We start from the raw sequence: 288,358 nt of genomic DNA, 5'->3' as shown, positions 1-288,358 counted from the left end.
TTTGACAGATGGATGACTCGGTGGATAAGGAATTGGCTGGATGGTGGCACTCAAAGAGTTGCAGTCAACGACTCAATGTCCAAGTGGAGACCAGTGATGAGTGGCGATCCTCAAGGGTCGGTATTGGGACCAGCACTGTTTAACATCTTTGTCGGTGACATGGACAGTGGGATTGAGTGCATCCTCAGCAAGTTTGCAGATGACACCAAGCTGTGTGGTGCGGTCAACACACTGGAGAGAAGGGATGCCATCCAGAGGGACCTTGACAGGCTTGAGAGGTGGGCCCATGCGAACCTCATGAAGTTCAACAAGGCCAAATGCAAGGTCCTGCACATGGGTTGGGGCAATCCCAAGCACAAATACAGGCTGGGCGGAGAATGGTTTGAGAGCAGCCCTGAGGAGAAGGACTTGGGGGCACTGGTGGATGAGAAGCTTAACATGACCTGGCAATGTGCACTTGCAGCCCAAAAAGCCAACCGTATCTTGGGCTGCATCAAAAGAATCGTGGCCAACAGGTGGAGGAAGGTGATTCTCACCCTCTACTCTGCTCTCATGAGACCCCACCTGGAGTACTGCATTCACCTCTGGGGCCCCCGACATAAGAAGGACACGGACCTGTTGGAGTGACTCCAGAGGAGAGCCATGAAGATGATCAGAGGGCTGGAGCACCTCTCCTATGAAGACAGGCTGAGAGAGTTGGGGTTGTTCAGCTTGGAGAAGAGAAGGCTCCAGGGAGACCTTATTGCAGCCTTCCAGTACCTGAAGGGGCCCTACAAGAAAGCTGGAGAGGGACTTCTTGCAAGAGCATGTAGTGATAGGAGAAGGGGTAATGGCTTTAAACTGAAAGAGGGTAGATTTAGATTAGCTATAAGGAAGAAATTCTTCACTATGGGGGTGGTGAGGCACTGGAACAGGTTGCCGAGAGAAGTTGTGGATGACCCATCCGTGGAAGTGTTCAAGGCCAGGTTGGATGGGGCTTTGAGCAACCTGGTCTAGTGGAAGGTGTCCCTATTCATGGCAGGAGGGTTGGAACTAGATGATCTTTAAGGTCCCTTCCAATCCAAACCATTCTATGATTCTATGAAAAGGAACACATCTGTCTTCATGGCAGGAATATAAAAACGTTAAGCGATACCCATTTTAGTTCATTATGGTTCTTTTTTTTTGTCTTAAGACAATGTTAACTACAATATGTTCACTACAATACTGCTTGAGAAAGGAGCTTGATTAATGCAGCCATGAAATTGGCCAACAAGCTCTGTTATAAGTAGTTAAGGTTTACCTAATACCATGCTCAAGAGTTTCTGACTTCTTCCCTGATAACCCTGTACCAGTTAGAGATCAAAAAGGTTTTAACTTGGTATCTAGAAGTTTTGGGTCTTTTCTTCCTGTCCTCCTCTCCTCTCCTCTCCTCTCCTCTCCTCTCCTCTCCTCTCCTCTCCTCTCCTCTCCTCTCCTCTCCTCTCCTCTCCTCTCCTCTCCTCTCCTCTCCTCTCCTCTCCTCTCCTCTCCTCTCCTCTCCTCTCCTCTCCTCTCCTCTCCTCTCCTCTCCTCTCCTCAATACCTTTATTCATGATGTAGGACTATGTGCATTTAACTAATTTTTTTTTCAGAGAGGATATTCCATTAAACATATTGACTTTTTCCACCATCAATGTCAGAAATAGTTATTAGTTAGGGAAGCTTTTGCAGAATACTGACTGAGTCTTTTAGAATAAAAAGTCTGTGTCATTCCACACACTGTGTCTACACAGAATTAATATTTTAGCATGAAAAGCATGACAAAGTAGATGCCAAGGTCTTCCTTGCATCAGCTGGTACAGAGGTGATGTTTAATTCACACATAATGTCCTGCTTATTTCACTATTAATGACCATGAAGAAGTAATTCAGTGTTTTGGGTTGTATTTTTTTTTCCTCTAGATTAACTGTAATTCTGTAAACCATGGGATAGATATGCGGGTAGACATGCAGATATGTGAATCCACATGTCTACAGAAAATGACTATTGGACAGTGCAGAAATCAGATATTCACCATCTGTGGTATAGATGCACCCAAACTGACTTAATGGAGAATGGGTGAAGTTTGGCATGATTGATCAGCCCATACAGCTTCTGAAGCCATTTCCTCAGAAGACTGGGAATTGATAGCAAAGAAAAAGCTTGGCTATTCCATGAGGTACCAGCTCTTATTAGGAAGCTCTAACCAACTTCAGTTTTTTGCAGACCCTTGCAGACCAATGTGGACCTGGTTGGACCTATCTGTATCACGGTCCTCAGCTGCTCTGGTGTTGGGAAGGAGTATCAGCTTGGGAACTGTGCTTTGCAGAGGGAAGACTGCTTCTGGACCTAAAATGTCCCTAGTTAAAAAGCCATCCCATAAGCTGGAACAGATGGAAGGATAATATAGAGCTTGTGGAAAAGCAAGAAGCAGTAAGCTTGTGACTTCCACTATCAGGGGCTTTCTACCATGCTGGGTTTTCCAACATGCCATTGCTGTGAAAAAAGGCATTGTCTAATTGAAGTGAATTCATCTGAGGACCACCAAGATGGCTGAAGGCTGGATCACATGATGTATAAAAGAAGGTTGAGAGAACTGGGTTTGTTTAGTCTTGAGAAGACTAAGGGGGATCTTACTGCTGTCTTCAACCATGTAATGAGGGTATGTAGAATAAAAGGAGCCAGACTGTTCTTGGAAGTCAGCAAAGAAAGGACAAGAGACAACAGGCACAAGTTACAATGGGGGAAATTCTGAGTATATATTAGAAAGAACAACACCAGAGTGAGTGTAATCAAAGACTGGAGCAGGTTTCCCAGAAAGGTTGTGAAATCTTGCCCTGAACAACTTGCTCAAAGCTGCCTGTACTTTGAGCAAAGATGATGTCCAGAGGTGGAGAACCAAATGCAGAAATGTTTAAATTATATGTAGCAGATGACAGTTCCACCAAATTGCCCTGATTTGAAGGAGATCTCTATCAGTACTATAAAAATATTGTATTGGATAGAACATTATTGAAACTGATGAGTTTAATGGTTTTGTTTTACCAGGAGTATTAGTGGGAGTGCTTTCACAGGAGACAGCTGAGTAAATAGCAGTATCTAAATCCCCAACAAAACCTACTCATTTCTGCCCAGGTCAAAAATGGGAGGACATTGCTCACTATTTTCTTGAATAGGTACATATATGCATGTGCATGCTACGTGTGTGTGGAGAGAGAGAAAGAGAGGGAATAACAGAAAAATTGGAGAATCAAGTATCAAAATTAAAAACGGAGAGAAAAGTATCATCCCAGCAGTGTAAGTGTACTTGAAAAGAAAGCTGTAAAGTCAGGACACTAGCTGAAGAATCCTTGGGACTGTGAACAGGTAAACCTTCTGGTGGTTTAATTCTTCCTGTATTCAAGATAACATCATGATTGTATTCAAATTAATAGGATATCATGAAAAATGCTTGATTTTGTCAATACATCATCGCCTGAATTAGAACTACCAGCTAGATCTTTATCTCATGGGTAGTTAGGAAGGAAATAATAATGTGTATTTATTAGAACTGAGAAAAAATATCTCCATACCTAAATTGTACAGCCAGCTGGATCCTCTGATCCAACTTGGACAAGTGAATCCTGTCATTTTTATTCAAACTCTCTAATTTTAAGATTCTCACGGTATTTATCTAGAAAGTGTTTCTTTTAACAACACTCACAAAAGCGGTTGTGAGGCAATGGCCTAGATTATGCATCTGCTTTGGCAGATAGCTATGAGCTGCTGAATTCCAGCTGCAGAGGGAAAAATGTAAGTTGCCAAAAATATTAACCTGTCTTTATGGCCAAAAAAATCATTAAATTTGTTTTAGATGAATGCTTGCTTTCCTTTTCTCTCTCTGCTTCTTGAGCTAACGCTCTTAAGCTGGGAGGGAAAGATAGCATGAGAGTGACTGCAGAAAAAAAGGAATAATATTCCTTTTTTTTTTTCTTTCTGACTCACAGTACAAATCAGCCAAATCTGACAACTATTGTTCTACTATTCTCCTAAATCATGAGACTTTGGTCTAACAAGGATTACTGTAAACTGGTGGAATTTGGCCTTAATTAAGCATTTGTTTAATTTCAAATATGTGAGAAGTCTCACAAGCAAAAAACCTTTTCTAGACCAAGGTTTTCTACAGATTTTTGTAGGTTTTCTTCCTCAGCTCAAAACCATTCCTATATTTAGCATAACCTTTGCAACAAGGGAGCCATCTGAATTCTAAGATGACTGATATCAGTACACCTTGTTCTTTTAAGTGGTGAAATCTTCTGCCCTCCAAGTTTTCCATTTCAAAGCAGAATCAGTAGCCAGGTCCTTTACTCCTGAAGGATTCTACCTGATGATTAAGGGAAGCAGGATTTCACCCCCTGTCATACAAAAGAGCTCCTACATACATTTACTGGCTGCTATATTGGACTTCAAATGTAAGAAATAAGTCTCAACAGTCCATGTGCATAAAAGATATTTCTCCGAGAGAACATTACTCTTATGTCCATAACCATCCATCCTCTGCAAGACTACAGGTCTTTTCTAGATGTTGTGACACTTTCAATTTTAAAATAAAATAAAATCTAAAATATAGACAATGAGTCATATCTAAGCAGGCTAACAGGAGAATGGAATAGTTCTCATCTAGGCTCCCTCTCCCTTTCCCATGGAAGGTTGGACCAGATGGTCTTTCAAGGTCCCTTCCAACCTGGGCTATTCTGTGATTCTATGATTCTGTGACTTTCAGTTATCCCTTAAAAACTACAGGCATGCTCTTTTCACACTGAAGTCAATTGCAAAATTCCTATTGTATAGAACGGAATTGACAGAATAGAATGTAAATTTAGGTAACGATTTGGAACTTCTCCAGTTGCAGCTTAAGCCTTGAAAACAACTGATTCCCTCTGAAAGTTGTTGTAGCTGAACATGAAAATTCTTGTTATAGTATAGCAAGTTGATATCACACAAACCTAAGTAATGACTTGTGCACCAGAGAAACAAAACACCTTCTGTTTTTTAGTTCTAGAACAGGAGAAAATAAAAGAGGACAATCAGCTTTGTCTAAGTGAATTATGAATTAAAGTTTGTTTTGATATGCTTACTTCATTTTTTGTTTGCAATTGATTCCTTGACCCATAAAATTACCGAAAGAAAAATTGACTACACTGTCTTAGAATGGTATGCAAAAGTTACTCAAAAGACAGGTTGATGCCAGCAATTAATAATTTGTTTCAAAATTAAGAATATAGCAACCCTGAATCCAGATAATCCCTCATTTTCCTTTTTTCTTTCCCGTTTCATGGTAAAAAAAGAAAGTAATAGTTGAGAGGAATATATAGGAATGAATTATCCTGCCTCTCCTTACAAGTGAAAGTAAATGTCATAGCACCAACCTGAATTTATCAGAAGTAGGAGCATAGAATTTACAATACTGAAAGAGACAATTTGTCCATTGAGTCCTATAAAGTATATTTGGCTGAGCCCAATAACTGAAACATTACAGAAAGAGGAATGTAGGGACATGGAATATTCAAATAGATAATGTTTTCCTTAATGCTATCTATGCAGGTTTTATTTTAATTTTTTTTTTTTTTTTTAAATTCTGGTGCTTGGAGATTGCCACTTAATATATTACAATAATCAGATGCTGAAGAAGCCAGCTGCTTTCACAAGCAGCAGCCATAGCAACCAATCTCTTCCTGGGTTGGGAGCCATTTCCACAATTTATAAGTAATTCCGTGGGGTTTTTTTCCCTGCATTATAAAGCCAGTTGAGCCATTCAGCAAAATCTTAAACTTCAGGAATATACATTTGGCTATGTTAAGGCAGTTGATACAAAAAGGAAATTCTGTATCTTCAGCATGACTAAAGTTGTAATACCTACGTATGAGGAAACTGTATTTTTTTTTTTTTTTTTTTTCTCATTACAAGGATATCACCTGATAGTATAAATTAGCAGTGATAGTCTTCTGGTGTGTTTCTAGATCCAGTCTTGCAAAAGTTTGAACATGGGATCTGATTAAGATTATTATCAAGGCTGCATAGAAGACATCAGTAAAGGCAAGTTCAGCTCAGGAATTCATGCGATTAATGTCCACTTCAGTGAAAATGAAAAGTGTTCAGTCAAAGGCTGATTTTCATTCCTAAGCATTGTATATAGTAGACATCTGAGGTGATGTTCAAGACAATAGTATCATTGCTTTGTTAAATAGTACTTGTCAAAGAACATCATGACATTTATTCACCTAATATTACATTACCAAGTTAATAGCTGTTGCAGGAAACTTCTACATGTGGAGAAAATCACTTATTTTCCCTCAAATTCTTGGTGTAATTAAACAGTTTTTTCGCTAATCTTCAGACAGCTCAGATATGCCCTGGGGAGAGAGGAATAAAAAAAAAAAAAAAAAAAAGAGGTGACTCTCCATGTCATTGTTTTGGAAACTCTCCTGCTAAAGAGAAATGTACAACTGGTAAATTTATCTGAGAGACAATGGTACTGAAAATCTCAAAGCTATTGATGAATTTGAGTCAAATGCCTACTGTGAAGATGCAGGTTCATGACACCAGAGTAGAAGCTGTCCCTGACCATTTATTATATTGTGTTCTGAGGCTGGGGGGCAGTGCTCTTACTCATTTACTTACATTTGCTTTGTATGAATTGAGACTTTGCCTAGATATTTGAGTCTGGAAACAGGATCACCAAACCTCGCAATTGCAAAATATTTCTTTTAATCTTCCTTTCATAGTTTTAGCTAGGTTTGTAAGCCTAGTAAAGAATTTGCATAACAATTTAGCCCAATTCTAGTAAGTTATTATCACAGAGAGCAAGCCAAACCCAGACTTTTACTCAAGTAAGTCATTAGCAAAGGTCTCTGAATCATATTAAGATGACTGGAATGTTTATATCTGATATCCCTGCTTTACGCAAACAATTACTTTAATAAGTGTCTGCGATACAGCATACATTAATTTAATTAAGAGATAATATGAATTGAACAGAACATTGTCACAGGATAATAGTCTCTTGCTTCTACATGAATGCTAAGGCATTTGAATAAATAGTAAAGGCACACCAAAAAATTTATTTTCAAAGAAGAGATGCTTCTTGTTATATGGTTCTTGTTACTTGGCTACTGCACCAATATTTTTATGTAAATCTGAAGCTTGAGCTACATCTAGGATAATTTGGTGCTTGCAAAGTAAGGAGTTTAACCCTACTATTGTGCTTAGAAAGAAAACACAGAATGTTTGTCTTGAGTAAACTCCAAGTTCTCATTTTTCCAAAAAGCTATTTCCAATTTTTTCCTTGATTTTCCCCACTCACAGAAATTACTCACTTGGGTCATTTCTGTCTAATAAATGTGGTCATAGCCTTGTCTCACTGATTCTGAACTTACCTGACTTTTGCAGGTTTATTGAAATTTTCTATGGAAATTATTATCATAATTTAATCTTTTCCCTAAATACCTCTCTTTAAACCTCGATGTTATTTTGTTATTATTTCTACCATGTTAGCTGTATTTGATTCAGATTCTTCTTTGCTGTGTCCAAATATATAGTGAGAAGATAACTGCTGCTTAAAGTTTTAAGTATGTAATGATAAACAGCAGGCCAGCTGAACAGTTGACAGGAGGGGTTGGGGGGGGGTTCACTGTTTAATCGCTTCCCAGGATATGAAACTATCACGCAACTGCCCTCATAAATTTCTCATGTTCCAGCATAAAATGGATTATTTTTCTGGGCCACATGCTGGGCCTTTTGGAACCCCGCTCTCGAGATGGTTAGATAGCTTCTAATTTCCAGCTTGAATTCATTCCTCACCAATGTACACTGATTTGTTTTATGCCAGTTCTGTCCTTCACCGTAAATCGCTCTTACTTCTTTCTCATATTTACCCTGTGAGAGAACAATCAACTCTGTTCTCAGCCTCATGATTTTAATGGCATTTATTCTTAAATTACATCTGGAAAATAAAGATCTCCCATAAACTGTTTCACGAATTTTGCCATTATTTTAATAGCAGTACAGAGTTCTCTAGCGTGAAGGTAGATCATACCTGTAAAACCTTTTAAAACATCTTCCTCAAAGGAGTTTGACTCATATTGATTCTTTTGTCTCTTTTTGTCCCGCTTATTTCTCTGCAGTCTCCCTGGCTTTAACATTCCCTGCTATCCCTTCTTACCTGCCTTTATTTCTACCTTTCGGTCAGTCCGTGCCTTGCAGCACCTGTGCTCCACCACGTTCATATAATATTCAGCCTCATGTCAAGAAGTGGTAGCAGGATGTTACAATGAAACAAGCACCATTAGTTCAGTAAATAGCCTAACTCTCATTAAAGGGAGTTTTTTTAAGAATTAAAAAAAAATGCAATCAGTTAACTCTGGGTCTTCTTCCTGTAGATGGAGTATACACAGGGGAAAGTACAGTGGTGAATGAGGACAACTGGATTAATAAGTAAAGAAAGGTGACATTATGGGCCTAAATTCTTTGCAGAATTAGAGTTGCTATACAGATGGTGTTATTCTGCTTGCAGGTACACACTAGCTCCTAATTACTCCTTGCACAAAATTCCTTCCAGGCTGTTCTCCTAGGGAGGACTTTCAAAGGCACTTCCAGTGGGACTTTAACATCTAAATCCCTTGACTGTTTTTGAAAATTCAAAACAGAGTATCTGGCAAGAAGCTTTGGAGTAGAAATCTTCTAGAAGAGAGAGTTTCTAATAATTCCCTCTTTTACTTGTGATTATTCTTCCATACTCTAGCAGATTTGTGTAACTACTTGATATCACTATGTGAAATGCATAATTTCCTTTTTTTTTTTTTTTATTTTTTAAGTTTTCTTTATTCTTGTTCTTTGAAAAGCATCTTATTCTTTATGGTATTATGTCACTTTAAAATTCAGCATCATCCCAGAGTCATTTAATGGAACTATCATATTCTCTGAGTACAAGAGGCCAAAGAAATGACAAATCAATGTCTGAAATACTTAAGATCTGATATGCAAAAATCAGCATGTAGAATGCAAATAACTCAAGAATAATCTTGGCAGGATTACAGTTCTGATAGAGAATATTATACGTGGAAGAGCTACATTTTAGAAATTGAGATAAACAAAGATACTTCACCACTTAAAATCTAGAGCAATACAGACTAATTAAAATAGTAGTTTCCTACTCTAGAGAAAAGCAGCTCCTGACACAGCATCAATTTTCCATTCTTGCAGCTTATCAGCCAGCTGCTGAATTGATTCTTTATGCTTTGGGTGATGTCTAGCCAGGGAATAGAGAAATGCTGCAGTACAGTTGCAAGAATATCATTCTACCTTCTCTTCTGTTCCCTCATTCCCTGTCAAATATCCTGGGGACCAAATTGACCATGCCTTTTTGGGTACACCAACACACCCACAAAGGAATATAGTTCCGCTAGGTTCACTACAGGTGTGCAGAAGTAACCCCAAGGAACTGTTTGAAAAATATGGATTAGCTTCTGATCTCAGCTTCACTGGTAAAACGTGAGAGCAACTCAGTTATCATCATCAGATTTAAGCTAGTCTACATCACTGAGACAGATATCTCTACTCTGGATTCTTTCTGTCCAAGTATAGTCTATGACCTTTTGTTATCACCAAATTTGGCCCCAAAATACCGTCAGAAAGGCTTTGGTTATAACTTAAGTCTCTCTGTGTGTGAAGAAATGTGAGGTAAATAATGTAGGCAAAATGAAGAATAAAATAAGAAATGTTATTCTCCTCCTTCCTCCATGCACACAGTAGATTAAAAAAACCCAAAGACTTCTGATTTAATGTCAGCTCCTTCAAGCATTTGTGTTATTCAATTAAAATGTATTGAGCAATAAAAAATGCATGGCATACACATGGCATATACAATAAAAATAGCTAAATAGGCTAATTGGAAACTTAGCTGTTACAATGACAAATGGCTCCATCTCTTGCTTTTAATTCATATATCATTGTATATCAATAGGCACTAATTTGTAAAATGCCTCACAGGCTTTGATTGACACTAACTGACTGGCTAGCTGTAGCTGCCTTAATGATAGACATTTGCAGCAGTCTCAAGGGTAAAAAGATCAGTATTATGCAACTTCTCATATAGCTCGCTCACATGTTTGAGTCTATGAAGAATAATAAGTTACAGCCATGGAACTTAATGTGGATTACCATTCTCTTCCCAACTCACATGTCATCAGAAGGGTTCACTTTTGTCAGAAATATTTAACCTCATTATAATTAAAGGCATTATCTTCAAACACAGGTTCTTCAATTAATGGTTTTGGTTTGTCAATGTAATTATTGCAATTGGTTTACTATGCAAATTTTGTGACTTTCTGAATTCATCTCATATAGAGGTTGTTAAACCAGTATTATACTGATTGTGCCAAGCTGTTCTTTTCTTCCAAAAAAAAAAAGAATTGTCATAAAATTGTCCACAGAGGACTGTTCTAAGATCATGTCTGACAGACAAGAGTGTGGGACCAAAAATTACTGCATTTTACTTGGTGGAAAAAAAAAGCTAAGAGGATAGTATATTCCTATTGTCATCACCAGCTTCTTTACTGAAAGAACTGAGATCCACCCCCCAGGGTCCCGCACCCAAGATATTTGGGGTTCCATTGTAACACCCAAAACTTTCACAGCCAGTTGTGAGAAATGCCCTGAACATACCATGCCAGATGGAGACAGCTAAGTGCAAATGCCAGCTTCACAGTATGAGCTGAAGCCCTAATACCACCACTCTTTCCCTCACATGTCTTTTTATCTCCTTTCTCTTTCTCTGATTTTTGTTTTCTCTTTTGGTCTTCTGTATAAAAAAGAGCCTGGTTTTAGAATCATAGAATCATAGAATAGTTTGGGTTGGAAGGGACCTCTAAAGGTCATCTAGTCCAACCCCCCTGCCATGGGCAGGGACGTCTTCAACTAGATCAGGTTGCTCAGAGCCCCGTCCAATCTGACCTGGAATGTTTCCAGGGATGGGGCATCCACCACCTCTCTGGGCAACCCCTGCCAGTGCTTCACCACCCTCAGCTTAAAAAATTTCTTCCTTCTATCTAGTCTCAACCTACCCCCCTTTAGTTTAAAGCCATTCCCCCTTGTCCTGTCACAACAGGCCCTGCTAAAAAGTCTGCCGCCACCTTTTTTATAAGCCCCCTTTAAGTCCTGATAGGCTGCAATAAGGTCTCCCCAAAGCCTTCTCTTCTCTAGGCTGAACAACCCCAACTCTCTCAGCCTTTCTTCATAGGAGAGGTGTCCCACCCCCCTGATCATTTTCATGGCCCTCCTCTGGACTTCCTCCAACAGGTCTGTGTCTTTCTTATGCTGAGGGCTCCAGAGCTGGACTCAGTACTCCAGGTGGGGTCCCACCAGAGCAGAGTAGAGGGGCAGAATCACCTCCCTCGACCTGCTGGCCACGCTTCTTTGGATGCAGCCCAGGATACAGTTGGCCTTCTGGGCTGCGAGCGCACATTGCTGGCTCCTGTCCAGCTTTTCATCCACCAGTACCCCCAAGTCCTTCTTGTCAGGGCTGCTCTCAATCCCTTCATCCCCCAGCCTGTCTTGATACTGGTGGTTGCCCCGACCCAGGTGCAGGACCTTGCACTTGACTTTGTTGAACCTCATGAGGTTCACACAGGCCCACTTCTCCAGCTTGTCCAGGTCCCTCTGGACGGCATCCCGTCCCTCTGGTGTGTCAACCACACCACTCAGCTTGGTGTCATCTGCAAACTTGCTGAGGGTTCACTCGATCTCACTGTCATATTTATGGCTGGTTTTGCCAGCCACAGCTTCATCTCATAAAGGTTGCTAAAGAAATGTTCTGAAATAAACTGCTGCCAGTAGAGGTTTTCCAAACCCCACACAGAGACTAACTATCTGGTGAGCAAATACTTCATCTTCTTCTGGCTGACAAAAGTAACCTTGTTAGGCAACACAGCTGTGAGCAGAAAAGAATGTGTGTCTCTGGTGGGGTGACCGGACAATGTGGATTAGCTAAGGCAGCCTCTCAGCTCTCTCTGTATCCAAGTATGCTAATGATTTTGAGGAACCTTCATATTTTAGAAGGTTCACATCATCTTTCTGAAGGGCAGGTTAGAACAGCATGACCTCTGTCCAGACCACAGGATCCTCTTCTCATTATGGGCAAAGAAACTTTCCCATTCTCAAATACTTGCAAAAAAATGATTAGGGAAGGGAAGCCCCAGCTGAGGCTTTGAGTCTTGCACTGAGTCATGCGTGCCCAAAGGAGGAACGTGTCCTCTTCAGGTTAGCCAAAAGGAGAGCATGGCCTTCATCAAACTTAAAAAGTTGTTAAACTCTAGTCCATAATTCAAAAGTGAAGCTCAGAAACAGAAGCTGCATTTTCCTTTTTTTTGCTGCTCTTTTTATCTTCTTTTTGTCTGTGCTTGTCTTCTTTTGTTCTGAAGGGCACAGACTGCAACAACAGCATCTATCTAAACCGCTTTTACTTTTTTTTCTCTATCCCAAATGGACAGATATTACCATCTAAAAGCTGTGATATAAGAAGTCTATTTCTAAAAGTTTTAGAGCAAAAGCAGAGAGTAATAGAAAAAAATGCTGTTTAAAATTAGCCTTGTTTAGTTCCTTATATGTCATAAAGTTTAACTGTTTTCTCTTTTCATTTCTGTATCTTTAATAAAAGTTAAAAAGATTTTGGATAGCGTTTATTATCATGGCACTCAAATTCTGAACTTTACTTAGCTGTTCACGGTATTATAAAGTAACAAGGTTATGACAACAACTTTGTAAAGCCCAGCCAACCTATTCCATCTGAATCAATGCAGCACTACTATATTTTTCTAGGTTTCCTAGTAGCACCTGTGTCCTGGTTTTGGCTGGGATAGAGTTAATTTTCTTCCTAGTAGCTGGTACAGTGCTGGGTTTTGGATTTAGGATGAGAACAATGTTGAAAACACACCCATGTTTTAGTTGTTGCTAAGTAGTGCTTACAGTAGTCAAGGACTTTTCAGCTTCCCATGCTCTGCCAGCAAGGAGGTGCACAAGAAGCTGGGAGGGGGCACAGCCAGGACATCTGACCCAGACTGGCCAAAGGGATATTCCATACCATGTGATGTCATGCTTAGTACATAAACTGGGGGGAGTTGGCCAGGGGGCAGCGATCGCTGCTCGGGGACGGGCTGGACATCGGTCGGCGGATGGTGAGCAATTGCATCGTGCATCACTTGTTTTGTATATTCTTTTATCATCATCATCATTATTATTATTATTATTATTATCCCTTCCTTTTCTGTCCTATTAAACTGTCTTTATCTCAGCCCATCGGTTTTACTTTTTTTTTTTCTGATTCTCTCCCCCATCCCACCGGTGGGGGAGGGTGAGCAAGCGGCTGTGTGGTGCCTAGTTGCTGACTGGTGTTAAACCACGACAACCTGTCATTGTACTATCCAAGCTCCTAAACAGTCTTTTTAGAAAGAGAATGACATTAAATTACTTTAATAACATGCTGTATATAAATTAACCTTATAAAATGGGTATTTTAAGGTTTTCAAATTGTAGTGCCCTCTCTGCTTTCAGAATCCTATTAATATATGCCTTCTGTTATCTCTTCCTTGTAAGATTTAAAAGTAATTCCTCTCTTAAAAAAAAAAATACATTGATTTCAATCCCCCTATCTGCATCTCTTTGTCCACCATAGGAGAAAGGGTTTAGCTTAGCTAGATGCACATGTATCTTGTTCACACATCAACTTTTTATCTCCAGAAAGTAAAATGCTGATTTTAGGAAAGTTTCATTATTTGAAGGCATGTACCTAACATAAATCAAACTCAGTTATGCTCAGAAAGATTAACCACCAGAAGAATGTATAAAGAAGGATATACTCTGGAAAGCATGGAGCCATTTCCTTTCATACACATTATTTGCGGTTCAGTTAACTGTTCACTGTTGGTTTTTTATGGTGTATTTTGTCTCAAAAAGTTAAATTCTAATGAGAAACATTCCCCTCTGAAGATGACCTCCAGCAGGTGTTCCCAGAAGGACAACAGTGGCTCCAAGACAAGTTCTTGCCCAGCTGGTCTCGAGGGGAAGAAAAATCCCAAGATGGGGAATGATGTAACCAGGATATTTGTGATGGCTTTTAAAATGAGAAAACAAGGTCCGGTCATTTTGTCTGCAGTTAGATGAATATTAAAGTACTTGGTGCAAGATGGCGTGTTACGTCTGGCATGAAAACTGAAAACTTCCCATATTATCCCTGAACTGGGATATCCCAGTCTGGGCTTTATTGTTTAAATCACTAAAGACTGGGATTTAAAGTAAATCTTTACCTCATACATCCCGGGAGAGTCTTTCAAGCATTGCATTTCTGGGAAAAAGATGGCACCCACAACCACTTTTTACAAACCAGCCCCTTATTTACTTGTCTTCTATATAAACTAATAAAGCAATACCTATTACCCTGCTGTTAACAATGAACATAATAAATAAATATTTATTATTATTTTACCTGAAGTTAATTTCTTTTGTTTTGCTTTTTGATTTAATGAAATCTAATTTTCATTTCTTGCATTCATTTTCTGCACAGCTGAAGTGGAAAGAACCTCTTATTTCCCAACTCCCACTTTGCCATCCCAACCTTCCCTTTGCCATCCTAACAGAGCAACCTGGTAAGCATGTAGAAAGGAAGATATTGACAGGAATGTAATCATTAAGAGAGCAATCAGATTTAAAATAGGTATGCTCTAACTTAACACCATCAATCTTTCTGGAGTTCCATTTATAGGAATGGATTTTAGAGAACAAGAATTCAAAGCATGAACTCAAAAAATGCTCATTTTCTAATGTAACTAGCAGTAAGCATGCATTCATTCATCACATAAGTATTTACAGGAGCAAAGTGGCTCTTTTGAGGGCAGTAAGAAGACTTGGGGAGAATACCTTGGCAAAAGCTATCAACACTCTCTGAACGCTCTTAGGTGCTAGAATAACAGAAAACTTAAAAGTTTGCCAAATATTTGCATGAAAGAAGGAACACTAGTCAGAGATAGGAAGTATCAATAAAATTAATTAATACATTTAGTCATCTGAAAACTGATTATTTGTGAGGTTCCAGGAGATGTAGCGGGAGAAGCCTTATGTATCCAAAATTTAGCTCTCAGATATATCAAGACGAAACTCGAAGGAGTGCTAGAACAAAATTTAAAAGTTTTCTCAATGCCAGATAAATTAGTATGCTGGGCCATGATGTTTAATAAGAATTGTTCCTAAAGCTTGGAAGGTTTTAAAGTCAATGTAAGAGATATGTAAAACACTCATTTAAGATTTTAACAGCCAACAGGAAGTTGCTTCTCTGAAAAAATGAATTAGAAATATTTTTCACGTCTTTTAGCTACTGAGGCAACAAAACCCTGGTGAAAACTCAAATTTAGCAAATAAGCTAGAGCAGTGCAGTGCAATAGGTATCACAACATGGTAAACGCACTAAACACATGATCCTTCCCTGTTCTAATAGGAAAATGGGTGTCCCGCTCCTTTATCATCTCATGCCCACAGAATCACTGGAGGAAATGCAGGCAGGATTATTTGGTGATTATTCCTTGGGAAAGAGGAAGTGTTAGGGGAAAGAGAAGGGCTTGGGAAAAAAGGGAGAGAAGCTGCTTTTGCAAGAGTGACAACAGGAGGCTGCAGTCATTAGTAGGCGGAAGAAGGGATGTGAACAACTTTTGGCAGCACCTTTTTGTGCTGGAGAGGCTGTGCTGCTTGTCAGGGACCCTGAAACCCTAGACTTGGCCATAGCTAACCTGAGGCAGCAGCAACATCAGCAGGCAAAACCACCCAAGACTAGACATGAAGTTGAGGCAATTTCCATTGTAAGAAAAAGAGAGAATTAAATATATACTGCAAATAACCTGATAATACTGAGACTCCTTGTGACAAGCAGTTTCCATAATAAGGATAGGAGTACATACTCAGCAGCTTATGAGAGTGAAATACAAAGGCGACGTGGAGGGTGTATGGACTGAGAGCCAAAGGCTAAGTCCAAACCAAGAGCTGAAGAATAGAAAGAATAAAGGTATGTTTTCATATGCTTCCACACCTTCATTGTAGCTGATCCAAAAAAGCTTTCACTAGATGCTGAAACAGTTGCATTACTTCTCCATGCTTCCCACTGTCAGGGGAGATAGAACCCAGAAAGCTGATTTGACTCAGAGAAAAAACAAACCAATGGCTTTGTCACACACTGCCCTGTCAACATGCAAGATCAAATCTTAGCCGTGTGTAAATGAAAAAGAATTGTGTATTTCTTTTGAACTGTGTTGTTCAATTACTTGAAGACATATCTGAAAGTCAAATAAACATACTCCACTCCACCTGAAGATCATGGCTTTCATACACAATCACATTTCATTTTAGTTTTGTAAATTTGAGGAATATGTTCTTTTGACTCATCATTTAATTAATTTTCTGGCAGAAAACAAGGATTAGAAAGAAGTAGCACTCCACTGAGAAAAATTAGGCTGTACAAATTGATGCTAAACCAACAAACTAGTGCTATCAGTTTGTACAGACTAATGCTACCTAATGTTATAACAGACTCTATGGAACTTACATGTAAATGTTGTCTTTAATGACTGCTGTATGACAACTGTATATATGCATATAAGGGTGTAAGTATCTGGATATTCCTTTGCTCTTTGAGTATTTTGTGTGAGTTTCAGGGAGGAAGGGGGACAGGAATGCTAAATCTTTCTAGTCACAGAAAGGAAAAAAAACAGAACTATTTCCAATAATTTCAAGTATTTTGTGCCCTTTTTGTAACTGCTTAACAAAGATTCATTTTTACTTCTTAAAGATAGTAACAGATGAAAGAAATGAATTTGTAGAGTGCTTTTGATAGCAGTCTGGGAAGCATTTACATTGTAATCTCACAGTGTTGTTGCAGATGAACCAGAACTGATTTAAAAACAGCTAGTTCAGACACCAGTACCTCCGTAGTGTAGCAATACTCCTGAGTTTGGTCTAGTGGCATGCGTCTAAGATAGAAGCTACTTTTACATCGGGTTTTTTTTTCCAGCCTGTGCTTACTCCTTCCTGTTTAATGGTGCACTGTGTTACGGCAAACTGAATAATCCTTGGAGAACATTTTTTTGTATGAGCTCATGAAGCTCCATGAGCCTTCACTGGACCAGTTTTCTTTCAAATAGAAAAAACAGCCTTCATTATTCTTGTGGGTTAACCCCGGTGGGCAGCTCAGCCCAACCCAGCCTCTTGCTCACTCCCCCCCCAGTGGGAATCGGAAGGGTAAAAGTGAGAAAACTCATGGGTTGAGATAAACACAGTTTAATAGGTAAAGCAAAAGCCGCACGTGCAAGCAAAGCAAAACAAGGAATGCATTCTCTACTTCCCATCGGCAGGCAGGTGTTCAGCCATCTCCAGGGAAGCAGGGCTCCATCACACGTAACAGTTACTTGGGAAGACAATCACTCTGAACATCCCCCCTTCCTTCTTCTTCTCCCAGTTTTATATTGCTGAGCATGATGTCATATGGTGTGGAATATCCCTTTGGTCAGCTGGGGTCAGCTGTCCCAGCTGTGTCCCCTCCCAGCTTCTTGTGCACCCCCAGCCTACTGGCTGGTGGGGTGGTGTGAGAAGCAGAAAAGGCCTTGACTCTGTGCAAGCACTGCTCAGCAGTAACCAAAACATCCCTGTGTCATCAACACTGTTTTCATCAGAAATCCAAAACACAGCCCCATACTAGCTACTATGAAGAAAATTAACTCTATACCATCCGAAAAGAGTACAATTATACAGGTGGAATTGAGAAGAAATGTGTGAGCTGTTACATATTTCAATGTTTCTCTCCAGAAAAACAACTTTTGCTTGAACCCTTAATTTTGAAAGGTAGGGAAAATTACTTGCTGCAGTCCTAATGAAAGCCAGAGAGTGTAATTGCATAGTTCAAAAGAGAAAGCAATCATCTAGGAACTTGTAGTTAAAAGTCTCCTTTCTGAAATGATCCATGCAACTGGAATTCGTGGCCATCTTTAATAAAAATTACGTAACTGAGATCATACATATACACTAAAGTTTGAAAATTTAGCCTTAAATCTATTAGAAAAGTTCAGTAAAGGTATATAATAAGGATTTTAAAAACTTTTTGGTTTTAGCAATATTCAAGTATTAATTTTTAACTTGGAGTTACTGGAACAGCAGCCTTCTATAATACTTGTGTCTGGGTATTCAGGTACTAATGTCACAAACAGTAGAAGTGGCTTGATGAAGCAATCTTATAGGGGCAGAAGTCCCACCAGAGTGCGAAAAATACTTGCAAAGACAGGCTTCTCAGAAAAATATATTTTCTCTAGGGTTATTGCCAAAATTGCCATGGCGTACTGTCACAAACACAGAAGAATAGTACAATTGCTTAAATAAGAAATTATGCAGTCTTAAGCCTACAATGTTTTCCAGGTCTGGAACATTTCCAATTAGGAGCCAATGAATATAGGTTTCCATGGTGATTAGCTAAAATGTGGAATGAACTTCATTTCATGATAATTGCTACATATTTGCAGCTGAAGTGCATCTTTCAGTTTCAGCCTAAGATTTTCAGGCCCTAATCACAGCTCTGGATCTGAATCTACTGATGAAACCTATAATAAAATGCAGGGCTATCCTGCATTTGTTTTGGAGGCAGGAGGGTTTGCAGGAGGGTTTACAGGAGACTGAATGTGATTTTTGTTAACGCATCTCATTCTTTTGGCTTTTGTTTGGTTGTTTGTGTAATCTTTAAAGAAGCAGTATATATTCTACTTAAAAAAAAAAAAAGGAACTTTAACAGAAAATCCCTTCTTACAACACTTATGAAAAGCAGCCAGTACTTTGATTATCTGTCAGTTACATAGAGCTGCGTGTTCCTGTTACATTTTTCTCAAAGCTTATATGTATGCTACAGTAATTTAATTTCGCTATAGCTCTTTCATACCCTATACTTCCGAACATTTTACATTACAATACACTTGCCGGCAAAAAGTAACAGCATACCCTTTCACAATTTTACGGCATTGTGAATGTGTGCAGCAATTAGACTGTAATAATAGGATGTCAAATGCTTCTTTAATAGCGATTCTGAAAGCCATCTTTTCTTAGTGGAATGAATGACTATTTACAAATCCATTTATCTTACAAATTCTGCTTGAAATTGAGGAGAAAGATTGACCTGGCTCAATTAGGCCCTCCTGCTGGGTCAAAATTAAAAGGCCTCCTTCTCTGTTGAAGGAAGTTGACATACTTTCTAGATTAGATCATATCCAATTTTGGACAAAAAACTCAGTTACTTTTTCCACTGGTCTCTGAGCTGTGTAGCTGATCGTACAGGAAGAAGAAAGCTATTTCTTTCAACTATTAAAAATTCTTCCTTGAACACATCTTTTAAGGATTAATATCAGGGAGTTCTTCAGTGACCCATTGGCCGAATGTGATTTCAGTAGACGAAAGCAGTGGAAGAGGTTCAGATCCACCCTGGGGAAGTGAGAGACGCTGGCTGTGGGGTGGCCCTTGAGAAGGACACCAGAGTCAACTGCAGGGCTGGTGAGCCCCAAACTCTTGGTCAGTATGCTCCAAAGTGGCAAAATCATGACTGTATGTGAATACCTAAATGGTTTTTGTCATTATATGCTGAATTACGTTGGTATAGTATGAAGCTGAAGGTATCTGGGAAGATAGGATGGATTTCACAGACTTCTGAATTTTTAAAATCTGAGGTATATGTCATTCACTAAAGGATTAAGTTTTGTATAATTTATCTTTGTGTTATCTGTGTGGAAACTTCTGATATTTTTCACACATAGCTCAAAAAATGGCTGGTTGGTAATACAAATACTTTAATTCTGACTATTAATAGCATTGCTTTAGTCCCTATGAACTTTTGATTGCACTATGGAGTCCATTTCTTATTAGAATCCATTATAAAAAATACTCAGCTCCTCATTTCTATTCCCCTGAGTGATTAGCATACACAGGCCAGCAAATGCAGGAAACTGAAAACTGTAACATAGTGCTTTTTTAAGTAGTTAGGTCAATTTTACCATAAGTGATGGAGGAGGTATCTGGCTGATTATTATTAACAAGTCCTTCCCTCATGTCAAGAGGCCTTTGAAAATAACAAAATAAATTACCCATCTGCATTGCTTTATCCTTTCTCTTTCTTTCTTTTTTTTTTTTTAGTATTAAAAAAAGACAAAAAGAATAGCTATTGCTATAGAATGAAAGGCCTTTTATACAGAGGTGGAAGAGTTGCTAGACCAGATTGTTTAGAACAATGACATTTTTGCAGATTGAAAGGCAACAAAAGTGTTGTTGCAGTTGAAACCACAATGCACAATTTTTGAAGCAAGCCTCTGGTACACATTTTATCTATAACTAATGTGTCACAACGATCAGTAGAAGGATGTACTAATGAAATAACAGCTCTCTTAATCACTTGATTAAAGTTGCAATAGGGCTGTATGCAAGGGGTTGTGAGCCAAATTAACATCTGGCATGTTACAAGAATAGAAAAACAATAACTGAAGGTAAGTGGATAACTTTGCAGCAGGAAATTATGTTCCTTCTGTGATTATTTAAATTTATTTTCTGTATATTTTTGAACTGTTTTTCTTTAAAACTTACAAAGGAAAGTAAGCATGTGTTTTGAGGAAAAACAGAAATGGAAATAATTTGTAAGTGGATTTGATCCTGTGGCAAGCTTAACACTGCAGTGAAATATCAAATGCATCTGGTTCTTACTGGATAATCTGAACCATAGATGATAAAGTATTTCTATTAAATATTTATTGAAGACTATACAGGTGATCAAAGAAATAACTAGAAACAGTGTGATGGCTTGAGACCGAAGAAATCTGGTTTGTATTTGAAATTCTGTTGTTTAGTAATTGATGATCTTGGTAAATATATATTCCTCTCTGTGGTTTTGTTTCTCATGCCTGAAAACGGCAGTCAGTAATGTTACCTCATGATAGAGAGCTTTGAGAACCACCAATGAAAAGCAACCTGTAAGAGACATATAAATTATGGCCAACATTTGCATATTTTCTACACTTTATTTTTTGTTAATCATGAATGTTCAGTGTTATGTGTTGGCTGAGAATATGAAAACTGTCTTCACAAGTTATATACAGCTATATAGGAGCATTTTTTCTGGGTGGACTTCTGTTCTGGTACAAAATTATAATTTTAGAATAGGAAGAAGTAGTCTCTTCTGGCATCTTTGCTGAAAGAAGAAACTTCAAGCAAGTAAATGGCACTACCTTTCATGTCTCCGTGCATGAGATGCAAGCTGAAAAATGATAACAGGACCACTGGACCCTGGCAAGCATTGTCTCTGAAAGCTACTGAGACTGTATATTAATTAGGATACGTCAAGTTTGATCACACACGGTAAGCTGTGCCTCTAAGGAGTTCCAGTTTGTCATGATGCCTTCCCAGCATGTATTTATGGCTGCCTTACCTTGTTATTTAAATTGAGAGCACTGAATTTGAGGGTGGAAATATACACTGGTGAAAAGTACTAAAACATAGTTTGTATATAAAACCCTCTCTGAAATCTGCTTCTCTAATGGCAAATGTTTCCTATTCCTTCTAGCTATTAAAAACCTTTACCTCCTCCTGTCAGTTTCTGTAAATTGATTGAAAACTCACTAATTTTTCTTGATTAAAGAATTCCCAAAGCTTATAGACAGCCCGGTGAGTTACTGTTTAACACATTTTTAATCTATATTCTTTCCAGCTGCCACACAATGTCCTTTTGTAATGTGGGTACAAAATATAAACACTAATGGAAATATGATGATTATTATTTGAGTTCTGGTATTCTTATAAATATGATTCAGAGGTGGAAATACATTTTTACACCTTGCATATGAAGGAAGGTGTGAGATTTTCCATAATATCAACTCCTTCTATTTCAAGATTTGTTAAAAGCAATTCTGAGTATTTTTCTCTCTAAAACCTGTTGTTCAGATCCCCATCTGAAATTCTGCTCATTGTGCAGAAGGGCATGATGGACATTGTCAGGAATGCATCCCTTAAGATCTGCACAGTTATAACATGGAAAATGAATGTGAAACTCAGCCATTAGCATTTACTGTGATGCTATTTATATCTTACATTGAAAACTGCTGGGAAGGCCTGGGGGAATTATTATCATGGGATAATCAAACTCCCTGTTGTGTGTCATTGATTAATTATTTTTCCTTTTTTGATATTGAAATTTAAGGATGTTTCCTAAAAGTTATTTTTCATTTTCTTTTCTTGCATTCTTATTTAGACATTTCCATATACTTTTTGAGATTTATATCTATTTTACCTTGTATTTCACTTGGTTTGATTTAATGTTAATTCATCATGAGAATGGTTAACACATGAATATATAGGAGATAACACAAGACTGCTAATCTAACATAATTAATGACAAAATGGCATATTTCAGTCTGTGAATATTATTTCCTTTATGTATTAAATGAAAAAAAGATAATAAAAATAAGAGAGAAGAAAAGTAGATCTTGGCTATTTGGCATGAGCTTACCCCCACTTTGTTTCCATGATTTCAAGGTAAAGACTGAGGTTAGTCATGTACAAGGCTATGAAAACTCCAGGTCCAGGTTGAGGACAATTCCTGTGACTCGGAAACTACAGAAAACAGAAGCAGGCAGGCTTTTTACAAACTTTACAGCAGTCCTGAGATATGTTGGGGACAGAGGCAGACAGAGTATGGCAGGCATGTGATTGAGCTGGGCCATCCCACTACCCACAGTGGGGATCACTGGAGGTGGGCAGGCATCATTTTCGGCTATCTTCTAGGAGTGTCAAAGGTATTCAGGGGCTTATTATTAGCTATTACAAATTCCCAAATTAGTATGTAACTGGAAATAGAGTTGCAATGCATCTCTATAAAGATTTTTAGTCTTCTTCAGAATTTGGCATTCGGTCATTTATTCCATACAATTTTTAATAGTCTTTGGAAAGACTTTCAGAACATATATACTAGTGCTGTTCTTTTACAGTGCATAACACTACCGCTGAGGACAGAAATCCTCCCTTCTCAGGCTCCTGTAGCACTCCCTGGATCCTGATCCTTATTCCAACTGGGAGGTCAGGGGACACCCTTTTTTAAATTAAGTCAGTTCTTTCTGTCATGGGGCTGACAAAGACCACTCAGTATCAAGCTACCTGCCACGGTTCCACAGTACTGACCCTCCTACTTGAGAATTACCACTCTAAGTTACACTTTGTCCTACCCTTGGCTCAAAACAGAGAAATAAAGTGACCTATGCCTGTTTTTTCCTAGATTTCCCATTCACTGAGGATCTTTTAACATGTCTAATATAGGCTGATCTTTTGTGAAGGAAGGGCTCCGTCGCAAGCTGTACTGCATATCTGCAACAGGGCGTTGGAAATCATAGAATCATAGAATCATAGAATAGTTTGGGTTGGAAGGGACTTCTAAAGGTCATCTAGTCCAACGCCCCCGCAATGAGCAGGGACACCTTCAGCTAGATCAGGTTGCTCAGAGCCCCGTCCAACCTGACCTGGAATGTTTCCAGGGATGGGGCATCCACCACCTCTCTGGGCAACCTGTGCCAGTGCTTCACCACCCTCAGCCTAAAAAATTTCTTCCTTATATCTAGTCTGAATCTACCCTCTTTTAGTTTAAAACCATTACCCCTTGTCCTATTGCTATTTGTCAGGTTCCATGGACCATATGTATGTCCAGTTTGTTTAAATGCTCCCTAACCTGATCCTCCTCTATCAAGGGTAAGTCTTCCTTGCTCCAGACTTTCCCTCTGATCTCAGTGGCATGGGATTCCTGAAGAAAAATCTTACCAGTAAACACCAAAGTGAAGAGGGGACTAAGTACCTCGGTCCTTTCCAAGCCCTTTGTCACCAGGTCATCTGTCCCATTCAGCAGCAGGACTGCATTTCCTCTAGTCTTCCTTTTGCTACTAATATACCTGTAGAATCCTTTCTTGCTTTTCAAGTCCCTCCCCAGATTCAACTCTAGATAGGCTTTGACTTTCCTAACCCTGTCGTTGTATGCTTAGACAGTGTCTCTAGAGATCCCTGGTCACCTGTTCCCACTTCCACCTCTTGTACGCTTTTTTCTGATGTTTGAGTTTTGTCAGGAGCTCCTTTTTCACCCATGCAGGCCTCCTGCCACTGTTGTGTGGCTTCTTGTGCATGGGGATCATAGAATCATAGAATCATAGAATCATTGAGGTTGGAAAAGACCTCTAAGATCATCGAGTCCAACCATCGACCCAACACCACCATGCCCACTAAACCATGTCCCTAAGCGCCTCATCTACTCGTCTTTTAAATACCTCCAGGGATGGGGACTCAACCACTTCCCTGGGCAGCCTGTTCTAATGTTTAACGACTCCTTCAGGAAAGAAATTTTTCCTCACATCCAATCTAAACCTCCCCTGGCACAACTTGAGGCCATTTCCTCTCATCCTATCGCTAGTTACTTGGGAGAAGAGACCGACACCCACCTCGCTACAACCTCCTTTCAGGTAGTTGTAGAGAGCGATGAGGTCTCCCCTGCGCCTCCTTTTCTCCAGTTCCCTCAGCCGCTCCTCAGAAGACTTGTTCTCCAGACCCCTCACCAGCCTCGTTGCCCTTCTCTGGACACGCTCCAGCACCTCAATGTCCTTCTTGTAGTGAGGGGCCCAAAACTGAACACAGTATTCGAGGTGCGGCCTCACCAGTGCCAAGTACAGGGGCACGACCACTTCCCTCGTCCTGCTGGCCACACTATTTCTGATACAGGCCAGGATGCCATTGGCCTTCTTGGCCGCCTGGGCACACTGCCGGCTCATGTTCAGCCAGCTGACCAGCACCCCCAGGTCCTTTTCCGACAGGCAGCTTTCCAGCCACTCTTCCCCAAGCCTGTAGCGCTGCATGGGGTTGTTGTGGCCAAAGTGCAGGACCTGGCACTTGGCCTTGTTGAACCTCATACAGTTGGCCTCGGCCCATCGATCCAGCCTGTCCAGGTCTCTCTGCAGAGCCTTCCTACCCTCGAGCAGATCAACGCTCCTGCCCAACTTGGCGTCGTCTGCAAACTTACTGAGGGTGCACTCGATCCGCTCATCCAGATCATCGATAAAGATATTGAACAAGACTAGCCCCAAAACTGAGCCCTGGGGAACACTGCTCGTGACTGGCCGCCAACTGGATTGAACTCCATTCACCACAACTCTCTGGGCCCGGCCATCCAGCCAGTTTTTTACCCAGCGCAGAGTACACCTGTCTAAGCCGTGAGCCACCAGCTTCTCTAGGAGAATGCTGTGGGAGACAGTGTCAAAGGCCTTACTGAAGTCCAGGTAGACCACATCCACAGCCTTTCCCTCATCCACTAGGCGGGTCACCTAGTCATAGAAGGAGATCAGGTTGGTCAAGCAGGACCTGCCTCTCATGAACCCGTGCTGGCTGGGCCTGATCCCCTGGTTGTCCCGCTAGAAATCCCTCCCTCGTTTTCTGTAACCTGTGTGTAGGACAGTGAGCAGATGCTGATGGCCAGTAATGACCACTTTGGCGAAACTCCATTTCCACCAACAAAGTCTTTGTACCAGTGCACTGCAAAATGAGTTGGCAGGGAGAAGAAATAGTGAGCGATACAATCTGTTATCCAGTGTGAGTGAATAAATACAATCACTTACTTAAGGCTAACATATCTTCAATATTCTAGTCTTGAGCAGCAAAGGGAAAATATGTACAACTTTGATCTAACATGGAAGAAATGTTCAGTACTGAAATATTCTCAGAGTTCAGAGCACTGAAAAGACCTAGCAGAGATATTCGTCTCATTCATAGCAAAATATTCATCCTCTCTTTTTCATGTTTTACCTTTTCTTTAGGCTGATTCTGTTCCTTTGGGATGTAAGGACAAGGTTCTTATAGACTTGAAGCTATAGTTATTAATGAAAAATGATAGATCAACCATTATCTGTGCAAGAAATAGCAAAAGAATGCAGTTCTGATATGGTTATTTAATATTTTGGGGGAAAAGATAACAAAAATTCTCTATTTTATATCTGTTGTGCTTGCATACTCAAAAAGCAATCACTTTTTCAAAGTTGCCAGGCTCAAATACATTTCTAATATATTTTAGTGAATGTGACATAAGGTATTTCCTATTCTCTGCTGACTAAGTAATATATCATAAAAGTCTCTACATGGAATAGTGACACTCATGCAGAACAAGAGGAATCAGGGTGCTTGAAGTTCTAAGGAGATGTTTTTTTCATGTCTGCCATTGCTTTTCTTTCTTCTAGCTGCCTAGAACTGAACATCTGGTTGTCACTAACACATGAGAAATTAATTTCTTATTACTCAAGCTGTTATCTTCCGTAACTACGAAAACTAAAAATATCATGAGAAATGCCCAATGGAAAAAAAATTACAGTCTAATTCAGGATGCAAAAGGGTTGACTTTAGACACTCCTACTGATTTCAGGCACTGTAAACCCTTCACCTTTTACTGACCCTAACAAGTTCTAACCCACCTTTCCTAGCCAGTGTTCACTGAACCTCTGGACATGGGGTGCCTGTAGTAAAAAACTTGAAGGTGTTTTTCTCTAATGGCAGTGCAGATGGAGGATACAGCAGCTTACCTCCAAAATGAATTCCCGTTGCTCCCTGTTAGCACATTTCCTGTTGATATCTCGCACTGTTTTCTAAAACTGCACCTTACTACAGTCTGACTTTAATAACTTTTAAGAAGTTGTATTTATTTGCTCCTTTCTTGAGGCCTTTCCCAACAATAAATGCCACGAAGTGCGTGTGATGGTGCTGCTGCTTTACTTTCTCTAATCATTAGAAAGTATGATGCCAGTCTTGATACGTTGAAATAAATGGTTTCCAACATTAAACCCACAGAAGTCTAGTTGTGGAGTACAGCTTGGTGATGTGCTCTACAACTCTAAACTTTAATGAGGTCAGGGAAAGTCTATTCTTCTTGATCTGTAACTTACTCCTGTTAGGGTAAAGTGAAAACTGGTGTGTGCCATTTAAAATTAATTGATCAGCCAGAAGTTAGAAAGCCACATCGTCCTTTGCTAGGGAGAAACAGTTGGGATTCACAGTTTCTGGCAAGCCATTTGAATAAGGATACAAATGCACTTTCTTTCGCTAGTGAATGATCACAAAAACTAGCCTCCAAATACAAGAATATCGGACTCTTTAAGAAAATGTGGGCATGTGCAAGGAGGACAGTGTTTTGGCACCAGCCTCGTACCTTGCAATGCCTCCTTGCTCAGATCTCAGCTTACTTTTCTTACACTATCTTTGTCCATAGGCAAGTTTAGAAATTCCACCCTGAAATAGGATTCTAGCCCCATATGTTATTTTCTCTATTTTCTTCTTTGCTGGGGATGAGAGCTTCCACTGTCTGCTCCCTCTGTACTCTCATATTCTCTGAGAGGTCAGGTGCAGAAATGGGGGCTCTATTGCAGGGTGGTGAAACCCACCTTTTTACCGAAACACTAAGCACTGTCCTTCTGGATTTAGGTTTGGAGCAATACAAAGATAACAAAACCCTTAATCCCTTTAAGGTGTTTAGGCTTGAACTACTCAACAGTGACCTGACAGGAGACTGCTAAAAACTAATCCTTTGCCTTCAAACTTTCCTTTTCATTCCATGCAACTTTTTAGTTCCTTTTTAGTTGCACTAATAGTTACAATAAAAAAATAAGATAATGATACATTACCTACAAGTTCAGTCAGCTTCTAACAACCAAAGACTAATGTGGATACTGGGTAGGAGGAGAACCCTATGATTTAGTCTTTATTCAGTGAAAATTAATGGAATTATTTATATTCTGTTCTCAGGTATCCCAAGACGGTTTCAGCCAAGTGGTCTGTGCATATTTAAAGCAGAGAGAGAGAGAGAGAGCTTACATATTTTTATTTTAGGAAGAAATACAGTAGAAGTAAATCGATTCATGAACTCATTCTATCTTGGTGCAAAGAATTGCATGTCAAGTTGAAATCTTCAGTGATTTCAGCAATAGGCAAACTACCGAAATAATTAATACAACTTAAAAAAGGAACCTTGTCAGTATCAGAGGCGTCTTCAGTATGCTCTGAGTTGTAAGGATAATTTGAGTCAGGGGTAAACTACATGTAAGAATCTGGAGTCCTGAGAGAAAGCTTAAATGAAGGACAAAGCCACAGGACTGTTTCTGAAGGGAAAATTTCTGTTTATCACAATTCTCATGAAAGCTTTTTTCCCTCTTTCCAAACAAGTGTTAGACTGCAATGAAGTGTGACATGGGTACATTAATAGCACTACTCATCCACATTAAAGTTAAAACCTGGTACATTTCAGCTCCTTACAGTCAGAGCAGGAGTAGGTTCATAGGTCCCTTTGGTCCTGATATGCAGTATTATATGTTTTGTTACCAGACTGTATTTAAGTCTTTGCAATGAAAGACCAGCATAGCTTTGTACAGCCAACTAGTGGTGTTATAGCAAAACTTTTCCATGGAATTTTTTGCTAGTCCCCACCACTGACCATCAGTGCCTCAACACTTGGTTCAGAATGATAAATCTTTCCTTCTTATCTAAATTTTAATTTGATTTTTTACTTTCTCTTTTATTTAGATTTTAGTCTCCACTTTAGGCTCAAATTTGAAATATAGAGATGTCCATATCTTGCATTCTGAGTTTTGATCCTTAAGGAGATTTGACAGGGAGCACTGAGGTGAGTGTGCTGAATTGCTAAAATGGAAAGAATAGAAATACTGATGCAACTGTCTCATAAATTAGGCAAGCTGTCAAATCAACTGGAAGCAGGTAGGTGTGAGAAGATAGTGGAGGTCTCAAAGGATGGATGGGATTACTAGCCCCATAATTTTCTTTTTCCAAAAGAGGCAAACCTGGAAATTGGGGGAACTGGTATTTTGTGGCCTCTGATTTTGGCTGTTGCTTATATTCAGCCTTACATCTCCAACTGTTACTGGAGATTCTGCAGGCACTAAAGAAACTATGGTCTCTATATGAAAACACTGTAACCATAAAAACACTGCAGTGGAGCTGCCAGCTCCCTGCCTGGTGCTGTGGTCATCCAGAGAGAAGCTGTTTGTCAGTAATTGGCTCTATATCCCCTGATACAGTGTATCAAAATAACAAAAAAAGCCTGCCTCAAGTGACAGGTGGAGGCTTTATGTGGTAAGAAGCAGTACCTGGAGACTCACAACGGGAGAAAAGGCCTGTGGCTAGTGTTGCCTGTATCTGGTGAATGTCTATAGGGGGAATTTTGTTGATAGAGACTGAATGAACTGCATGAAATTAATTCATTTCTTCTGCCACCAAAAAAATGTTAGCTTAGTCTAACTATTGATGTACCTGGAGGTATTCTGTGTTGTGCTGATCATCTTCTGTCTAAGCAACCGTGCCAAGGGTAATTGTACAGCTTATTTCCAATGGCCTTTGCATGACGAAGCGATCCATTGTTATTCATCAGCCTGTGTATATGGGAATCCATCTCATTTCTGTACAGCTAAGGAATAGATTTGTCTGGGTAGTGGAGAACTTTCACTGGCGCAATGGGGCTCAAAATGGTAGCAGTCCAATAGTCTTCACAGGTAACAACTGCCACCAGTACTGGTGCTCCCAAAAGAGTAAGGGCAAAACCTGATGGGACTAGACGAAGCAGGTCTGTAGAATCAGACAGAATGGCTTGCCAGTCTCTTCTGTCCTTGCACTGTACTCAAACTGCCAGAAGAGGACAGGGATAGCTGCGTGAGAAATACCGGGGGAATATTTTGTTCCAGTATTTCTCTTGTGTCAGATGATTTCTAAAGATAAAGGAATAAATGGTAAGTTCAAGGGATTTTTAATAAAGACTTTGAGATAGAATAGTGAAATAAGGATATCAAGAAGAGACTAACTTCATCTCAAACTCAATGACAGAATCAATCTGACATTGTAAAGATTCTGGAGATGTTTGAAAATCTGGAAGACAGAAGATCAAATTTGTGAATACTAGGTTTTCCAGAGGGAAATGAGAGAGAAAAGAGGCTGACATTTTATAAATAACTTTTAAAGGAAATCTTTGCGATCAAGTATGTGTGTGCCTGTTTTTGCAATGAAAAGGCAAATCCTTCTGCTGACAAGTCATCAAGTGTAGTGATAGCAGACTTTCTGATCCTCCAAAATATGATGAAGGTTTTAAAATTTGCCAGGAAAGGAATGTAGATTAGATATTGATCTGTGAAGTAGCTGGGGTTTATTGATATAATCTGACCAATGAACTGACATTTTGGCTACAGAATGATTTTTCTAGCAGCAGTAGAAAAACACCAGTCTGCTCACATCAAGTATCCTTTCTTCTGCCATTCTTTTGGTATTTCCTTGGCAGATATGGCCAGACAATTTGTTTCTATACTGTGCTGAATTCACGTGGTAGATTCGCTCCCCTTTTTGTTGGGGTATTCTTGAGAATGCTCTCTCTTTGCAAAATTAGTGTATGAGCTTCACAGCAGCCAAAGATTCAATAAGGAAAGAAGGTGCGTTTTTTCTGTTACCAGCTTGCCTTGGCCCATTGGGATCTCAAGGGCTCTAGATTATCTTAAAAGGGGTGGGTGGATAACACAGAAAATTTCAGATTCTGCATTTTCTTTGTCTTTTTTCCAAGTCAGAAAGGATAGGAAAAAACTAAGTGTACCACCCTTATCTTGCATATACTGGTATATCATGTCCTTTTGGTTTTACATTTTGGCATTCGTGCTTTCTAAACATTCTCATACAACCAAGTTTCGTTCTTTTGTTCTGAATTTAACAGGTACAAAATGCTGGGCTTTCTCTCAGCAGTGATCAGGTGCGAGCAGCAGTCATTTGGTGTAACAACCAGAAAAATTGCAATTGCTACTGGAATTCCTCCACCTTAATGACACTATATTGTGTGGCTGTCAGAAGGCTCAGGCACAGTATTTCCATCACCAGCAGCTCCTCAACAGCCTCAAAATATGCTCTCTTATTCTCTGTGTAACATAACTATGAACAGTATAAAGAGCATGGCATATATATTTAATTTTGCTCTACTGGTCGTGAATACAAAAATAGCAGCTTGATTTGAAAAGAGAACCTTTAAAAACTCTTTCAAGACTAAAGTGTTCATACAAATCACTGTGTTAATTATATATCCTAAAAATTATGCAAATAATCTTTTTAGTGGTGAATTAATCAATGTTAATCACTTGAAAAATAGCTTTTAAGTGTTTTTTGATAAAAATGTGTCAAAGTATTTAAAATTCTCATGGCGAGCTTACATTTTAATAGTTATGTTTTATTTCTTTTTAATAGTGACAGACGAATACTCCCTATGTTATTTTGGTGTTGAGCAACAGACACAGTAGGTGATCACAGGTGTAAACTTCTTGCACTGGGTTCCAGATTCTTGCAAAGGTTTGTAAAATAATCATTTAGATTTCACATCTTAATGTTTCATTTTAGACACCTGTGGCACAACAGAAATCATCCTAATGGAGATGTAAAAAGTATATCAACTAAGTGAGACACATTCAAATGAGGCACTTGACCTCTTTTTTAGAGTTGTGGACATAAATTGCTGTCTAATCTGAAAATATGGTAGAAAACAGTTCTCAAGACCAGGGCATGGGAACTGCATTTGGATCAGAACTTTTCGTTAGTAAATTATTTGACATACCCGTATCTGTTTACTGTCCCAAAGGTGTGCTTATTTCAAATACCTCCCCTGGTGAAGGTTAGCACAAATCTAGAAAGTGAGATGACCAGCTCTTGATCTTCACTGTGGCTGCCCCAGCTCTGCTGTAGCAGTAGACCCTGTGCTTTCAAATACGCCTAGACCAAGGAACAACACTGCCACTGTTCAAGATGGAGCTATATATACTTCTACATCTGTGCCCCTGCTTGAACTCTCGAGTCCCAAAATTTTCCAGTATTTTGACTTGACATTTACATAACCAGAATCACACACAACTAGCCAGCCATAACAGCCGCTCCCAGAACACATCCAGAAAGTGCCAGCAGAAATTTTTAGGCATCCTCTCAGCCCGGATTTTAACAGCAGGCCCAATCAAAAGCTCTGACTTGATGTTTAGGCAGATTTGGAGCAATGTAACCGTTCCTATCCCCAAAGTAACACAAAGCTTATGCATTGGCTACATGCAACACTTCGGGATCCGGTTTCTGCATTTGTGAACTCCTTCAAACAGAATCGGATAATTATCAGAAATAACTTCCATAGCCAAATGTTCTTCATCTGGCATCAGACAGATATCATGGGAGACAGGTACGCTGTGCCATAAATAAAGGAACTAAAATTTGCATTTCATACTTTTTAATGCCCTTTCACTTTTCCTCCCAGTGATGGTTCATTGCTGGTGTGCAAGTGAAGACTGTTTTATACATACCTGGCCACATTAGCACTGCCACAGGAGGGATTTATTAACATAAACTGTGAGAACTTTTTTTGTTTGTTTGTTAGTAGATTTGTCCTGGTTTCAGCAGGGATAGAGTTAATTTCCTTCATAGTAGCTGGTACAGTGTTTTGGATTTAGGATGAGAACAAAGTTGATAACGCACCGATGTTTTAGTTGTTGCTAAGCAGTGCTTACACTAGTCAAGGACTTTTCAGCTCCCCATGCTCTACCCACTGAGAAGGCTGGAGGTGCACAAGAAGCTGGGAGGGGGCACAGCCAAACTGGCCAAAGGGACATTCCATACCATGTGACGTCATGCTCAGTACATAAACTGGGGAAAGCTGGCCGGGGGGGCTGCTGCTCAGGGACTGGCTGGGCATCGGTGGGCGGGTGGTGAGCAATTGCACTGTGCATCACTTGTTTTGTGTATTATTATTATTATCATATTATTATTATTATTATTATTATTATTATTCAATTATTAAACTGTTTTTATCTCAACCCACGACTTTTTCTAACTTGTGCTCTTCCAATTCTCTCCCCCATCCCACCGGGTGGGGGGGAGTGAGCGAGCGGCTGCGTGGTGCTTAGTTGCTGACTGAGATTAAACCACGACAAGATTATATTCAGTTCTGTTCCCTGAGTTATTGCATTACATACTGCTGCTCTTCTTCAGGACTCAGACAAAAATTTTGTAGGATCAATTTCTACTTTCTTGAAAGAAGACTTATATCACAGCAGACTGTCTAACTTATCTGCGCTACAGTCTTTGGTGGTTAAAATAAATAGTTTATCATAAATATTTCTGAAATATTTTTGATCTTTTTATATGAGATTCTGCTCAGGAAGGAAACTCCATACCTTTGTCTGATTCATCCCTGATCAAAAGAAACAATGTGAAGGAGTCTGTAGGTTGGGTTTTACACCTGAAGGTGAAGGAGAGCTGGTCACCTGGCAGAATCCTCTGCATTCAGGACTCAGAAATACTGATAAATGCTAGTGACGAAATCCAAACCACCCAGCAATGACTGACACAGACGTTATTTTTGCAGATAACAGTCTTATGGTACATGAAGCGTTAGTCATATCTTTTAAATAATTCAAGAGAATAGTAATATCCTCCAACTGCCTTGTACTTAAGAGTGACAGGTGTGTTTAAATTAACCTCTCAAAAAACACCCGGACTATTCAAGACATGAATTTACTTCAGGACCACCAGCTTTATGTGCCTGATCCTCCACTCCTTTTGACTCCAATGAAAGGGTGCATGGCCAGACAAGGGAAAAGAGCTTTTGTTCTCTTCCTAATATGTGTTGATGGCAGTCTTTTAGGAGGAAAAGAGCAGGAGCAAATTTATTTCCCAGTCCACTTCTGTTAGTATGGAGTGGAAGAACTGGTAATGTTACTCTGAATGGTTTAAAAAGACCATTAGGATTTAGTCTGCCAGTAGTGTTTGCTTCTCACTGTCAGGGCACTACTGTGACAAATGAAGAGTTGTTTTTTTAACTAAGAAAAGAAATGTACTGATGGGGAGAGTGGGGTAAGAAGGACTCATTTGACAAATGCTGTAAAGGAAGCGGGATGGTGTCACTTTCAGAGCAGGTCTGTCAAGTCAGGTAGCAAAGGAGGAGGATTGGGACCATAATCCTGCTTGTGGCATGCACCTCTCACTGCTTGTGGTCTTCTGCCTCTGTGCATAACCTCCCCCAGGACTGAGCAGCACCCAAATTTCTGTCAGGCACCTCTTTGCAGTATATGGGACATAAACATGATCGTGAACATTAGCTCAAATTTGGTGATGTGTGAAAAGTGCATGTTCTGGTTGGTTGTACTTCCAGTCCTGCATTTGTATAGTTTTGACGCTGTCTGGCCTTTGTTATTACTGCAGCTGAACCAAAGGGTTGCTTTACCCAACTGTCATGCTCTGTTTCTTATTTGTAGACATTGTGGTTTAACCTCAGTCAGCAGCTGAGCACCACACAGCCGCTCGCTCACTCTCCCCCCGGGGTGGGAAAGGGGAGAGAAGCGGAAGAGTAGAAGTGAGAAAACTTGTGAGTTAAGATAAGAACAGTTTAATAATTGAAATAATATAATAATAATAATAATAATAATAATAATAATAATAATAATAATACAATATACAAAGCAAGTGATGCACAGTACAATTGCTCACCACCCACCCACCGATGCCCAGCCAGTTCCCGAGCAGTGCCCCCCCCGGCCAGGTTTCCCCCACTTTATGTACTGAGCATGATGTCACATGGTATGGAATGTCCCTTTGGCCAGTTTGGGTCAGCTGTCCTGGCTGTGCCCCCTCCCAGCTTCTTGTGCACCTCCAGCCTTCTCAGTGGGTAGAGCATGGCAAGCTGAAAAGTCCTTGGCTAGTGTAAGCACTGCTTAGCAACAACTAAAACATCAGTGTGTTATCAACATTGTTCTCATCCTAAATCCAAAACACAGCACTGTACCAGCTACTAGGAAGAAAATTAACTTTGTCCCAGCTGAAACCAGGACAGTAGAACAGATAACATTTTTTGTTGTTACTCTGAAATGTGAGGAATAGGAGTATTATATCTGCCTTCCACAGAGATTAGCTACCTTCCCTCTCTCAAATAAACAAAAAAACCCCTCCCCCCTCAATTGTCTGTTACCTAAGTAACAAGAAACATGTCTTTTCCTTGTTCATCATAAGGTAGCATTGTTAGGTGAAGCGGAATCCAAATATCCAGGTTACCTTTGCTTCAAAAAACCTTTCACCGGGTGTGAATTTGAGCAATAGTCTGAACTGTCCGGGTAGCTTGGGAAAGGGGAAGAACCACAAGTCATCAGAGAGGCAAATCTTTAAGGCACCAGGGATATAAAATGGGACTTTATAGCCAAATGTCCACTTCAAAAAGTGTCTATGGATTTAAAATATACAAGTACAGTTAATTATTTCCAAGACCCACAAAATCATCTCAAGCACAAACCTTTATACTGGAGGCCAAATCCCCCTGATGCAGAAAATACTTGTGTCCCAGTCTGGATTGTTTTACGGTGGCACAATGGCTGAACATTCTACACTGCTGAATCTGGCTGCACGGCCCCTTCACCCCACAGGCAACAACTGCCAACAGCTCCTTGGCAGCTGCGGTTTGTGCCAGTGGTACCAGAGCTGCACGGTTTCCTCAGGCCTTGGGAATGCAGCCGGGAACTTCCAAAAGTCCCCTGTGCCCTTGCCTGGCCTTCTGAGCTCTGGGGATGCAGCTGAGGATCTTCTACTCTGTGTCTTCGGGGTAATACTTTTATTTTCATTTAAGCTGTGAATTTGGAAGAAGAAATGGTTTAACTGTCCCTTAAGAATCATTGCATTCCTCTGCATTTGGTCTGACTGTGTTCTGCTCTTTCAGGGAGACAGGGGGAGGAGTAAGGAAGACGTAGCAATCCTTTTCAGTAAATGCTTTGCAGACAAATATTCTTTATGGTTTGCATTAGGAAGTTAACTTTGGACATATGTTGGAGCTTGGACAGGAATCTAATGTGATTGACAGTGACAAATGGTGACACACTATTCAAGGAAAATTAGTATATATCCGCTATGAGGAGTGGTAAAGATGTTAATGCTTAAACTTCTTTCTCCTTTTAAAAGATCCTTTATTTTTTCGGCACACTTTTTTCAGTGCAGTTGCAGCTGTCAGCACTGACAAGATTGAATTTACTAATACATATCTTCTGCTTGCACTCTGTAAAGAAGCTAAATTGTCTAATGAAAAAGCTCCCCATTTTGATTTTCTTTTTAAATAGTGATAATAATAATAATAACAAAGTGGGTTCTTCATCTGCAATTCTGACTTTGATCTGTCCAAGACTGTGGCTAGAATGAGGGAGAAAGAAAGAGGAAACACAAAGAAAAATTATAGCTATTGTTGAGACAAATATATTTTTTTATAAATCTGGTTTCTGTCATGTAATTTCTTTCTTATAGCTGATAATTGCTGAAATATTTTGCCTGCTTTACATTTTTTTCTCCTTTCTTCTGTATCTGTCTCTCTATATATTTGTGACAAATAACAGATGCCAGTTTTTCTTGAGTATTTTGCATCATAGGTTTATGTGTTACTGGGTGGGCGACTGACTTTGTGGCACAAAAAGGGTTCATTCCAGCTGCGGATTTTTATATTTCAGGAGTCGAAGAATGTTTTACCCACTGCCAGGAGCTGATATCTATCCCATCTGTGGAAATGTATAACTCAAGCAGGTCCTAATGTCCCAGGGCAAACAGGGACCTGGGAATAACAGAAAAACCTGCTGTTAAAAAAAACCCACAGGAGACACACACTGTCTGCAGGACCATTCTTAGAGATGCAACTGTATCACACACATGGGGACGTCCAGGACAAAAAGGTCTGCTTAAACTTGCAACAAAGGCCTAGGAGGTATAACCTTCTATTGTCCGAGCCTATTTCCACACTACTGTTGCATTTCCAAACAAATGGTGCTTAGCTTGGAAGTGGCTTTTACTTCACTGTGCCTAGATCCCGAGTGTCTGCTCTCAGAACAGCTAGGAAAGAGCCAAAATCCAGATGGGCCTCCCGAGGTTTTGACTGGAGTTATTGACAAGGGGAATCCTTTGCTAATGTGACTATGGGAAGTCCAGTCAAGCCTGCGTGTCTAAGAACACGTGGTACATAACGTAAAATATCAAGCAGAAGAATAAGCCATTAAATGGAAAAGAAGGTGAGATTTCCCCTTGGTTGTGAAGGTCAGGCTGAGCAGATAGTTTCGAGCATCCCAAAAAGGGTTCATGTTAGTGAAGATACTAGAGTGTTAGTTTTACCCTATATTTTTTCCCAAGTATTTGGCATGAGAACATATATTTTTCTTTGCCTTTTCACATCAGACTTTTGTCCAAAATTGTCTTTTCATCTGTTTTTGGCAGTGTGCTCAACTATGATCAGATCTGGAAAAAAAGAAGTATTTTATATGCTGATTTCTATTGAAAATTTTTTTAAGAGTAAGTTCTGAATACAAACTTGAAATGTATCAGTGGAAATTTGGAGCTGGGTCTGAAATTTGAAGTTCAGGAACAATTTAGTTCTTTTGCTACATATATTTGTGTGATATGTTTCTGAGTCTTGTCCTTTCAGCATAGCAACTTGGTTTAACATAAAATTTTGAAAAAGCAGTCATTTTAAAAAAAAAAAAAATCCTGCTCTCAAGGAAAAAATTGTCAAAAGTGGAGTAATCTTGCTTTGAAAGAACACTTTTGACCAGCCAGCACACCAAGCTCATTAGGATATTAGAACAGTTCTCAATCAATATTTCTGACAGGGGTGATTCGTGTTATGTCAGAGCCAACCCCCATCTCTACTAACTGTTTGGCTACTTTTTATGTTCTGTACACCATCAACCTTGGACGCAGCTTGTCCTGAAGAAAAGGACAATTAAAGTGGACTTTTTGTCATTGCTTCTTAAAAAGGGTCAGTTCCACATATCCATTCTTCACTATCATGGAGGTTGTCTTATCTGTGAGACAGCTTCTGAGAAACTTCCCAGATGTGAAAGTAAAGCCACAAGGGTGCTAATAAAGCAATACTCATTAAGAATAGCAAGAATAAAGTAGATCAAAGGAAAAGAAAAAGTGTGTAATATGGATCTGCTAAAGCTCATCCAAACGCAGTCCACCTTGACATGCTGCAATAGATGCCCTCCCTGAACCTAGCTCATAGTAATACTTGGTACAGTTAGAGCAAAGAACACTGAAAAACCCACTCTCCTAAACAAGGGGGCTACTTTAGCCTGATCTCCCTCTACTGACCGTCTACTCAGTCAGCTTGCAAGAAGACCAAATAGGATATCTTGTAACATCCTTGTTTCCTGGAAGTAGTTTTATAATCTGTGGGCCTTTTTGGATGTAAGAAATGTTTATTATTCAGTCACACACCTAGACTGAGGTTACATCAGCAGGTTTGCAGTATGATGTCTAATCGGGAGTATTGTCTATGGTAAAGTGGAATATTCAGTATCATAGATATTTTCTTTTGTACCTGCTGAGTTTCTATCATATACCTTTGGAGTAATTTCTTTTTGTGAAACCTAACCTACCGGATGCCCCTTAATGAGCTCGGAGTGCCAAGATGATGTGACCCCAGTGTGCCTGTCAGTGGTCCCCAGGCAGAGGCTGATTTGCATTCAGACCAGTCTGCCTACAGAGACAGGGCTTCTTAACTGACTGTCAGTTGTTCGCTAAATGTAAGACAGACCTACTACGGAGTTCAACTAACTGTCTCCTACATATTAAAGAAGAAATTGTTTAAAGGCACTATGTATGCAACTCTCTAATTGAAAAATGATGCAGACTGATTTATGAGAATGTTTAAACATATACCAAGCTTTAACCTAGATCAGATATGATACCTAGGTCTTGCTTAGTTCTGTACTTTGGGTGTATTTTAGTATATCCAAAATAAGTCTGTACTTTGGTCATGTTGATTCCAAAAATCTTGCAACTGTTATTCATTAAATATCAATTACAAATGGAAAACAATTACTTTACAGTTGTGTAATGGTCTATAGAAGGTCACAACTACACCTCTGACTGATCAGGACTTCATGGGCATCAGAATATGAATGTGTGCTCCTATTCATACTGAGAAACACTGAGACTGAATGAAAATCTCATCTATAAGTAACAGTATTCCTAAAAAAAATCGAACAAAAAAAGGAGTGAAAATGTCTGTTTCAGTGGAAACCATCTGATGCCTTAAACAAATATTAGTATTTTTCTTCATATGCACATCAAAGCTCAGTGACAGACATCACTCTAATCCTATATTTGCTTCTGCATGTGTCCTTACTATTCACTGGATTCAGTACCATTCACCCTCTCCCTAGCATTATACTTCCATCCTATATTTAGTTCTTATCAGTTGATTACTGGCTGTTTCTGATAACAACGTACTCCCAGGATTCATCAGATATATCAGAGTTAAGGTTAAGTTTCCTTTCCTTGACCCTGCTGTGCTGCTGAGCATGCACTGAGATACAAAGCCCTTTTCTTTTGCTTAGTTTGATTTTGTAGGACTGAACTCTGAGAATTCCTCAGTAATGTGTTAGCAGAGAAGCTCAAATATCGTTCTGCATTTGCTTGTTGACTGAAGCTTTTACTCAATTCCTCAAATATTTCCTTGGATCAGTAGGAAAGTCTCTCCTCTCATTACCTAGTAATTCAATGTGATCTATTGTCTTTCCCTATTCCCTTTTTAATAATATCATCAAGGCAACCCAGAAATCAGCTCATAAAGTATTCGTACACTCCTACTTTGATTATATGAACAACACAACTTTTCATCTAAAAGCAGGAGTTTGTATTAGAGTCTGTCAAACAGTAAACCTCTGACATTTTCCTAAAATAAAATGTTCAAATAATTGCTTTTCTTTGATTCATCAGTTAGGATTCTCACTGAAATACATGTTATTTGAGATCAAGGCACATGGTTACACGCAGACATCTGTAGCAGCATATAGTACTTCCTTCTCCCCTCTTTGTAAGATTGTTACTTCTTCCCTATCCAGGCAACTATAGAGCAAAGAGAACTTTCATTTTATTTTCTTTAACACAGACTTGTATACCTCAGGAATCTGGTGTGAGGAGGGACACTTAACCTGCTGCTACAACTCACTCCATCACCACTGAATGTGAGATCTGATCCCAGGACAGTTCATTTAACATGTAGCCCCTGTGAGTGAGAAGGGAGTACCTACTGCTAACTCGAGCCAAGAGCATTTTTACATTGTGCCTGAGACCCAATGGGAAGAACATGAGGAGAAATTGTGTGTGACCAGGTTTGGATATCACTTGCAAGAACCAAAGTAGTTTTAAATTTTTCAGTTTTGTTATTGTTCAAAATATGAACAAGGAGAGAGAAAGGACATTTTACAAGAGAAGATTTCCTATCAGGTTAGACAAGGAAAGCTCCCACCAAAATGCATTCTGGGTCAGGTTCAATATATAAGCTAGGGCAGGGAATTAATGTTTACTTTGTCGGATGAAGAGCTGTATAGATTTTGTGTTGGCCTTCTGCATAATGTGAATTTCACAGATTAGTGTAGAAGAAACTCCTAAACTTGAGCCGGGCACTAAACTTCAGATTTTAACAAAACTTCTAAGCAGCCCTGAACAAAATTTTGAGAATTTCCCTTGCTTAGACTCCTAAAGAAGAAATGTGATATTCTGTATAATTTTCAGATGGTAATGTTTGTTTTTCAAAATAAATGCACATGCGCATACACAGAAGCAGAATTTGGTTTACCTTAGTTCTGTGTATTTTTGCAAAGGCCATGATTATCTCCAGTAAATATGACACCCAGCTCCCTTGACTTTGCCCCCCTTAAAGGGAGCAACTGTGTAACTTCCAATACAGTTGCCTAGAGCTATACTTGTTGTAAGATATTTGTCCATATGACAGCTTTAACCTGCTTCCCAGAATGAATGTTTTGCATATACAGGGGATGCAGAGACAACCAAGCAGTTCTCTTTCTGGCCACTGGGCTGATGTTGTGGAAAATTGATTTCCAGCTGGATTCTCTCGCTTCCTCTGCTCTTATATTTTGATTTCAGAATATTCGCCCATGATTGAAGGTAAGCATAAATAGAAGCAAAGGAAGTAAGGCATGGAGGTGAAAAGGCAGGTGGTAGGAGCTGAAATGGAAACAGCGAGAGACAGACAACCATACACATACAGTTATACAAGCAGGTATGTCTGGGTATAGTCCACAATCTCAGGATCTTGCTACATAAAACAAGAACAAAATTCAGTGTCGTGGTTTAACCCCAGCTGGCAACTAAGCACCACACAGCCGCTCGCTCACTCCTCCCACAGCAGGATGGGGGAGAGAATCGGAAGAGTAAAAGTGAGAAAACTTGTGGGTTGTGGGGTTGTGATAAAGACAGTTTAATAAGTAAAGCAAAAGCCACGCGCACAAGCAAAGCAAAACAAGGAATGCATTCACTACTTCCCACACTGTTTCCAGCACAAATCCAAAACACAGCCCCATACCAGCTACTATGAAGAAAATTAACTCTACCCCAGCCAAAACCAGCACATTCTCCACCCCTTAATCCATACCATTTACGTCATGCTCAAGTCTCACACTATCTAATACACCCTCATTAACCACCACCACCACCCCTTCCCATCCTTTGATACAATACACAGATATCATTCCCTTAGTCTATGGACCACTCCTGTGAAATGTCTGTAAAATGTCCACAAATGTCCATTGAGTTCATTTAGTCCATGACTTTGGGCTCCATCTGTTGTGGTGGTCACTCAGGACAGGAGAGGTGGTGTGTTGCGTGGAGTTACTGGGCACCAAAGCCAGTTCAGGTCGAGTCACTGCTGCACTTGCACTGCTTCTTATACAGCTTGTCCTCCATCGTTTCAGGTGGTTCCTGCTATAGTAATTCCTATAACATGCAACTCAAATCCCAGGTTACACCAATTTAAAGGTATTTCCGTTACAATCTCCATCCCTGGTCCCTTTGGACCAGACCATCGTGTTTAACACTGCAATGAACTCCTCCCTTTGCCCCTGCTCTGGCTTGGACTTATCCACAGACTGCAGTCCCTTAGGGGAGTACCTGCTCCAAGTGAAGCCTTATCTATGAGCCACAGTCTCTTCAGGGGTATACCCGCTGCAGCATAGACTTATCCACGGCCACAGTCGCTTTGAGGTGCACCTGTTCCAGCGTGGCCTTCTCCATGGGCCACAATGCCTTCAGAGATATACCTGCCCCAGCGAGGCCTTACCCACAGCCACAGTCCCTTCAGAAGTAAACCTGCTCCAACATGGCCTTACCCATGGCTGCAGTCCCTCCAGGGGTGTACTTGCTCTGTCGTGGGCTTATCCATGGCCACACGCTTTGAGGTGCTCCAGCATGACCTCATGCACAGCCACTGATGCTTCAAGGTGTACCTGCTGCAGCATGGACTTATCCACAGCCACAGATGCTACGAGCTGTACCTTCTCCAGTGTGGACTTATCCTTGGGCCACAATCCCTTCAGATGTATACCTGCTGCGGCATAGACATAACCACGGCCACAGATGCTTCGAGATGTACCTGCTCTGGTGTGGACTTATCCACAGCCACAGATGCTCTGGGGAGTCCTGCTCCCACATGGACTCATCCACAGGTCACAGTACCTTTGACTTGAGTTCACACTGGAGTTCTAGCCAGAAACAGCAGCGATGCCCTGGCCATCTGCCAGCCCAGGCACATGGCCACTGCTGTTATCAAAATGTTCCCAGGCATAGCAGAGTAAGATGATAAACAGTGCAGCAGTAGAGCAAACAGTGAAAGCAAAAAGCAGCCACTAACGAGCACCAGACTGTAATATACAGTGAGGCAAGCAAGCCCCATGGCAAGCACAGGAGCCTGCCAATTAATAGCCAAACAGCAATAACAGCTATAAATTCGATCTAGCACATTCCAGTCAAACCTGTCATTATCTCAAACCCTTCGAGCCCCACACTGGGCACCAAAAAGGACTGTTGTGGTTTAACCCCAGCCGGCAACTAGGCACCACACAGCCGCTCGCTCACTCACTCCCCACCGGTGGGATGGGGGAGAGAATCGGAAGAGTAAAAGTGAGAAAACTCATGGGTTGAGATAAAGACAGTTTAACAGGTAAAGCAAAAACTGCACACACAAGCAAAGCAAAACAAGGAATTAATTCACTCCTTCCCATCGGCAGGCAGGTGTTCAGCCATCTCCAGGGAAGCAGGGCTCCATCATGCGTTAATGGTTACTTGGGAAGACAAAATGCCATCACTCTGAACGTCTCCCACTTCCCTCTTCTTCCCCCAGCTTTACATGCTGAGCATGATGTCATATGGTGTGGAATATCCCTTTGGTCAGTTGGGGTCAGCTGTCCCGGCTGTGTCCCCTCCCAGCTTCTTGTGCACCCCCAGCCTACTTGCTGGTGGGGTGGTGTGAGAAGCAGAAAAGGCCTTGACTCTGTGTAAGCACTGCTCAGCAGTAGCTAAAACATCCCTGTGTTATCAACACTGTCTCCAGCACAAATGCAGAACACAGCCCCATACTAGCTACTATGAAGAAAATTAACTCTATCCCAGACAAAATCAGCACATTCAGGCATAAATATTTTCCCCAGTTCTGTCTTCTTATATATCCAAACTGAGCCTTTATTATTTTATTTCAATTTGTGTAGTAATACAAGTCAAAGCAATCCTGACTTTGCAATATTGATTAGCTCTGTGCTTCAGGCATTCAGCTGAGATGATATCTCTCACATCTCAAGCAAGTAGCATAGCTGTCAAAATACAGATGACCCAAAGTATTTAGCTGTTCATGTAAAATGGAACTGCTCCAGCAGAAGAGGAAGAAGTAATTGGCTTTGCCTTAGTATCACACATCCTAGCACGCTTTACTAACCACTGAGCTATTGTGGGCAGCTGTTTTGTTGATGTGAATGTGATTCCACAGAACATTTTGGTATTCATGAAGGAGTATTTCTGAAGGAATAAGGTTTTGTCTAAAATCTTTTCATCAGCCTTAGTGAGGAGGATCTTCTGAAGGACAGGCTAAAGGAGCAAACAGAGGGTTAGGAGGATGATCAGAAAAGCACTGACTACTGAGCATCGAGTAATCAAAACCTGTCAGTGCAAAAGATTTGGTTAGTAGAGCTGAAGAAGAAAGGGGATGGAGCACTGATTGTAAGCTTTGGCTAGAAAAGGCTAACATTTTCAGACATGTGGCAGGTTTGAAGTGTGTGAAAGTAGAGGGAAGAGAAAAATCCTGGTGGCGACTGTAAACTGTTCAGTGAACCTTCACTTCCACATCTTGTGCACTGGATAAATAGATTCCTTTCCTTATACTCTGCCACAGAGCCAGGTGCTTATATCTCCTTGGGAGAAGATGAGAAGTGCAAATACCAGCCCATGTAGTGGCGACAAGCTGACCATAGGTTCCCTAGTAAGAACTGTTTAAGACGGTTTCTGATTTCATGTGACGATGACATTTATGTAGAGGTATGCTGGCTCAAGGGCACTTTTTTGCTAATTTCATTTTCAAGCTATTGCCCACATACATAATTCCACAGCTGTGAAATTGCAAGCAATGCAATGAAATGTTTGCTCAGGTTTTTAAATCATTATTCTTATTTAATATAAATATATTTGTTCTTCTAAATTGTTTTAAAAGTCTACTTGTTTTCAGTTTTATAAAATCTTGTTTAAAATCACAGATTTTTTGAGCTGTTTAATTGTTTCCATGAATCAGACCTAGAAAAAATCTGATCCGCTTAATATTTTTGCATATTACCTTCATGCATTTAGACTATATAAACTATTACTATTTACATTTTTAACAGTGTTCTGTAATACTTAGATGAACTTCACAGGTATGTGTGAAAATTGCAGCAAATCAGAAGAGTACCAAAAAAATCCAAACTGAAGAAGTTACCAAATTCATAGGTTTAAAGTGGTGTCTTAATCGGCTCTGAACTGCGACTAAGAATCAAAGTGGAGAAAATCACCTAAATTTACCCTCCCCCTTAGTCAGCGGTAAGCTTCATAGGACCCTCCCCAAACCAAATAAGGCCAGGAAGAATGTGCTAAGCACTGAGTGTGCTAAGAATAAAGTTGAGCTGGGATGGATAAGGTTACTTTGAACTCTATATTTCACGTTTCCTGACATACCCCCCAAAGAACAGCAATTATGCTAGTGAGGCTGTAGGAGCGTTAAACAGTTCTTTCCCAGTTCTTTTGCTTTTTGCTGCCTTTCCATGCGTTCCTGTCCTGTTTAGAGCTGGACCTTTTTACTTTTTATTCGTAGTGTGCACAGTACTTAGGATATTAGGAAAAACATGCTGAAGATTCACTGTGAGGCATGGCTATTTTTGTTAGAAGCTGATACTTTAGACTGAGCTTTAAGTGTTTGCCTCTGGAAGGCCTTAGGTTGCTCTGGGAGGGCAGGAGTCTGCAGAGGAAACAGAAAGTTCAGAGGGGCGCAAAAGAAGAAGGAACAGAATTAGAAAAAGCAGGGGACCTCCCTCCTCCTCATTCTGCAGCTCCTGCAAGAGCCAGCAACCCAGAAGTATTATCTAAGCTGCCACAGTAGATCTTGACCTTTTTAACAGAGTATCTCTTACCATCATCATCATGGCCGAGATTACAGCAGAAGGTATGGTAAATATTTTCAAATATAATTAACCAAAAATGATATGTACTTTGACAGTGTAATTGAGCTAGTGTGTCAATATGATTTGTTGCTCTTAGCAAATAACGCTTTCACTCCAGGATCATTTCATTTTGTTTGTTGGATTGCTTTCTACTTTTCTTTCCTGTTTTTTTGTTTTTCTTTTTCACTCCTGTAGCCTGAGTTTCTACCAGTTACTGAAGCTAGAGCTCTGTACACCTCTAAAAATAGCGTTAGTCTCATTTGCAGAACAACACTGCTTAGGCAGCTCCATTAGAGTGATACAAGAAGGGGAATGTCTGAATGTCAGGTGGTTCCGCTCTCAAGCCTTTGCTCAGGTATGGCTTTGGTAGTCCCTTATAATCGGAGATTTGCCAGAGACAGAATAGCTTAGTTTGGTGGCCCTGATTTTTCCATAAGGAGCACAGAGTATTTGTGAACTGTACATGAAGTTACTGAAGGGTAAAAGCTATCAACTCTGCAATCCTTTATTCAGGTAGACTTCTAAAGGAGTCAGTGAAAGTTGTGCTGAAATAAGTATGCCAGAGCTAGGCCTGCAAGAATGAAAGGCAATTGTATTAACCAGTAAATACATATTCTAAAATATGAATATTTCATGTACTTTAATATTTCCTGACCATTCATATTTAAATAACATTTTACATACATAACAATATTTTATCAACTGCGGCAGACAGGGGATATATTTAAAATGCAACCTTCTTTAAATTTAATACTGAATATTTTAGTTGAATTTCATTCCAACCTTTTTTTCCCAGTGTGGATTACTCCACTGTTTATCCGAATTTAATAATAACACTACAAAAAAAAAAAAAGCTTTTAAACAGTCTTCTGAAAGTTATTTTTATTCTAATTGTGAGGTTATGTGGCATTTCAGTGTATGAAAGTTGTACTTTTCATCTTCCATTTTTCATTGTTAATATTTTTAAGGGGAACTGCATTAAGTGCTATTAGAGATTGTCTTCTGGTTAGCCACAGCAAGGAGACGATGTGCGTATGATTTTTTAATCAGCAGTTGGACGGATCTATAATTTGCTTCTGGCAGCAAATACTGCCAAAACAGGTGGCTCAGCCTGACAGCCCTAACCCAAATGCTAGCACTAGTTTATTTCGATATTCTTAACCAGGTTTATTGGAAACATTGGTTATTTTGTAGCTGCTCTCAGGGAAATCTGTGAAATTATATTTTTCTTCCAAAATGTGTGCGTTAATACCATCAGTGTCAGAGGAGCAATATGGAAGTACCTCTTGCAAGGTTCTCCAAGAAAAAAAAAAATTAGCAAGATTTATAGTCAAAAATTAATAGCAAAAATAGAAGACTTTTCCATCAGTCTGGAAGTGACTTTTCAGTCATTTAGCTTAATAAAGAAAGAAAATAAAAGACCCTAAAATAAAATAAAAATAAAACAAAGAGTCTGAAAATGTTTTTATAGTGCTTTTATAGTGTTTTTACAGGTGTTCCTTAGCTGTAATATTGTGTGTCTTTCTTCTGTGTTTTTTCTGTGCAAAGCAATAGACTTCAGGTGATAAGGGTCATCAGCTCCACAGTAACCTGACCTTCAGCATGACAGGTAAATAAGCCATATAATTAGTTTAGTTTAGTTTAGTTTTGTTTTGTTTTGTTTAGTGTAGTTTTGTTATATTAGTTATATTTTCTTATATTTGGAATGGACTTATGTTGATTGGCTGATTTTTAAACTCTCGGTCCACGAGATGGAAATTTTACTTATGGCAGAAAACTAAGAATTCAACCTGGGGCTAATGTTTCACTGCAGTTTATATTCCTCTGGGGCCACTGCTGGTACTCACAAGCTCTAAACTTCAGCAACATACAGTTTGGACAAATAAAAAACAATTAAAATACCTCTTGTTTCACACAATTCCTTTTTGATTCCTCCAGCTCTGGAGCCCTCAGCATAAGAAAGACACGGACCTGTTGGAGCGGGTCCAGAGGAGGGCCACGAAAATGATCAGGGGGATGGGACACCTCTCCTATGAAGAAAGGCTGAGAGAGTTGGGGTTGTTCAGCCTAGAGAAGAGAAGGCTTCGGGGAGACCTTATTGCAGCCTCTCAGGACTTAAAGGGGGCTTATAAAAAAGATGGCGGCAGACTTTTGAGCAGGGCCTGTTACGACAGGACAAGGGGGAATGGCTTTAAACTAAAGGGGGGTAGATTGAGACTAGATATAAGGAAGAAATTTTTTAAGCTGAGGGTGGTGAAGCACTGGCAGGGGTTGCCCAGAGAGGTGGTGGCTGCCCCATTCCTGGAAACATTCCAGGTCAGGTTGGACGGGGCTCTGAGCAACCTGATCTAGTTGAAGACGTCCCTGCCCACGGCAGGGAGGTTGGACTAGATGACCTTTAGAGGTCCCTTCCAACTCCAACTATTCTATGATTCTATGATTCTATGATTCTATGATTTTATTTTGTTTCATATTACATCCCAGCCCATGATTTGCTGGGGCCTTTGTGACTTTATTAGGATTAAAGTACTTGCTCCTTGTGGTAGGTATTCTTAACTCTATTTTACACTGCCAGCCACACATTAGCTAGGCTGTCGGGCTCCTTGCCTTTTGGGATACCATGCTGACACGTCAGAGAGCACGTCACAACGTGATGCAGGCTTCAACACTGCCATGGCCAGTGTGGCTGCTGGTTTAGAGAGATGGTCCAGCCCTGGCAGAGCGATAACTGGTGGTGCACATCTCACGGTATCTTTTTCTGACAACCCATGTCAATACCATGATCTATCCAGAGACAGATGCACCGGGCCAATGGGGTGCTCTTTCAGGTCAACATCAAGGTAATGACAATGAGACTAAGCAGCTTAAAAACGTAGCCACCAAGCAATGACCCTGGCCTCTCTACCTGTCTTGCAAGCCACACGCACTACTATTCATTTCCACAGATACAAATTGTTAGTTGTGGAAATACTGGTGAAGTGTACCTGGTGAAAGACAAAAGGAGATCTCTGAAGACAGCAATTTATAAATGTCCTTAGAAAGCTGGCAGGACCTAGGTCTCCTGCTGGCAAATATTTAGGAGAAGATTCCAAGGGATTATCTTCAGCATCCTCATATTACATGTAATAGCAACCACAGAAATGTACTATTAAAGTCTGGAAGTCCTTAAAACTGTATAAAAAAATTTCTAATAGATACTAACAGATACTAAGTACTCTGTCTTTGTAACAGTCTCAGGATATTATTATTATTATTATTATTATTATTATTATTATTATTATTATTATTATTATTACATTTCAGCTGTTACTGAGTATTCTGTAATGGCCAGGGACTTCACTGTGATCCGCTTAAGAGTTTGCCTAGAAAGCCACGGGTATCTAACTATGCTTCTCTGCTGTGTTTATGAACACGGGGATTGGACTGCACTCAATGGCAGATGTAGTTAGAGCTGCCACCGCTGAAATATGAATACGAAGAGCCTGGCACCTCTGAGAAATGGCTCCTACCAATGTACAGCTTAATCTGTATGTGCACAATAGCTCCAGCAGCAGCCCTATAGTTGCTCCTTTCTAGTCCAATCTACTGCAGGTCACAGTGCAAGGTTGATGGCTGTCCCCTGGCACTTTATCCTCCCACGCAGGGAAGAATGAACACTCAGCTCTGCCTGCTGCAATGCACTGGAGACTGTGCACTGATCTAATCTAGGGAGGTGAGGAGAGGAGAAAGACAAGGTTTCTATGCCAGCTGTTTGTCTGCCATAACTTATTTCCCCAGTGGAGCAAGAAAGAAGCAGGAGTCAAACAAAAATGTGACAATGAGTCACAATTTGGTCCTTATTTTGCTACTGAGAGCTGTACAACTACACATTTCCTCTGTCTCGGAGCAGGCTGCAAGGAGACAGGCTGGCCCCGAGGCCACACGCAGCTTGTCAGTGACAAAATCAAAATTAGCTTCTGGATTTCAGTCCTTTTCTCAGACTATTTGATAACTATGAAAAGTTTTAAGATGTAAACCATTTCAAAAGGCAGATTTAACAAGATCTGAATGCTTGAAGATTAATATACGTGAAACTGATAATGTATGAGAAATAACACACAAGAGCCGGAGGGTAAAACCATAACGACTTCACAAGTGTGACGGCCAGAAGCTAACAGCAGTCTCCAGTTGGCAAAAAGTTTAGCGAAGTCACACTACAGCCAAGAGGGAGACAGCTACTTCTCATGGTAATTCATGAGTTGCTGCTAGAGGTGCTAGTTGTGCCGACTGCAAAAGGGGCCTAGATGAATAAATTAGATTAGATGATTCATTTTGATGGCTAAAGGCATGTGAGGTGTTTCCTAGCCTTCAGTTAGACTGCTGTTTAAGGATTGAGTTAGGAGGTTTCTATAGAATTTTTTTGCAACAAGCGGATTTGCAAAATGAAAAGATGTCTTCTTTTTCTGGCTTTCAGTGTTGATGAGGAAGCAGACAGTATACCTTTTGCAGGAGGGTAGGGAAAATAGAATAATTTTGGCAATGGTTTTTTGAAGGAATCCGTCTGCTCTTGTTCAGAAGTACTGGGTAAAATCAACAGTCTAATTACCCGGAGAGACAAAATTCAGAAAACCCAGGACTGCCTGTAAAAAAGTAAGTCTTTGGGGGGAACAGAAGCTCCAAATTCTCACTGAAATTGCTTAAAACTTGGATTCCCCTGTGCCTGTGGGCCTGGACAACAGAGCTGGTTAGTTTGGCTGCAGCCTGGGTGCTTTCTCGTAGTCTATTGAGGCAAGCAAGCGTCAGGCCAAATTTGTTACCTCAAGTTTTAGGTTTAAGAATTTGTGGGCAATGTTACTCACAACTGGTATGGTATCTATGTATGTGCAGTTGGTACAGAGAAACCTTAACATATTGTTACCTTAGGTAGCCCTTTAGAAAGACAGCTAGCTATGGACAGCAGGAAACCTTAAAACCTATAAACCAGAGGTTTAAGCTAATGCATTTTGTTGCTGGTCCATGACAGGCTAAAAGTGCGTGTGTGCAGTTAACTCGTGTTTACTCGTGTGCAAACAGCTGGACTGTAGGTCTGATCATTTATTCACTTTTTTTAAAAGAACGCTGTGCTCATAAGTATTTGGAACATATTTTAAGGTTACTTATATAATGAGAGATATGTTTAAGAGCCTAGTAGCATTTTCAAGATATTAGGGTGATCAGTTCCCACTGATTTCAAAATTAAGTCTGTGCAACTACTTAGATGCTTAGAAGTCCCAGTCTACACCTTCAGGTGCTTACTCCTTGGAAAAAATCTAGTCTATAAATATTTTGAGTACTTTTACGCATTGCCTACAATGTAAACACTGAGTAAGAGCTGGATTCATGCTGCTTTTACTGCTCTGCTCTGGAAAGCAGAAACTGGTTTCATTTAAAACACATTTCATAATGCAGGTCTGTCTTCAGTGCAGGACACACTGAGGATAGAGAAACCAGAGTTGCCCTCTTTGAGGCAGGTCAGCTGCTTACAGAAATGGAGAAGCTTTCCTTTTCTTTCTGATGCTGATATTCCCTGGTTTCTGCTCTGTTCAAGCAGATTGAACTAGTGGACAGTGCTCATTTTACCAGCTTAAACCACATTTAAAGTAGCAGAAGGTGGATTGCTTTAAATCAAAATGATTGAAAAACCTTTTAAATCACCAATTTTAATCGTGATTTAAATCAGCAAACAAGAAACCTGGATTTCAAAACAACAATTTTAATCTTTTTTCCATGTGTCGTCTATCATTCTTTTTCCCAAAAGAATGGAAGAGAGAGACGCTGATTCCTGCTGGTTAATTACTAATACGGTGACTGAATACAGCCTTTCTCACTAAATGTGTGCCTTTTACTCTTAGAGAGAAAGATAACCTAAATGTCTGTCTATTAATTCTATAGTTCAGGAGCCATTTATCCAGATTCTTAGTCTTTACATGGTGGTTTGTTATGACAGAGAATGGTAAATGGTGCATTTCTTTTTTACTAGATAATGTTTTCATTTTTACTTGTGATTGTGATCTCTGTCAAGCTCCATTAGGATGGAAATTGGAATTCAATTAAAATGGTACAAACCCAGCATTTTAAAATTGTTTATTTGTGTACTGTAAATGTACTGGATATATAGGAAAAGTGAATTTTAAATAAAATCTGTTTTGATAAGCTAAGTGATTTATTAAACAAATATAATACTATTTGTAATTGAGTTTCTGGCCACTGCATCCTACAAGAATATTCTGATAGAGCTCATTTTATTTCATGTAATGTTTATTCAAAGGTTAGAGAAAGAATACGTATTTTCTATCTTTTTTTTTAAAAAATCCTAATTACTTCTTTACATAGAATAAGATAATTTAGTTCAAATAGTAAAATAAATTGAAATTAAGAACATATTATTTGCATTTGCAAACGGGTTATACTCTCAAAAAAAGGCTAGCTTAATTTGACTCCATCTGCTTAGCCAGTGATTTCCAACACCTCAGTGATTTCTTTAACTTTCTTCACAATTGTAATAGCTTGATCATAGCTCTTTGTTTAAAGAGAAGTGATTTCAATAGATAGTAGTGTAAAAGTGTAGTCCTTAGCACAGGTTTTCTTAATTTCATATTTAATTTTTAAAAGCATCTAAAGAAAATGTCATTTTCTGATTCAAAAAGCATCAGCAGTTATATTCCCTGCCTTCTCCCATTGCAGCATCATTTGAAGGAGAATTATTAAAGATCAGTATTGAAATGTCTTCAGTAGTTGCAGATGTACAGATAGGTGTAAAACAGCAACAACTTTTTTTTCTACAGTGCTTTCACACTAATTTAAAACCAAATCAAAGGTATGGTCAAAGAGAACTTTACAGAGAAGTACAGGCTTAATATCCTCACTGCTTTACATTGGCAGATCAGACTGGTAACAGGGAACATGAGGTAGGTAAGCAGATCTGAACCGTAAAATCACTGCATCTAAAGACTTAAAGATACGGACAGCTAGCTCTACTTCTTATCCGTATGATCCCACTGTCATGTTCTTTTGTCAGCGTCAAACATTTTCATGGGAAATTATGATTCTTTTGTATTTTAGTCTTAGCCCTGTGCCTGTATAAATCTTGTTTTGGTGCATTGGAACATGACCATTCAGACTTTAGATCCCCGAGTGGGAATGTGTTTAAGCAGCATGTGGTCAAAAGGGACCAGCAAGATTTAGCTTCTAGTTTTATTCCTAATATGTGCCTACAGCACAGTTGATTTATGTAAGTAAGTCTATCTCAGGAATTATGAAGCAAGTACATGGCTACCAAATATTTGACTAACGGTAGAGATAGCGACACCAATAGGTAGCAGCAGAGATACCAGATGACACTGCCAACACTCTTGTCCTGTCCCACATTCTGTCCTTTTCTTCATAGCCTCTGATACTTTTTTTGCTCTGTAATAGTTTTCCTTTTTCTCTTTCTCTTTTCCTCCCTCTTCTATGATCTGATAGATAATACTGCAGGTAATATGCAGGAGATGTAACTCTGGTCCCTTCTCTAAATGCAAAACATAATCAGAAGAACATGGTAAAGCACAAAGTAAGCAGCTACATTATTCTTCACACTCATTAGATTTTGAGGAAAAGAGCTGAGCTAACAAAACAGGTCACATAAGGTAGAGGAGGCTAAACAGAAAAGCTGTAGAAGATACTGATTATTTTTTTTTCATCCCAAACTCTTACATGCTAAAACTCACCTATGTTAGAATTTCAGTCAAATCAGTTGCTCAAAATCATGGTCAGTGCTGGGTTTTGCCCTTAGAAATCAGAATGAAAAAACTGTGGCTTTAAATCCTGAATAAGCCTCACTTAAGTCCTGTGGCTGATTTGAGCTTTTTTTAGAATCAGTCCCACAGCACAGTATGAACTTGTCTCTGGCCTAAAAGTTCTGCTAGGTGCCATGCGAAGGCGTTTACCATAAGAAAGAAAAACATAAAATGCCAGGCACAGAAAAACTTTCTCACTAGAGAAGTCTCCTCTTTCTATCTTCAAAGATAGTTTTAAAAAATCCTTTACAAATATGTAATGAATAAAGACCTGCTACTCCCTGTACATGCTCGTGTTCTCACAACTTCAAAAGTATCTCTGTACCTTCGCCTGGAGTCAAATTGTCAAAGGCACAATGAATCTAAGCCTTTGTAGCCTTCTTTGGTATGTAAATGAACTCAATTTTTTCCTATATTCCATTATGTAGATTTAAGTTGTGGTTCTCTATGCACATCAGGAAGGCTAAATCTTGCTTCAATCTTCACTAAGAGGTTATTCACAATTGACACAATTACCATAAATATAGTTTTCTGGTAAGTATTTTACTGTTTTTAGAGGCATAATTTAATACATCTATTCAAATGTTAAGATCCTCATTTTGCTTTGACCTTTCCCTCCTATAACAGGTAGGACCTTAATTTTGCCTTCAGGTCTATCTATGTAACTCCTACTGAAATCAACTGAATTGGTACATGAGCATATATGATACATATGAGCATATATACAACTTAACATCCCAAAGAGGCATTATCACATGTATATGATACAGTTCAGGCTATATACATTTCATAGTTTTATAACCCCAATATTTAAACTGTAATCGTAACACAGATCTAGTATAATTTCAACTGCTTTTCTTTTTTTAAGGGAAAACTTCAAACCCTCTTCATCCTAGAGATTTTGTTGCATCGCCATTCATGATAAGATTAAAAAATGTGAGCATTTCACAAGGAGATATCCAAAGTTAGACTCAACCATCTAAATATGTACTGTTGTTTTGATTTGCTTTGGTTTTTTACCAGGAGTATTATAACATTAATTATAGCAAAAGATCTGTGATAGAGGTTGAATGTGACCTCTGTCTGTCTGAGACAGCTACATGACTAGATGGTTGACTACATCCTATCACTTGGAGCAGAACCACTACATACTCTGCTCTTAATTTGTGTCACAACCTGTAAAGTCGATGAAGATGTTATTTTGGTAGTAGAGAGTGAATTCTGAGGATACAAGGTTTTATCCTACTTCAAAAAAGGAAGGGTTCAAAAAGCTTTTTCTTTTTCCTTTCCTTTCCTTTCCTTTCCTTTCCTTTCCTTTCCTTTCCTTTCCTTTCCTTTCCTTTCCTTTCCTTTCCTTTCCTTTCCTTTCCTTTCCTTTCCTTTCCTTTCCTTTCCTTTCCTTTCCTTTCCTTTCCTTTCCTTTCCTTTCCTTTCCTTTCCTTTCCTTTCCTTTCCTTTCCTTTCCTTTCCTTTCCTTTCCTTTCCTTTCCTTTCCTTTCCTTTCCTTTCCTCTCCTCTCCTCTCCTCTCCTCTCCTCTCCTCTCCTCTCCTCTCCTCTCCTCTCCTCTCCTCTCCTCTCCTCTCCTCTCCTCTCCTCTCCTCTCCTCTCCTCTCCTCTCCTCTCCTCTCCTCTCCTCTCCTCTCCTCCCTTCCCTTCCCTTCCCTTCCCTTCCCTTCCCTTCCCTTCCCTTCCCTTTTAAATCTGTAAATATATTTAATAGTTACCACTTTAGTAAGAGGCATGTCAACTCAGAACTAAATACAAGCATTTTTTTCACAGCAAGAGTAGCCCTGTTATCAGATGCCCTGGCAGAATTAATCCCTGTGAGATACATTTATCCTAAAATGCATCTTTGGTTCTAGACATTATAATTTTGTATTGATTACATAAAAGCCACCTGAAATGCTCTGGAGACTGTAATGCTCAATTCTGCTGTTAGGAAAGCAGATGAAGTGACGGATTTCCAGATCAGTAACAGCCAAAACTCTTCTTTCCCAACCTACTCTCTCTCTTCCTTCCCCTTCCAGAAACAAGTGCATCAGGGCCCTCTGCCTAGAGACATACCTCCATGCCTATTCCCTGCATTCATCACAAGTGAGAAAATCCATAGATTTTCTAATACAACTTTATTATTTATTATATTTTGCCTGCAAGTTGCTATTGAACCAGAGGTTTCCAGTGATTTGTTGTTGTTTTCTTTTAGTGATTTATACAGAGCTCATGTAAGAAAGATCACAAGGGAAACTTCGCTAGGTGGCTGTTATTCTGGAAAGAAGGGACCTTACTAACTTTGGAAATCATGGAGAAAACAGCTACAAATATGTAAGAATGCAATTTTAGGAAAGCCATTTTGCTTTGCAAGGCTAGCTACAAATACTGATGAGGCTTCAGCACACACTTAAAATTAAAATTAAATGTGAATTAAATGTGCGTATGCAGATATTAGTATATCGGGATGGGAGGGCAATGTGCAATTCTGACTGAGTTAATGAATTACGATAATTTCAACTATACAGGCAAAACAATGATGAGGGCTAGTTTTTTGTCTTTAAAACTAATTAGCAGGAAGTTTCTTTTAAAATATATTAACTATATATTATATATTTTATATAAAATTATATATTATATAATGTAATACATTTTGTATAAAAAATCTATTTATATTTTTATATATTACATATTTATATATTTTTATATATGAATATATATATTTAAAATATATTTCATTTGTTGCCCAGTGTAGGCTAATTCATTTGACACTGTGAAGTGCTAAAGGCAGTTTCACAAAAGAGATACAAATGACTAAGTTAGTTTTACAACATGGTGGCTATCCACTCTTCAGTGTGTCATGCAAAGTGTAGAAAACCAGAAATGATACCGCATCTGCAGAGGCTGCCAGAACTATAAAGTAGCATTGGATCTATTTTATTTTTTATTATTATTATTTACTGTGGTAGTGAGTAGAGGTCAGAACTGCATTGGACTAATCACTTTACTTCATGTAGCAAGCAACAGTCTCTACACTAGAATCTTACAATAATTTTAACTTGTAAAGATTCTTTGATTTCCTTAATATTTTAGAGAATATTACCCCTTGGTAATATTTTTAAGCTTTAATGTTCTAGTAAAGTAAATATTAAACTATACAACTCTCCAAAAGTGAACACTGAAATTCTTGAGAGTATTTCTAGTATTTCTAGTGCTTACCAGCTCTATTTAGGTACATAAATCATGCATTATGTTTTCTAATTGCTGACTGGGTTTTTCTACATGAGTAACCCAAACAAGAAGAAAAGAGGTTATTCCACTCTCCAGTCTGCTGGAGATGGCCAAATCTGGAGGGCTTCAGGACCTACAAGCTTCCTCACTGCCCCCTGCCAGAGCCATTTGCAGTGGGACGCCTCTCCTCCCAGTGCTAGATGGCTGTGGTGGTCTCACATCCCCAAGTGCAGGGAGGAGGGTGGATGAGCCCGTGCTCCCCATAGGCACACACCTCTCCAACCCACCTTCATTCCTCCCTTTCCCCACCTTTGGTTCTCCCCCTAATCATCCTGCCTATTAGTTTCTTAGCTCTGCTGTCTCAAATCACCGCTACTCCAAGCAGGACAGGTAGCAATAGTACTTCCTGGTTCTTGTACTTACAGTGATTTTGAATCTATTCCCAAGTCTCAGAAATCTTCATGTTCTGAAAGAATTTTTCACCATAGCAGAAACTGGTCTTTAAATAAATGATCATCTTTAATGAGTTTTAAGGATAAGGCTTCAGACCCTGGTATATAGGTGCCTAAACTTAAAACTAGACAAATATCTTTGCAGGCCTACGGCCCAAGATTTCTTTCGTAATGTGACCTTTCCTCAGATATTGCAAACATTATGTAAAATTTCAGCTAACCCATGTCCATTCTTCTCTCTGTGGCCCTGAGCTGCTCTAAGAGATGTTGAATGCAACATATTTAATAGCAAACATCATCAAGTTGTAACCATTGATTCCCTGTATCTGCAGACTCATCCACTTTCCCCTTTATTCTTTCATTAAGCTGTTTACATTTTCTTGGCATTTCTCAAATGTGAACACAGTTTTAACTTCCAGATGTTCCTTCTTTCCCTGAAAATGCCCAAGTAGACAGATATGGATTGCATCTTCTTTTGAAAATAGATGTACATCAGTTGCATTGGAGTAATTCCAGTGCCAACCATATCCCACTGGAGGAGGCAGCTGTTTTCCAGGTGAAATTATTTAGCTAGCAATAAAACCCACCTTATAATGCTATTATATGTCTGTTTTCTAGCCCAGCAATCTCATTTTCAGCCAATTCCACTTCTCCCAGTTTTTCTGTTTATGTGAATAAGCAGGAAGGGAGACCTTTCCTCTTGCCCTATAGGATGTCAGCAAAAAATTTTGCGGAAGTCTGAACTCCTGGTCATGTAGGCACACAGGACATAACAAATGGTTATGATTAATATTAGGTCCTTGTGTTAAGAATTAGAAAGGAATGGTGAAATAAAGCTTGTATTAGTAAGTCCCTAGAAAATTCCTTAGATCTTCTTCCCACCCTGCACTACTCATTTTCTCAGATACCCGGTGAACATCCTATAGTTCACTAAGTAATATGGAGATCAATCTCTAAACTGAAAAGAAAAACAACCAACCAACAAACCAGATATTTTTCTTTTTTTTGCCCAAGAATAGGTATCAAAACCAACGAAAATGTGCAATGCGTGCTAAAAAAATTGAGTGTTTACAAAAGCCTGTGAAGTCCTGGTTCTACATTGTGTTCCTCTTTCTCCTCTCAGTTCTCATCTTTGAATGTAAGCAATACCAAAGGTATGTACATTCTCTTTTAGAATGTGCTTTATTTAAGTAAATATAAATTCAACATGAGATACAACATTAATGCACTTCAAAATAGAATATTCTGTGTATTCTGCAAACAGAGAAATGGAGGTGTTAAAATCTTCAGGCTTAGTGCAATTCATGAAGAACTGCATCCTGTCTTAAAGTCTGTGATTTTGCAGAATCATATTGTAAACTTCAGAAACTTCAGTGTAGTTTTGAAAGTGTATTTTATCATAATAATTGTCTCAATAGTTTCCTCACTAAAACAACTTTTGTCAGCTGTCCCTAAGGAATATACAAGTGAAAACAACCTTCCCACAGATTCGCTGGTTCAAGTTACTGTGAATGAAAACTCAGCTAACACATTCATGCTTTTACAGGATACATTCTCTACACTCATATTCTTGAAGATATCATTTCACTTTTTTCTCTATCTCAGTCCTATTATTATTCCACTTTTTACATTTACTATGAACTCTTTTACATTTGTGGACTCATTGAATAAGTCAAGTCAATACCTTTGAAATCACTATTGTTGTTATTACTACTAACACAATCCTTGTTATCTATAAGTTTTTGTTGAGAATTATTTCACTTTGTCTAACAGAATAATTCTAAGTCTTCAAAAAGTACATGCACTTACTTAGGTCTTTAATGAAAGTTGCCTACATTTTTGTTTGCTAAATCTCTGAATTTGGTTTTGGAAAAGATTCTCTTGTTTTCAGCTGCTGTCAGGACTTCATATCTATGTTTGCTTTCAATCTTTCCTCTTCTTTTATGCCTTTCATTCTTTTAATTGGAAGAATCAAACTTTTCTGCTATATTAAATGTAGAAATATTACCTTTTGTTCTCACAGTGATTGTAGAGAATATTTTCAATGGTTTTGAGTAGAACTAGAAGTACAGGAGTGTCTCATCAGCTGAAAAAGAAGAGCCCATGTTCTATGTGAAAGAGCATATATTTTTAGTCCTTTATTATCAGTTAGTAAATTGCTGATTTACTTTTGGTTGCAGAAACATTTGTTTTGTGTTTCCAAGTTGCTTAGATGCTAAGGCAATGAAGTGGGAAGATAAGAAAATCATAAATTATTTTCTTCTTCATTGATTTTATAACCAGCATTTCATGAACACTTTTTTGGGCATAGATACGAATAATGTGAACTTCCCAACACATGGACTACTAATTTTCCTTGGATCTCTTGTACAAATACCATTTTCATGGCTTGTGCCAGTTATAGCAAGTGTAGTACAATGTCTTATGGACTACTTCTATTTCATATTGTGAATGTTTTTCATTATTAGTCATTCAATTATTTTAGATACACTTTGTGTTTCTTCTTGTCTTCCACCATAATACTTTAATAGCATTCTGAATGTATTGTACTCTTTTGGGGATGAATTGTGTTAGTGAGTGAAAGATTATCAGTTATGTGACCATAAGAATATAGTCAATGTAAGCTGTAAGGCTGAAATATCAACTGTAATGTAAATGTTCATCTTCAATAAATATGAAAGTATGCATTTTTTATTTATTAGCACTTATCTAATTACAGCTGAAGCTGCACTCTATTGATATAATAGAAAAGGAAATTAATAAAGAGAGGTTAGATGATGAATAGGCCTTTGACCAGAATATAACAGCCAGCAAAATCTTGCAAAGATGTATACAGAATAAATAAGTAGCTCTCGAAAGCTTTCTTAAAAATTTAGAAAGGACTATCAACTTCTACATCTGCAGAGGACATCTCTATCTCTTTTCATTATACTGACAAAGTTATGAGTTGAGACTGCTGTATTAATATTACAGAAACTTCAGAGAATTGCTTGAAAGTTTCCTGAAATGAGAAAATAGCCGTAGCTTTGGTATTCTTAAAATCCAAGATGGAAAGATTTCAAGAAACTTTATACACATGCTGAATGTGTATAAATGGCTTGAAAAGATGGGCAAAGACGACGAACAACTACGCTCAGAGGAAGCCTGTGATATATCTAGTTTAAACATTACACAGTGTAGAGGAGCAATGAGCCAGAAGTAAAAACAGGAGACCCGGGTTCAGCTCTGCCTCCTGCCAGAATTCCAGTATGGCCTTCGCTCTTCACTTAACTGCTCCATCACTTCCTTTCTTTTGAATGAAAATAGTACGGCCTTACATCAGAGTGTGAGCTGGAAGGAAGGTAAATGTTAGAAGTCTAGGGGCAAATAAATCCAGATTTGAAGATCTATAAAAATACCCAGAACAGAATTGCACATTTTGAATATGACCTGAGACTATGTGAAGGTGTAGTAAATAGGAGAACATTGTGTTTATATGGACATGTTTGAGCATCACTAAAAGATTTGTGAATACAGCACAGGCGGTTTGGAAAGCAATACCAGGCTGAAAAGTGTCCTTTCAGCTGCTGTCTCTATTTCATTGACATGGAACAAAAGTTTTTTTCTGTTGGATGAAAGAGAGAGGGATGAAATCAGGACAAATATGCATAAATATCCTTTTCAGGCATCATGGTTGAACTTCAGGCATAGGTATGCAACTTTGTTCTTCTCTTTTCCTATCACCATGAGAGTCAGGGAGTGAAGCACAAAAGAACTAAGGTTGGGACGAGATGCCAGGAATATTATAGAGGTCCTGCAAGTGTCTGATGTGCATGCAAGGCACTCAAGCTGGGTGGAAACTTTGTAGCACCTGCTGTTACTGTGGGCTAGGAATACTGGAGCTCCTACTATATGGATCTGATATTACAGAGAACATGGGGAGGTGTTACAGCTTGTGGATGAGAGCTGAATAGTTTTGGGATGACTTCGTGCATGTTTACAGCAGATGCTAAAGATTATTTGATTTAGAATCCATGGGAGGAAGTAAGGAACCTATCATTCCAACCAGGTCAAAATTTTTCCCTGGTGTAGCTCACTTTCTGTTCCAGTTAGCAATAACAACATGGAGGGGCCACGTCGAGATGGAGGCTTTTTTTAACTCAGAATAAGATCTTTTAAACTGCAGTGAGATGAGACTTGACCATTATGAATGCTTTTTGGACTGATTATGCCATTAAAAAAGTGGAGAGGTTTTCCTCTGTCCTAAGATGTATCAATGAGATTTGAGGACTGTTCTGCTGAAGTCCACGTAGATGTTAATTAGTCTGCCATGACCAAATAAGGTGGAACTCTGTTTTGTCTCAGTGTCTAGTGTTTTAATGCAGACACAGGAATTGAGAGAGGCTATGAACTTCAGAAAGATTCACATTCCAAAAATGTAAGTAAATGGATGCCCCATCCATGCATAGGGCAGAGAGGTGCCCAGAAAGGGAAACTCAGAGATGTTTCAACACTTTTGTTCCATTTCTATGCTAGTGCTGATTAGAAAAATGCGATGAGAGTGAATTAAAATTAATTGTCATTTTGCAACATTCTATGCTCTGCACAAGCATGTGTAGTTTGAATTTGCTTTCTAAAATTTGGAATCTTACATTGTTAAAATAATTTCACAAATATGTCTCTCAGCAGAGATTATTTTTATTTCATGTATATTAAAAACACACAGGCTTATCATTAATGCATTCTCCCTGTTTTGGGTTATATGCTTAGAAGCTTAATGTAAGTAGGATAAAGAGATATTTTAGACATACTCTATATGGATAGACATTAAAAATAAATCATCTTCTGTTTTAGATATCTTTGAATTCAGAGAATATTTTTATCTTATCTGTCACTGAATAAGTTTAAAGCACTGTTAGCCTACAAGTAAATCTTTCATATGAATCATTTTCAAGATTAAGATGTCACTTCTCTGAGTCACTTAACAATTAAACCGTGGATCAAAATTCTTCTTTCCTTTCTAAGGCCTGAATCTTATACCAAAAACATCCTCCTCAGGTATTATAGCTTTTATATGGATAAATATTTACATTTTCAAGGAGGTAGGGAAAAAGCCATTTTTACTTTTATGATTCAGCAAATTAATACTGAAAAAATAGATATTTTCACAACATTAGGAACATGTTCTGTACTAGCATTGGCAATTTTGTGCTTAGTGAAAAAAACGTTGCTCTAAAATTATGTCATTATTGCTTTATGTGGAAACCACTAATACAGAATGTTGTGGTATATATACTTGAAAAAGGCATTCTTTGGGATTTGGATTTACTCTGCCAGGTGGGAAAATAAGTTAGCATCTTTTGTAGGAAACAGGAAAATCTTGAGCTACATTCATCAGTTGATAATACTGCCGATTCTCTCTCTGTAAATCCAAAGGTTATATAATGCCATTATTATACACCAGAAAAAAAACTAAGCAAAGAAAATATCCTGCCCATATAATAACACTAATATAAAACACACAAAAATATTTACTTTAATAACCTTGCACTTCTTGGTATCTTCCATGCATATTTCCATGGCTATCATACAACTTAAATGACATTTCAAGTTAGAGTTGATGTAGAAATTGGAACTTCACTTGTAGTTTGGAAATAAAACAAATAGCCTTTTTAAGTGCACACATCAAAGTGTTGCTTTTCATGCACTCGTTTTTGCAAGAAAAGATCATAGCTGACCCCTAAAAGCTGAATTTGGATTCCATAGTTTCTTCAGACAGGTAATAGTGGAGAGGTTTGAACTGTACTTGTGCATATATTTTAATCCAGACTTGCCCATAAGTTTAGGTTTCATTTTATAGGCCACATGGATATCTCACTGCCTAGTGAGGGATATTTCTAGGAATTATTATAGAGAATGGCTCCTTTTCTGGAGCTAAATAATGTAGCCAGCTAACCACTTCTTGGCTTTTATCACTGGGATAAACTAGAGACGACTGAATCTCATATCTGTTTGGACAGTTGAGGTCTTTATTATTTTATCTCATTTACTCTGCACTGATCTGAAGAGGTGTGATAGGAAGATTTAAATTGCAGGTCAATCTCCAATCCCTTATAATAGATAAACTTAGATGAGGAGGGTTTGTAAGCCTAATTTCCAGCTCACAAAAGCAAGAGTCCTTAAACCAATCTGTAGGCTATTTATTGTGCTCTTGAGCAACTCTTCTGGATTCATTTCTTCAGAATGTGGTAGTGTGAAAATTAGTAATGTATGAAGTCCTCTGGGCTTAGGTATGGGTACAAGACAGACTCACTAATAGTCTCATTTGTTGTTAATTTACTTGTGGGTAAAATTCAGGTATCGCGAACAATTTCTAAAATCTGGTCACGACCTTGTGCTGCTGACAGGTGTTGATTGATTTGGGCTGGCAGGAGGAAGGATACAATTACTGAAGTGATTTTGTTTTTTCCTCAGGTAATCTTCAAGGAATCCTGAAAATTCTTGGTTTTCCTTCTTTTCAGTGTGCAGATGAGGTGCCATAAAAATATCTACATAGGGAGAAAAGATATCTAAGACTCTGTACCTGTACAGGAATACTACGTAGTGATCTTTTTTCATCAAACTCGAATTGACAAGTTTTTCAAACATTCCAAAACTTGGCCAGGGTATAATCCTGAATAAAATGGATTAAGACATGGCTAATTCATGGTAGCTGGTTCAGGAATGACTGTGAGTAAGGGAGGGCACAGTGACTTTTTCCTACTTGCTCAAAGATTTTGCTACTTAGAATGGGTCTCAATAGTCTCAAAAATATATCCCATTTTCTCCAGATTACTTAATACTCATTCAAAACAAAGTTTTCTTCTAAGACGTGAGTATCTGGCATTAGCTGCTGTTAAAGAAACCTTTGTAAGATAGTGTAAAGATTTTCCAGCTCTTGAGAATCTCAGAACACGTTTTAGATGACAGATGTATTGTGAATATGTACCCTCAAACAAAGATCAACTGTCCTCACTGTGACAGCGTATCCTATGTGTCTTAGCTGCCCATTGACATCAGGCCTATTCCCAAATAAAGATCAGAGATGAATGATAATATTAATATAGTCTATCAAGGTTAAACTTCAACTTCAGATTACCATTTTTGGAATCAGTACTGCAAAAAGAAAATGATAAAACACACCATTAACTTTTACCTAAACACTGAATTCTATTCCTCGGTGTCAGTTCAAGAGCCCTCTCAAGCCCTAAAACTGAAGGGATATTTCCCAAAGGATTCTTTCAGACCAAAAAAGAAGAAAATAAAAAACAAACCAAAACCTTCAGAAGAGCCATTTCTATCATGACTGCCACTGCTTCCTAGAATTCTTTTCTTATGGGAACACACACTGAATACAAATAGTATATCAGAAAGCATTTTGGGGGTATATTTTGATAGCCCCATAAGTTTCAAAGGAAGCTTTAGAAAACCTTGTTTCCCTAGTATTTTAGGTGCCTATGTAGTGGCCTTGCCTTTAGCTGTTCTGTAAGTATACAGATGGAATACTCTCATATTTATTAGAAAGTAATTCCTTGACAGAAGATGGACCTTGGTTCATCTGTTCCTGTTTACTATGGGCTATAGCTAACTACTCTCTCTCATGAAATTGGTTATACTGTTTTGCAAGCCACATAACAGTTTTCTTCAGTAGACCTCTTTCAGTTTTCTGTCTCCCAGACAGCACGACTTGTAATACAGTTTCATAGTAAATTGTCATTTACAGATGAGATATATCAGTGACATAGATGACTGTCTTGCCATGAGCACTTATTTTAGTTTTCCCCTCTTGTCAGATGAGGAATTTTGTCTTTCCACTTTTTAGCAAGGTCTTTTCCAATACATTTTTGTTTACTGCATAACTTAGTATAGAAATGTCTGTATTCTTGTTGGCTAAAAATGCCTTTTTCTTCTGCCTCTGGTAAGACAGCTGGGACCAGGTCTTTTCAATATGACTTATGCATATATACATATATATTCAGACTGCATCCATGTGGTGATCTCCATATTTGCGTGCTCTAATGACTGGATAGCTCCATATGGAAGACTTGGCAGACTTGTGATATGAGACACTCTTGCACTATAAGTTGGGGAGAGTATATTGAATTATTGCTAGAACTGCTTTCATTTTCAGAGGCAGTAGATATCAGTCTGTTAAGACATACAAAGTTTGTCCTACCTCCAGTGTCACGTTAGCTTGGAATAGAAGAAATCAAGCAAGTCATCGTATTAATCATTCCTAGACACAATTATTTGAGAGATAACAGTAGTTCCACCAGAGGAAGCACAGATCTGGAATTTTCTTTACAGAGTTTCTTTATACTGGTACACTTGCCCAGAGAGAAGACAGAGGTATTTGTAACCATCTTAGTGACTTTCAATATTTATTATGACTCATTATTTTACCGATGGGAACAGATTTTTTTTCTTTTTTCCATAACAAAAAAAGTCAGTGTTTTTCTCTAATCCCTTCTGAAAGTTTCAGGGATGTGAAGAGTTGAGTTTCCAAAAACAAATAACAAAGGGAATGCATACAGTGCTCTTGCTGCAGAAGGTTTCATGCTATTTAAAGATAAATGGCAACCATTTTCCTCCAACCTTCATTTTGACATTTTAAAAGATAAGATGTACCTCTCAGCTTATATCAACTCACAAGTACGTCTAAATATCCCTTTGGCATCTCTTTCTGAAATGTCAGATTTCTAAGATGAGCATGAAGGTAAAACTTTTTACTGTTTTAGAGTACCAATTTGTTTCCAGAGAAAGGAAGGTATTACTACAGATCAATAAAAAAATTCAAGTGTGGAACTGAACAAATAATGGATTTTTCAGGGTGCTGATAGTTTAGGATTGTGTGTTCAGAATTCAGTTACACTCTTATCTCATCTGCATCCTGAGAAGCTGGAAATTAAACATTTGATTTTTGAACAAATCTCAGCATTTCTAAAAGAAAATATAAAAAACATATCAAACTGAAGAGCTGTTTCAAAGAGAAAAATTTAAATGTCCAAATTCTAGATCATGAAAAGGTGAAGTCTACTGCCTTTTGGGAAGGGAGCAGCTCAATATCCCTTTGCCATGCTTGGTTGCTGTTTTAAAGTGCAGTAATTGGCACTTTTCTTGTTCTTATCAACTGTACTTCCTGCCGTCTTGATTTTATAGAAGTAATTTATTCTGTGTTGATTATTGTTAACCCCTGTGGTCTGCTAAGTTCTCAAGAAATTACTACACAAAGTGATATAGCTGTAAGTAATATGATCTATAAAATTTCCCAATAAAACTTGCTATCTTTTAAACCCGGTCCTTAGGGCTTCCCTTACTTTTCTTTCTAAAGTCGTTTCAGGTATGAATTACTGCAGAGAGTCTCACAATACAATCAGTCATATAAGACTATTTCAGCAGGCTCAACAACACAGAAGAACTTTTAACTACTAACTAACCACTAATCCCTTCTGTGTCTGTTGTACTTGAATAATCAGAATAATGTAAAAGCTCTTTGAAATACATACACACACAAGAAACAACCACACGGAGACAGAAGGTTAAAGGTCATATTGGCATAATGTTCTTTTTAAGCAATTTTGGAATGAAGTGAAGGCATTTTTTACACTTCCTTGCAAAGGTATTTGAGACAAATTTTCCTCCGCCTAATTTGAAGTAGCAACCAATGCTCTACTAGACTATGAAATTCAAACATGTAAGGAAAGATGGAAATTCGGCTCCAAATTACTGAAGTTCAACTTTCCAAGTGATTTAGGACTCATCTCGTATGAATTTTCAATGGGATGTGGGCTCCTAAGTCCTGCAGACATTTGCTGACCTAACTGGGCTCGCTGAAGTCAAAGGTTAGAAGCATGTCAGCTGAGAGGGAGTTAACTTATTTTACTGCTGATCATATTTTAAAACACAGTGTAATTGGGGTCTGATGGAAACTGGTTTCCACTTCCCCTCCCTTAAGTTCTCAGATTGCTTCAAGACATCTGTACAAATAGGTAGAATTCCTCTTCTTGATATGTTATTTATCTAATACTACAGTTCACACCTTGGCCTATTCCAGAACAAGTAATAGCTAGTAGTAGTATTTCTTCAACAGGATCCAATGATGCATTCCCTAAAATGCAGATGTTGCCTATTAGGTTCACAAGCATCAAGGCTTATTTTTTTTGGGGGGGAAGTGTTTGGTAAGATTTTTGTTCCCACTCTTCTCCACAGGGGAAATCTGTCTGGAGCAAAGAGACCTTTTCTCGGTTATATATCTTTATTAATTTTTCAAAATCTTCTGAAGATCTTTTTTCTTGGTTACACTTGTTGCTAGAGCAAATTGAATTTCCCGACTGTAGAAGACTTCCTACCCTACTATCTCATTCCACGCTCTGAGCTTTTCTAGACAACCATCCTTAAGTGCTACTACTTGTATTGCTCCCCTTGATCCGGAGGGCTCCCATGGGGGTGAAGACCAGGTTACCCTCAGGGGATTCTGACTCCTTGTGTACAACAATTGTCCAAATCCATCATTTGAATCTGCATGGCAAGGAGTTAACCACGTATGCCAACTTGTTACATGAGATACAACCAATCTTTTACATACACAAAAGTATCTTTAAAGTAATTTTTGTAGCTGTCCTCAGGAAAAAAAAAAAATCAGATACATGCATTCAAATAATTGTAGCTAGATGGAAAGTGTGGGGTGTGGAAGTATTTTGATTTGGTATTCTTGGAGTGTGATGAAAAGCTGCTGTGCTTCAGCTGATTAATTATTTCAAAAAGTGATTTATACTAGGTATATGATGCACTATATAAGAAAGAGCAAAATGTAGTAAGAAACTTATTTTAAAACATTGGAGCTTAGTTCCTGAGTTTTTCATATTTCTTTTCTTTAGAGTCACTAGCACTTCACAGCAGGTTTTGAAAAATTGTTCCATGTGGAAAAAAAATCCTCCCATACATTTTATATTTCTCCTTTTTATTATAAAGGGCATTTGCATAAAAATAGTAGATTTGTTTCTTAAAAGTTCATTTTTTCTTGCTGCTCCCTCCCATTTAGAATCATCATAATCCTCACAATAGATTGACATGGAAATGGTTGTAATATCACAATGGAAGAATTACAACTATAAGTAGGGTATAAGCAGCAGATTCTTAAAGTGAAAAGATCCTGTTTCCATACAAGTAGCATTGCAAATAAAGAGCAATGAAGAAGCAATAACAGGAATAAAATATTGTTAAAATGGATTTTTCTTTGACTTTGATATTTATTTGGTATTATTTGATGAAAATAAGGTCAGCAAGAACATGAGAACAGCCAACATGTCAGGTCCAACTGGTGCATTATCTTGTCTTCATTAGCAGCCACTGGCTGAGGAAAAAGTATAAGTTCAGGCGTAAATGCTTAACCCCTGCCCTGCCAGAATACTTGCTCAGCATTTAGGGATATGAAGTAAAGGAAATTCCTGAGCCAGAGATTATGTCTTTGTATTCAAATGTCCCTTTTCCTTTCATGCAGTTGCCCAGCCCCTATTGTAATCTGGCTGTACATCATCGGAAATAATGAATTTTCTGTTCATAGAGTTATGGAGATTTTCTAATTAGTATTAGTTAAACTATTTTCTTCAGAGATTCTTTACTTTGTTTTTTTTCCACATAGAACATGGTAGTGTACTGTATCCTAAGAAACAGTCATTATTACAACCCCAAAATATATATCACACCTTAGAATACAGCATTAATAACTTCTAGTTTTCACCTCATAGTATTTATTAGTAGTAGTACTGCTATTAGTATTATTTACTGATACTGTATGAAGTACACATTTTCTTTGAACTAGATAATGAAACGGCTTGATAGGTTGTATATTTTATTCTACAAACTTCTTATTGAAACCGATGAGATCAAAAGATTGGTGTACATAATTTCTTGGAGAATGAATGGAAAAGATTAATACAATTTACTTCTTTAAATTATCAGATGCTCTCTATTGATCAAAAATAAAACTAATACAGATATAATAACAGAAAAGGAAATTAAAAAAGTACACAGCACCATATGTAATTATAAGTGCCTTTTCTGAATGCAATCGTTGCGTTAATTTTCATGCACCATCCTCGCCATATTCCATAACCTCTATTCTATTTCTTTTGTCATGTAGAATTGGTTGCTGCATAATCTCCAACATTTCATAAAGAATATTACATTTTTATAACTATCAGTCACCAATAAATCTGCAAATGTTCCCTCACAGACAGTCCTAGTCACAGCTTTCTAAGCCTTTAGTCTGCAGAAAGACTACCTTTTAATTTTGAGAAGTTTGCCAATATATACGATATGCGTTGAGAGGTTTTTCTTTTTGTGCTTTAATTACGTAAACTGTAGAGCAACACTTCAGTACTCTGTGTGATGAATTTAGAAGTCTGTAAATTCTGGTATCAGTTGTGAAACTCCTTTTATATATTATTTCCTTTTAGTTATTCCAGTTGCATTCATTCATTCATTCATTCATTCATTCATTCATTCATATGTATGGGGATGTAATATGATACAAAAGAAAAGAAATAGCTGAATGTCAGCCATCTCAAGAGAAGATTTATGCTGCAGCTCTAAATAAATTAGCTTTTCTTAAAATTGTCACATTTCTGCTCAACAGCTTGCAGAAGCTCCTTCATACTCAGAAGACCTACACTAGGTGTCCACCACCATTTCTGGGCTGAACTGTAGATCACTGCCCTACTCACAGAGCCTGTTGCAGGTAATGGTGAGAGAGAGGAGCTTTCAAAGATAAGCTGAATTTGCCTGTTTAAGTTGTCTTTCCCTGTTTCCATCTGCCTCTCTCTCAGTGTTAGGAAGAGTCTTGCCTTTATATTACCATGTATGTCCAATAGAAAATATGATCCATATTAGTGGATCTAACTAGTTTCCTAACCTATTGGAGGTTTCCAGGACTACAGATCCTCCACAGTAAGTGGTTTTAAATCCACTGTAATCACATGCTTTAGCAGCATTTGGAGGAGAGCAAAAGGTTTTGACAGTTGGACTCCTCTTGCTCTTCTTCCTCTGAGCTGTTCTGCACTCTGTTACTCACTGTCCAGTATCTGCATGTCTTGGCCTCTGGTGCTGGACAGAAAAGATGGTGGAGGCTCTCTGTTCAGGTGCGCACAGTGGGTTCTGAGGGTCTCTTTTCTCTCTGCTCTGCATTTTGTTCCCACATAAATGTACAAAGGAGGCAAAAAGCATGAGTGAACAGAAAACAGCAAAGAGTTTTCCACTCCCTGTGCCTATGGAAGTGCTGGGAGATTGGCTACGTGCTTATGATGAGGTAAAAGCTTTCTGGACAAAAGTCATTAGACCACTTCAGGAAAGAATATTGTTACTGATATTTTGTTGCAAGCTACTAACTATTAACCACAGCAGAAATTTTGTCTTTTCCTTTCCATTTGTATAAGTCAAGGGTGCAGAAACCACAGTAGAGACATGAAAAGAGGAGGACGCCACAGTCAGGCATAAGTATCACCTGAACAACAGGCGTAGGTATAGTCTTTTCTCGTGGTAGAAAGCATTTTCCCCGCATGGGAAAAGAGTGATTATTGTGAGAGTAGAGGTCTGTAGACTCACTAAGCGTGATGTGCTGGGCCTGAAAAGATGCAGCAGATTATCACATATCCATTGCCCAGCCCTTCACTGAAGGGTTCTAATCCCTTGTCCTCTTCTCCCTGCGGTACCCTCCTTACCGTAGGCTGAGACTCCTGCCTGCCTCATCGCAACAGTGGTGAATTGATAAGGTCACCAGGTTAAAGCCCAAGGCTCGGACTGGTGCTTAACATACAGTGTCAATTTATACAGTCATTCTTTCTCTTTTCTGCTCCCTTAATTAGTATTTAAATATTCCAAGTGAAGTGGAATAGGTCGAACAGGAGTCATTAATAACCTGAATCCAGAATACTCTATAGCCTATTTATTGGAGTATTCATCTGGGGAGTGGAACAGACAAGTCAAAATCTACCAGCTCTCTCATTTAGAGCAGACTGCACTGAGGCTTCTCACATCCCAACTGAAGTGCCCTAGCAACAATATTATTACTTAAAAGGGAACAACCTCTTTTTTTTAGTAGCATGACTAGCCCTCTGCTTTTAACATAGCCAGTCTTAAAAAGGCATTTCACATTAAATATTTTACTTGATTTTATTTTTTTTGTGTGCTGTTGGCAGAAGAAGGACTGTAAGACATAAAATAACTATGAAATAACATAAATACAGAAAATTACTATCTTACATTTGAATGAGCCTGAATGGAGTAAGGGTATTTTTTGTTTTGGTTTTTGTTTCTTGTTTTGTTTTGGTTTTCTTCTGAGGTAGTGGAAGGTATAGCTGCTGAACTGTAAAATCAAGTGCCCATCCTTAATCATGGACCTCTATGCTTATTATGCCTTAAGGAGTACTCAACTCACAAATACAAAGGGTATTTTATATAAGCTGCCAGGACTACAAGCTCACTCTGGACTCTGAAAGTCACACAGTGTTCTCCTCAAAGTTGTCACCAATTGTCAAGGTTTATTTATACTTATGAGACCTTATGGATCTTCAGATTGTATCCTAAGTGACAACTCTGAAACCAGAGGAATAGTAAAAGAACTCAGAGTTTTAGCTCTTTGGAATTTAGCAAATCAGTCTGTTGATGTAAAGGTGACGTTTGTGACCTGATAGGGTAGTTCTGTGTGCATGAGAAATTGTGATGTGGAGTCAGAGGTATATATCCCCGGAGTAATCTTTTTATAGAAATGTATATATAACTTTTTAAAGTTCCCATCCTCATTGAAAATCGGTAGCAATCACAACCCAAAGTGCGAGGGGGCTCTAGCAGACATGTGGTGGTGGATTAAAATTGGATGGGTGAAATTGTAACAGCCTTCAGCTGCGCCCTCCACTCCTGTGACAGATGTTGCCTCCCCCAAAGCAGGGACAACTGATCTGCTCATGAATCTCCCGATCCACTGCAGTGTTCATCTAAAGTAAACTGACTTGGATTCTGATTGGCTGTATTACAGACAGTGAAATATTTCTTGGGAGAGAAAATGTGTATTATATGGGCAGCAAGGATGTCTGGAGAAGTTCAGGAATCTGATTTTAACTTGTTGCTGAATGACCCCTGTCAATAGTAAAAGTAGAACTCAATAGGCTCCATCAAGTGATTTCAGAGCAACAAAAATGCCTGTCATTCTCCCACTGGGCACCTGAAGCCCCACTGACCTCTTGGGCAGGAGCTCTGCTTAAGTTTGGCACTTTTCTGAGAAAAAGGAGAATTGCTGCTGGCTGAATTGATGGAAACATTGCCCATCTGTAGGTCCCCTCTTTCTCTACTGGTCTAGCTCTGTAAATAGCATCACTGCAGGTTTGGGGAGGAGTTTAACACCGGTAGGAGATGGACAAAAATGCACACAACACCTGGGCACTGCAAAGCAAGGAACAGGCAGAGAAAAGCATCAGGATAACACCATGGGTACTGCAATAACCGAGTGGTTGTAGGGGGGAGGGCAATCATCTTGGTGTTATTGCCTCTTTTTTTTGGAGTAATGAAATTACAATGGTATCAATATACAGTCCACCCCACATAAAATTATGTAGTAGCAAACAATGTCTTCCTCAGGAGTCCTCAGAGAAACTCCTCCAGCCAATTTTGTTTATATTAGTAGTTAAGGACATAAAAATCTAATTTCTATTTTCAGTGGTTTAGGACATCCACCTGGGTTCTTCCAGGCAGTTCAGAAGTTACTGTCCTGTGGATGATGCCTGCCAGTCCTGTGAGGATGTCTCTGATATCATAAAGCATCTATAACAACACTAGAGACTTCTTAGGCACCTGAATCATACTGCAAGCACCTGCATTGGGAACCTCTAACAGTATAACAACATTTTTCTTAGCTTGACTTCCAGTCAAATTTGCGTCAATAGCTGTTCACTCCCACTTCAATGAATGTAATGGTGGTGATTTTATTGTATAACATCCTCAGTTTTTAAGGGGAAATCTGACTTGGCTACCTCAACAGCCAAAAGCATACAATAGATAACCTTCTAGCATACTTGAGCTTTGTCTCTGCAGTATTGCTCAGATGGATAAATTGTGGGAAACTATTTTCTTCACCAAAGAAGGCACATAGCAGTGAATTCAATATAGCAAATTCAAATAGTGAATTTGAAAAGTTAGGTATACTAAATAGGAAGGAACTGTTTTTACATAGCAACAGACCTACAGGAATGATCCTTTGAATGGTAATTACATGTATAAGTCTATATCTATATACACACATAGAGTTTTAATTGCTTGTATTATAACTGTGCAAATATGTGTCATTAGTATGTCCTTGGAGATATGCTGTGGTACTAATCAGATTTATCAAGATGAGACAGTATCTTTCTATTCTCTCTTACACATCATAAACTCTGACTGATATCTCCAAGGGAAAAAAATGCATAATGTGTCATTTATGACCTGTTGCATGCACAAATTACTTGCATTTTGTATGCAGTAGGATAACAACATGCTATTGATTTTGAATTTGACTTTAGGAAGCTGATCTTTATTGCTAGTTGTCACTTGGCAATTTTTTCCTCCTGCTGTGAAATGTTTGATCTAAAATTTATGTTTGGAGAAATGGAAGCAGTGATGGTTTTATAATATTAAAAAAAAAAGTATAAATTCTACCCTAGTAGATAGACATTATTCATAAGCAGAATAAACATTCTATAAATAAGACTAAATTTCAAATAAGTAACAAAAAACATGTAATATGCCAATCTTGTTCTGCTTATACAACACTCCTGTAGCAGAGCAGCTTTCTGGGGCTTGAAGCAAGGCACTGATCAGTGTCAGGATGCTTGCGCAGAAGCAAGCTTAAAAGGTAGAGCTAAGGGAAGTACACACAAATGCAATGCATTACCTAATAAACAAAAGAAATGTAGAATAGTTCGGGTATGAATTTTAACACTCTACAGATATGACAGATTAACAGTTAGGGAACCTCTGATACCAAAATTGTCCTTCCCAGTTCTACCGATATATGTGAGATACATAAAGGTCATTTCAATATCACTTTAGAGTATTGTTCTCACTTTCTACAGAAAAAGGAACAAAACCAATATTCATTAGCATTAGGATTGGAAGACTTGTTATGCCATCTTTTTTTTTTTACGGACAAATATATGTATCTATGGGTAATATCAAGGATCTAATCCTTTCTTCATTTATTTCTTTAAGAATATCAATATAGTGATTCTTAAATAGAGGCTACATACATGTTGTGATGGCAAATATCTGAAAGTCTTCAACAGCGTTGTACCTTAGCTCTAGTGATAGTTTCCAAATGCATATTTACAATCTTCCATGTGAAAAGTGAAACTAAATCTGTTTATCTTTGTATAGAGCAGCTTTTCTTACTGTCACTTTTCTTACCTCCATCATCCTAGAAAACTATCATCTTTCTAGGTTGCATCAGCTGTGACAGAAGATAGGTGATCTCAGGGTGAGAGCAAAGGTATGAGCAAACCAGGCATCACCTGATTCCTTGACATTTCAGACATCTCTCTGGGCAAGGGTCCCTGAAATCACTGACATTAATTTAGGACAGTTGGTATCATCAACCAGACCGGGAACATATGTAACATATCTTTGAATATTTTAACAGTAGTTTACAAGCGGATATTGTAAACTAAGCTAAGTGGAGATACTGTGCTCTTCTACTGTTTTTGGCTGTGGAGTTATGAATATTTTTACTATTGTTATTGTATATACTGGAAAACAAACACCAACCAAGATTGTTTAGGTGATAACGTTCTTCTGTGAAGAAGAGTAATCTGAGAATTTTCAAATGTGGTCAGGTTTCAGTTAACTTAGTTTTGGTTTGTGTCCAGAATTAACATTTCTTAATACCCCAGGAAGAAGTAGATTAAGTCACTACTGTTAACTGTCCATTAAACAGTTAATGTGTGTTAACTGTTGACTTAGCTAACGTACGTACTCACCTTCCTACCACCTTTCTAGTACCAAACCTATGCTTTCTGGAATTAAGTCTGCTTTGACACTGTAACTCTTGTTTCTTAGGAGATTATTTCATTAAGTGAAAAATGCCACAAACAAAAGTATTTAAAAATCAGCTACAAGAGTCTTTGCAACTTGTAAGGATACTGGGCATGTAAATCATTTGTGTTTCTGTTAGATGAAATGGAGTATGTAGGTTCCTATTGCCATTGATACATGTCCTTGACAGCAGAATTCCAGCCAAACTTCGAGTGGCATAGACGTATTAGCTCCATTACAGTCAATGGAAGTACACTTAATCACATCACCTGAGAATCTGGCCTACAGCCCGTAACAAGACAATCCTTTGGAGAGTAATAATATTTTATTCTTTCATCAATCACTCTCCTAGGTCTGTAGCTATTCATGGCAGACTAAAAAATGTCATATTATAATCAAAAAGGCTGGTCGTGGCTATTTCACCGTGTTTGCTCCCAAATTAAGTTTACTAAAAGTCACCCCAGTTCAGGAAAAACTCCTTCCAGAAAGCACAAGAGCCTGTCTTTAATAATGCAATATTTACATTTATTTTAAATATTCTGATTACAGAGCTATTTCAAAACATTCATATTCTTGATTTTTAGGCTCTAAATGTTACATTCTATTTCCTCTGCTTTGACTATTTGCCTAGGACGTATGTCTACAACCACGACAATAATAGATGGTAAGAACGGATCTGTTCCCTCATCATCCATGAAAGTGGGCAAGAAATCAGTTACAGAAGACCTCGTGACAACGTTCAGCTCACCAGCAGCATGGCTTCTTGTTGTTGCTCTGATTGTAACCTGGTCAGCAGTAGCTATTGTAATGTTTGACTTGGTGGATTACAAAGCCTTTGCAGGTAAAATTCAGCATATTCTGTTTGACATCTTGTATATTAATATTTAAAAATTTATTAAGGAGTGTATATTATGTAAATATGCATGTCACCTTCTTGGAGGAGATACTGTGAGTAATGTCAGAACATATTAGTTTACACTTCATACATCTTTATAATTTAAATCTCTCCATTTTGCAGCCCATCCTCATCCTGGAAAATGTGTATGTTGACAGTAATATAATATGTATATGAGCACGTGTGGTCAGATTTCTGTTTTGCAATTTCTATATAAAATTATTTCAAGAAAAATAAAATTAATTATTAATTCACATTTTCTGAAATATATTTTAAAATCTTTCATAGTTGTCTTGGGTATTCTGACATCTGCTTATACAGTTCAATGACAAGAAATATGCAAAAGATCATTTATAAACTCTAACTCTAAATTCATCTTCAAAAACCACAAGCACAGAGGACCAGATTCTTAACATTAGCTAAGTCACACCCTTATCTTCAATAAGGCAATAATTCTAGCCCAGGTTAAAACTGGGCAAACTGACTGAACAAGATCAAGTTCTGGGGTACATGTTGGTTACTGAGGGCAAAGACGAAAATGAAGGCATGTGTGTCTAGTACAAGGACTGTGATTGTGGTTGAGCAATGGGAAGAAAAGAATGGTGAATAGAAATTACTTCATTGCTACTTGATTTTTATGCCTTGTATCTGGCAATGATATATATGGAAAATAAAATAAACTAATTATCTATGTTTATAAAGGGGGCATAGTGTTCAGCAAGCCCCTTTGGCAGAAAAATTTTTGTGAGGTAAACAGGCTGTAACGACTGGGAAACACGTAAGTGAAACAGAAAACAAATTATTAAGGTCCTTTTCTTTCTTAAATAAGAGCTCCAGCTCTAAAGGCATCACATCTGTCACAATAATTAACTAGGAATTGAAACTCAGACTTCAGCCTTTTAATTCAAAACAAATTGAGTTGATGTTTCAAAGTTAATTTCCTAGACTTTATTAGTTTACTGATAAATCCATAGATTTTTGTCCTGCTATATATCAATATTGACCTCAAGATTTACTTAAAAAGCTTTTGAGACATAGATAGAGCTTGAAAGAAACGGCTGAATCCTGGATCAATGGATGCCATAGAAGCTTGAAATGTGGAGAAAACGTATCACAAACTCCTGTTAAGTTTTTTGCTTCTTATTTGCCCTTGTTTTCAGAAGAAATTAACTTCAGGCACAGCAAAACATAAAGTTCCTTTTGAGCGATCCTCCCAAAACAGGCATCAGACTTTAATTTGGACACAATACACTTGATCTTACAACATAGATGTAAACCAAGAGGGAGAAACCACCATATTCTGCTTTTATTTTTCCATATTAACTATTAATCAATCAATCACCCAGTCAAGTTCTTAATATGTTTTCAATAAGCAGTCAGGAACCAGCACATAACTCAGGCAAAACTCCTAAACTAAGCGATTCCTGAACTGGCTGTCAGCTCATGCATGCTCAATGTACTAGTCAGGGAAATGTTAAGCAATGAGAATCTGTATTCGTACTGGAGACCGAAGGAAACTTTCTAAGCAGATGGAAATCTGATGTTCGTGTTGTATTGGTTAAATAAGCTTAAATCCCAAAGGTGTTGATGGAAACTGACATTTTCAGACCAGGCTGTAGAAATGAAAACATGTAAAATTTAATCTGCAAGGTGAGTTTGTATTTTGTGGAGATCTCTGAGAGATGATACTTTAGTTTTTGAGTTCATGAGTTTGTTTCTTTTCCTTCCCAAAGATATTTCTCTTCCTAAGTGATTAATTAAGCCAGCATTTAAATCAGGTCTTAATGGTGAGATGTTAAGACAAGGAACTGCCGTGCTCCTTCAGACCAGGATTTATTAGACTGTTTGCTATATTTACATAAATATAACAACGGCTACATAGCTCTTATCATGACCCCTGGGTTTCAACTCCTGAGTTCCTACTCAGTCTGATTTTTCCAGGTGAAACTCACTGATTTATAAAAATTCCATCCAAATAGCTGAAGATTTTACATATGACCACCTGACTGGCATTATTGATACTAGAATGATTTTCACCCTCTTGACAGTTTGGCCCTTTGCCTCCAGTGGAGGTAATGCCGTCTTTTCATACAAAAAGTAGAATCGGGAGCATATTTTTATATGACTCCTTAAATCTAATACCCAGTGATATTTTCTCTTGGGTTTGACACTGCTCTTCAAACAAGCAGAACTGCATAAAAAAAGTGAATAGTTATTTTCAGGACAGTAAGTTTAATTTTGCAAGCATGATTAAAATTAATTTCCTAGTTTTTAAATGTAAATGAAAGATGCCAAAGAAATTATATTCAACTGTATATTTTTTAATCTATAAACCACAGAATATTCAGTGTATTTTTTCCTTAAATAACACTTGCTTTTCATAAGTGAGTGCATTCAATTTCTTTCCCATTTCTTTACCTGAAGTTCCATGAAGTTCAAGTTTAGAAAGTATGTATAGCATATGAATGAGGCAAGCTGAGAGAGCTGAACTTAGTCTAGAGAAGAGGAAACTGAGGGGTGACCGAAAAGCAGCCTGCAGCTTTTTGAAGGGCAGTTACAAAGATGACAGATGACAAACAGTTACCAAGATGATGTCCTTGTTGTATGAGGTAATATAACAAGGGGAATATGGACAGAAATTGCTGCCTGAGAGGTTCGTGTTGAACACTGAGGGGCGGGGGGGAAAGTCTTTACCAGGAGGGCAGTACAGCACTGAAACAGGTTGCTGAGAGGGGCTGTGGATTCTCCATCCTTGGTAGTGTTCAAGATTTGGCCAGATGGCCATGGCTGGCCAGATCCAGTGTTGGCAACAGTCCCTTACTGAGAAGGATTGCACTAGATGAACTCTAGAGATGCCTACTGATCAACAGCTGCGTGATTGCAAGATTTCATTAAAACATCTGTTAGAATCACACAAGGTATTTAGAAAGCACCTAGCCAGAGATCTTAGTGGAGACACAAAGATAACTAAGGGGAAGATTCTCCCATCCTCGCATACGGGAAGTGGATCTATGGACCTTTGTAGTCAAGATTTCATTCACTCATTCGTACAGTTAATCCTGTTGATTTTCGTGCAGGTGTTTCACACTGATTCCTAGTGGGATGACTTAAAAGCATACTGTGCTCATCTGCAGAGCTAGCCCTTTGCCAGATTTGCAGGAAGCAAGGACCTGAGCTGGGAGAGCTCTGGGAGAGCTGGGTAAAAAGTGCCACACACCTCCACACTGGGGCCGTCTCTGACCTACGGGCTCCCACCAGAGACTTCCACTGTGTTTCTGTGCCAGAAGTGACCGTCTCCATAGCAGAGCCACTAGTAGTGACTGTTCTGCACAGGACTGACTGCAAGAAAACAGAGGCAGGCTGACGTAGTAAACCAGGCTGGGAACTGTGTGGCTGAGGAATATACACAGATTTGTTCCTCCTGATTACAGTACAGAGCTGCTAGCCTCTGGCCAATAAAGGAAGCGTAATGCCCTAAATTATGAGTTCACCTGGATTACACAGAGGTTCATGGAGCTCAGTAGAAACACAACACATCAGCAGAGTAGGAATTATTTTAGACTTGAACTCAAGCATTGTTTTCCTATTCCAGCAATTAACAATTTTGCTCTCGCTATCTTATAGGCAAATAATTCCAAAAAGACATAAAGTATTGGTAGATGTATTTTAGCTCTTATGTATTCTTTTATCAGTATAAACTTCACATTGCCTCTATGATTACAGAGTGCCAACCCATAGGTTTTGTTTCTTGATTACTATGGTTTCATGTTCTCTTAGAAGTAAACTATCAAGTTTGGGAATTTTGACAACTTATGTAAGATGAAGTTTGTCCCAGAAGTAACTACATGAAAATGAGGTGTTTGGTTTCATCCTAAAATAGATGTGGTTAATTACATTTTTGGGGGCCCTCTGTCGTCAGTATTTGAAAAGGAGCCTTTTGAACTGAGGGAGGCTGAGGGAGGGTAACACTTAGGTTTTAGGGAGCTGAAGTTAGATGACATGAATTCAAGTTCCACTCATAGAAAGATTTAAGAATATTTTGTGTAATTTTACACATCCGGAACATGACTACTGTAAATTCTATAGTACTCTGTAGTATTCAGGAGGTGCTGGTTATGATATAAAACATTGCAGGAGGACCTTGTGTTATGGGGTGCACATGTAAAGCTGTGCCTTCTTGGTGGTTATGTGTCAGTTTGTTCAGAGGTTAGAACAGAGATGGGATTTGCAAGTCAGCTTTGGCAGTGGAATTTGCAGAAAGCGTGAGCCGAGAATTAGATCAGTGCTAAAATATTCGCCCCTGTTCTATCTACCCAGAAGGAGGAAATTAAATTTTGCAGTGTTTCGCTTTAGTGTGTTTTGTTCATTCCTTTGAGGAAAGAAATGAAAGCTTGCATTCCTATCATGTTGTATTGTACAACTATAAACATGACTGAAATATTTCTAATGTGGTACGAAGGTGACATGCATTACAAAAGCCTGAGATAAGAAACTATGAATCCCATGCAGTATGTAGCGTGTATGAATATGCAATAAGTAACATACTGCTTTGGAAGATCTCTAATACATTCTCAGAATTTTCAGGAATACAGAAAAAAGATTCATTTTGGTTTGATGTGTGCTTTGCAGCAGTTTGTTATTACTACTATCCTTTGTGTTAGAAAATACACCTTGCTAATTGGCCTTATAATTCATGAATGTATTTCACGCATTTCTTGTACACATAACTGGATTATATATTTTAATTGGTAAATGTAACTAAATAATTTAAGATTATTTTAGTCCTAAAGATTGATTGCCCAGGAATGGGCTAATGGGTTAATAAAGTGTTCAGAATTCCCTGCCATCTCTTTGACCAATTACAGCTAATTAACACCACCCTAATTTCAGCTCCAGAGTGTTCAGTACTCAGAGTAAATTGATAGTGATTTAACCAGTCACCTAAAGGCCAGACTAAATCAAACCTAATGAAACCTCACCAAATCTATGAAACCCAAAACTACCCACAAAATAATCTAAGTGCAAATGCACTAATGCAGAAACGTCAGCCTGCCTCTGTTTTCTTGCAGTCAGTCCTGTGCAGAACAGTCACTACTAGCGGCTCTGCTATGGAGATGGTCATTTCTGGCACAGAAACATAGTTCTGTGTGTATGCTACATTTGCACTTAGATTATTTTGTGGATAGCTTATGGTGAGCTTGCCACCTTATTGTGACTGCTTTCATAAAAGAAAAAAGAGCAGGCTCTTTGTTGTGGGTAATTCAGTTTGCTCATCCATAAAGAGGCTTTTTAGAGACCTGCAGCAAAAGCGGATCTCTGTGGAGGTAATGCATGTCAATGACAGGAATGAGGAGCAAACAGGGCATGGACGCATGGAGCTCCCAGCTCCACAAGATGCATCAGGGATTCCAGTCAGATGTTCTATTTAATGCTTTTTTTTTTTTTTTTATTTAATGGCAAAATATCTGGCCAAATTGTGGGGTCTCCCACATCAGCTTCTGACTAACACACTCTGAAGTCACCGTTTCCCTGCCTTAGCTTGTGGTCACTTCTATTACTGTCTTGTAGCCACAGAAAGCTTTTGGCTGGCCCTGGGTAGTCAGGATGATATACCTATTAATATTCTCCAGTAGAGGAAAACAAACAAAGAATTAGGAACCATATATTCACATGAACATCTGTATTTTGGAGAAAAAAGACACACTAAGTAAAGAACAGGACTCCAAACAACTTGTACTGTATAATTGACACATGGACATTTTTTGCCCCAGTCTCCTGCATGATAAAACTGTAAGGTGCAAAACCTGTTAGGCGCAGAGTGTTTGTTTCATCGTTAAGAGAAATGGAAGTCAGCAAAATACAGCTATTCTACTGGGTTTATTTTCTTTTTCTTTTTTTTTCTTTTTTTTTGTGAGATAATCATTATTAGGAATATGTACATCCATTTTTCTCCTGGAATGTCATCACACTGTAGTCATTCTCTTGGGCTTGTGTTCACTGGAAACTTTTAAGAACTGCAAAAAGAAGAGTGTACTTATATTTACTCTTGTATTCTATGACAATATATCCACCAGTATTAAAACTGATAATACCTTTGCACTTATTCAGGAAAAATAATGAACTTCTGGCTTAGTTTAAAGCACTAGCAAACCTAATGGAACAAATCATTTTGTCTCTTGGTGCAAGAGGTGCTTCACAGTCTCACCAAATTGAAATAATTGGTAAAAGATTTCCATTCATGCAAAACACTAGACAAATCTCCCACAGAACAAAGGAGTGGGATTTAAAAAAAAAGTGTGGCTCTCGCTGTGCTCACCTTGGAGCTTATCAAAACAGTGCTATAGCCTTTTGAAATACAATTTTTACTGTATTTACAGGTGTCAATCCAGAGCATGAGTAAACAGCTTACCCATTTCAAAGTTCTTAATGAAATTCTTAACTGAATTATACGGGACTTCCACAAATGTACCCAAAACCTACAAAATAATCTTTGTCACTGTCTTCCATAATGATAAAAAAAATTAAAGGGATTTAAACCCAATTCCAGTTTAAAGAAGGGCTGCCCAGATGACATCTTATTTCCCGTGTTTCACTCTGCAGCAAATCTTATAACAGCTGAGTTATAAACCCTTAGAAAACAAGTTTATACTGGAAAGAATGACAGTTTATGAAGTACTGCAGTGCTGCAAGTACTGTGTTCATCCTAAATGGTCTAGCATATACAAGAAGATAAATTGTGATAGATCAAAATTCATGAGGTCGTGAAGTTGAAAATATGAAATTTCAGAAACTGACTTAATGAATAGGGAAGGATCTAAGAAGAGAAATAAGTCTTAAATGCATTTCATGGGATACAAAACACAAACCAAATTTCCAGCCCATAATGGTATCTGTGAAATTTCTAATTTTAAACAAACAAACAAAACCGGTAATTCATTTCAGTAACAATTGCAGTAATGTAATTCTTCGGTTATTTGCTGTTGAAGAAATCAAAATAATTCAACTAGAATCAACTATATGTAATATATTCTTTTCAACAGTAGAATATGTTTGTAACTTGTGAAAATACCTGTGCCTTATTTAACCATGTTTTTACATTGCTTTGATTCATACTGTATTATCTCACACCTACAGCATATTGTTTTTCTTTGTAATGAACTCCAATTTCTGCTTCATAACAGCAGCCCCGCAGAGATGAAGTAACTCCTCACTTCACTCCTTAACTGCTTCCTTTAGTCAAGCGACAGCTGAGGATGTTCATTATTGCTAACAGTGTTTCTTCCTTTTTTTTATTGCCCTTTCTGGGGTTCATCCTGTTGCCATCCGCTATAGCCACCTATTCACAACATTGCGATGATCCCTGTTTACCACCTGGTAAAGACGTTCTGCCTGCAGTGTTCTGAATACGTGTGTGCGCGTGCGGTCTGCTGGCCGGCGATAACAAAGCATGGGCACGAGCAGGGTGCCAGGACGCGGCAGCACTGCTTCTCTGCTAACCCCCAAATCTGGCTGGCTGGGGCTGCAAAGTTCATTGCAATAGCCTCCTCCCGATTTTCACATCATGCTTGAAATAGATCTGTCAGCTAAGAGACGCCCTCAGTCAGGAGATTCCCAGGAAATGGTGGCAAGCTGAGAGACAGTCATTTTACCCTCATAAATGCCCTTTAAAAATGCCATTGTACAATTATTTAACAGCACTGCCTTTTTAATCTGAAGTTAAGATCTGTGTTCTTAGTCAGAAAATTGAATCCTTAGAATGAGAAAAAATAAAGCTTCAAATTATTTCAGATAAAATGTCTGGCTGTTTCAGAAAACACCACCTAATTAGTGTCTGATCCGTCAAATCAGAAGCCTTTCAGCTGATATCAAATCAAGTCACATAAATTACATGTAAGGCCCATCCTAAACCTACATTCCTGTCCATGTGTATAGCTATATCAAAAGTACCTGAAATTACTTGATACTTTGTGACACTTTGTGAATTTCTTTCTAAACTTTGGCAAGTAGGTTCTAGTTATAACTGCTTTGTTCTCATTTTGGGTAAAATGCCTTTTTTCACTTTCAGGTGAGGTTTTCTCTATGGACTTGACCTCAATATAATTATCTAAAATTATTTATCTATAATTAGATTATCTATCTGTAATTAGAAAGAGCCAGGGAAGATTTATACTATATAGTCTTCATATTTACAATTTAAGAACCTATAAAATGGAAATTACTGGTAATGTTGAGTCTGAGTTTTCTTTGGCATTGTTTTTGTACTTATAATTCAATATATTTGTAATTCAAAATTAAATTATTATCTTTATACTTATAATTCAATGATACTCACCAGAGCTTGTCCTGAAGCTTAGTGCTGTAAGCTTCAAAAATGTTTGTTGACAAAAATGTTAGTCTATGAAATAAGAGATAAGACCTAAGGACACCTGTGCTGATAAACTGGAATATTAATAATGGAAGACTTTATCTGTATATGGAGTTTTATATGTTAGATACTACATTCCAGAAGACCACAGAGTAGAAACAAACTCCTAATAATAATAACAAACCTTAAAAATATATAAACTTTCAAATTAAAATACAGGTCTCTTTATAAGAGAATATTTTGCTAAAACTAGGATATATTTTATTATCACAAACTAGTGTTAGCCTTTCGTATTTTATCAAACATGACAGAAATTCTGTTTTCATCAGCTGTAGCTTGTCAGTATCAATGAATTAGATTATACCTCATAGATCAATCTTTACACTAGATAATTATCATCATTTGTAATTTAATTACATTCAATTCACTGGAGTCAAAATATGTAATTGATGAAAATCCAACAATTATTAAGTAATTCATTGCAATTCATTAAAAAAAACCCACTTTAAAATAGGTTGAACTCTGAGTATATATTTAACTATTTGACAAGCAAAAAAGATTGATAGGAGACTACATTCGTGGCAGAGTTATTAAGACGGGAATAATGACTGAAATTATTTGCGCAGATAAATCAATTAGTCACTTTTTGTTGTGCACTTCACAGGAATAAATGACACAGACCATGAAACATAACCAAATTTGCTTGAGGCGCTACAGCAAATCATACCATGTGATTAATCAATTCTTATTTCCAAAAGCCACTGTTAGAGGACCCCTTATCAGTCCTGATGAAAAAAAAGAGGTTTCTTCTGTTCACAAAATACCACAATTTTATTGAAGTTGAAGTGAGTTTGTCACTTTATGAAAATTATCTTCTGTCCCAAGAACGTACGTAATGCTGATTGAAGGACTTTGGAAGTCTGTCATTGGTTGATTTCAAAGAGCTGTGTGAAGTGTGAGTTATTAATTACCATTAAAGGTATGAAATCTATTTTCAAATCAATTGGGGTTAAAATTGTGAGCCAAGGAGAAGAAGAAATTAGTTGGTCAGAATTCTTGTTCTCACATTTTGAATCAAATTACTGTTTCTGTACTAATAATGCTGGAGAGCTACAAAGAATTGTAGCAGTTTAATTTTGCTGTAATGATCATGAAAGCCAGTTTCAAAACACATAGGGAGTTTTCAGAAGTATTTAATACACAACACATCTGAAATTATTTCTTAAAGAATTATTTTAACTGCATTTGCATGTTTAGTAAAGAAAATCCAAACAAGCTTCCAAATTTTCTTGCAGATATCTGCAACAGGTAACAAACATTCTCCAATCAAATTCAGTTGAGTTTTCCTACAATAAGGTTTTGCTCAAAGGTAGTATACAAAGTCCTTCAGTTTGACTGGGATTCTTTCTCTGTCAGCTTTAACTCTTCTGAATTTCAACATTTGCCAGAAAGTTATAGAATTAAAATTTTGAAGTTCCCACTGAAGAAAAAAAAAAAGGCAAAACTGTTTATTCTCATAGCAGTGAAAGTGCCAGCACAAGTAGAGCTGAACTTTTACGGAACTGAAAAACATCTCTTATACTGTACCAAGTAATAAAAGACCATGACAAAATAAAACGTTATAGCAAAGCATTGTTGGTGGTACCGGTGCTGTTTTGGAATGCAAGTAATTTGTCAAGGTGAATAGTCGTGTTGACCTGGAATTAATTATGAATGTAAAGTTACAAATCTAAGCGCTTAGCCAAAGTGTACAATGACAAGAAGGATTTAAATATGAAACAGCGCCACTAATAGGATCCATGTCACATACCTCAGTCATACGAAAATAAGGTGTCATGTCCATGCTAATTTTTCAGGCTTCCTTTCCTTCCTAGTCAATGAAAAGGGATGGGCATCTTTGGAAATTAATTCATATAACCCCAAAAAAGGTGTCAGAGGAAGGCGAGAGACTTGCCTTCTGAAGGTCACAATGTGTCTTTCTGCATTGGCTTTTGAGGGAGTCTAAAAACCACCAGGGATTCAACACCTGGCTTTCAGGTACATTTGGCTAGATAAGATAATCTGAACTTAAGATGTGATTAAATGAAATTACATACTGTTAACAAGAAGTCTTCAATATTAATTGCATGTTTCATCCCTGAGCTTAACGTACTGAGTAACCATTTGCTTCCTTTCCCCTTCTTCCTCCTTCGACAGACATTTAGTATTTTTCTACTACATTATCTAAGAGGAACAATTGGCTCAGTCCCTGTTTACAAGTTCAGCAAAAGGTAGAACTTCACAGCCTGTATCTATCTGAGAAATACTCTGTATTCATAAAGGCTCTTTACAGTTTAAATTCAATATCCTGCCCCTGCTACTCCCAGCACAATAGATGATATATGATATATCATGTCATATATTAATTATAGTTTATAGTTATAGATTCATTACAAATTATATATTGCATCCTATATAACATATGCTAGCAAGAGAAGTATATTGTGAGCTTAGTTTTAAAATAATCTGTGTTCTAAGGTCTGTCAAGAAATGAAAAAGTCGGACAGAAGACAACTAATCCAGTCTGAATGTGTTGAGTCCAAGACTATTCTAAAAAAATTCATCATACTGTACCCTTGCTGGATATATGTAAATAAAAAAAAAATCTAAATTACATGAAAATATCAAGCTCAAACTTTGTTATGAAAATCTGCATTCTCTCAGCTTCACTCTTGAAGCAAGAGTATGCAAATCCTCTGGAAACGGTTATCTTTCTTTGCACGTGTGTGTGAGGCAAATGGCATCTTTCTTTCTACCTGTTACCCCCTGAATTGCTTTATTTCCTTTGTTTCTTGTGTGTTTTGTTCTACTAGGGAAAGAACCTGCTATTGTCAAAGTTGTGGGGAGAGCTAAAAGCATGGATTTGATCAGCAGTAATTTTCACTTCAGCATTACCTGGTGTGGTGTTCTTAAGCATTTTAGGACACATCATTACCGTTAGCACTACTTTTTAAAAATGTAGGAAATACAACAAAAGTTAAACAGAAGATCTATGCACAAGGAGACAACTTTCCAGGCCTGTGTCACTTGCATCAGACCGCAAGTGGATCTCACAGTATCTGTTTGTATACAAAATTTAATTTTGCAAAGACCACTAAAGTGTCCTCTACATAGCCCCAGACAGATTTTTCTAAACTTTTTACGTTAAATGGGATTTGCAACTTGGTACTGTTAGTGTAGGCGTGACTGGAGAATTTCACCTCTGGACACTTAGAACTTCTAATCCCTTTTCAGAGTTTGCTGTGAAGATGTTAAGAATTAAAGACCAGGATATGACGTTGAGGACTCTGATTCATCAGCAAAGATGGCTTGCCTTGGGGTGGTTGGAATAATTTCCTCTGCTCTTGATGTTGTTCTTCTCTGAGCATTTTCCTTGCCTGCCCAGGGGGACAGATCTGCTCCCTGTGAAGCAGTTCTTGAACTGCTAGTTGATAGACCAGTATATTAAAATAAATTGACACCAATTCTTGTTCGGTTTACAGCTGTAGTTCCTGTGGCTGTAAAAGCCTCTGGCTGTAAAAGCAACTGAATCATCCCTAAGCAACCGGTGGGTAAAGGGTAGGTGGATAGCCAGAGTGGAAATCAAGGCAGCTGTCTGAAGTTAAACCACCCCTGCTTGTGAATCAAATCCTCAGTTATGCTAAGACCCCTCTGGCCATGTCCATTCTATTAGTCCACTTGGACTCCTTAGCACCTCTAGATTAGAATAAAGTGCAAATGACATCAGGGGTCAGGTTGCAGATTTACTTTCTAAAGGCCTAAATATAGGTATTCATTCTCCTGGTAAACACTTGAGAAGAGCATTTGTGACAAATCAGTTGAAAAAATAAAATCTCTACATCTCAATGCATGAGGCCAATGCAAATAAATAAATGCCTTGTGATAAGCAAAGAAAATATTCCCTGTTATACTACTCAATCTTTCTGAATACAATAGTGCACACAATAGTACACTAAATGAAGAGATCATGAATAGTTCTTTGCAATTATGTCATTTCATCATGGCACACGATTAATTGATTTGATGTGCCTGATTGTTCAGTAGCATATATCTATATAATACAATCTCCAAAAAGCATTAACCAAAATATTTCTTTGGTCTACATTATTAATAAGCAGATACAAAATAATAGAAAATCAGCCTTGTCTTTTCTGTTTCAGATTAATTAATTAGAAATAAAAGGAATTATTTAGTGATACATTCATATTTCAAATAAAGTAACTTTCATTACAGCACTTTTAGAAAATAACTGTTCATACTGCTGCCATCAAAGAAGCTGCTTCAAGCCTGCACTTTGCCTGTCTTTGCAACCTGCAAGTCCATGTGAGACTACTTCTGATTACTGCTAAGATTTGGCTTGTGAGTCAGAACACTGCAGCCAGAAGTAGTTCTGAAGAGACTTGTATTTAACTTCCTACTAAAATGTTTGCATACAGAAAGATAGTGGTAAACAGAGATATGGTTCCTATCTTGACACTGTTAAATTCAGTATATATATTTCTATTGAAACTCCTAGGAACAAGACTAGGCCAACGTCTCAGATTGTATTTATGATCTACCTTCAATTGTCTACATTTGTATGAAAGCTTCACACAGATAGGGCAATCATTCAGTCTGCCATTTCAAGTACAGTGGACAGTAACATGGACTGAATGAGAGCGGTCCCTCTTCCTAAGCAGTGTTTGGTACAGATTTCAAGAAAATAAAAGTCTACTGGAGAGAAAGGTCAGAAGAAATACTCTGTCAGAGGCCAGAAAGTTCCTCTGAAATACTATGTCAGCATAAACAGGGTAGGGAGAAATCTGGTGAAATCACAATTGGAAAAGCCTTTAAGGGAATACTTGTATTACCCACCGAAGGTTGCTCTCCCTGGGTGTGGATGCAGCAGGGAGCAGGGGCCTCACTTCCATTAGAGGTCCCAGGAAGGTGGAGCACATTAAACTGCACAGCTTGCTTGTTTGCCAGCTTACTTGCCTACAGGAGCACTAAGACAAGAACTAGTTAAGTATGTAGATGTGCACAAGTGTATGTGAAAGAAACTCTAGAAAAACTGTAAGAGAAGAACCAGATACACAGGAGTATGTGTTTGACAGTAGCTGTCTCTGTGTCACAATTTGGACTTTGCATTCCCCTTCATTCTGGACTCAAGTTTATTTTGGCCCAAGTATACATAGCTTTCTTCTTCCCATCCTTTACATGTACTCCATGGTGATGATACGACCTGTCTGTGTGGTTAAGCCAGGGCTCAGCAATTTCCTCAGCTAGGACTTGTGTAAAGGAGGGGGCTCAAGGGGAGATTTGACATGAGGAGTGCGACACAGGCAGTGAATCCTAAACAGGCATCAAGAGGCAGAGGACCTGGGCCAGAGAAAAATACTGGGCTGAAAGGAAGAGATTAAGTAAAAGGATGACTATTAGCTAGAATCGAATCTGTATTTATCCTTCGCCCAACCAAGCCTCAGAAGAAGAGCACTTGAAGCACAGAATCAGACCAAATTATCCACTGGGTACTGAATCACTCTGCGAACAGCAAATACAGTAGGATAGAGTTTATACCTGTCTTGCACAGGAAGGAGAGCTGTCCTCAAACCCTTGAATAATACTAAAAATTAACATTCACAATCTTTGTTTCTGTTAAAGGAGGTAGTATAATTAGTCCTGCATAAAATGAAGATTAACTTTAATCACTGGAGTCCTTTTTTTTTTCAAACTGCTTTTGTTTTAAACTCTGCACTCAGGAAGATCTGTTAACAAGCTCAGCACAGAACCACTGAGAATCATTCATGAGACATTGGAAGAATCCACTGATTGGCTTTATGGCTTTATTTCTTTACTGTCTGACATCGTATGGAGTGATGATGATGACAGTGATGAAGGTATTTGTAATGTAAAGACTTCTGTAACTGCTCTAACTGCTGTTTTACATGCATTATGTTGGCTTACTCAGCTTTTAACCTCACAGACAAGAAGGTCAAACAAAATGAAAAGTGAACATTGTTGCTAATAAAGCATCTACTGGCTATTCCAATCAGTAAATTGGTGTCTTTGTTAGCTTTCATCTCGTGTTTAACGTACCATTACAGAAAAGCTGTCAGAATTAAATATTACCATTAGTACATCTTGAAGCAAAGAGCATTAATTTATACAAGACTTCAAAGCCACAACCAAAATATGCATCAGGATATTGCAGAGAATGGCAATAGCTATTTTCTTTTCATCAGCAAGAACCTAAAGAACCCCGGTAAATATATAAGATAGACTGCCAAAACCAAAGAAACTTAGAACTTTTTAATTTGATATATTGATGACAGGACAATATATTGGGGGGGGGGGGGGGGGAAGGAAAGAAAAAATAGCATTTTGGCTGAACTAAGGGGACTTTGGATGGCATATTGCAAATAATTCAGTTTACTAGAAATTATGGTTCTGCCATTATAGTAACATTCTTCATCTGACATCATCTGATAAATGAAAGTAAATTGCTAACATTTCAAGTTTGGAAATAACTAACCTTCTGTTATAAAAAAAGTAGCTCCCTGGTATGAGCAGAGCAGTAGTGGATCATCACGTCACATCATATTGGTCATTTTGACAAGCGATGAGTGTAGGAGTGACACCTTCATTTCACAGTAGTTTATTTTACATTCTACTTGGCTGTACCAGAATATAATTAAAAAGCAGCATGTACTGAAACTGACTTCTACCCACTTGTTCAGAAACTTGAGATATTATCAAATTTCTACCTTTCAAATGTGTGCATGAGCTTTTTATATGAGCACCGTATATGAATACTAATAGATAGGCTGCTACATGTGAGTCTGTGAACTGGGCATCCTATTCTGAGATATGATTTACAACTAGCAGAAAGACAATCTCTCACATGGTTGAGAAACAGAGAAGATGAAATACGGAGAGCTTGCTAAAATTTGAAAAGTGTTCATTTTTACCATTTCATAGCTCGCAAAACACCTGCAAGCCTTCAAATACTCAAGTAGATAAGTGTTAATGCAAGTAGGAGAGGTCATAAAATACCTGACATACAAAAATTCAAGATCTAAATGCTCACTAAGAAGTGTTTGGAAACCTCAGTCCCAGTCTTTGGCCCCAGTGGAATTTCATCAATACCTACCAGGAGTGTCAAAAGGCAGCAGGCAACTTACTGCATTATATCACAAAAAGTAAGTCCACGTGAACTCACTGCCCATTGTGTGCTGCAATCAGTGCAGCTGAGGCTGCACACTTGCCACAGTTGTCCAGGCTCAATCCTTTAAATTCCATGTCTCACATGGAGGTGGAGTGACACACTGCAGCAAACAAATGCTCGTAGTTCCACTGCGATTGAGTATTTTTTGCCTTGGATTTCACTGGAAGTGTTGCTAGATTTACAACCTTGCTAACCTGCATATGCACTTTATTATTTCGAGCTAAAATGGAACCGCTGGGCCTTTTCTTAAAACATGGAAACATGCATAAAATCAAGCAAACTGTAAGTTGTAGTCACAAGTTAACATTCAGAAGCACAAATACAGATTTGAACGTTTCCTTGGTTACTACTGCACATTGAATTTATCCACCCCAGACCCAGGAAAACCTCTATGGTAAGAGAGATGTGTTATGAAAAATCCAAAATCTCAGAATAGAGTGCTTGCCATTTAGCATATAAAGAATAGATTTAAAAAAAAAAATTAAAATGAGCCAACGTGAGAAAAAATATGAATTTTTTTATTATGATATCCCTTCTCTAACGTTTGTTCTTTTCTCTTGGTTTAGATGAAGTGGAACCTTCCCTGAAAAAAGGTTGGTCAGTTGCCTTACTATAGAGGGAAAATGTTTTGCAACCGTTTTAAGAATTAACTAGTATATCTGTGGTATAGATTCTGCCATTTGCTACATATCAGTCTACTAACGATGTAAGTTGTTCTTTAACAAAATCATTAAATAAGAAACTCGAGTAATAATACTTGCTGCTCTGTGAGAATTCTTGACTGTTTCATTATTATCCAAAAAATCTGAAAAATGTTCATAAAAAAACAATAGAGTTACAGAAATAATATTATCTGTACCCTTGCCCTGTATGTGGGACTCCTATTAATGCCAATATGAGTTATGTGTCTGTCTGGATAGAAATAATATTTAGAAATAATAATATAGAAAGCATATTTAGTGAGAAATAATGGTGAGGTGTTGTAAAAACGTTTTACCTTGTGCCAATGCAGAACCCTAAAATAAGGACTACTTCTGAATCTTCTGAAAAAAATTACTTAGTTATCATTGAATATTTAGAGCAGACAAGTGAAGCAAGTAGGATTTATAATATAAATCTTTTCAGACATGAAAATTTTTATGCTGAAACATAAAACTTAAGTTCAACTTCTATTAAATCAAAACGAAAATGTATTAGAAGGCTTGAGATGTCGGTGATAGGATGTAAAGTTTTTCAAAAGTAGGATGTATTTTTTTCTCTAAATTGAGCACAGCTTGATAATAACAAAATGTGTAACCAGCCCCATGTGATCTGAATTTGGTATCCATCAAATTCTCAATAGGTAAATGGCCATATTGAAGAATCTATCACCCCAGTTGGTGCTGAGATTACAATCTAGTTTTCTCTGAAGTTAATTGGAACTGAATCGGGCTTCTATTTAATGACACATTTTGTAAGTCTCAATAGGACATCCAAGGAATGAATAGGCTTGAAGACCAGGACCATTCATCTTTCTATGGATGATCCTTCATGTTAGGACTGAAGAAAATTTATAGACAGTGTAGGAAAACATTTCACCTCTTTACTCCATTGGTAAGAATCTCAAAAGGGCTCAGCATTGCCCTGTCTCTTCTCCCAATGAGAGAAATGCATTGTTAGTTTTACAATGGGTGCAAAGAATCTGAAGCTGTAGCACGTTGCTGGCAGAGATGCTGGGTACGAGGGTGGAAGGTGTCTACTCACCACGGGCCAGTGTAGCTGACCAGATTGGGACTACTGTGGAGGTACTTCACTGCTAGGAAGGCTTAATCCATAAAAACGTTACGGACAACACCATGCTCAGCCTGCATCTTTGAAAATCAGTGACATACTCATGCCTTACACTTTGCATTGGGACTCTAGGTTGTAGAAATAAAATTCAGAGAAGCCTTCAAAATAAACTGGAAGCTGCTTAAATTAGTCAGTTGGAAAGGCCAATCCAGATGGATTGGACCTAAAAGTCCTCCATCCAAGGAGCTGAATATCTAACTGCCAGCTTGAAATTTTTTTCTCAGTATTCGAAACTCACAACCCTGCTCTGGAGACAAATGCCTGAGAAAGTCTTTTATCTTTGGGGTGAAGGAAATGGACAAGGAGCTGGTGATTCCTCTGGAGTTGGTATCTTACAGGATAACTCATACACACAGATGTGAAAGGGCCCAAATTCAAACACGCTTCATCTGCCTGAGCTATGAAACAGATTTTGATAGGGGTTTTCCACTTCCTGGATGTGCGCTCAAGATCTTTCCCTTCATCTTTCAGAGGATAAGGAGTCGCATCCTTGTCTCCCTGCAACAAGCTGTTTCTTGACTAGGACTGATGAAAAGAGTGGTCTAAGACCCTTTCTGGGTCTAACCATAAGCTTTCACATAGCAACATCCTCAAATAACTTGTTATCATCTCCAGATGATTGGAGGTCTCCATTTCATCCTGGCAGCTAGGATCTGGCCTTGATTATACTCCATTTTGTCACCTCCTTTTCTGGGCTACAGAAATACAACATATGTGGCCTGAAGCCACCAGTCCCTTTGAAAGGCCAGTGCAGAGTATTGTGCATGTCTGCTCAGTGACGGGCAGCTGTGAGCTCCTCAGAGCTGTTACTATCTCTCTTTGCAGACTTCTCTTATAATTGTGTAAACATGAAGGAGCTGAATTGCCTGAGTCTAAGCCCATATAGAAGTTTTCTGAGAGCTCTGTGATAAAGTCTAGAGTCAACAGCTTTTCTAGTTAGGTGCAGTGAAATTCGCTCCCAGGGCTAAAGCCCATGAGCGCAGAAGGCAAAGCCCTTGGAGGTGAGGTGAGGGTTCAGATGAGCTCATGCAGGTAGCACTCTCACAGGCATCACAATCTGTTCCTCTGAGCACAAGGTGCACATCTCTTTGAGTCTCTCTTCCTAACTAACGTGTGCTGTCATGTCTATGGTCCAGAAATAAGAGTTCCAGAAGAAAAGCTTTCTAAAGCAAAACAAGACATTGCATCTGTGATTTTTCCCATCTGACTGCTGTAACGGCTGGACCCAAAGGAGGACCAGTTATACAAATTAATTTGGAGACTTTTTGGGTATCAAAATATTAGTAGTTAGATCCACAAAATCAGAACCAAATTTTTAGGTTATGGAGTATTCTCTGTTTTCATATAAAGGACCATTTCTATATCAAAGTCCCTTCCACTCTGCACAGCATTGTCATCTATAGCTTTGTGAATGATCTTTCTTTAGGTGGCTCTTCTTGTGCTTCTGACATTTGAACATCCTAAACAAAAAAATGACCCAGTGAGATTGTGCAGTACACTACTGCTGTCTCCAGAAGATGAACGGTTTGACTTTTTGCACATATTTAGAGGAAGCCTTTCTCAAATTTCACTCTGGAAATGTGCATTATGATTGCTGCATCTGATTTTTAAGTATTTGTGTTGGATCTAACCCACAGTTATTGTGGATGAATAGCCTGAGAGTTTTTGAAAAATCTCCATACTTATTTTTGGTGTATGGACAAGCCTTCAATCTTTTGCTTTGTTGACTAGCAGATTTTATGAATGCTAAAATGTTATCACAAAATTTACTTTATAATAGAATATAGTAGCTGAAAAAATAAGATTGCTGGTACCACAATACAATTACATATTGAAAAAAATTCAAGGCGAGTGGTAAGGACACTGTGTAGTGATGAAGGAAGCAGAGAAAAGTGTAGTGATAATTACGAGCCCAAAACCAGCAAAGATCACCTTCCTAGAGATGTAAATTGAAAGCAAAGATAATAAAAGTACAATAATGACAATGGGCTTGCACATGCAACAGGAATAATATCAGTTTCAGAATCCTTTAGAAAGGATGAAAATGCCTTTCGAGTGCCTTTTTTATTTCAATTATTTTTACCAGTCCAAGTCTTATCACTAATATTTATCTTTAATAATTGGAAAAGAGTGAACATTTGATAGTGTCCAGAAAAAAAATTGTTCTTCAGTGGAGGTAGTGAAAGATTATTCTGCAGAGGACTTTGCAGTCTTTAACAATGCATATTCTCAACATGCTAAAACTGCAGAGCATTTTCACAAAGGATATTGAGAAGCCTAATAGCAGTTTCTTGCAGGCTTAATATGGTTTTGGCTTCATTTCTTTCAGAACAATGGTTATGACTGATATTCTTGTTCATTTTTTCAGGGTTAGTTTAACCTTTAGAGACAAATACAATTATTTGACAACTGTATGTTTTCTCATGTTTTGGTCTTTTTTACTAGAAATTATTGTTATAGAAAAAGAGAGAAATTATTATTTTTTGGTGGACGTTACTGGCATCAGTTGTGAGTTTGGAGAAGAGCTGGGAAACCTGGTGCACAAAATTGGAAATAATGATCTGTAAAATATAGGCAAGTGCAGACACTTCAGCATTGTCATCCATGGCTAAAAATGTCATTATTAAACTGTTCTGGAACTTCACTCCAGTTTACATATGGGTAACTGAAAATTTAAAATCTGAACATGGATTCCTCATTTAGCTAGCCAGGGTACCCCTGAAAAGCTGTGCACATGTAGCAGTGATTTTTGTATGTTAAAGTAGCATCTTCTTCTTCAAAACAGCCAATGCATTCTGGCTGGAAAACATTAATCTGGTATGTGGTCTTAGGAGTAAGTTGTTGGAAGCCTTTGAAAAAGATTCTAAGGTCAGAATTTTTTTTTTTTTTTTTGCTTTATACTTTGAAGCTTAGTAAATTGTTTTTGTAAGATATCCTTCCTTGATTTTATATTTGGGCTTAGATTAAATCCTCTCCTTGTCTCTCTGTCTATCTCTTTCTCTTGCTCTCTCTTGAACTCTTTCACACACACACACACACACACACGTCACTTTGTAAGTAATTTTCATTTCAATAAATACAATGAACTTAGAAAGCAAAGTAAGAAATAAAGCACCATCATGGCACTGTTACCATCTCTGTATTACCAAATAGTTTTTTATTGGCATAAGATTATTCTATACAAAAAATCAAAAGAAACTTGATTTCCTTGAAGTAGAGATGGGTCTTTACATTTCTGTGAGTTAGCCTACATATGAAATAGAAAGATATATGAAATAGTTATATGAAATGATCCTATTCTCCTTATTTGGCTATAAAACTCTTTTTTTAGAAAAATGCAGTTAACAAATCATAGATTAAAACAAGAAGCCACAAACAACAGAAATTACTGTTACAGGTTGCAAGAAACTTTGCTGATTACAAATAAACTTTTCAGCAAAGCACCTTATCCTTCTGTGTTCAGTTCGAATGAGAATATGGTTGCCTGAGTATTAGGCTGGTTATTAATATGCTGAAGACATAAGAATCATGCTCTTCTTAAAAGACATGGCAGCTTCTAAGGGTACAGTCGGTTACGCTGACTTACCCTCAGCAGCTCTGGCCAAGGTGCAGTTCCCCCAGACCTGACTCCAGACACTCATTCCCATTAACCCCCTCTCCACCCCAAGGTTAAGACAGTCAGAATTTATTCAGCACAAACTATTTGTTTGTTCAGATCTGGGTATTAATCTGAGCTAACAACAACAAACAAAGTGTTCCTGAAAGGAAAAGTTCTCAAACCAGACTATTTCCTACATCTCCTTTTAAGAGTTATCAAGCAAACATCTACGACAGCTTTGCCTGGGAAAGGGGAGAGGTAGAAGCAAGCTGCTTGGAGAAGACTGGTAGGGGATTTGCTAATTTGGGTTTGAAAGTGGGTTTGATATTATGGCCTGTATAAGCCTAAAAAGAACTAGTTTGGGTATTCAAACAGGGTAGAGAAAAACATACTGACAAATATTTAAGGTTTTAGTCCTACAATTTATAATGTGCATCAGATTGTTTTTATCTGTTAAGTACATAAGAATGGTTACATATGATCAGAGCAGAAGTCCAGCTCACCCAGTGGATAGGACAGAAGTCCTTATTGCTGCCCAAGAGTGACCAAAGCAAATGCCTCAGGAAGTGTATAAGAAATGTTAAAAATATAGTGATAATTTCCCAGAACAGTTCTCCATACTCTAGACTTTGCCCCAGTCAGGGACTCCCTGAACCGTGGTGTCACTGAGTTCAACAGGGACACAGTCCTTGCGCGGCTGTAATCCATCTACCACTTTCTATGATCCCAAGGCTACAGGCAGTACGTACATTAACATTAGGGAGCAAAACCACCATGGCAGTTAGTTGCTGGAACCAGTTAGGTTTCATAACAATATTTTGAAAAAGACATTTTTCTTTCCTAAATTCCCACAGTAAGTAGTCCCACTCATCTGTTATCTTAACAAAGTCCTGGATACATTAGAAAATTTTACTTTTAACTTAGTATTGTTGAGCAACAACCTTTTCCCACACTAGAAACATGGAGGGCAGGATTCAGGTGAATAAACATAGCTGACTAGTGCCATTTTAGATACCACACAGTACCTTAGACGTAGCATGGGACTGACAGAAATGACACAGGACCTATGGGAGAAGTGCACCCTTACAGGGTAGCTGGTGAATACCAGAGTACCTTAGGATGTTTAAAATGCCAACAGGTGCCTATTAAGATTCTTGCATTTAAAATTCTTTACTAAAAGGGTTTTCTAAAGTTTAAAATAACTATAAGTTATATATAAATAATCATTTGTTATTACTATAGTTTATATCAGAAGAGTATCTGGAAAAATTCACATTGCTAGTTAACATGGCAACCAACTTTATTTCTGGGCAGAATACTGAAATTAGAACATCGTCTTTTATCATTTAGAAGTCCTTTTGTTATACAGTAACAAATCTGGAAAAATAACGAAAACAAGTGGGTTTTCTGGAGGTAACATTCATGTTCAGAAAACAGTTTCCAACCAAAAATTTGGAAATGGACTAGAGAAAAGAAATGCAGAATACCATATATGCAACCTGAAAACTGAGTTGCCAGTGTGGTTGTTATATGTATGTCTTAGAAATTAATTATGCAGCTCCATTCATTCCTAAAGTATATGTCTATTTGTACCGGTAATGCCTTCTGAATTCAGTTTCTTTTATGTTGCTATATGGTAATGTTCACTTTTCTGTGTATGAGCTGCTATTATAGATCTCTCTAAAAGGCTTTCACTGTGTCCCTAGGCTACACTTTACTACAAAACATTTTGCATATCTTTGTGTAAAGTACACCCTGTGTTAAAAGATGAAAATCATTAATTGATTCAATTCTTAGATGTTAAACTGCTTTTCCAGATATGTATTTTTTGCATTTTGCATTTTTGTGGCATCCATTTCTGTTATTAACGTTCTTTTAAAAATCTCATCTTGTTTTACTTACTCTGATCAATACAGTAATAGAATATCCCCTATAAAATAGCATTTTATAATGTAAAGAAAATATTTTCCATATTATCCAGGTGAAACAAAACTGTATACCACTAGGGAATGGGGATGTTCAATTATAGTTCTTTTGCCTATTGAAGAATAGTGATTGGGTTTCAACTTGAGTTGAAACATTTTAATCCAAACTTGCCAGCTATCTTTTGAAAGATACAGAGAGAACTTTGAGCCACAAGGCTAGTAGGAATCCTGGGCAGAAGTGTAGCAGCACAGAGGTTTGCAGCTGTTTAAGCTATCCTTTTAAATCAGGGAAAACCTTAAACGAAGCTATCCATGTTCTCTCGGTGGAAATCTTCATTTGTGCCCCGGCAGTAGAGCACTGGGGAGGTTCTCACTCTAAGAGAAGAGGGGAGTGTTAGGCAGATGCCCCCCATGGCTGGGAGCCTGCTGTGCCTGAGAAAGAGTAAATGTCTGACCTGGTAAGTAAGAGGGTCATCCAAAATTCAGTTAAACCTACAGCACCAAAATTGGGGATCCTGCATGTTTCTGAGAGAACTGTGCCAAGGAGAGGATATAGCAAGTGGAACCCCATTCTCATGACCCACAGAAATAGTATCTTTCTGCATGTCAGGCCCCTAAAAAAAAATTAACCGGATCTAGAAGTGGTTGAATTTATAGGAATATATATTTGCAGACTAATACATTAAGGTAGGATCTGCAGAGTTGACATTTTTTAAAGCTGAGCAGAGGAACTGTGGTTAGTCTTGTGATTTCTTTTTGCTATTTTTTCCTCCTTTCACAAAAAAACCCTACGGAATAGATTTATATGGGAAAAGAATTCTTTGATGCTAATCAAGATTAGAGATTTTACATATTACCGTATATATCATTTTGCTCTACTTAGAGATCTACAATTCTTGTCTGCATAAAATTACGTTAAATTAAATGCAGACTCTGATAAAATTGATTATGAAAAACATAATTTAAAACTGGTCCAATAACATCTTTGCAGGCTGGAATCCATAAAGAGAAACATGTCAAGACAATTTTACTTTCCACAGAAAGAAAAGAAAAACCATGGCTCTTTCTCTGATTTGTTTGGGTTGGGGTTTTTTTTGTGGTTATTTTTTGTTGTTGTTTTTTAATCAAAGTGTAATTAGCATTCCTTTTACATTTCAGAACCAAGGTACAGAACTGCAGTCTGGGAATGAAAAAAACAGTCTTAACATATTTATATACTTGGAACAAAAATTACTTTTAGGTAAAAAGTATGTAGGGTTGAAGCTCTTTTAATACGTTCCACTTTTAATCCTTTCAAAAGCCCAGTCATTAAAATTCCTCCATATAAAACAGTCTGAGCATGGTCTTCCTGAAGGATGCCAATGCTGCTTACAGGATAATTAGTCAAAGATAATTGCAAGTACCCTCCTCCCCTTAAAAACCTTTCTCTTAAGATATTGTTTTTCTGCTGTAAATGGAAACCTTACCAGAGGGAAAAGAAAACCCAAAACATAAAACCAGTTGGGCTTTAGAAAGAAAGGAAAATAAATGGTTGTGCACTGTGTCAAGTTCCATTTGCCTTGGTAAACTAAGGATTTCAAGCTGGAACTAGCCACAACCATTTCCTTTTTTTTTTGGTGGAGGATGTAGTACAACTTTTGGATTTATCTCAAAGAAACAAATCTTAAGAGAACTATGTAACAGCTCCCATATTTACAGCTGATACTCCAGCCTTGGGGACTTCTATCAAACTTTCCCTCTCATCTCAGCTTTTCAGGAAAAATAAACATTTTCCTATTTTTCTAAAAGACAATTTTGTATCGACAGAGTTTGCGGGATTACATTTTTAGGCAGCCCTGGTAGATATATGAAAATGCCTAAACATATAAAAACAAAGGGGAAAGGTCAATGACACCAATCAGTGATTTTGTGATAAAACTGTTTTAATAAGTACATAGTAATATAGTGATACACTTCTACCCACCATTAATTGCTAAAGCTTTTTTATTCTGTAGCACAAGGAATACTATTTCAAACGTAGCAATATGGAAAAATATGTACATATTTAGTTGCTTTTAACATAATGAGAAAAGGAGGAGTGGAATAAGTTCAGTTTAGAAAGTTGGAGATTATGAAAGAGTGGCTTATAATAAAATCTTTACATGGGCTGGGATGTTTTGCTGTTATGAAAATAACATGCACGCTCTTCTGAAAATGCCTTCCTTGCAAAGCATCTCCTTCACTGTATAGTCTTGTAAAAATAAAAATAAGATAAAATATCACCCTGGAATCAAAGCACTCCTCAGCATGATGATGAAGATGTCAGCAGGTCATCTACAGAGAATTTCTATAATAGGCTAGTGAAACTACAATAGCATGGAAACAATTGAATATCTGTTGAACTGGAATCTAATCTATTTATTTTGTCCTGTTCCGGCATTATAAAGAAGGCTTAACATATATCTGGAAGGCCATGTTAAATCCCTGTATTCTTGGGGAACATGAAGCCTACTTGTTAGCTGTATGCTACTCAAGACAGGTAAATTGTTCAGAAATATTTGAGGGTCATGTTCTCTGTATCTCAAATAGCTGTTTAGTGATGCCAAACAAAGTATCCAGTGGAGGGAATAGAGGCAACTAAGGTGAAGTAGCCGAGCTTTGCTGAATAGGTGTAGGACCAATCAACGTCATTTCACAGCAATGTTTACAGTTTAGGACAACATGTTGTTTTGGGTAAATATACACCAGAGCAGAGGGTTTTCACCAAGAAGAATGGGAAATGGTCTTCTGTGACCTCTGTCAAAAGTAGTCTTATACAGCAAATGAAAGAGACACTGTATAATTCTGCAAAATGTGAAAGAAAAAAGAAAACAAAAAAGAAACCCTCTTTCTCACTCTAAACTGTAGTTGTGATTTCCAAAGAGATGGATAAACAATTCTGAAACCATATTTAAGAGGCACTGTGGCCTGGTATCTCACACAGTAGTTGAGCACACAAACCATTCAGCATTTTCATCAGTAAGAGGCGATTCATCTCCTGTCACATTTTCAAGAAAGACCTTAAACACATGACTTCAGGAAAATCTGTTCTGTACCCCAACCTGAAGTTGCTATCAATCCTCAGAACAGGGCGAGATCTAAGAAAACACTGGGGATAAGACTGTGCTACTAGTAAGCTAAAAGGGAAGTCAACTAAATTAGTCATATGTGTCACTCAGACTTTCCAACACTGAATGTTGGTACTGAAAGCCTTCTGTTACACTGTCTTCGGTTCCTGGATATAGGCATAATACACCAATTTAATTTTCCAATTAAAAATTCCCTGTTCTTTTTTTTTTCTCCTGTGGTTTTTCCCTGTTGCAAAATTAGTTTTTTTTCCTCTAGAGTACAGCTACATGATGTATTAGTAGTTAGCTGGAAGTTTCTCTAATGCACAAATTCCTTTATTCTCCTCCTAGCCCCACAAGGATAACTGTCACCCTCACCAGCTGGTACTATCTAGATTAAAAATAGACATCAGCTGCACAATTGCAAATTTCTCCTGAGGATACCGGCAGCAAGAGAGTTTACTACAATTCTTCATACAGACAGCATCTAGAAACACATTAGAAATGACATCCCTCTCATCTTCTAAGGCTCTTAACACCACTCACTCTTGCCTTGCCCTCGGTATCTATTTCCACCAACTCTTCAGGATAATCAGCTGCCTGCTACCAATTAGACTTGATAAACTAGCAAGGATGTAGCCCCATTAAATTGCTGGCAATAGCTGTAAGCATTTTGACTGTTCAAAAGCAAATTATTAACCTCTGGTTCACCGGGACTCTGAATAGGACTAGTTTTCCTTTTCACACTTAGATATTTATAAGAGAAAGAATGTCAAAGCACTGAAGGTGTCTATCGCTGTGTTACTTGTAAGAGATTACGGAAAAGATGACCAACTGGTAAAATTTGCTTGGAAAGAACAATGTATTACCATTTCAAGTGAAATTCCATCTGTTCAATTATACCTTTAAAACAGGACATACATTAAACCTATGTTCCATCCTCACTACACTGTTTAAGTAGAAAAAGGATGGCTTTAAGCATGAGGGGATAATATTGAATGTCAGGGATCAGAGTGACATTCCCAGTTCTTTTGCTGACTTTCTGGGTTACCTTGGGTGAAGTATTTTTGTGTTTCAGATGGGGACGATAATCCCTTTTTTCCTCACTTTGCCTCTCATATCACTGACATTTTTTATTTGATTGGTTGGGTTTTTTAAGGTATATTTCATCTGTAAGATGGAAACTCAGCAGAGGGTGAGATCTAGGAGCTGTTTTAGCAATGCCAGATTGCTACTCACCACTTCATCCTCTAATGAAGCAAGTTGCAGGGCTGTGCTTTCTCACGAAGAGAAGAAATGTAGCCCTCTTAAAGTTTGAACTCCTGCTTTACAGAGATGGGATATTATATTGTGTTATAACTCCATGCGGTACCTAAAACAATTCATGTGGGCTGAGGCCCATAGGTGCTATCATAATACAATACAAAAAAAAAAGCTAAGAATAATGCTATATATTTTACTATGTTAAAAAAAGAGATAATAAAAAATCAAAATCAGAAACCTGAGAGCAGACGAAGAAGGGAACTCTGTCTCAGGATCCAGGAGAATCTCCTCGTGCCCTACCATGAGGCGTTGTGCTCTTCATTTACGCTGATGTAAATCTGCAAGTGCTGCACCGCTAGCTCACACGGATTCAGGAGACTGTAATTTTTTTCTCTTTCTCCCACCCTGGTCTTCCTGGACCTGGGGCTTCGTAGTGCGCAGCCAGTGCCGGGCTGTCATTAGACACTGTGAAATGCTGTTAATGAAAATTAGCTGGGTGAGAGGTGGGGGAAGCTAATGCCCAAACTGCATGTTCAGCAGTGATTTTCAGTAAAGCTGCCTGTGATACTGATCCTCAGCTGATGGTGAGGGCCTGCTTTGGGTCAACAGTACATAGATATAATGGCCTGCTAACAATATAGTCTAATATATCTCCTTTCAGCATCTTGAAATGGTCAGTGAGGAGACTACTAGCTTCCCTTCTTGGAGTTATTTAAAATAATCACCCTGCATGTTCTGTATATCTGCACAAGACCCGAGGTCTAGAGAAGTCAGTGTCAAGCAGTATCCATATTTAAGGAAATAAAGTACTTATCCATTCAAAACCCAAGAAACTCAAGGGGAAAGATAATTCTTCATGTCTGCTTGATAACTGAAGAAAACAAACAATGAAATACAGCTTTTAAAATACATACTCCCTTACAATAATTTAATAAACCGTGCTGTCATCTCATAAAGAATCAGGATGGTTGCCGTGGTGACAAAGATTATCCTTGCTGCTGCTTGATTCTGTCATTTTTCTAAACATGAATTCATAATATTTAGGATTTATTAACAATGTGTCACATTGATAGAGATAAATTACATGCTTTAAACTGGCCATGTAAGTCTTCTATGATATTACAGCCGCTTTGTCAACTCAGCAATAAGATATGATATGATTACTAGAAAATTAAAGCTATTTGTCATAAAAGATGAAGCAGAGAGTAACAAAACTCTCAGAACAGAAAAAAAATCTCCAATAATCTAATGTGTTTCCTTATTTTAAATATTTTGGAGTTAGTAAAGAGTCACTATTTTCTGCCTTGTAAATTGATCAAGATCAGCATATATTGAGATTAGATTTATTTGTGCTGGGAAAATTTAGGTTGTAATGTATCAGAATTGATGTGTTCCAGGCTGCAATTTTTTATGATGGTTCAAACTATAATGGGGAGCTTGTGAAGAGATCTTAATGATGGCCCATTTTGCACTATATAAAAATATATATACACACACTTATGTATTATGAAGATATATTTCACAACAAGGAATTTGTGTAGGGGTGTTTGTGATGTGTGGTTTCCGAATTGTAGCAGCAAGTTAGATGAGATTCTCAGTGCTGCTGTTTAGAAAGTATCTTTTCGTGTACCTTACTGAAGCAGTTGTGTCAAGTAAGCTTCACCACTAATACAGTGTGAGGCTGATTTAGATGGCCAGCTCGACAGTCATTGCTCCATATATATTTTGCAGTCAAACTACCAATAAGAAATTCCCTAAAACCACGGTAATTTTAAAAAGGCTTTTTTTGAAATAACAAAGATTTATACTTATTTTTTCAAGAAAAAGAGGCCTATTTTCTGTAGTGAGACACATAATAGGTTGTGGGAACCCACCAGAGCTGAGGCATCTTAAGGCAAGTAAGGAATATGTGTCCCTGTATGTGACTCTGCCTGAAGAATGTGATTTATCACTTAGTGGTCCATATTCGTATCTGTGTGTAGGATGACCTCTTGAGCTGGGTGAGATATGTCTCTACCGTATATTGCAATGCAGAGGAAGTGACTCAGCTTTCTTTAAATGCACTAAGTCAGGGTTTGGAGGCAGTCTGGAGCAGCAGCATGGAGAACCGCTCAGATGTGCTCAGAATCAGGCAGGAATCCTCTGACTGTTCTTGTCTTGCACCATTCCTACCACGTATGCTACCTAAATTAGTTTATGCGTCCTTTTAGGTGGGAAAAGTTTGAAAATCCAGCAACTGGATTCTCTCAGTTGATAGCAAAAAAAATCCTCACATAGTTGCAGAAAGAAAAATAATGCAAGCTCAGCTGAAACACAGTAAATCAATATGGCATGATTTCTTCCTGATCAGAACCTTTGAGTTTTATAGACCAACAAATGAACTACACGCCCAGGCTGCAAAGAACGAGATGAAAACTGAATAAAAAGTCCTTTTAGCTTAATGACATTGTATAACTAGCTTAGTTATTCTGCCATACATAAGTGGCTAGCAGTGATACGTATTTTGGTCTTTGTTACCCTTTATCTCCATGAAATAATGTTCTCTCTATCTGAAGACAACATAGGCTGATGCCATAGAATAGTTATGTTTCTTGCAAACCAGACACAATCATTATTTCAGATGCAAATACTATCCAATAAAATAATTCTGTATTTATTTTCAACAACCTATGCAAAAATCAGAGTCTTGGGAAGGGAAAATACCATTTTCTACTGTATCTCTTTGGCCATGTGCATCCTGTTACAACCTGAGCAAATAACTAAGGGTATAAGTGGAAGATTTCAGTTGTCTTCAGTAGGCATTAGTAGCTCCTTAGAGTTGAGATGTAATATGCATAACTTTTTCTCTGTTGGATTAATTTTGGGGTCAGTGTTCTTGTTATTTAGACCCTGCAGACCAAATCTTACCCTAAAATACAAGGAGGCACCTCCCATAAAGTCTAGTGAGATTTGTATGTGCTTTTGTCAAAGATGAATTTGATCCAGTATTTTATACCAGTTTCCTACTGCAGGAAATATATGCACAGTACCATAAACCAGACACTCTGTATAGTCTTAATGACTTTATTGCGCACCTATAATAAACAGCCTTTAAATTTCCACCACTGTATGCAAACAGTGCTATGCAACCTTGATTTAATTCTTGTTTGCTTTTTCTCAAATTTTTGATATTATCCTGGTTTGGACACAATACGGACAGTAGGAAAAAATCAGTTACAGCGGTATATAGCAGTCATTTAATATCAGTGTCACAGGTGAGGAATTTTATTCGAAAGAGATGGCATACCAAGGGCAAGTAAATACTGTACCACTTCCTCTTCTAACAAGGCAGTTCTCGGTGTGTTGGTATACAGCGTGATTAAAATGAGTCGTTCTCCGAGACTACGATCCCTAACCTGGGAACTTTTATCTCTGTAATTTGTATACAGCGTTGAGTCTACCTTTTATTGTGTGTTGGAGCTACCAATTGAGCATTTGAGCTTTACGAAATCTAGAATATGTAGTAAAAAGAACATTTTTCCTTCCAAAGGTAATTTAGAAAACATAAAATACTAATCCTGATAAACAACTCAAGGTACATACAGAAAAATGTTTAGTAAAAGCATGTTTTTTCTGATTCATGACCAACACACGTTACTGTATAGCTGTTGCAGATCAGCAAAACCTATTCTTGACTTTAAAAGTAGCTGTATTGCTCAACTTAAAACAGAATAATTACTAAAGTCACTCAATGTTATGATTTTTGTCCATATATATTCTCTGTGTGTATATATATAAAAAATTGAATTTTATTGTATATAATTCTGAATATGCAGATGATAAAGCCATGGCTCTGCTATAATATTTCAAGAACTTAGTTATTTTTATTACGAGAATGCATCTGATCTTTTCATGTGTGAAAATTATTTTAATATTGATAACTCTACATTGCATTGTTTTCAGAAATTCATAAAGAGAAACCGGAGAGACATGAAAAACGAACACCACCAAAGGGTAACTTTATTTTTTCTGTCTGTTTACCTACATATATGTATGTAATGTACAGTGTATTTGTTAACTGCACATGTTGCCATTGTTGTATTATAGAAGCCTTCAAAGATCAGTTGGCACAGACTGTAAATGACCAAAAATTCATGTATACCTTATCATTAACAAATAGTGTAATTGTATGTTTGCGTGGCTATATTGTAAATGCACCTTCATAATAAGATTCTCCTGCCCAAACTTATCCAGGAATCTTCTTTGTAGCAAAGGTGCAAGAAAGTAGAGTGCTGATGAACTTCCTCTGGTGCAAAAGGCGTGAAGTGTGTTGGGCAAGGAAGAAAGCAAATTTACAGGCTGGTGGGTGCCATCCAAGTTAGGAAGTCATAGTTAACAGTGAGCCAGGTGTGTATCAGAGATAAGAAAAGCCTCCATTTTAAGAACCTACTCTTTTTCAGTCTTTAATCTTCTCTCACTGGCACTTTCCAAAAATCCACAATGGAACTGGTTTGTACTGGTTTTCAGAGGTCATGTAAACAAAGACATTTCCTGGGATATGTGCAGATCTTTTGCCTAAGAAAGCCTCCTCTGTAAAGGTTAGGCCACATAAAATTTGATGAGCATCTCTCTGATGCACCAGTGCTGTGCTTAGTAATGGCAGGAGAAAGCGAGAAGGAAGCTTATTAAAGAGTGTGTATGTACATACATCCTCCCTCACACACTTATATTCATTTCTCTATATATTCTTTACATGTTTTTATAGTATTTTACAGGTCTAGTGATAGCTTTCCAGTTCTGTCCTAATCAGGGTCATCTGGAGTGCCTAGAACTGCTTCCCAACTACTTAATAAATCATGTTGTATTAAAATGATTTTTTTAGGCTATCAGTGAGCTAGCCAGACAATAATGAACTCAGATCCATTAGCAAGGGATCTCAGTTAAGGTCTTTTCAAGCACAGTATTCTAAAAACACAAATGAAGTTGCAGCTTTGACCAAAACAGCCTCTTGTGTACCGTTTCATCTGTACAAAAGTGCATTGCTTTACATAGAAGAACATTAACGTTGCAGAAATGATTACTAAGAAGTTATAAGATGCCAGAAAAAAAAACATTCAGGTGTCATTAGTTAAGTGCCTTTATGCATGTGCCTGATAATGCAGTCTTTAATTATACAATCACTTACTGAAACACAGGACAATTTTTTTTTTCTATTTTTAGTTTTCATATTTAGTCTCAAAAATGTATCTTGTGTGTAGGAGGAACAATTACAAGAAAACATTCTGTCTGGCCTCAAGCTAGAGCATGATAAAGGCATGAATCTTTAGGGAATTTTACTGTTACCTTCTAAAGTACCTCCAGGAAGCATGGCAAATACAATATTTTATTGGGTTTAATACAAAAAATCTAGAGGTAAAGTGAATGTTTTTAATAGAGGCAAACACCCCAAACAAATTTCAGTCTCCCACCCAAAAATATGGGGACATTAGCGTTTTAAAAATAATTTTAAGTATATTTTTGAATAGTCAAACCCCCTGAACCCAAGTGTCAAGATTTACAGGGGAGTTCCATCCATAAGCTTCATTTTGAAAAGATTGTACCAAAATAGCAGGAACAGATACAATGAATGGACGTCCCTGATGGAAGTGGATGAAATTATAAGAAATATTTTTACAGTATTAAGAGCCAGCCAAACTTGTGCCCTAAAATTCGCTTTTAATTAAATATTTTTATAAACTACTAGTAAAAAAGTCCATTTCAATTATTGTACTTAGTCAATTTAATCCTGAAAAGAAGAAATACTCTGAGAAATGATTCAACAAAGCATTTGTTCATGCTTAAGAGCACTGAAATTAAATTATTTCGCGATTACATGTACACATAAGCACAAATTCACTACAAAATAGGGTCTTTCCAATTTGGTATTTGATGTATTAGTACTTTCACAAGGGCCAACAGCACCCTAGACTGTATGAGCAGGAGCTCGGCCGGTCAGTGGAGGTAAGGGATTAATTATGCCCCTGTGCTCAGCTCTCACAAGACCACATCTAGATACTGCGTCCAGTTCTGGGCCTCCCAGTTCAGGAAAGCCCTCCATAAACTGGGGCGAGTTCAGTGTGGGGCCACTGCAATGGCGAGGGCTGGAGCAGTTGTCCCGAGGGGAGAGCTGAGGGACGGAGCTGGCTCAGCCTGGGACAGCTGTCCTGTGAGTCTGTCCTCTTGTGACATACACAGACTTTGCAAGACTCTGAGCTGTTGCTGAAGGCTGTTTAAGAAGTAGGTGTTACACTTGTTACTGCTGTTGCTATCAATGAATAAGGGGTAACTATGCAATACTTTGGCAACGTGGAAGAACAATAATAAAATGTATTGAGGTAAAGGTATAGATAAGTATACAATTTCTGTCTAATGGAAGGTCCAATGATAATCCAAATGGACCGATCATTTCTGTTTTTTATGAAAAACTGACATTAGCAGTGAAATGAATTGTCCTGCATTTCTGGGAAATATCTCTGATTACAACAGGCATTGGGAAGGTGTGGGAAAAGGCATGATCTACTGTGTGGCTTTTCCCAAATACACTTCACTAATACATTGCTGTCGGAGTGAGGGATGGAAGAAGACCATGTGATGATGAAATGCTACCTCTGACAGCCATAGATTAAATCACAGAGATTTTAGGACAGATACTCGTGTGCCTCTGAATTAGTACTAGCCTCTCTGTTTTTTTGCAGAAAGTATCTCTGAATTCAGCCTGATATGACAAATAGATTCCAGGCCCTTCAAAACCACTTCATTTACTATGCATAGCACATATCTGTCCCTCCTACCCCTATTGACTTGTTAATAGGCCTGTACTGATAATGCAAATATTAAACATCACAGAATAAAGCTGTCTGTGTTTTAGCATATGGATAAATTATGAGATTATAAAGACAAATATAATGTATCCCCATAATTTAATTTGTTGTCATTGAAAGATAAGGTATTTGAGACAGCTAAGTAGATAAATAGGGCTGGACCATAAAAATCAGTGTACTAGAAACCCACATAAGCTGACAAAATTAGCAAGTTAAATGGTGTATTTACATTTGACACTGGGGCTATCTACCCTGATTTCTGGAGGTATGGCTACAGATATACCTGAGTTAACTTTAAACTAGGTAACATGGCACAGATAACAATGTAACTGTAGTGGCTCAGGTACAGCTGTCAAGTATCTATTTAGCTGCATGGGCTTACAGCAGCCTAGGGTGAAGGCAATGCTGTGGGCAGTTTGACTACCACCAGTAGATGTCAAACCAAAATCTCAGTTCAGATGGATGTAACGCTGTCTGACTGCTGCAATTATTTATGTTCAGTGTTGAAGGGCTAAATCCAGCACAGGGTTAGGCGCTGCAGTGAGCAACGTGTACATGTCTGGTACCAGTTGGGGAAGACCTGGGCAAACTCAGAGGCAAGCCTCTTCCCCCTTCACAGGTAATTGAGGTGGTTTGTAATGAGTGCAGGTGCCTCCAAAGTTCATTAATTGCTGGGATTTCCTTAGATTATTGTTTTGGACCTGGAAGCCTGTGCCCCTCTCCAGATCAAGCCCTTTCCTTTTTTTTTTTTTTTTTTTTGAGTGTTCCTTCAAGAGGAATTAACTTATAGCCATCTAAGTTTACTTTACTTTTGAATAAAAGCATCTACACGGAGATTCAATGCTCTCTGACTAACGCACTCTAACTTCATTGTATTAGTTCATTTATCTTAACTTTCCTGAGTGTTGCTCTGTAGACAAGCACTTAGTCAGTTAGCTGGAACAAGCAATCTCTCTTTCATGCTTATTGCACTCATCACCTAGCTTTATACTAAGCAGCAGACTGAAGACTTACTCAGCTGGAAACTATTTTTACTTCCCTTAGGTATGGAATTAGTGCCTCCTTATTACATCTCTTCTTTTAGCACTTGCTTTTTTGGGGTGGGTAATGTCTCTGTCTCAAACACTTTAATGAAGAAAAACTAAATCACATCCCCCTTCACTATGTCTTCCACCTGATGCAAACCAAATATACTATTAGATGATTGAAATTTGGAAAAACCTCTCACATATATGCTATGCTTCTTGTTTTTAATTTTATGTGAAGTAGATAGGAATATTCTTATATGATTAAGTTTGGAATACATTTTTAAATTACCTTAAAATTTTCCATTATAAACTCCTATTTTAGATTATTCATAAATTTACCACACTCCAGTCATTAAGGATGAAATTTTTCATGCTCATCTTTTTGCCTTTGGCTGAATTTTCATTCAGAGTCATATAAAAATGTTTCAGCAATTTCCAAAATCTAGGTTAGTGAAAATTAGGTTGGACTGTTATATTTTTTCCAATGCTCATAACAGTTTATTCTGAGCTTATGGGGGTTTTGGTATTTGCAAAGAAGTCCAAGAAAATTTCTTTAAGTTGTGGGAAAATTTTAGCTTACACAATTGTCATAAAACTAATTTTAGTTATTCTTCTTATTTTTTCTGGATGAATCCAGCATCCTATTAAAAAAAGAAAAGAGATGATCTTTTAATTACAAAGTGTGTCATAAAACAAATAAAATGTTTGAATGAGCAGTTTCAGTTCCAGCATTTTTCAGCTGAAGAGTGCTTGACTTTGCAGCCTTAAAAACATTTTTATGTGCTTTCTCTTTGTTTTTTACATGCAAAAAACCAAAATCTTGTTAAGTCTAGTTTGTTTCACAGAAACATGGCAGTATGGCCAGCCTGGCTTTTTTCTAAAACTTAATGCTTGCACCTAAGCTGTGTGGGCTTGAAAAAGGGCATGTATTAAGCCCTTTACAAAGAAATAGATATCCAAGTGTCTAAATCTGGAAAAGATCTGTAGACAGTGAAGTATTTTCTATGACAGAGCTTTTAGGACCACATATGAGGCTGAACATGAAAACATCTCAGGGGAAAAAAACAGAGTTAATATGCAAAAGAAAAATCAAATTTAAGTTTGTCAAATCAAAAGCTTCAGTGGACTTTGGTGTCCCTGCCGCACTGTGATTGATGAGTCAAAAATGGCCAGTCATCACAGCCCTGGAACATGAACCCTTTAATTTTTGGCAACACCTGCCCTCCCCGGATAAGGTTCTACCCAAAAGCCATAGCTCTGACAGTGTCCATAAGAGGTAATGGTAAACATTACAATCTGAGATTAGCAAGCTCTGAGGCTATGGGGATATCAACAGGATAGGGCTCTTGGACTAACCAGAGATTGCCTTCAGCCTATCACTGGGAAGAGAAAAATAGCTTATGCTTATGCCAGCCTGGTCTCTGCATATCCACATTCCAGGCTTCCTGCCCAGATACACTGAGTTACTTTTATTTCTCAAGCAGGAGCCAACTGATCCTTTCTCCGTGTTTTTAGCTTGGAGTCCACACAAATATTAATATTTCTTTGCATTTTAGCCCTTTATAGCATTTTGATGATGTGAAGGAACCTTAAATTGGATTTTTCCCTCCACTTTAAGGTCTGCTGACACTCAATTCAGTTAGTGTCATTCAAGGCTCATTTTGTCTTTTTTTCCAAAGCGTAAAATAGGGAAATGCTATGGAGAAACTAGAATAAATTTAAAAAAAAACAAAAAACAAACCACAACAGTCTCCCTTACACAAGTAAGATATTCTGTGGCTAAAAACAAGCTTTCTGATTGCCAGTCTGTTCTGCATAGTTCAGCTATATTTTTTGGCATAAACATTGCAAGGGCTTTTGTCCGATGTGCAGAAGCTCGCGTTTCACTGCCATTGACCATCACAGAGCTATTGTTTGCAAAAATGTGCTATTGCCCCATCCAAAACTGACAACACGCTGGCTCCAAGTGTTTTGCACAGAGCTAGCACCTGCTAATACAAATGTAAGATGTAAAAGCATGCTACAGTTTCTGCAAAAATATTCGGTCTAAGGTCTACACGGTATAGGGAGAGAGGAGACTGCTTTTCCTTGGTATGTTACTAGATGTCCTAAAGCAACTGAATGAGTTACAGTCTGTAATTCATTCAATAATAAATTGCTGGTGCTGCTGCGTTCTTCACAGCCTGTTTTTTTAGTGTAAATTGGCTGTCCGCATTCCTTAAAGGCTTTGAAAAATCTCCCTTCAATCTCTTTCCACTGTACTGCTAATTGTTATCAACAATAATTTACCTGTTATGACTGGAAATGTATTTGGATAATGCAAACACATGCAAGATGTAATGAAATTACTGGCTGTTTGGAATGATTTTTCTTAAAGACATGGACCTATTTTTTAATGAGGAAATATTTAACCAACAAAAAAATGCTTGCACCTCTGTGAAATGACATTTGCTGCAAAGCTGGTGAAATGAATGCATGCAAAAACATTACTGTGCTTGTGTATAAAGCTCGCAGTTGTCTTCTAATCAGAGTTGTATTTTCTGTGGTTTACTTGTTGACAGAAACAAGTATTGCCAAGAAAATATTTCTTCCCTGAAATTGCAAAATTCTAGTCTTTTGGTAGTAGAGGTTGACAAGGAATGTTTTTGTCTGTCTAAACCATTAGGATGTGGAATACAACCATGTCCAAAAACATGGTCTGAAAGTTGGGTGGGCTTCTAGCAGGACGTGTAGTTGGTTGTGTTTTGAACAGCTGCTCTTCCTGAAGTTACACTCTGATTAAAAGAGATGTTTTCTTGTTAATCCATCCCGTGGCTGAAGTAACAGCTAAAAATAAAGAAAAAAGAGCATGGAAAGCAATATGCTAGCTGGTTTTTATTAAGAATAGAAAGCAATGCTGTCAAGGACTGAAAATAATTTCCTGTGTCAGAAATCTTAGAGTCAGGGTGCTTCTGTAATGGGACCGAAAGAGATCCCACAGATAAGGTTAAGGTTGCTGAATAATCACTTATTTTGCAAAAATATGGTCTAACATCTGAAGGCTTATTCAAGGACAAATATTTCTCTTGGACCTGGAATTAAATATTGACATTAAGAAGGTCTATATATCGTCTAGTACCTGAGACTCAGAGCTAAAATCCATTATTTGAATTTATAAATATTTTTCCTCGATTACTTTGGTGAAATAATAAGTGTACATAATACCTCCAGATCACAGATTTATTGTGGGTTTTGGTTTTTTTTTTATTATTTCTAGTAATTCACAGAGACAAACCTGAAAAACAAGAAAAAATTGGGAGGAAGGAACCCCTAAAGGGTATGTACTCAGCATTTGATGTTCTTTGTCTTTTTGCCAGTGGTTCAAAACAGTCTAATCTATTGACTCTTAGACCCTTCTTGTAAATCCCAATTATGTTTAAGGATTGAGGAGGTGTTGTGAAAGCCAGCTGGAAGGGGAATGAGGATTTTAAAAGCACTTTGAATTCATCACTCTCTGCAGAAAAGCTAAAATTATATTCAGAGATTAATGAAGAAGATTTTACTGTATTATTAACTTACATAAAAGATGCCCAGAGCATAAATAGGTGCCTTTTTTATTATTCTTGAATAAATCCAAGCATAATATTTGTCTTTGAGAATACTTCTGAGCAAAACATAATGAGTAAATTATAACATAGAGGGCACGGTCCCTGGAGACATTCTGCTTCAGAGACCTGCTTTAGAAAAAAAATTTCCACAGACTCATTTCAGAGATGTTGGGGAGAGGGTGTTAGAGAGGATTTACTAATTTGCTGTTGGTGTATGCCAACAACGAATTACAAATCTGCCTGTTACAGGAGTCAAAATCAAGATACTGCTTCCTCTCCACCCACAACTCATGAGTTAGCTCTGGGCTCCAAGAGCCACCATATAGTTTGCCTCTTGTGGGGGATTTTTTGGCAAAATGGAATTTTGTTGGGACATACCTACTTGTCAAAACACTTTAACCCTTCTGAGAACATGTCCTTTATATAAAAACGTGACTAATGAAGTATTAGGCTAGAGGAAGAAGCCCATTCGGGAAGAGCAAATAGGCCAGTGGTCATCATAAATCACCCAAAAAAGGGAAGACTCAATATCCAGCCATGGCTGATTTATTTCAGACCGAGAACACGAGTCTCACAACCCAAGTGAACGTGCACCTTCCTGAAATCTGTGCTTGACTAGGCCTTACTAATGGTCTCTGATTGGAGCTTTTCCTTTTTATATAAATAATACAAAAGACATTCAGTTAGCAAGACTGACTCTAGAGGCTAATGGCAGGCACGTAAGTTCAGGTTTCTCTTAGAATGAATATTTACTACTAGAAAATGGAATGGTGGTAACAAGAGATTTTTTTTCAGAGATTTAGAAAAATGACAAAGCAAAGACTATAATGTCCCATATTAAAACATGAATGTGTGATTAAGACTTCTCTTGTTATTTTGTGGAAAACTTGGGAAACTTTTCAATTTGATTTGATAGGAGAACAATATTTAATGTTTTTAAAAGTTTCTTAGAACAGGAAAAAATGATCCCAGCCAATCTCAGATAGCCAATGAAGAAGAATAAGAAATATTATACTGCCTTAACTTGTCATAACTCCCACTAATATTCTGTCTACCTAACTGTATTTTATCTTAAAGTGAATGTATTACTTAGTTTTGTTTAGTGAACTATTGCTACAATTGCTACTAAAACACTACTACATATAGAGATTCTCTGTATTCATAGTGCTAAGAAAGATTGCTTTCAGACTGTACATTATATTTTAAAACTATGACTATGGATGCATGTCTTTCTAAGGCCCATTTCATTGTAGTGTGACTGGGAGACTCTAAAGTTTCACTGCATCCCTGTATTTTAACTGTTTATTTTCTCCTTTAAATACATTCCCTTTTCAAGAGTTAGGTAACGGAGAGAGTAAATAACATCCTTTTCTAATTTCTAATCACCTTCTGTGATGAAGTTTAGGAAAGTTATCTAATGACACAGAGAATAATTAAAAGTGTCTCAGTCACTTAGAAGTGACTCAGTCAGCTGTGTTAGGAACTCATTCTCATTTATTACATCACTATATTGCTAAAAAAATGCGAGCGCTTGAATATTCCCTACCTTTCTTCTTTTGCTTCCAGTTAGATATGGAATTCACGGTACTGTAAAAGTACTTCCTTATTTTCTCATGTTTGACAAAGGGAGTTTTACTAAACTGGGATGAAATCTCCACAGGAGTTAGAGTTAAAGGTAGCTTGCAGTTTCACAGCTGATTTTTCTGAAGTGCTCCAAAATCCACATGTTTATTTCCCATTGTCTGGAAAATTATTGTGTAAAATCCTAAGAAAAGTGAGTGGAAAATGTTACGTGAATGAGTGGATAGCATAATACAGTTTCCACTGTCATAATGTTAGTTTTTACTTTGCATGTACTGGGCATCTAATTATGGCTCTGAGATCATCATTGCCGGGGACTGATCTCAGCTAGTGTCCATTACTAGCTATCCATATCCATTACTAGCTCTCCGTATCCATTACTGGTTATCCATTTCAAGCCAGCTGGCAAGTGACAGACATGTCATTTGTGCATGTGATGCTCTTATGCTCCAGGATTGATTCCAGGGTTTTTATGAGCCTCTGCCTGACAGTATGGGGTGGCCCAGGTGATGTCCTCTTTCTAGTGCAGGCAGCAGCATTTACTGCGAGCTCTGCCTTAGTCCTTGACAGTTTTCTGAAAATCTCACTTCAGGAATGGACAGACAATTGCAAGCGATGATGTTACTGTAGTAAACAGCTGAGGCATGTTACCATGGCTTGGGTGGTAAGCAGTGACTTGTTAGCCAGAGTTGTCTGCTCACACCCACGTAGTATCATGTATGCTGTGCAGGTATGCACGGGATAGTTCAGGAGTAACACAGTTTGCCATTTTGACTCCTAAGGTTTATCTTGGTAGAATTATTTTTGATTATTGAGTTTTTCCACAGTTTTTTTAATATATATGAACACATTTCTTCTTTCCTAGTGACACATAAAGACAAACTGGAAAGACAAGAAAAACCTGAAAAAAAGGAAAGACATGCAGGTAATGATTTAATGTCAGAACTTATTTTACATTTTGAGGTATCCCAGAGCTAATTGTCTACTCAATTTCCATTTATGTGTCCCCTTGATTGGAAAAAATGTTATAGAACTTTATGAATACAGATCATGAGATCATATAAAGGTTTGCAGACATACAGACTGAGTAGCATTTTGTATTCCTTCTGCATGTTTGTTGGGTTTTTTCTGAGGAAGGGAGACAATATGTTTTATACTCTGGATTAGTATAATCTCCCAGTAATCTCTGAGTATTTCCAACACTCACAGTAAGTATGGTTGTTAAGAGAATATGGTCATCCAGGAAAAACACCTGACAACCTGTAAACAAAGGTAATGAGGCAGGCCATGTGAAAAAAACATTTTAAATACAATACTGAGTAGGGCTGTTGCATAGGCATTGAATAGGGCAGGGTTAATTCTTTAAGTAGTTACTTGCAATAAATAGGTATCTAGCACTGCTTCATCTTCCACAATTCTTATTTTCTTTTGAAACACCAACACAAGGCTGGAGAGTACATAGCAATGCTCATGCATACATTTTTGTGTTCTTAGTATAAATTCATATGCCGGAGTCAAATACGCAGCTGAGTGTTTTCACACGCCTGGTCCCCGTAGGATACCTCAGGGGATATGAACGCATACAAATATCAGTTCTGCACACCCGTGGACAAGTTACTGTGTAAACATTAATTGCAATAAATTAGCAAGTCAGAGCCCACATAGAAGAATATTCCAGACTACCCACCACTCAGTGACTATTGCACAACTCAGGTGTATCCTGAAACCTGAGCCAGAAATCTAGTCACTACAGTGTACTTTATTTCAGTTTGTAAAGTGGAAATTAAAAGCAAACAAAAAGCCCCCAAGAGCATTAGTTATAATGCCATTGCAATTAGATTTGTAATTAATTATAGTGTTTAATCATTCATAGCTGGAAAAACTGTTAGTTGTTATGTGGAGTTCGGAAAACCCTTCAGAAATGAACCAAAGTAATAAACAAGAAAGCTCAAAAATAACAACAAACCAAAATCAACCAGTAAACGACTATTTAAAACAAAACAAATAAAATGAACCAGTAAACAACATAAATAAGCATGACTCTTCTTGACTAACTTCTTTCATGGGATTACAGTTGTGCCAGAAGGACCATTCCTCCCCCAGGTGATGACAGAGACCTCAGGGATGGTAGACAAATTTTTGAAAGTTCGAATCGTGTTTTGACATCAGCAGCAGACAGCAGCAGCTGAATCAATCTTTCTGGTTCTTTGCATGGAGAGCCATGATGCCTGCTTGTGTTTCTTGATCTTTTTTCTCCTTTTTCTCACTTGAAATGTAACAGTTCTCTTTTTTAATAACCATTAATGTTGTTGTTATTTATTTCTAGCTATTCACAAAGAGAAACCTGAAAAGCCAGAAAAACATGAAAAGAAAGCACCTCCTAAAGGTAATGCAGATTATTATGGGATGTTGTACAATTTTAGATTTTAATGTCTATATAGTTTGGGAGAGCATGGAGATGAATATTTAAAGTATAAAGCTCTTCTAGTCCATGCTCTACATTTTTTGGGTGCTCTCACTTTTGCTTAGGCAGGTCTTGATCAGCCCCTGAATGAAGTCTTGCTCAGCATATATTTCTTGCCCAGTTTTCTTGTTTTGATGCACAGAGGTAATTATGAATCATTCTTGTGCAGCTGAAGAAATAAGCCTATGACTATTATATTTGCATTCCTTGATGTCTTTTCCTCCACAATGGGATTCAGTAATTTACCTGCAAAGAAGGCTTTCTCTTGTGTATCAGTTCTCAATCTGGTGCAGACCTAATGCAAGAGTGTTTACTAACTCTCTGTCTGGGTCTTCCATCATATCCAAAAATAGATTTTCATTTTCTTGCCTTTATTTTTTGCAATAACATTTTCATTTCAGTACATGATTTGTACTGTCCTCCATGGCAGAAGTGGCTTTGGTTAAGATTTATATATCAACTAATTATCATATATATTCTGAAGCAATATTGTGTATGAGAGGTGATTTTCAGTCTTCTTTTGACTGATAATTCCACCTTTAGCTATGACTTGGACAGGGGGATTTAAAAATGCAATCAGCTTGCCCTGTTATGCCATTTTTTAAAGACTAACATTTATTATTGCTTAGCATTTAAATGTTTTTGCTCTGAAGATTTGGGGGTTTTTTTACATGCATTGCTTTTTGGAAGCCAGATATTTCTGTAATGAAGTTAGGTTTCAGTCTTTGTCTCTTCTTACTTTTACTCAGTTAACTCTTGAAAAAAATACTATGCAATGTATCTTAATATCAGTCTGTTATGGCATTCAGATTAATCTCATGATGATGGATGCATGAATTAATTAGGTTTAATTTGAATCTGTTCAGACAATATAGATTCAAATGTACAAAACAGTCTTTATTGGACTCGACCTTACTCTAAGGAGAAATGTGAAAACAGAAAGTGGGAGTGAAGAAAGAGAAAAAGTGGAAGACTTAAAGCCTTAAAAGACTCTGATAGGTAGCCATTGTCCAGTCACTCTTTAAAAGGGATATTTGGTCATTTTTTCTACTTTCAGTGTATAACTTGAAAGTGTAGGACTTTATTTTATAAAGTGAATTCACACTGAAGTAATCCAGAGAAAATAAATGCCCACAATGTCTGTGTAGATTTGAAAAGCAAATAACTTCCAAGAATCACTGAGATATTCTTAATGAGCAGCCAGCCTGTTTACCCATTTATCTTCTGCTAGCTAACCAAATAATCACTTAGAGTTTTAATGTTTAATAGCAGCCATGACTCCAGTCACTGGCTGGAAAATTGTACGAAGAACTTGGCCACTTTGTAGCTAGGGAGATGTGCTCCTGCAGTATGACATATAGACATGCTACCCTCTCTTGAGCAGTTTCCATGCCATGCGAGTCCCTGTGGGTGGACTCGGTGCACTAGGGCCCTCATTGCCTTCAGCACTTCCTAAGGCACATTTATGCCGGCAGTATGCTGAGCTATCCATTGCCAGGCTCACCTCCCTTTTGTCTGGGGTCTGCTCGAAACTGGATCGGCTACCAGCAGTGCTGAGGGGCCATTTCAACCACTTGCAGTCCCTAAGAAGTGAGGATGCTCAGGTCCAGGCCAACTTCAGGGAACAGGTGTACTGAAAATCAGGTGACTACTTCCACCACAGTCAGGAGATTTTCTCTACGCTCAATACAAAGACTTAAGATACTTCTTCAGCCCCTGCTAAAGGCTCCAGAAAGCTTCAGTGATATGAATGCTATTTAAACACATCATCTAAGAAACAGCTATCTTAAAAAAAAGAAAAACCAGTCTAAATTTAAATCATGGCTCATATAGGCAGCAATTCCAGGCTGGAATTCAGTTAGAGAGGATGTTGCTATTATGTAGTTATCACTTGAAAGAAGTGTAATTAACTCTCAAGGCTGTTTTGTTCTGGCAATATGTCTGGATGGCAACCAGGAGAGGAAAGATAGAAGTCTCTGCAAAAAATTTTGACAGCCTTTCTGGGACATAGCAGTGTGTGTTTACACAGTGCATCCTGTGCAGACATGAACTCACTCGAGCTGGGCTCTGAAGTGAGCACCAGGCTTGTGGCTGTGTTTGTATGACAGTGAGCCCAAGCTAAGAAAAATCTCTTTCTGTAAGCCAAATGTAGTCGCACGGTTTCTTGTTGGCGGGAGCACAAGAAGATCAGGCCCGTGCCTGCTCAGAGCCTGAGCAGAGCAAGTTTGTGTCATCTGGAATATGCAGTATAAACATTCCCTACAGAGCTTCAGATCTGTGTGACTGTCTTGTCTTCTGGTTAGGTAAGTCTCAACAGATATTTGGAAGATTTTTACCCCAGTGTGTGAACCTGAGAAAAAGAAGCAAGAATTTTGCAAACTGAAAAACAGGAATCATGAAGAAATGTGAAACTTCCAGGGATGTTTTTGTGTCTTAGCAATATTTTCTCATTCTTTGTGAGGGTTTTTTTTTTTCCCCTAATATACAATTGTACTCATTTCTAGTAATTCAAAAAGACAAACCTGAAAGACATGAAAAAGCTGAAAAGAAACCTCCTCCCAAAGGTATTTATTTATTTATACTACATTTTTTACCAGAATTTACATTAAAATTCATAAACTTTATTTTCTTGGCACAGATAATATAATGTATATGAAAAATCAGCTACATGACACTATAATGAAATTATAATATAGTTAGAATTAAAATGTCTCTAGAACATCCAGGGGTTAGTTCTATGCATGATCCCTTTTAAAACCTGTTGAAATTTCAAAGGTGAGAATTAAAGGTAAGAACCACCATTTCCCTGTAAAAGAAGTAGGCCTATCTGTAAGTGATCTGACATATACATTTTCACTATAACTAGTTAAGCAAATTCTTTCTTCACTAGCTGGCAATATTTGGTCATGCCGTGGCTTTGTTTGTAAGAAGGAATTGCCCTTATACAAATATCTGTATTCTATTTTAGAATAGGTAGAACTATTCAGTTTACACATTGATAAAATCAGTCTAATCAGCCCAGTGGCTTAATAGAAATAGAAGTCCAGTCTTACAGAAGACATGGATTTTGTAGCATTCAAGTTTTACCTTAAGGATGGAGACTTTTAGAGCTATGAAGAAAACAGAAATATGAACATCACACTAAACAGATTAGTTTAAACCATATTCAGTGTCATTTTAAACTACTGTTGGGTTTTCCACTGAAGTGAACTAGAAACACACATACTGTCAGCATCCATGACTCAGATGAGAAAAAGCTGCTGATACATACGAGCAGAAGGAATAGTTGTGGTCTCACCAAGCTCCGTGTAGCTTCAGCCACTGGTATTTGCAATTCAGTAATTCTGTTTGGAGACCTTCTCACTCTGCTGCATAGCGCATCATGAATTGGCCTGTCTCAGACTAGTCTTTCAGCTTGTGGAATTGGTGTAGAAAGAGACTCAAGAGCTCAAAACTTCTTGGGCAGAGACCTAGAATCGGTGCATAAAAGCAACCCTTACAAATAGCCACACTTTAAATCAGCTACTTTTGCAGCTTACACAGAGTTTAGCTCCAATCTCTGAAGTCTAAAGTTAATCAGATTTAGCCTGGAAGTACCTCCCATATTTGTTTGCTTCATGACCAATATTTGTCTCCCTAGTTTGTACCATAAAAGCTAGCATATTGTCATTAAAATCATTGAATATTATTTGCCATAGCCTACTATGCTTAGTATCAGTCAAATACTTGGTACAGGACTGAAGACAAAACATGCTTGCATCTCATATTCCTGTCTAAGTCTATCTGGTTTTAGGGGATTATAGCTTTCATCAGATCTGAGCAAGGTGTTAATGATGAAGGAAAACTCATTAGTAATAGCACAAGATAAAATAAATGGTACTGAGTATTATTCTGGGGGGAAAGAATGACACTGAAAGCTTGTTCTTTATTACCTGCAGAGGAGAAGAAAGTAAAGAGCACTAAAGTGGAAGCAAAAGTTAAAAAGGAAGCGAAGGATGGAAAAGGAGAAGCAAAGACGACTGAGAAGGTCAAGCAGACCGAGACTAAAACAACAGAAATTGGGCTAATAAAGGCCAAACCGAAAATTAAAGAAGAGAAAGCTCTTCAGACTGTAACTAAATCGGAAAAGAAAGGTAAACAAAACCAGGAGGAAACAGAGGAAGATCTTAAAAAGGTAGTAGGGAAGAAGCAGAGAGAATGAAGTTAAAGCTGGCAAGGACCAAAGTCCACCCATGAAAAACAAAAGTGCAGTACAAATAAATTCCAGATGAATCTCAGACTGCTAGAAGGAGACTATCAAGAATAAATTAAGTTTAATCTAAATAACCAGAATGTTCTAACTGTTTGTCATGGCTAAAGTTTCATTTTAGTTTAAATCCTTCTTTAGCAAGGACCAATTTCTCTTCAGATAGGCTGGTGTCTTCATGGATTTTCTCAGTAGCATCTTCTGTAGTGTATTGCTAATAAAGTTATTTTGGAAAATACAGACTGTCCAATGACCTGCTGGGTCATCTGCACGTCTTTCGTAACAAGGAAAGTAGCAGCAGAGGAAAGGGAATGTAATAATTTGTATTACATCAGATTATATGAGGCATTGTCATGTTGCCAGGTATTGTATGACGTAGTGATATACCTGTCTGATGTAATTTGATGTGATCAGCTTCCAAATTTCTCCTAAAAAGGAAAGAAATGCCATTACCCTGGTGAAAGGAAGAAATTAAGTGATAAAACAAAGGATCAACATGCATCGACGCCAAACACAAGTGTCAGCTATATGCTGCTCTTTGTCAGAGTCAGCCTGGGTTCGTCCACTCCCAAGTTGGCACTGACTGGTCCCCTGATTTCCCTGTGGCTCTTCCATGGCGTTAGGTACAATTTTGTATGAATGAAGGCGGCAGGACCTGGCTCTCTGTACATGTTGCCACACTGCAGGCACAGGATTATTCTGACATTAATAGAGGCAGCTCAGCATTGCGTGGCGCACCTATCTGATCCTTTCAGCTGATAACCACAGATAAATCATTATGCCTGAGCATCAAAGCAGCCATCTCTGCCTGGATATCTGAATCTGCCCAGGCAGATTCTCTCAGAATTTCAAAGCCATCAGCTCTGGGCCCCTTAGGAGTTGCCTGAATTATACATTTCTAGAAATCTGAAAGGAGAGATTTTGAGACAGAACCCCCTTTCTGAAATGCATAGTGTGCTGAACCAGTATTTTTTAGCATTTATTTCTATTCTAGTTAATTTTGGTTTTTACTTGAAATACTGGAGCCTTTGAGGCATAAAATCAAAGCAGCATCTTTCATGCTGATTGCTGTAACCAAGGGGAAAGTTCAGCAAATTGTTGAGCTCCTCTTGGGAGGTGCAAATCCTTTTCAGTTTTTGTTTGCTCTGACAGAGTTTCAGTGCACAGTGGAATCCACTCCATACTGTTCAGGATAAGGCTCTCAAAAAGCAATGGTGTGCAGATGAGGCACTTTACTCCCTGACAGCAAAATATTTTAAGTAAGTAGGGGTCAAAGATTACAGAGATAGTGGTGATGATTTTTCATTTGTTTGTTTGGTTTTTCTGGGTTCTTTTCCCCCCCCTTTAACTGATAAATATTAGCAAAATGATCCATCTTAACATCAAACATTAACAGATCACTTTGTAAGTCCGCTTTAGAGTGTGACCCCAGTGACTGTGCACCGAACCATGGCAGGTGAAAGTGGGAATGAGCAGCTGGAGTGGAGGAAGGAAGGAGCCTCTTCAGCTGCCCTTATCACTGGAGATAGGGCTACACCCGTTCGGTGAAAGCTGCCTTTTCTACTTTCGTCCTTCCTTTTTCCACCATAAGCCCCTGCTGCCCAGTTGGATACTCTCAGAAAATTCAGTTCTATATTTCAGTCCCACTGTGACCCAAGGTGAACGTAATTTTGAAGTCAATGAGGGTTTGCCAAGATTTCCTGATCCTGCAACCCTTACTTTTCCTTGCTCAAGGGAGTAGTTCTGCCAGCTTTTCTGCAACAATGTAAAAAATATAACAGTAATCACAGAAGATTTGTTATGATTTCCCTGCTGTTGCATCATTCCTTACTCAAATTAAAATTAAAAAAGATAGGTCATCTCCCAGGGTAAATCACATGAGGCCCAATGACAGAAATATCTATGACCATTTTTATCAATAAGAATCTAGGCCCAAACCTTGACGTGATTTATTAGTACTCAGATGAATATTTGTGCCACTATTACAGAGTTATAAGGTGAAAACTACAGTGTGAAATTCTCTTTTTAACAAGGGAGTTTAAATTAAAATGAATTTTTAGCCATGAAGAGACATTTGGAAAATCATATTCATTTAAAATTCCTTAGGTTTCAATGTTTGCTGATTGGCAGAATTCCCATGAACTCAATGGGATGTTACAGTGCACCTTATTATTTCATATACAGTAGAAATGCTATTTTTGTTATTCAGAGATTCTGCCTTCAGGTTTTTTTTTAAATCCCGGTTTTCAGGGGTTGAATTACTAAAGAAATCCTACGAGAAGAAGATTAATACAAAATCTTTCTTCTGAGGTACAATTAAGATTAAGGCTTTTTTTTTTTAATTTATTCAAATTACATTTCCACAAAAAAAACCCCAAACAAACAAAACCCCCCAAAACCAAACCAAACAACCCCCCCTCCCCCAACCCAAACACCCACAATCTATTTTAATCCTGGTCTGTCTATATTACTATGTTTAAAAAATTGATTATTTTAGTATCAGTGAAATGGTGTGAGCTGCTAGGCCCTCAGGCTATGTCTATGTCATAACCTAAATAGAACCAGCACAGGCTTGTGCTCTGTCCATACAACTTATGTCCCTGACACAGTTTTGTCCCATCCCATTTAGCAGTCTTTCGTACAATGCCCCAAAATGGTCCAGGGGCTCTTCCCAGTGTGCAGCATGGATGAAGGCAGCTTGTTTCGGCAAAAGAGGGGAAAGGAAAACTCAGCTTTGTGGGCAAGAGCTGTGCCCTGCCATTTGCTTTCTGGGCTAAAGAATTGGTCTTGGTCCATTTTTATTTATTAATACTGAGGCCCTATTTGCAAGTGTGTTGAAGTCAGTGCAAACACTTTCCTGACTTCAGTGGCTGTAGATGGGCTTACTGAGAGTAGAGATTTGTACATGTTTTCTCACACATATGCTGCTACTTTTTTCAGAAAATTTGCGCATAGACTTAGGGCAGATATTGCAGCCAAATTCTTTAGATTCCTTAAGGATGGAATCCAAAGCTGGAGCCAGCCAGAATGATAAATTTGCATTCCTAAGTATGAAAGTAGAAACTATTATGAATAGTCATTAAAGGTTTTAAAAACAGTGTTTATAGCCACAGCCCTGTGTACATCCTGAAAGGTTTGCCCCAGGTTCTACAATACTGACTAGTATTACCCTCACCATCTCAGTAACAGGAAATAGCTGCATGGGCTCCTATCGACCAGTAGAAACAACTGGATATTTGCCCAGCTTGTAAACGCTTTCCTAATTTCTACAACCGCATAGGAAATCATGACTCGAAAGCTGCAGTTCTCCACCCAAGGACTTCTATGGCAGTCAACATAACAGAGCAGCAATCACATAAAATCTTCAGCATCAACTAATACTGATGCTCCAGTGAACTATGTAAGAAAGCAAATAATACAATGAGTGTTATATACTTGGGAACGTCATTTTGCATTTAAATATAACAGTTATGCCATTTTTTAAATCTTAAGTATTCCAAAGTCTGCATAATTTTGTTTTGAAGTTGGCAAAGAGAAAGTAAGCGGCTTTGTAGGTGAGTAGGAGAGAGAAGCAACAGGAGGTGGAGAGAGGAAGAGATATAACTTCTGTAGCCTAGGAACTGTGCTAGAACAGTCTAGGACAGACGGATGAATATGCTTAACTCCAGGACAGTTGGGAACTAGCTTAGTTAACCAGAGCTGGCATTTAGTCATCAACATTAACTTTCAAAGCTAATGTCCCTTAGAGTCAAGTGGGGCAACGTGCTTTTTTCTGGACAACTGGAGAATCCAGCAATAATATGTAAATTCTTTTGCACTCAGTTACAACTAGTAACTTTTATTCACCATTCTTAATGTTAGAAATTTTTATTAAGGTCTTCAACTCTGCTTATGTATAGGAGAAATCAATACACAATCAACATTTCTGAAATCAGAGTTTCATTTAGATTCAGAAGCCTTAATTTCTGAATAACATAGTTTTAATATATATATATCTCCAGATTTAATATAGACATATATTTGTAAAGATTAGCATTTGGAAAATAATTCTGTAGTGAAACAATAAAATTCTGTGGAAAATCTCATTGCTACAGGAGTGTAAGTACACAGAGTTCTCTTTATATTCCCATTCACTAAATGTACATATTGATTATACTGTTAAAACAATATTAACAAAATACTGTGATATAAAACTTTATTGATTTTTTCTATCACCTGGCTGCGACTATTTGAAATGGATCTTCAAGGATAAGAAAAAGTCTTTGGGACCTGTGGCCAGGCAGCAGTTTGCACAGTACTTGCGCATGGGGTCAGGACGTATGCCAAAACCGAGGCTGCACACTGCTGACCTGGGGTGTGCACTGCGCCCTGCTGGCCCAGAAGAAGAGTTAGTTGTTAAATAGAAACAACATTAAATAGAAACAACTGTTAAATAGAAACAACATTTTAAATTTACTTTCTCCATTACTCTTTTTTTCCTCTTTGCTCTGTTAGATCAATATGCATTCTGTCGCTATGTGATTGACATGTTTGCGCAAGGGGATTTTTATCCAGGTACTTTCCTACATCATTGAACTCTGTTCTAATATTCTTCTGTTTCCCTGAGAGTTTCTGCTCCTTTATGTATTAAAAGTGTGTTTTGTATTGTTGAAAGCTCTCACAAGTGCAACAAAGGGTGTGCAAATAGTTTTAATAAAGCATAAGAGCTAATGGCTGTATTATTAAAGCTTTTAATTTTCTGTCTACATTGCATGCATTAAAATTAAGGTTATGTTAAAAGTAGAGTCAATGGAAGGCTATAGAAATTGCTAAAATTTTCCATGCTTTTTTTGGCCGAGATGCAAGAGGAAAGAGCTTATTGTTAATAACTTCTTGGGTTTATTGTTTTTTTTTTCCCCACAAATACCAAGCCTTAACCCCAGAATGCTTCAAAAATAGAACTGCCATTGTTGTTCTTAGTATATAAAATATCTTAGCTGATCCATCACTTCTGTGCTCTATCTTCTTTCTTCCCACGTCTCCATGCTCATCTGTTCTAACACAGACACTTAATTCTTAGCCAAAAAAAGAAGCTAGAGCTACTGATGATGACTGAGCATTATATCATAATATTAAGTCAATCTACCCTGACCTTATTAAATGGACACTCTTCCTTCTGAAATCCAGTGCAAGAGGACATACTATAGAGAGGGCATAATCCTAGGAATGATAAGCAACAATATTTATGAAAAGAGTCAAGGATAGAATATTTAGGGACACACTAAACCTTACAAGCTTTGTTTAGTCAGTTATTTGCTCAAGAAGCTCTCTGCTGGTCCTTCTCTGAATTGGGTGTGTTTTCTTACCTCTACTTTGTGGCTTAGGTCCTCTCTTGGCATGCCCAGGTCCAGTCAGAGCTGGGAAGTCCTAAGGAAGTAGCTGAGAAACAGAGACTCTCCAAATGGGGAGAGGGAGGACACAGATTTTTGTGGAGGGAAAATGAACAAGCTTGGGATTTTGGAGGCAGAGAGAGGGTTTGTATTGCCTGTTCTCAGATAGTGACATGGAGAGATAGGGGATTCCATTAAAAGAGAGCAAAATATTTTATCACCTCTAGGAGTTTTAAAGACAGCTGGTTATAAACAGAGGGACTGGACTAGACTCAGAGTGGGAGAAAGGTTAGCAAAACCTTCCAGAGACCTTCAGTTACGCTTTGATTTAAAAAATAAACCCCTGTACCAGATGTGATTCATCTAGTTTCTGGCTTTATACAGCTGTACCATTAATAAATCACAACACAGAGACTTGCATGGAGATCTTCGAGAACTCTTATAGTTCTCCTGACATTTGCAAGCAGCTTTGGCACGTCAGAGCTCTTTTTTCCAGATGGCTCCCTGGGCTGTTTGACACTCTCCTAAGGCAGAACAGACATGCTGTGGGAAGGGAGTTTTGGAGAAGATTGCTTTTCAGTTTTGACCTTTCCAGCTACGAGGAAACTGGGAAGACCATGAAGGGGAGCAGGGAGATAGAGAGGGAAGTCTGTAGTGACTTGAATTTCAGAAGATAAAAGACATGACTGTCTGCTCTTGCCTCCCAATGTTTGCCTTGTGTCATTTCAGTGTGCTATGACAGAGTTGTGCTAAGAAACCACAGGTTAAACAGATGAAAAATGTTCAGTGGTCATTAGGTGGTCAGCTGGCCTTACAGGTGAACAGCTAGGGTGACAGCTTGAGGCCCCAGAAAGTGGGAATAAGTCATAAAGCAGCTGAAATCATCTGATTTATAGGTGAAAAGGAAGGGGACAGCCCCTTAACTTAGGGTCTCCAAAAGTCCACCCATGGCTCCACCTGTAAAGCAACTGCTTTTTGACATGCTAAGTCATTTGTCAACATCTGAAGTTAAATGCTGTGAATGGTTGTTGTGATGGAACCTGATGCATTTTTGCGGGAGGTAAAATAAAGCATTGCCTTCAAAATAAGCTTTAGTCAACCTACAAGCTGTGAAAGGCAATGCTGAAACATCCAAACCGTGTCTCTGAGAAGCAAGGTAAAGGCCAGGTGTGCCCAGCTCTGTGCTCTTTATAGCAATCATTGAGGAGAGTGCCACCAAACACTGCTCAGGTAGTGTTTGTTACGGCCTTTCTCAGGCAACGTGCTCATTTCACACTGGTCTTTGTGAACTGAAATATTACTGTAATTCATTTTCTTGAACAGATAAATGTGGGGAAAAAAACAGCACACTAAGTCCCTTTAATAACCCTAATATCCAATTAGCTTTAAAATCTGCTATATCTTATCCTTTTATCGGTTTATATATTTTATGGTAAATTACATTGTCCAAACAAAGAGATCTGAGTGCAATTCAGCTAAGGAATTTAATTACAGTCACTCTGACACTGCAATACTTTCAAACCAGGAATCATTTCTGTCAATCCCAATATTGCCATTTGTGAAGGAGAAAAAACACATTTTTCTCATAGAAAATTCCTTTACATAGGTATATTGGCTTTTTGTAGGATTGTTTACACCCAATGTGAATTTCTGTCTTCATGAGTTTATAAGAACAGTGTCCCACTCATTAGATTCCTTAGGCATAATATATGGATTTATAATGTCAGTAATAAGAATATCATTCAGTATTTATTCTTTGATAATTTTTTAAAAATATTTGTATTACTGAAAAATTCATATTAATTACTGGCAACATTAGATTATTTTAGGTTTACATAAATTTTATGCAAGAATCTATAGCAAAGTAGACCATTTAAAATGGCATTTTATAGTGATCAAATAATTAAAAGTAAAGCTCAGATCCTTGGGTTTCATTAATTAGATACACTTTTCAAAATATATCAATTAATACATTTTGACAGTCACCTGAACAATCTATTGGAGGTCAGATAATGCTTTTGTGTTGATTTTAACAAATGAGGCTGAAATGTTGTTCATTTATTCAAAGTTTTGTCATGTTACTGCAGTCTTAGCTTTAAAAAATGAATAAAATGTATGTAAACTGCAAAATAAATAACAATAAATGAAAAAAAAACCCAATAAATAAAATGGCAAAGTCATAGGAAGACATAAAAGGGAGAATTCTTGCTAAGCTGCTTCCTAAAGCGTTAGCTGGTTTTCTCTTTTCTCTGGCCAGCTTTTGTCCCTGATACTGACTAGTTTCATGCAATTACCCTATGGAGCTTATACCACTCCTGTAAATCACAATAATTATATCAATATCAATAGCAATTATCTTCCAAGACTTCTATTTTACTTTTTATAAAAGAAAAGTATCTGAGGTTCTCAGCCCTTTACAACAGATATCAGTGGAGTTTTAGCCATAAACTCAGATAGGTTTTGCTAAACCAGAAGTCCATCTCATGAATATCATGACTGCAACAGTGACCTACCCTGGATTCTACTGAGACATTTATAGATAGCCCTCTTGAGCTCTACTGTATACAGTATAAAAAAGTGCTTTCTGATTTTATCTGATGAAGTATGAAGCTTGAGAATATTTTTTACTTTCTGTCTAACATGCATGTGATAAGTGACAATTTCTCAGAGGGACTGATGAACCACCTTTCCTCCAAAGGATAGATTTTCTGATCTTGTTTATCCCTGGACTACAGTTTCTCAGCCAAGTATGGGCAGTACTGTCTCAGCATTAACAAATCGCTCTGTCCAAATTGCTTTGTACTCCTTTTGGCTGCCTGTAAATGAAGAATTAATATGCATTTCTTCCAGGGTTAATTTTTCAAGTTTTACTTCTAAAACTTTAAAACCTAAAGAGGAAAGCTTGGTTTTTAAGAGATGCTGAGACACATTGCTTCTGACTGGCACCTCTATTCTTCTACTGGCGCTGGTATTTCTGAGGTCCAAGATAGCTTTTCTGATAGGGAAGGCCACTGACTTTCAGCTAGTTTCATGGATATGGTCTATTCCATGTATTTGATAATTTATTTGATATTCCTGAATTTTGTTCTGAGTAATATTTCTAGTGTTCTCATTCATTTTTTTTTTGTAGTTTATTGGTAGGAAAAAAGATTCTATTTTAGTAGAAACCTTTAACTTGATTTTCATAACTATTTTTTTGCCCTTAGAGAGTTTGAAATCCTCACCCATGTGGATGGATTTCAGGGACACTAACTGGTCACTCTTTTAGCATGTAGCGCATGCTTCTGGATCTGCTCTATTTTATTCCCCCTGTGCCATACTCCTGTTTTACCACTCCTCCCCTGCTTTCCCTGCAATGTTTGCCAGCTTGCTTTACATTTATGTTTCCTGAACCACTTTGGCAGATCAAGGAGTTGTTCCAATGAAATGCTTTTTTTATTTTGCAGCTACCTAAAGTGGATTCTTGCATGTCTGTTTTTTTGCATGCTCACCTCAGCATGTGGTTATGCATGCTGCCTACTGCTGAATTAAGAGTGATAAGCATCTCTTGGGTATTTGGTTGTAACGTGGCACCTTTGTTTCCCACAGGCGTACTGTATATTTATGGTCAGATTTTGTTTTCATTTTAATCACTTGGAAGTTTATTTTATGTGCATAGTTTTACTGTGTTCTAGTTTTGGTTAAACAACTTGCATTTCACAGTACACTGGACTCACTACTGGATGATCTTTACAGTTACCTAATTGACAACAAAGACAGTGGGAGCACAGATGTGATATTATTGCCAATTTAGCCTATCTAAAATCTTTGCACTGAAGCACCCAGTTACCCTATGGAGCTTATACCACTACATGACTGTTTCCTTCCCTTCCATCAATTTACCCTCACATGTTTATTGTCTATTTCCATGCCAAGGTCTAAAAGCCAAAGTGATGCAGACGATTTTGCTAATCTTATACTGTTGAAAAAATATTTTCCTTGGAGAAATTCATCAGGATTTCTGGCACGTTTACATGGTGAGAGTGTATCCTATAGGGTAAAACAGTCATCCCACCTTCTCATTAAAAAATCATCGAAGACTCACCCTTTGCACATATGCTTATGAAAAAAGACAAACCTAGACAGTTAAGAAATTCAGGCAAATTGTGGCAAGAGTCCATAGGGAATCCTACAGTCTGCTTGGTCCCAGAAAGAAGTGGCAGACTGAATGTCCTTCATGTCTACAATGTTCTTCAAAGGCTTGTCTCTTCTCTTCCATTGTCAAGAAGTATTCAGTCAAAGAGCAGGGATTATTACTATTACACAATATGGTAAGAGAAGTCCAAGACATTGTCAGTGTGATACTTGCCATTTAATATCTGAAAAGATTTATGGAGATACTGGTATAAAAGCACATCAATATTGCAAGATCATGGAGTATATTACTGCAAAAAAACTGAGAGCATTAAGTGCCTAATTTTGAAAGTAAAAACGTCTGTATTCGCTGTGGGTGGGCTGTAGCACTGGAGTTAAATACTTGCCCTCTGCTGTTCAGATAGCAAAATGCTTTAGGCTCTTGAACCATTTTTAAGTGTCACTCCTACCTGATTAAAGACTAGGATGTGTTGTGGATATATCAATGACAGGGTGTAACTTTTCACCTTGTTACTTTACATTTACATGGGGACAACTTTGATACCAGTGTAGTTTCTCTGGGGATATATTTGATGCAGTGCAATAAAAAAATCAGTCATAATAAATAAGAAAGTAACAGGTTATTTGCTTCTTGTTTGGAGAAATTCAGCATGAAAAACTGTAGAACGAGTTATAGGCTTACAAATTTGAGAGAGAACGCTAGAGAATACTATTTTTTTCTATGGAGAGATGTTTTCTGATGCTACCTACTCAATAGGCCTCTCCCCTACAGTAGAAAACAAGCAAACCAGGTATTTGTTTTAGTGAAATGCTAAAGGGAGAGTTTGGGAGCTGTGAAACTTTTCCAGTTTTACTTTTTAAACAGGAAGGGTACCTAAGAACTAACATGTCTTCTTGCTCTGAGGGCAGTACTGTACCCCAAAATTTGCAAAGCCTCATCTGGATTAATCTTCAGAGTTGACAGTTAATTGTTCATCAGTTTATAAAAAAGTTGTTCATATGATGAAACACTTGTCGACACATTTATTTCTGCTGATGACATAAATGGAGATGATTGAATGACAGAAGCATTTATTCCTCTAGTAATCTCCTGGGAGAGTTCTGAATACTTTTCAAAGTCTGAAAGAAAGGAAGTAATGAAGAGTAATTTTAAATATATGTATGAAAAACAGAAAATTAAGTTTTAATTATTGAAAAATTTCTAACCAATTTATTAATGTGCAATTCTTGCAACACTTTTAGCTGTCATTTGGAGTCTAAATAGTACTTCTTTACATTTCTATTCAGTTATGTAAAACTATGAGAAGACATCCACTGATGTCATTTTAACAAAGTTCTTGTCTATGACTCCCCTCTCACCCCAAAAGGTGTGTCTATTTGGTCAAACTCTGAAATGACATTGATCTCTTAATGGGGATGTTATCAGCACACAATCCTGACACCATCCCATAGAGGCAGAACAGCTATCCATTATTCCCTGTTTATATCATCCCACCATGAATCACAGCCAGATGCTGGCATACAAAGCTGCATCTGTTGACACTCTTATGGCACTTTATTGTAACTTTGCCAAAAAAATTTCAAACGACTTTCACTCTTTCAGAAGCAGCTACCCAGGGAATGTGTGGTATTCTGCTTCTGTAGAGAGGAATGGATCTCTTTCTTTGATAGTTCACTGCAAGGCACTCTGACGAGTCAGACTTATGTGATACAAAAGAAAGCCAAAACATTTGCTCGTGTAAATGAGTCTAAATCCTTGATTTTAATGGAAATAAACCATCTAATCTGTGAGGGCAGAGAGACTACAATAACAAAAGTATTCTCACACTTGTATTATATTTTATTACTATTATTTCATATTATAACCATTTCATATAGTTCAGTAATCAAGTTTCAAAATCAAGGGTCATTTCAAAAGATTCATTAACAATGTCTGAAAAAAGCTAGTTATGTTGTGGAGGATCATCAAAAGACTCAACCACTTTAGTTTTGAAAAGTAAGCAATTTAGAAAGTAAAGGCAAAAGTTAAATGCCAAAAAAAAGAGCTAATAATAAAAAAATGGAATTTCATATTAAAAAGGTAAACATGAGTTTAAGTAGTGACCTTGTAAAATAGTTATTACAGTTACTGACTCAATATCATTGTCAGAAGTGAATTCAATATGAAAAATATTTGCAGAATATTGTTTAAGCCAAAAGTAGTTTTATCCATATTTTTGAGGCATAGTTGGCAAGAAAACAACTCAGAAACCTAAAAGCCATAAGTTCCAAATGTCAGCCTATAAGAACATATGTTTCTTTCTTAGAGCTCGGATGGCTTCAAGTATGGGGAAAAACACAATTCCCAAAAGAAAGAGCCTCCTTTTCAAGCCTAGATTAGTTCTTAAAAATCAGTATATTGCAAAAGAATCCAGACAATGGTTAGGTATATTGCAGATTTTGCTGACAGTATTTCTATTTGGAACAGGCATAGGATTAGTTATTTAAAGGGATGGGATACAATTGTTGATAGAGCTGAGATCACATTATAAGCAACGTTGGTTGAAAAGACTATCACTGAAGTCAGCTACATATAGCCCTGCCAAACTTCAGCTGGTAGGGTTCAAAACTTACCATGACAGATTATTCTTCCAGTAAAGATGATTAGTTTAGGAAAAATGTTTCAGCCATTTCCAACACTAAAGATATTTTGCGTTGACCGCTTAAAATTTTTCTCCTTCAGTCCTTTCCTTTCAAATGTTCTAAGTGTTCCTAAACTAGCTAAAAGTGGGACTCGCCAAAAGGCTTGTCTTATTTGTTTCACAGGTTGGAACATCTGCTCAGCAACACCCTATTAGCAAATAGTATAGTCAAAAAGAGTTTAGGATTATCTACATGGACCCACGTATGTGTACCCCTTGGTTCTGCCATTTTCTAATGTTGGAGAGCAAGCTTGACCTGTAGAAAGATTTTGGTGGTGTAACACCGAGCACTACAGAATCTTTATTTTAAACACTTATCAACCTAATAGTCTCTGAAGACCTTAACCAATTGATTAATCTCCTCAAACAATGCCTGGGAAACCATAAAGTCTATCATGGAGTTGCTTAAGCCAACCAAGCCAGCCAACTACATCTTAAATGCCAACCATTTCAGGAAACTAGGAACCTTACATGGGTTGCAAGTGAACATCTGTCTTTGACAAGACATGACAACCCACAATCTTCTCCTTCGGTTAGTTGTGTAAAACCAGGTTACATATCTCTAAAATATATATATTTCTAAAATTATAAGTGAGCTAATGAATATACTCCTGAAACTGTCTTAGGGAAATTAACCACCATACAATGAGTCTCTCTCAACTTTAATAGAAAGGAAAATAGCTGTGATCTATGCAAATGTGCCTTTAAACACTTCCTGACGCTGAATACACTGAAACATCATGAAGAAGGAAAAATGTATACTGAAGGGCTTCCGGTTTTCTTCTGAATTTTTCATTAACAAGGCAAAACCTATAGCTCCATTGTGGGACTGAAAGAAGTTACTCTCCTCATCCAAATATGGATTCTCTGCTGGAAAATGATGAAGCTCAGTTTTAACAACAGAAACGGTACCTGGTCACCATACTGCATAGATAAGAAGAGTGTAGACAGGATCTACAAATGCTTTGACAAGATACATGCCATCATGAAGCATTTCCAGCTTAGCAATAATTCCTCACCTCTTCTGCTGTGCGAACATGCAATGCAGAGGACAGAAGAGTGTTCAGCTGTGGCCTGAGCAGCATGGGCTCTCCCTGCCTTGCTTATGTCCACTTCCTTCTGCATCTAGTCCACAGCTACTGCGACAGTTAGCTGCGGCAGGACCATTCCTCTTGCCATGCTCTGTACCTTTGCTGTCCACTTTCTTTCTGCATGTATCTGCCTTGTCAAAAAAGACATTCAGCTTACTGACATATACCTAGAATGAGTCAAGACTAACTTATTTTTTCTTCATCAGGAAATGCTATTCTTCCCTCTGGCACTTCACTTTCCTTCCTCTTGTTTCACTTTGTCCTTCAATACACTCAGTATTATCTGACAAAGTAAACAGCACATAGAGTTCAAAAGGCGTTCGAAGCCCACACACATTAAATCTAAACAATGCTTTAATCTTTTTTTTTTAGTTAAGCTTGACAACAAAATCCTTCCTCTCTCTGTGATATTCATTCATATAATTGCTGGGGGTTTGGGGAGCACTGTGTTACTAGGCAGCAGTTACAGTGTGAAAAATCATGCATGGCTCTTGATTTTAGTCCTGGAATATTTTGGTGGGATGTAGTATCATCGTTATGCAGAACTGCAAAATGAGATGTTTGCAATTCATTGCACCTAACTTAGATACCCAAAAGTTAACTACCAAACTTTAACCTTTAGCTGTCTTTATAGCCAATGGTATGAAATGGAGGCCTCCAGAGGACAATTTTGTCCTAAAAAAGATGCTTAAGATAGAAAAGATGAATTACCCTTTGAAGGTACCAATTTCTCTCCATTGACTACAAATGGATCCCTTGGGTGACTTATCTAGATTTAACTGTCTAAAAGTTAACTTTTAAATGTCTGGTTGAGAAAGAGCCTACATACATTCAAAAAGTATGCTGAAAATGTACAAGCAAGGATTTCACTCAAATGAAGACTTGAAATTACAAGTTTTCTATAAGATTTCAGATGGTATTATCAGGAGCAGCTGTTGGCTCAGCCAAGAAACCAGCAGTGCCACTCTGAAAAGTATAACAGCAATAATATCATTGCTATAGCTTTTTGGGAATGAGAGAAGGGAAAAGGAAGAAATGTAGAGGGAAATATTTTCTTCAATAAATATAGAGGGCATTCCCTGTCCAAATGTGCCAAACAAAAGAAGTCTAAATAATTTTAGCATCAGAAGAAAGCCCCAATCTTTACAGCATCCACTTTCATAGAATTTAAGCTTTGGAATTTTTAGGTGCTGTATGCTTACATTTTAATTTTTTTTTAGAAAATTTCTGTTATACCCTTTTATAGGTGGAATAGAAAGGCATGGTAAGTTAAGTCAGTTTCCCAAAAATCATAGAGGAGGCCTTGAGCGCAAGGGTTGGAACTCATGGTAGTGAATCCCAGGACTCTTTGTCTTAAAAATAACCTCTTTATAGGAAAAAGGATCTTTCCTGGGAAAAAGAAAGGGAAGGAAGAATCAGAAGTTACCAAAATGTGGTTGGTTTAAAGTAATCATTATCTCAAATATTACAGGTTTTTTTGTTCTAGTATTTCTCATAATTCTTCCTACTCCTTATGCAAAACCATCAGATTTAGCTGAAATTGTTTCAGCCTGAAACAGTTCAGACCATGTATTCTGTCTTGCTGTAGAAACCACAGCTGCTGGGGAGTATTGCATCAAACCTGACATCACCGTATGTTTTAAAGAGTGTAAATTTTAGCCTCGAATTTCAATATTTATTTTTTTACTATCTTGTAATTCCCAAAAATATTACAGCCATGGCATTTTTAGAAGAAAGAGAAAGCTCACTGAGTTTCTTAATTACACAGAGCCTAACCTTCAAAGGTATTAGATACTTAACGCCTACCTAATACTTAGCTCTCATTGATTTTAGTGGGAGTGAGGAACAGGAGCTAGTAGCCACTCCTCACTTTTGGGCCCTACTCCTGATATTTGATCTAATAAAATCTCTCAGTTCTTTGCCCTCTAACTTCAAACTGCATTATTGAAATTCTAACTTCAGAAAAATGGTTATAGATTCACTCTCTTAGGCGATTGTCAAGTATAGACAAGACAGGCAACATATTAACTTCTTGTTTCTCTCACTCTGGCAAAAAGATTCAGAGAGGTGAAAAACTTCTCGGCTTGTGGTCACAGCTATTTGGATTCAGTTGGACTTCCAGTGATTTCTGTATTAAACATATTCATTATCTACAAATATCTCTAATTGTGAGAGATTATAGTATCTGTAATTTGATTTTATCAATGCTAGGCTGGTTTTGTTTAGCAAGACCTGGCATATGCACTCTTTCTTGAAGACAACATAAAGTTTTAGCACTCGAAGTAATGTATAGATAGCTTTTCTGACTTTAGCACTGAATGGTTCTGAGATATAGTTGGACTAATGACAGTTGAAATGATGCTATGTACAGGTAAACCAAATGCAAATAACTCATAAATTACTGAGCAGTGATCCCATGGCATGTCAGTGTCCATTGCCTTTCATCATAACAACTTATCAGTCCCCTCCATTCTGTTTAATTGTTAGCAGCAAGTATTTAATTGCAGTGTTTTCTTTTCTCTGTTTTAATTATTTTCCTGTGGATACTTCATATTGTGAAAAGTATGCATCTATACCAACTCCAGATATTCATGTTAATTATGCTAGGGACCACTGTATATGATACCAATTTATTAAAGGTTATTTGGGGAGAGAGAGGAAGGCTGAATATGTCTTTTCATTTTATAATCTGCTTTTACAGTCCTTTTGCACTTCAGTATGTCGCAATAACTATAATAACCCATCATTTCCACACAATAACCCATGATTTTCACTGTCCTAGGACTTAGTTCTTTGAGATCCGTCTTTCAATATTTCTAAACATAACATGTAGGATTATTTTTACCTGCTAAATGCACATGATAAATAATGGGAGGAAGTGGAGACGTTTCAATTCAATTTTCAATTTTTTCAATTCAATTTTCTTTTAATGTCAGGAAAGGCTGTGTGACTTCTTACTTAATGTGTAATGACAAAACTGTTAAAACTTAACTTTTAACTCCTTAATGACTTCAATCGTCTGAACACAAAAATTAGAACAGCTTTCGGATTGAGATAAAGAGGGATTTTGGAGCCTCAATGTGGTAAAAATCTCTGAAAAATAATTCTCAACAGATATATTGTTGTAAATGGGTTTAACTGCACAGCTCTGTCGTGCAGCTAAGATACATTGCATACATTTCTGGTTGGGACCAATAGCATTGGCTGTAGGTTAAAACAGCAAAAAAAACCCCACTCATAGCTATACTCATGCCTCTCTTGCCTACCTAATTTGTACACTTGTTATGCACACTTGCATTGTGTGAGATACAAACCCACAGGAAAAGGAAAAAATATCAAACAAATTCCCAGCTGTGACTTTAATTGGGTTTGGTGGCTGAGTGAAAACGTACCGACTAACTGATGTTCACACAACCTCCAGGAATCTGTGCCAATGGAATCTCACACCTGTTCAGTTACCAAATCAAGTAAGGCTAGAAAAAGCATTTTCTGTTCAGAAACATCACTAAATAAATATCTATATGTATTTGTGTATATATGTGCATGCATACGTACACACATGCTTGTGCATGCACATATATATAGTATATATTATATAGGTATGGATGTATACAAATATATATAAGAATGCATCATCAAAAACAAAAGATGAATTCAAATCTCTACATATTAAAAATAGAAGACTATCGAGTTGCTGCTACTTTTTGCTTGGTGCCTTGAGAAGGGAAATTTAATCCTTCCCCCCACTCCATTCAAAAGAGCATTTAGATTACCAGCCTGCATCCATCCTTCCTACACCTTCACCATTAACCTACCAGTCCTTGTTTTTAGCGTAATAGATGGATGGCCTCCCAAGGCTGTTAGTTTATTTATAATAGGCTTGGTTTTGCTGTCTGTGTGTTGAGGGACGAGTGTCTCTCAATAACATGCTTTACACATAAGTTAGACACTATGTAGAGCTCCAGTATTATCTGTGATATTTTTTACGTATTTTAAACCCAAGTGGAACATATAGATAGATTGGGCATTATCCATGTAATCTCTCCTTTTCTTTTCTTATGCATCACAATAGTAACTGGCTGATAGCCAGTGTAACAGAATGTGAAAATTTAAAGTATTTTATTGCTACTGGTAATCGCTGCATATACTGTAGCAGTGTTTTTCCTTAGGTAATATCAACTTCATGCAAAATAAGAGTTTCACTGTATGTTGGGCAATTATCCATTTAATAAAGAGCCAGATCCTGAGTGTAATTATAAAACTGAAATATATGTTGGCTACTAAAATAGACCTCTTTAAAAGCCTCATTTTATTATCCGTTAATTCCATTTGCCACTGTCAAAAATTGAGTTCCAAGTAGGTCATTAAGACCCTGTTTAAACTATTTTTTCCATTTGACATAATTTTGTCATCACTTTTAAGACTTGTGGGCTACATCTAGATTAGTAAATCAAACTCAACTCAGCTGTTCTCTGGATGTGATTCCTTCTGTCATAGAGTGATCCACATCCATTACACTTCCCCAAGGTCAAAATGGGCAGCTGCATCCCGGCTGTCTATTGGGAGTGGTCCCTGGCCCTTGTTAACTCCTGAACTGAGCCAATGAATTGTTTGAGACATTGGTACAGGTCAAAACTGTTGGAGGTTATTCAAAAACATGTTGCAGGATACGTATGTCTGAATTCCAGAGCCCGGTAACATTCCCAGGCACCATTTAATTTACTAGTGTACATAAAACCATCGTGTTATGATGTGTTTCTTAGAAAGACTGCCTATTTGGAGCACCTGTATTGCAATTCAGTCCTTCCCCAAAATGAGCATTTACATTGTTCAAAACAGTAACACAATCTGACCTCTTGATCCTCAGCTATTCTTTCTTAATGAAAAACAGTTTGCTCACAGTTTTTCATGCACACGTACTAAGTGCAGAAACCCTTCCTCAGAATAGTGACAGTCTAATATCTGAAGTGTAATGACTGATAACAAGGGAGAGGCTTATCTTTAACTTCAGGCAACTTACACATCAAAACTGGAAGCCTGGACAGAATGGTGGGGCTCCATTAAGATTTCAATCCTCTAAAAGCATATTTGGCAGTCTTACCTCATTCTGCTGATCCATGTCTTGTTCCAAGCTTCATGAAACATTTGATTTGAATTTACTTTTCATAACAAATGACTCTGCAAAAAGCACACTTACTTTATTTCAATTATTTCTACTATCATTAGGGAAAGATGTCACATCTGAGCAGAATGAGATTTATCTGAAGACATTTCTTCTGCTCTATTTGAGAGACACTGTAACAAAGTGTTGGTGCTGTTGGATTGTAGGATTCCCGCTGTTCACATAACCAGCATATGGACATGAGGAACTGCACAGTCATAGGAATGGTGTTTCCACATACTGCTTTCTGTAGTGGCATTATTTCTCCCCACATCCAATTGGAATATTCATCCATCTACAATGCCTTTAGTTGTTTAATAACAATAATAATAATAATAATAATTTTAGAATAATTTTAGAAGCATTTTCTTTTATCCAATGATCTTTTGATTTAGAAAGATAAATTTAGAGACTTTATCTATGTCAATTAGGGTCACTGCAGACAAATTGAAGTGGGCAGATCAGGGAAGAAAGAAAACCCACATGATTTGCTGTTATCATAAGAAATCAATTTATCCTCAATGCTCAGACATGACATTTTTGACACATGTAGAAAGACGCTTCCTAGATTGAGAAAAGTAAGGTAATTAAAGTTTGTCTTGTATTCCTTATCATGTAATATAAAATCTAAAATATTCATAAACCAAGTCAGAATGAATTTCTTCATGACATCTCAAGTGATTTAACAAACACCGATGACAGAAGTTTCACAGAGCTTGAGGACTGTAGCTTATTTTCAATGAAGTATTCATGTTACCATCTAGTGTCTTAAACCTTCTACTCATCTTTGCAGCATATTTCTTTCCTTTCAGGCAGTGGAGGAAGCTACTCATGTCTTAACATGACACTTTTTCTCCTGGTGAGCACATTCCCATGAGCTTAAAGTCAAAACATTTCATTATTTCGGTTTCCATTGACTGTAATTTGTTGTTAGATAGCTGTTTACAGTCTCATTTATGAAGGATGTATCTGTAGCACAACTGCATGGACAGATTAGGCAAAGAAATGTATGCACATTTTTGTGTTTGCAATTACGTCTTTTGGAGCAATCAAACCCTAATTTAAAAAAAAAAAAAAATCAAGTCAAATGAACCTTTTTGGCTTATCTCATAGTAGAAAAATAAAGTCTACATTTGAAATGAGAAGCAAATAAATATGTAGACACTAAATTTCAGTGCTCTTCTGTGGTTGCATTTTTAAAGCAGCGAGATAACTGTATGTCCAATAATAATAGTAGTAATCTGGATAATGACTTCTCATGATTCATGGATTAATCTGATTGCCCACTGGGATCATTAAAAACATCCTGCCTGCCTCTCATTTACATCATGGATATGTGTCCAACTGTCCACTGCTGGAGTCAAAGTAGTAGACACCATTAATCCTAATTGTCTGATCTGCTGAGGCCAGTTCCTCATTTCTAATTATGAGTGCAGAAAACCACTTGTGCTTTATAACTTAAAGAGGAGAGAAAAAGGAAGAGAAAAGAAATTTGACTTAGGATATCCCCTTTAACATATTTCATCAAAAGAATGGATAAAATATTTATTCAGCTACTGTCCTTTGCATTCCCTTCAAAGTGAATAGAGAGACATTTAATAACACATGGAAACATTAAAAAAGCTTTTTATGAGAGTGGATGGGAACCTGCTCAGAACAAACATTTTGGCCTAAGGGAAAGTTTTTGATCTGTGAAGCTTAAGCTTTTGGTGCTTAAAACACTCTCATATTGGATCATGTGGTCAATTTGCATGAAATAAATGATTTGTTTAAAACTTGTAAAACTATAAAATACAACTTGACAAGTCATTAGCAATAAGTGGTATCGCACTGGTATTATACTAACTAACGCTGGTGCAATCATTAGAAAACTGCTGCTACAGCAAAGAAGAGGAAGATAATGGGGCCAGCCTATACTTTGACCTAGCGGTGTTAGATCATTGCCTCACACAGGAGATACCACACTGCAGTCCAAATTATTGACTATCCTTCTTCATTACTGATCTACTCAACATTCTGAGCCACTGCCCTTTATCATCTTTCACACAAAACAATTAGTCCAAGCTATAAAATTTATCACTTTTTCCATCTAGGGATAGGTGATCTAGTTTAGACAAAACAAAGAAAAGAAAAAAAAGAACTAAACTTTAGTCTAGGACTTTAATCAAAACTAGCAGAAAGAGTAAGATTATTTACCCATTCTTCATTAATTTTTATATCATTTTTGTTTTCATTCTGAACTAGGAATTCAATTAATGAATTTTCTGTATGTTGACAGAGGTTATGGATATAACTTTTCTATTCTGCTTGGCAACAAATGGTATTCAGCATCTCATTAGCAATTTCAAGATGATTTTTTTAACGACATAAAGTGTTTGGAAAATCACGGCTAGACATCTGGATTCCTGATGTTTGCCTACTGTTCATTTTAAGGCTAGAGTCATTCTGTGATGAGATTGGTAAATATCCACTTGTGATTATTGCCAAGACAGGAAATACGTGTAAAACCTAAGATTTTTACCATTTATTGCACAGCACCTTCAATGCATTGATTTTGTCAATGTGTCAACATTTTGTCAGTGGCTCAGGCATGTGAGTCAAGTTTGAGTGGCTCTGTGTGTGATATTTTATGCAAATTACCGGATGAACTAAACTACATGCTTGCAAATTATTTGCCTGCAATCGTACATATGCTGATGAGATGCAATAACATTAAGACCACGGTGCTCAAATCCCACTGCTGTCTTCAAGACGATGTTTTTCTTATGCGTTCCCCATGAGTATACGTAACTTTCTAAAATGAGAGGGGTAAGTATGATACTGCAGTTTCCAAGGCTCATTAAGGTCTTAATTTCTCTTCTGAGTCTATCACCAAGCATGAGGCATGGCTTTAAGTTTCTGATGTGGAGCTGGAGCTGAGATTTAACAGCCTGATTGCATGTGGACTCTGGTGCAGTGAATGTATGCTGATGCATATGACTGGATCGATATTATATTTAACTACTTAATTTTATTTCACAGGTTACAACAAATTGTGCTTTCCAAATGACAATGGCATGATAGCTACTGAGCATAAATGTCAGAGAAAGAAATTAAAAGGAATTAAGGACACTGCAAACAGGTGTTATAAACCAGAAAAGAAGCATAAGTAATATAAGAGTGCAATAGATCTGTTTGTGAATCTTTGGGGAAATGAAGCGAAAGATATTTTGGATAAAGCATGGTGTCTGCACGTAGGCTAAGACAGTACAGAAAGTCCCAGTTCAATACTATGAGAGAGTACAGTTCAACACTGAGAGAGTAGAGGTGTTTCAGTCAGCAGCTGGAATCAGAACCTTGTCAGTGTTTACAGTGCATGACCTGGTTGGTATTGGCTAATTAAGAGTAATCCTTAAGGATGAGAAACGTAATAATTTTTACTGGTGTTTCAAGAAGTTCATAATAAGTGGACTTGAGGGAACAACTGAAGATCATTTGTTTGACAGAAGAAAATAAGCTTTTACTGTAGAAGAGGCATCATGAATATGTAACCTTATTATCACAGTATTATTCTTCAGAGTTTTTTAGTCTAATGAAGAAAAATAGAACTCTAAGCATTTCAGCATATGCTTGAGTCACTTGGACTTCATTGATTTAAAATGTGTCTCTTAAAGATAAATGACTTTATTTGTTGAGAAATACATTTCCTTCCTATGGTGTCTGGAAGATAATAGCTTTTATGCACAGTGTAATATTTTAAACATTAACAATTCTGAAGGGAGCTCAACCTCCCAGTGAATCTGCTCAGCCTGTTAGTGAGTACATTTTCTATGCTTCTTAACCTGTATACTCATGTGCAGGACATAACGAAATGGTACCACCTCATCTTCTTCTAGAACATAGTCCAAGAAAGAAACCAGCAGCTATTGAAGGCAAGTTTGAGTTTTTTCCTCCTTTATTGGCTTCTACTCATTAACTTGACTCTCTGTTTTAATGGATTTTGTTTATAAATATAACCTATGTTACAAAACTGATCAAATGATTAGGCCTGGGACATGAATGGCACAATCTCATTTGCATGACAAGACGTAAATATTCCTTACAGTAGTCCCACAGATGTCTCAGGGGATTTCCTGAGTGAAATAGGTTACAGGATCAATGTCCAATCTGTAAAACGCTTTGGATGGTGTTCAGCCATAAGTTGCCATCTAACTGTAAACATAGTCAACATTATCCTCTTAATATACTTTGGATTACTCTTTCAGCTATTGTTATTCAATAATGTTTCTGTGTATTATCTGCAATAATGAACATAACATTTCTGGCTCTGCATTGATCAACCCTATTCCTATTTTTAAAACCACTGAAAGAAAAATACAAAGTCAGATCTTACCTTCAGAAGATTACAACATAACCCATGCAATTGAATTATATTGTTTACAGTCTAATCATATCAGTAAAATGGTTGAAATATGCATTTTAATTTTAAAATGGACTATGTCCGATGACTTAAAACTACTATTGCCATATACATTCTTGATCTCAACACCATACAATTTAATAGTACAAAACACGTGAGTCTTTTCATGTAATTATATAGCAGTTTTCATATAATACTTCAGAGTCATTCAGTCACATCACTTGCTAATCTCTCTCATAGAGGTCTTAGTTCTATGTTATCCAGAAAGCAATTGCAACTGCAATCTAAGAGAAAAACAGATGGGATGGCAGCAGAATAAGTAACAAGAACTACAGGATTTGCCTGCATTTGGAAACGGAAAATGAGAGTTAGATTTTGGCATAACCTATGACTAAAACAAAGAGTTAAATTAATGAGATATTTCTGTAATGTGATTATTGTGAATCAGAATGTTTGGATAAAAATGGTTATGTGACTTATTATCTCTTTCCCCAAAATCTCTTTTACCTCAAATGAATATTTCTTTGTAAACACACTGTTTAAAGGAGTATAAAACTGTGGTTATTGTGACACAATATAGTATATAAATAGATTTACAGTCCTGCTTATTTTAGGGAAATGTTTGAACCCTGCTTATCAGCAAAAAGAAGTCCCTGCAATGTTAAACACTGTTATCCACTAATTAACCATAATGGAAAAAAGACATAATAGAAAAAGACTGCTGCATTTGCTGAGTGATAAACTTAATCTTTAAATATAACTGTTATACAACATGAACTAACATCAAATTAACATTAAGTTCTTGATTTTCAAAATCATGAAGAGCATGCAATTACTGCAATTGCACATGGAAATGACTATTTATGACCAGTTACACATTTGCGTGTTTCATTAGCTCATTTATGCATGCAATTGAGGTAATTGTGAATGTAAATTAGACACCCATTTGGCAAACAAATTGGGGGGCAGATTATCTGCTCAGAATCATACAACTAAATTCCCTTTAAGGCTCAAGGCCAGTCACTAGGATACAATACTGTTCATGCAAGAGTTTTGGAGGAAATGAAGAAGGAGGAATTGCTTGCAAAATGCTGATGTGAAAAGCTGTTATATTGCACTATTTTGTGGTTTCCATATATGAGAAAATACGCCACAGTGCCTTTAGGAACCGTAAACCCTGAAGCTTTATTTCAGCCCTGGGGAAAATAATTAAGTAATTTATGGGAATATTTAGCACAGTGACAGAAGGCAAAAAGCGGAGTAGGCAGAGAAATTAAAATCTTGGAAATAGTTGAAGAGACATCTATCTGCCTGTGACTTCTTATTGCTTACATACCTTTATGACTGGTACATCACCAAATATCAGTGATCAGGTGAAGGGACAGATTGATACAAAAAGTTCTTCTTAACATAAATATAGTTGAAGATAGTATAATAAGTTCTCAGAATAGGGAACAAGTACAAGCATTTGTTAATTGAGAAATGTACTTTATATAACACAGAAGGACTGGCCCAGCCTTTGACAGAAACAACTAGCTCTGAACAAAGGTAAAACTGTAGGAAGTAGCAGAACAATTGTCACACAGAAAATTTATGAAACCGATCTATTTAGACCCTAGGTTTTCCAACTCAGCAATATTGAGACACTAGATACAAGACCATGCAGCTGGTAAAGTCTGAAAAGATTTTATTCTTTTTCTAGATTGAGATGTTTTCACTATTGCGCTGTTTTGCCACTGCCTTCTTAGGTAATCTTGGATGATTCTTGATTTCTGATAAGGTGAAAATAGTGGTAGTATACATGCTAAGTGTCTCTAACATTTTAGATTACTTGATGCTTTCAAATAGAAAGCTTTTCCTGGATAGTATCCAATGCCCAGTAGAAATTATGCTCTGCTGAATTTGTGAGGTCTTAGCAAAAGAGCATATTGTTATTATGTATTAAATCTCAACCTTTCTTTCCTTGTCATTGCCATTTTCTCTTCCTTCACCTCCATGGTAAATTTTTTGGAAAAGGGGTGATTATGTAAGACAATCCCAATTTGTACACTACGTTCTAGTAGTATGCAATAAATTGCACTGAAGTGTGTGCATGTGAATTGAACTTTTCAGATATCTCCTGGTCGGAAAGAAAAATTCTTTGTACTCATCTGGTCAGAAGGGAAAAGAATAGATCATTGCTCCCCTATTTCATGGCGGTTTGGCTCTTTTCAAAAAGCACTTGCTGTCTTGAGATCTTACACTCAAAGGTCAATTAAGAATTTGAAGTTTCAGGTCACCAACAGAAGAGAATAACAAAACAAAACAAAACAAAAGATCCTGTAACAATAAACAAGAGAAAGAAGGAAAAGGAAGTTGTGAAGACAAAGACATTGATACATAACTTCTACTTGTGTTCCGAGCTTGGAAACCTTGTTTGGCAAACCATGAAGTAAAAGAACTCATTTTAAATTCTTTATCTTATCTTTTTCTGGAGCTTTCACAAGGACTTGGAAGCAGCGCTCTCAGCTTGGCGGACACTCTGATGCTGCCATCTAGGGAGGACGCTGGTGCTGGCTGTAATTTGAACAGATCCATTCCACATGGCTATCTGAACTTTACTTTAATACGCTTCTTCGTTGACTGTAGTCTTCTCCACCGCTTTTAACCTAGCTTTCTTGTATTTTGTTATTCACTGACATCCTAAAACTGCTCTGCAGCATACATTGATTCTCTGTGAATCTCTCTCTCAGGTCTTGACTTTTCTGCTCAGCTCACATAGCTTTTAGCTTCCTCCATTTCCCCATTCACCTGAGAAGGACTCTCCTTTCTGAGGGTCCTCCAATGTTACGCTCTCTGACATGGCAGGGTAATCTCTCAGGAAGATGCTGCAGTTAAACAAGAAATGTTGAAACTAATCTCAGAGGCTTAGTTAGTTATTAGAAAGACTTCATATTAATTGTTCCAGAATAGCACGTCTTTGCTTTCTCACAAGATCACAGCACCTTTGTGAGAAGCCTGTATCAAGATCCTTCTCTCGGTGGAAGGCATCTTAATGAATATTACATATGATCTCAAACAGACAGTATGCTTTGTACCACTTTGAAAAACATTGTATCACAAAAAAACTTTGAACAGCATTGTACCCGAGTATGATTTTCCGGGTTATATTGTCCTACAAATCTGTGCTTGTACCTTTGAGTGGGAGAGCATTTATCACGGAAGAGTCATCGACATAACCATTCTGATCTGTTAATGGATCGTGATGGGCTCTGAAGCATCCCCCTCCTTTGACTGAAGTGTACTGGCTGTTCTTTGCCATCTTGCTGGTATTTGTGATATTAAAAGAGGTAAAAAAATAAAAAATTAAAATCTCTGTGATGTCCTTGGAGGATCTCTGAGGAAAAAAAAAATATTTTCTCTAGAACACTGTTTGAATCCTCTAATTACAGATTTTGCAGAATGCAGTAAAGTGAGGTGCTGTGAAATATGTTTAACTTCCTCCAAAACTCCTGTGGAGGCTAAATTGGCATTGAAATAGAAATCTGCATCTATCTTTGTTACTGTATAGAATGTACACTGTCTGACTATCTTAAGAAGGATTTCTAGTCTATATCTCAGTTCATGAATATAACATCAGGGGATATAACCAAGAATATCTAAATTACTAAAGCCAATACAAATTTTGACAAAGCTCCCTTGATGTATAGAAGTGTATAAATCTTATATAAATCAATCTGCCTCTGTACAGTCTGTCAATGGCCTCCTTCTCTTCTGTACACAGATTTTTCTATTAAAAACTTTTTTTTCTTTTGTACTATAAAATCAATTACCCTTAAAAAAAAAATCCTTCTAGTGAAAAACAGTGATTCAAGATACAACAGAAAGCTTTCAAAAATGCAGAATTTTGAAGTTTTCTCCAAATTTAGAACAATTTTAGTAATACTGACATGATTTGTGGATGAAAATCCATTTTCTGATAAATTTTAATCCAAGGGAGAATAAAAAGAATTAAGAAAAATGTTTCTGTCAGAAATATCATAATACAATGGGCTAGGTTTTAATCTAGTTTATTAGAAGAAACAGTTTAGGTAGCTTTAACAGGGTACTGTATATACAGAATAAAAACAAGATTTTTTTGAGAAATATGGGCCCTACATCTCCATGAGTCTGTACTGAAGACAGTAAAATCTTTGAAATAATATGCACAAGGTTTCAAAGTGAGTTATTTAATGATTTAGATTAGACATTTAAGCAGTAAACTCTAATGATTTAGCTATGATGAAAAAAGCCTAAATCTTCACTGTTTCAGAAAGCCCTTGACATTTTACTTAATGACATGAGGCTCTTCTGTACTATTTTGTTCTAGCATAAGACAGAAAAAATTAAACAGACATCAGGAAACAAGCTTACTAGAATGCAGAAAAATTATGTACAAAGATATGTATATTTTGATTAGACATATTGCTATGTTTTCTCATTATTATTATTAATAATAATAATAATCCAATTTACAATACTAGATTATGCATTTAAAAATAAATATTCAACAAATTCTACCTAATAAAACCAAATAACTCTGAAGATTATTTTAACTTTTTGAAATGGTTTTTAACTGTTACAGAAAAACAATAATCTTTTGCATATGTTGCACCTGCAAATTAAAAATACTTACTTGGATTAAGACTCTCTGGGCTTTCAAAGGCAGAAATTCCATGTTTCTTTGGAAAGAAAAGGGAAACCCTTGCAGAAGAGGTCCTGCATAGCCTGGCCATCCTGTTTTCCTAAACCTCAGACATTCTTGCTTAAAAGCATGCCCCATAAAAAGCATCATCAAAACCCTTCCCAGCACCAGGAACACAATTGGTGCTGCTGTTGATTTGTGTTGCCTAGTAGGAATGTCGGTCACAAAGAGGGAGAAGGCTAACCCTGCTGCCTTAGCTGTGTTAATTTGGCTCTTGCTAGGGAAGGTCATACCATGTCAGTGTTCCCCTGGGAATTTAATTCTTCATCATAATCATATTTGCCATTGACCATTGTCCAATGGAGTTTCTATTGCTGGTCTTGTCATGGAAGTTGGCATGCCCTCTCTTTTTTCCCTTGGCATGCATACTGTGGCTTCATTACACTGGTATTTGTACTCTTTGCTCCCCACTGTATCGTTTAGTGGGGGCAACATATGGCCCCATGCTATTAACGAACAGTTTTGGTGCTTAATTCAACAGAACCATGAAAAAGGAGCCTATAATCACTACAGGAAGAAATGAGGAACACTTATGTGGGTCACATGAAAGCACTAGGAATTTCAAGCATGATATTGCTATTACATACTTTCTGCAGACCTCAAAAATATCTCCATAAGCAATCTTCAAAGCTGCCAAATAGTGTTGCAGATTGGGATTTGAAAACAGTGAAGCAGTTTCAAAAAGCAAAATCAGGCTGGAGAGATTGCCTAGGACTTCAGGGTGTACTATATCTCCAGTGACCTGTGTGCCCCATTAGTCTTTCACTTGCTCAATATGAGAACAAATTGTACTGCATTACTCTGCTGAAATGAAACAGTGCAGTTTAAACAGAGCTTTGGAAAAAATGCACTTAATTTTGGCCTAAGCACTCACCTGTAAGTTAGAGAGAGTACGTGAGTGTGTGTGCACACACGTATATGTGTTTGTGTGTGAAAAGAAGCAATTCTAAGAACTTAGATTAATACTCTTTAGGTTTCTTTGATCTTTCTTGACTTTTCAGTAGTTTGGCTGAGACAAGACAGAATTATTTCTCATAGAAACTGGAAATATAACTGGACCAACAAGGACACTCTTACACCAAAAAAAGGCATTTTTTTCAAAGAGAGAGCTGAGGTCAATTTTTACATGAAATTTAGATTTAATTTTAAAAGTATGAGTTTCCATAACATTCTAAACTAAGCAGAAATATTTCCTTGCATTTTTTTTAGTTCCTCCAAAATATTTGTAACCCTAAGGGGGCTTTATTATGTGAATGTGTGTGAAATGGTTTAGAATCAAAAGTGCAACTGACCAGTCATTGTCAGTCTCCACCCTAAACAATATGCAAAGGGGAAAGAAATATCATCGAAAACTGAAAGGTAGTGAGTTATTTTAATATTTAAAAGGATATCCAGGTCCCACTGAAATCAACAGCAAAACTTTCATTGAGTTCAGCAGGGAAAGGATTTCAGTCACCAATTAAAAGAAAGGAAGAACAACCATAATCTCTTCAAATTAATAAGGAAATACAATTTTAAAAATACAACTTGGTTTTTTTTGGAATGGTCTTTTAAGATTATGCTGGTGACAGCTTAGGGTGTACAGAGATGCTTGCAGAAAAATGGAATGAAGTTTTACCTGGAATGAAGTTATTGCGTTCAGTCTGAATTATAGTTTCTCAGAAAAAGCTAAATTAATGTTTGTTTTGTTCTGTTTTGTATGTAAGTGAGTATACACATATCTCTGATGCTCCTCATTTCTGCCAGGACCAGAATCAGTAGGCAAGAAAAGGTGTTGTAGTATTTCACAAAGCCAGACAATATCCAAAGTCTCTCACAAGAGCTTTTCTCCTGAGATTTCCTGACAACAGGGTTTTAGATAAATGCAGATAAGCCTTGTATAAGTATCTGAACTTTGGAAGGCTTATCTGAACCAAAACATCTCCAAACTTCTGGCATTCGGTCCCACTAGTTAGTGTTTTTTATACACATGCCTCTCCACAAGAAGGTACCCATGGCTGTATTTTGCTGCCCTCCTTACCTCAGTTCCTCAGAGGGGTTGGGATGAGCTGACAATCCCTTCCAGGGTCAGTGTTTCCATAAGCACATGGAGCATCTGGAGCAATACGGAGAAAAAACTCTTAGCGCACCCTCATCTTCCAGTTCCCAGGCGGCATTCCCATAAGACTATGCCCAGTAACTCACGTGCATCCCTAAATTTAGATTCCACTCAGCATTGGCACGGTAGCACATTGGTCTTACCAGGCCTGTTTTCAAGTGCTGCGTTGTTAGCATGTTTCTGTTATCTCCCCTCCCCCTGTTGTCCAAGAATTAGTTGACGTCCCATGAGAATAACACAAAGACATTGTCAAAGCTGGTAAAGGCAATTCAGATTGAAACACCTCTTTCTTGGTCTCAGTTGAATCTTACTTGGATTTCTACCGGTGTCCTCGGTCCCTCACCTCTTATTCAGAAATAAATAATTCCATCTCAGATGTTTCTTTGCTTTAGGGCTGTTCTCTTTGCTTCAGTCACTTCCCAAGAAAACTATTCTACACTGCTGCTTTTTTTTCCCCCAGGAAAAAATTTTTACCTGAATTTCCCATTCAGTAGCACATCACTGCTTTAACTCACACTTCTCATGCTCACTGGATTCCTCCTTGTACTACATAAAGCTCCACTTCTGTGTAGAGTCTACAGAAAAAAACTTGACTAAATGCAAAGTCCATTGCTTGTCCTGCTGACTGATTCTGTCATCTTGTACTCTGCCACCTGCATATACCCCTATTTCATTCCTCTAAAGGCATTGCAGGCTTTTGAAGGTGAGGTCTTTTTGTACACATATCTCTTACACCCTGTATGTAAAATGTGGTTCAGGACTAGTGCTCCTAGTGAAAAAATAGCATTAATTACATTATCAAGAAACAGTAACAATAACAATAGATATTTCAATAGTCAATTGCACTTGAATTCCATATTGTAGTCAACCCTGAAATACGTTGTGTTTCCTTGCATCACCCACTGTTCGCACATATTATGATTCCTTTTTATGCAGCTGGTCCATGGACATTTGTAGTCCTGTTACAGTTCCTAGCTAAAAAAATAAGTACTTTCAATTAACAGATGGGGTCAAAAGACCTGCGTAATTTCCTATTTAATTATTGGCTCTGCTTCTTAATTTAGCTGTGTACATATCTGGAGAAACCCCACTGCATTTACTGCTTCAGAAATTACAATTTTTGCTGGTGTTAAATATACACTTAATATGCAACTATCTAAATGTGAGCTACTCAGATTGAGAGGAAATAAATTTATTCAAGAAATGGGATTGCTTCCTTAAATCAGAAATAGCTCTTTCCATCCATTTACCAAGTCCATCGTTCTTATTTACATAAACTTTTGTCAGTAGTAGCTGTGAAGGACATCAATGGGGCTAGATGCAGCTGAGATGTGAATGGAAGCCCTGTGACTGTTTTTCTCAGACTTGACCAAGAGTGCATATCTTGCATTGGGCAGTGTTAATGGCAAATAGGGGCCACAGCCCTTTAATACGTCTATGTAATCATCCTCTAGAAAATTCATAACGAACATAGATGTCTCTAGGCTCCCTGGACACTCTGAATATTGCAACTTGAGAGCTTGATGGAAGAAAATTATGTCAGTGGAATTAATTGGCAGAATGACTTAGCAATAAAAACTCTGCAGCCAGGATGTAGTCTCCTTGCGCTTTAGGTTATTTGCAGTAAAAAATCCTGCTACTTCCTGTACATCCTCCATACAAAACTCCGCTTCTCAAAGCTCCATGTCTCCGCTCATGGCTCTCAAGACACATATGGCTCTGAACCTTGCTATGAATCTTGGAGCAGATTTCACGTGGCTTAGCTGGGCCCCAGAAGCGTGCAAAATGCTACAGATTCAAAGGCAGAAATGGTCTCTGATTAAAGAGAATCTTGTTGGTTGTAAGGACCTTGGGCTTACAAATTATTCCTGTGCATCACCTAACACCAGAAGTATAAGGAAGCAAAAAAATTAATCCAACTAGAAGAGTGGAGCTGTTAACAGCTCCACCAGAACTAAGGCACTCAGAAAAAAATGGAAATCACAGAAGTACCAGCAGCACTTCAGTCTCTAGTTACTAGGAGTAAAGGCTAGTGGAAGGAAGGCAGAAGGAAGCTTTTTTTCTGACAGTAACTGATAGACTTGATATGTTTAACAGTTTCGGTTAAATCAGGCAGAGTAAGCAACAAATTAAACAACATTTTAGAAATTAGAAGAGTTGTACATTGCATGTGAAAATGAAACACTGAAAAGTCATAGGTGGCACAGGACAGCGGAGCTGAGGAACAGCTTGTGTGTAATCTGAGGCTGAAGAGTCTTCCATTTTGAGGAGGCAGCCACGGTTCCTAGCATGAGTCTCTGGAACAGCACGTCAAACAGAGAAAGAGCGAGACTCCTGGGAACCTTAGAGATAGACAATAACAAGAATATTAACATATACAGGAAAATGACACCCCAAACAAGCTTGTGGAGGATGAGCACTACTCTGATGCTCTATACATGCTTTAGAAACCTGAGTATCGTAAAGCACACTCACAAAACAAAGGAATTTGTAACTTGAAGTCCAGTATGCTCAGGGTTTCAGCAGGGAGAATTAAGCACACAAAACACTGGGAGAAACATTCTGTAAAACTCATGCACGGATTTTCTGTTTCATTTTGTCAAGACAATAACAAGGGAAACTCATTGAACAAATCTGTTTAAAACAAGAAAAAAGTGGAACACGTGAAGATGGTGCTTAACATTAAACACTATTGTCAGAAAATCAGCAGAAGTATGGTTTGGGGAGACTCTGAATATTGGTAAATACATTGCCTTCACGATAGGCAAAATAACTTTATTTATGAAAACACCATGGACAGATTGTGGAATTCATGTACTCTATGAAAATAGCAATTTTTCTATCAAACATACACACATTTTGTTTTGGTTTAGGAAGCATGCTGTGCAGTATTTCAATTAATTTTCTTCATTCACTTTTTGTATATTTTTTGTCATGCAGAAGAAAAGTCGATTGTGGTAGCTAGAGAAGTGAAAAGTAAGTTTCTTCATTTTTTCTTTATCTTCATGCTAATTTATGCAAGCAATAATAGCATATTTGCTCCTTGGATCTGCTGGCTTCAGAAAATATTCCTATACCTTAAATATTTTTCAAGTAAAGAAAAGACTTTCATTTAAAGGCTTATGGTCCTGTGTTTGTGCCATTTTGTATGGTAATACAACTTGGTTTCTTATCCACATTCATAACAGTAAAACATCACAAAGAGATAACTATAGTTGCACTAACTACATCAACACCGAAAGCCATGCAGCACAACTGAAAGTGATAAATTTGGCTTTTTGTGGATGAGCAGTTAAACAAAGCATTTAGATTAGCTATTCTTGTACTTTTGTATTCTTCCCCATCAAAATGGGGATTCATTTCCCAAAGGAAAAATAAGAACTATAGCTTCCTCATTTCTTCTAATGAACTCTCAATTTTCTAATTAATAACATTCATGGAATAAGTAATTAAATTGTTGTAGCTTTTTGTAAAAAAGCAAGAACATTATCCTTATTTCTACTGTTGTCCAATTAATTGACAAAATAGAGGCAGATGCTTTTAAAAGAACAAGTCATGTTCTTTTGTAGATGATGCTTTCACTGCAATTCTCCATGAATAACAAAAGTCCTGTTATGACAGTTTCAAAGGTTCAATTCATAAAAAGTGTAATAAAGATATATTATATGTGCAGGCTTTTCATAGCATTCTGCACTTATTCCCAAGTACCACTTGCAAGTTTTGCTGCCATTCAGTCAGATTTTATAAAAGAAGGGGAACAGGTGCACGGCTACTGAATCACTGCAATAAACTCTTAGTTATACCAGGTTAATGGGCATAATTTCTTGAATTAGTACTTATTTAAGTAATTACCTGGTGTACATACTGGTTTCAGTTCTATCCTTAGCGCCACATTCACTCTCTGACTATTAAGCTGTATTTCTGAGCTGCTGATGGTAAACTCCTAAATAAGTGACCAGCTTCAAAACTAGAACCTATTGCAGTTAGTCAAGGATTCCCATCCCAAATATATATACATACATACATACATACATACACACATTTCCTTCATTCTATTTCCTTTTTTAGAGAGAAAAGAGGAAAAGAAAAAGGCTGATGTAAAGAGGGCTACGACTGAAACTAAGAAGAAAGGTATGGTTTGGGAATGTTTCTTATTGGCCTCATTCAGCTTTTACTCCCACTCCTGGCTCAAATCCCACTGTTTTTTGTTAGTTTAATCCTATGCTTCTGGCTCTGTATTGTCCTTCCCTTAGTTGCTTAGTCACTATTTGCATGTTACTGCTTCTTCAGTATCTGATGTCTGATGTGTTCAGTGTCTGATATTTTCTAAACTCTTTTTCTGACAAATAAGAAGTCCTGTTTGGTGGCCATCTATGGGCTTGTTAAATAATTTAATGGACTCCCTATATATAGCAGGACATAGTGATACTGCCATACACAAAACTCATGGGAGATATCACTTGGTTAATGGTGCACCGCTTTCTGAAGGTGGGGTAGATTTATTTATTTATTTTACAGAATCACAACCAAAACTTGCAGTGACCAAACTGCAAAGCCTTGATATCCATCTAAATAACATTTTGGATCATTCATTACCAGGAAGCATCTAAAGTCCACTATGGTCTTGCTTTCATGGGAAAATATTTATGTCATTCATTAGTTTTTAATGATCTCATTGCTACTGGAGCTTAAGCCAAAAGGTACCACATTCATGCACTGATGATTTTTGCCTAGCCTTTGATGAATTATTAAGGGTCCAAATCATCCATAGTTGATGCATACCGATTAATTTTCATTTTCAGCTGATTGCTCTGTGGCTAGTTGGATGCAAGTGCTATAAGGGAATAATCTGAACTAAACTCCCAAATAAGTCACTTTTTTTTTCAGCATGTGCCCACCAGGACTTGGCTGACTGCATATTTGAGTGTATGATTCAGAGTTCTAGCACATCAAATTACTTTCTTTAATTAAATCTTAGAAAAAGAAGGAAAAAAAGAGAAAGCTCATGAGAAGACAGCTGTCCCTGAAATTAAAAAAGCAGGTAAGAAATTGAAGTCTATCTTTCTCTGCAATAGGTATCTGACTATTTAGTGTAAGCACTTTCAGGTTTTAAGCATTTGAGATAGGGGTGTACGTAATTCATTATCACTTACGAATCCGAGAGAGAGAGAGAGAAATCTCACAGTATATTTTTATATGTTTATGTGTGTAATGTGTTTCCATTATATTGCATTATATAGATACAGTATTTTATGCATATTATATATGCATATACATATGTATATATATAATACATGTAATTTTTAATTCTGTGAGCTTGGGATTTTTACAAAAAATATTAGAAACTGCTTTCTTTTATACACTAAATCAATCAAGAGCATAAGTAGTTTCAAAGGATGCATGGCATGGAAAGACTGAACGAGGTGCATAGATTTTTGCATTAATTATTTCACAAATTCAGCTCATTTTAAGTAATAAATAAAAACATTAACATAACAAACCACTTAATGTAGTAGAAAATAGACAGTTATCTTTCTGAGGCTTTATCCATGCCCAGAAAATAATTTTTTAAAAAGTTAAAATAAAGTTAGTGAACGTCCTGAACCTAATCAATTGTGTTTCATGCTATTTAGCGTAAAAAGATAAATTTTTCAAAAAAATTAGAAATTAACATTTGGGTCTTGTCTACACTAAAATTGTTGTAACTTTTCTCTCCTGTTATTTCAGTAAATTTGCAAGTATGTTTAATGCACAAATGCAAACATATCTCCAGCAAGTGACACAGTCTGTGAAACTGCCTCATTAAAATCAAGCCTCATTAAAATCAAGGAGAAACAAAATGGTCAGTCTAGTGGTTTGGTCACCATCTTAATACCTAGAAACACTGGTTCTACTTGCTGCTTTGTCAGACACTTTATATATAACCTTCTACAAGCCACCAAGCACTCAGATTAACCTTTCTGTAGACTAGGGTAATGCCTAAAACCATGGAGAAAGGTTTAAAATAGGATTGAAAGATTCAGGGCTATAGTTACTATGTCCTCAGGGCAAGCCTTGTGCTCTGTTATCTAATTATTCAAATCTGTTGAACAAAAGCTGAAAGGATATATATCCCATTGTTTACTAACATTGTGGATTACATATGCAAATTTCAATATGCAACTGGTTTCTTTGCCATTGAGTCGTACATGGTCTACATAAGCTTTCCTATTCAAGCGTTTATGGATGGGAAAAAAAATGTTCATTTATGTTTGGTACAATAAAAAAACCCACAGAATGATACAGAATACCTTGGAGTACTATCCTGGTAGTCCCATATTTAAATATGCTTCAGTCTTTTATAGTAGGGAGTGGCACACTGGGGAAGGGATGGGGATGAAAAGGAATACTCTTTTCCAAATTAAGTTGCATATTTAAATGTATAAACACAGATTTAAGAAGAAAATAAGCTGACAATTCAAATATCTTTTCTAATTTTATTCTGGTTCTAAGCTTGTATTTCACTTGAGAATACAGAATTGTAAAAGATTACATTTTATGACAGAGCTGCAGCATAAAGTTATTAATATGTTCATCTTCACAAGCTGTTGCTAAATCCAGTGAGTCATCCTACCAGTGCTAGAAAGACACAAATTAGACAAACCGAGGCATCCGCACATTTCTGTCCCTTTTATTAGCTCTGTATGTTGCTGCATTTTGAAGAGTTTACTAGCCTTTGTGTAAGAGGATGGTAATCCATAATATATTCTAGCTACACATGTTGCTGTTATTCCTCATTCAGCTTGCTCTTTGAATGTATGTGTACTTTCTGGCTTTGATTGGCAGCACCTATTGTTATCCCTAAAAGGTTTTAAGCCTGAAATAATTGCCACATTTGATCAAGAGAATACTAGTGCATAGCCCAGTTTTGAAATGAGGCACCTCAATGTCTGATAGTATTTACATGCTTTGGGCAGACACAACAAATGAACCTCAGTGCTCGAATCAGCAGTGTAGATAAGCATCCAAAAGCAAGAGTGTAGGAACAGCTTCCAATTTTCTTACCTTTTCCCATTGAAAGGCTAGGCAGAGGCCACTGCATTAAAAATAAACTCCTCGCCCTGGTTTTCAAATCCTCGCGTTACCTCTGGATGCCTCTGATTTTGTGTCTCATTTTGCTTCCCTCAACCTTTGCAATCCCTGAAGCCAAGGTGCATGCAGGGCATGCTGCCTCCTCACCACCACCCGCACCCATCCCCTTGCCAGCAGGCAGCTCCTTCTGCCAGGAGCTGGCTGCCTGGCACCCCGGTCCCACCTCTGCTCCTCACCCTCACGTACCTCCTCCCAGAAGACTCACCTCTGACAGGAGGCCTGTTAACCAGGCTTTCCCCACAGACGAACAATGGTGTGTACAGGCTGTCAGGCGCAAGAGAGGGAGAAAGGAGGAGATGCTCCGTAAGCACTAGGTGATAAAAACATCTCCAAAATAATGCTCTGAGCACAGCACTTCCTTCTATTTCCCCCTATCTCTCTTGCTCTAACAAGGAATGCTTGTGATTGCAAATACTGAATATTTTTGCTGATTTATATTTTAGAATAGCCCTTTTGTCCAGGAGACAATTTTATCTCTAGTGTTACCAGAATGAAGTTTTATATTGCTCTCCATTAATTGCATCCCTGTGATGTATTTGTTTATTTGCATGCCAGCTCACTCTTTCTCTGTTCCTCTCTTCCTCCATTCCTCTCTCTCTCTCTCTCTCCCCCTCTCCTGCTGCAGAGGAGCAAGAGTCATCTAATGTGAAATGTTCTTAGTCTTTAGTACAGAGTGAACTGAATAATTCTTAATTAGCTTTTAAAAATGCATTGTAGATAAAACCACATTAATCCTCTGACCTTCAGCTCGTACAAAAACGTTGTGTTAATTGTCCTGAAAAATAGATAATTCCATTGTTACAAGCTCAGAGGTCTTGCTTAAACAAACATAATTGTCAGACACAAGGGTCTGGCACAGTCACACTTCAAAATATTTTACAAAAATCTATCCAGCACTACTCTGGATAAAGAAGGAGCTGCATCTCCAAATCCCCGTGAATGGGCTTGCTGAGCCTCAGCAGAGGCAAGTCTTTGCACCGGTCTCCCAAAGCTCCCAGTGGTTGGGATGCATCAGTTTGGAGGGGTCCAGCCTGCAATCTGACTGAGAAAGGGGACCCTCTCTGTTACAGCTCCCGTACCCAGCCCTCCATGAAAATGAATATGTGGAGTTTTGCATATTGGCATTTTCAGGTACACATAGGTTGCTTGCAGAGTGTTTCCTGATGGTCCTTTTCTCAGAGTCTCAATGGTCTGGAGCTTCTCTGCTCCTTCTTGTATCAGCTTTCCTAAAAATTCATGATGTTCACACGCAGCCTTTGTCTTTAAGTTTGATTGCTGCAAACTCCTTTCCCACTTTGTTTTGGTTCTCACAACAAATAACTTAGGTAATAAATCAGCTTATAAAGCAATGAAAATGTCAGCCTGGATCATCACACCATTTCCTAACTAAAGCTCTGCTCAGCTGTCATTGATGATCTTGCCTTCCTGTTATTGCTGCATAATTTCAAATAATAACAGTAATAAAAATACCTAGGTCTTGTGCAGCATTTTTGGATAGTAAATTTTAGAACCACTTTAGAAGGATAGTCAGTGCCTTTTCCTCTACTTTCCACACAGGGAAATTCAGGTATAGACATATCACCCAAGCCAGTTGTCCACAGGGCTTATAATATATAGCTTCTGAACGCCAAACCAATGCTAGCTGGATTAAAGATCCCCAACTTTTATACACTTTCACTATTTCACTAATGAAAAACCAGGGACACCAAACAATGCAAGTGATGTTTAGGAAGAAAATGTTTTTGCTTAAAAACATAAGGCCTGATCAGCTGGACAAGTGTTCAAGAATCCCTAGGCTCCGACCCTCAGTGACAAAGGTTTTAAGGTTGTCAAACCCAGGTACCTCCCTGAGCAGTTCTGATTAGCAAAGATAAAACAAGTCAAAGTCTTGGTGTGCAGAGCCACTCACCCCAGATCAGGGAGCATGATCTGTCTTGCATTTTGTTGTGTTGGCACATGCATGCTCCCAACAGAGCATCCAAGCCCTTACTAAGGACCACTGCAGCCCCTATTTAAATCAGGGAACTAGGTTGCAGTGGTTGCATACCCAGTGTTGTGGATGCATCTATCATAGAATCATAGAATCATTTATGTTGGAAAAGATCTCTAAGATCATCAAGTCCAACTGTAAATCTAACACTGCCAAGTCCCACTAAATCATGTCCTAAGTGCCACTTCTACACATCTTTTAAATACGTCCAGGGATGGTGACTCAACCACTTCCCTGGGCAGCCTGTTCCAATGCTTGACAACCCTTTCAGTGAAGAAATTTTTCCTAATATCCAATCTAAACCTCCCCTGGTGCAACTTGAGGCCATTTCCTCTTGTCCTATCACTAGTTACTTGGGAAAAGAGACCAACGTCCACCTCGCTACAACCTCCTTTCAGGTAGTTGCAGAGCGCGATGAAGTCTCCCCTCAGCCTCCTTTTCTCCAGGCTAAACAACCCCAGTTCCCTCAGCCGCTCCTCATAAGACTTGTTCTCCAGACCCCTCACCAGCCTCGTTGCCCTTCTCTGGACACGCTCCAGCACCTCAACGTCCTTCTTGTAGTGAGGGGCCCAAAACTGAACACAGTATTCGAGGTGCAGCCTCACCAGTGCCGAGTACAGGGGCACGACCACTTCCCTACTCCTGCTGGCCACACTATTTCTGATACAGGCCAGGATGCCCTTGGCCTTCTTGGCCGCCTGGGCACACTGCCGGCTCATGGTCAGCCGGCTGTCGACCAGCACCCCCAGGTCCTTTTCTGACAGGCAGCTTTCCAGCCACTCTTCCCCAAGCCTGTAGTGTTGCATGGGGTTGTTGTGGCCGAAGTGCAGGACCCGGCACTTGGCCTTGTTGAAGCTCATACAGTTGGTCTGGGCCCATTGATCCAGCTTGTCCAGGTCCCTCTGCAGAGCCTTCCTACCCTCGAGCAGATCAACACTCCCGCCCAACTTGGTGTCATCTGCAAACTTACTAAAGGTGCACTCAATCCCCTCATCCAGATCATTGATAAAGGTATGACTACGATAAAGTTATATCTATGACGTGTGATACCATGTCATATGTTTCACACCAGGCAGTGTTAGCAGAGGAGGGGAGTGGTGATGTCTCTCTAGCTACCAAAGTAAATCTTTGCCTCCTGAATAGGAAAAGTCTCTGGGGGGTTAAAGTTACAAACACTGAGGTACATTTTAATGATGTCACTGTAACAATCAAGTGAACTTGCTCTGCAGTCATGAAAACATAAACTAAAAGTTAATATTAGATATAAAAATTTAAAACAGTACCTTATGACTGCCACAGAACCAGGTTAACCAGGTTATTCTTGCTACCCTGTCATCCAGTGAGATCATGTAGCTGGGGGGGAAAGTCTATATTTAATCATGCATTGGAGGAGGGATGTTATAGTACTGGGTAGGCAGAGCAGAGTGGAGGTAATCGGGCAAGAGAAAACAAGATCTACCAGGTCCCAGTTATTTTTTGCATGGGTTGACCACAGATGCATTTTCATCAACTGTACTTGCTTTGCTTTAAAGGCCAGTCTTTGTAATTTGCAAAAAAGCAATGATTTAATAGGAAATGGAGGGAAAAGACCATTTTATACACCAACAGTGTGTTCTTTGTTATTGTGCTCTACAGACAGGAAGACAAATTCCTCTGATCATTTTTAAATTCCTTGTCTGAACAACAACAAAAAATCCATTTAATTTTGTGACTTCCTTGACTCAATCGTTACCCTTGCAGTCTTGATATTAATCCTTCCATTACAATAAGAGAACTACTGACACCTGGTGGCAAATTATCTTTTTCTTTCATTCTATATGCCTGGTTTTTTGTTGTTTGCTTTCAAATGTGGCTATTTAAAGAGTGTGCTGATGAAATGGTGAACCTATTATTTATTTCCCTATGCTCCTTATCCTATTGACTTCATGGCTAGAAAGATGTTAGAATGTCATCCAAATGTGACACCATTCTCAGAAGCAATATTTTGGAATGACAGTACTTTCAGCACTGCCAGAAAAGTAAAAATGAATTAAAATATACCTTATGACATAAGTTTATACTTAGAAATGTATCCTTAGGAAAAAAACATGCTTGGCATACCCACTGATTTAGAAGAGTAGATGCACACCACACTGCCTGCAATGCTTTGGGTTGACCCATCTGCAATGGATTGAATGCTTCATCTGGGATCCAAGTGTTGATCCCAGAATTTTTCTGATGAGCAAATGGGTTGTTCTTGCACACATCTGTAGGAAGACATCTCTGTTGTTTCTCAAGAGCAGGGTCTGAAACTCCTCACTCTGCCCTGCCCACTCCCGGGCGTGTATTTCCAGCTAGGAAATAACTGAAGTGCTGACAGCTTTCAGCAGCCCAGCTTGGGCATTGCTATGTGTCTCATGTTCCCTAATGTGATAGATGTCACACGATAGATGTCAGCAGATGGGAGGGTGATGGGTGCTTTCAGAAGAACCCCAATATCAGATCTGCAAGGGCCAGTGAGGTGTAGAAGCTGTCTCAATTTAGGCTGCTTACGAGGGCAAAATGGAGTTCTGAAGCCAGACCAAGACAGCCCAAGGTATTTTGAAAGTGGCTGGTCACGTACAGAAAACAAAACATTTATTCATGAATTTTCTTGTGGCTTATTAGGCAAAGTATGAGGAAAAGGTAAAAACTGCAGTGGTGAGGAACTGGGGTGCATATATACATGTTATTGTGCATTTTGGATTGGCCAGGCGTGTTTTCAGACTGGCTGCTACAACATGTAGAAGGTAGGAGTCTTGAGGGGTAGAACCCTGTCTGACTGTTTCTTTGCTTAATTTTTTTTTTTATTAAAAAAACCCCACTGTAGTGGGTTGACCCTGGTCAGCAGCTAAACACCCGCATAGCCGCTCACTCACTCCCCACCCACCAACGGGATGGTGGTGAGCATAGGAAGAGCAAAAGTGAGAAAACTCATGGGTTGAGACAAAGACAGCTTAATAAGTGAAAGAAAGAGGAAAAAAACAAGTGATGCAATGGCAATTGCTCACCACTTCCCACAAGCAGACCAATGCCCAACCAGTCTGAGCAATGGCCACCCTTCTCCCTGTTCTTCCTCTACCCTCAGTTTTTATTGCTGAGCATGACATTATATGGTAGGGAATATCCCTTTGGCAAATTTGGGTCAGCTGTTCCAGCTGTGTCCCCTCCCAACCTCTTCCCAGCTTGGTGGGGGGCAGGCAGAGTGGGAAAAAGAAAAAGTCTTGATATTGTGCAAGCACTGTTCAGCAATAGCCAAGACACTGGTGTGTTAGCAATGTTATAGCCATAAATCCAAAACACAGCACCATACAGGCTGCTATGAAGAAAGTTAACTCCATCCCAGCCAGACCCAGTACAGGAACTTATAATTCATGTTTATTTGCAGCCAGGTTTAGAGAGATTAGGAGGAGAGACAAATGTAAAAATTAAGTAACAGAAATAATAAGCAATGAGTTGCCTAGTGATTCCTCACGCAGACAGATGAATGTAGTATACAAGCAATAATTAAGGGAAAACAGTTGAGAGCAAATTTAGGAACAAATCCTGTTAAAGCACACACACAAAAAAAGGAAGATCAAGTTCTGGACCTTAGAACTGTGTGATCCTTTTCTAGGATATTACTTATCAATATTATTTTGACAGCTTTCTCTGCTAGACTGTTCATCCGCTTGTACATTTCTGCAGGGGCTATGGCTTGGCTTGCTGTGTGTTTGTACAACCCTTAGCAAAGACCCTGGCTCTAGTCTCATCTTAACTATGATTTCAATTGGAAATATCATTATATGAATCAATGCCCATACACCAAAGCCTAGTTTTGTCTTTGGTGTATGGAAAACATCTAGTTTTCCCAGCTGGCTGACTGGAGCTTCAGGTTTCATCTCCTGTACTACAGGCTGTTTCATTCCTAATACCTTGCTCATGACACTATTATGCATGTCAGGCCCATCCTGATTTTTTCTTTCCTACTCCTCCTCTCCTGGATCCTATTGATAACTCACCTGCTGTTTCCTGACATTTTTGCATTAGTAGAGGCTTCTGCTTTCAGACACAAGCTATGCACCCAGCTCTCAGCACTGGTTGTATTTACTAACCTGCAGAAATGCTGGATTAGGATTCCTGCACAGTTACCAGCAGGTGATGTTACTCACTCTTCTTTCTCTGACACAGACAGGGTTTAGCAGCGTCTCTTGACTTTGATAACAATTTCCTGTTTGTGGGGCTTTGTACAACAAAATCACAGAAAGTGGAAATGGAAATGACCTACTAGGTCATCTAATCCTTCCCTCTGGCAATGCAGAATATCTTCAAGTGCTTTATCCAGTTTAGTTTTAAATGTCTGAAGTAACTAGGCCTCCATCAATTCCCACAGATTATTCTACAACCTAATAGATCTCACAGTTAAGAAGTGTTTCATTCCAGTCTGCCTAAATTTTCCCTTGCTTAATTTTATCCCATTACTCAGAGTTATATTCTCTTGTGACACCCAAATATAGTTTTTCTAACCTCAGGGCCCAATTCCCTACTGCCTCATGTGTTATATTGCCACTTACATTTACATCTGGAAAATAGCTTTAAAACTGACAAGGTGAATGGCAAGTTGAGTTTGATATTTTTTCATACAGCCATGAAATTATAAACCTTGCAACAGGGAACACAGACCATGGCAACACATCACCTGTGTACAAGGCACTGGAGAGACTGGAACTTGCATGTCAGTATGGTGTCCAAACTGGAGAAAGAACAGAAAAAAGTCACTCAACTTATTTACAAATTAAGGATATTCTTCACAGAGAGGAATAAAGTATTCTATTCATCTCTTCAGAACGAGGTGACTTTGTTATTGTGGATACTAAGTACCTTCACAGAAAAAAGATTCTGGCTACTATAGCTCCCTTTAATCTAGTAGGAAGTGTTTAACAAGAATGAATGACTGAGAGCTGAAGCTAACTGAATTCAGACTGAAAGTGAGGTGCATGTTCTTAACACTAAGAGTGATAAACTACCACAGCATAGGGTGCGTATTGCTTTCCCTGATGTCTGCAGAAGATGATTGTTTACCTAATGGAAGATACACATCAGCTGAAAAGGTGCCTAGTTGAAATATAGGAGTCTCTGACAACAAAGTGTCAGACTAGATAACCTGATGGTGTGTTCTAGCCTTGAACATTATGGAGGTATGTCCTCAGAGATACACATGATAAGCTAAAAGAGAATGCAGTGGAGAGTCAGTGCAGGAATGCAGCTGGAGACAACTGTCTTGCAGGTTCATTGGAAAAAATGGAAAATCCTTTCTGCATTATTTTTGTAAGCCTTTGTAAGCTGAACACATGACTGGTAGTCATCCTTTAAGTATTCAGTCTTCCATGGAAAATAGGAAAGCCTGCTTTTCTAATTGATATTTCCAGAAATCATCAAGAGACAGATATGGCTATTTAGCAAAAATCAAATTGTATCTCCCAAAACAGATAAAAACAGAAGAATAAAAACGAGGTCACAGTGAGGGACCAGGCAAAAAATCCAGCAGAGTAGAGAAGCAAACACAGCAGAAAAGCAATTCCCATGGTCTCCATGTGACTGGCTGTTAAGGGAGTCTCCTCCTGGAACAAGACAAAAGGCAGCTCACATATGTCCTACACTGAAAGTTTCAAAGCACTCAGAGGACTTTGAATTTTATGCTCCATCGTCAGCAGTGATTGACAACATGATTTCAAAGATATTTAGGTGCCTAGAGATGTAGCATGGCATCTGGTGGGATTTACAAGCATGTCAAAGTAGGCCAGGCACATAACTCCCATTGATTTTCTGTGAGAACTGAGCTCCTAAACACCTCTACCACTTCTGAAAAAAGTACAGAGGCTGCAAGGTCACTGTGGTATTTCTGAAAATATTGCCCCTTATTGCCTGTTGAAAGAGTTCTTCAGCTGGGAATGGTAACATTATTTATACCAAGACCAAACCAAACACTTATGCCCTTCCAGGACATGGTTAGGGTTCAGTGCTCAAGAGCTAGAAATTAGGTGAAATGCAAAGAGGTAAACAGCTGGACACAAGTTTTTCCTGCCTTCCCCTTGTCTCTCCCTTGCATCGCAGTAACAACTGGCTCAATGTAAGACTGACTCTCCATTGCGATTGATGTAACAACTCTGAGGTGGAAGACTGACCTCCTCTTTCATTTAGTATGAATCGGCTTTAGAGGAAACTCTGTCTCCCTTCCCATCCCTGCCCAAATCCATGTGTTGTGCAAAGAAAGCTCTAGAAGAGAAGCAGCTAAATATTCAGTCTGAGGTGCCTGCTCTGTCCATGAAATGTTAGCAGCAAGTGAGATCATGCAGAGAGGAAATGAGAAAGGCAAAAGCCCAGCTAGAACGCAATCTGGCCGCTGTTGTTAGAGACAACAAAAAATGTTTTTACAAATATATTAATGACAAGAAGAGAGCCAAGGAGAATCTCCAGCCTTTATTGCATGCAGGGGGGAACATTGCCACCGAGGATGAGGAAAAGGCTGAGGTACTTAATGCCACTTTTGCCTCAGTCTTTAATAGTCAGAGCAGTTATCCTCAGGGTATTCAGCCCCCTGAGCTGGAATACAGGGATGGCGAGCAGGATGAACCCCCCATAATCCAAGAGGAAGCGGTTAATGACCTGCTACACCACCTGGATGCTCACAAGTCCATGGGGCCGGATGGGAACACCCAAGAGTGCTGAGGGAGCTGGCGGAGGAGCTCGCCAAGCCACTCTCCATCATTTATCAGCAGTCCTGGTTAACGGGGGAGGTCCCGGGCGACTGGAGGCTTGCCAATGTGATGCCCATCTACAAGAAGGTCCGAAAGGAGGATCCGGGGAACTACAGGCCTGTCAGCCTGACCTCGGTGCCAGGGAAGATTGTGGAGCGGTTCATCTTGAGGGCACTCACAAGGCATGAGCGGGACAACCAGGGGATCAGGCCCAGGCAGCACGGGTTCATGAGAGGCAGGTCCTGCTTGACCAACCTGATCTCCTTCTATGACCAGGTGACCCGCCTAGTGGATGAGGGAAAGGCTGTGGGTGTGGTCTACCTGGACTTCAGTAAGGCCTTTGACACTGTCTCCCACAGCATTCTCCTAGAGAAGCTGGCGGCTCACGGCTTAAACAGGTGTACTCTGCGCTGGGTCAAAAACTGGCTGGATGGCCGGGCCTAGAGAGTTGTGGTGAATGGAGTTCAATCCAGTTGGCAGCCGGTCACGAGCGGTGTTCCCCAGGGCTCAGTACTGGGGCCGGTCTTGTTCAATATCTTTATCAATGATCTGGATGTGGGGATCGAGTGCACCCTCAGTAAGTTTGCAGACGACACCAAGTTGGGCGGGAGTGTTGATCTGCTCGAGGGTAGGAAGGCTCTGCAGAGGGACCTGGACAGGCTGGATCCATGGGCCGAGGCCAACTGTATGAGCTTCAACAAGGCCAAGTGCCAGGTCCTGCACTTCGGCCACAACAACCCCATGCAGCGCTACAGGCTTGGGGAAGAGTGGCTGGAAAGCTGCCTGTCAGAAAAGGACCTGGGGATGCTGGTCGACAGCCGGCTGAACATGAGCCGGCAGTGTGCCCAGGCGGCCAAGAAGGCCAATGGCATCCTGGCCTGTATCAGAAATAGTGTGGCCAGCAGGAGTAGGGAAGTGTTCGTGCCCCTGTATTCGGCACTGGTGAGGCCGCACCTCGAATACTGTGTTCAGTTTTGGGCCCATCACTACAAGAAGGACGTTGAGGTGCTGGAGCGTGTCCAGAGAAGGGCAACGAGGCTGGTGAAGGGTCTGGAGAACAAGTCTTATGAGGAGCGGCTGAGGGAACTGGGGTTGTTTAGCCTGGAGAAGAGGAGGCTGAGGGGAGACCTCATCGCTCTCTACAACTACCTGAAAGGAGGTTGTAGCGAGGTGGGTGTCAGTCTCTTCTCCCGAGTAACTAGTGATAGGATGAGAGGAAATGGCCTCAAGTTGCGCCAGGGGAGGTTTAGATTGGACATGAGGAAAAATTTCTTCACTGAAAGGGTTGTCAGACATTGGCACAGGCTGCCCAGGGAAGTGGTTGAGTCACCATCCCTGGAAGTATTTAAAAGACGTGTAGATGAGGCGCTTAGGGACATGGTTTAGCGGGCATGATGGTGTTGGGTTGACGGTTGGACTCGATGATCTTAGAGGTCTCTTCCAACCTTAATAATTCTATGATTCTATGATTCTATGATTCTATGAATAAGCTTTAAGCACCTTTCAGTGGCCCCTTTGCTAACTATTGTGAGTTGAGAGCTTTCAAGGTTATGCTGAGTATTGCTCAGCCCAGCCCTGTTTCTTTGTGTTTGTTCTTTTCCATCTTTGACTGTACAAAGCAGGGATTCATATTAGAAAGGCAAATGGTGAATGATGGTGGTAAGATCTGGTTGGCAAAGAATTAGAAATGTCAAGCCTTTAACAAATACAGAGAAAAGGGAGGAGGCTTGGGCTTGTACTACAAACTCACTTTTTTATAAGTTGGCAAGAGAATCTTCCTTGAGCAAAGCATAGGAGTCATTTTAGTGTCTGACAGGCAATCTCTTCTGATGCTACATTGTCAGTCTTATGAAGAACTTTTTGGGGAAATGTGATACTAGATATAATCAAGCTTGAAGGTGATACATATTCAATCTAAAGTCCACACAGGTAACCAACTAATCAGTTTGCCTTTGGACTTTTGTGTATGTAGAATGAAGTACCTGTGCTGTGCAAGCAGCTGGGTGGCATAGCTTTAATTAAAGAATCTAATTTATTGCATCAACCCTGTTTATGTTGGTCTGGGGATTAATGTAATGTTTATTTTTCCAGTCACATCCAGAAATAACAGGATTAGAATATGACTATGCCTCGAACAAAGCAAAGTTAATCTTTTTAATGAAGGAAAACAGTTCTGTGCCCTCAAAATAAGATGTACATCTGAGTCAGCAGGCCTGATATTTAGGATAATTATTCTATGTGAAACATCCATGCACAGATACATCAGCCAGGTTGCAATGACATACTTATGCCGTGCTATCTATTTTCTGTTGTCACTCAATGGACAAGTTGAAGCCTTGACCCACAGCTAAATAAAGTCAGTATGAAACTTCAGAGTTTGGGATCAGGTTGATTTTCTTTCTTTTCTTTTGCTTTACACTTAAAAAGAAAAATTAAATTTTCCCTTGACCTTGAAATGAAGTTTTAAAAGCTTAAGTTTTAATGAATACATATTTGATAAAGACTTTCATGTCACTTACTTGAAAGTATACTTCAGTCTCTTGGATGCCTTTCCCCTAGAAAGGTTCATAGACCAGAGGTATTCCTGACTTATAATAGGGCATCCTTTACACTTCATTCTTACAGTTATTTAACCTTTCAGTAAATGTTCCCAATGGCCATGCTTTTTCTCTTGATCTGTTTTTCAAGCAGCAGAGCCAACTTTGTGGCTTTGCTCTACATAACTCCAAGAGACTAAGTCGGATGAAGTATTATTGAATGATCAGGATAATAGAATGGGCAGATGTTCTTAAGTGGAAGAGCCATGCATAGCTGCGGTTATAAATGCATTGATTTTTAACTTGATTGCAGTAGGTTCTGCATGAGGTTGCTTTCTCATAGATTTTGCTTCACTTACAAGAGTGTAATTAGACTAGTGTGTCACCTATAAAGATGAACGGATGGACATTACATTATTCAAGATCTCCCTTTTCACAGATTGAGAATGCTGACTGCATCTATGTTCAGAAGTACAAAAAATATCTTCATCCTAGTAAAAATGTCTACAGGTGTCATCTGTACCTCCATCTATCCAACAGAAAGAAAGAATTTGAAATGTGTTGAGAAGTACAGAAAGAGATATCGCAAGGACGCATAGTGTATATACATTTAACAAAGCCTATTCTGACTGTAAAAAAAAATCCTCTTGTGAATCATTCAAAAAATATTGGTGCTGAGCTTTCTTAAGAAAAATGTAGAGAGTGTATCCTCTATGCGGTTTCAAGAAAAGGTAAAAAATGCTGAAGAAGATTTTCAGCTGTTATAATATTTACATCAATTCAAATGACAGTTTATTCCAGGAAAAGAGCTGATTCTTAAATTTTAGGAATTAATGTTATTATCTGCATTTGCTCCTCAAAAAGCATTACCTTTTCCCTAAATGACTGCAGCTTGTGTAATTAACTGCACATACAGCTTCCTGTGTGTGGATGCCTGTGATCTCATATCGTGCTCCAGAGTTTTGCTTTTTTAAACCGCTCCTGATGAATGCAGAAGGCAATGGAACATGTTTCCACCTCCTCTGCAGTGGGGGAGACTGAATCCATTTCAGCAATTACAAAGTAGAAAGGAGAAATCACTAATTAGTGGAACCATGAATCACTGGTACAGTTGAAATTGGCCATTCCCAAAGTGCAGGCTGTTTCTTACTATGTGTAACTGAATCACTTGTTTGTTCACATCCCTCTCTACTTGCTTTATTTTTTACTCTATTGAGTGAACTTTTTTAATGAAATTGGGAAATCTGTTTGAGGTGACATTTAGTATTTCAGCCACGCGCATTGCCACACAACTTTTTGGAAAGCTCTGTGGGCTTTAGGCTTCTACCTGCCTCTGATGCTGTGCTGCTCAGGGTTTGCAGGCACTTGGTGGCTGCACAGAATATAGAGCTCCTTTGTATATGACGATGGACATAGTGGTGCGAGGAGACAGTGCAGTGGGGAAGGAACATGCACAAGGGCTAGTGATCAGAAGGGACTTGGAGACACCAAAGAAATTAAGAAATTATCTGAAAGCCTGCTACTGTGAGTGGGGAGGAAATAGAGATGATGGTGAGGAGAGAGGGCACCCTTCACAGAGAGTGGAAGGAAGGGCTTGAATATATTTCCTGCTTCAATGGAAAATTATCTGTCAAAGTTTTAGAGTACTATCACCAATTTTCTATTGTAATCGGCATCAGAAGAAAGTTAGTTAGCTAGTTTTTCATAGTCCTAAATTCTTCAAACCCCTTTATATCCTACATTTGTTATCAGTACCTTTTGAGAATTGTTTCTTATCATGCAGTCTCACGTTACTTGAGGAAACTTGATTTTACCTTCCAGAAGTTCCACTTCCCATTTTCACCCAGCAACAGTAACATCATCTGCAGTTTCCCCTCACTTCATGTCCTACAGCCTGGAGAGATTTAAAAGCAAAACCTGCAGTCTGGGATTCAAGGCTTACTGGCCTCTGCCAATAAATTTCCCTCTTATTGCCAAGTTATTCTCAAAGGAAGCTAGTTCAGCTCTGGTCAGGGAGTTTATTGCTGTCACTGAATGGGTCAGGGAACAGCTCTGAAGCAGCAGTGGTGCAGTACCTTGCTTTTCCTTGTGCACATCTTCAGCCTCGCCGGTGCAGTGAGATGCCTTTCTTATGCTCACCAAGAAATGATATTTTGGAAAGGCAAGAGGAGTTTTTGTCAGTAGTTGTCACAGAGCATATGGCAATATCATGCTCAGTGATTAAGATGGAGAACAAAATCAAGTGTTGGTCCAAACACAGAATTTTCCATGTGGGAGAAATGTTGGTATTTCTGAACAGCTCTTTCATGCCAATGTCAAATTTTAGGGTTTGGGGAAAGTATGTTAAAAATTAGTCTTACATTAGCACGAGCAGTTTTGATAGAGCCTTCCTAGATTTTAAGCCCACTGAAAAGAAGAAACAATAGTGTTTTAATTACCTGTAATATGAAATTTTTAAATTGAAAATTTTAAAATCTTAATTGTAAAATGGATATTACAATAGAATGCGTAGGCACTCTGATAATATGCCCCATATGTGGGCATCTGCTGTTTCAGAAGTGACTGAAATCGAAACAAAAAATACTCCCAAAAGGTATGAGATGTGGTAAGATGACAATTACTTCATTAATGCCATACAATTAATGTAAAATTATCAAAAATAGTATAAATTAAAAAGCAACTCAGTAACAAAATCTTAAAGACAGTTCAGAATTGAACACTTCTCAGAATGTTGGAATATTAGTTGAAATCAACACTATTTTGTGGAAATAAGTTTTAAGAACTCCAAGGAAATGAAAAAAGAAATGCTAGACCACAGTATATTTCAATAGGAGGTTTGAAAATGTTTGTTTAATTACTATATGTTCAATAGAAGTTCATTTTTCATAATGCTCAGCTATCTGGGGTGTCTTGCTCTTTCACCACTGTAAATCACATTAACTGCAAATCCTGCTACTTAATAAATTGTTTTTAAATTCTGGTACATCTGCTAGCTTGGGAGCAGATTGTACTGAGACTGGTCTCTAGGCGACTTTAATTATGTTTTTCATTCACATGATGGAAATTCTCACCCATCAGACGCCACCTGCTACCATTTTTATTTCCACTCTTGTGAACTCTTGCTCAGGGCAGCAAAGGGAACATTAGCTGTCATACTTGTAAGGTGCATTGTCTTAAAAGCTCTGCTGTTGTATTGCATTTGCAAAGCCAGAACCAAGCTCCCAAAGCATGCTCTCGATTGTGCTTTGGTCAGTAATAATAGCCAGAAGCCTTTTTTTTCTGGAGAACCAGCACAATTTTGACTTCAAGACATTGGAAAATATCATTTCAATTTTCAACATAATTCTCTCTGATTCTTGAAGTTTCTGTTCATTTTTCTGCCCTCCTCTTTTTCTTCTCCTACTTTTAATTACAAAACGAATTGAATACCTAAGTCAAAATAAATGGTAGGAGCCAAGCAATGACGCAAGATTTGTGTAAGTCTTATTAAAAACATTCTTCGAGTCAGCTGGTAGAGCTATGGTCATGTTGTGTGAGGCATCTTCATCACACAACTTATTTTCTGTGGGACTATATAGATCATTAGCCAATCAGTGGAGTTTGATTAAGTCCATTCTAGTATGTGATCATCAGCTAAAAGATAGAGAAGGTAGATGGCCAGTGCTAGCTGAGGTTTAGGATGAGAATTCCTAGTAACTGCTTAACATACCTAAGTAACTGCTTAACATTTTAAATTTCTCTTTAGTGTTTGATTCAGTGAATCATGTCTTTCAGAGGCATCTAGTAATTCCCCAGGGTCTTGGTGCTTAGTCCAGATCAGCCAGTACAGAGGAATCCTTGCATCCTTAGCATCTTTAACCTTTGCTATTGGGTTACACAATGTTTCATTAGAATATTAGTTACTGTTCAGTTCAGACACTGTGGTTGCCAACTGATGCTGAAATTAGTTTCTGTTTGTAAATCTGATATTACCGTCATGTTCTTTGGTAAGCTTCCAAAGAGAAAAGTTATTTTAGATACAACATATAAAATAATGCTTCTGATAGTAAAAGTGGTTTTAGGCAGCTAGTTTAAACAGTGCATTGTTAGCAGAGCTATCAATATACTGTTTCTGAAATATTCATTTATCTGAATAACACTTTTAATTTAAGATTTTTTTATATGCTTATATATATTTGAGTGAGAGATTTCTAGGAATAAAAAGCACAGAGAAGCCTTTCAAGGGAGTACAATTTGAGACCCATTTATTTCTCAGAACTTCTTTTTATATATAAAAATTATAGGTTGTATGGAGCTGCTGAAGATCTGCTGTTCTCAAATGTACAATGTACACTGTATTATAAATCCACTGCTATAAAAAGTGTAAAAGTTTTGTGAACCCCAGATCTAGAATTCACTTCAGAGCAATGTTTGAAATATTCCATTTTGGAAGTTTGTTTAAACTCAACCAACCACACTCTGTCCTAGAGCACTGGGGCTTCCTTGTCTAATGGCTTATTATCAACCTCCTAGGGACTCACTGGCATGAAAGGCACTATATAAGCTTAGAGGGAAATTTTTTTCTTGCCCCATGTGTAGTTTAGATGTCATTTGCAGTTACTGTGTACTGCTAGTTTACTTCAAAAGAATGCTGATCGAGGCCCGAGGAAAAGATGGAGCTATGTGCTAAAAAGAGGCGAAAGAATAAAGTACTACTTTGCTGTTCTACTGAGATACATCTGTGCTGGCTGCCAAATGCTCATTCCTAGTTTAAATTCAAAATTGATTCTTTTAGCCTGTACAGATAAGAACAAAGTCAGATCATGTTTGTTTAAATATTTGGTGTTTTTAAATAAAATAATTTTTAAAAAGTTTTACTGTACTTTAATCTTTTTCAAGAGTCAGTAAAAGAAAAACCTGTTCATTCACCTGGGAAGAGGGGAGCTTGTACAACCATGCTTGCTTTTCGAGAATACAGACAAGAATACAACTGTCTTCAAATATCTCCTGAGAATAACTGTAAAAAGAAAAGGGTGCTTCACAGTCCTCCACAGCTGACAAATGATTTTGTTAGCCATGGTGTTTAGCCTGTTAAAGCCTGTTGCAGGTGCTTCCAAAAAAGCCCATGGCTAGGGTTGTCAGAGGTATCCAAAAACTTTGGATTGCTCACTATTTGGATGGTTTAAATAAGCCCTTTAAGAAGACCTGAATATCAAACGTGTCCTCAACAACTTCTGAAAAAATTGACTGCTTCAGATTGGGCACTAAATTACCAAAAGTGTCAGGTTTTGAAGTCTTATCTCCTATAGTAAGTCTACTAAAGGGGGTTTTTTATTGCTTTACATTGTTGTAGAAGTGGGTCTTTTCTTGAAAATAAAATGTATTCCCTGTTGTTGGATATCAAATAGTTCTGTCACCAATACCAAGGACAGTCACAATGCTTTTGACTGCGCTACTGGTCAAGGCTGCTAGAGCACCTAGACTGATGTTCATGTGTTATATGGGTCCTAATGAAGTCACATGGCTTCCAAGAAGTGTAGGCATCGTTCTCATGTCATACACTTGCGTTTCCTGTTGCCAGACTTCAGATGTAAAGCTTTAAAGAGAGAATGGCCTAAAGCTTTGGAGATTATACTTCCTAGGCTGATTGGCAAAGATGTGTTTAGGATAATGTTCATATGTCGCCTAACACTGGTGTTTGAAAAAAAGTTACTTCTTCTGGAAATTCCTCTTCTTAACTAACCCGAAAAACCAGACCCACCAAGAGGCCAGAGAGCTTGTTGTTGTTTTTAAGAAAAAGACATAATGACTATAAAAACCTGATGTAATATAGGCTGCATTCCCCAACCACACTCCCATAGTTTAAAAGTTAAACCCTAGACCTGTGCAAAACAAAAATGAATGAGGCAAAATGCTCATTGACTTAACTTACACTAATATAACTCATTGTTCAATTCATTTTTGGTATTATTTTCCTTTGAGTTGTTTAGTTATGTGCTATTTGTGCCTTATAGCAGGTAACTACATTTAGAGACTTCAGAAGTCCTGATCAGTTTTTCTGCCTTCTGCGAGATCTACCAATTGTGTCAGTTCTTTGCAATTAGGTCATTTATTTCATTCAAGTGTGAGGTGCCTAGGTGTAAATGCTATATACCTTCAAAGGAACAGCCATGGTTCAAGGCTCTACAAAACATCCTCTGGACAATTTTCTGTAAATCATTCCAGTCTAGTTGCATAAGTATGGCTTTAGAAATCAAACTTTAGGTACCTTGGCTTAAAAAGAATAACCTAAGAGTAAAAATATTTACATTTTCATATCAATGTGTGCTATTTGAATCAGCTATTGGTAATTTTTATGCTCTTAAAAAAACAAAACAAAACAAAACAAAAATGCACCAAAAAAACCCAAATTATAAGATTTTCTTACTGGAAAAATTGTCCAGATATTTACTCAGAACTTACTATATGTTATGTATTTCAGATGATGGAAAAACACATTGATCCTTTTAACATAAATTATGGCTCTAAAATATATTAAAGTGTGTTGTCCTAATAAATGATGACTTATATGAAAAAAAAGAAAAGAAAGAACTTGAGGGCTTTATTTAGATCCAGTCTGTTATTGTAAATGATGCTGCCAATTTATTTATTTTTTTTATAACCTCCAGCAGTAGAAGATTATTGTGATAAATGATTCATATGGCTGCAATATACACCTTTTAAAATTTCCATATCTGGCAACTAATAGGCACTTCTTGAAGGTTTCAATAGGCTCCTTAGCCAGATAACGTGGCTGAAAGCTGCCTCATGATTAATTTCATCTAAATGTGGTAATTATCATACTTTGAAGTAATGCCTGCAAAACATGCTTTCACAGAGAGTTAGTGGAAGCAGAGGATTAACCTAGAAACATTTCAGTTCAGAGCAGCATATCACCCAAATAGAAATGTATTTTCCTCTGAATTTTTCAAGACTTTTTATTAGACTACTTGGCAGTCATTTGCATTACCTTATCTCATATCAACTTCTTCACAGCAATTTAGAGAGCAACAGAAACTGAAGCAACTTTGTATTATTATCAGTAATGGGATAGTCTTGGTTTTGCAAGCTACTTATTTTGGCAGCTTCTGCCCTGAAGTATTTCTTGTATTAGTGTTTAAGAGCACAATTAATTTGTCATTCATGTATGTTGTGGACATAAACATTATCCTGCCTATATTCTAGGCACACTATAGATTATTAGTTCATTTCCTCATGGGCACCCAGGGGAGTAACTTCTACCACTACTCTATGCACCTCTTTGCTTCCTGTCTCACAGGACCTCCGTGAACTCTTTCTTAGTTGTACAGGTGAGACTATGAAACAGGTTTGTAAGGCCCCAAGTATGGTTATAAAAATGGCCGATTTTTGTACCCAGATAAAAGCCCTGAGGTTGAATAGCACCAAGAATTATAATGGAGAGAGAAGCTATCACTATTTCTGCCCACTTACATCTACTTAGTAAAGATGCCAAATCTTCTCCCAGCCATCAGAAAAAAGTCCCACAAAAAAGTGGCACAAAAATGCCACCTTAACTGAAGATGAGACTGAACAGCTTAGTTAAGTCTCTCCGGTAGGCTGCCTGGTCATGCTGTATTTTGATACATCCGAGTTACTTTATTTAAATCAACCATGGACAGATTTTGCCTGCTTTTACATGGTCCATATGTAGGACTGACTCAGTTTCTTCAGGTTCATAAGCTATTCCACATTGGCTCAGTTTTGGTAAGAGCCATATGTGTGCTCTTTTTCCACAAACATGAAAGAAATGCATTAGCTTTCTCTTTAACTGAACATGGGAAAAATTTGGAGAAGCAGGGATCTTTCCTCCAGACTGGAGTGGAGGGGTGGCTTGGATCCTCTCTCTCCTCTCTTTAGCTGTAGATCTTCCATTTGTTTTGGCATGTGGGAAATAACGTGACAGCTGGAGTTTTGGCTAGGTGTTACGTGGAGCCTTCCAAACTAGGCCTCCATTGTATGGTTGTCAACAGTTGTAGGAAGCTAATGCCTTTCATTACACATCTCTATTCCTAGGCTCCTAGCGCATCTTCCCTTGCATTTCTGCAACCTGACAATGTGCACATGGTGAGCAACCATGGCTCAGCTAGTACATGTAAGCCATGGTAACTCAATCACATGTTGAATCTCACATATTACAATATTGAAATTAAACAAAAATGTCCACGTTCACACAGGTTTTGTTGCATTTACACTTAAGGTTAAATTAGTGCAACTGTACCGTGAAACAGAAGTGAACTGATTCACTGCATCATTCAAATGCACTCTGCAGCAAAGAAGTTGTTTCACCTCTAAAGCACACACTGCAGTTTTCTATCTACCTATACCCTTCCTAACTATGTTTTTATGCATATGTGTTTTTTTTATCTTACAGATGAAAAAGAAGCTGCTGTGTCCAAAGAACTCAAAAGTAAGAAATTAGTGTGCCATAGGTTATGATCTCTTTTATATGTCATGTAGTTTCAAACAGCACGTTTCAATAATCAAAAATAATAGTTATTGAATTGTTGAAAATACAAAGAAGAAAGTAGCTACACCGTTTATAATTGAAAAATGACATGTTTAGACTTCAGCTGCCTCCTACTTTCTAAATCCATTCTTATCCTACTTCTAATCCCACACTCCTCTTTGTGACTGACATTTTTGCCTTCCCCTCTTTCCTATCACTGTCTTCAAAAACAAAGGTTTCATGGGGAAGGAAATGCCAAATGAGGTCTCAGCTGAACGTGCTCTCAGTGGCAGCAGTTTCAATAAATGGGCTGAGAAGACTGAGTCCACATGCTGAGGACCACCAAATTTATCTTCACAAATGCAAAACAAGGGCCCTGCCTATCTAATTACCTCAGATTCAGACAGAGACTTCTGAAGCAGAAGAGAGGTAGGGGTTGGGCTTTTCTACATAAATAACCAAAAAATGCTCTGAGAACATGGTATCGTTAACAAGGGAACTCTTACACCTTCCTTTTCTACAAATTTGCAAGCATCAATGCCTCAACACAGTAAAGATAATAAGACAGTTTCACTGGCAAGACTTCATCTGCTCAGATCTCTGTTCTGAAAGTACAGTATAGAAGAAAAATTAGGAAAGCTATGGGGCTTTGAAATCTTATTGAAATTCATGATTAAAGAATGCACTGACTCCTGTCTCCATATATGATCTTTCCAGACCTGTATGGCAGAAGAATCCCCTGCCATCCTCAGTTTTGCAGGAATTTATTAAAAGATTCCTTTTGGCAATGAAGAAAAGCTTATACATTGGTTTCCTACTCAAATTTTGCAGAAACATTGAACAAAAGATTCAATGGACTTACTCTACAAGTAATGTCCACAAGTAATAGTGGAACAACTGCCTGTTTGCAAGCAGGTCTTAAAGGATCTATTGATTTGGGCACATGATTCCTCTCATGGGAGAACTCCGCAGCAGCTGTCACGGCAAAACTTCCCAGCTCCATTGCATGAGTGAAATTTGCAGGGTGAAATTTTCAGCTGAAACTTGTTCATATAAAGATGCAGAGTCATTAGCACTGAAATAATTTGTGAATTACATGCTAAAAAGCATATACATACAAAAGAAAGTTTAAAACATTGGCACTTTTGTTTCAATGCTATTGAAAAGTTAAATAAAAAAATAAATAAATTACAGAAGTTTCTGGTCAAAAATATGCTTCATTTTAATTTTTTTTCTCAATTAAAATTATTTTAGTTCAGAAATGAAATATTTCAAATGAAAATAAAAATCTTCATAGAACAAAAAGAATCCTAGCTTAATTTGTTTTCACAGATGTTACGAACAAAAAGTGAAAAAAAGTCTCGCTGGCCAGCAAGCCCCAGCTGAGAGCTCAGAAGGGAATAAATGCAGGAGTCCTGCAGTTTTGTATTAAGTCCATCTTGTCATTTGTAGAATGTGTGTTGGATCTCCTGCTTCTGCAAGAACAGGCACTCAGGAAAGTAATACTAAGTAAACTCTTCTTCAAGGTCTTCTACATATTTCCCTGAAGGAGGGGTGAGCACCCCAAGTAATTACAATGCTGTGATAATAACTAAGTTAGGATATAATTATCTGCTGCAGACTTTTAAATGGATGGAAACAAAACAATCCCACACATGCAAACTATATTTTGTTTTCATTCTGTTTCACAAGACAATCTGATGCATCTTTTATGAACTTCTCAAAAGACTGGAGGGGAAGAACTCAAAATTACTTTCCTGATTTAGCCATATTCTTATTCTTTCTAATAACACAGTGACAGATGTGAAGGATTAACTAACATTTTTTTGGCATTCTGAAATTCAGATTGTGATTAAAATGATTAATTATTTCCTCTCACAATATGGAAATGTGAATTTTAAGTTAGAGGATTTTCTGGTTGATATAAAAAATCCATTATGAAAGTGGGTGGAGTTTAGCTTATGGATATTTGTTAAATTATCATGGTTTAAGTACAGTCTGTTTTAATAGTTCCTGAGGATAAAAATGATTAACTAAAGACTAGTAAAGAGTAAATAAATCCAGTAGGCTAGTTAGGTTCTTCTATCCAGGGCTGAGATTCTCCAAGTCTGCTTGGGGATGCACATACCTTTCATCATCTGGACCTTCATTCTGCAAGGAAATGTCCTACATCAGCAAAGAGAGGATAGTGCAAATGTCTCATGAAAAGACCAAGAACAGAGGACAACAGTTAAGCAGCCTGAGAGGGCCTGTTTCTCTGCTAGGAGAACCCAGCAGTTGCTCTTTCAAGTGCAGGATCAAACATGAAGTTGTTCTCCTAATGCTCCTCCATTCCTCAGGATGGAGAGAGAATCCTGGTGTGGCCGTGTCTGTGAACGTACCTTGCAGAAATAGCCCAATTTCACCTTTTCTCATCAGGGAGAGATTCAGATTAGGGGAAAGGATGCCACCCTGAACAGTTGTGGGATTCCAAGAAGCACCACTGCTGAATTCACCGCAGTGAATCCTCACCAGCTGCCATAGGCTGGTTCAGGACCTTCTGCTCTCACAGCTGCAAGATCAAATGTGGAGGCTCCCAGCCCATAGCTGCTGCCTGAGTGGCGAGGCCATGCCCAAACCCCTAGATACGTGCTTTGCTCTGCTTTGCCAATAGATATTGAATTACTAGACAGAAAAAGCTAAAAGAAGTGATTCAGTGCCTAACGACAAGAGTTTACTAGCCCTTTGGCTGGCTATTTTGTTGATGCCTTTGAGTTTACTGAAGGCAACTCAGCTCTTTTCTCTTTGGATAATCTCTTTGTCTAACTCTTCAGTGAAAAAATTGCTACAGGCTATACCTTATTGGAAGCCTTTCCTCAGGTTTCTGTTTTTTTAAGATATAACGCTTTGTAGTAATTAGTTTATTTTGTTCTCTTTTTTTTAAGAGCCAGCAAAAGCTCCTGCAGCCAAACCAGCCACCAAAAAAGCAGCAGCACCAGGTAAAGGAATAAAATGTTCACATTCTGTGTATTTCTTGTATTCTTGAACGAGCTCATTGCATCATAGCACCATCTGCTGGTTTATACAAAAGCCAGTGGTTTGGGGTTTTTTGTATGTTTGCTCTAAATTATTGTGATAATTTGTATGCAAAATCTTTGTTAAGAACAACAGCATTTGCATTGATCTCTAACATTATGGTTGCTTTCACTCTCATGGCAGATGTAGGGTGCCATATTGGGCCATTCTGCAGGGCTTGAGACCAAAAAATGAATATCTGAATCTAAAGACCAATTTAAAAAGCAATGTTTACAGAAATGAGTTTTCACGTGAAGCTGTATTCGGGCCTTCAAGAAGGGGATCTGATTTTTCAAAATGCTGGTCTCACAGTAGGCTTTACAAAAATGGAACTCTTAGATAACCATAAATATGCTCTGAAAAGACAAGCAAACTTTTTTAAACAAAATAATGGCACAAATTCATATCTGAATTCAGATTGGATTGTAAAAATGTACAAACTTTTATTGATTTCTGATCTGTTCTGCTTCACAGCCATCTTCAAAAATGCTACGTCACATTTCTGCTTAATTTAATAAAACCCAATATAATGAATAACAATTAAATATTCAGGATATTTGTAGTTTTACTACATTTTAAATTAACTAATAAAAAAACAGGAATTTGCATGTGAAAATGTGATCAATATAAAACCATAATATTATTCTACTCTAAAGTAGGGTGGCCAATGCTGCACCAGGGTCTGTGCTGCTGAGCTGTACCTGGTGCTGGCATCGCAGGAGTGGCCAGCCCACTCCCTCTGCTGTTTCTTGCCTCCAGCTGATCCCACTATATGTGGCTATGTGGATCTACGTGGATCTGGGATCTGTTTATTTTCTTTTTTTTTTTTCTTTAAGATTGTTCTCTAGTTGTCTTTCTCTAATTCAGACCTTTTCAGTGGTCTATCTCAGAGATCACCTCCACCGAATAAGGGAATAATAACTTGCATCAGTAGGGGAGATTGGGAATTGGTCAAGGATCAGTGCAAGCCAGGAACATCTTCGGTTGCCTCTACCGCAAAAGGACTTGCAGGCTGGAATTGCAGTCGCTATAGGCTAGCTTAGGGCATATTGTACAGCTGTACAATGTACTGTGCGAAGCTGGCTTAAGAAGAGCCACTTCCCCACTGATGCCCCCAGTCCCTGCCTGCTGTGTTTCTTTGACGCCGTGTTCAGTTGCGCTAACACAGCTGGGAGAACAGTGTAAACCATACCATTGCCATGGCTTAGAGCTAAAAACTGTCCTAGAAATGTGTGTGTGTGGCAAGGTGTTCAGCCTGGATCATTTCAGTAAGTCTGGCTCCACAAACACTTATATCCATGTAACTGATAATTTCTTAAAGCAGCTTTGTTGCCAAAGTGTGTTGTATAGCTAGACCCTTAGATGTCTCGACAGTACACTGCAGAAATCATTATGTTATAACCATATGCTTATAATTAATTCATTCCACCTGCTTGCATCCAATATTTATGTTCATTTTTGAAAAATATTCCAATGAGTCTGCTTGTTGGCAAGAATGGTGATGACAGTAATCTGCTTAAGATAAAGAAAAGGGGAAAAACTGGCATGGCTTCTTATGGAAAAATAAAATTAGTTTGTCTGTTCTGACACATTTCTAAATATCTAGTTTGCCTTAAAAGTAATAAAAAGCAGTAGGTTTTGACTTCTACATTTTTGTTTCCTCTCCCCAAATGGCACTGTTCTCTGAAAATTAATTTGCCCCCAGAACAAGTCACCATAGCAAAATATTAAATGTCCTTGTTTGGCAACATTGTAACTAGACTGCTGCCTATTAGTACAGTAAATTAAATACATTATCCAATTTCATATTTCATTTTTTTCCACATATCTTATTACATCGCAACCTGTACCCCAGAATGCCTAAAGCTGAAGGTTTAGTCCTATTAACAGACTGAACAGACTGAGAGCACAGCTGGTCATCTTCCAGTGCTTCTACATCACATATGTTCCTGGTCTTAATGTCACTGGTGAAGAATACCCTGCCTAATACACTGTGCACTATTTTTGTCTCTGTATATTTATATGCGGAAAGCAAAGAAAGTGAATGTGGAATTTGGAAGTCTATGAGAGCTTCTGTGTCTGGAAACTGATGGCTGCTCTAGGAAACCATCCTCAATGAATACCTGTTACTTGATTTTCAAAGTGGATATTTTCAAATGTAGTGTTTTCTCTAACAGGAAAAAAAATACCTCTCTGGCACCCAGCTGAAGCTGGGCTGGAGAGCATAGTATTTGGCTTTAAAGCAGAATAGTTTCATAGATATATGCAAGTGATGCTATTCTGAAGGGAGAAACCAGAGCTGAAGATATTTCATGACGCTAGTCTTCTGCAGTTACACTGTCTTATGATGTCCCCGTCCCAAACTCCGCTGCCATTTCCTCTTCTTTCACCACGGTGCATCGCCTCCCCAGCTGTGCCAGCAGGACAGACCTGAGAGTGACCTAGCCTTACAAAATATCTGCCTATCGGTTTTCCCTGAGGAGGGGCACAGGTTTCTTTCACAGGATTTCCTCAGGCACTCCGTGTGCGCTGGGCCCAGCGTGCTCTCCGCAGGATTTCTCAGAGCCGGGGGTGTAGGTGTTGAGCACCTGCCTCATGCTGCCATCCTGTGCTAGGGCAGGCGGCTGGGCAGGAGACCTCCCTCCTTGCCCCCCTCCCCGGGAAGGGCTCCCCCACCGCTCCGCGTACCGCACCCGCAGCTATTGCTGACTCTCTGCCGGGTCAGCGGTCCAGGTGTCAGCGGTGGGGCACTGACACATCACACCTCAGCTTGGTAAGTTGGCTGGGTCTGTTTTGGCACCGTAAGGAGAGCAAGTGCATGGCGGTGCAGGGCAGGGAAAGGAGCAGAGGCTCAAATCACACCAGGAGTGCTTGCAACCGAATTAGCGGAAGGGTGACTGGGTTCCCCGGCAGGCAGCAAGGAACCTCGGTGCTACTGAGCCCCGCACGCTCCCTTAGCTAGGGTCAGGGATGGGAACTGTGGGTGAAGTCTGTGAGTCCTATAATGGGATAACCCCACATTATACACAACGCTCCAGCACCTTCTTTAAGCACCAGTGATAGTGCTTTCCCCTGATGATTGGCCTGATTTAAAAATCAGATCTAACACTGTAAAAATTAAATCCTAATTGCAGCTTAGAATTTCCCTGGAATGCTCTTGCAATTTTTAATTTAATTTTAGAGTATGTTTAACAGATTTTGTACTGTCACCTAACTGCCTAATTACTGATTTTTAATGCCTGATTTTTCCCATCTTCCTCTCCACACACATGCCAAAAGAAAAAATCTTATTCATTACTCCCTTTGGGTTCATAATAGAAACTCTTTTTGAGCACCGGTTCCCCTTTGAAAATCAGTGAAATTTAGTTTGGACCCAGAAAGAATAAAATAAGTATGACAGACAAATAGCCAATTTTAAGTGCTTGCTACAAGGGGTAATGGCTTTAAACTGAAAGAGGGTAGATTTAGATTAGATATAAGGAAGAAATTCTTCACTATGAGGGCGGTGAGGCATTGGAACAGGTTGCCCAGAGAAGCTGTGGATGCTCCTTCCCTGGAAGTGTTCAAGACCAGGTTGGATGGGGCTTTGAGCAACCTGGTCTAGTGGAAGGTGTCCCTGCCCATGGCAGGGGGCGTGGAACTAAATGATCTTTAAGGTCCCTTCCAACCCAAACCATTCTATGATTCTATGATGTCAGCTGCATCCAATCTCTCAAACTGACTCTGTCAGTTGTGTTAGAATTATTATTATTTTATTATGCCTCTGATTTTTCCACTGTTGGTAAGAAGCAGAAAGAAAAAAAAAGGGACATTATATAGGAAATGAGTTCATGAGGTAAGTACACAATATTAGAACACAGACTATACTGAAAAACCTGGTCAGAGGATTGGTTTAAGAGGTTCAGATCATGCTGCTTAATGCAGGAAGAACTGTTCTACTGGTGATGGGAAGTATTTACTTAACAGACAAATTATTTTAATCCTTGGTTCAAGGTGAACAACAGTAACTAAAATGGGAGGAGGGAAGAATCTTTGTACTTGCCATACGGTATAACCAGTGCTGTTCTACTTAAAAAGAAAGAAATAACAAAGTTTATGGGACAGCAGATATGCTTTAAAAGGGAGAAAAGGTTTGTTAAGAAGCTGGGCTTGTTGGTTGTCTTTTAATGACCTATAGGACAGAATTAGGTAGAAAGGATGCTAAAAACATGTAAATGTTACAAAAGATTAATAAAATTCAGCACATCTATTGAATGATTTGCCAACACAGTGGAACAGACAAAATTATTATGGATTCTTTTTCAGGTTTTTCAGAGTCAGGTAGCTCTCTCGAGTCACACGTCAGGGATGTATTTTACTCACAACACCACACCCCCTCCATCATCCGTCCACCTATTATTCTCTTGTGTAGATATATCGCCCAAGAGAAGAGACATCAAAACCCAGTGTAAATGTATGTTACACACCCCCATGTAAATACTTTTGGAAAGACGAAAAGGAGAGGAACAGTGTTTCTTTCTCTTTCTCTCTGTGCTGGTTTTGACTGGGATAGAGTTAATTTTCTCCATAGTAGCTAGTATGGGGCTGTGTTTTGGATTTCTGATGAAAACAGTGTTGATAACACAGGGATGTTTTGGTTACTGCTGAGCAGTGCTTACGCAGAGTCAAGGCCTTTTCTGCTTCTCACCCCACCCCACCAGCCAGTAGGCTGGGGGTGCACAAGAAGTTGGGAGGGGACACAGCTGGGACAGCTGACCCCAACTGACCAAAGGGATATTCCATGCCATATGATTTCCTGCTCAGCATATAAAGCTGAGGGAAGAAGAAGGAAGGGAGGGATGTTCAGAGTTACAGCATTTTGTCTTCCCAAGTAACCATTAACGCATGATGGAGCCCTGCTTCCCTGGAGATGGCTGAACACCTGCCTGCTGATGGGAAGCAGTGAATGAATTCTTTGTTTTGCTTTGCTTGCGTGCGCAGCTTTTGTTTACCTGTTAAACTGTCTTTATCTCAACCCACGAATTTTCTCACTTTTACTCTTCCGATTCTCTCCCCCATCCCACTAGTGGGGAGTGAGTGAGCGAGCGGCTGTGTGGTGCTTAGCTGCCGGCTGGGGTTAAACCACCACACTCTCTCACTATATGTGAACATGGCCCTAGTAGAGTTTGCCATCCTGCAATCTCTTCAGGATCTTATGTCTGAATGCCTCTGTGTGCCCTGGAGTTTCTCTTTATAAGCAGCCACTGCCCCTGGTTTGCATCTCTGGATGTATTTCTGTGGCACAGGTGTTACCCAGCAAACTCTTCTTGTAGCTGGCATACTCTGTTCAGTTTTCTAGTCCCTGATGTTAACCCTGTCAGAGTTTTTCATAACATAAGCATAGCCATTCTCAGGGTTTATTTTCTGGGTTTACAGTTTAACTCTTCAGGGACAAATGATAGAGGTAGCTATCATTGCATGCATAAGGATAGGCTTTGCAGTTTATTTCTGGACAAAATAAATCTTCACTCAGGTAGCAGGTAAATATGCAGTGGTAAACAAAATAATGAAACCCTACATGTATTAATCCTGCTGCTCAGGGTCCTTGGGTTTAGGTTCAGAATCATTCTATAGTCCTTTTGAATCACAGAGGTTTTCCTTTTGGTCCAGGTTAGCATAATTTTTCCTCTCTCCCACCTTAACTCTTTGTGCAGTTAAATATCATATCTTCTCTGACTTACTCAGTTTCTTTCTGGTTTTAAAGGGAGAGATACAGGCTTGGCTGTCTTTGCACAGTAGGTGGAAATTATCTGATCCCAGTCCCCAGCAACCTGTAGAAGGATAGGAGAAACTGGGTCTTGGTCCTCACCTGTTTGTCCCAGAGAGCTTCCACTAGGCTTAGTGAAGCCTCGCAGCTGACTCTGCTGCTGGTCTGCCAGGAGTGCACTATACTCTCAGTAGCTAAAACCTTGCTGCTATCGCAGTAGTCCGTCACTCAGACGCTTCTTAATATCTTCAGGAATCTATTATGTGGATGGAGACAAATTCCACAAATCATTCCAACCCACTGACATTTTCATCCCAGCTCAAGTCTGAGAAACTATTGCAGACTAGGAGGTCTTAAATTGTCCGCAGGATTATATAAGTTGGAACGTTACCTAACTCTGAATGGGAAAGGAAAAATGAATTCTTGACTTATGTCACAATACCCGCCCTCAAAGGGGAAGAATTTTCCAATGTTAGAAGATTTTACTTTACAACCTTGAATTCTTTACATACAGGATTTATTTAAATGGAGCATGAAATATCTTATTTTACACTAAGCTTTCTAAGCTGAAATCCAGGTTTTATTCACCAATTTTTAAAATCTTTTTGAGTAAATGGCATAGAATTCAGGATATTTTTGCTACTTTTGCTAGGATGTTGAATTGCCCAGTCTCATAGCCTGGCATACTACTGTTGCATTTATACCTTCCTTACAGTATCCTCAGTTTCAGGATCATAATAGCATTAAAATAATTTCCTGCACTTCCTTTCACATCATAGTGAACTGTAAAGACACTTGCACTAAAAATGCAGCCTTGTTTCTTTTGTTATTACCAGATATTTTTAAATGCCACAGTCCAGTCTATGCAATGCAGCAAAGTACTGTTGTGTTACTAACACAAAAATGGCATTACTTTAAGAGCAAGGCAGGGGGAGCAAGTTAACTACAAAAAAGAAATTAATTCATACATGAAAGTAACAATAATGAGAATAGAAGAGGGTCAAAATTAAATGTTATTTAAATACAAATCAAAGCTAAAAGCATTATTTAAGTGTCCACTCTTCATGGAAAAGGCATTTTAAAGCGTTTTGCTCTGAGGCTGGCAATCTTTCATAGCCCTGAAGTTGTGTTATGATTTAAGTACAGTTTTGGCAAGAATTGGGCCCAATTTCAGCAAAGCACTTAACATATCTTTAAGTTTATCTTGAGTCAGCAAAGCATTTAAGCACATGATTAAGCTTTGTTGAATCCAGACTATCACATACACTATGTACATGATTACCTTCCCAGTTATTAGTCTTTTGGAAGTGCTTTGCTTTGCTAGAAAGGGAATAAATGGGCCTCATCTTGATCACTGAGACCATTATGAAAATGGCACTTGATTTTCAGGGGAGCAGTGGTGTGGACTACAGTTTTCTATACCATATAGGATTATATTACATCTACAATTTATGATGTTCTTGGATATGGCAGTGCTATGTTTTAGAGAGAGAGAGCAAGTGGAAACACAGTATGCTTCACTGTGATGTTTCTTAAATATGAATTTTCTCACATCATCATACAGGTCTACAGATTTGAAAATTTCTGTATTAAGAAGTTGCAGTCCAGTATCATAAGTACAAAACAAGTCATTACCAATGCACAGTATCACTTTAGTCTGCAGAGTGCCACAAATAGTCTGATGATTTTTTTTGTCTTCTATAACAACTGCTTGGAGTGCCCAAGTTTGGAGCTCATATTTCAGAAATAGCAGTTGCTGAGTTTATTTCATGCATACAATAGACTCCTTCCAGCATTTTATTGACTGTCTGAGCTGCACACTTCTCATAGCGCCTTCTGTCAATGTTCTCCTTCATGATGCTGCCTCTGCAAATACCCTCTGAAGAAGTTGCTTGTCCTGGTTAAGTCAGTCAAAGAAGCCTTTCAAAATATTTAACCACATGCGCGTCCTTTGACTTGTGCTCCGAGAGCAAATATACCAAAACTTTTGCTCACTGTCTCATTCTACCCTACTCCTTTGGGCTAAACAGCATCAGTACCCAGCTGCAAGTCAGGAGCTACAGTTAGAGCTCCTGTACTAAGTTCATTAACTTTGGATTAAATTTATTCCTTTAGGATCTCATTGCATTAACTTTTAGGATCTATTGTTTTTGTTACTGAATTAGCTAATTTAATCTGCACATCATATTTGCCTAATGACAGGCAAAACCTAGAAATGGTATTTACTTCAAAGTTTTCTTTCTATTCTGAAATGTCTGTTCCAAACTCATATTCTCAATGGGTTACAGAGCTTGAAGCAGAAGTCCTTCCCTTGTCAAAAGGTGGAGTATGAAGAAGTTAAAGCATGAGCAAGTAGTAATGGCTGAGCACCATCCAAGCTATGACCACCTCAGTGGATATGCTCTTGTCATAAATCAATTACAAAATAATATGACTCATTTTACCTCACAGTGAGAGACTATTAAGAAAACTGAATTACTTTCACCTTGCTGTGGTCTATGAGCACAACTGCTGCACCTGATCTCATGCTCAGTAATTTGCCAGGTTGCTTGTTGCCCTCCTTTGAGAAGTTCCACCTGGAGTGATGTAGACATGGCTCCCTAGAGGTGCTCCTGGTTCAAACAGATGTGATTCAACACAGGATTTTTCTAAATCCAATAGACTGTCCTTCTACTCATTGGGGATTGACTGGAAATACTCTGCATCTGAGAAGATTAGCCATCTTAGTTCTCAAAAGGCTGGAAATACTCCTCAGATCCCTATTTAAAAGGAAATACGGTTTAAGCTTTTTCACAGGTAAAGATCTACTGGTAGACACTAGCTCTCTGCATTAAAGAATCACAACATTTTTTTTAAATTACTTTTTTTGCCAGCTGAGCCTTCACCTGAATGGCCATGCCACAAATCCTGAGACTAGTGAAGTTAATTTGTTCTTAAAACAAACTAGTGCTAGCAATAGGCATTAAGAACTGATCTTTTTGCAAGGTCTCTGTTCATAACGTGTAAGGATTTCAGAGAGAGCAGTTTACGGGTGGTACATCAGTTTTGAACATAGGCAGTTCCCTAGTCAGAATTGTAGGATTAACCTAATTTTCTTTTTAATGATTCTAAATCAAAAAGACTTTATTTCAATGGGAAATTAGGCATCTGTGGTCTATGAATACATCCGCACTGTGTATTGCTTCTGCTCCTTCTGATGGGAAACCATAAGACCCACACCTTCCCCTTCTCATATATCAAAAGTGATGAAAGTGTGTTCCTAGGAGTGATCAAATATATGCTACATTTACATAAGTATGTGCTTCAAGAGTGTTGACTTGAGCAACTGATTTGTCTGTGATTTGAGTCCTTGGGGAATGTTTTTCCTCTAACTGAGAGGAGCTTTGCCAGGCTGGCAGGACAGACATCAGAAATCTGCATTCTTTCCATTTCCGCTTTATGATAGTTCCTTTTCTCTTGATTATTGCAACTTTTGCAGAAACTAACAGAGCATTTCAGACTCTGGAGAGCAAAAAGTACCTGTCTGTTTTCTGAGAGACAGCTTTGTCTTTAGGCTTCAGTATAATTATACTAGAGCCTTGTGGAAAGAAGGTGTTTGCTTTCCCTCTGTGTTAATGCAACCTGATGTTCTACAAAAAGAAGACAGACTTTCTGCCTACTCCAGTATGGGAAGATAGATCCCATCAGCTTCAAAGAAGGATCTGAAATCTAAGAATGACCCCAGCTTCTAAGTCTCACATCCTAGGGACAGTGCTCAATGCATTTTGATCACCTCTCTTCTTTTTTCTTTTTTTTTTTTTTAATTTCATGTAGCTTGCTCATGAGTAAGGAAAGGTGTACTAGACTTGAATGAAGGTTTCTAGCAATCTGTATTCAAGTATGTCCACATAACACAGAAGACCATGTATTGTTACAGTTATTCTAACTTCAAGGTGGGTTTTTTGGTTGTGTACACCTTCTGAGGAAAAGACAGAGCCTGTTGACTCTTAAGACATAAAGAGGGGTTTACCAAGGTATGACCAGTTCAGCCTCATAATGACTTTTATAGCAAAACTGATATACGGTGATGTGGGAGGACTTGAAAACACAAGTGTCTAGCTTGCCTTTGCTGAGGACTGACCACATTCACCCAAAATTAGGGACCTTGGCCAATTTGATGGTGTCTATCCTAATACTAGCTTCCTCTCTGAGTTTCAGTCATGCATCCAGAATGATGTATGAGCTGTATTAAACAAGAAATGAGCTGTATTAAAATGAGGCCAAGGCAACTAGTGAAAGCAAGTGTTTGGATATGAGGCAGCATCTCCATCTCCTGCCTCCCAATTATTTGTTTATTTATTTATTTTGTTAAGCAAAATCACCAAAGTATAACCCTCCAGTATAAAAAGCTTGAATAAAAGCATAATCCTCTGCAGAAAATTCTTTAAATCCTTTTGGCGGCTTCTAATTTATTCAGGGATCCTGAGACATTTCTCAGTGGTAAAGACTTCCATTCTCAGTTTTGATGCCATTGCTTTCTGCCTGTGAAGAAAAGCTACAGACCCAATAGATTGGACTGAAAGCATTTGCGTTTCATCCAGGCCTCTTTTCTTTCTTTTCTTTGCACAATGTTTTTCCCAAATATTTCCCAACATAGTAGCAGATTTCTAATACAAAGATACTGATACAGAGAACTGTCTCATGCTTTCCTTTTCTTCACAAAAATCCATCAGAAAAACTGTTTGTTACCCCCTTCAAAAGATGTTCATTTACAGAGGACCAGGTATATGCATGGCATGATCTCACCAAGTAATGGGTTTCCTTGGTGTGTTCTTATTCCAGAAAGAAATATATTTGTCCAGTCCATTATCTTTAGAAATCAAAGCGTATGGTGGCAGTGAGTTTTTCTACATTGATCCAGTAAGTAGAAGGGCAGTCAAATATAGCAGAACAAGTACTTCTTGGGAGCAGGAGAACTGGAAAAATCTAGTTTGATGCAAAACTTTCTCATGTGTATTATCTCAGGTCTAATAATGTGACTGAGCTCATATTGCAATCTTTCCCTTCAACAGGAGGGACTAAAGGGACCTTTTCTGTTTCTAGGTGCTTATGTTCACAATATTCTTAATGAAAGGATATCTTGGAGAGCTTTACTACCCTGACTCATTTGGTTTTAATTAACCACCATGATATGAAGGTCTGAGAAGGGAAATGACAGGCATATAGCCTATAAAACCAAGATTATAAGACTGTAAGACCAGGCTAACTTTCTACTCTCCAAGGATTTAAGTATTCAAGACACTGCATGGAATATGACAACAGTAGGCTTTAATGAATATAAAACTAGATTCATTGAATTACTTGTGGCAAAAGTTAAACAACAGTACAGAAAACACCATTTTTATGCAGCTACTGAGTGCATACAGAACGGTGTTGGTTATTTAACATGTGATGCATACCACAGAACAGCAAATCCACTTGAAATGCCATTTATTTAAACTTTTTCTCAATCTGTGTGATTCCATATACAATTTTTATTTTTCTGAACACTTCTTGAATGCTTTATCTGAATTGGGAGGTAACACATGCACACACACACACATATATGTGCACACGTAGCTATACAAATTAGGATGGGATATCAATCGTTCTCTCCTGGCGGATGGCAGAGGGTCACAGTTTGTGACTATCCATCCTGGTAGTAAAGGCTAAAGTGCACCACAGCAAATGTGCCAGCCTAGATGCTTTTCAGCACTGTTTGCACTTCAGGGAAGAGTGTGGCTTAGGGAAGAGCTGCGGAGGCAGGTTCAGGTTCTCCTCTGTCTCCCATCTGCTACAGGGGTGTCTAGGAGTATGTCACTAGTAATGAAACAAAACATACATTTATATGGTTTTATGGGTATGTTATACATAACTTTGCCAATTTTCATAAAAAAGAAGAGCCATTTATTCAAAGCATCAGAGCTTATAAAGATGGTGAAATGTCAAACTAAATCAAATCTCAGTTCCATGCATGGTAGGAAAATAATATATTACCAGCAAAATTTCTGGAATAAAATCATGTTGTATAGTCTCATATACATACAAAAATTGTTAAAGATAAAAAGAATTACAAATGTCATGACAAATGCTTAATGTGTCTACAGTTGGCAATATCCTTTCATGTGTCATACTAACTACTTACTAGTAACAAAAAAAAAAAAAAGAAAGAAAGAAAAAAAAAAAGACGTTGAGATCAAGCAATGATAACCTGTAACAAAAAGGGAAGATCTAGGTCTGAACTTTCCTGAAGCTTATGGCTCATGTAATGAAAGGTTTCAGTTCATTCCATTAAAATATCAGAGCAGGAATCCACCTGATATTTCATATCATGTCAGATTTCACTAGAAATGTTTGATGTCAAATTCTATGGTGTTTTTTTTTTTTCTTTTCCCCAGGAAAGGATTTTATTTCATATGCTTCTGGAAGTAAAACTATTATAAAGGAAGCTCTATAGAACTTCCTTAATGCTTGCAGTTTTGAAAAACAGGAAATAAAGCTAAATAAATCGAAAATTTTATACTTTGCAAAAACACTTGCTGAGTGTTGTTAATGTCATACTGTTCCCTGATCTCATGAGAGCTGAGAGATCTTAAAATGAGAGGGAAAAATAATTGCCTCAGAACCACTATAGTCAGAATTACATTTCCTTCAGTTTCCAGGAAGCAGTCCTGAGCAATAGCAAAACAGAAAACCCCATGAAACCAATCGCAATTCTCATTTTGCAGAATGACTCCTAAAATATCTATATGAAATTGGACACTCTGAAGAGCACTTGGGCTACACAAAACCAAAGCTGCAGCTGTTGTTATGATTAAGCTCGTTGAGTCAGCCAAACTACTGAGTCCCAAACTTCTGTCCTCTCGCTTTGTGCTATCTTTCTCCTCCTTGACCTATACCAGGATTGCCACCCAAGGCATTATGCCATCAAGAAAATAGAAGATTTAGTCAGGCAATAAACTGTTTAATGCCAACTCACTCTCTAGCTCTATCACTTTTCCATATTGCTGAGAAAATCATATTCCTGGCTCATTGCTTTGACCACATCAATCTGCTTCATGACCATTTCCACTGAATCTCATGCCTCATCTACAATGTGACTATAAAGCACCTATCATATTTTAAATACATGTTATATAATAAATACATTAAAATGTGCTTTATATAACAATATTAAAGCTGGGTCCCTGATCTCAGTCAACTAGTCTTGATGCTTTAAAGTGTACATTTTGGCTGAAAGATATTGCTTATGAAATTGTGATGAAATTCCATCAATATTTTTGGTAAAAACAGAAAAAAAATATTTTTTTCTAAGAACTCAGCAAAACTTTATTTTAGAAACTACATTTTGCTTTAAAATATTTATAAGCTGGCTCCTCAGATAGATTTAAAAAGTCAAAAATGAATATTTTATTTCAGATAGAACTACATGCGTTGCTCAATACTGGGAGTGGGAGTATGGAGCAATGACATATTTTGTTTAAAACTTAGCAATCGTGGGGGGGTCATATTTCAGATCAGCCTGTCCTTTCTAATATCAATTATTTTCATAGCTCTGCATGGAGTATACCTCTTTTAGATGTCCACTGTGCATTCAGTATTAATATTGATTATGAATTAATATTTAATGTGATATTACTCATATTAAGGTTATTGATGAACATATTTAATTTTCTATTGGCAGTTCTTGTTCCTTTTTGTTTATTTAATTCAAGGATAGCTCAAATTTAAGGATAAGCTTGCTTTTAGTGAGAGCACAACATTCAGAATCACTTTGAACATGGAACTTTATATCTTGATTCTAGAGTGGAAACTGTTTAAACATTAATATTCTTCAACTATATACTACAGCATTAATACAAATATATCCTATAATAATTACGGAGAAAATATAATCATCAGATACTGGTAAGGAACAAACATGGGCAAATGGATGTATTTAATAGAGACTGTCTTTATTTTTTAATCAGTCAGCTCAGATACTCTTGAATTTAGGTAATGTGCCTGTGTGGATCCAAACCTGCACACCAGAACCTTTACATATGCTGTTTAAAAGCATCTGCAGACAGCAAAAGCTTATCTATATTTTTGCTACTGTGAACATCAGCCCTGGCTGGTAGATCATGCTCACTTTCTGAGAGACACATTCAGTCTCTCCCTCTTCCCTCTGGTAGGCCACCTACTCCTTCTCTGAGGGGGTTTTGAAGCACATGCTGGCAAGATGGAAAGAGCTGTTACAGAAACTACCATTAAAAATTTGTAAATCCCAGTCATAGTTAGCCAGAGGGTACAGGGTTTAGGTGGATGAAGCTTTTCAGCTTCAGGTCCCAGATCCTGTTTTGGTGATTAGTTGCTGTGGGTCATGGCTTCCCCCATGCTGTGTATTCGTGTAAAAGAGGTCAGGACCCCCTCCCCTTCTCCCATGGCTGTAGAGTGGCAGTGGCTGGACCAGATACTCTGCTTATTCTCCAGTATCTGGGAAGAAAGGCAAGGACCGTATCACAGATGTCCTGAGGCACATAGGGCTGGTTCACAGGCCTCCATTTAGACCACCCTGAAGTAAAACTGCAGATATTTTAACCTGCATTGTTGCTAGAATTTCCTTTTAACACCTTATTGTAAGAGTTAAATTGGCGTCCATTATTAACAGCTAATCTGACTCTGTTTGTGCAGTGTGAAAACCGCTTGAAGAGACTGATGACAACAATAAAGGTTTTATTTTGACATGCGGGAAAGTAGGGAAGGGCTCACCTGAACTGAGAGTCCAAAGGAATATGCCACATCCAACAGCCACTAGTAACATGAAAATGATTGTCCAGGGCAACGAAACAAAATATTACAAGAGAAAAGTGTACTTGTTTTTTTTCTTTTTCAGAACTACACAAGAAAGAAAAAATTATGGAAACTGGTGAATATTCTCCCCTTTTTATCTTGCTTTTCAATTGTCCTAATGTTTTAAATTAATTCATGTGAAAGTCAATATTTGGTTTTTGTTTGTTTGTTTTTACAGCCAAAACAGCAAAGAAAGGAATAAAAGTACCTGGTAAGACCTGTGAAAGACAGTAAGTTTTAGAGTCTCATTTATCTGGTTTGATTTTAGGTGAGACAGGATTAGGTAAAGGGACAAAAAAAGTGAAGCCAGAGATAAAGATTTGTTGGTTTAATCAAAGATATTTCAGCAAATGAATGGCTGTGGAGCAGACATGCAGCCATTTGGTCTTCTGGAACTGAGATCTGATCAAATGTTGCTGAGAAGAACAATGATAAGGGTGAGAATTTTTTATTTCAGTACGTAAACATAAAGATTTTCAACTCCTTTTACAGCCAAGCTTGATGACTCATTCATCAGATGACTCTATTTTCTCAGATATAAATTCTGAGCAAAAAATACCTGCAGTAGAGAGTGAATTTATAGAAAAATGAATCTGTCCTTTTTTATTGCATAAAAACCTGTCACAGTGCTTCAGAATGAAGGTGTGAATAATGAGGAAAGAGAAATGTGGTAGTTCAATTAATTTGTATTTAGTTAATGCAATTATGAAGAATAATAAACAAATTAAACTGAAAAAAATACATGTTCAAGGAAGACTTTTGAAAGTGGATCTTCCCCTGTATCAATACTAGAAGAGTTCTGTGCTTTGAGTTTTCAATAAACTAGAAAAAAAAAAAAAAAACTTCCTCAAATTATTGAAATTGTTTAAAGATTTCTATCTCATACCCTCCCCCTATGTTTGATATGTGCCTGTTTTTATTCCTTCTCTCATCCTCGTTACTTGAAAATAGTGGAGCTATTGAAGCTCCATATATAACTTACCTATTGACCTTGTTTTCCATTGCTTTTAATCTGCAGGTTAATTAGTCATCTGCCACGAGACTATCCAAACAAACAACATATGTGTGTGTCAGTTTTCCTCTGCATAAAAAAATGAACGCCTGCTCTGCATAGATAGGTAGCATATTGACCAAGGGAAGAGGTGTTAGGAACAATCTTAATTTCTTTATGCATTTGCAAAACTTGTTTTCTGGAATGTTTTCTTTTATTTTACAGCATCTGTGGAAACTCTGAAGTCAAAAGGTGGGTAACTTTATTTGTTTTTAAAATTGAAATGGAAGAATGCACGTTGCCTCTACTGTTAATGAAAAAGCTTCTTGTGACAAAACTGCTAACAGGTGTGACTTACATAAAACAAAGTGGACCTTTTAAATTATAATGGCTCCTTCCTTGCAGCACCTCAAAACACCTCTAGAAGACAGGTGTCTTTTCCCCAAGTTGTCCATAGACTAACAAACTCTAATTCTCAACTATATAAAATTCAGTTTCTAACCCTAACTCAAACCATAAGGTTTTTGTGAAAGGCAGAAAGGAGAAGTAGCCAATCTTCTATAGAGTCATGAGACAAAGAGTAATATTCCTCTTTTTGCCAGTCCAGCTGCAGCACAAACCCAGTGATTGAACAGTTGTTTTCTTTACTGAAAGTTTTACAGTGAGGTTCAGTGAAACAGGTTTTTTCTTCCTTTCATACAAGAATTGCCAATGTGAGAAGGTGGGAGGTGTGGGACCATCAGTGTTTGCTCCAAAGGTTGCTCCTTTCCTGAAGGCACAGGGAACTGGGACGGGTGAGAAACCTCAAGGGTTTAAGTTTGAGCTGAGCAAATATTTAATTCTTCGTGTCAGTGTCTGACTTTTTACATATATACAATGCAAGGTACTAGCTCCAAATTGCCTTCAAGAACATTACAGGTGCCAGTTGTATCCTAGACGCAAATGGAAAATGGGATGGCAAGTTACAAACTGCACTTCACTCTCAGTCCATGTTTATTCATATCAATGACCATCTTGCTTTATAAACATTCCCTTTCAAACAAATGGGACTGCATGTATCAACTGCTCAGACTTGTGAATTGTGGTCTCCAAGCTGTCCACCACAAGTCAAAGGCAGGGAAATGAGAATTTCCAGGTTTTAATACCCTGATATCATTCAAGCATCTTCTTTTACTTTAGAGTTCATCTCTGAAGCCTCATTCACGTTAACCAGTAAATATTGACACAAGTAATCAGGCTGAATTGCAAGGCAGTAGAGTGCTCTTCTGGAGCATGAGGAAGGGTTGCAGAATCACAGCTGTGGAGACTAATGTAAGGAAATCAGAGCTGATACATCATTCCCTTTATTGGATGTTTTTAAGTTCCCTGCTCCATGGGCTAAATTCATAATGCTATCATTGCTCTGCAGCTAATTGTATTGAGCAAAACAGAAACCAGAGTAATTTAGGTATTTATTCTCTTTGTACTCCCACCAGACAAAACAGAGAACCTAAAGGAAAAAAAAGTATGCTGAGTAAAGCTTTTGCATTTTTAGCAAATTCTACACAGCCAAAGCTGAAAATAAAGGTAGTCTTGCTGCTATGTGTGATTGAATAAAGCTTTCCACTATTGCTTGAAGCCTCTGAGCAAATCTTTTTGATACATTATTATTTCTTCTGTAATGCTGTACTAGGCATATGAAGTCAACATTTCAACATCTGTGAACCCATTTCTGCCAAGCCTGTGTCTGTCAGGGTCTGAAAAGAAGTGAAGCAATTGTTTCTTGCAGAATTAAGTCCCTTTCTGCAAACCTGAAGTTTTCTTTGGCCACTACTGGGAAATGTTGTCATATACCTTTTGAAATTGTTATTTCCACTGATTATATTTACCCTTTTATTAAAAGTTATTTTGTTTCATTCACTTGTAAAGTTTACAAACAGAATTAGCAGGGTTTTTGAAAAAGCAGAGCTTTTACCTCTATGCTTTATTGCTGTGAGTAGCCTCAAATCTTTCTAGTGAATACCATATTTCATATTTATTTAGATAAGAGGTAAACATTTGTATATGTAATAGGTCTTCATTGTGTCTTCAACATTTTGCAGGATGGAAGTGAACGCTTCCTTATAAGTTATTGAATTAAGGGGCATCTGAAAAAATTTTATAGGAAGTTCACAGTTCATTAAGGACAAATAGAAATTGTAGGTTTCTGTTATATAAAACAAGAATCATTCTGTTCTTTCTGTTGTCAAAAGAGCAGTCTCACAACTGAAAATATTGGTCTCAGCCATCTTAGTTTTACCATAGAATCAGCCTAATGTTGAACCCAAAATTATTCTCCAGTATTTAAGTAAATAACAACGTTGTTTTAATCAGTCACCAATCCCTATTAAACAGAAATAGGTGATGTTAGCTCTGGAGTAATTGTCAATTTCTGAAAAATTACTTGTTAACAAGTGATCTAAATTTATGTTGCTAGTTTTGAAACTCAAACATAGCCTCTACTCCAGGGGAAAAATGATATTTATATTAAAATGTTACAACTGTTCCTTTTGCCTCTTAGTAAGAAACACAAAGGAATGCTGCTATTTTCTTCTAAATATATTTTTTTACGATGACAGACAAATTCTAGTAGTCTTTAATAGCTATACCTTTCACTAAGTCTGAACAAAACCATTGCTTTTCAATCTGTATTTGTTCTTTATTGCTGTTCTTTACTTACTTATTTCCCATTTTTCTGCTATCACTCCATTTAGACTTAGCAGCTCTCTGGGTGCAATGTGGTTTCCAATATTCAGTAGCTGTTGGCAAATTTTAAAATTTTTAAGTATATTCATGGAAGACAAACAGTCCTGTTCTGAAAACAAGTGAGGCTTTTGATGAAATTCTCTTCTTTGGTAATTGAAAAAAATAATCTGCTGACATAGAAGGAGGTCTGGGCCATTCCCACTAGCTTGTACGTCTGATGAACTATCAAGCTCATATGAAGTTTTGTTGCATTTTCTCACAAAATGTTCTGTAATGCCACCGTGGCAGGGAATTTTTTTGTTTCTCCGTGTAACAGAACAGTTCCTAAATCATAACAGACACTTCTTAGGTTCACTATTTCTTGATATTAGTGATGTCATGATGAGGAGCTCTTGCCTCTGACCTCAGGGTTCAGTGAGTGAAGTGTTTGTTGTCTCCAGTCAGAATGATTTCTTTTAGCTTTCCTTCACACTGAGCAAATGTCTCAAAATAGCTTTAAAATCAGTGACATTTTGGAATGCATATTTCTGATATGGATGCTAGTTATGCAACCTGACTCTTTTGTGATAAAAATATTCTGACAAATTTGATTGTAGCCTACAACTATTGAGACTGCAGAAATATTTTACAGATTATTTGCTCTCCTGGCTACTTTCAGCACAAAACAGTGTCTGCTGAGCTCTTCCTCATTTGATTCCAAAGAACTCATGATGGAATCAGAGAAACAATGATTATAAAAACCATCCATTTGATCTACATTATGCCAAGTTGTCAAGAATTTTGCTGAGAAATGACAAAATGTAAAGGGGAGTCCAGACTCCATTTACTTCATCTACTTTTTTTAACTAGAATTTACTGAAAATATGGATTCCTGACAAATTTCTGCTTTTGCCTTTATGTGCATTCATTTTATTTTGTATTATTTCAGGCAGGGTTTTTTGGTGGTTTTGGTTGGTTTTCTGGGGGTTTTTTTGTTGTTTTCTTTTTTTAAACGCCTGATATTCTGCTGAGGAGAAAATTATAATACATCCATGTTACTTAAGTCATATGGCTAAAGGATCAGCTTTTCAAATCGGGAACACTTGCAATGGGACCATTTTTTACAAAGAGATCATCTTTCAGGCTACCACTCAAAAGTGGCAATAACTTTGAAAATGCTGAGTGGAGGGGATGAAATCTTGAGCTAGTGAGAAAAATTGTCCCTGTTCTAATACAAACAAACCAAAACCGACTCTGTGTGTGCAGGCTTTCTATGTATACAGACTTTTAAAGTGACACCTATAACCTTGATGATAAAAGACCTCTCAGCATCATCAAAGTAGCTCACACCTCCCTTCTCAAAAAACAAAGGGAATAATGCAATGTCCTGTTTGTCCTTCCAGATACTGCTCTGCCATGTCCAGATGATGCTACTTGGCAGTTCCCAAAAGTTACTAAAGCTCTGATCTGTCTCAGCAAGTTCTTCTTTACAAACACTCACTCACAGAAGCATTGTAGCATTACTGAATGCACTAATAGGCAGAATACTATTAATAGTACTGGTTGTTACTTTTAAATAGCAGCCTCAACGCTTCTCAAAGATGGCTGGTTCCTTCATCGTAACTGCACTCGTGGTCTACCACCACCACAAGAATTTGATGACTCTAAATACCTGATCTTCTCAGAAAGCTGTATTGCTCTTCTATCCTGCAGTTCAGTATCCAGAAAATACTTTTAATTTTTATTCCATTAGTATTCTGGTTGTCAGAAATTAAACAAATGAAAACTGCTTTAGTTTTAGCTAAAAAGGATAAACATGCTTTGGAGGAAACAACAGTTCTCAAGAATTCATTTTACTCTTATCGTAGCTGCTTTTGCAGCTTTAGACATTAAAAATACATTTTGGAATGCATATGGAAGTGGTTTCTGGTGCCCCTTTTCATACCCTTTTTTCCATATTAAAATAAGCTTATTCTTCAAGATGCTGACCACTTCAGCAAAATTTTTTTAAGCACTGTGATATTGGTTTGCTCAGTGGCAGGGTTCAATGCCCAGATTCATCTAGGCATGTAGGTATCTAGTATATTGCTGATTTAAGTAGCTCTGATGATCTGGGCCTAAGTAACATGGATGTTAATAGCAGAGATCTACAATAAATATGAAGGGACTTTGCTCCTCTTTGGCTTTCTCTATGACAAGCAACACCAATGCAAAGTTAGGTACTTAGATAGAAACGAAGTACTCACTTTTTTTTTTTCCCTGTGGATCCAGTCAGTCATCCTTTCAGCCTGGACTTGATTTTCAGGCAAACTGAAGATTATCTTCAATAAAATAAGTTACCTGAGGTAACTGAGGCACAGAGGTGCAATATTTCACTGTTTTCATGGAGCTTGCTCACAAACACCTGCTCACCCCACAGCATCCTGGGATAAACAAGAGCAAGTGGCAAGGGAGTGATTGATGTGTGTGAGTTGGTTCATCCCACTCAATGTGAAGCAGTTCATCTCTCCATACCTGACATTTCACTGAACCTCAGGAAAGGTTTTCTGCTGGGAACAGAAGATCCTTCTTTTGGCCTTTGGCCCACTTGCAGACATTGCAGACAGGCCATAGCTTACTAACTCATTTGGCCTGCTTGGGCCATCATGCCCAGCAGCTTCAGAAGGCTTCCCTGCTGCCTGGGCTGCAAGTCCAGCCCCAGTGGGGCCACCAGGACATCCCTCCAAGAACAGCGAGCACACCTGGAGGCACTTCGCAGGTCCTTTGAATTCCCTGAATTTCTCAGCATAAATAATGGTAACAGAACATGACCCTCAGTATTTACCTTGGCTCCAAAAGCCAAGCTCTTAATTTACAACTGTGATTTGCTGTAATAAAACATTGTGTTGAAATTATTTCTGTGCTTGACAGGTTGAAATAACAAGCTGAGGGGATGTTATGTGCTGATAACTCTGTAGCTGCAAAGACATTTCTGTACTTATCAGTCATTTGATGTAAATTAATTTTCACCATCTGCTTTATATCCTGCCATTTATGCTGATTGTTTATTCTTTGCACTACTTTTAAACTAGGCAATGACAGTGAAGCTTATTTTCTTAGTGATGCTTTTTTTGTCTCAAACACTGTAAGAGGATACCTTTTTTAAATTAAAGCAAGTCTTCTCATTCAGCATAATAGTTATAAATTATGGCTACAAAAGCTTGGTTTTAAAAAAGTGAAGTGTTGGCAGTGCCATTTACAGCTAAACAAATATGTTTACATATTTGCAAGACTTAACCCTGAATAATTCAATTAGATGAGAAAATATATATGTTGTCCTAAATATATTCAGTAATCTACAGGAAATCTTGTACATTGCCAAACCTGCCATGTAAATTGTCAGAAACTATAAAAGATACCCATATTTATGTAAGTTTCCTAAGAGAGCAAAGTCTGGAGGAATTCCTTCCTGCACCTCCTCCTCTTAGATTATTTAATCCTTAGCGTGGAGCCATGAACAGATAATCTCTGTCCCTTGTCTCTCAAGCTGTGCAAATCAATTTAGGAACTGTGCAAGCTAAAGCTTGCGAATAATCAGTTGGGTATGTCCAGACATCCTGACCTGGGTTGTTACAACTGCTTCCCCTGGCATCAGTAAATGTCTAGCAGCCCTGCTGCACAAGGGGTTTGGTTCACTCTTCTCTCTTGCACGCAGAAATCGCAGTATTCACAAGGACTAAGTTAGGTGTTTGTAGCATACAGTCTAACTGTGGCCCACTATCCTCTTTGAGACTAACTACACGCTTAAAATTTAGGCTATGTGGAAGTATTTTGCTGTGTCAGGGATGCAGAGCGGAGGTTTCTGCTGGTGCAAACAGAAAACCACACTCGCACGGGGAACCCTTACATGGGTGGCAAAGTAGAGACCTTCTGGCTTTGCTTTCTCCTCCGTTATGTGATATGCCCTGCAGTTTAGCCTCTGTTGCACCTGAGATCTAGAAGACAATGCTGCTATTTATTTTCTGAAAGAAAAAATTTCCCTGTTTGCTTTTCCTCTTTTCTTTTTAAGATAGATAGGTAAAAAATACTTATTATGTAGTCATATATCAGGGGAAAAAAGGTATATCATGGTTGCAAATCTTTTAAATCATTTGCCTCAAAGTAATCTGTAAGCATTTAAGAAAAGCTTTGTCGGTTGGAGCGAGACTTCTGAGTAGAAATCTTACTTAAACCTTATCTTTGTTTTGCAGCAGTACCTGAAAAGAAGGAAGAAAAAGCAACAAAGGCAGCAGAGCAAGGTGAAAAGAAAACAAAGCATGTTGGCATTATCTCTCTTAAAAGACAATGTCACAGAAACAAAAACCTCAGATTCAGACAGCTGGGTGACAGCAACCTTTAAATCTATTGCTCTGATTTGCCAGGGCTCTGCTGTGTTTATCAGAGCAACCGGGAATTTCCACCAGGAAACTGGCTTTGTCCCACTTCCACAAAACTGCAACCCCCACAAAAGCTTCAGGTGAACAGACCGCCTGCTTCAGCTTAAAGGTCCTGTGCTGGGACTTTGTGTCTCACAGGTCCTCTGAGAGGCATCCTGCCCCTGTAGTCTGGGCAGGGATCAGCCTTCACTGTTCAGTCTTAGAGAGTGACTTGCAATGAGGTAAAGGGGCAGAGGGCCCCTAACATCAGCTGAGCTGCCTTTCTTATCCCAAATGAAACATTAGCCCCATGAAGAGCCATGAAGGTCCACTGCACAGAAACTCAAAAGCTTTTGAGACCAGAACTTGTAGACGTCGGTAGCAAAAAGCTTAGGATTGGTATGGATGAGGCATGAACAGGAATGTCTGGGAGTGGGAACACCAGAAGAAGAAAGGATACAAGAACCGCACATGTTGATGGCACATAGTTCAGAAGATCACAAAGTCTACATAATGTTTCCCAAGCCAACCAGAGCAGGAACACCAAGAGACAGTCTACACCCAGGCTAAAGCAAAACTCAAGTGATGATTGTGAACATAAAAAGAAAAGGATTGGAGCCTTAAAGCATCTAGATAAAGATGTGCCTTTTCCCATTATGTGCACTTATATTTATTATTATTGCTACTTTCAGCATTATATCCTGCATACTTGCTTCTTGTACACTTGTTAAAAGCAATCCAAACTTTTTTAGGTTAGTATGGTAAGGAGCAAAGTAGTAAAAGACTGGCGTAAATACCCAAAGCTTATCAGCCCTGGCTTCCTCTATATAATACACATCCTAATCTATTGTGTTTTGTTACTAACTGTCTACCAAGGTGATTTTTGTTTTTACTCATGCTTAAATTGACATTTAAAGCCCTGATAATGAGTTTGGTATTTTCAGTCTTGTCATATTGGAGTTTTTCCAAACTTGCCAGTAACCTTTAGAATAAGGTATAAGACATATTTACTAATGTAGCTTTGGTCTGTTGAGCTATTATCCCTTTCTTTTCTCCAGTTTCTCAGCTTTAGCTTTACTCATCATTACTCCAGCCAGCGCAGGTACCCTGCAGCAGCTGTCAGCAGCTTGTTAGTTGTCATAGAAAATGTTATTATTAGGTGGGCCTTGGCCTAGATTTCAGTCATTGTTAGTCTGGATATCTCCACACCATTTTCCATTGCCGTACAAGTGCTTCCCCAGCCATCTGCACTGCTTCCCCTCTGTTTGGCTATCTCATGCAGCAGTGAGGTGGTGTTTGCTGTAAGATTTGTCCCTTCTACAATGTGCCACCGTTAGATGGGACTTTATCTGCAAAATATTTTAACTCTGCCATAAAGAGTACAGACTGAGCAGTACAAACCATAGTTTCACATGGTTGTCATTGAGCAGGGATTTCTAAACCATTGCTTGTGATCCCCAGGGAGCTCAAAAGGGGGACAAACTGTTTCCCATGACAGCAGTCAGCAACGGCAGCAGTATCTCCCCATGCCAGCAGCCATCTAGTTTCCGCAAGTCAGAGGAATAAGAGCAACATGTAATGTCTATCACAACTATTTCTGCAGATTCTTCCAAGCACTGGCAGCAGCTCAGTTCCTCTGCTGCACAGAAGAAAACATCAACAGTTTCAGACAGCAATTGCCTCTGCTTCTCATTTCTGCACCCTAGATGTACGGAGCTACTGCCAACACATTGATCACTCAAAGCCAAATGAGCCAAGAGAACTTTCAGGAAGTTTTTTGAATATTAGCATGTACTTATATTTCTCATGGAAGAGAAAAAAAATAAGATGATGGAAGCAGCTCTGAGTTATGTTTTGAGTTAAGAGAAAACTATACCTAATTCACTGATCCCAGGTATCTGGGGAAAAATGAGGACTCTCTTTCTTAATCAGGAAAGTATGAATGTACCAGGAAATAGTTTTTAAACTGAAAGGGATTTTTGAGCCTTTTAGACTGAGAAATGAAATAATTTGCTCTGCTAGCTATTGTACACCAGGATACATGTCAAAAAGTAGACAGACTGACCTGGTCAAAACTAGGACTTGCGATTTAAGAAAAACTTGCAGAAAAATTTTGAGTGTTGGCAGCTCTGTTTGTTTAGCGATCAGGACATAGTTTTGTTGTTTCAAACCTGAAGGTTTTAGTGATCAAACTTGTTATTGCAGCTTTGACCTCAAACCCCTATGGTCTGGAAATGGGCTAAAAGGTTGTAACAACATTTCAGTTCACTAATCTTTTATTAGTAGTAAAGCAAAGTTGCATGTAACATTTTCAATTGTTAAAAGGAGAGCAAGAAGGCAGAGAACTACTAGAAGTGTCTGGAAAAAGACAGCGCTTTAACTCTTTGCCCTATTTGTTTGAAAGATTACACGAGCAAGTGTCAGATGGTTGCCAGGGAGTTACTGCCTGTTATTAAGATAACTGAGAATTAATACTTAAAAGAAATGAGGAAAAGGCAAAGATTTTTTCTTGTGATATTCAATAGTACTAACAAAGGAGTTAATTACCATCAGTTAAAGCAGGTCATATGAGGCTGTTTTTTTTTTTCTATGCTCTGGTTGCACATCTGCAAGGTACTAGGTGGGAAACATGAACTTTTTTCACATACACTGTCAAGCAACAATGGAGTGGAAATCACTTTCAAGGTATTTGAGATGTTGTGGCAGTCCAGTGAAGTTCCCACTGACTGGAAAAGGGGAAACATAACCCCCATTTTTAAAAAGGGAAAAAAGGAAGACCCGGGGAACTACAGGCCAGTCAGTCTCACGTCTGTGCCTGGGAAGATCATGGAACAGATCCTCCTGGAACCTCTGCTAAGGCACATGGAGGAGAGGGAGCTGATTCGAGACAGCCAGCACGGCTTCACCAAGGGCAAGTGCTGCCTGACTAACCTAGTGGCCTTCTATGATGGAATGACTACAGCAGTGGACATGGGAAAGGCTATGGATGTCATCTATCTGGACCTCTGTAAGGCCTTTGACACGGTCCCCCACAACATCCTTCTCTCTAAACTGGAGAGGTATGGATTTGATGGGTGGACTGTCCGGTGGGTGAGGAATTGGTTAGATGGTCGCATCCAGAGGGTAGTGGTCAACGGCTCAATGTCCAGATGGAGACTGGTGATGAGTGGCATCCCACAGCGGTCCGCATTGGGACCGGTACTGTTTAATATCTTCATCAATGACATAGACAGTGGGATCGAGTGCACCCTCAGCAAGTTTACAGACGACACCAAGCTGAGTGGTGCGGTCGACACGCCAGAGGGATGGGATGCCATCCAGAGGGACCTGGACAAGCTGGAGAAGTGGGCCCGTGTGAACCTCATGAGGTTTAACAAGGTGAAGTGCAAGGTCCTGCACCTGGGTCGGGGCAACCCCCGGTATCAAGACAGGCTGGGGGATGAAGGGATTGAGGGCAGCCCTGCCGAGAAGGACTTGGGGGTACTGGTGGATGAACAGCTGGACAGGAGCCAGCAATGTGCGCTCGCAGCCCAGAAAGCCAGTCGTATCCTGGGCTGCATCAAAAGAAGCATGGCCAGCAGGTCGAGGGAGGTGATTCTGCCCCTCTCCTCTGCTCTGCTGAGACCCCACCTGGAGTACTGCGTCCAGCTCTGGAGCCCTCAGCATAAGAAAGACACGGACCTGTTGGAGCGGGTCCAGAGGAGGGCCACGAAAATGATCAGGGGGATGGAACACCTCTCCTATGCAGAAAGGCTGAGAGAGTTGGGGTTGTTCAGCCTAGAGAAGAGAAGGCTTCGGGGAGACCTTATTGCAGCCTCTCAGGACTCAAAGGGGGCTTATAAGAAAGATGGGGGCAAACTTTTGAGCAGGGCCTGTTGCGACAGGACAAGGGGGAATGGTTTTAAACTAAAGGGGGGTAGATTGAGACTAGATATAAGGAAGAAATTTTTTAGGCTGAGGGTGGTGAAGCACTGGCACAGGTTGCCCAGAGAGATGGTGGATGCCCCATCCCTGGAAACATTCAAAGTCAGTTTGGACAGGGCTCTGAGCAGCCTGGTTTAGTTGAAGATGTCCCTGCCCATGGCAGGGGGGTTGGACTAGATGATCTTAAGAGGTCCTTTCCAACCCAAACTATTCTATGATTCTATGATTATATGATATATTTAAGCACTTAGGGATGACATATATTTAAATACATTTTCATTAGCTGATTGTATTAAAAATAATTTCCTATGTGAACCTGTATTCTAATATTTCCTTTTTCTTTTCTCTTTTCACTTTTGCTTCCCTTCTTTTCTCTTTCCTCAGATAAACCAAAGACGAAACAAGGAAGTAAGCTATAGTTTTACATATTGCTTCTCCCTATAACTGTTAAAGCAATGTCAGATCTATAAATGAGAAAAAAAATGTATAAAAGCTCCTGCTGCTACTCAGAATTGTAGATTATGGCTGATTAGACAGACTAGAACTGATACAACAAAGCTGATAATAGTAATAATGGATATGTTGAGAAATTCTAGTCTGTTTAAGCCAAAAAAGTTTCATCCCAATACTGTATATTCTTCCTTGACAAAAGGAAGAGACTTGTGCAATGCCAGCACAAAAAACCTATTTATAAAGTTTATATTTATTATTTTACACACAAAATTCTTCTCTCCACACCTCCTAGGCTCACTACAGGTCTCAGCTATGTATTCTGATGTCAATACGAGCTTAACACGCAAATCTATACAGAGCAAGTAACACAAGGCTTTTGTCATGGGATTTGTGCTACAGGTTGTCATTTTGCCAAGTTATGGCAGACTGTCTAACAGACCTCAGTAAGTTCAGTCCTACAGAATATGGCCAGTGTTTATTTACACTTTAATTTCCCATTTCCAGGTCAGACCTGGGTAATTTTTTAGATTCTTCAGCAGCATCTGTGTCACATGCCACACCATCCTAAAAGCCATTTTTTATCCTGGAGATGACAACTGGCTCTGAAGCATCTTCCCAAAGGATTCCTTGCTTGGGGATAAAACAAAGGAAGTTAGTTTGAAGTTAGTTTTGTCAAGTAATGACTTAAGCTTTCAGTTCAGAATTGTTTAATGTTCTTTTTTTTCAAAATGCATCATTGAGGTAGCATCTTCTGCAACAGTTTGGGTGACTGTGTTCTTAATAATGGAGGTGCACAACAACTTTAAGTTCTTACAGGCAGGCTCCTGAAAGTAAAGTGTTTATATTGTGCATTAAATGATTTATTTTGGTAAAGGCATAATAGTGTAGTATTTAGCTGTGTTACCTGTATTCTTGTATTAATCACAAAACCTTTATTTGAATTGTGAATCACAAAAAAAAAAAAAAGAGAAAGGTCTGTGTCTTCCACTATCCTCTTTTTTTTGTGAAGACCGTTGCATCAAACACGGAATCTCTCTTGGGAATTTTTCATAACTCATGAGCACAGAAGGACAAGGTTTTCAGTCTTCTCACTGAGTTTTATTTCCGTTAGCACAGATTTCTGTCATTAACTTAATATTTAAAAATTGGTGTTGACTTTTTATTAGGACTATTAGAGATACTTAGTTCCACTGTATATGCTTCACAGACATCTGCAGTAAATTGTTTGTTTTCTCGCTTTGAAAATTAGTGACTGAATCATAAACTTGTGAGTACAAAACCTGAAGATAGAAGCAGGAGAACAGGGGTAGCTTCTGAAGCAGATGTCTGGGATGTAGGGAGGATGGAAAAGACAGCTTTATTACAATAAAATTACACTTTTGACCTTGTTCAACAAATTTCTTTCCCAAGTCTTCTCTTTTAAAAATTATATCACCTGGAAGTATTGCCTTTTTAGAAGCACAGCGTAGAAGGAGAAAAATAATGAAACATTTATCCCTTGATGTCAGCCCAAACAGAACAGGAGTTTCAATGTCAACAGTAAATTAAGTTTTTCCACTTGATGGTTACTTCTGTCATAAATAAAATTTTATTATTTCTGGATTCCTTCAATTCAGATTCCCCATGAACTCAGTTTGTCTTACACAGAGCCAAATACTAAATCATGAACAAGAAGCTTTGTTGATACCAGGGTAAATTACTATTGGACACATTCCATGCTTTTATAACAAAAGCGACAATTTGTGAATTGTGTGTGCTTAAGACAGCAAACAATTATCACTCCAACTACCCACTGTAGCTACTGCAAGTTTCATATCTATCTGCTAAACACAACCTCCTCCTCATTAGGAGTCGACCTCTTATCCTGTGTAGAAACCAAGAGGGTCTTCTAACAGAGTTCTTTGATATCTTCTGGCACTGAATTGCTACCGAGTTTCTCAATAGAAAGAATTGTTTGCTTCATATCTGATGGAGAACATTGTGTTTATTTTTTTTTTCCAGAAAATACCTATTAATTAGCGTTTCTCAGATAACATGTATAAACCGGTGTAACCAGTAGTCAGATGGTTAAAACACTCACTTAACATGCAAGAATTCAAAACCCAAGTCTCTGTTTTTTCTGACTAGCCTGTTTTGGGACAGTCTCATTTGTCTTTTTCATTTTGGTGGGAAAAGCTTTGGAGACTTTGGTTTCATCAGCCCAGAATTATGGTCTCACATTTTGTCTGAAACAGTTCTTGTTTTCTGCCTAGTTCAAATTATTTCTTATACCTTTTACCAGGAACTGCCCTTCCTCGTATGGTATCCATCAAGGATGGTGTGGCCTAGACATCTTCACTGCTTGTCTGTAGGCAGAATAAAAAGAACTCTTCATCCTCCTATTTGTCACTGTTGTGTTGCTCTTTCAATTTGAAACACATCTGACCTTTAGAAAAGAATAGTTTCAATAAGGAGACTTTCGGACTTGCTCAGCAAGAATGGACAATCCCAGATGAGGGAAGTAGACCACAGCCAGCTCGGACGAGTCAAAATTGACAAAGGGTCAGTTTCGTCCTTTCTGGTCAAGAAAGTTGAAAAACTATGCTTATCCCATATTAAGGTGAAGCTTGCAAATTTTATAGGTTTCATAGTTAAGTTGAAGCTTGCGAATTTTATAGATTTCGTAGTTAAATCGATAAAACACATTTTGTGGACTGAACTCTCTGAACGGAAACAGGTGAATTTCGTACAACTCTTTCAATCACGCAGTTTTTCACTTTTTCTTTCGATATACAGTTATAGTCTCTCATATGATCTACATGCTTCATTCTCTCTTATGATTAAATGTCATAGTTTCACTCAGTTATGGCTTCTGACTGTCACTTTATCGGTGTGAATACTTCTTTTACAGATCCTGGAAAAGAGAAAGAATTGAAATCTCCAGCTGCTACAAAAGATAAAGGTAACATGGCAGGACAAAATTGTATAAAACCCTAAGATCTATGTGCATCAAGAAAAAAATCTTGCAATGTATTGGCCTTTATGTTTTTACAGTATAGTTTAGTTAGGAATTTATAAGCATAATACTATTTCAGTAAATTTATGATAAAACTTAATTGGCATTACCTGGCTCAGAAGTGCATTGGTAATACGAAGCATCTGTACGAAAACTTAGAAGTCCAAATTCAGAATTTAGGAACACTTGTTAACGTTTGCTATTAAAGGCTGCAAAGTGAAACAAGTTTTGAGTGATCTTTGATCTTTCATCACACTTAAGAAAAGTTCGTGGTTTCACTTTGTGAGCATGCTAAAACTGATGAAAAACAGTTTTGTACTACATGTTTAATTGGTATCATGGCTCAGCAACCGCCAATTATTCAATCTATAATTGTCCCAGAGGTATTAGATGTTAACCTTTTATCACTCTAGCTTGAAGATTAATAAATTATTTTTTACAGAACATGCTAAAGAAAAGGAAGGAAAGAATCCTACAGCTTTAAAAGATAAAGGTAAGAATACACAATAGAATATAAAACTTGTTGAAAACCACACAAAGTGGAAAGAAGATACTAATTTTTAAATAATCATTATAAATCTTTCCCATTATAAATCTTAACCAATCAACATTTAATTGGTTAAAATATTCTACAGGATTTATAGCATTAAAAAAAGGGGAAAAAAAGGACATAAATAGAGCATGGTGAGCCAATTAACATTCAGAAGTCTCAAAATTAATTAAATAAAATCACAAAACCACTCTGAGTAATGGTTAAGAACTTCCCTAAGAACTTTCTCTTCTGAACCATGCAAAGTGTTTAATAGGAGCCAGTTAACAAAGTCTGAACTGAATGCTTGCATAAATCTGTGGACGTAATGGGAATAAAGTAAAATTTATGAGCATATGAGTGGGTAATGTGCTTTCTGGGCTCTGTACAAGCTATAGTTAAAAACCCATAGCTTCATCCAGTCAACCACCTGCAACATGAGAGTTGGTCTGCATCTTTCTTTTATTCCTTATTTTTTATCAAACAGTTCCCATGTCTTTTTTAATTTGGTCAGAATAGATGGTTAGCTCAGCTGAATTTCCTTTAATCCATTATTTTGCTGGGTGCTTTTTACGCATCTTATTGCTTCCCTCCTTTCTAGAGATAGCTATATTTTAAAGGAGAAGTGATTTATGGATAAGTCTTATTTGACATGTTCTTTAGGTTCTTCAGGATAAAAAGATCTACCATATAGATAGACATATTAATATTTATTCTAAATTACAGTCATTATATGCTATTTCAAACAAAGAACTGAATGAAGAGTTTAGTTCAAACACTATGGAAAGATTAAAAAAAAAAATCTAAAACAAAAGGAGAAATAATCTTATTGCTAGACATATTTTCAAAATCCTGGAAGCTCTGTTCGTTCACTCACTCTTGTTTAATTGGGCAATCACTAACTAATCACTTCTTTATACACACATTAAAATTAAATTGTACTAATCTGCAAATCCTGTGGTTTATGTATTGTTCTTCTATGTGTATTCTACTCCTAATGTACACGTCCCATTTACATGAGCTTAGTTATCTGGACCAGAACTGTATATCCAAAGTCTCCTGGGGTCCTGTGGCCCTCTCCACAGACTGCCTATAATCTGTTGTTCCCTGATGGCTTTGTGCTGAAAAATTAGAAGAGGCACTTGAGTGACAGCTCTGCCCCCTCCTCCTCTGCATGGAGCAAGTATGCTCAGCCTGCTGCTCCTTTCAAAGGATTACGGGGCGGGGGGGGGGGGGGGTGGTGTTAGAAAAAGAAAGAGAGAGGAGACCCAAAATGTTTTTCCCCTTTGGCAAGAGTTTCTTTAGAGCCAATGGAAAGGGGTTTGCCAGCCCTGAACAAGCTTCTGTAGCATGTCCTTTGCTGAGTGCTCCCATGGTGCTGCTTTTAATCTCCTGGGCTCATGTTCAATAGGTCAGCGACTTCAATCACTAAGTTATTAACAGGTCCTTCTAACATGACAGAGGGTGTTAGATCTTCTCCACCCAGCCTTCAGAAAGGGGCAGGCAGGAATTTATTTTAAACATCAAGTGCAGGCCATGTTATACCAGATTTCCTACATTTTAGGAAAACAAGGCAAAAAAACTCTGTAAAAATTCCAACATATTACGCAAAGTGTTACCAACTAGAGCTTCACACCACTTTCTTTACCCCATGTAATACAGTCATGTATGCCCAATGCATTACTGCTGCTAACAGCAAGATCTCAACCTACTACTGGATGCTGAATACAGCTGTAAACATACCACAGGCTCCTGAGCCCCTGCAGCAACACTGATGTCCAGCCCAGCTGAGCCTGACCCGTCAGATCCTGAGAGCACTTGCTGATGCAGCCATCGCTATTTCCCATAATAGGCATCAAACTTGTACAGTTCAGTGTCTGTGTCTAAAAACACGGGTGCTGATTAGTGAGCCGAATAGCTCAGTTCAAAATATATTGGCAGCAAAAACTCTATATGAAGAACTTATAAAGCTGTGTGGGAGAAACCCTTAGAAATCTTGGTGCCTTTCTGGGCTATGTGCTTTCCCTATTACATTCTGGATTACTCTGCTACATACTGTCCCACTAGGGACATGGTTTAGTGGGCATGGTGGTGTTGGGTTGACGGTTGGACTTGATGATCTTAGAGCTCTTTTCCAACCTTAATGATTCTATGATTCTATAAACATATATTTAGCACTATAAATCCCCCATTTCAGTCACCATATTTGCCCAAACTGTAGCTCATCATTTAATCAAAGCCTAATTTACATGCCACTCTTTCCCCTCTCCATCAACTCTTCAAGCCTCCTCAGTGGGCCTCCGTAAAGGTTGACCAGGTCATTGGGGCCTTCTTTTCACTCTTTGCAACTTGGTGTCCTGTAATCTGTTTCTTAAAGTGAAGGTTTCTGGCAAATAAACATATATTGAAGGACACAGGGAAGTAAGGATTTTTAAGACTGCATACACATGCTAATTATGTATCTTGGGAGTTTGTTACTATTCATGTAAAACCAAATAAAGGAACATTTTTCGGTGAGGTGTTAAATACTTGTGATGATTAATGTTTGCCTGGCACCTTATGCAATAAAAGAGGCATCATCATACCTCATTCTGTTTGAAGGATGGGCTAAGTTTGTATGAACAAGGATGATGTCCAGAACAAAAACCTATCAGAAAGCAGGCTATTTTTCATAAACTGATGCATAGTGTTATTATTTAAAGTAGAGACAGGAAAAACAAATCTTTGAATTTGGAGTTATTGCTGGGATACTCTATAGATCACAATGTTACCTTATCTGTTTTATGAGGTGAATAAAATGTCTTCAGTCTTAGGGTCTAATTTTATTGGCAGTAATTAAGGACAACACTGGAAGAATATACTTTCCATTGTCTTGTGATAAAGGACATCTCAAGACTCCTTCTGAATTTATAACTAGCTTTTCGGCTTTTTCCTGACATAAAGAAGAGTAAAGAAGCCCACTTACAATAATGAATATAAAAGCTGATTTTCTGTTGACATAAGCATATTCAAATAATGTGAGACCAATGAAACTCTAAGGTATAATTTGCCATGTGGTTTTTTGGTAGATATCTTACCCAGCTAATCGGAATAGAAGCTTATTCACCCAGAGACTCTAACAGTGGCACTAAAAGCTCATGATATATCATATATAACTCCTCACTGAATTTTTCTAAGAAATTCACTGGAATTGCACCATGCAGAGTTGTTAAAGTGACAGTATTTGTGCTGTATAGATAATGTAAATTCACTCTAACCCTGTGTGCCATGATTTGTTTTCCAAACAAATGCTCCTTTTTTCCCTCTTGTTTGCTTTTGCCATGTTTTGGGATATCTTTGCATCTTTTCTTATGTCGGATATGTGTGGATAATAAGCCTATTTATTTTTATGCACAGATTGGTAGGGGAAATAAGTCAGTAGTGTGTATTTCTTTCCTGACATATACATAATAGCACACTGTCATTAAGGAAACAAATGTGCTGATTTGCACTTGCCATGCTTCCTTTAAAGTAAAAGTAAAATGAAATAACATCTTGACTGTAGCATTTTTTATCTTAACTTATAACACACATTGTTCTTCTTTAAAAGTAGAAAGTTATGTTGTAAGACTCACCTACAGAAAAGCACTGTATGTTCAGTTAATATTTCCTCCTATTTCCATCTACTTATTTGTTGTTGTCATTTGCATGAGAACTAGATCTTTTTCCCGAAGAGTTCACATACTGCTCTCACTGCATCTTTCTATACCATCTTCCTAACCTGACCCAGCTTCACCCCTGGAGTAGGATGAGGGAGGAAAGCAGCAAGGTGAATGTTTTTCCCCTTCTGGGACCAGCAGGAAAGTGGTCAGTGAAGAGCAGAAGTTTGAAATGTCTTCAGTGAGTCCCTGTTTAAACCCCTGAAGATGAAAACCTGCTCCCTGGAAGGGAAGGAGGGCTGGTGATCTCAGTAGCCTTGGCTCAGAGGGTGGGGAAGTCGGTGCACCATGGAAAGTGTCCTGCATTGATAGCTGCATCCAAAAGTTGTAAGGGTCAAAAGTGCTCAACCTGCTTTAACAGCTATAAATCGTAGAGAGGGACACCTGCCACATGGATGACAAAAAAACCTCATGGGCATATGCCACCAAACGCACAAGGCCAAAGGCAATGGTTTGTGCCCGTGGCTGTAACAGTGGCTGCTGATCTTTGCGATCACAAATGTGCACACAGAGTAAAATGGTCAAGTTGGGTAGCTGTTGTCTCAAGGCTTCCTATATAGTCAACATAGAGGCTCCTTCACAGGGTTTCAGTTTTCACACTGGAAGTTTTCTCTCAATCCCCTGAAGGAGTCCGCCTGCTGCTGTGAAGACGAGGCTCCTAATTTAAGTACCTATCCCTGAATGGTGTGATTTCTCCAACAGCTTCAGCCACCCTGGAAGTGAACTTTTTCTGTTACAACTCACACTTAAAGCCAGATGGATAAGTGGGATCGCTTCCTGGTGCCATGGCAGCCAGGAGGATGATCAGAGTTAAACTTATTTTGGAAAGGATCTTCTTTTAGCTGTATCTGTTTTACTGAAGCTTTGGTTAACTTTCATTTGGAATAAATGGCATGTTTTTTCTAGATGCTTAGGTGCTATATCCTGTCAGATGGATTGCAATTGGGTCTACTCAGCATCCTGCAAGCTGTGATATTCTCTCACTTCAAACCACTTACATTCATAAGCCTATGAAATTACTTCCTCACTTTGGAAAAAACAATTTCCTCCTAATATTCCCTGATACATACACTTAAGAGGTCAATAGCCTATTGCTTTAAAAAAAAAAAATAAATAAATTAGTTGTTTATACAACATAATGTATGTTTTTCCTGTGCTTGCTGACCCTGAATGCATGCTCCTTGAAGGACTGAGGCAAAAAATTAGGCTTCAGCCCATCAGAGAAAACAGAATAATCCTTTCTGTCTTCATGAAGTTTTGGATAAGGCCCTAACAATTTCTAATCCTGTGTCATTACTTACATTTTCCCCTTCTCCTTTCTGATTTCTCCCTTCTGCAAGGTCTCTACTGACAGAGTGATCTATAGTAACATCTACTCTTGCATTTGCTACTAACATTGCACCTTAAAAAATATAAGGTGGTCACTAGAGAGGATGTAAAGACAGGTCAAGGTTGTATCCATTTATGTTCACAATTTTAGTCTTAACTTTTAAATATTTGTTGGTTTTTCTTTTAAGTGTAAAAGGGCAGTCCTATCTTCTAAGTCTCAAAAACTTAATTATCTCCCTACAGATTCTCTGAAGGGAAGAAATCCCAAGAATCCCGAGGGGTCAAAGGAAAAAGGTAAGTGGAGAAGTTCAGATATTCAGAACTGAATATCAGAACAGCTATTCAATGCTAGAAACAGGTCTTAAGTACGAATATATGGGGATGGAAAACCAAACCCAGCCTGGTTCATGTTTAGATTATTTTATCCATGATATTGTTTTTAACAACATTTGTGCTGTACAGATCCCCAGCAGGGTCCCTGGTAACTACCTGGGCTTCTTTTAAATGCAGAGATTTGAATTTGCATCCTTGGGGAAATACCAAAATGTATTTTTATACTACCTTTGGATGTTAGTCTGTCAAAAACAAGTTGTCTAAATCCCATAGTGGGGACATTCCTGCAGGGAACTAGACTAAATCCGGTCCGTGTGGCTATGACTCAAGAACGTGGTTGACTGAGAATGAAACTGGCTGATGCTACTGACAGATACAGGCATTTGAGGGTGGCTAATATAAGTCAGGATTTTTTCCTAATTTGTTGACAACACAGACACCTACATCTTTAAACTTTCAGTTGCAGGAGGTTGGCCTGATAGCTGTGCACACAGAGGTGATGGATTGTTTGATAGTGTCTATTTGGAGAAAACCCCATTTGTTGCAATGTGACATGTATTGTGCACTAATACAAAGAATTATAGGATTCACGGGCACTGATGACTTCTGGAGAGTACTGAAACAGCTCAAAAATTTCAAGGAAACAGCAAAGGCTAGCAGAACTGTGCATGGTTCCTGAGCTATAAGGCACACCTGAGGTCCAAATTGTGGTGAAGTCCCATTTTTTTGGAAGCTGGAGATATTCAATGCAGTCCAGAAAACGGCTGGCATAGACTGAATAGACACACAGAAAAGTGATGCATTTCTGGGAGGAGTGTATTATTCCTTGTGAAAACTCTGGGGAATGAAGCCAGGGCACCACTTGGGGCTCAGGATTCTCCACTTCATCACTGTTGTCAGTCCATGCGTCTCACCTGGGCACCACAAGAAGATCGTAGTTTTCCTTTATTTGTGCTTAGCCAGCTTCTGGATTTTCTTTTGTCCTTGGGTTCTGCCTTGTCAGGTACAAGAAAGACAATTAAAATTTCATCTCCTTTAATACTTTGTCATATACTGCAGAAAAATTAAAGATACAATTATGTTCTTGGACTATTCACTGTGACATAAAATATATTAATGTATATTCAAAGGATGAGCACTGCTCTTATTTTATACCCAGCTTGCCTGTCATTTTAAGAGGCTATATATATGCAGGAAGTGAAATCTTGTTCACAGGCAGTACCCATATGGCCTCTTTGATATTAAAAGAACAATGGAGTCCGGAATGAGTAACTGGTCCTTTTGTCACTCCTGAATAAAGAAAACTTCCACTTACCTTTATCAGCAGCCTCCGGCTTTCAAGACCAGTATTCCTAATATTTTAATTGTATCAAAGTAGATTAATTTTTTATTTGGGTTCAGCAAAAGAAAAATCCAATCTTTGTAAATTGTTATTCTTGATTGCCTACTCGAGAGGCAGCTTAACAGTTTCCTCAAAATGCTAAGAAACTAATGACATATTGAAGGCTTATTATTTTGCATATCCAAGTCTAAAGGGATGAATGAATGACCTCGTTGTTTTGTCTTGTTCTTTATTTCCGTGCTGTTAAATCCATTTAATTATCACGTCTTTCGTGCTCTCTACATATCAAATTGTTTGACTTGCTTTCTTTTCAAGTGTTGTCTTATTTCTCTAACCTGACCTGTGATAAATGTTAAATGTTTCTTTCTAGAGACTGGTAAAAGAAAAGATGTGAAGCCTCCAGCAGCCTTAAAGGAAAAGGGTAATGTCGTATCATTATGTGGTTGGGAAATAACCGGTCATCCTCATGAAAGGGTCTGCTGGTATCTCAGTGCAGTTTCGATATATTTTGAATTACAGGCCTTTGGTGAAAAGGAACTAAACCTGGCTTCTTCTCACTTAATAGATCTGATATATTGAAAGGAGCAGTGTCTGACACAATTCAGAAATAATAAAATCATAACCCTTACTGTGGTGTTCTTTAACCGCTGTCTGACCTGCACAGCCAATATTGCAGCGGGAACGCTGGTCTATTCTGAATGAATTAGTGACAGAGCTGTTACTGAATTCACATGACAGGCTGAAATGATAGTCGGCACAGGAATGAATGCGTGGTTTGAACTGCAGAAACTTTGCCAGATAATTTAGTGGGAATTATTTTTGTTTTGCTTTCAAATCTTAAGTTAAGCCTTTTATTGAAGTAAACAGAAATTCTAATTCTTAACACTTATCTCTTTTGCACATTTTGCTTGATCTGATGTTATGCACCTTTGTTATAGTACTGATGGACACAACGTATACTTACATTACTAACTTTCTCCTTCCATTTTTGTGTTTGATATCTTTTCCAGACTCTTCAAAAGGAAAAGAAATGAAGGCTTCAACTACGACTAAGGAAAAAGGTACCAATCCAAAGTTGAGCTGCGGCTTAGGATGAGATTCAGTTGAGAAAATAAACCCGTTGTGCAAGTATCCCCAAAAGAAATCCTAGTTTCTTCACTTAGCCATCCATAAATGTCTGTGACTGGCATCCTTTGCTGCTGGACATTCTTTTTACCTGGGTGATAGATGAGGGATACATATGGGGTTATACAAGCAAGTTGTAGCAGTAATACTTTATGGCCCCGAAGTTATGAGGGCTTGTTTTCTTCTTTCTTAATTTTGTCTCATTCTTTCTGTTTCAATCTGTCATTTCAGATTGCATTTTACTTTTCTTCTATAACACATTATTTGATTGTGCTTTGCTCTCTCTTCTTACATTGAAATATCAGCACTAGCCATCAAATAAAGATCAATTACAATTTATAATACATGACGTCTTAAATACTAGGCATTTTTAGGCAGTGATAAAATTGTAATTATAATTAACCAAAAACCTTCAGGTTTATTTATTCATATCAACTAAATTCAAACAAAACTTAGTTTTACTTTGACACTATTTTCATATGGATTAAATACCACTTGCTCATTAGAAAGCAGTCTCTCAGGTTAAATGTGTAAATAATTTAACATGGATAAGAATATGTAACTTGCTAACTGATAACAGTCATTTGAGCCATGGGAATACAGTAAATATTAAAAACTTCCAGTCGGTTTTGAAAACTACTTCAGATAATTGAATAACGTTACTTCCTATCTTTAGATTTTCCCTAAGGATCACTAGAAATAATGAGGCAATATTTTTTCCGACAAAGTTATGACAGATAACATCTGCAAGTTTTTAAGTGCAGCTATTTCACATAGTGTATGTAGGTAGTATATAGCAGAATAGTAGAGATCAGCTGTTACTTTGCACAGTTGCATGGTTCTGAAGCAAAGTGAAGGCTTAAGTGCTACAAAAGGAACTAAGGCTTAAATAGTCTGAAACTCTTTGAAGTAGTCAAAGTACATGAACCTGGATTGTCAGTCCAAGGTCAAGGACATTAGAAAAATAGGGACGCATTATTGTACCATTTCTTTTAGTTTACTTTAGTCAACAGGGAGTACTGAACTGCGGGGGGGAGGTGTCTATTGATTATTGGTTTAATACAACTTGGCTTTTATATTTTGAGCTTCAGGCAAGCAAGACCTATGGACTTCCTTCTAGGTTCTTGCAAACATATCTGTGAAACATAGGTAGGTTAATGAAGAGCTAAACATTGATTAGACCCCTAAGTATTTGACTATTGAGCTTCCCATTGAGTCTGTTATCTAATTTTTGTCTTCAGCTCTCCATAAATATTTCTGGTTTGAAGATTGATTTATTTAAATTTAAGTGATAAAAAAGTAAAATACTCTTTATTACAAAAGATAAAATGTTATAAAGATGTAATACATGTCTGTAAGAGTTTTTTTAGCTGCACTGCTAATGAATTAGCCTGTGAAGTGTCAAACACCCACCCAACTATACAAAAAAAAATAAGTATTTAAAAAGGACTTAATTAACTCAGTTTGATCAGCCAGTGAAACAACTGGTGAATAACAGCTGCTTTCAAGTTCCAAAACTGAGTTCTTTCAAGAAAGGACATGTTTAATTAAACATTGTAGAATTTCACTGACTGCACATGAAGTGGTTTATGCTCAGTATATTTGAGAATGAAACTCAGTACCCCAAAGTGATTGACTCCACTATCTTCTTCCCATAGTAGTGGATAGGACACATGCAAGATTTTCCTTATACTATACCAGTAGAAAATATGAGCTATGTTACCAGTGAACTTTAATGTCACACAGAATTTTTCCACATGGGCTAAATTTTTAATCTATAGATTAAAACACTGTAAGAGACGTAAAAGATTCTGTATTGTTGTGTCATCTTACGGTCTTATAGTTTCCTACTTGTCAAGACACAAGAACCAAGATCTGAATGTTTAGTGCAGAGTATGCTGAGTTTAACTCCATTGTAGTACAAGGTCACATTAGAGACACCTGTGATTATTCTGATAAAGAACAATGACTTGGATGAAGTCTGAACTGGAACTGATAGGTTTTTATAGTAACAGCAAGATATTTGGATAAGCAATGCTGTAGTGTAGTGGGGACTAAAAGTGTTGAGTGTGCCCAGCCTTTACCAGCTTCCCAAGTGAGATGAGCACTACTCCAGTTTTCCCTAGTGGTTAGCATACAACCTTGCATGCCACCTGCGAATGTACTTGATGCCTTGCACAGCTCACTGAAAGCAACTGATATCTCACAGCAGTGAGGGCATTTCTCTTTGACTTTAACTGGCTCTATAAGAACTTAAAATATTTGGATTAGATGCTGTAAGACACATGATCAGGCCAACTGCCTTCTTTTTAAGTCTTGTGTATCTTAGTTAGGTCTGTAAAGTGGCTGGTCTGAGCAGGACTGCAGATCCTTCAAGGCCCCTGGAGCAAGACTGCAAGAGAAAACTGCAACTTGAGGGGGAAGATCTCAGGTTGTATACATGTGTATAGTGAAGCCACCTTAGTGTCTACAATAGGATTCAGTCATTTTCTAGTCACCGAAGTTCATGACACAGCAAATTTTATACAAGCTCACTTTGAAGGCAGTTCAGCTCAGTGGCTGCAGGTTTTTAAAAGTTGTTTCTGTCTTTTCTGTTCCATGTGACAGATCTTCATAAGCCATTTCTTAGCTGCCGGGATTCATACGAATGCAGCACTTCCAAAAGCAAATACAACCCAGTAACACTGAATATGTATGACAAGACACTGACATTTTGTCAGAAGAGTGTAACCCCAATGTGTAAAGTGGCTTTAAGCATCCATGTGGGATGCTGTGCTTCACTAAACCTCTCTTTTTTTAACAATGATAAGTGACATGTCACATAGATCAGGCAGACAGTTTGCAAAAAGCCTCTGTAGGGAAAAGTGTTCCAGAAATTCTGTGGCCGTTGCCCTGTGAAGAAGTGCAAACAGGAGGTCACGTTTATGAGCACTGGTACGTTTTTTTAGCCAACTGAGAGTACACAGGGAGCTTCTTCAATGGACATCTCAGTTTAAACTAGCCAACCAAAAAACGCCTTGAGAAACAGCAGTGGTTTGATTAGCACTTGCCACTTTACAGAGATCTGTCAAATCCGGTGTAAATTGCATTAATAGAAGTGGCCACAATGTAACCCCTTTGTTAAGATAAATACATTTTTGAAATGTGAACGTGGAATTCACAACAGGTAGATATAGAATTGCAATAGAAAATCCTGAATAACAGAGAACCTAAACGTAAGGTAGATATATTAGGTATATAAAAGTTACAATATCAGCCTGTTCAAATGGTCTATCCATTACAGAACCTCATTGCTGAACATTGCCAATAAGAAATACTTTAAGAAAACATCAGAGCTTTAAAAGTCAGACACTAAGATAATGACAGATCTATAAATACCAAGTCTGAGTCATAGTGGGAGGTATAAAATTCCCATCATGAGTCAGCACTTCTCTGTAAAAAATCTTCAATAGACATTAGAAAATAAGAGAAAAAGAATAGAAATAACATACATAATATGAATGAATACCATTTTATAAAAGGAAGGAAGTAAAATTTTAATTCCAAAAAGCAGTTTATATAAATTAAAGATGAGGCATCTTATGGCAAACTATGAAATATAACATTGTCCTTATTTATTGATACTTGATTTTTTTTTAAGGAAAATATTCAAGCTGAATATATATGTAGAAATATACATTCAGTAGTCAAAATGGGTTTGTAAATGAAAGTATGTCTATTGATGCTTAAGGTATTTCCTGGAGGTAGGGACTGCTACATGCTGGGATTCACAGATCTCCATAATAGCACTCTGAAAAGTCCTCTGAATGCATATCTATAACTTTTTATTTACACATGCTTATGCAATAAAACAAAATTCTTGTTGCACAATATTATTGTTTCACAGTATTTGAGATCAGAAACCAGGATTCTCTCTGAGTGGGACAATGTGCTTCTCAACAGCTCACAGAATCAGGCTCCCTCTGGTTTATTGCTATTGTATGGCCCAATTGTCCTCTTTTCTGCATAGATCCAGTGAAAAACTGTCCCTCTCCAAAAACAGTTTGTATTTTGGGCACTCCCTCTGAAAAGTGAGATTGGCAGAGAGAGATTTACACCCTCTGATGTGGCAGAGAGATCAGATCCCTGGGTTGCTCTGCCCCGCTCCTTAGCCTTTTGCGATATTTTCAAACAGAGATTTGTGCCTACCTTTGGGAGTGTGCTTGAATTAATCCTCATACGATTTAGGTATCAAGTTTCAAGGGCTCAGACAGGGATGGGAGAAGTCAGGCTTCTGCCAGTAATCAGTATTTCCCATTCTTTAGTTGTCAATGAGAGGCTGGACCAGACTCCACACACAGTCAAAGGGGACTCGCTCAGGAATGTAACCACTCTCTTACCGCCTCTACCCAGTGACTTTACAGGGGGCCTGATAATCCATACAGTGCAAATCCTGATAGTCTGAAGCAGAACTCGCACGCTTGCGTCGCTTTCATTCTACACAATGTGCTTGTGTATTCTCATTAAGGCATTGTTGGTAATGAAGAAAAAAACACTGTGAACTTTTTGGGGGGTTATCTAGTGAATTAAATTTTTCTTTGTAGGTCTGACAGCTGTGTCTTACAAATTAGGACAAAAGGGATAGTCAGGTTATGCAAGGGAGTTCAACAGCAACATCTTCCCTGCCCATTAATAATAAAATGTATGAAGATAATTGAATAAGAAGTTATTTCTCCAAACCTGTTCATTAAAACCTGGACCAGAGGAGGAAAAGGGCAGGAAAGGTGTTTCCTGCTACTGAATGAGAATCATTCTAAACACAGATGCTCCAGCCAATTCAAAGGCTAAATTCTCCTCTCTGTTGCTCACTCTATTGGTTCTTTTAACTGTGGTTTCTTAACATGATTAAGATTTCTCTTGACATGGATAAGAGAAATTCTGAACTCAGAAAGACTGGAAGAGAGAGATAAAAGATCTGTTAGGAAGACCTGAGAGAGAAAGATCACTTTATACGGTTCTTAAATATTTTAAAACAGTACCTTCTTCTCAAGCTATGAACAGATGGACAATTTATGGTGAGATGGGCAAAGACAGTATCAACTTAGTGAATGCCAGCTGCTTTGCTGTAGCTGCCTACATGAGGTGGTTTTCACTTCAGCATAACAGCATGCATATGAACAGTTATCACAGAGTACCTGACACAGGGGATGAGCCTGCATTTGATCTTGCTTTACCATAATTTACATGTCTATAACCAAACTAAATGTAAGAACTTAGTCAAAACTTCCACCAACTTCAGCCAAATCAGTTACTGTCTGTCTCAAAAGGTGTCAGGGTAAATACAATATTTTAAATTACTCCAGGGTTATTCAGAGATTTAAAAATTGGTCAGAAAATTGGTAAAATCAAATTTAAAATCAGAACAAAAACAAATATCTGGAAAATCACATGACAGAGATCAAGCCTGCCTGGTTTCTGCAAAAGGAAATTATGTCTTAGTAATAAGTGTTTTGAATATCTTAATAAAGTAATAAGCACAGCCTTTATGGGATGGTTTAAATAGGTCTTTGGAAAGTTCCAGCATAGGAATTACTACAGAAACTAAATAGCTGCTGCCTAAGAGGCACAGTATTGAAAGAAATAAATACCTGAATAGGAAGCAGAGAGCAATTGCTTCATTTTCATCTTTGAAAATTCATTTCATTTACAGAATAATTATTCCATGTCTGGACTCATGTTTTATTCCTTAATTAACAGGAAAAGATAGAAATAGTAATGTAATGAAATTTTCAGATGACATAAATTAGTTAAACAATTCAGGACCAGAAGGATCTGTGATACACTGAATTTAGAAGGTGAATGGACAGCATGACGGCAAAGAAAATTTAGTGTCACTAAAAAGAAGATAATATATACTGGAGGGAAAATATCAAAGAAGAATTTATCTCTGAATTTACTATATAAATTCAGGAAAGGACCTAAGTATTACTGCAGACAAATCAGTGAAGAACTTTCTTCCATATGCAGATGCATTAAGAAAAATGCATATAGTGTTTTAAGGCCCTTGCGTAAATCAAAGATGCACCTTGTCTGGAGTGTTGTGTACAAAACTCTTACATGATAGTGTGGCACTGGAGTGGGCTAGGAAAGAGCAACAAAAGTCTCACAGAAGGAGAAATAGGAAAGATTCAGATCACCTTTGAGATTAATTAGTATGATCATGATAAGATTGAAAATCACAAATCTAAGACAAGGGCTTTCCAAAAACACCACAGAGGAACTGGATATCTATATGGAAATGCAGTTTTTACAGCCCAAATTTTCATAATTAATTATTGTAAATTTAGAAAGGAAATTAAATTTCATGCCTCAGGATGGAAACCAATTGCTTGTAACAAGAAAATAAGAGGAGAATTTGTGGAAGAAATCACTTTGACAGTATTCAACTAAATATCTGTTCTGGGCTACTGCTGGGTTACAAAGCTACATGGAATGGACTATTGTTGAGTAGGAAATGGTGTTTTCAAGATGTTTGATATTTTCAAGATTTCAGAAATGTTTCTGTTTGGTGAACAGCTCAGAAAAAAAGTCCCTCAGAACCATCACTATCTATGGGATTAAAGGACTGCTGGTGATCTACATTCAAGTTTCTGATACAAGTTAAAAACAATACAACCATACTGAATCTAAACATATTTTTTTTCTCCATGAAAATACTTACTATATTGACACACTTTTGTTACCTTTCCACCATGGGAAATTTGTCTTTATTTTCCCACCCCACTGAAAAATTTTTGAACAAGGTCTGCCATGAGTCTGGTTCATAACGATATTTTTTTTTCCCATTCCCAAACGATAAAAGATGATGGTGCTCACTTCTGGTTTCTGGAGTAGTTGTCAGTCTGGATTCATGATCCCTGAAAACGGGATGTGTATGCTTGATAAACATATTTTGCTTTTTATCGTATCTATATTAACTGGAAATGTATGATTGGATTTGGATAGGTCTAGGAAAGGAAGACAGGTAGCTAACTGAAGTCGCTGTGATTTAAAGCTGTTAATATAGTCCTATTTGAACAGGTTTGTAGGTACAAATTCCTAATTCAAGAACTAGATGATACCTCTCATCAGTACAGTGCAAAAAAAGTCACCTTAAGAATTTGTTCTTTCTCTAAATAATCAAGGTAAAAAAGAACACAGCCAAGAGCATCTCTCATATCTGAGCATCACAGTTCATCATTCTACGTTATTTCATGCCCTTGCCTGCCCAGCTACAATATATTACTCACATTTGTTCTCAGCAGGTAATCTGGCTTTTTATCAGTTGTAGACCAAATTCCTTGGCTAATCTATCCATCTTTTTGCTGCATTTCAGATACAAACACGTCTCAGCTTCTGAAAGAGCAATGCAAATGATGGTGTTTGTGCTCTTTTTCATTTATTCCTTGTCATTTTAAGTTTGAATAACAGGATTTGATCAGAGTGATGCTATTGGCAACAGTAGTCAGAATGAGGTCTCTCCTGTCTCTTAAGATTTGTTGAGCATTTACAGTACATTCCATCAGAAAAACCGTGGCCAAGGTGAAAATTCAAACAGATGTCACAACAGGATATAATAGCATAATAACAGAAATTAGCTAGCCATAAGTGCAGCGGCAGGCATGGACGGACCTTGCTCTGCCCGTGCTTGCCTTGGGACCAGAAGCATGGTAAGCCACATCCTGTAAGCTGGCAGGACAGAAGTCAGGAGGAGCCCAGAGGTACGCTGCATGTTCGCTTATAAGCCCTACCCAGAGTCTTGATATTTGGGGTTTCTGCTGATTTGGGAGTCCCTCCAACACACTTCAAGTGGCAAGTATGCCTTTCAAAAGCCACTGAGGCTTCTGTAGCAGCTTCTGGGGGAAAATATACTAAATCCTCTGTAATGAAAGTTTTGTGAAAGGCACGCTTCACAGCTTTGATATGAACATCACCTATGAAAGCAAAGTGATTCCAAAGAGGACCAGATCCTGGAAACCTTGTGCCTAATTTTCACTAATTCTACGCATGAAACCTTTTTTCCACTGCTGGGCACATTCTTGAGATACTAAAAATTTATTTCATTCTCAAAGGAGAGTAAGTGGTAGAAACCTTGAAAAATCTTTGAAATCAGAAAATTTTTTTGCCGCAGGCCATTGATAGATAGCATTTCAGTAATTTCAGGTTTAACATTTTCCTTTTTGATCTGTTTTATCCAAATGTACTAACAATTTGAAATAAAAGGACTTTTCATTTTAAGAACACTGAAGAGGCAGAGATCAGCACCCAAACCCAAAATGCAAACATCTGAGACTGTGCCTACTCCCTCCTTTGGCCTCATGACCCTTGATTTCTGTCCTGCACCAGGGCACGTTCTCCAAAGGAAGGGCAGAGCTCTGCTTCTGCTTGTTTCCTTTCCAGTTCCAGTGCCACATCAGGTTCGCTCATACTGCCAGCCTGGTGCCAATTGCTCTTTTCTGGGGAGTAAGAACTCTGAATTTGAACGCCTCTGTCTCCTTTTGCCCACAAATGCTAGCCTAAGGCAGAGGCTTACTACCATCACTTCTAGCAGACACGTTTCAAAATAAAGTGACATCTGTAACTACATTTTAAAAGGTTCAGTCCTATAAATGTAGACTGGGGAATGGGTAGTGCATGGATTTCAAATGGACTTAGGTATGATCTTGGCTCAGCCCCATCAGGATTGTAGCAGTCATCTGCAAACGCAGGTAGGTCTCCCATTTGAGACATGTCAGTCCTTTTAGTAAAATTTTGATATGTTTTCATAGTACCCATTGCAGATACATGCAATGTTTTATTGGAATCCCAGGCTGCACTTTTGGGGGACTTTTATTCTGTCTCCAGAGTTTAAATACTGGTCACACAGCACAGCTTGCTCCGGGGAACTGATTCCAGGTTGTTTAAACTGCGGAATACATACCAGTTTCCTTCCAGTCTCTGTCCCATCTTCCTTCCCACAAAACTTACGCTGTGGGATTTGGAGGTGGAATTGCTGCATGATCAGGTCTTGCAACTTCCAATGTTAGGCAGAGGCTTAGAAACCTGAACATGACTTCAGGTGTTCTTTTATTTCTTATTTTATGCATTTGTTTTCCACTACAAGCTCAAAAAAGCACATATTTCTCTAAAACAGATGATGCTTCATAACCTTCTTTTAGCCTCCCCTTACCCCTTCATGCCTTCCCATTCCAATCTATCCTCCTTCTTCCTTGTTGATTCTGAAATATTCACTCTGTGCCTCTATCTCCCAGTATTAGTGCCTGGGACGAACGATGATTTTGTGATTAAAGTTAAGTGTGAGAATCTAGAAAGCTGGAATTTGCCCTCATCAATAGCAGAGCTGGGTGTCTGTGAGGAAATACTCTATCTTTCTGATTATCAGTGTCTTCATCTGGTAAAGAAATCTATTCCTATATTGCATAATATGTGTATGGTTTGAGATATGTACACAAAAGGCTCATATATAGGTGTTTGAATTATTTTTACTGATAATACATGTTACTAACTTTGGTTGTGAAAATACAGTATTTTTGTTTCCATTTCAGCTGCGGTGAAAAAGGAAGGGGAAAAGAAAGGTAAATCAATTATTTTCCCTTGACTGAAGTGTCTTTCAGGCTGTGACCGCTGTAAGAAATGTTTCTTTCTTTCAGTGATACAATTGTGATGACATACACCACCTCATGTGCTACCATCAGCCGGCTTTATCTACTCCTACTGTGATAACACAGTTGTCATTTCCAGTATTGTTAGCTCCTTTTTACCACAGGCCAACACAGCCCAGTATCAGACACTTCATCGTTCTGACTGGGAAGAAAATGAAAGGCTTTTGTTACCATGTTAGGATTTGTCAAAGAGAACAAAACTTGCAGTGCACCATGCATGCTGACCTGGCTGTTTGTTCTTTGCAGAAGGCGCTTTCCTAGGGACATTTAATTTCCTCTTTTCAGATATGTATGTAGCATGAATGTAAGATTTGCCAAAGTCATTCTTTGGTATTTTAACAGATTAGTAGAAAAAATTGCCCTGAATCAGAGCCTAAAACGTTACTTAAAATGTTTAAAGATAAATATACTGTATTTATTAGACCCTAAATATCTATTTATAGTGTTGTCTTTCAGAATAAGATTTGCTGAGTTGAAACATTTTTTTGTAATTTGATGATTTTATTTCAACTGCAAAAATAATGAAATATTAGCAATAAGGTGATATTTTTCTTTAATCTATTCAAATTTATTGATTATTTGGTTTATAAGCCATATCTTGCCATATCTTGCTTACTAAACTGGGAACATTTCCAGAACTTTTCCATAGATTTCAGAGGATTATTTGAGATTTAGTATTGAGTAAATGAGAAAAGAATTGGCTTTTTATTTCTGAAGTTCACTGATGGGGGGAGTTTAATTTTTTGGGGGTGGGAGTGCCTTTTGTCCTTTCAAAAAGGTTTGGAAATTCTGTGATTCACATAGCTGAACAATGGAGCCAACTTTTGCTGTCTATACATGAAGACATTTTCAATCCTGCTAATTTATTATTTTTTCTGTTATCCCTATACAGAGTTGTTAACTGAACTGGAAAAAATGGTAGTCTCAACTGTTTTAGCAGCTCATGAGTGAAATCTTGGCTGTGTTGATGTTAGTGGCAAAATTCACATTCACTCCACTGGAGCCAAAATTTCACCTCATGTGTTTAACAGAATAATAAAATTCATTTTGGTTCTCAAAACCAACTGTGCTTAATAGGTATCAAGCAGGATATTTTGTCCAAAGATTAATTTGCAACAACTGAGCCATGAAAAGCAGCACACAAAGCAGGGAGAATCAGAAAACTGGCAGCTACATTTACAGGCATTGGTTTTCAGACATCAAAATGCCTGCTGTGTTCACAGCCTTGAATTTATCACATGGACTGTTACATCCTTAATGGAAAGAAAGGAGTGAGGTAATTGCTAAGGGTGCTACTTCTGTCAGCCTTGCCACAGGTTATGGGCCCATTCATTTACAGAAGAACATCAAGGGAATTTGTTTGAAATACCTACTGCTTGCCCTTGGTTCATTTTTCATGGGTTAGGATTTTTTTCCTCCTTGACCATAATCTTCTCCAACAAAACTGATCAAAAATGCATTTTTAATGAACATTCTTTGAAGTTGGATGAATTTTTCCATTTCATTTTCTTTTTTAATATATTTTCTGTTAAAAAATCATTTCCTCTGATTTCTTAATTTGTTGAAAGGATTTTGCCAACAAGTGTAGGTAGGATACTTTCAAGCACCTGGCTCAGGGCAGGGTATACCTCGTCCTGCTGATTACCACCAACCTACTTCACAGAAACATGGAGGTGCAAAATGAAAGTCAGCTTTGGTCATTCTTCTGATATCATAATTTTATTTATTTTTGGACTAAACCTCCCTCTGGTTTTCTGAGATCATAACCAACATTGTCAGGAAGGAAGGTAGTGATTGTAGTGAAAAACATGCTAGTCCAATGAAATTTTCCAGTAACTAAGGAAAACCGGTTCAGCAATGTTACAGTCTTCAGTAGATATGCACTAAACTGGACAACTGGAGAGAAGTAACAAGACCTCTTCCCAAAAATGAATATACCATGCTTTAGCTTTCTCATCTAGCTTCACACTCTCTGCAGGCCCGACACAGAAAATATTGCATGTTACTAGCTAACTCCCAAAATCACCAGGTTTTATTTATTTCTGCTTATTCTGTTATCATCAAAAATTGCTCCAGGCTGCATGTGTATTCCTCTGACTCACAATAAAAAGGGGCAATGTTTGCTGGTTTTGCTTAAGGAGACAGTATTTTTTGCCCAGCTGCAAAAATAATAGAAGTAGCCAAGCAGTGCTCTAAATTGACTGGCTCATTATCCAAAATATATTGTGGTAGTAGCATGCACAGTTCAAATACCACTTTATCATTTCTCATGCGAATCATGCAGCACATAAGCACTGTACTGTATACGAAGCTTTCTCCAATTATTCTGTCTTATTCAAATACACACCCCTCATCTAGAAAAACAAGAATAATGCACAATACAGAGTGACAAGCCATCATAAAAAGAGAAGAGAAGAAGATGAAATGACACTTTCTATCGATGGTACATTCTGTGCATAGCATAAATCAGACTTGAAGGAGTTTGAAAGAGACAGAAAAGAACAAAATTTAGATGGAGAAAGCTTACGTATTTCACTGATTTCTCCAAATATGAGTGATACTAACAGGAACCTTAAGGCACAATTTATGCATGAAATTTATGCATTAACCATTTCTATTTGAAAGGTTAGCTAAGACTTTGTGACCGAAATCCTAGCAAATAGTCAGCTTCAGTTTCTAGTACCATGTTATGCCTTCTTTCAACATGTGTGGGATAGAGGAGTTGTCATAGAAATGTGTAAAAAATTGTCAGTTCCTAAAGGGCAAAAGGTAGCAACCCTTTGCATGAGGAAGGTACTTCCTAAAATCCCCAAGAGCAAACCTGGCTGCCAGTACACGAATATTTTTAACTCTTGCTCATAATTCAAAGCACTGCAAACAGGGATTCAAGTGAATTACAATAGACACAGGTATTGGTGATGTGAGATAAAGCCCATCAGCTTCAGGGCACCTCCAGAAAACAATAAACAGAGCTGTAACACCAACATATTTCAGTTTTAAGTGCCTTTTTTAAAGGAAAGAAATGTTAATATTTTTAAACCAAAACAGTATTTTTATATTTAAAAAATATTTCATAGCTACAGAGTTCCAAAAATGCTTTGTGTGAAATGGAGCCAGATTAAAGCCAATGTCAAGGTTTCCCAGTTCTGCATAAAATGGAATTTCTCATTTCAGTTCATAGCTCCCATACCTTATTGATTTCTGACTAAAGAGGGCATGGACTGAAACGGGGATGTCAAGCAAGCAACCTTAACAAGCTTAGTGAGTTCTCTCTCCAGGTCAGTCTCAGGAAAGCTTGCCTGAAGATTCATTACTTCTATGATTCTAGTGAACCCAAACAAGATTTAACCATCTCATAATCCCTGTGGGTTACACATCCACAGGCATACGTGTAAGAGGAACCATCTCATTTTTTAAAGTGAATCAGGAACCTGAGTTGCCAGGAAGCTAGTTTCTCTAGGCTCCCTACAGCTAATGAATGAGAGAGAGTGCTCTGTCTTGCTTCTGAGAGCAAGTTAGAGTGCGCATCTAATTCAGGTAGTTGTCTTCTTGGAGTCTCATCTCCTATATAGACTGCCTAGAGTTAGATGTTATGAGTACTTGTAAGCTAGTGAGATGCAGAAGCTAGTTGCCTGTCGATAACATGACTCCCGTTCTGATTTTCAGCATTATCACTCTGGCAGCTTGCTATTAATTCCATTTAATAGTTTTTAGAAAGCCGAAAAACACATTCATCTGACAAGTTTCATCAATAATAAATTGACAGGAGAGTATGCAGGATCATGTTTTGACCTTTTCCCAATAAACACATTATGGTGTAAAAAACTGCATATAGTCCGAGTGTAGCTAATATCAAACAAATGCAGAAAATGGGCAAGGCATGTACATTCCAGCTCCAAACTACATATTTTTGCCAATCCAGTAAAAGACAATTTCTTTCAATTACACCTGGTAATGGTACCCTATCCATCACTTGGAAACTGCTGCTCTGCATACAGAATGTGATATGAACTGGCCAAGGCACAGCAGCATCCCTTTTCAATGTATATAAAAATTAAGATGCTTTCCAAACTGAAAAAGAACTGGGCAGTAGTGCATTTCAGAACTGCTTAGCTTTGGAGTTGACCAGAAAAACTGGAAGGCAGCCTTCTTGTTCATAAAGCAAATGGTCACAGCAGCGTGGGATGTCTGCTCAGCTGCAAATGCCACTGGTGCAACATGAACCACAGCCTCATTATGTAGTTTTCTAACATGCCTCAAAGGATAAGAAAGCGGACTACTTAATTCTATAACTGCAAAGTGTATTACACAACCCCCTAACAGAATGTATATTCCTAAACAGAGAAAACAAAAAGTAGAAATACTTTTAAAAGCATTTCTTAAAATAGTGCCAAAATTTCAGGGTTATGTATGAGAAAATAATAAAAAGTCACATGCTACTATGCTGTTTAAACTAGCAGTGCTATTTTGACTGTGGTTGAAGGTAGACATCTCTCTCAAGAGGTAACAGTCATTGAATTAGCCACAAGATGGAGCCCAAAGGATCTTCAAGACGGTAGTTAACATTGCCTTCCTCAATCAGATTAAGAACTAAATAACGCGGTTTTACCAAAGAACACTTTACGGGAGTCTTAAGCTGCAGACAAGGTATTCTTCAATGTAAATCCACTCCTGCCTAAAGATATTTTTCGTTTAATAGATAACTGGCCATACATTGGTGAGCTTTGACTTCCCATGCTGAAGCAACAAAACCCCGGCATTTTCAAGGAATAATGATGAATGGAGAATTTGTATGAAATATGGAAAATGCTTTGAAAAGTCTACACCAGTTAGCTGATATTTGCTCGACCTCTGTTTACCTTGTCTCAACTATCTTATGGTGGTATAAATAATTTGTGTCCATTTTGCTGTGAGACTTAATGATCTGTACAACCTCTGTTAAGTGATGGCCAGATCTTGAGGGACCAGGCCCATGTACTTTCCATGGTGCCCATATTTCAGTTAGGACAAGACATGACCAGAAAACACCCTCCAAAGTACCCACTCAATGTAAGTAGAAAGTAGGCAGAGGAATGACGAGTGCAGTGGGCTCAAGACTTTTCACTGAATTAATAAATTTAAAGAACTTTTTTAGATCCTCAGATGAATTTAATCATTAAGAAACTTTAACTCATACAAATTTAGATGTCTAAAGTTAGTCATCTACGTTGAAGCTATTCACCCTAGTCTCACTTTAGAGTTAATGGAGAGAAATAAGCATCTGCAGAGAGTGTTTCATCTGTCTTATATATCTGTCAGAATGCAAAGTATTGCCCCACAGAGATACCTATATTTCTGACTTAACTATAACAAGGAACATAGTTTAGGTTTAGTAACAAAAATAGAAAACAAACTGCAATGAACATCAGGATAGTTTGTTGTTAATTATTTTAACAACCCTCCCCAAACCTTTAATTAATTTTTCTCTTTTAAGAATCTGACATCGAAAGAGGAGAAAGGTGAGAAAACGCAGCAAGTCATTTATAGATCTTAACAACTGATTGAATACCCACTCTCATTGTACTTAGATGGAGGGGCTAATGCAAATATTTAATCTAGAATTCTTAACATTAAGCCGCAAACTCCATGTTTAGCTCCTTAGCACCTCATTTTCAGTGTACTCATAGTTAAGGCACGTAAAACTAATGATGCTAACTTGCATCAATTTTTTAAAAAAATACCCACAATTTTATTCTCAACAGGATTTAATCTAAACCTTGTCATTGGTTACACCTTTATAATCCATTCAAGGTAAAATTGAGATTATACTTTTTTGTATGTCTTCTATAACAACAAACCTGCAAAACAATTCATATTGATAGACCTGGCATAACATTTCAATTGCAGTTATGATTACAACTTCTGTTAATCATTCTTACTTCCCTTAAAGTACAACAGTAATCTATTCAGCCCCTGCTACCAGTAAATGGAGACAGTTAAACTAATATTTTAATGATTATGAAACAGCTGTGATTTCTGAAGAAAGAGTGATCTGTGTAATTGGTGGCCTGTGTTATAAATTAGGTGTAATACATGTATATTGGCATCATGTCAGCAACAGTCCCACCTGTCAATCAGCATAATATGCTTAAACACCTGGATATCCATATAACACATGGTTAATTGGCTAAAAATTTCCCCATGGGATAAACTATTACTTTATTGCTCTGCACAAAGATGTCTGCAAAGGAATGCTCAGAGGTATTCTATTCAGATGCAATTCCAGAATTAACAGTTCTTCTAGTGGTAATCTACATTTCCTTTTTTATCTATGCAGACATCATTTTCAGAAATGTGCTCTTACAAAGTTGTAATTAAAGCAAAAACAGTGATCAGCACTTAATGAGGAACTAAGATGGCTCAGGATGTTCTGCCTCTAGAAGCTAGTCATTAGACCTCTGCTTTAATCACCATACTAATATGGGTAGCACACTGGGAAAAGTCCATCTTTTCAAAAGCTAATTATTTTTTATTGTTCTCCACTCCTAATATCAACTAATCTCTCCAAAATTCTTCTTTTCTAGATTTTCATGAGGTCATCTTATTTTTGTCTTAATGACAATTATTTTACATTTATTTTATAACATATGTAAATATATATTCAGCCATGATTATACTTTTACAAATCTAGTCATAGTTGAGAAGGACCTCAACAAAGAAGTTCATATTCGAAGTATTTGCATGGAATCTGGACCCAGGGGATTAGTTTGGCATCTTTCACAAGTAACAGGCATTATGAAATAGACTGAAGATTCAAATATTGATGAATATTAACATCTGCAGGAGGTGCTCCTTTTGGCTCCAATTGTTTATATAGAATGGTGAACAACACTGTTTTTGCATAAACTAAAATCAATATTCAGAAAAAAAAGTCATCACTCTAACATCCTACGCACCTCAGTCTGCCCGATTTCACTCAGTTACCCTCTATGAGTCAATAATTTGTGTTGCAATAAAGCATGGCTTGAGCTTAGCTATGTTTTGCCTTAGCTATATGCAAATGTAAAACTGATATTACTAAAAGTGAAAGCTTGTTAAGCATATTCTCCCTCATCTGTATGTTCCCATCCCACAATTTCAGGGAAGAGCACATGAAAACATCAGAAGCTGAGGATGATATTGAGAGGAAGTTCTTCAGGTCTTTCACCACACGTGCCTAAAGATGAAATGCATTAATGCAGCACATGTACCTCATCTACATTTGACTGAAATTTTATTCTTTCCAGCTCCATCAATGGAAGATTTGTCCTCCTGGGATTTTAAGACTTATAGTACTTTAAAGACATTAGCTTTCAGTGCTATCATACAAGATTGCTGTTTCAACAAGACTTACATTTCCCAATGCATTTCTATTGTTTAACTGACAAACTGGGAAACAGAGAAAGATTGGGATCATTACTGATGCTCCCTACAGGTATGCACCTTAGATTCAAGTTGAAGCAATTCCTCTCATTAAAAATTGTTTTAAAATGTTGGAAATGTCTATACTTCTTTGCTACTTCTACTAAAGTTTCTACTAAACATGCTAAAGTTTCTCCCTTCCCTCCTCTTTCTGAACTACTTTTTGATTTTCCCAGTTATATAAGGTACTCTTGAATTGCCAGTTAAAAATAAGTCTTAAAAAACAAGTTGTTCTAGACAACAGCAGCAAAATCCCCCAAAACCAAGAGTCAGCTCATTCTTCACTCTGCAGCCCCGAGGTATAAGGCAAACCAAACAGCAAGGACACAAACATCCTAACCCTATGAAGGCATATATCTTGTGCCAGGCTGCTCTGGTAATGGAAACAAAGCAGAAGGCATTATGAGAGCAGCCTGACACCTTTTCTGGTGGAAAGAAACATCAGTCTGTTGCAAGTGAATATCCTACAGGTTCTAATATCAGTGGTGAATTATTAATTATAATGGCAAACCATGGTATTTTAGGAGGGTTTGCCTTAACCATTTGCCCTATTATCATCATTAGTCGCAGGAGTCCTGCTGAAACAGTGGTCCAAGGAAGTTTGTGGTGCTGCACAGACCCAGACGAGCACTCCCCACTAATGAATTAAGAGTGAAAGCACTAGCTGGAAGCTCGAGTTCTCTGCTTCCCTGCAAACCTTCCAGATAGCCTTAGATAAATCACTTAGTATTTCATACCTGTCATGTTAATGTGGGATAATACTTCCTTAATGTGTAGAAACCTGGACAAATATCCTGGAAAATGCTAGGTTTAAAGTAAACCAGAAATGTAAAATGAATGCTGTAGGGAATTAAGAGATCCTGTAAGGACAAGGCTTGCATGGCATGCACTTCAATATAATCATACACCAACTTCCTCTATTTATGCCAGCACCACACTCTTCTTGCTTTCTTTACTTTGACCCATCCATAGGGTAACTATTTGCCATACACTGTCAAGGCAATTTTCTAACGTAGAGCAGGGGTCAGGGTGAGCACAAGCCATTCTCTGTATAGGAAGCTTGCTGCAGCTAATCTGTTTTGTGAAGAGTCATTTTTTGACATATGCTCATTAGACTGCCTTTTCTGTACAGTCTGCCAGCTGCTCAGCCAGCCAGCAGGACTTGAGTAGGACACAGGTAGATATGAGGGATCAAGTCTGCTGATCTAGAAAAATTGTGGGAACGTTTGACTTCTCCTCTGAATGACAAAGAGTACAGACAATAACTTCACAAAGGCAGGGAGCTGCTCTTGAACAGAGTGATAAATCCTAATAATTCCTTTTTTTTCTGAAGTTGTTATCATCTGAGACATTCTGAACTGGCCCAATGTGAGGAACATGTTTTATTCTGGTTGACTTTTTGATAACACAGTTGCTCCACAGTCTGAAAAACCTTGCACTGACTACAACAAAACTGTTTTATTCAACCTTAAATTAAAAGCTCATTGATGATTAGGCAGAATGATGTGGCGTCTTAAGTTCTTGCAGACTACAGTATTCCCACTGAATTTTGAAGGAGGAATGTCCATTAGTTTGTCTAAGGGCCGAATTGTTGGTTTGTCTAGAGTTCATTTTCAGGGAGAATGGACTTAGTTAGCCTGAATAAGGAAATCAAAGATTTATCCTTCGTCATGATGTATAAACTGGAAGGTTAAGGCATAAATCTTGAGAATTCCATTAAAAGACTCCTGTTGATCTTGATTCCTCTTTTGGCCTGTAACGTGTTACAGATTGACGTCATGGATGTGTTTGTCTAATGCCCAGTCCAAATCCTGTTAAAGAGTCTTTGTGCTCTCTTTAATGAGAGGTGAACCAGGCTCTTACTTAGCCTAATGGAAAGTAACTTTCTTTTTTATAATACACATGTAACTATCCAATTAGAAATAATTTTCTCAGTTACAGCATGTATTATTGTTTTGTAATTCTTCACTAAAACAAATAGTTCTGGCATTGCTTTCATTTCCTGCACAACATATTCTTTTCTTACAGAGTGTGCACACAAATATATTTGCTGTCTGAACAGCAAATGACTGTTATCCAGATGGAAAATAGACATGTTATAATCAAAAAGCATGTTCTGCTTTTAACCTTACCAATTTATGGTTCAATAAACCAGAAGATTTCTTTTCTGAACCCATATCAGAAGCTAATTTATAAAAAATATGCCGCATATAATTAATACCCTTCTGGCATTCAGAATAGCAGGCAAGAGTCAAAGAAAATTTGAAGTGAATGTGAAAAACAGCAAGATAACTACCAAGCCCGGTTATCAAGTTTAATTTAGAATGACACAAAATAAATTTCAAAAACGTTTTTGCTGAGGGTAGAACCAGATAATTTCATTCATCCAGTGCAGATATTATGTAGCTTCAAGAATTTCATCAAAGATCCATCTGTTTTCATTAGATCCGAATCTGACCCTTTTCCTCCTCTAATATGTTTTAAATGTTAAACAGATAAAGATAAAGTACTTACTTAGGACTGAATTTTCTAACATTGTGAACAACAAGCAGTTCTTTACCCAACAGGTAGTCCTGTTAGTTAATAACATCAGAACAGCTGTTTGAAGTGAGACCAAGAGTTCATCTAACCCAACACCCTCTCTCCACCAATGGCCAAAGCAGCAAACGCCTAGGGAAGAGTACAGGAATAAAACAGCCGCACAGAGATCACCTTGTGACCTCCCACGACCTCAGCTCAGGAACTTCCTAAGTCAGAAACCATATCTTCATGTTTAAGAGCACTTGGTAGATTTTTCTCTAATTTGCCCAGTCACTTTTTGAAATCGTGAAAAATTTCAACATCCACACATTTTGCAGCATGGAGTTTCACAGCTTATCTAGGCACTGTATAAAGAAATATTATTTAAACACAGAACTTGCATAGAGCTGCTTTACTTTCAGTGCAAGATACTACATGAAATGAGTGAGAGCAGCAGAATACAGCCTTTCATTTCTCACCCTTTAGGTTAAATACCATATAATATATCATTAAATATTCTGGAAAGTCTGACTAGGTCATTGACATTTAGCTTTCATCTTCTTCCCATTTTCACTAAGTAGACTAAAAATCAGGGTATCTGTGTTACAGACAATTGTGATATTGTAAAAATGAAACTAAGGTTCTTGGGATTTAATTTTTTGGCTTCCTGCTTACTGTATAAGTCATTTGAATTACATCTTTGATGAGATAATATGACACATAAGAAGGATAAGATTAATATTGAATGGACTGAAATCATAGTTAGCAGATTTGGCAAAATATAAATGTTTACCTTTATGGCCTAAAGACCATCTCAAAATTTCACTTTGTTTTTTTCCCCAACAAAATATAGATATGTTTTAGAATAGCCAACACATCCTGTAAAAACTTTTAACTTTAGAAAATCTTCATCATTTCATTAAAATATGCGGTAGAAATATTTCTGAGCATTACGCCAGAAAAAAGAAGTCTGGGCTCTTAGGCAAACCTCTGATAGCAGTAATCTCAGTGTTCAAGCTCTGGCTGGATACTGACACTACACGAGTTTGGCTAATTAATACCTCCACAGAAAATATGGACAAGAGCAACACAAGATACCTTCCTGAACTTGAGGGACCAGACCTGGGCTGAGTTCCTATTGCTTTAAACATTCTCTGTGATTCTCATTCACCAGCAGAAAAAGGGAAATAACTGCACTAGATTTACTAGAAAGTTAAGGTGTAATGGTTTTGTTTTGATTTTAGTGTTTTAAAACAAATTGCAGAGCTGAGATAAGGATGCTATAATCAAAGCTTGCTTGTAAAATTCATTCAGCAGTGTCAGTAAAGGGTCTTTCAGTTAATACCGTTCATAAGTGGCCTAGCTCTGATCATTGTTGGTGGTTACTGAAAGTGTTATGTGACACAATATTCTGTGATAGTTATGTAAGTCATTATACCAGCCCCTGAAGTTCAGATTTTTTTTTAATATTTGCCATGAATTTCCTTTTGCAAATTGAAAATCATAGCTAGATGAGCATATCTCGCTATGCCTTTTGACACAATACAAAATTAATTTCCTCTACAAATTTCAGACATATTTCATGGATACTCAATTGCAATAGAATTTACCTAAGCTTATGATGTGAGGAAAAATTTCTTTACTGAAAGAGTGGTTAAACATTGGAACAGGCTGCCCAGGGAAGTGGTGGAGTCCCCATCCCTGGAGGTATTTAAAAGACGAGTAGATGCGGCGCTTAGGGACATGGTTTAGTGGGCATGGTGGTGTTGGGTCGACGGTTGGACTCGATGATCTTAGAGGTCTTTTCCAACCTTAATGATTCTATGATTCTATGATTCTATGTTTAGGGAACAATTTTTTGTGGATTTGGGTGTGTTTAGGCAAAACAATTGAGCCTAAATTTACAAGAAGGTTTTCTTACGCACATAAAGATAACAAATGTGGCTTTGTCATAGGATCCCTGTTTTTCTGCTGTTTCTTATTTCTGATTTCTCACTTAGGAGCAAGTATATACACTTAATTTGTATCTTTAGTCTCTATTACCCCAAAAAATGTTCTGTTATTTTTGCTTTGCTCTGCACACCATCTCCAGTTGCTGTCTCCTTAAACACACAGCAACAACTTGGATTAAATAGAGACTGGATATAAAATGGGAGCATTTTTATACTGCAGGGAAAACAAGCAAAATAAAAACCCACCTGCACAGCAGTTACTTACTTCTTGCCCCGAGTGGGAGCTCAGGAGCTCAGTGAATGACAGCCCAGGAACTCACAGCAGCAGAATTATTGCTTGTGGTGCTGGGTCTGCAAAGGCAGCTCATTCCCATCACTGCTGCATCTCTCTGTGGGATTACACTCTTTCACACACAGCGGACTGCTACATGCAGGTGGTAGAGCTTTTATTCTCTTAAAAACAACAGGTGTCTTGCAAAAGTCAAGAAGAAAAATCCAGCTGGTGGGTCTTGACATTTCATTTCCTTCTGTAGCACCAATAATGGCACTGGGTACAGCTCCCTGAGCTCTCGCTTTACCTGAGAAACGTTCTCTTGAGGTCCATGGAAAGTATTAGTTCAGTTTTCAGTTTTGCCTCATCTCTTTTTTCTGGGAAAAACTAGAAAATTAAAAAGCGCAAATTTTAGGAGCTGTGGCAAGGAAATGCTGAGTCCTTAGACTCAGATGTGCCCTAATTACATTAAGTACAATTTCAAATACGTCCTTCTGCTCCTTGGAGTATCACTGAATCCATTTGAAATTCATTGACCTCACTAGAGCAGGTGCAATTGTCAGGGACTCTTACATTTAGACTGCCCAAGGTGTCATCTCCTCACTCAGCCCAAAATAATTTGCCTGGCTTTGTCCTGTACTGGGCACCTCATGGTTTGAACTTGCCCTGTCTCTTAGTGGGCACTGAACTGAGCACCTCATTTAGCAAGGTAGTTGCCCTAGGTTTGATATATGGTCACCATTTAGTGAGGGTGATTCAGCCCACTGAGGAGGCGCAGAGTCTTCAAGAGGTATTTGCATCAAACATTGGCTAAATGAGGAATTTAAGGTGCCTGTGTTCCTTAACTAAGTGTCCCAGTTGGGGTAGATAGTATAAGTAAAGCAATGCTAACTGTCGCACATTTTAATATAGATTTCACTGAACATTTATTTTACCTGTCTACAAACGTCATGAATAAATGCATTAAATCCTGCATTACAGTCACAAAAATATTAAAATACACCTTTTTTTGTTTACTTCTAGCTACCTCAGAGAAACCTCACGAACACAGTAAGTATCAAGTTGATAAAGAATATTGTTACTTCAGCTTTTAGGAGGAAGGTATTCCTTTATGTTGCCAAAGTTTTAGCAGCTTAAGATGAGCTTCATCAACACAAGCTCACAGGAAATTTTGACTTATCAAAATGGTTTTCAATGACTCTGTAATGCAGGACCAGGTGTGTTTCACAGGTCCCAATGTGCGTGGAAACTGTTTTCCAGTTCAGGCTGGGTAAGACCTACCTGTGCCCTCTGCCTCCATGGCAGCTTCTCACTGGAAAAAATCAAGGGAGACACAGATGAGGAAGGGTCATTGCAATTCTCTGGCTAGGGCTTGATCCAGGCAATAGAGAGATTTATCTCTTGGTATCCTGCAGCCCTCACCTGCTACACAATTTAGACATAGCTGTTATAAATCAGAATGAAACATATTTTTAACATTCCTCTGAAATTCCATAGCTTTCTTTTTTCTGTCTCATAATGTTGGGTTTTGGATATCACACTGTTTTTAAATAGCACAAAGTTGCATACAGCTTATATTTTAATATAGTATAATATTTATTATTGTTCTTGCTTCACAATATATCTATGGGATTCAGGCTAGCAGAGAAATATGGAAAGCTGTTTTTTCTTTATGCAATATACTGAACTGTTATTTGCCATTCTACATGAAACAACCCTACTTCTGTTGTAATAATATACTTTCATGATTTCTATATTAAACATCAAGGAGAAATTTTCTATATAGAAGACAGATGACAGCAATCTAAATGAGTAGTGGAAGCATTTCACAATTTTAAAAATTCTATGACATTTCTAAAAAACACAGAATGGAAATTTGTGATTTCTTAAACCACATTAAAAAATAAAAACATTTTTCTTTGGCATTATTTTTATTTTTTAGGAAAAAAATAAATTAAATACTTTTTCTCAAGAAAGATATTTATCAAAAAATTCTTCTCAAGTCTAGTGTGAATATGTAATGCAAAGTCATCTTTTAAAATCATAAAGAGAATCTTTTATTTTTTAAATCTCCTAAAAATTAAAAAGCCCTCTAACATAAGTGGTGTTCTTATTTGCAGAGCATGAACACGTTAAACATGAAAAAGCTGTCCCTCAGACTAAGCCAGGTATGTTTGGTAACTTAATTTCCAGTTACTCCAGGCTCCATTCAATAATGATTTCTGTGGTTTGCAAAACCTGGAGACTTTCTTGAGCTAGGCACTCTTTTTATTTTGCTTTGTGTCATTGGCTTTTTCAGAATTGGGAGAGAAGCAAAAATGAGGGTGAAATTTAACTAGGATTCAGCTTTCACAGTTTTTCATGGTTCCTGTGACTCTCATTGGTGCAGTACAGCTTATAAAGTGTTAGCAAAACCCATTTTCCAGAGTCTGGGGAAGGAGTTCTCTACTGCCCTTCAGTACATCAAAGAGGAATATTGGGAGTTACGCCATTTCAGCCTTTCTTGTAAACCAGTTGTTACTTGAAATGGCTCTGTCCCCAAAAAGGAGGAGCTACAATCTCACTGGGTACATGACGGCCTGCACAGAGGCAGCCTCCAGTTTCTGAATCTCAGAAGAACAGAAGCTGAACAATTAAAAAAAAAAATCTTGGGCTGACTATGCACTCAGGTAAACTGCAAGTAATAACCAGCGACAACTGACTGCGGTGAGCAGGACAGGGGTACCCATTTCAAACCAGGGCTTTGTGCCTCACCATGCTTTTTGAGGAGGAAGACACTCAGGGATCCACAGTTGGGTCTGGTGCGAAGAAGCAAGACTAAGAGGATATCCTCATAGAAAACTCAGCTATTGGTGCCCTGCTTACATCGCTCCTGAGTGGTCTTACCAGACACAGTGGGCACTGAAAAGCAAGTATCAGCCTCCCATCGACCTTTGCTGGCAGTGCTGCTGTTTGAACGTCACATAAAAATGAAGTGCTCATGAATAAGGGACTGGATAAACCACTTAAAACCTTCTGTGTTCAATGATAAGCAGGAAGCCTTTTTTTTATTATGCTTCTTTTTTTGAAAGAAAACAATTTCTTGTATGCATTTACTATTTTTCTCATTTGTTTTTACAATACAATATTCTACTTGTAAGTTAAGTATTTCCATAGACATTTTGAGGTTTCCTGCAAGCTTTGAGTAGCTGATTTAGTGAAGTTGTATTGCTGGGTTTGAGTCAACAGCAGAAAAAAAGCAATGTTTCTCACTCCAGCCTTCAAAGACACAGAGGCCAAGCTTTTTTTTTTGCCTCGTTGACCACTTTTTATGTATTAACAGCTAGCGGAGTGCTTCAGCCAGCAGGTGGGTGCGGATGGGCTCAGCCAAGACAGGAACGTCCTAGCGAGGAAGCCATCCCATCCAGCTCTGTGCATCCTGAGAGGGGTCAGCAGCCGCCAAACAGTGGGTCGCCCAGGCAGGTGGCATGACCGCTGACCTTTCCTGCAAAATGAAATCGGTCCTGCTGCACAATCAGCCTGATCTCATCCAGATAGCAGCAAAAAAATAAATTTCCCTGGTGAGGCATTTGCAAACATCGGAGCATCATGTCACAAACCAGTACATTGGACTGATTAGGAGCTTACTCTAGTATAGTACAGTATATTCCCGACTAGAGTCCTTGGAATTTAAATGCCTGAAGGAAAGAAAAAGAAAAAAAAAAAAGACTTGCTAAATTTCCTTTAGCATAAAAGATCTCTTCTCAGGTGATTAACCATTGTTTTGGAGAGCACTGGCTGTTTTGAGTTTCAGTTGATGACTGGAAGTATTAATCTGCAAGCACTGGTGATAATGCTTCTGCCTGCTGTGTGCCAATGAGTGCTCTTGAGTTAGCAGACTAAATTAGAAAAGCCTCATTCTGCACAAAACGGTGGCCTTCTTTTTCACCTTGATTCAGAGCAGCTTCAGACTATTGTTCCTATGCCTCCCACCATCAGACTTAGAAGTACCACATGACTGAGAAACTAGAGAATTTCAGAAAATATATTGATCCTGTAAGGAAATGTTTAAATTAAAGGGTGTTTTGTGTATGTGTGTGAGAGCAAGTAAAGCAAGAGATTCATTCCTGATGTAATTCTTCTGAAACTGCTTGAAATACACGGAGAAATGTTTACAGCTTTATATTTTTCCATTTAAATTAGATATGTCTGAGGAAAAATGATTATTAATGCTTGTAGTGCTGCAAAACTAGAGCTCTGCAGAGGAAAGAAATTCTCTCCAATGAAAGATTTCAAAACTTTAAACTTTGCGCTTATGCAAAATCAGAACAAAATCTGATTTTTTTCTGAAATCTTCACAAAAAATATTTTGGACTTTTTGTAGCTTTATGAGGTCATCAAAAATTCTTTTTTTTTTTTTTTCCAGACTTCTCATGATATAATAAACAAAAAGTACATGAGAAATTGGAAATATTTGTTGTGTTCTTGCCAAAATAATATGTATTGTCCTCATCAGATTTTTTTTTACTGCTTTTCTTCATACTGAATTCTGGTGAACAGAAATGATTTTGTGAAGCTTCCTGATGTCTTGAAGTGTGTTCCCTCATAGACAGTGTTCTCCTTAAGTCTTGATAATCTGCTCCTTCAGTTTTCCTTCTGGTTACAACCAATGGCTAGAAACTCAGAGAAAAAAGCCATACAGTCACCTCCTGGAGATCTGCCAGGAAACGGGTCAGGATGTTCTCCAGTGGAATCAGCAGATCAATAGTTGCTGCATGGTTAGGTTGCAGAATAGGTAGGTGAATGAATACCAAAGAATTACTGTATTTATTCCCAGATGAATGCAAGTCCACAAGCCTGTCCAAGACACTCTGTTTTCAGGAACGAATTCATTTTAAAAAGAAAATCCCTCCCATACTTTTAAATGGATCAGACATGTCATCTACTCACAGACTCATTTGATTGATTCCTAGAGTGACAGAGCAAACATTGCTGTAAATTCTCGCCAGAATTAGAAAAAGCAAAAATATCCTATTTAGTGTTCAAAAGAGCAGGGATAATAGCCAAAGAAAGAGAAGCTCCAAATCTTTTGAGCTTTACTTGTCATTAATCCAGTGGATGGTACAGGGCCTATGTTTAAAATCAGCATGCTGGGTTTTTTTGTATATTGGTACATGGAAAACTTGATACCCCAGTCTAAATTAGTAAAATGCACTGTTATATGCTAAAGCTCATCTAAGAGCAGAAAGAGGATACTTTATCTCAACAAGTTGCATCTTCAAGCTGCTGGTTGTGCTATAAAACTATTTCTAACTTCACAGACAGCCATGAAATGGAGATGAGATCTTTTAATTCACTGCTTTCATAAGAAGCTGACAATAACAATAGCGGAGTAAGGGGAAAAAAAAAATCCCTAAACTTAATACAAGTGAAGAGAAATTAAATCGCCACCTACCAGATGACAACTGAAAAGCATAGAAATGTAGGCTATATTTTATTTCCAAAGAATAGAAGAGATCCGTAACCATGGAGCTTTATCCCTCCCTGTATTTTCCCCCATCTGTACCGATTTCTTTCCAGAAACAAACCAAAACAACCCAAACCAAACAAACAAAACCCAGACCACAAATATTGTATGTTTCATGTCCATACTTGCACTGTAGCTTTACTGGATGCTGCTGTGTTATGGATGAGAAACATGGACTGTACAGCAATTAGGCTCTTTCTCCATCTATTGACATATGATAAATGCCTTTTTAGGCCTCTTTGGCAAGTGTATACCTCTGGGAACCTCAGAGAACTAAGTTAAAAAGAAATCAGCACAGAGAAGAAGATAAACCTGCTCTCTGCCCTCAGAAAAAATTCCTCTGAAGGTTACATGCTAAATTCAAAGGAGATGTCATGTATGTTGAGACCACTCAACAGTCTGCTCCTCTAAATACTGTGCTATCCACATATTTAATCAGAGTGCAGATTAGGATTTACCATCCAAACTTGGACATTTGGGTTCCAGAGGAATAGCCCCCACAAAAAAAAGCAGCAGTTCTTGAGGTTGACTGTTTGAGGGTACATAGGTACAGCAATGGGTAAACCAGGGATCTGATAATTCACAGGTGGTTCTAGCCACTCGTTGCCTTCCCCGTACCTCCCTCCATCATCTCGTTTAAGAACAAGTTTGACTGCCAGGCTGGAAACATTGCTCGTATTCAGGAGGCAAGCAGCTTTGTGCATGCACAGACAGATTACCCGGGGGGGTTTCTAGCCAACTAGTACTCAGATGAGTTGAATGGCTTCAGGGGACAAGACATTCCTGCACAACCTGACCTCCACCCAGCCATTGTCAGCTTGAATCTGATGCCTCGCAGAGGTCTTGGGGAAAAGGAAGGGGCCAGAGGCATGTGACTGTAAACTGTTTCCCTCAGGGAGAGGAAGGGGAAATACGTTCTGAATGTGTCTTAAACATACTTAAAAAGAATAGCAGTGATGTATGTGAATGTTGAAAGGTAGGGGTTAGGAAAGGGGTTTGAATTCAGGTATGGGAAAAGAGAGAAAATGGGGGCAGAGCTATGAAAGGATCAGGAAGGGGAAAGTTCAAGTCAACCAACTCTCTCTGAGTGGACATCCAAAAACAAACATCCCAATTCCCACCTGACTGGGCCATTGGGCAGTTAAGACAAACCTCACCTGATCAGAAGGTGTAGTCCTGCCTGCACCTCTGCGTGAAGCTTCATCCACCAGCCTGCTTGGAGGAGAGGCAGCTCAGGTCTGGTAGCTGATGTCGACATGAGTCCATGTCATCTGACAACTGTGCTGAGCAAAGCCACAGGCAGCTCAAGAGCACGTGAACCTGGGCAGCTTTTCTCATGAGATCAGCAGAAGAAGCTCAGGGCTGCTCTAAGGTTTTGTGACAGATATCCAGCTGGGTCTAGGTAAGCTTGTCCAGTAGCAGGTGGTATGAACTGGCATTCAGACTGGCACTGTCCCATGTGGGTATGGCTCTGCGAGTTAGCATGTGCTTGGGGGTCTCCGTACCTTTCTCGTCTTCAGAGTGCAGACACACATGGATACATCCGTACTTAATTGTGGTTAAGCAGTATCTGAGCGGAAGTTCTCAGTGTTGTATAATACCAAACTGTTGAACTTAAGACACTTAGCAAGGTGATGTCCACAAATTTATAATAGTTTTATTATTAGAATACAGTTTCCACCTGAGTGCCTACCTGAAAGACACTACCAGGTATGTGGCTGTTTTCTGGTGGCTGAGACATTAGGCCCAGTAATTTTTTTTTTTTCCATGGTGTATGGTCTCACCATGCAGTCAGAACTCATAATGCATACGTGCTGTTTTACAGTGCCACAATGGGGTAGTGATGCATGCATTTATTTTGTCATTGTGAACCATATGTATAATATCATATATAGAAATATTTTTCCAGTTATATGGACCTTTGCTAACACAGTGTGAATTTCTAACTTTAATGCTGCTTTCACAATACAGAGGAGAAAATTAAACAACAAAAGACAACTCCCACTGAGAAGTCAGGTAGGAACAAGCCATTCTCTCCTGATTTGGGCGGGGGGAGGGGGTAAGAGAGGCTGTTAAACGCTCTTCAGGACTCTTCTAATGTAGTACATTTGCATTGTAATCATTTTTTTACAGTATTTTTAAATATTTGACTGATAAAGCTTTCTTAGAGTAAATCCAGCAGAGTGACAACTGCAGATACCATTCTAAGAACAGTCTTTTCAATGACAAAGCCAGGTCAAGACATTTCAGCTCTTGGGCTGCTTGTTCTAGCCTCTCTGACAGAGCAGGGCTAATGAAATGGGGTGGAGCTGTAAATCAGATCTTTGAAATGATCCCAAATATCCTTGTAAGGCATTGCTGTTGGTGGGGTTTTTTTTCTTTAAACTTAGATCTTTGAAGCAACTGCATTTACAGCGCAGAGACCAGTGCCCAAGTACGGAGTGATGCAGGAGGGTGAATCACCTGTTGGATTAGGGACTTGGATGGGTCTTAAACTGGCTTTCTCATGGGGAAAATGTTTTTGGAACTAACCTCTAAGTCTTTGGGTCTTTTCTATTATTTATACCTTGCAGGTTTTGTAATAATAATGCTGACAGGAAAGATTCAAGTAATATTGATTGTTATAGAAGCCCTGAAGGGTCACCCAAGGAATTAGAACATTCCCATCATCATTGACAGTCTACACAAAGCTGTTCTGAAGGCTTTTTCTAGATATCAACTTCTTGATTTCTACCGGGGGTAGCCTTGATCCAAACATAAAATGAAAGACTGCCAAATCTTAGACAATGATGCCAACAACAGATTTTCATTTGATATGATGATGATGGTGATGGTGATGATGATGAATATTTTCGATAAAGTAAAATGCTGTTTTGTTTTAAGCTGAATGGTGCTGTTTACAACCTCATTTCCATTCTCATTTTGTATGGTTTTTTTCTTCTCTTCAGTAGCAGAATAGATGTACAGAATAGTATGGTTCTGTCTCTAATTGTGAACATTCATGTAATTTGTGAGTTTATATTGCTTTCTATAAGAACTCTCATAATAATCTATCATTTTACTATGAAGTGATGTTTTACAACACTCTATCCAATAAAAATATTGTTTTGATAGTTTTTATCAGCTCATAAACTGCTGTAGCTTGTTCAAAACCATATAAATTATGATTATGTTAATAGAATTGGAGAAATTACTGCAAAATACTTCAATATATTTCTAACCTGAACGTTTAATGAGTTAGCAATTACTGATAGGCAAACAAGTCTGGAGAAGGAAAAAACGACATCTTTGAATTTACAGGATTTTCACACCTAAATTCACAGGGTTTTTTTAGGGTCAGCTAAGCGTCATCTTTAGTTTGTGAGCAAAATCAGAAGGCTCAAACTGTGGTTTAGCAGTGGTTGGAAACAAAACTGCTAGAAATATCATGACTTGACTACTTTTTGTAAGATATGTTTGCATCAGATACTTGCCAAGTCTTTTTCCTGTTTGTTGGAACCAAACTGAAAACGTAGTATTTCAGGTTGGCCATCTTAACATAAGCCACTACAAAATAACTTGTGAGTTTTCAGATCAATACCTGTTGAGCTTGAAACAGGCAAACACAAACAGTGGGTAGGTCATCCCGTCTTTCTTTAACCAACATTTTATAATGGTATGAATTATCCTCTGGAGATGACTAGCACTCTCATGACTAAAAGTGTAGATGAATGTTTTCTTGATGTTGCAAATCAGTTGTATCCCACCCAAAATTTCCAACCATTGGAACATTGACTGGTCTGGAGCTACTTCTGATTTACACTGTTACACAGGAAGAAATGGTCCTGGAATACATAAATGTATTACTGTGCTAAATCATAGAATCATAGAATCATTGAGGTTGGAAAAGACCTCTAAGATCGTCGAGTCCAACCATCGACCCAACACCACCATGCCCACTAAACCATGTCCCTAAGTGCTTCATCTACACGTCTTTTAAATACTTCCAGGGATGGTGACTCCACCACTTCCCTGGGCAGCCTCTTCCAATGTTTAACCACTCTTTCAGTAAAGAAGTTTTTCCTCATGTCCAATCTAAACCTCCCCTGGCGCAACTTGAGGCCATTTCCTCTTGTCCTGTCACTTGTTACTTGGGAGAAGAGACCGACACCCACCTCGCTACAACCTCCTGTCAGGTAGTTGTAGAGAGCGATGAGGTCTCCCCTCAGCCTCCTTTTCTCCAGGCTAAACAACCCCAGTTCCCTCAGCCGCTCCTCATAAGACTTGTTCTCCAGACCCCTCACCAGCTTCGTTGCCCTTCTCTGGACACGCTCCAGCACCTCAACATCTTTCTTGTAGTGAGGGGCCCAAAACTGAACACAGTATTCGAGGTGCGGCCTCACCAGTGCCGAGGACAGGGGCACGATCACTTCCCTACTCCTGCTGGCCACACTATTTCTGATACAGGCCAGGATGCCCTTGGCCTTCTTGGCCGCCTGGGCACACTGCCGGCTCATGTTCAGCCGGCTGTCGACCAGCACCCCCAGGTCCTTTTCCAGCAGGCAGCTTTCCAGCCACTCTTCCCCAAGCCTGCAGTGTTGCATGGGGTTGTTGTGGCCGAAGTGCAGGACCCGGCACTTGGCCTTGTTGAATCTCATACAGTTGGCCTCGGCCCATGGATCCAGCCTGTCCAGGTCCCTCTGCAGAGCCTTCCTACCCTCGAGCAGATCAACGCTCCCACCCAACTTGGTGTCGGATATGACATCATATAATGACAGGATACTGCATTATTTCGGCAGGAGCTGATAGCTAGTGGGATTTACAAAGGTCTAAACGTGTTAGAGCCTACCTGCATTTAGGGGCCTGAATGCTGTGCATCTTTACGTAAGTAGAGGAAGCTAAGAACAAGCGGGAACTGACTGCTATAAAAATATTTGAATATTAAAAAGAAAAAAAAAGTAGACTCTTTTCTTTTTATATCTAAATATCACAATTTACTTTCTTTTGTCTTCTGTAGTCCAGACAAAGCCAGCAAGTACGTGGTACCTACCTTGATCAGAAAATTTGATATGTGTGGCTTTTTTGACTTTAACATATGGAAACTGTCCCTTAGCAATTTCTAGTTTTGCTTAAAACTATCGTGTCTTTATCACCATACCTTCCATTATTTTCTTTTAACATATTGTCTTGTCATTGCTATTTAAAAGTCCATTTGCCATAACCAATCGCTTCAGTACAGGGCATCAACTTGTTCTATGCTTCTTATATCACAAGTCTCAACAAAAAAAATTAATACAGGAGTGACAAGCTTTTTCAAAATCACTGTTAGCAATTAGTTGGGTTGAATAAATACTCCTGCTGAATTAAAAAGAGAAAAAGAAAGACATCATCACATTTAAGAAAATCATTTTTTATTTTAGTATAACTGCATCTAGAATTTTTCTCAGTCAAAAAGAACTGAAGAGAGTCCATACCTTAACTTACCACACAGTCTGCTTGTTAACTTTCTATATCTTTCATGCCTTCAGCATGCAAGGTAAACTGCAAAAGTAAAAAAAAAATATTCAGTTAAGTCCCCAAATCCCACGCTCAAAAAAAGCCCAGATGTGGGAAGAATATCACTTTTCACTGACATAAGTTTTAATTCACACCTCATAAAATTGTTTCCCATTTGAAATCCCCTATCATGTCTTCATCTCGGCATTTCCTGGCATATATCTTCTCCTGAAATCACAGTTGTTAGGAGTTCGATTATTCACCTAAGTAGCAGAATGGTTGAGGCATATTGCCTTTTTTTCAGGGGCTACTCACATTTTGAACATTTTCCACTTTACAGCCCACCTTTGTGTCCTTCTCCTTGCTGAAAGAGAACCTGATGCACAGATTTTTAGCTGTGCGAAACATTACCTGGAAACAAGGCCAGCATAGCTGTCCATTGATTCCTCAGCTCTAAAATGTGTTGTAGCCCCTATTTGTATGCATTTGGCACAGCTGCTACTATGCTATGAGATCTGTGGTGTGGGTTTTTTTCAATTACTTTTAAGCAGGTGTGACTTTTGTATAAATTATGTAGTGCTAGCCTTTGTTTTTAAAACAAAGGTTCTTCATCTTTTCGATTTCCAGCAACATAACAAAAATTCTCATTTTTTCCAGCAATAATAATGAAATAGAAAGGAGAGCAGGGGAAAAAAAAGTTGCATTGCCTACCAAGCAGTGCTACTTCTCTAATTTTCCACAGTTAGAAATAATTTATTCATACGGAATAGGATGTGTTTGAGACTGGGAATTCAGCTCAAGTATATCTGACTCAACAACATAAAGGTCGAGTGAATGGTTGCTGAGTTTGCTCTGTACTCTCCTTTCAAATAACAAAAATGGATTAGATACAAATTACATTTCAGAAATTGAGGGGAGCCTCTATTAACTGACTTCTTCCTTAAGATACATGCATAACTCTTAGTAACATTAATAGTAGCTATATGTGTGGAACTATGTGCAGTACTAGTGAACTTTACTATTTTGTGGCAGATCCCTCAGTGGATAATCTGTTAGTAACTCCTCATGCGGCTTTTTTCCAAAATAACAGCATGAAGCAAGAGAAAATAATGTTTATACCTGAAAAATATACATGCAATCTTTCTTAGTTAAAAAAAAAACATACAAAACGTAACTTAGAAGCAATTTTGTTATGCTGTTTCTTTTATCTAGAGCATAAAGCAGTCAGACATGAAAAAGAAGTTCCACCTACAAAACCAGGTAGGCACTTCTGCATTTTATGCATTCATTACTTTTGAAACTGCTATTTAAAAAAACTGCAAAATAGAATTGCATATGACAAATGTCAAAATCATGGTCCTTTGATTTATTTTGCTGTATAGAATGGCCTTGACGTGTCATACCATAGCTAAGGTAGCACAGTATGTATTTGCAATGCCTGTTGTCATTTTCTGGAGACATATATATCAAAGGTCAAATTTCTGCTTCTGTAATTCCACTGATATCAAAGAAGTTATGCCAGCAAAGAATTTGAACCCTTTTCTGAAAGTGCTTGCTTTAAATAGCTTCATTTCACTAATTATTTGTGGGTATCTGCCATTTATTTGGACTTCACAGCCTTCCTGTATGAGTCAACTTCTCAGGACCAGAAACAGTTTGATTTTCCTCCATAGCAGATATTATATGATATACTAGTCAGATCATGACCTGGCACTATCCATCGTCTATGATAAATGTCTCTGCATATCATAACTCCCATACAGCCTCACTTGTACAAGATAGAGCAAAATTACCGTAGGTATAGGAAGCAGCACTGTTCAGTTTCACTGTGAAGCAATCACCACGGGTTTAAAAAATGTCTTCTCCACGCTTCTCAGTGAAAGGAAATTAGTGAAGAATTAAAATTCTTATTGTTAGTATTATTCATCCTTAACTCTAGCACAGCAATTATCATGTGTAGATAAGAACAACCCTATTTTTATTATCCGTCATTAGATTGTTATTAATTACTGTGAGAGTACTAAAAATTATGGTTTGATATACATAGAACAAATAAAGCCATTCTCCACCATAACAGCATTATGCTGCACCTGACTGTTCTGACCATTTTTCTTTCCTCTTTTTACTTCCCAGTCAAACTGAAAAACACTGCAAGTACGTGTCATGTCTTGTTTCCTACGGAATATAAAACTTCTCTTCTCACGCATGTTTTCTCAATTTACATTGTTGCAATTTTGTCATGTTAGATAATGCTATTTTCCTGCTTATACTACAGATACGCTTGTACTCAGTCTGCTTAGTAACAGCTGAACATGCCAAAACTAAGTACATTTATAATTTAATATTGTGAAGCTGCAACAGTCAAACTCTGTTTGCAATTTTTACTTTTTATAAAAGCAAAGTAAATTATGCTAGTAGCATAATTGATGCTCTGGTGATTTTAGATGAGTGTAGACACATGATTTATCTTTATGCAAATATATTGTTTATTAAAAATAACAAAATGGCATGTAGCATAACTGAATTAGACAACCTTTTCATTACTTCTTTTACCATTTGGAAATGACTTATTTCGTGAATTCACTAAGCACGTTCTTGGCCTTGTTTCAATACACTTTTTTTTCCTACTTCAATAAAAAATAAATTAAATTAAAAAAGAGAAAGGAATATTTCCATTTTAGATGAGTTTTAAGGAGGATTCAAGGGGAATTTCTAGCATAACAAAGACTTCCACTGAAGTCATTGGATAATGTCCTTGTTAAGGTCAGTAAGACTTCTGAATAGATAAAGACAGGGATTTATGCTTATTGTGGCAAGCATACTCATTGCATGTTACATACTGCAAATCATGATCAGACAACAATCAGAAGGACAGTGTTTAAGCTGCATGCTTTGAATTGTGAAAAAGTTGAAGTATGGACCTTCACAGATGAATTAGTTGTAGCCTCTTGAGCACAGGATCTTTGTTTTATTTTTCTGTACTGCACCTGGCACATCAAGACCAAACCACGTGTCATTCTGATGCAAAGTAATCTATAAAGAGTATCCAAAACCAAGGCCAAGCCCCATGAGACACAGACCTCTTCCTGCACCAGGTCAGAAGCCGACAACAAGGCAAGGCAAACTGATTCCATTAAGCTTCCTAAATTAGTCTCCTATGTTAGGTGCTTGAAGTTAGACAAGATGAATACTCACTCTTAAACACCTATCAGAAGACACAGTGTTATTCTGAACCCCAGCTCCAAAGGGAAAGGGGGAACACGAAACAGCTGAAATGTACCCACACTGAAGGATCTCCTGCAATCCTGAATTGCAGTGTTCAGTTTTCAAGTCACCATTGCAAAATTATTCCTTCCTGTGAAGCTATTGGTGGGTTTATTTCCATTTTTGCCAGTATTTTACGTAAATTTTCTTCTGTTTGATTCCATTATTCAGATTTGTTCAGTCTTATGTTCACTGGATCTTTTCACTGACATTTTATGTCTTCTGCACTGATTTATTCGAGACACCCACTGATGGCACTCTCTTCTATTAGAGAACCATCAGACATTTAAGTGACTAATTCCTCATGCTTTCTGCAATAAGGATCATTTTAACTCAAAATCACTGTCTAAAATGCTTTTTTATCAAGAGCTATATTACCCTGGCATATTGTGAATATAAGGAACAGCCAAGATATTTTCCCTTGACCTTTGCAGATGGATATTTGTAGCACATTCTTGACCTTATATCCTGCTGCTTGAAATCATTATAAAGGTTAACAGTGCCTTTAGAAAAAGAAAAGAAAAAAAATTAAAAAGAGAAAAGAAAAAACAATAACAGACCTATGATCATATACAAAAGTAATTCTGTTTACAGTGCCTATTTTGAGCTAACCATTCTTGAATATATCTAGTTCAAGATTTTAAGTACCAGAGCTATCTATTTTAAATTACTTTCTTCCACTCAAAGAAGAACACTTAGCTGGATCACTGCCTTCTTTATTCTGGAGCTCTATATAGTTTTGCTTCATATATTTCTCAGCCAGGTGTACAGTATGTTCGCCGTAACATGAACATAGCTATCACGTAATTCAGCATGAGATATAGCCATGGACACAAAATGCTCACTGATTTTGGAGTTCAGGTCTAGTAGAAATGTAAAATAAATCCATACACTTTTCCTGGGCCAAATTTATTCACACATTACACCCTGTGCAGTCTTACTGTAAAAGTAAATGGGATTTAAATGAGTAGAGAGATTGTGTCATTAAATGAATGACAGGTTATAAGCAGAAATACAAGTTTGAGTTTGAAAAGTCCCCAAATTAACAACAAATACATTTTTATAGTAACCTGCTAAGTGAATTACCATGCAATTATAAAAGTAATTAATAAACTATCTTATTTTTCATTATTTCTGTTTTAGCACGCAGGAGGGTCTTTGACAGCAATTGATCCTATATCAAATTTGAATGTGTAATGAAACTCAGAATTTACTCCCTGCATACTGACTAAAGACTCTCAAATTGTGAGAGGTTACCTTGAACAGAGGACAAAACTGGTGGCATTTCTTACTCATGCAAGAAGTAATACCAAACCGTGTTTTGCAATCAAGAGGAAGAACTCCTCAGTTAAGGAGTGAGGGCATGAACCCCTTTCCTAGATTTGGTGCCTGAGACAATTTTTTTTTTTTCTTGTGAAAATGAGAAGACGTATTAATCTATGGGTCACCATGCAGTAATGTATCAGCTTTCAGCACGTGTGAGCATAATCGTAAGCAGAAATGTAAATATTAAAGGACTTAAGCATGCTAGCATTTAATAGCAGCAGAACTGGCCTTTGCTGAATGCCTGTGGTGCCTAAGTATTGAGCACTGACATTTATGAGTCTCCTTATGAATGAAGACATGAATGAAAGTTTCCTGGGCTGTGTTAGTGAAAATCATGCTTAATTGCTCAGTCTTCCTGTTGAAAAAACATTGACTGAAACATTTTCACCTTGGTGTGAGCTGTAGAACCTCATGTTCTTCTGAAGCCAAAACTCGGCATGAAGAAAATAATTCCATCAAAGGAGACCTTGAAATGTTTTGTGAGCATATTCCTTTTTTATGCAGCTCTAGGTTCAAAGAATAAAGGTTTTTCCTGCCTAGTGAGGTTATTCTCTTTCCTTAAAATTGTGTTCTAAAATAAAACTGGGACTAATGAAGTAGCAATGTGTAAAAAATTATTGAATTCCAAATCACAATTTAATTCATTCCTTTGATTTAAAAAGACTAATGATGGTTTATACCATGAAATTTCTATCCCATCACATTGATCAATTTTCATTTATTATTATGGGTATTATAATAGCACAGGAATATATTTTTTTCTTTTGTGCTAGGTGCTGTGCTCTCAAGTGCATTTATTCTTAAAAGGCAAAGCAAACTGATAATGCAGGAGAAACAGTTATAGAGGGGTGAATGCCAGCTATTTAAGGTCAGTGTCAGTCTTTGGTTGGGATGTGTGGATGATAAGAAAAGAGAGGTAAGAATTAAACTGAATACATTTTTTTGAAAATAGCATAGTCAGCTATAACCTTGAATGCACATTTAAAAAGAACTCTATTTAAATATTTGCTTGCCGGAAAGCTTTGATTGGCACAGTGTTTGCATTTGCGGGAACCATTGCATGCTGGATTATAGTACTTCAAAGAGTGAGACTCTTAGCTTTCAGTGTGAAATTCTGTGTACATGCCCATTGTTAAGGCACATTTCTTTGCAAATTAATATCCTGCAGAAAAGTTGCAGATGAAAGAGATATATTTAAATGGTTACTTGCCTTGAAAAAGCATGGTACTGAACCTCATATTCTTTTCCTTCCCCCCTTCCTCTTCATTTCTGATTGTTTTCCTGGAGAGCCAACAGGTGAAATCCCAACAGCAGGTAAATATTACATTTCTCTGGTATGTCTTATGGAAAGAATGAATGAACATACCAGTGTTGATGAATACATATTTTTCATCAACAATGAACAATGCTGATGTAAACCAGCATTGGCAAACTGACAGCATTGCAGCTGCACAGGTCTCTACCAAAGACTGTTCTGATCGGCTGATTATGTTATTTTCAGTATTCATCTTCTGCAGCATGTTTTGGTGAGCTAGACACAGGTGATCAGCACTGAGCAAGCTAGTGTTAATCAGATAACACATGCACCAGAAGCCTTTGAACAAAGCGTTATTACAACTGGTTGGGTGATATGAAGTGAAAATGAACAATTCGAAGGCAGCCTGCCAGTTTTCTGCTGTAGTCAACAGGGAATACTGAAATGGGCTCAGATGCCTGAAGCAATACACCTTGCTTAATTTCAGTCTGCCTTGTTGAATAGAGTCACAGACCAAATGTCTGTGTTTTTGCGGGCTGGGGAAAAGGATGCTGAAAAGAAAAAAGAACATGTTCTAAGTGAATGTACAATTAGAGAAAAATAAACTAAATAAAATAAATCAGAAAGAATCTAGTGCTGCAGGACTTCAGAATGGTCACATCTGGTGGTTCTAAAGGTCCATCTAGCTCCATATCCTGGGGTGGGGGTTTTTTGTTTATTTGTTTCAGACAATCGAGATTGCTCCGGGAAAGAGAGTAAAAAGCAGGCAATAGGCAGAGGGATCCTTCCCTGCTGCATTTTGGGAGCCAATAATTAAGGAATTCTGGCAGTAGTTAGGGAATTACAGAATTCTAGTGCCTAAAGCCTTTATCAGGAGTTTCCAAACTACTCTGCAACCAGCAACATTCAAACAATTTCCAATGACTATTCAGAAAGCCCAGAACTGCTACTGCCACTAAGGGTAGCAGCCACTGCTGTAATATTGGATACATTGTATACATGCCATGAGACACATTTAGCACAGTTATTATTCCATGGAAATTACTAGGGAGATCAGCTCTGTGCAATGTACTTATTGTAAGAGCCCCATATTTCTGATGCCTGTCGCTTAATGTTGTTTCCTTGCAAATCTTTCTAGCCACGAAAAAAACAAAGACAGCTAAGGAAAAAGAAGGTAGGAATTTACTCTGTGTGTGCATATATATGTAGAAGATCACAATAAAAATAGTATAAGATTACAATTGTGCATGTATTGCTATTTGAAACAACCCCAAAAAGATCTGTGTTAATTTTCAAAGAATTTTACTTGAAAACTCTAGGTAATAATCTATTCAGCAGTCAATTTATCAATCTTGAACTGTGCTACTTTTTCCTTGCTAGAAAAAACGATTGAGAAGAAACATCTGAAAGATGAAAAAAACAAAGGTAATAAAGGGATGAAAATCTCTGCAAACAGCAATGAAAATGCAAACATTAGGATTTTTTCATGGGATTGGAAAGACGAGCTTTGTTAGTCTTTCTAAATATATGCAAGTAAGCCAAAATGATGAAGTTGTGCATAAATCCCCAGTAATTGAATGTCTGATGGCTCCCTTGCCCATGAGTATCAAGGATTCCATCAACACATCCAATCTGGCTGCAGCAGTGCCCTGCCTGTGACCCTCCCTGGCTGGTACAGCATTAGCCTGTCCGCAGGGTCCTCCAGCACTCTATCCACAGACTACTAGGATTAGTAGTTCCCACTTAGTCTGCTGTTATGCTCCCTAGTGAGGTGATGCAAAGTTCATCTCCATAGCTTGTGTGATGCTTTAGATCACCAGCTGCATACTGTAGCATAACTACATTGATAACAAGAAGCGCTTTTTACAATTAAGATAGACTGCATCATCACCTGTATTCTGACTAACCTGTTGGACACAGCACTGTCTTGATTGATTGTTTCCCTACAGTAATATCCAGACAGAGAAACAGTTTCTGCTATACCTCTGAGGATAATTAATAGTAATAAGTTACACTAATTTATTAAGTTAGTGGTCTAAGACATAAATGTCTTCCCTACATTGGTGAAAGACAGTGACTTGCATATAAACATTGTGTATTGAAGTCCTGGAACCTCAAAGGATAACAGTTGGTTAGTTGTACTGCTGCAAGTTTGCTAAACTAGTATCTAGAAGCAGTTTGCTTCTATGGTTTTACTACACATAAAATTTCTATGTTTAAATAATTTACTAGGAAAGTCACATTTAAAAAGCCAATCTGTTTTATACAGATTCTGATCTGTGAGTTGATTCCAAGAAACTAGCATGTTTCTTATTGAAATTTATTTAAATATTTTGACCTGAAACTGCAGATTAATTTGCCATCTGTTTTGTTCTTTAGGAGTCCCACCAGTAAAAGAAGCTCCACGACATCACAACCTGACATCAGGTATATGTTTTTCCTTTATTGTAAAGGAACTTCCTTTTGCTTTCCAAAATTTTTCTTTTTGTTGTTTTTATTTTGTTGGGGGGGGGGGTGGGGTGTCATAATGGAGATCACTCTTGCAATCTTTTCACATCTCTTATTCAAGTCTAGGGGACACGATGTGAGGCAAGCCAGGTAAATCAAATCCATAAATATTTTTCCTGTGGAGAATGATTTGCTCAAATGGTATTGCTTTACCACCTTCCTAAACTTTTAAACATATATTCAGCTAATTAATTTATAAAGCAAGTGGTCTGTAATTAATTTGGCAGTGCATTATTTAAAACAAACATATGCTCCTCATAGAAAATCTGTTCCATAACAAAACCACATAAGGAGAAGCACGTTCAATTTATTTTCTCTCACATTAATAAATATTGTCTCCCATCATCATGTGCCCTCTGCTCCAACCCCCCTGGAAAAAAGGTAAATAAAGGTAGGGCATCTTAGGAAGAAATCGCCCTGCAGTGTGTTATCAGTTAGCGCCATGCTTTTCCTAGTTTACGGTAAAAATAAAAATATGTTCCAGATTCCTGAGTAGTGTAAATTAATCCCTATGACTTCAGTCATGACAGACAATGTTCAAAGTCTTTAATCTCACCTGTCAGGTATAACTGGTTTATACAGAAAATATGAACTAAATATTAATATGGATCCTCCCCCCCAACTTTGTTGTCTGAAACGACTGAGGAAAGAATTTTACCTCTAATCATTTAGACTGTTTTGTTGTATATGATTTTCTTACCTCTTTTGCTATAAGTAGAATGCTTTAGAGTCCTATATACATGATATAAAATGTGTGATATATGTGTAGTTATATGTATCTATGTATTTAGAAATATCTATTTATCCATATGTATAAACTTAAAATATTTGAATAATAATAAAAAAGGTAGCTAAGTATAAAACAAGTACAGAGCAATCTGACATCAAGGAAGAGAAAATGCAAATGAAATGCGAAGATCAGGCATCCAAATGTTAGCATGTGTATTTGTATGAAAACATTTGCACACATGGCTCACAAGACTTCGTTGTATAAGGGCAACTACATTTACATATAAGAATGGCTTAGCTTTTTTTTCATCTTTTTTTTTTTTTTAATCAGGAATACAGAGTTGTAGAGCCAGATATAGACTTTATTTCCTCTTAATGATTCTGTTGTTAACTGATAGATACAGAAGGTAGAATCTATATTAGCAAAAAGTTATTACTATTTTATTAACATAGAATTCATATAGATCAAATAGTGCTAATCATAATAAATAAGCAGTAAGTTAAACCAAAGATTTTGGCAGGAGAGAAAAGAATTATCTTATGGAGCAAAATTCCAAATTCAGTGTAAAACAGGAATGTACTAAAACTTGTCTCCCAGCGGACTTTCTCCTGCACACCACACTCCTGCAAAATTTACATCATTCAAAAACTGTGGTACTGTGGCTTTCATTTACAGTAATTGTTATGATTGGTTAATTTAATTGTACATTATCATTGTGCAATTATTCTTGACTGGATGTTTCCCAGATTATAAGCAGCGCTGTGCAAACCGTTCTTCGTAACTGGCTTTGCAAACAGAATTTACTATGCAAGTATTTTCAAACTATTGTTTGTCCACTAAAAAGAAGAAGATAGTTTTCAGGCAATTGGATGAAAGGTTTGCAGAAAAATATCAAAGTGATTTCTCCTTATGAATGTTGTTCTTTGATATTTGTTCACATTGAGAATTTAAAAGTTGAGACCAAATCCTAGGTCGTGTACACTTGAGTTGGAACTCGATAGCTTTTGCCTGTTCTGTTTGCAGATGAAGCCAGTGCATTTTCCCCAGTGCACTGAATACTAATACTTTTTGCTGATAAATGGAAATAGAAAATGATTTACACATTAAGCTAATCCAAAAATTTAAATAGTAAACCTTCTTTCAGCTTTCAAAAGCTGAATAGAGTAGATTCATGTGTTCTTAGATTTTAATCAGTCCTCCAACCTTTCCCTGATATTAAAAAGTAACCAGATAAAGACAAATAAGCAATTTAAAAAACTGTATATATCTTCAATTTTAGAATGCTCCACATTTAAACAGAATTTTAACCTTTCATAAACAATGGTGATATGTGCAGTAGACACTAAATTTCACTCCCCTGTAGAGCTGCAAGAAATTACTTAGAATTCTTTGTCCTTCTTTCTCCTGTCCTAAATGTCAAAATTCACACCTGTACCCAGACTGAAACTTACCCACACAAAAATTGGGAATTCTTGGAACTCCATTTTTTTTTCTTCTATCTTATAACAAATATATTTGCAAGCACAGAGAAGCAGATTTTTCAATTCTTGGAGTAAAATTTGAGGAGTGTACAAATTCAACTCTGTGGTGAGGACTATCTACCATACCCTTTACATGAACAGCTGTATATAATTACGAGTTTGTTTTGAGGCTTATACCAGAGCATGAAAATCTAAATTAATCAAAAGTTGATTATGTTTATTGCCATTACCTTGTAAGTGTCCTGATGGCTGAAAACTCAGGAAACAATGTGTGTTACATTTGTCATACTGTTAGTTGAAGAGGTTGATGTTTCTATTGTGCTGTTATCTAAGCCCACAGATATGCAAATGTGGCAGAAATAAAGAGAGGCTGTGATAGAAGAGCATGAAAAGTGAGAAATAATGAGATTGATACTAACCCTGTATACATTTCTTTGTTAAATTAGAGAAATATGTGGATTATTCTCAAGGTCAAGAGAAATCAAACTAGTCATGTTAACTTCCATGTAAATAGATGTGTCATAAATAGACTTACATAATACATGCATCTAACCTCATACATTATTAGAGGTTTAAAACTTTCTTGGACGTGAGAACTTCTATAGTTACTGTCTAGTCAAAGAAGTTGTACCTCTGGGAAAGCTAAAATTATCATTAAGCAGAGTTGGAACACCGTTTATATGAACATACTATGCTAGCACTTTTATGAAAAAAAAGCATCTCAGCTAGACTTTTCCTCTGCTTCTGCAGTGATAGAGAGCAATACAGTTTCTCAGATGTTTTCTAGCATAAAGAGGAATCATTTCATCATATTATCAGCAAAAGATATTCAATGGCACATAGTGATCACCACATGAAAACCTCAGCAGCTCCAGTGGATTAATTCATTACATGTCTGTATTAGCATGAGGTGATTGGTTTATTACTGTAGGGTTGTTTTATTGCTTTGCACTTTCTGTCTTCCTGTGATATATTTTCCAATGCAAAGATGATTTCCAAATCTGCAAAAGCAGAAAGTTCTATTTAATGTGAGATTTGATATGAGAGCCATTTGAGAGACCATCAAGGATGTTTTCTCAATGCTGAGGGAACATAAACTTGTCAGCAATGCAACGTGTAAGATTTTTTCCATGGATCGTTATTTTGAAAGAGAATGAGACCACTTTCCTTTATTTTTTCCTTGGTTCTGAAGCATTTGAAGACTTTGGAGGAAGATATGATCCTTTTCATTATTCTGAAGTTGTAGTTTTTGTCAATTTCATTAAGCACAAACATATTGGTACTGTTCTATAAAATAGAAGCATTGAACTACTTTTAAAATAATGCACAATATTCAAAAGAGAAGGCAAGAACTTCATCACTGCAGGACAGGTAGCTCTCATCTATAGACAGGTGATGAACTGAAGATACTATATTTTCTACTCTCCTTGCCACCCAGACAGCCTGTATATCCCAGATGTATGATGGTTCTGGTATTCTATCAGCAGTTTCTTCCAGAACTTCAGCTGCATAAACTCATACTCCTGAAGCTGACCATTTGAATGCAACTAGATCAAAGAAGCTGAACAAAAATGTTGAGGAGAAAAGATACGATGTCCTTTCTCAAAATAGAAAAATAGATCAAGGGAGGGACCATTAACTGTAACAGCTGTGTCTCTGAAAGTAATAATGAAAACAGTAATAGCATCCTCGAAATAATTTATGTTAGAGATTCATCATTTTTTTCTCACCAGAATTCAGCAATAAATCACTAATATTTATGTTGTATTTTCTGGACATAAGAAAGTGTGCCATTGGCTGGAAAATAAGAGAAGGAACTGGCACTCTAAGAAGTTTCAGATTCTTTTGTATAAGAGCTGTGCTCATTCATTTACAAGACCTGTGTCTATGCAGGATTTTCTCATTCAGTAAGATTTTCCAGGTTGCTCATCACTCTGCAGTACAAGCGCTCAGTGTGAGAGCAGGATGAGCTGCGCTCTAAGGCTGCTTGCAAGAGTCTGTGTAGACCAGCCTCCGTTCTGCAGATATACAGGAATGTCTCAATACTTCATGTTTGTTAGAATTGTGAGGACCAAGGCGGCCTATACAGGTTTTCCAACAACTTGGTGTTAGTCATTCCACTATTCTGAAGTCGACATTTAAAGAAATACTTGGAGACTAAATCTCAGCAGGTTTGTCTAACCAGGGGCATACTGTGCATTAACAAGAGGTGTACATTTAAAGAGCTCAAATAAACAGTGCTAAATGCTTGAGTGGTCACTTATTAAGAACTAAGGTGACCTTGATTTAATTTAGTTTAACTTATTTTGAAATTGAATTGATGAAAATTTAGCTGAGGCTGCTTTAATTCTGAATGAATGCCCACACAACATTTTTATATGGCCTAATTTATCCATTTTTAAAGTTAACTTGAATTAATCTTCCTGATTGTTTCTACATAGAAAAGTCACATAAGGGGGAAATACCAGATATACTGTGGTAGCTAGGTAAAATAAAAGCTTTATGGTCTGGTATGAAGCTGATTGAATGTCACTGGAAACCTTCTTATAGATTGCAATAAGTTTTGAAACTCAAAATCTGTAAACACACACCACAAATGGGAACAATACATCAGTTTTTATGCTAATTATAAGCTTATAAATAGCCTGTCAGCATAGTGACATTGTAACCTAAATTATGAATTACAGACATTCTATTTAAATGCCCAAAGGGTAAGTTTTATCTTTTGAAACAAAGAATTTCATGGGAAGAATCTCTGGGTTCCTGTTGTGTCTTCTACAGGAGGACATCTATCCCTAGCTCTGAACTAATCTTTTTTTTTATCTTTGGCTATATTTGGTAACTTCATTACCTTATCTTGAGTTTATTTGTTGTCAAGATTGGTTTACAATTAGGAATTACTGAGAGAGATTCTCAGCTTTCCATTATGACAAGAGTTACTTGGACTCAGTTTAAAGTCCACCTCCCCAGTAAACAATCATAAGTTTTCAAAGTAATCAACACAGTGACAAAAGAAGGGTTGATTCAGCTCAATTTCTGTGTAGCACTTATAAATATTAGCTACATGTTAATAGCACTTGAACTTTACTAGCTCAGTCTTCAAATTACTGAGAAACTCTTCTTATTGTTGTGCAAGCTTTAGCTGTGCCACAACCGTGAATGTGCTTTATAGACCATATTGATAGACTTAATCTAAAATCCATAAGAGATAAATCCTGAAGATTAATGAGCAGAGAGAGTCCTTGCCAAACAACAGTGAAAACCACTGTTAAAAATTTAAAGTCAGAACCAAGACATTATTTTAGAGGATTTTAACATCCCAAATAGTCTGTCAAAGAGGTTCCATAAAGCCTAAGGTTTTTACATTCATAAAGCACCTTCCCATGTACACACAGATTTTTTTGGCCCCTACATCCCTGTTTTTTGAAAGAGGGAAAACTGTTGGCCTAGTGCCCAGTTCCTACAAAAACTTCATTAGGATCCAGAAACTTCCTAACAATTCCTGTCTGCCAGACATGCTTTGAGTACAACTAACACATCAACAACATCAAGCCCTTGACAGAATGCAGCTGTAATTACTTTGCTTCTAAAATGGTGGTGACAGTGATACTTTCTCTACCCTTGTGTATCATAGAATCATAGAATATCTCAAGTTGGAAGGGACCCATACGGATCATCGAGTCCAACTCCCTGCTCCTCGCAGGACTATCTAAAAGTAAAACATATGACTAAGAGCGTTGTCCAGATGCTCCTTGAACTCTGACAGGTTTGGTGCTGTGACCACTTCCCTGGGGAGCCAGTTCCAGTGACTGACCGCCCTCTCAGTAAAGAACCTTTTCTTAATGTCCAATCCGAACTTCCCCTGACACAGCTTCATACCATTTCCTCGTGTCCTATCGCTGGTCACCAGAGAGAGGAGGTCAGCACCTCTCCCTCTGCTGCCCCCTGTGAGGAAGTTGTAGACTGCAATGAGGTCACCCCACAGCCTTCTCTTCTCTAAGCTGAACAAACCAAGTGATCTCAGCCGCTCCTCGTAAGTCTTGCCCTCGAGACCTTTCACCATCTTGGTCACCCTCCTCTGGACACAGCCTAACAGTTTGCTGTCCTTCTTACATTGAGGCACCCAAAACTGCACACAGTACTTGAGGTGGGGCCACACCAGTGCAGCGTAGAGTGGGACAATCGCCTCCCTCGATGGGCTAGCTATGCTGTGCTTGACACAGCCCAGGACACAGTTGGCCCTTTTGGCTGCCAGGGCACACTCTTGGCTCATATTCAACTTGCCATTAACCCAAACCCCCAGATCTCTTTCCACGGGGCTGCTTTCCAGCCTCTCATCCCCTAATTTGTATGTATAATCAGAATTACCCCATGCCAGGTGCAGAATCCAGCACTTGCTCTTGTTAAATTTCATACGGCTGGTGATTGCCCAGCTCTCTAGCCTATCCAGATCTCTCTGTAAGGCCTCTCTACCCTCGACAGAGTCCACAGCTCCTCCTAATTTAGTATCATTGGCAAATTTACTTAATGTACATTCGATTCCTGCATCCAGATCATTTATAAAAACACTGAAAAGAACTGGCCCTAAAATTGAGCCCTTGGGAACCCCACTGGTGACTAGCTGCCAGCCTGATGTAACCCCATTTACTATAATCATTGTGTACTCTGCAAGGGATTCAGTTGACACTCTTTCAGAGCCCTCTTTACCTGGAAAGACTCAACTTTATACCTTCCACTTTTATCTATTTGCTATAAAGGTCTGTTTCTGCTTCAGAGAATTCTTTAGGTAAAATACTTCAAAATTGTCACTTGATAAAATTTAGAAATAATTCTGGACTAATTCTTGTACTATCAGGCACATCTAGTAATGTATTTAGCTTGTGGCTCATGCATATGTACAGCACTAAGTCTAATACCTGGACAGCTTTGCAGTCCATAATGGAGGCATATTTTCTGTTGTCATTGGAGACCTGTTTTGTGAACATCACTTCAAATGTAGGTGCTGTCATTCAACCTAAATCTTGTTCAAGATGTCTGAAGTCCACTCTAAATCTTGGTCCACAAACATTATTGGACCTCTCCCATTACACTTGGTAACATGCCCTCTGAGCTTGGAATGATTGTTTACATCAAAAGGGAATGAGCAAAATTCTACCAGGGAATACACTAAGGGAAAATTCAAAGCCCAGGGAGAGATCCCAGAAATAAAGAGGGATCTTTGGTGAAAAAATGAGTTAGAGGATAAGCAGAAGTTGACAACAGACAAGGTAGTCAAAAGTTGGGGGTTTTATAATTAGTTCATGAAATGATTACTTCTCATGCCAAGCCTAAAAATTATTTGCCTAGCAAATTATTAGAGACACACCTATATGTACTGTAAGTGTAAGGATAAATTGGTCTAACTAAACAACATATGAGGGTCGCAGCCTATGGAAAAAAAGACTATTAAAAAAAACATATTATTTTTTAGCATGCTGGTTCAGATCCAGTAATGAGAATCTGATTTGCCTAACTTTGCAAAATGAATCCAAATAGTAATATTATTTCTGCCTGTTGGACAATGATTTCATCCCCTTTCTCTTAACTGGGTCAAAACATTTTGCTAAAATTAAACTAACTGGCTCCAAACATTTATAAATATGTACTAGATTTGTGCCAAGTCAAACGAAAAAAAAAAAAAAATCTCAGTATAAATCTCTGAATTATTTTGCCACAAATGAAATAACAATAACTAGTATCTTAATGCTTCTCATTGCTAAGTTGGTTTTGCTCTTTAGTTTGACTGGTATATTTTCTTAAATCACACTGCAAGAAAAGAGAAGAAACGTACATATTATGTATTTCCATGACATATCTCATGGAAGCAAAGTTCTATACAAAATATAATTCTTCAGCAGTTTTCTGAGTCAGAGATTATTTGTCTTTGTTCCAGATAAATGGTCATTTCTTCAAATCCCTCTTGAACTTTGGGAAAGTAATTCCTCCAAAGTCATATTCCTTCTCTTCTAATGGGAACATTGTCTAGAGGACAGAGCAACTGTCTTACTTTTTTATCAATATAGATTTTGTTTTTAAACATTTATGAGCAGAAAGACAGGCATCCTGATGTTGGAGTGAGTTCATGTTTCCAGGTTATCATCAGTATAGTCAAATCCAGTGGACAAATCATAAGTATGTGATGCAATTCTTAATTACTGAGACCAGAACTGACAGCAGATGCTGTGAAATATTTTAAAGAAGCCAGCCTATTGAGCTCCTACAGTGTCTTTCTGTTTTTCCTTCTTCCTAGAACTGTGTAAATTCAGGGTGAGGAAGACATTCTAGTTTAGCTTCATTTTTCATTGTAAGTAGCACACAGGCACAGATTCGATCCTCCTAATCATAAGCACTTAAATAAGGGCATATTTGCACAAGTTCCATGGTCAACGAGAGAGGAACTTCTCCAATGCGTTACTCATCCCTTTGAAATGTGAATTGCCTCCTAACATTACATCATGTGGCTAGAGCTAAATCCAGAAGGTAGTGCCTCTAGTGTCTGACGTTAAGCAGGATGAATTTGGGCCTATCAGGGTTTGTCAGTAGCATCGTTCAAGCACCCTTTCCTGAGTTTTTATGGTCATAAAGAAGTACTGCTGCTCCTAGTAGAAAATTCTCACTGAGAAAGACAAATGTGTCACATAATACTACACACATCCATAAAACCCTTTATTCAATAAAGATTTCAGTTAGAATGATAACTGAAACAAAGCAAGCACATGAATCATTCAAATGCCAGCTTCACTTTCATTAGTTGCTTAAGTGACTTATCATTCACTGTTCCTCTCCTCTCTCCTCCCCTCCTCTCTCCATCCCCTGCCTTCACAGCTAAATAAGTATCTGGTATTAACTTCCAGTACGTGTTACCCATTCTTGTTAACATAATAAGATCCCTGATTGCTTTTACCTTCTTCTTTGGTTTTATATGTTTTTTGTGTGCATGAATATGATTGTATGTAAATTTTAAACCAACCTTTTAGTGACTGACAGTTCTTTAGAAACAATGATTTTAAAGCAATATGTTGTAATTACATTAGTTGAACATGCTGGCCATAGCAATGAGTCTACAGAGACCATGTCACGTCAACATGCCTAAGGTACATGATCAGCACACGGCGCATCCTATCAAGACACCGTCATTGTTTATTGAGCAATAGCAATAAAATCCAATTCTATATTGCTTGCCCACCAAATACCACTGTAGTCTGATGTAATTACCACTGCAGACTGTGAAAAAAACCAACAGATTTTAATAGACTTTGGATGAGGCTTGCATTAATTTTTGGTCCCTCTTAAATATCATTCCTTGAAAGATTCATTTGCTTGCTCCTATGTTTCACTAATAAAACACATAATGCCAGTACCAGACTCCTTTGAAATCTCGATGCTAGCAAAGTTGTAAAGACTGTGTACTCTGATCATTGCTATGCTTTGTTCAGTGTGTCTGTATTACCACGTGTGTCGCACTGTTACATCTTGCATGGTTTTAACGTCTAACAAAAAGAATTGTTTAATGAATTTTGGGGGAATGTCACGCTTTGGGGATATTCACACATTTATGTGAGAGTTGCGTGGTTTGTGTGCAGTGACCATAACATGGAATGTAACACTTTTCTCTAAACATACAGCTTATTTATCCATTAAGCCTTCTTACTAGTCAATGCAAGAGCCAGTTAGCAAAATAATAATTTTTTGCTCCCTTAAATGATTGTTAGGTGTCATCTATCACATTCAAGTTAAAAGAGAGAAATAATGTTTCACCTTCTGTTGTAGAAATTGGTTTTGTTAGAATAAAGATCTCATTCGTTGAGCTTTGTTGTTAGTTTCAAAAAGAGCACTGACTTTGATAAGTAACAAACCATAACTGGCTTTAACCAGTTCTGGTCTTGGGATCTTATATATGTTTTTGCTGTGGTGATTTTTTTCCCCTCTAATGACATTAAATATGACCAGAGTGACCTTCTAGCGCTATTGATTTGATACATTTACAACACATTTTATACCAAGAAATTGTTATGAAAGACATGTACTACTGACTTTGTACTGACACTATTTTTGTCCCACTGACTGAAACACCGATAAAGGCTAGTTTCTTTTGTGTATTTAGCAATTTTCCTGAGGGTGTTGGGACCACAGACACACTTAAGAAATGGAACAATCTTCAGAGTGTTTTTTGCTCACTGTTGAGCACTATTTTTGAGAGGAGGTGTATTTATTCTTTTAAAGTATAACTATTTTACCTTCTCCAGACCTTGCAGTCCCACGATGCTTGAAAAAGAGCCATTAAGGAGAACATGCGATCTGAGTTCTCATGGCTGTAATGACAATGTTGTTGCTGGTATTTAACTCTGCTACTCAAACACCTTTAGTATTTTTTTATTAAATAACTTATTATCTGACAGACGCCCTGCTAAAATGGATATGAAAACTTGCATGGTGTTTGCAAAAATGAGCACTTAATTGCATTATATCACAGACACTTTGAAAGTAGCTTTGAGAGCTACTTTCCGACCATTCTTCATTTTCTTACCTTATTCAAGACACAAAATAAGATGCAAAAGAAGTATCCTCATGGGACGATTTCTTTTTTTCCCTTTACTGTCTGCACATTGTCTATACAATGTAGAAAAATGTCATTTTAAGGGGATGTTTTTAGACTTGATTTAGAATTGATTTGAAGTGGTAGTGATACTTCTTGCTTATGTGTAATGGATATATAAAAGTTTTCTCTTCTTTTCCCCCTCCTGCTTCCCATTAAGCACTGTACTTTCTGAGAATGGCAGTAGTGTGGCTGTACAGCATGCTCAATAATAAGAAAGGAGTTGAAAAGGATTTATCAAAAAAAGATAAATTTAATTTTTTAAACAAACCATGTTGTTTTGAATAGCCAATACCTAAACATGGACCATTAATTGTGAATTTACGATAAAAGTATTTGGTCATCTGCATAAGCCCTCAATGTTCAGCTTTGCTATTCAGGGAAATGGGTTTTAACTAAATGTCAGTTATACAGTGCAGCTAAGCACAGAGACTTATATACTTGTGTTAGAAAGTACGAAGGCAAAAATTTGTGATATTTAGCAAGGATTGCACACCACTTCCCTTCCCCATCTGCCCCTGTGCTTTCTCTGGTCAGTTTGTCATACTGTAATTTTACTGAAATGTTAAGGGAAAGAGCCCAAATTGTTTGTTAGGGAAAGAAGCAGAGCAAGGGGGAAAATACCTGCTTCTCTTCCTTGCCCTTTAGTAAGTGAAAAAAAGTTCAGCTCCACAGTCATTGGAACAAGTTTTCTTTGTTCTTGTGTGGTTCAGTTTTGATTGCTGAACCAAAACACAGTATGCACGTTCCTGAGAAGCAATCAGAAAGAAATGAGTGCGATTGTTAATACTTTCTCTTACTTATAATTGCTTACTAATTAGTTGTTTCTAATGCTATGATTGCCTGAATTTTTGTGCTTTGTTGAATTGTTTAATTCCATTAGGAAAGGCTCTAAGTGAAGAAATTTGATTCAAACTAGAAAACACCAGTAATAAAACTTGTTTCCTCACACATTTTCTGTAATTTTTCCTAATAACCAAACTGTTATTGCTAAAAGCTATTGCTTTTTAATGAATATTTTATTTGGTGACTTGCCTTAAAAACAGCTATCTGAGCCCTGTAGAAATGGGACTTTAACCATTGTAACACATAAAGAGGAACACCTTTACATTCTTTAGGATTAGTAAATTTTATTCCTCTCTGAATTTTCTACCCCCTTTTCTTATAAGATTAATTTTAAAAAAGACTATCATGAAAAAATACATTTATTTGTTTGTTTGGATCACCATAATTGCTTACACAAAACTCCAATTAATTGCTTGATTAGGCACTTGAGTGGTAGTTTGGCACTTTGAATGATAGAAAGCTACACCTAAGTAGTCTTCTTTAAAATGATTTTAAATGATATTAACTCAGGAGAAGCTTTCATGAAAATTATCACAAGGTCCTTGGACATCCTTGGAGTTTAAATATGTTCCCAACTAGACCACACACAGCTAAAGGAGGAAATGAAAATTGTTTTTCCGCTTTAGCACCTGAATTATCAATTCCCAAACCAGACATGCTGCTTAAGTGGAGCTAGAGCCTACCATCGTTTGGAAATTCTGGATCAATGCATTGGAAGCCAAACTCTTTTCCAGTGTCCCAGCACCTTGACTTTTAAGATCCATTACATCTCTAAGGATGGAGTGCCCTCATAGTCATCATTTTTCTTAAAGAACTAGTTCAGCTAATATGAGCACAGAAAGAATTCCAAAATAGGCTGCTTAGGATATAAGGATCTATAAAGGCATAAAAATGCAGGATGTAAATGAACAAGTTGGTGTTTACCTAGCATTGAGCTTTTATAGCGTCTCTTGACTACAGGGTTCATTTAATTCACTGACAGATGCTTAACAGTCTTTGTTCTGTTGACTGGGCTTCTCATGAAAATCTTTCCCCATCCAGATTTGTCACAGAAGGGGACCCCTGGTTGAGGACCCCTTTATTCCCTTTGTATGGAAGGTTCTTCTGGTGATCTATTCAGATTTAAAACTCCTCTCTTTCCCAGCAATTTCTTAATCTTTCTCTCAGCCAGAAGAGATTTTGGATCTTATTGTCATTTCATCAGTGTCTGCTTTCTCATGCTTTGGAAATGTAAATAGCTGAGTGTGAATCTTTCTGCCCAGACAGTAAATAAAGACTGTTAACCAATATAATCCACCATAAGGCAAAAAACTGTAACCACCTGTTAAACAATATTCAAACCTGAAAGTGAAGCGTTCTTATACATTGATTCTAATGGTCTATACAGATTCACATAAATTGAAGTTTTATGCCATTTACAGATGGATTTAACTCTTCGCTGCCTTTGCCAGGGATGAGACACAGAGTAATCAATCTATTTGGGATGGTAAAGGACATGTGGATGACACCATAATAGTATCTGTAGGGGATAAGATAGATGTGCATGCTTTGAAAGTTAGATCTGAATCTGGGATGTAATTGGACTTCTGTCAGCCTGTCTGCTGGTTCTCAGCCAAGTCAATTCTGCTGGTAACTTTGCCTTATGTGAATATGTGGAAATGGAAGAGTATCTAAAATCACTGTTTAACTATTCAGACAATCTTTGGGATTGTCTTTGTACTCTAGTGTCTAGTCTCTTACTGGGACTTGTGTCAGCTAGTTGTCTTTTACCTGTTACCTGTTACCTTTTCCATTCAATAGGCTTAAAGAGAACGATTAACAACAAATAGTATGTAATTTGTGTTTTAGCTCTTTAAATGTCAAACTGCATCCTCAAAGCAAAATTAATAATCTTTGAACAATCATGGCAATTGGGAGAGGTGCCTGAGGACTGGCAGAAAGCAGACGTTGCTCCTGTCTTCAAAAAGGGCAAGAAGAAGGACACAGGGAACTACAGGCCGGTCAGCCTCACCTTGATCCCTCAGAAGGTGATGGAGCAGCTAATCCTGGAAACCATTGCCAGGCACATGAAGGACAAGAAGTTGATCAGGAATAGTCAGCACGGATTCACAAAGGGAAAGTCATGTTTGACCAACCTGATAATTTTCTATGATGAAATGACTGGCTTCGTAGACCAGGGGAGAGCAGTGGATTTTGTCTACCTTGACATCAGTAAGACTTTTGGCACTGTCTCCCACAGGATCCTCATAGAGAAGCTGATGAAGTATGGGCTAGATGAGCAGACAGTGAGGTGGATTGAAAACTGGCTAAACTGCCAGACCCAGAGGGTGGTGATCGGTGGCAGGAAGTCTAGTTGGAGGCCAGTAACTAGCAAGGTAACCCAGGGGTGAATACTGGTTCTATTTAACATCTATGTTAATGATCTGGATGATGCAGTAGAGTGTACCCCCACCAAGTTTGCAGATGACACAATACTGGGGAGAATGGTTGATAGACCAGAGGGTCGTGTTGCCATCCAAAGGGACCTCAACAGGCTGGTTTCCTCCCTTCTGCTGAAGAATTGAAAGTGCCAGGAGAGTGCTCTTGCAATATTCCTCACATTTCTTGAAACCTCTGTGTGAGATGTATGTCATTTAGAGATCAAGAGCGCACATAAGCTCCATGGAATATTTGTATAATTTATTGGATATCTATGGAATGTACTTAGCATTTCCTCTTGACCAGACCTGAACAGCTTCACAGAAACCCTGAATCCAGGGGGGTTTGTTTGTTTCTCTGCTTTCTGAAACTCATCTTGGCTGTTCTCACTCCAAATGGATTTCCATCCAGGCAAAAATCATTTTAAAAGATCAAAAATATTTTAAAATATTTCTTTCTTTTTGTGAGGGAAAAAAATGCCCTTTCCTTTCATGAAGTGAAAAATAAAGAAGCAAATACCCCCTCCTCCAGCCTTTCAGAAACAAATTAGTCTTAGGTATCAGATGTCCTTACATAACGGCATTAATTATGATTTGTTAAAAAAACATTTCTACACTTTTCCAGCATTGACCTTTTTTTGTTTCCTCAGTAATACTTATAAGGAAATTTAAGTAATTACATGCATTCTCATAAACTACATCCTAAACAAAAGCGTAAGGCCAGATACAAGGCTTTTTTTGTCTCAGCTAAGCTGACAAAAGACAGCTAGTGTTAAACCACGTTTTGCTCCTATTGTTCATCATTTTTTGGTAACATTTGCCCTGAAGATATGAGACAATACATTGAAAGTGAGAACTCTCTTCAGTTTAAAAGACACATTCTGTATTCACCTTGAATGTGGGAATTATGAAGACAGAATGGGATGCATTTGTAGTCTTATTTGCATGCCAAAATTCAAATTGTTCTCCTGGCTATGGCTGATATCATAAAACTGTTTCAGATTCTGATACAGACACAGTTCCAAAGATGTTGGTATTTGTTTGAATAAAGTTTTCATCTGTATGTTTTGCAGCTCAGGTTTGCATGATAAAGCAGCCTAAGAAGGACAACATGAAAGGGAAATGCTGAAAGAGCACATAGCAAAGAGCATCATTCTGAAACCATTTCCTCCTGCATAGACCTTCTACACTGGCATCTGACTTTGTTTTTCTTAACAAGTTAGAATACGCTAAAGACAGACCATTCAGTTTACGGAAAGCGTGAATCTCATCGGTAATACAGAAGAAAGACAATACATGAGATACTTACCAGAAAATATATAAATAAATAAAAAATACAACAGATGCAATATGTCTATTTCAAAGCTCTGGTTGCTTGATTAGGTAAAATATAAAAGATCCATCCCAGCAAGACATGCTGATGAAATTTTCTTTTATAAATGAGTAGTTTTATACTGGGAGAATTAATAAGAAGCAATCTACAAAGAGAGTATGGAATAAAAGGCCTTTTTTAATAGTTTGAATATCATACAAAACCTGAAAATGCCTTCTTCCTATACCTACATTTGGAAGCATAGCACCTTGCTTACCAAGTCTTGTACTCTGATAATAATCTACTAGATCTCACATACAATACAATGTACCAAAATAATTCAATCTTTTAGCAAGGGAATCTGCTTCATTTACTCATGTATAAACATTGCCTTAACATTAGGATAAATCCATGGAACATGCCTTAGCTTCTCTAACCCCCAAAAAAAATTTTGAAGAAAATGTGGACTTTTCATTTCAGAGTGAAACATTTCAGATTCATTCCAATGATATTCCAGTTAAAAATTAAAAATTTTTTTCAGAGATATTTGTAAAATTTTCACAGAATTTCAGAAAAGTTTCATTTAAAAGTTTTTAAAATCAAAAGGTAGAGTTTCCAAAGTTTGGTTTCAGATATCACTTTTTATTTATAATATTGTTTTTGTATATTTTGAAATTTTAAATCCTCTATTACAGTCTGTTTAGTATTGATGAAAAAAGCACTTGCTTTTTTTAGTTTATGCTTCCTCAAGATGAAACAGTCGACAAAGAGTTTTATTCAGTTCTTTTGTGGACTTTAATTATTTTTTTTAAAGCAGAATCTATATCTTTCCCTTTTGTCAGAAAGCTCTTCTCCAGTGAAAAGTTGTTACAGCTAAATTTCTCGTCAGCTGTAGCCTTGCCTATGCCTCAGAGACTAGAAGAAACTCCTACGGGTTAGTTCCTCTTACTGCTTCACTCATACCATAGAGGAGACCTCTGTCCATGTCAGTGTGGAAGGAGACTTTGGCCCTGCAAACTGATACATGCCAGTTCAGAGCCTGATGTTACAGCCCACACAGACCCTAAGGGCTGAACGCTTAGCAAGGGCTCCGGTCATTTGCACTAAAGGAAAATTTGTCAATAGCATTAGGTTGTCATCCTCGAAATGTGGGAGCACTGAAGAGGGATAAAATGTTTTACCAGTGGTTTTGACTGCTGGCTGACAGCAGAGCGATTGTCCAAAACACTGGTTTTGGAAGACAGTATGCTGCAATATTCATAGCTGTTTGAGCCTCATACCCCTTACACGCTTCTCCCGGAAAAAGTGTGACTGTTTTTTCCTCCTTATCTTAAAAATTCTTGTACCTATCCTGCCTTTTCTTGTCCCCTTTTTCTTATTCCCATCCCATTTGCAGTGTTTATCCTATCCTACTTCTGCTCTTCAGGCTTTCCCACTCTCAAATTTTCCACAAAGTAACTCTTACTCTATTTTTTTTCTATCTGTCATAATCTCCAGCCCTTGTCGCCCTTCTTACCATGAGGTTCCCCTATCAATTTCCAGCCGCTTGGCCACAATCTCTTGACACAGCTATGTCCATTTTTCTCCTCAAGCTCTTTCGTCAAGTTGTACATCACCTATTTTTCCTTCTAGTCACCCCAAGAATCACCTGGCCTAAGCACTTTGCTAGATTACTGTTGGTCTCCTACCATGGCAGACCATATTTTTTGCTTGAGCAGTCACAGTTTCCACCATGGCTTCCCATCTCAGTGTCATCACCCTTGACACAAAAGCCAGATGTCCTGCCCTCAGCATTGCCTCTCTAGCTTCCTAGGAAACTGACACTTTTTAAAGAAAAGATTTTTTACACCAAGAAAAGATTTTTCTTTTTCCCTAGCTGTTTGGGTTTTTTTAATATACCTACATTGTTCTTCTGGGGTTCTTTGCCAAAAAACAAGCTCAGCCTGCAGCTAATTTCAGCACTGAAAGTTTCACCACAGGTAGTTAAATGTGGTAACAAATTAAGTTACTGGAATTAGAGTCTTATGAAAGGAATTAGCAGGCAAACTTAATAAAAGTCATTACTACCGTCCCTATTTCTCCTGAGTTTCTTCTTTATCCTACATTTTCCTGATATTTTCTGAAGACAGATGATAAGTAACAGGCTATATAAACACTTGAATGTCACTTCAAAATGTTGCACTCAACATAAGTACATACTAGCCAAACAAAAGTGCTCATTTCACAAACACTACAGGTGTCTCAGAAATAACACAATCAAGGGTGACCTTTAGCATTATGCATTCCAAATACACACAAAATTTAGATTTAAAAAAAAAAACAATAACAATTCTTTTCTGTGCCTATTTTTCAAATTTAGTATTACGGCCCACCATAATTAGTTTGTGGCTGTTGGCCATGTTGCAAAAATCCGAAAGTTTGCCCTTTCCCTTTCCCTCCATGAATTTAGTGGCTTTTAACAGTAGACTGTAAGTCAGATTTTCAAGTGAAATGGTTGCAGTGGCCAGTACTACTGGTGATTTTAGAATTATGATCAGATAACAACTCTGGAAAATGCTGTGGTGTCAGGCATGTTATAATTACAATATATAACCATGTTTAAAAGGCTTGTAAGTATGTACCTATATAAGTTAGTATGTATCAAGACATTGTGAATGTATGCAAAGAAAAAGAGCTAATTTTTTGCATTCTAATTGCATGTAAAATACAGGGGGAGTTAATCATTTTTATTAGTCTTAAGTAAACTATTTATTGGTATTTATTGGAGTTAGCAAGTGCATGATGCCCTACTTGCCTTCTTCATAAAGAAGACAGAGTTATTGACTTTTTTATTTTCATTTTTATATCCATAAGAGGAATATGCAGAAATAATTTCCATTTAAACAGAGAAAGGTGAGGTTTTAATTGGCAGCTTTCTTCCTGTAAGGTATTTCTCTTTATCAAACTAGCACCCGCTGGGAGTAAATTTTAGGGGGTTGTGTGTTTGGTGGTTTTTTTAAAGAAGATCTGATTGAGAAATCTCTGACAGAGTACTTTGGTAGGAAAATATTGTTTTTAATTATAGCAATTTTTGAGGCAATATACTGCTTTTAGTTAGTTTTACTCACAAAAGTTACCTTAGTTCAAGGATTGAATAAGTCTATTTGTTAAAACTATAATATATCCCAGAAACCTTCTGGTCTTGCCCAAGTGCCACTGTAAAATGGCCAAGGGTAGAGGACATAGCACATCCACACCATGCACCTAGTCCGTGGCTTGTCGGGCCTCGCAGCGGAACCTTGGTCTGTCACATTCGGGCTGTGAGCTCTAGTCATGGGAGTCGCTTTGTCTCTGTTTTCTGAAGAAATCTCAGATTCATCACAGAGGAACATCAGAAATACTGAAAATTTTGGGGAAAAAAATTGTTTCCATTCTTAGACTTAGTGGGAAAGCAGTAAGACATTTGCAGGAGGATCTGATTTCCAACTCCATTTTCAAGTGTGCTTTTTAGATAACAAAGACTTAACCTTTGTGTGAGTCAGGCAAGAAGACCATGGAGGATAATATAACTGGATTGAATGTACCCGCATTTCTGTCACACCGCTCTGTGTTCCACCATTTACTGTGACTTGGCAGTCAATAGATAAACCCTGCATCTCAGTTTATAACACAGGGAGCCCTGGAGTCCATCTCAGATTAGAACTATCACGGGGAACAGCTAATTTTTTTTTTAATACGGAAAGAACTGCAGAGGAAAGAAAAAGGCATCAGAAAATCAATTGCATGAAAACTAACTTGTTTCAGATGCCAACATTCCTCCAATCATTTTCCTAAACACTTAACTGACTACTAGTTGTCTTTTAAAATCTTGTCAACATTAATCTCAGAGTGCAAAACACAGCTTTTGTAACAAATTAGGTCAATTCCTTCTGTGCTGAAAGTATGTGCTCTTGAAAGCCCTTAAAACATAACGGAAAAAAGTGTGACTACACAGGCTAGTGCTCAAAATTCGAAAGGGACAAAATCTCCCTGACTGTGAAAAACTAGGAAAGATGTACCCTCATTTATGATTCCCTTATTCAGAATAAAAGATAATTCATTTGAAACCTAATAAAATATGCCATTATCACTATTAGATGTGAGTCATTCTGGAACTCCTCAATGTATCTGAAAGTGGCTATGAAATATAAAATCAGAAAATATATGTGTGAGTTTCAGGGGCTTCCATACAGCTATCCCAAAATGCAAATATTCTGGGAGAAGTAGGACTATAACACTCAGTGGAATAATGGATTTAAATGTGAAATTGTCAATAATTTCTAATATTGTGCTACAAAGATGTCTCATTGAGCCTTTTAGCTAAAATCTTGTTGATATGTGGAACCTGGCTTGTGATCATACTAGAGATTTATGCTGTTAGAACTCAGTTAATGAGAATGAAATTTTACAGATGTTTTCTGAAAGAACATGGAATAGACTCACAGTGCCAGTTTGGGAGCCATGAATGTTAACCATCTCTTCCTTGTTTTCCTAGCTCCTGTCCGCTACTTTCAATGTGTCTTCCTAAATGGACCTAATGGATTTGGACTGCAATTTCCCACTAACCCCCCTTCAAACAAGGAAGAAAAGACTCACTCAAAGACTTCCAAGAGAAAGACAAGGAAACCAGGGCAGTAGAGAGACTGAATCTTGTGATCGCTCACATTTTGCACTTTATCTTTTCTGCTGAGGTCCACAGTAGTTACAGAGGTACTTGTCATTGCAAGAATGTGATCCACTTGGACATATGTACCTGGAAAAAGTTTCCATGAGGCATAGGCAAAACAAGCAGTAATGAACTGTGTTTGACAAAGGTAGAAGTGTAAAAGTGCCCCGTTTCTCATGGAAAGGCTACAATGCTAACAAAGCGTTGACCTGATTGTGTGTGTGTTTTCCTGCCTCTTTTGCTCTTCTTTTTCTTTACCTACCTGCTCAGCATTGAAGTGAGTCTGTTTTCCATTTAATCTTATCTAGGGAGTTAAATGTTGGATGTAGCTCTTACATCAGCAAGACTGCAAGACTACCTACAATCCTAAATCATTTCTTCTTAACGATCAGTCAAATTGCTGACAGGAAAAAGCCTCACTAAGTCATGAAAATGCGCTCTGTGACTGGTGTTATTTTTATGTCTCATTGACCAGTGTAGCCTGAAGCTCACACTTGCTCTGAGCAGCTCAATATACTATCAGTACATTGACTCTGCAAGTCATGTTAATGATGAATATTTCTATTTAACTTGAAGCAGTAAAAGCATGGTCTGTTTGCCCTGCTTGTTGGTGAAATACAAACTCTTCACTTTCTAAAACCCAAAGTGAGCAGAGAAAGTGAAACAACATGGCAAAGCTGAGGAAAACTAGTGTTTCACCAACATGAAGGTCCCAAGAAAAAAATGAAATAATTTTAGTACTTCTACTTTTCTTCTGCGGGTAAATCAGATTGACTTGCAGCAAAGACCATGTAAATGGAGAATATACCAGCCAACCATTTGCTATTAGCATAAGTCAGATGAAAAGTTATGAAGTGAGATGCCACTCATAAAACTAAAGCAACCCAAATTTCCAATAGATAAACATGCCAATTTGATGTAATCTCAGATCAGTGAACAAAAAAAAAAAGAACAAAAAAAAAACACCCAACAAACAGGACTATATGAAATAATCCGGGTAGCTGATTTTACTAGATGAAATGAAAGGACTTCCTCACAGCACACTACTGTTGGTAACTTATAGATGAGAACTGGAAGTAGATCTGCCAATCCTCAACCTTCTTTTGTGCATTTCTGTAGAAATAATGGATTTGTTGCCTTAAGAAAGAGATGGGATGGCATTTGATCCATGTGAAGGCACATGACTGAAAACTGGCATCTCAGTTGTCTGTACATCTGGCAATGTAAATAATCATGCATTTTTGCACGCTGCTATTTGTTTGTATTTCCTTACTATATTTTTGCATTTAATCTGTGAAATGTACAGCAGTGATCTTAGTTATATAGTTACCTGGTGAAGCAGCATGATGCTTTTTGTACAACCCGGCTACTTGTAGAGTCTGATCACACCAGTAACTATATACCGCTTTTTTATTTTTAGCATAGTTCAAGATAACATCAGCCCCTTCCCCCATCCCCTCGTCCTGCCAACCCGTCCTTACTTTAATCAAATAATTGATTCACACGAGTTTTGGACAACTGAGTCTTTGACAGGTCAATGCAATTCAGAAAGCTTTGCTGTTACGCTTGCTGGGTCAGGTTGGTACTCTGATTACTGGTCATGGCCTTATGTGAACTGGGTTCTTGGTCTTAATGCACTCTCATATTGCACAGGTCCTGTGCTGCAAAAACTGTCATTGCAACAAGCAGTCTAGACATTGGTTTCTGGAAAGACATAGGAACAGGTCCTGCCCTAGGAGTAGCTCTTCCCACATAGGAGCACACTGCAGATAGATAAAATTGTTCATGGTGAATGCCTCCACTGTCACCTGTGAAATCTGCTCTGGGGATAGAGCTGTCAAAGAGTATTTCATGGTAAAATGACAATCTTTAATTTTCTTTCAGTGGGCCTTTTTATATTTCCAGTGACTTTTTTCTCCTCCCAATTTGTGATTCTGTATATATTATTATGGATGTTATTGCCCTAGATTTTTACTGTGAAAGCTATCTTAAAATAAGATTAAAACTTTCTGAAAATCAGTTAATTTAATTCAAGACTTTATCTAATTCTAATAATCAGGACAAAATTTTAAGATACCATAAGCCATTAATTTTTTCAGTTTCTTTTCACAAAATAAATTTTGTTGATTATAGTTAGCCTTAATCCTTTCTTCCCATTTGAGTTGGGAGATGACAAGAATATGTTCCAGATCTCATTTCCATAATGTTTCAATTAGATATCTGAAAGCTTTGGAAATATAAGCAATTAATATCATTGAATAAGTGACATAAAATCAGTCATTTATTGTTGTTTCCTAATCTCAGTCACTGCCTCGAAGAACAGGAGAAACAGGTCCACTGTTGGTCCACAGGTCCAAATGGCGAGCATTTTTCTCTTTAAATTCACCTGGAAACTTTAAAAAAATTACTTGAATTGCATGGTTTTACTCAAATTAGCCTGAAATATTGCAAAATCATATGCTGATTGTTATCCATTTTGGAAAATAAAGAATATAAACCTTGTCCCAGTGGCTGTGATATGTTTTCCTGTGAATCCAAAAGTGGAGGACAAGGGTTTACATATGTAAGTGTTCTATCCCTGCCAAGTATATATGAATCTTCTGAATATAAAGACATGGCATTTCTTACAGTTAGGCTGGAAAAATGAATCATTCAGCATTGTATTTATTCCTAATGAGCTTTTTGCAATACTTATCTTAGATAGTCTTTTCACACACTTTGTGGATTACACTCTGACATACGAAAAGCTAAATGGTTGCCACAGTCATTCAAGGTAGGACTTCACCTGTACCAAAACCACGTATGTTCATCAAAGTGATTATTTAAAATACAACTGCACAACCAATACAAAACCTGCAACCTCCAATGACTAGTCTGTAGTCCAAACAATTGGGAAAATGACCACCAGGAAACTGAGAGAGTAAAAATGGTGAGATTTCCTCCCACCCCCCCATAGGAACTATGGCTTGCCTATATCTGCAATTGCTAAAATTGGTGCACGAACCAGACTACAGCCTGAAGATAGCACAGCTGCAATTGCACAGTTCTGTGTTGGGGTCCAGGAGTCCTTTGCCCCATGCAGTTTGGTGATCCTTCCCACGTAGGAGGTTTGTTGCTCAGCAGTTTGGTTGCGCAGGTGGATCGGCGTTTCTAATCCCTTCTTCTTGAAAATGTGCACCTTTCTCTGAGATGCTAAAATCCTGCTGAAGTCAACAGGAACAGAGAATTTCCAGCAGCTCTGAAAATCAAGACTTGACCAAGCCCAATGAGATCAATTTTGCACTGCTCAGCCAAGAGTAAGTTGCCCGCCCCCGAGCTGCCTGCTCTCACTAGTACAGTCCACAGACTCCATTTGCAGCCCTTGGTCCACGTTCAGTGTTTCACACTCCTACCCACGTCGCAGCTGGAGTCCTATTTTGTCCATTTTAAAACCTTCCAGCAAATGGGAGCTTTTCTCAATGGCCCATTTCTATTGCTCCAGTTGCTGACACAATTTCCAAGGGAAGGTCGGAAAGTCTGTGTAAGAAGCTACTTTGGTGATTAACTGTGCCAGTGTACCGGGTGCAGGTGCCCAGGCGCTGGCAGCGGGGGGCTGCAGGGCGGCCTCTGTGAGGAGAGGCCGGGGCTGCCCCGTGCCGGACACAGCCGGTTCCAGCCGGCTCCAAGGGACCCACAGCGGGGCACAGCTGAGCCCCGCAGCCACGATGGCAGCGCCTCGGGGAAAGCATGTGTAAGGAAGGGCAGACAATGCCACAGAGAGAGAGGAGGAGGGAACAAAAAGAGTGAGAAGCAGCAGAGGGAGCGCCACGGTCAGAAGAGGAGGAGGAAGAGGAAGTGCTCCACACCGGAGCAGAGATTGCCCTGCAGCCTATGGAGGACCCATGCCAGAGCAGGCAAAAAGTGTGAGGAGGACAGAGCAGCGGAGAGGAACCGCCATGTACCAACCATAACTGCCGGAGACTGGAGTGAAGGAGTGAAGTTGAGCCTGGGAAAGGGGGGAGGAAAGGTGTTGGTTTAATGTTTGTGTTTCTGTTTCCCACTATCCAAATTAGCAATTACATTTTTATGACTTAATTTGCCCCGAGTCTGCTTTGTCCATGACAGTAATTAGTAATCAACCGGCCTGTTTTTGACTCACGAGCTTCCTTGTTCCTATTCTTCCTATTTTCTCCCCCTGCAGAGAAGTGAGTGAATGTCTAGGTGGGAGATCAGCTGTTAACAAGGCTAACCCACCACAGCTGGTTTTTACACAGATCCTATACACCGCTTACTAAATGGCAACAAATTGGTATTTGTCCCACATTTAGAGTCTCCACTTAGAGCACAAGACAGGACATACATAACTTGTACATCGCCGCAAAGTTTTATCCCATTGGTCCCCAACTCTAGAACTGCACCGCTAGGCTTTTGATACACAGCCATTTACTACATAGTATAGTCTAGTTTAGATGCCATATTCCCTGCAGAAATACTCTATGACACTTTGCTTTAATCCAACATAATACAAGAAGTGCAGTAAACACAGTTGCAGAGGGATGTCTTTATCTGCCAGGACATAGGCACTCAGGAGAGCAGCTGAAAGACTCTTGCTTAATGCTTTACGTCCACTTCAGCATCCCACTGTATAATCCACTCAGTATAGTGAGAAATGAGTGAAAGACTTACTCCCTTAGGGGAGAAAGAACTGGTTGTTTAAGCTGCTTTGGACTTAAGACAGTCAGCTGCTGACTGCCCACAGTTACATACAATCAGTAGCACTTCTTTCAAAGGATTCAAGGTTTTGGAAGCCGAGAAAAAAAGTAAAAGGATAACACAAATAGTACTGGGAGAAGGGGAAAGTGAAGGTGTGAGGGGCTGGTAACTGACGAAATAAGAGGAAATATCAAATGCCTTCTGAGGGTTCCTAGGCAGGAACTATGCATAAAAGAGGAAGAATTTGCTAAAGATTCAGCTTTGAGAAAGTGATATTTCTGCCACCTTTTAGTTCTCCAGAAGGAAGAAACACAAAGGCAAATGAAAATATGAAGCATGTATTATTTATACACCTGAAAAGGTCACTAGATATCGAGCTTTCATACCATCCATTTATCCCGAGTGAAGTTCTCCAGAAATTCCCAATTAGCCAAATAGTTAAGGAGTCCTACTACTCACCTCTTGGCAAAACCTCCTTATACAGAGTGCATCTCTCAATGCAGAAGCCTTAGCCTTTCAATTAAATAATGAAATAACATGACCTTTTCGTTTTTTCTCTTGGTTTATGGATTTCTGTGTATGCATGTTGCTTGTGATACAAACTCCACACAACAATCTGTTCTGCAGTACTTGCATCTCAAGAACTGTGTTAGTTATTGCTGTAAATACCTCTCAGGAGCTTTCTTCAATTTCCAGTCTTGTCTTTTATTATGATAGAATTGAGTAACATTTTTAGAACACAATTTTATTTTGCCTGGTCCAAAAGCCCAGCAATTTAATTTACTCAGTGATGGTTCCTTTTGGAAAGGTATTGCAAAAAATACAGTTTCCAGATACCACTTTTATTATATACAGGGGAAAAAGAGGTTCTGTTTTGCCAATACTCACTAGATAAAATTTGTTTACAGTTTTGAGCCTGTTTCTTTGCATGAGTTGCTTATTCTCAAAGGGAAAAATATGTCCTTGCTCAAATGTCCAGTGTGACCCCTGCGTTCCCTTTGGTTGGTTCTTGTTCTGTGTTAAGAAAAACCTAAGTGGTCTCATTTTCTGTAGATGAAAGGATATTCTGCCCACAGGCAAACTTCTTTCCAGATTTGTTTTTACCTGAAACCTTCTCTTAATTTTCTCTCAGAATGTCTAATGGTAATAACTGTGCCCATATCTTAAACCTTTGGGTTTTGTCTCAGCCACCAAT

At 38.0% G+C, this 288,358-nt stretch overlaps 1 protein-coding gene and 1 long non-coding RNA gene across 17 annotated transcripts; one reads left to right on the top strand and one right to left on the bottom strand.

Moving 5' to 3' along the window:
• The first annotated feature begins 45,144 nt into the window (after window positions 1-45,144).
• On the top strand, window positions 45,145-284,974 carry TRDN (triadin). Of its 15 annotated transcripts, none has more exons than XM_076333516.1 (41): window positions 45,145-45,658; window positions 69,780-69,881; window positions 75,831-76,040; window positions 83,427-83,468; window positions 90,237-90,374; window positions 92,269-92,295; window positions 107,347-107,397; window positions 114,528-114,587; window positions 117,305-117,364; window positions 118,766-118,825; window positions 121,408-121,467; window positions 122,842-123,036; window positions 127,644-127,703; window positions 145,425-145,496; window positions 155,746-155,781; window positions 156,874-156,936; window positions 157,784-157,846; window positions 179,629-179,664; window positions 182,628-182,681; window positions 197,397-197,429; window positions 197,532-197,564; window positions 198,570-198,596; window positions 205,277-205,324; window positions 209,750-209,773; window positions 212,709-212,759; window positions 213,256-213,306; window positions 218,613-218,663; window positions 220,415-220,465; window positions 221,055-221,105; window positions 230,733-230,762; window positions 244,056-244,082; window positions 245,153-245,200; window positions 250,510-250,554; window positions 253,535-253,552; window positions 255,226-255,273; window positions 256,147-256,167; window positions 259,891-259,917; window positions 260,997-261,032; window positions 261,239-261,283; window positions 262,238-262,285; window positions 282,301-284,974. In XM_076333516.1, exons 3-41 carry the CDS (start codon window positions 75,836-75,838, stop codon window positions 282,441-282,443), a joined length of 2,238 nt encoding a protein of 745 aa, XP_076189631.1. In that variant the 5' UTR covers window positions 45,145-45,658; window positions 69,780-69,881; window positions 75,831-75,835; the 3' UTR covers window positions 282,444-284,974. The 15 variants fall into 15 exon arrangements, with proteins under 15 accessions (XP_076189631.1, XP_076189629.1, XP_076189627.1 ...); XM_076333514.1 differs by lacking the exon at window positions 69,780-69,881 and adding an exon at window positions 47,205-47,265; XM_076333524.1 differs by lacking the exon at window positions 69,780-69,881 and adding an exon at window positions 55,481-55,547 and having other exon boundaries at window positions 45,644-45,658.
• On the bottom strand, window positions 192,305-203,478 carry LOC143158080 (uncharacterized). Of its 2 annotated transcripts, none has more exons than XR_012994910.1 (3): window positions 203,294-203,478; window positions 201,043-201,121; window positions 192,305-194,341 (listed from the first exon to the last, which is right to left on the bottom strand). It is a non-coding gene; the product is annotated as an uncharacterized LOC143158080 (long non-coding RNA). The 2 variants fall into 2 exon arrangements; XR_012994911.1 differs by lacking the exon at window positions 192,305-194,341 and adding an exon at window positions 199,785-199,833.
• Window positions 284,975-288,358: the final 3,384 nt, after the last annotated feature.

The sequence above is a fragment of the Aptenodytes patagonicus genome, chromosome 3, assembly GCF_965638725.1.
Source record: "Aptenodytes patagonicus chromosome 3, bAptPat1.pri.cur, whole genome shotgun sequence".
Lineage (NCBI taxonomy): Eukaryota > Metazoa > Chordata > Aves > Sphenisciformes > Spheniscidae > Aptenodytes > Aptenodytes patagonicus.
Note: the sequence above shows the minus strand (reverse complement) of the source record. Positions and strands in the feature narration are given on the sequence as shown.

Excerpts from the sequence above, each read along its gene's own strand:
- TRDN (XM_076333509.1), top strand. The coding sequence starts at position 45,969 with ATGTCTGAATGTCAGGTGGTTCCGCTCTCAAGCCTTTGCTCAG. Across the intron at positions 179,665-182,627 it reads TGTGTCCAAAGAACTCAAAA|AGCCAGCAAAAGCTCCTGCA; the intron begins GTAAGAAATTAG and ends CTTTTTTTTAAG. Across the intron at positions 261,033-261,238 it reads GACAGCTAAGGAAAAAGAAG|AAAAAACGATTGAGAAGAAA; the intron begins GTAGGAATTTAC and ends TTTCCTTGCTAG.